At 43.5% G+C, this 288,358-nt stretch overlaps 2 non-coding genes across 2 annotated transcripts; one reads left to right on the forward strand and one right to left on the reverse strand.

Annotated features, from left to right (window-relative positions):
• Positions 1 to 197,316: 197,316 nt before the first annotated feature.
• TRNAG-GCC (transfer RNA glycine (anticodon GCC)) lies at positions 197,317 to 197,392 on the reverse strand. The gene has a single exon. It is a non-coding gene; the product is annotated as a tRNA-Gly (tRNA).
• Positions 197,393 to 203,233: 5,841 nt separating this feature from the next.
• Positions 203,234 to 203,309, forward strand: TRNAA-AGC (transfer RNA alanine (anticodon AGC)). The gene has a single exon. It is a non-coding gene; the product is annotated as a tRNA-Ala (tRNA).
• Positions 203,310 to 288,358: the final 85,049 nt, after the last annotated feature.

The following is a 288,358-nucleotide window of genomic DNA, read 5'->3' on the forward strand; positions in this document are numbered from 1 at the left end:
ATCAGGCAGCAGAAGACAAGGGAAACAAGTGAGGAGAGAACTACAATTGCTTCATCTTACTCCCCAAAGAGAGCTTCCAAGATGCAGGGCAAAGGATGAGAAGCCAAGCCCAAGCCCAGGAATTTCCTTGAGTTGAGGAGGTGTAGATGGGATGCGGGGAAGGCCCATGTGACCATTGTTCAAAAGGCAATATACTGAAAAAGAGAAATCTTCATTGAAAGAGAACTGCAGAGGGTCTACCTGATGAGTATGAATTAGAGTATGTATGCAAGAAATTACCCAAGACTTGGGAAAGGACCACTCAAAAGAAAAAGAGGAAAAAATGCTCAGAAGTCACACATGGCCAGAAGAAGTTCATGTTTCCACAACCAGAGTAGAAAAATCTCATAATTCACAGAGTTATTGCTGTAGTAGGAAGGGAAATTTATCCCTAGATAAGAGCTTTTTGGTGCCTCTCACAAAGCTTAAAAGTATGCCTCAAAAAGATCAAGTGGTTTTCAAGCAACTTTTAACTATGCCAGAACACAGCTGAATAATATTTACAGAAATATGAAAATAGCCAGCAGTTCAACAAAGTAAAATTCAAAATAGCTTTTACCTAACCAAAAATTCTGAGACCTGTAAAGAACCTAGAATATAATATAAAGCTCATAATGAGGAGAAATATCAATCAATGGAAATAGACACATAAATGGCATAAGTGGTAGAATTCGTAGACAAGGATATTGACAGTTATTAGAATTATATGCCAGTTGTTTATGTAGGTAGAAGAAAAATTACAAGTGTTAAATAGAAACAAGGAAGTGTTAAATAGAAACAAGGAAGAGACATTAAAAGGACCCAAACTGCACTATAGATAAAAACTACACTGTGTGAGATAAAAATGTATACTGGGTGAGATTAAAAGCAGATTAGGTTCCACAGAGGAAAAGATTAGTAAATTTGAAGACAAAGCAACAGTATACTATCTGAAAAATATAATATGTAAGATAAACATTTTTTTCAGTGGGATTATTATTGTAAACTCAGAACTGTATTCAACAGATGAACATCAGTCCATCAACTAGTGAATGAATGAACAAGTGTAGTATATCCATACAATGGAATTCTACTCAGACATTGAACAAAACAAACCAATGACACATGTTACAAGAAGGATAAACCTCAAAAACATTATGTTAATGAAAAAGGCCAGCTACAAAAAAACACTTGTATGATTTATTGATACTAAATATCTAAAAAAGACAAATTTTAGAGATATAAAGTAGATTAGTGGTGGCCTAATGTTGGAAAGATAAAAGGGAATTAACTATAAATAAATATTTTATTATATTTATAATAAAATGAATATTTTATTAATATTCATAAATAAAAATTTATAAATAAATTTTTTTTCTGAGTTATGGAGATGTTCTACAACAGCATTGAGATGATTTTTGCATAATCTTTTATTTATTTATGCATAGATTTATCCAAAGCACTGAAATGTGCACTTTCAATGGATGCTTTTCATAATATGTAAATCACACCTCAATAGCCACTAAAAATATCTTTGAGAGTGAGTTTAACAATAGTGGGAAATAGCTGCATACTGAAATCCACTAGCATTGCTGAGAGAAATTAAAGAAGACTATTGCAAGATCCAATACTAAGATATCATATTCAGCATCATCCAAAATAATATTGCAAACAGTCTTTCTTTGTAGAAAATGACAAAATAATTCCTAAATGTTTATGTGAATGCAAGGTACCAAGAATATACTAAGACAGTCTGAAAAAGTAAAGCAAAGATAAATATTTACATTGAATTTACAACATCCTATAAAGTATTGTGGTATTGGGCTAAGAATAGACTTGAAAATGATTTTAGAAATATAACCAGACATGTCATATCAACTGATTTTCACAAAGGTGCCAAGATAATTCAGTAAGAGAAAGAAAAGTCTTCTCAGCAAATACAGCTGGAATAACTGGATAACATATAATAAAAACTAAAATTTCAACCCCGGCCTCATATATACACAAAAAATATATAATTCAAATATAATCAACAAGGATTATATATATACTAAAAATAGTCTAGAGGTAGACTTAAGAGAATGTCTTCATAAACTTGGAATTGCCAAAAAAAGTTTCTTAGAAGACAAAATACACTAGAATTATAAAGAATCCCATATAGGAACTGTTAAGAAAAATAAAAGGCATGTCATGATCTAAAAGAATATTTGCAATACATATATCTGACAAAAACAATTTGTATCTAGAATACACAAAGAATTTCTATAAACTAAGAAAAAGACAACCAACCCAGTTATAAAGCAGACAGCAGAACTGAGCTGACATTTCACAAGGAAGTACATGAGCACATACTATAACACATAAAAGGCATGGAAGTACAAAATTAGGTATTCAAAACAATTGTTTATTAAGAAACTGTTAGTTAAAGGGACAGTGGAATGCCATTTACTACAGTGGTACCTTGAGATATGAGTTTAATTCGTTCTGTAACTGAGCTCGTAAGTCAGTCAACTCGTATATCAAACAAATTTCTCCCATTTAAAATAACTGAAATAGATTTAATCTGTTGCAGTCCTGTGAAACAGCCCCAAACCACCCTAAATTATGAAAAATGAAATGTTTTTAATTAAGAAACACACATGTATACTTTAGCAATGCATAACAAAATATATGAAATAAAAGAAAAAACTGTTATTTAGTCCTGTATTCTTACCTTGGAGACAGACGAGTGTGGCTAACAGAGGTGAATGGTGGAGGAGGAGGGAAGGAAGAAAGAATACAGGCACTGTAGACACGTAAACTGAAACTGCACTTTCTTAACACTAAATGTAAACTAAAACTGCATTTTTTTTTACTTTAAACAAAACTAAAAGTGCACTTTCTTTACTTAAAATGAAACCATAAAAACTTAATTGTAAAAAAATATACTTTCTTAACCTAAGCTTAACGTTTACATATTTTTCATTTAATCATCACCTGTTTTTGCCCTTTTAACTGTACTTTCAGCACTTTCACTTGCAGGACTTTTGAATAAAAATATCCAAAGAGGTTTGCTTTTGCCTGCCTTTTAAAATGTTACGGAAATGTGACAAACAAGTGTCATTTAAAAAGTGTTGAAGCACGACCAGTTGAAACTTTTCTTGGGTGTTTCTTTTCAATGAAACTTGAAAGCTTCTCCCACATTGCCAGCATGTCTTTAATTTCACTTGTAAAAATCACTTCCTCCAGCTCTACCTCCTCCTCACAACTAATCTCTTGCAGAAGCTCCATATGTTGCATCATCTGTAGCTCCTTCAACTCCTCAGTTGAGAGTTCCTCCTCATGTTCCTCAACGAGCTCGTTTACGTCACCCTCATCTACCTCCAGATCCATCAACTTTCCAAGGGACACAATCTCCTCCAATGCTTCTACCTCTGTCTCGGTCTCTGGTTCAAATCCTTTGAAGTCCCTGTCTGCAACAACATCAGGCCATAACTTTTTCCATGCCGAGTTCAAGGTTCTTCTTATAACCTCTTGCCATGCCAAGTCAATAATGCGTAAACATATCACAATGTTGTAGTGATCTTTCCAAAACTCTCGAAGGGTTAGAATTGTAGTCTCAGTCACCTCAAAGCAGCGGCGGAACAAGTGCTTTGTTTAAAGCTCTTTAAAGTTGGAAATGACCTGCTGATCCATAGGTTGCAAGATTGAAGTTGTGTTGGGTGGGAGGTAGAGGACTTTCACGAATTTGAATTTATCGAGAATGTCATCTTCAAGACCAGGTGGGTGGGCTGGAGCAGTATGAAGGATAAGTAATGCTATCATTGGGAGTTTATTTTCTTGAAGATATTTCTTCACTGCAGGACCAAAGACGAGATTTAAACTGCTGTGTAACCCATGCCCTAGCATCGGCACGCCACATAACCTGTAGTTTTTCTTTAAGAATCTTGTGAGTCTTAAAAGGTCGAGGATTTTTGAAATGATACACTAGCAGTGGCTTTACTTTACAGTCACTGCTAGCAATTGCACACAATGCAAGGGTCAGACGGTCCTTCATGGGTTTATGGCCTGGCAGCTTCTTCTCCTCTGCAATGAAAGTCCTCCAGGGCATTTTTTTCCAAAACAATCCTGTTTCGTCACAGTTGAACACTTGTTGTGATAAGCACAGCAAAACGTGTGATGTACTCCTCAGCTGCCTTAACGTCAGCACTTGCAGCTTCACCATGCCTCACTACCCAGTGGATGCCAGATCTCAAAATTTTCAAACCAGCCATGACTTGCCTTAAATGTATCTTCTGCTGCCTCTTCTGAGGTTGATGGTTCTTTCTTCTTCAAGTAGCTGTAAATAATACATGCCTTTTTGCATATTACAGTCTCTGTCACTGTATCTTCTGCCAGCTCTTTCTCTTTCACCCACACCAGCAGAAGTTTCTCCATTTCTTCATGGATATTTGTCCTTAACTGGGACAGAATTATAGTTCCTTTCACTGGATTTGCACTTTTGATGACATCCTTTTGTTTAAGGATGGTACAAATTGTAGATGTATTGTGGTCGTACAGCCTTGCCAGTTCAATCACTTGTACACCACGCTCATGTTTTCTATTATTTCTTGCTTTACTTCTATTGACATCATTCTCTTCTTCTTCTCACCACTATCATTTACACTCACTTTCTTCAGCCCCATGATAGCACACAAAAAAAGTTAGTAAAAAATGGAAAAATGATGCAAGAATGAGTACAGCACACGAGATTCGACTTGATTCTGTGGGTAACGTTGGAGGAGAAAGAAAGAGATGCTGGTGTTGTGCTGCCGATACTGGACCCGTGCGCCAACATGCCAATTACCAGCAGCTTCCCGAATCAGGACTCGTATCTCAGAATTTCACTCAGATCTCAAACAAAAATACAGACTTAGTCGCAGCTCGTATCTTAAAAAAAGTATGTTGATCTGCTCATATCTCAAGGTACCACTGTATTTCAAACCAACTAAAAGAGCAAAATATTAAAAAACAGACAACACCCAATATTGCTGAGAATGTGGAGCAACAGGCATTCTAACACATTATTGCTGACAGAAGTGCAGAACAGTCAACCATATCAGGGAAGTGTCTGGCTGTTCCCCAGGGACATACATATGCACCTACTCCATGTCCAGTAATTCTATTCCTACATCTGTAATCAAAAGAAATGAGAACAGACCAGGCGGTGGCACAGTGAATAGAGTGTCAAACTGGGATGTGGAGGACCCAGGTTCGAGACCCTGAGGTCACCAGTTTGAGCATGGGCTCATCTGGTTTGAGCAAAAGCCCACCAGCTTGGACCCAAGGTCACTGGCTTGAGGAAAGGGTTACTCGGTCTGCTGAAGGCCCATGGTCAAGGCACATATGAGAAAGCAATCAATGAACAACTAAGGTGTCTCAACGATAAACTGATGATTGATGCTTCTCATCTCTCTCCATTCCTGTCTGTCTGTCCCTATATATCCCTCTCTCTGAATCTGTCTCTGTAAAAAACAAAACAACAAAAAAAAAACCCAAAAATACCTGTCAAAACACAAAAATGTTTATAGCAGCTTTAATAATTTTTAAAAATTAGAAAAAACTAAATGTCTATGAGCAAAAGAAATTAATGCACTGTAATTTATCTATATAATAGACAACTACTCATTAATTAAACAATTAACTACTGAAACCCACAATGTACCTGGCTCGTGGCTCAGTGGATAGTGCGTCAGCCTGGCATATGGACGTCCTGGGTTCGATTCCCAGTCAGGGCACACAGGAGAAGCAACTATCTGATTCCCCCCTCCCCTCCCACTCCCCCTTCTTTCCCTCTTCCTCTTCTGCATTCAGTGGCTCAATTGGTTTGAGTGTTGGCCCCAGGCACTGAGGATAGCTTGGTTGGTCCAAGCACATCAGCCTCAGGCACTGAAAATAGCTCAGTACTCAAGCATCGGCCCTAGATGGGGTTGCCAGGTGGGCACATGCAGGAACCTGATTCACTGTCTCCCCTCCTCTCACCTTAAAAAAAAGAAGAAAGAAACCCATATGTGGGTAAATGTTAAAATATTGCCTTGTGCAGAAGAAGCCAGACAGGAAAGAGTGCCTGCAGTTTGTGATTTCACTTATCTGATATTCAAGAACAGACAACTAAGCTACGGTGACACAAATCAGATCCCTGGATGCCACCTGGATGTGGCAATTGACTAAAATTGGCAGAAGAGCACTTCCTGAGAGATGGAAAATGCTCTGTATCTTTATCATAGTGCTATATATGTTCGCTGAAATTCAGTAAAATGAACACTTAAAATTTCTAAATCTCATGTTATGTAAATTTTGCTTCCTGAAAAGAAAGTAAAGCTGTAACTAGAAAAATTTTACAAAGAAAATAATCCTTAAAAATTAACATTTCTTTGGAACAAACACTCATCCTAATATTTGTATGTTGGTGACTCATCTGCAGATTAATCATATACTTTGAACAAAATAATAGTCAGTCTTGGAAGGAAAAAAGAGCCCTCTAGCACCGAAACTGCTGTACTGACAGCCCCTCCTTTTGAAGGCAGCTACACCATCAGATTTCAAGAGTGCAGCGTCTTGCAATTTCTTCTCCCTTTTCTATTTCTACCTCTACCTCCTACCGGCTACTGTGCAGGTATTGGCAATGCAGGCTAACAGGTCATGTGACTGTGCCTGTATAATTCATCAAATGCCCACGCCTGCCTCTTCGGAGTAGCTTTGCTTTGTCTTGCTTTGCTTTAAGTCAGCAATTTTCAACCAGTGTCCCCAAGCCCCAGGCTCCAGTTGCTGACTATAGTATCCTAGGGGTCTATAGTGGTCCCCATGGCTTTGTATGAGTACCCCAAGGGAATTTCCTCTCTTTTCACATACAAAAAGTAAAAACTCAGGCAGTAGCCAACTAGCTTAAGAAAGCCTCGAAACTGACACTTAGTTTTGGTACCTAACACGAGTTGGAACAACCTGCAGTTTTTCTTTAGAGACTTTATGTCCCTTTAAGACCAAAAGTTCTAGGAGGTAGATATTGTCTTTCTGTGAGGACACCTGGGAGGAAGAGCAAAGAAGTGAATCAGCCACATACTGCAACAAGGTAGACCCTTTAGGGACAGTTCTGTCCAAATCGGCTTTCAGAATTTGTGAGAAATGAGAAAGGCTTGCAGCAAAACCCTGAGGCATTGCCATCCAGGTAAACTGTTCGGATGCTCGGTTACCTTCGGGAATTCCTTAACGAAGGCTCCTACCTCAGCTCTAGGCTAGGGAACATGGTATTTGAGGTTTATTAAGATCCTCAGAGGGCATAACTGTAAATGGAGAGGTACTGACCCACTAAGGGGAGGGAGGAGCAGGAAAGAATTGAGGGGGAAATGGTACCTGGAGCGGAACCAAAGGTAAGGAGGCTGGTAGTAGCCGGTAGGATGACAATGAAGGTGGAGCTAGAGCCATCGGAGAAGAAGAACTGAGCTCACTGACAAGGAGCCTGAGGCAAAGTATCCAGAGACCAGGTTAGCAATTTGCAACTGATGTGATGCAAAAATGTTTAAAACACGCAGCATTTAACTACTAACCTCTTTTCCCTTAGATCCTCAAATAAACAAAGACAACAGCAACACAACAATAGTTGTCCAGTGTGAATGAATCAAAATTATACTTATTTTTCTTTTGTCAGATTGGCCAAAAAGATATATTTTTGGTGTGCTGCAGAATATTAGTAATTAGTTTAGGTAAGGGGTTGGGAACTTGTGGCTTGCGAGCCAGATGTGGCTCTTTTGATAGCTGCATCTGGCTTGCAGACAAATCTTTTAAAAAAAAATAATAACGTTAAAAATATAAAACATTCTCAAGTATTACAATCCATTCATTTCCTACTACTCATGTTCATGATTGCGGATGGCTGGAGCCAATCACAGCTGTCCTCCGGGACAACACCAAATTTTTATTGGATAATGCATAACATACACGGGTCATTGTGAGGTCAGGAAGTAAACTTTCCTCCTTTTAATCAAGTAGTCAGATAGCTAATTGCAGAAATACTTTTGACAAAGAAGATGACTAAAAGAGAAAAAGATGAGGAGTATCGTACTTTTCAGCAGGAATGGACAGAGGAATTTGCCTTTGTGGAGAGAGTAGGTTCTGCAGTGTGTCTAATATGCAATGATAAAATTGCATCAATGAAACGGTCAAATATAAAGCAGCACTTCGATACACACCATACTACATTTGCATTGAAATATCCAGTGGGGGACAGCAGGAAGAAAGCATGTCAAGAGCTACTGTGCAGAGTGCAAGCTAGTCAGCAGCAACTCCGTGTTTGGACCCAACAAGGTGACTGCAATTCAGCTAGCTTTACTGGTGCTTTAGAAATTGTGAGAAACAAAAGGCCATTCACAGATGGGGAGTATGCCAAAACATTCATGCTTGATGTTGTCAATGAACTTTTTGATGACTTTTTGGATAAAGACAAGATAATCAGACAAATAGAAGATATGCCTCTGTCAGCAAGAACTGTTCACGATCATACATACCATCATGATGGCAAATCAAATTGAGGCAACACAAGTGAAGGACATAAATGCAGCACCATTCTTTTCTCTTGTTTTGGATAAGTCAACAGATGTAAACCATTTATCCCAGTTCAGCGTGATTGCAAGGTATGCTGTTGGTGACACACTATGTGAGGAAAGTCTTGCTGTTTTGCCTATGAAAGAGACAACAAGAGGGGAGTATTTATTCAAGTCTTTTACTGAGTTTGCTAAAGAAAAAAATCTACCAATGGATAAACTTATTTCGGTGTCTACTGATGGTACCTGTGCATAGTTGGGAAAAACAGAGGATTCGTAGCGCTTCTTTGTGAACATGAAAAGAGACCCATCCTAAGTTTTCACTGCATCCTACATCAGGAGGCACTTTGTGCTCAGATGTATGGCAAGCAGCTTGGTGAGGTGATGTCGCCAGTCTTCGGGTGGTCAACTTTATTGTTGCCGGAGCTTTAAATGGTCACCAGTTTAAAACACTGCTGGATGAAGCTGGGAATAATTATCTTGGTCTGCTTCTGCATAGCAATGTGCATTGGTTGTCAAGAGGGAAGGTGCTCAGCCATTTTGCAGCTTGTCTGAGCGAAATCTGGACTTTTCTTGAAATGAAAAACGTCGAGCATCCTGAGTTAGCTAACACTGAGTGGCTCCTGAAGTTCTACTATCTCATGGACATGACTGATATCTGAACCAGCTCAATGTGAAAATGCAAGGCGCTGGAAATACAGTCTTATCGCTTCAACAAGCAGTGTTTGCATTTGAAACAAGCTGGAACTCTTCATCACCGACATTGAAACAGATCATTTACTACACTTTGAAAAACTGGGAGAGTTTAAAGATGCATGCACAGCAAGTGACCCTGCTCAACATCTTGATCTCCAGCTAGTGAACTTTACATCTAATCTCTTGCAGTCATTCAAAGTGTGCTTCGGAGAATTTCATGAGCACACTCATCTTTTTAAGTTCATCACCCATCCACACGAGTGTGCAGTGGACAGCGCCGACCTGAGTTACATCCCCGGTGTCTCCATCAGAGATTTTGAGCTACAAGCTGCTGACCTGAAGGCCTCAGACATGTAGGTAAATAAGTTCAAGTCAATGAATGAAGATTTGGAAAGACTTGCACGACTGCAAGAGGAGTTGGCGAGCAAACACAAGTGGGGAGAAATGAAAAAACTTCAACCCGCGGACCAGCTGATTGTCAAAACTTGGAACGTGCTTCCTGCCACATACCACACACTGCAGCGTGTGAGTATTGCTGTACTGACAATGTTTGGCTCTACATATGCATGTGAGCAGTCTTTTTCACATCTAAAGAATGTTAAGACCAACCTATGATCACGTGTAACAGATGGAAGTCTCAACACCTGCATGAAGCTTAACCTCACCACGTATCAACCAGACTACAAAGCCATCAGCAAAACCATGCAGCCCCAGAAGTCACATTAATGGTAAGAAGTACTTTATTCATCATTGGTTAGCAACAGCATAACAACATTATTAAAAAGAATTCAGAGACTTATTGTACTTTAAAAGTGTTGGTCTTATATAAAATGCACACATTTACTTGTATTTAGTGTTAAATATATTGTATGGCTCTCACAGAATTACATTTTAAATATATATATGTGGCGTTCATGGCTCTCTCAGCCAAAAATGTTCCTGACCCCTGGTTTAGGTGTACCATGAAATGGAAAAGGTTGAACATTGCTGCTTTAAGTCTTTGATTCTAGATGAGAAATACATATTGTTTGGATTTCCTGGAAGGCCTTCCCTCATTTCTCTGATATAAATTATCTGTGGCTAATCCTGCCTCATACAATAAATGTCCTCAACTAAAGACTGAAGTTAATGCTGTTATGTGTGATGAAATTGTGCCTTATTTCACTTTATTGGTGCATAACTAGGGCTTTACTCTTTGACTCTTTAATGTCTATATACATGTGTCCCACTTGGGACACACGCATCTCACTTCTTTCTCTTGGCAGGAAACACAGGAAGGGTAGCAATTAGAGGAGAGAGAATCATACTGTTTTTCTCTGATTGCATGCTACAAGCAGTGAGCCCCAACTTTCATTGATAAAACAAATAGAATGGACACCTCCCAATCTTTATTTAGTACGTTTTCAAGTTCCCCTTACGTATTGAATAAATAGACTATAAAGAGATTTCCACCAGATGCTGTTTTCACCCTATAATCTGCCTTGATTTACAGCCAAGCAATTATGCTCCATCAACCAGAGTTATAGCTCCTTTGAATCTCGCATTCATCACAGTACGCCTACAAATTCTGCATATCATAGTACAGAGGCCACCCCCACAGCTCGCGTGTCCCACTGGGAAGGTGCTCATACAGTCAGTGAGGAGAACACAGGTGCAAGGCCTTGAACCTGTAAAGTAGGTGAGTGGCTATTTGGAATGACATACAACCTAGGAACACCTCAAACATTAAGAACGGCCCTGGCCGGTTGGCTCAGCGGTAGAGCGTCGGCCTAGCGTGCGGAGGACCCAGGTTCGATTCCCGGCCAGGGCACACAGGAGAAGCGCCCATTTGCTTCTCCACCCCTCCGCCGCGCTTTCCTCTCTGTCTCTCTCTTCCCCTCCCGCAGCCAAGGCTCCATTGGAGCAAAGATGGCCCGGGCGCTGGGCATGGCTCTGTGGCCTCTGCCTCAGGCGCTAGAGTGGCTCTGGTTGCAACATGGCGATGCCCAGGATGGGCAGAGCATCGCCCCCTGGTGGGCAGAGCGTCGCCCCTAGTGGACGTGCCGGGTGGATCCCGGTCGGTCGCATGCAGGAGTCTGTCTGACTGTCTCTCCCTGTTTCCAGCTTCAGAAAAAAAATGAAAAAAAAAAAAAAAAAAAAAAAAGAACGGACAAAAATGAGAACAAGCCTTAATGGGTAAAAGTACAAAGATAGGAAGAGACTTAAGAAAATCTAGGAAGTATTGACGAACAGGAAAGAATGAAAGAGCAACATCCCCCAAACCTCTCCCACAGGTCCAGGCAGAAAACCAGGAATATGCTGATGTCAGTGCACAAGGAAAGAGAGGTCTCAAAAAAAAAAAAAAAAAAAAGGCAACATTACTAATGGACTTTCAAAAGGAGCTAAAAATACTGGGGGTTACTGACTTCTGGCAAAAGAAAGTGACATGCAGATTAAATGTCCTTCCTCTATTCAAGGAGAGAAGGATGAATGAACAACATGATTTTTTTTCTTGAACAAAATGAGAGGAAAGATCATTTGTTAGCATTTTACCAATCTGTTGGGTAGTAAACCCCATTAGTAAAATGTTCTTCTGAGGAAGAGAGAAAGCTTAGAGTTAAGTTAATTTTACCAATCTCAAAGCGAAACTCCTTGGGAAAATTTAGAAATTCTAATACTATCCCCATTTGTTTCTTGTCAAAGTAAAAGGAACAAATTTAAAACTATGCCATAACCACTGCTCATAGTTCTGACCTTAGATTTATCACCATCTCTGGTAACAAGCATGCTCTCTCTGACATAGAAAGATGAGACCCTTTTTCAAACCCAGTATATGTTGCATTATTTCATAATGTTTAATAGTCTTTATTTTGGGGGCAACTAAAGAGGAAAAAAAGTATACTCACAATGAAATTAGTACTTAAAAAGTGGGTGACTATTTATAGAATTCATTGATTTCCTTGGTCGCCAAGCCTTCTAGAACCTATCTCCCACACACGGTGAGTGAGCATCTGCTCTAGAACAGTGTTCATGCTCCCTGTTCCTTTATGCAAACCCCAATAGTTTTGCTCTGCCTCTCCATCTCTATGTAACATCCTATGCGGGTAAAACCCCTGGTGCTGCTGACCCTTCGCTAATAGGACAAACAGTGTTGAGAGCGGACTCACAAATCAACACCCTTGTAATTGCTTCTCTGCTTTCAACCCTGCCTATCTACCCTCCACATTCTAAAATTCATTCACCCTCCCAAAACCCAGTGTTTGTCACTCTTGTTTGAAACCTTCAGAGCCTCTTAATACGCCTCAGATAAAGTCACACTTCAAAGCTCCACAGAAGGACTCTCATGTTCTGCTTCTTGCTCCTCTTCCCAGCCTCCTCTGTTGACTGTCCCCCAGTCGCCCAGGTCTCCCCGTTCCTGGCAAACGTGCTGTTCCTGGCACACTTCATGCTGCCATATATCCCAACACCCTCCCTGTGTGACCCCTCCACTCAGCACCCCAGCCCGGCGGAAGTCTCCTTTGCTCCGGGACTGCTCAAACATCTCTTCCCCCTCAGAGTCTCCTAATGCTCTCTCTGCAACAACGAGCTGCCACCTGCTCGTCCGCCGCCCCCCCCTCCACTCTGCACCAGGAAGATGACATTCCCAGAGGTTCCGAGAGGATCGGGCATGTTCAGGGTGGTGCGGCCATACACCCTCCATTTGTGAAGGGTCACCCCCTCCTCTGCACCCCCGTGCGCTTCATGCACCCCTTCCGCCGTATAGCGCTCACACCACACTGCCATCTTTCTTCTGTCTCACTTCTCTTCCCCTCCCAAACCTCCGTGAAGCCAGGCTGATGTTAGTTTATTTCTGTACCAACAGCACCTGATAGTGCAGCCCATCTGTAGATAATGTCCAATAATTGTAAATGAAATGAAAAAAAAATTATTGAAAAAAAGGAAGGAAAAAAGGAAGGATGGAAAGAAGGTGGGCAGGTGAAAAAAGAAGTGGTATAGAGTGAAATGTTTGTGTCTCTCAAAATTCATATGCTGCGGTCCTAACCCCCAGAGGGACAGTATTTGGAAAGGGGCCCTAGGAAGATAATTCAGGCAAGAAGAGGTCACACTGGCGGGTCCCTTATGATGGGATTAGTGAGCCCGCTAAGAAGAGATCACCCAGAGTGCGTTCTCTCTCTCTCTCTCTCTCTCTCTCTCTCTCTCTCTCTCTCTCATGTCTCTCCAAGGCCATGGATGCACACAGCAAGAAGGAAGAAAATTCTCACCAGGAACTAAATCCACCTGCATCTTGATCTCGGACTTCCAGCCTCCAGAGCTGTAAGAAAATAAATGTCAGTTGAGAAGCCAGATGCTCAGGGCCGCAGATGACCAGCCACATAGCAGGACTGAATCTGTGGTTCTCCTCTCTGCGGAGGTGATTGGCCCTTGCACTATTAGGACCCCTGGATATAATCAGAACTAGCAGCAGCAGCACAGACAGAAGGAGAGTGAGAGCCACCAAGCAGATGACTGTCGGGGTAAAGGCCACAGAGATCCCTTCCATGCTGTACATACTTGCAAATGCTAACCTCTCCTTTAGGAGACATATGTGGGGCCATCAGAGACATGTGCGGAGTCCGTCATATTCATGAAAGCCTAAATTATGAAGAATATTCATACAAAGAAAAATTCTCAAGGTTGAATTAAGTAAATGAAAGGAAATACCACATTTCACACAGTGGTGCCGCAGCATAATTCAATCCAATCTTGAAGGAAGCTAGAGTGGCTTTAGGAAGCCCATGCTTCCTAAAGGGGCCTCTCCCCTCCTCACTGAAAAGGGTAACAGCAAGGCCACCCTCGCTCTCACGTTGGCATGAGCTTGTCCTCCCACCTTCCCACCTCTCCCAACCACCTAACCCCTAGTCATCCTCCAGCTCTCAGCTTATGATCAGTTTGTCCACAAAGCTTTGTGTGACCTCCCAAAGCCAGGCTCTCACAACACACCCTCTATTTCCCTCTAGAAAACTGTGAACATGTCATTCATTTGCTCATTTCCCCTACAGACAACAAGCTCTTGCGGGATGGGAACTAGTGTGCTATCTATTCTAGCATACGACTGGCGAACAGCAAAGTCCATTAAATAACTTCTGTTAAGTGAAATAACTAACAGTAGGGTTCTTGAACTTGTGAATAGTCATGAGTCTAATGGCAAGTGTACATGTTCATGTGATTTTATGGTTCACTGAGCCCATTCCCACCTCATTGTCTTTTTGTGTGTGTGTGTTTTTCTGAAGCTGGAAACGGGGATAGACAGTCAGACAGACTCCCGCATGTGCCCAACTGGGATCCACCCGGCACGCCCACCAGGGGGCGACGCTCTGCCCACCAGGGGGCGATGCTCTGCCCCTCCGGGGCGTCGCTCTGTCGCGACCAGAGCCACTCTAGCGCCTGGGGCAGAGGCCAAGGAGCCATCCCCAGCGCCCGGGCCATCTTTGCTCCAATGGAGCCTTGGCTGCGGGAGGGGTGGAGAAGCAAATGGGCGCTTCTCCTGTGTGCCCTGGCCGGGAATCGAACCCGGGACTTCTGCACGCCAGGCCGACGCTCTACCACTGAGCCAACCGGCCAGGGCTCATTGTCTCTTTTAACTCAGAACAACCCAGGGCAGCCAAGCACAGCTGAGAGTCCACTCGAAGCCATGCCATTCCTCTTCCATATTGGCAGAGTCCTCGTTTTCTTCTGAAGTCCACTCCTCCCTGAGGAACCGGAGCTAATCGTGATGGGTTTGAGGTAATTGAGGTAGCCGTGTCAGCCATGTTCCTAGAACGCAAGGCCTGAGGCGAGGCAAAGGGGCCAGTGTGTGGTTGGGAGGTGTGATGCCAGGGCACGAAGAGTGAAGGAGGAAGAACGTGAGGCAAGGAAGAATGTGAAGTAACTAAAAATCGATGCCTATCCAGGTTGGCCAGCATTTCACCAAGAGAAACAAAGTGACTGAGCCACATGAGATGTCTCCGGACAGCTCCATCACAACCCTTGCTTCTGAACAGGCCATTCCAGGTGGGGGGGATGGAAAAGCAATCGATCTACAAATTTCTTCCCATTCTCTGTCTCCCACTTGTAAGTATTTGCCCCATAAGGACTGGTGTGGTGTGTCAGCTAAGCGCAGAAGTGGTGGAAGGGGCCAGAGACCTAGCAAACTGTGGTAGCTGGCATGGGACTGGCACAGGGCACTGCCGCAGCAGCTGCATATGTCCTAGGGCCCAGGAGACGAGAGAACAGAAGGCTGACACAAGATAAGGCAGATACCGTGGAACCTCCAGGGAATGGTTTAATAGATGGCATGGAAGAAGTCTGCCGGCAGAGGAGAAGTTGTAAAGCAAAAAAATAAAATAAAATAAAATAAAATAAAATAAAATAAAATAAAATATAGGGATATAGGAAAATATATATTGCAATGCATTGACTGGATAATTTCAGGTGCATCTGACAGCAAATTACTTGTCATAATAGAATTGTCAGTGTTGTTTCTTTTGTGGTGGTATATAAAATAACGGTATATCTCACAGCCAAAGATGTGTTAGAATCTGTGAAATACAGTAGGCCTGTGTGCTTTCAGAAATTAAAATGTGACTGTGTGCTGCTAGGTGCTGCAGCAGCCCCCTTGCAACCACGAGTGGAGCTAATGTCACAGTCAGAGGATGGCAGAGCAGAAATATGGAAAGAACCTGGGTCTCTTCAATGACGTCTCCTCATCTGACAGATTAAGAAACTGACAATAGGGGGCTGGTGTGACTTTTCCAGAGTCTCGCAGATGATTAAACTCTAAAGCTGAGACCTTACCCCATGTCCCCGGTGTTCTTTCCCAGATAACTATAGCACAGTATTCAGTGCATGTCATAACTGGCCTTTTACAGCCCTGTCTGCTAATCTCTTCCCACATGCCTTGCCTGCTCTTTAGTGGTCTGAAACTTGAGGCATCCTGAAAGCAGTCTGTTATCTCATGCTTTCGTAAATTCTAACATTTTAGAAATGTTGACCAAAAAAGAGTGAAGAATTGCAGCCCCTTATAGATTACAGAGAAAGTGCAGAGAGATCTGGGGCTTTATCTCCAGCCTACTTTTAAAATTGTATGTATTTAAGGTATAAATGCCCCATAGGCTAAGAGCAACACCATCTTCTCTTCAAAACACTTTGGTGCCACTGTCAAAACCGGAGCACTGGGCTGCACGTAGATGTGACAGTCAAGCAATGAAACAACCCACACGTCAGGCACCCACCCATCAGAAGAGGTTTGTAGGGCCACATCAGACAGTGCGTGTCAGCTAAACACCAGTCCTCAGCATGCGCATACTCAGTCAGCCCCGAAGGTTGCAGGCACCAAGTGACTCTGCCTCAGGTAACTCTTAAGATGTTTACGTTGGCTGGCTCTGGCTTGCCTTATTTGCCCTTGCAATTATTGCAGCTCTGGTAAATCACTAAATGTCAGTGGAAGTCTGAAAAATCAGAAAGCAATGTCTCTATAATAATCCCGGCTCTGATTATTCCAAGATTGGGGAAATGACTGATCCCCAATGTTGCCAGAATGGCAAGGCATCAAAATAAAAATCCAAATGATCCAGAGAAATCTGATGAAGCAACTTAATGACTTTGTAAATTGCTGCCCAAGAGAAAGGACTTTTTAAAACCCGCTAGGGCATAAAAACACTCTACAGAAGCAAAGCAGCTGGTTTCTACAATGTGGGAGCCTCCAGCATTTGTTGACCTGCAGCTGCTGCGACTAATCTGGGTGCCTCTTCCCACCTTCACCAGAGTACTCCTGCATGGTTTGAGGTTGCCACATCACAAGAGCGCCTTACAACAGTAGGTGAAATAAGACAATGGGCTCAATGCGCCAGTCACCCCCAATCACAGTAGCAACCTTTTTTCCCTTTACACCTAGAACCCTGTGACAGCCCCCCCTAGGACCTCCCCTTGATGGAAAGAGGAAAACTGCACATATTTAGGGGTCCCCTTCCAGTAAACAACTCAGGATGGAAACTAAACCCATGGCTTCTTGTCTGACTAATCCAAGAAAGCTGACATCGAGAACCCAGACCATTCAACAGCGTCCTCTCTTTCTGTTGCTCCTCTCCCTTAATAAGGGACCTGGAGCTGGAACGTGGCAGAAGCACCCCCTCCCCATCGTACACGTCTCCCCATTCTCCAGTGGTACAGAATTAAGTAAATGTTATGCATGTGTGCACGAGTAGTACAAACCACCTGCAGGAAGGTCCATAAAATCTGGTCTTCTTCAGAGATAGATTGCAGGTGTTTAGTTCATTATGTTTTAAGCAGACCGAGGGGGGAAAAGTGAGACTATGATAGTAATTGTAAATGCACTTAGGGTCCTTTGCTGTGTGGGAGCTGCCAAGTGAAGAAATAGATTAGTCTTGCTTTTCTACTAGGCTCTTCATGAAGTAATCACTTAAATGGGTTTGCAGAGTTCAGGGAATTGGAAGACCAGCAGTAATAAGAGAAATACCTTGAGTTTTCTTTCAAGATGTTCTGAGGGCTTCACACACATTATTACATTCACCAGTCCTCCCGGGTCCCCGCACTTCCACCCCACAAAAAGATGTCGGCCTCATGGGGGAGGTGATCTTTTCTTACAAGCAAGGAAAAGGAAAGCAGAAGATGTGAGACCCATCAGGTGTGGTTTCTGTGACTTCCGGAGCCCAGGATCCTGAAACCCCAGCCCATCAGTGAATGTGTGAGTGTTTTAGAGCACTCTTTTTAGGGACGTGAGAGGGAGGTGGCAGTGCTAACCCTCGGACTCCCTCTGGAAGGAAGCATCTGGAAGTCAACCCAAATGCCAGCCTCCGCGTTTCCCACTCTGGCTGCCCCCAGCTCTGCACTCACTTGCCCTTGGGTAGTTCTGAGCTATTTTTGAGCTCCAACCTCATCTGCCTTTCACATGAGGTTCTGCATTAATTATGACACTTCAGTGAAAACCAGCCTCCTGACAACCTCAGGCTTGAGAATGGAAGGAGGAATAAAGGCTACTCCAATTATAGGCCATTAGCCCTAATTAGTGCCCATGTCCTTCACTTGGTATTCTAGGCACAATCACTCCACTAGGGGGGGGGGGGGCTGGGGGGAAGAACTCGTTTCACTCTGTGACACAGGGACCAAGAATATTAAACCCGTCACTTGCTGGTCCCCAGGGAACACGGTCCTTCAGGCAAAGAAGCAATTTATATGCAATAACCAGGAAGAACATATAACCCCGTGTTTCTCTTTTGACACTTTTGTGGCACATCTTTTAGGGGACAAGAGAGAGTACTTCCGTTCAGAAACCAAATATCCTTTTCCTTCTTTGGTTCCAGACCTCAAGGAAATACCATATATATATATATATGGTTGTTTGACATACAGGCTTTAAGCACTCTAATGGGCTCTGCAGAGAATATAAAAAGAGATACAGTCTGGTTCCTCCTTGCAGAAAGATGTCATGAGCACAAACCTCACTAACTCAGAATGTTCCAGGAAAGTCATGACTCCTCTACTTTCCAAAGAACTTCAGCAATTCATGGTGCAGGAAGTAAATGGAAGTGAAGCACGAGGCCACTGGACAGACCCTGCCTGGAGTTTCGTTCAGAGCACCGAGGTGCTCAAGTCTGCAGCCCCGCTGCCTCTCTGCTGTCTTCCCGCTTTCTCTTTCCTACCCACGGGCTCCTTTGTCCTGTTGCTCATTGGAGTCCACTGGAATCTCATGTCTCTACACTAGACAGCAAATTCCTCGAGAGCAGGATTATGCGACAATTATCTCCAGATCCTCAGAGCCAAGTTCAGAACCCCTGACTCATGGGCTCAACAAATGTTAAAGGAGTTATTCACTGAATGAATACATTTGATAGAGCAGAGTGAGCAGGCTGAGTTCCACCTCAGAAGCACCCTCCCCGGGCACCTGGAGATAATGCCCCGGACTTCTCTGTGTTGGAGAAACTTTCTCGTGTGACCCTTTGAATAGCTTCCTTCCCAACCCCCACCCACACCTTGCTCTGTGTTCATAATTTACTTACCAACACTTACTGTTCTTAGAAGTGATCCTGCCTATTAACATGCTTGATCATTGTCTGTCCTATTAGAAAATAAGTTTCAAGAAGGCACAGACTTGCATGGTTTGCCTCTGTATCCTTGACATTTAGCACAGTGCTTAGTATAATGCAAAACACCTATATCTGATGAATAAATCAATCAGCTAATGAGTAAGTATAGAATCGCATTTCTAATTGCTGTGTAAGAATATCAGAGCTGAGAAAAGTTAACATACCTTCATATTAAACCAATTAATATTCATTGATAGGCAGGACAGGGTCTCACTAAGAATAGTGGGGGCCAAAAGGCATGCACACATACACACACACACACACACACACAATTTCATTTTAAGAGTTCTTACAACCTGACCAGGTGGTGGTTGGTGGAGCATTGACCTGGAATGCAGAAGACCCAGATTCGAAACCCTGAGGTTGCCAGCTTGAGTATGGGATTGTTGGCTTGAGCGTGGGATCATAGATATGACCCCATGGTTTCTGGCTTGAGCCCAAGGTCACTTGCTTGAACAAAAGGGGTCACTGGTTCAGCTGTAGACTCCTGGTCAAGGCACATATGAGAAAGCAATCAATGAATAACTAAGGTGCCACAACGAAGAATTGATGCTTCTCATCTCTCTCACTTCCTGTCTATCCCTATCTGTCCCTCTTTGTCTCTCTTGCTAAAAAAAAAAAAAAAAGTTTTTATAATAATGCACATTAAGACATTATAACATTCATTGAGAGGTATAAATAGTCTAAACCTCAAGAGACTTATTTCCTAGTAGAGAGACTGATAGCATACATGAAAGATAACTAATAATATCAAATGCCAATTATACCAGCCATGTGAATCATAACCTTGTGGGCCACAGAAGAAAATGGTTAACATCACCCTTTAAATGGTCCCCCAAGACTTCCTTCTTCTTCCCCTTCGACCCCCTCCTAGGAAGGGGCTGGGCTTGGCCTGTACCCAGGAGGGAGATGTTCCTGATGACAGCTCTGTAACTATTTGTGTGCAGGTGATCTCAGGAGTAGGGGACCCACTCATCTCACTCACCTATTCAAGGAGGCTAATTTTTTACCTTGATGTTTTCAAAGCACTTAACACACTCCCAGTTCGCAATAAATTACAATTAGGAATAACAGCCTTGTTATTCTGAGTTTTATTAGTAGAGGCATTAATTTTTAATGTTGGCTACACTTAAATATGAGGAAGACTTGAAATGTACTTAACAATGATAACCTCCATCTTCCGAGCTCTAGGGATGGTCTGGTGGAATACAACCTAGCACACCCCGTCTAATGCTCCGGGCAGAGAAAGGCAGCAAACAGGACAGGGAGGGGAGAGCCTGAAGCTGAGAAAGGATGTCTTCTCCGTAGGATCTGACGCCCGCTGGGCCTTCAGCTGCAGGTCAGGTCAGAGGCACGCGCTGCCGTCCAGGAGGTCTGTCTCTGACCCAACCTAGCAGGGCAGACCCTAAGAACCCCCAAGATAAACGGGCTCAGGGAGACACACTCTGGATTTACAACTGCACTTTCTTACAGGGAGCCAAGGAAGAGCTCTTCGGGACGGAGGAGGGTGGAGGGAGGAGATGAAAGGAAGGAGGGTCCCATTCCAATCCTCAAATCTCTGGGCTGCAAAGGCTGGTGATTCTCACTGGGGTGCGCTGACAGATCCCCCTCCTTCGGCCTCCCTCCCCAGGCCAGACTGGGCTGCAGGAGGAGGCTTTCCCTTGCCCAGAGGGGAGGATGTTGGTGGGGGTGGGTTATGTCCTGGTTCTACCCCGGCTCCGTGTGCTCCAGGGTAGCAGTTCCCTCCCCTGAAATTAGGCCTTCCCCACCCTGCCCTGGAGACAGTGGCCCCACATCTTGATGGCGGTAATGTCCTGATGCAGAGGCTGCGGCTGTATTTTCACAAATGAGACTGTGGTCCAACATCAGCCCGCAGCCATGGGGCATGGCCAATACCTGCTCTTCTGTCTCAGCAGTGGCCATTGAAAGACTGAATAACCCAAGGCCCGCTTCAACGCCATTTCTGGGGCCCCTGAACCTGTGTGTGAGTGAATGATGAGTGTATAACCACCTAGGCCACTAGCTGTTCTAGTGCAGGTAATCCTGTCAGTAAAGCAAGACAAACAAAAACAAGCCATGTCATCTGAATGTACCATTGACATCTGAATGCTTACTTTCAAATGGAGGAAAGCATTGCACATAGACCCCAGAGTGAAAAATCTCCCTATGTGCTTTATGTGTCAAAATTCTACCAGTCTGTTACCGTCTAAGTATACATTTCTTACTGCAAGGGTAAAACACTTCAGAAATTAATGTTGATTGTGAAAGCTGTTAATTTTAAGAACAGAACTAATTATTTAGAACTTTCAGATTGCTAAATAAATGGGGAAGTTAATGGGGAGTTAATATGAGCGTATTCTCCAGAGAGCTTCAGCAAGAGCACTGCACCCTTTGCAACCACAAATGTTTACTACAAAGTAAACCATCCTTGGCAGGGTAACAGAGATTAAATATTTCTAATCTTGGCTACTTAAAAACAAAAAAACAACAACAAAACCCTGGCATTGATAATACTAAACAAAATAATATTGGAGAAATGTACTCATATTTAGGTGTTTGCTTTCTCGTAGGCCGTGCTCCGACTCCTCCACCACCCGAGCTGGGTGTGAGTGTGGCTGAAGGTGGCAGGTGGCCAGCCAGTGTCCCCAGAGCCCAGCCAGCGGCCAGTGGAGCTGACACTGTGTTGCTCCTGCACCATGTCAAACGTAGAACAGGGCACCTAAAATTTTTCCATAATGATATTTTTGGAATAATTAAATGTTTAAAACAAAACTTGTCATTTAGACTTGTAACCCAGAAGTTCATTCTTTAATGGACAGATTTGGCTTCAGCCCAGTGTTGACTAGAACACATGGCTATTCACCAGTGGCCACAGTGTGTGCTTGGTGCCTCTCCCAGGCTCCACCCCCTGACCACCACTCTCAGCAGGAAGGGAGTGACCACCTCCCGAGGAAGTCTGCACAGAGGAACTAAACGATGACTACGGGAGTGCTCCAGGCTCAGGTTCGCTACAGAGCTTCCTCCCTCAGTGGTAAGTTTCTTCCATGTGAAGTTACATGAGAGTCTGCCCCCATCATGGCCTGCACACTCGGCCCGTGTTCATGCCTTTGCAGCACAGGGGGCCATATCCCGTGACATTGGAAACGACACCTAGGACTTCCTCCCCAGGACTGTGCCCAGAGCTCCGGGCCAAGCGTGTGACATGGTTTACATCTTTACCGACCTCTGGCATGGAAAACACTGTGAACTTGGAGAGGTTGGTGCCTTCCATTTCATTCAGAAGAAAGGACAGTTCTCCCTCATCCCGAGTCCACACAAGACTGGAAGGAGAGTGGCGGGCTCCGTAGGACGGGGCCATGGTGCCGCTCAGACACACCGAGGGGGACCCGGCCCGCCGAGCCACTATCACGTGGCCTCCGTAGACACCGTACGACCTGCCATCGCAAAGCTGCGCCTGTGCCACCTAGAGCAGTAAACATGCCAGCGTAATTAATGTCTTAACAACTTATTACAATCCTCAGATAATTAATCACAAAAGCTAAACATGCTGTCGCACCTTCCTAATGTGCTAATGCTCTAATTATTATGCCTCAATTAAGAGGAAGTCAATGCTCCTTGCTTAGAATTGCATGCTTAATCAGGACTCCTGCATGGCTCCAGCCAACATCAGTGCGGGGCAGGGGGGTGGGGCCTCTGCCAGGAGTTTTACAGGCAGCTTCCAGCAGGGAACTGACAGCCCCCTTCTCTGGAATCTCATCCTGAGATGAAGGCTCACTTCTGAGAATCTACCGGGGCTTCATGACATCACCCAGACAGGGGAGATCTGTTCCAAGAGAAGGTGTGAGTCTGTGTTGGCACATGTAGGTGTGTTTTCGGGGAGTGTGAGCTAAAGGACAGTCACTCCTTATTTAAGAGATTGGTGAGCAAGTGTGGTCCCTGTGACTGGCTACCTCCTGGAAATCCCATGACTCCGTGTGCTTAGGATTTGGGGAGAGGGCTCAAGGAGCAGAGTGTCTCCCTCCAAGTTAGAATATCACTGCCCCCCAAATTGTCTTTAATGGTGGTTTCCTGTTTTGAAATATCTTTTACATTTATTTGAAATAGATCTTACATTGTTACCTAGGGGATGCACATCCATAAATACACAACACAGAAACAAAGTTTCTCCAAAATAAAACCATCATACTGAAGGCATTTTGATATTTTATAGTCTATTCCATTTTCAAAATGCTAGTTGTAACCCACTAAATTGAACTCATAACCCACTAATCAATCTCAATCCGGAGGTGAAAAGCACTGGTCTAGATGCTGAAGACCTCACAAGGAGCTTTCCCTTTCCCTACACCTCTCAACTGACTGAGCCTGAGGTCCCGCTTCCTAGTCCTAACCCAGAACAGTTTCTGAGAAGTCCCACGTGCCTCGCCTCCCGGAGCCTTGGCCCTCTGCCTCCTTATCCAGCCATTTAGAATTGGTGGCAGGTCAAGAAGGATCAGTCTTGGAATCTAACTACACACACACACGTTTTCAAGATAATAAGTAGTAACTTGAAAACTATTTGAGACCCAAAGTTTTAGGGGAACCTTCTAAGGCAAATAGAACTCTTGAACTACTCTAAGCACTGAAACTAAGAGGAGCTATAAATCACTCCAGCCCTTGCTGGAAGCTATTTTTTTTTGTTGTTGTTGTTCTTATATTTTTCCCATCATTTACCACTTTTGGAAAGTTCTATCTTGAATACCAAATGAACCACACCAGAGCATTCTGGTAGCAAGAGGCCCGGCCTCTCTGGGATGTACGCCTTCTCCTGTGAGAAGCTATTCCAGCTGTTGCACCTGTGTTACCCTAAGTTCATTCCATTGGTGACCAGTCCCTGGATTTGTCTCTCACACTCCCACCACTGTAGCTGTTGACAAGCCTTCTGACTAAAGGATGCGAAGATTCCACACAGTCCTATGTCAATTCATAATGAGAAGACCATTTCTGTTTCTTTAGTGCCAGATACTATTTCTTGAACCTTGAGAGAGGCGGAGAAGAACCAGACACATTTTCAGCTGTTGAAGAGTTTACAGGCTTCTTGAGAAGATGACACACAGAAGTGTCAACAAGAGAGAGCTCTTGGGTCAGGGCAGTGTCTGTGTCTGATGAGTGGCCCACTGATAATATTTGTTTAGAAAAGATTTCTGGAGGGCTCAACAAAGTCTTCCCAGAGTAGCCAGGCTGGACTGGCCCTTAGAGAAAGACAGATATCACTTTGCAGGTCTCTGCATCTTGGCGTCACCCCTGGCTCTTGCTCTGTCATATGCCCTTCCAGATTCCCCAGTTTCTCCCTTCGAGACACATCCTATAAAATGTGACCACTTCCCTAACCTCTGTCAAGCCTCTCCCGTCCGAATCCCCATCATCGCCCACCTGGATAACTATAACTGCCTCTTAAATGTCTCTCCACTTTTGGGTTTGCCCCCCTACAAACAACTACCCGTACAGTAGTCAAGGAGGTCCAAGGAAACTAAGTCAGCCTGTGGCATTCCTCTGGCTTCTCAGCAACTCCGTGCAGTGCCCTACAAGGCTCAGAGGATCCTGCCTTCCATTAATTCTCTGACAGGATCTCATCTGCTCCTATGTTTCTCCAACCTCCCCTTCCCATTCACTCTGTTTAATCACACTGCGCCTCTTAATATTCTCCAAACACCCCAGGCACACTCCCCAAGATGGCTGATGGCTCACCCTCAGCCCCTTCAGGGCATTGCTCAATGGCATCTGCTCAGTGAAGCCTCCCCTGACCAACCTATTGAACACTGCAACCCCTCCCCCTGAGACCCTCTAATGCCCGCCTCTTTGTTAACTTCCTCTGTCACTCATCACCGTCTGAAGCCACTGACGTATTATTGTTGATGCTCAGTCTCTACTCACATAAATGCAAGCTGCCTAGAGGGAGGGTTTTTTGTCTGCTTATTTTATTTTTGTACAGCACCCTGAACAGTGATGGGCACATACAGGTGCTCATTAGTTGGGATGGCTGGGAAAGGACACGGGCCAGTGTCAACAAAACCACAAAAGTGGCAAAGCCCTAGGTGTGGTGGGAGGGGAGGAAGTGAGGAGGCTGGTTGGCCCAAGTGGGAGCTTTGCTTGAAAGAAAGTGGGAGCTGAGGCTGAAAAGGTGAGGGTGACAGTGCTTTTCTGTCTTCTGGGCTAGACAGAGGCCCCTCATCTCGCACCCTCTGCCACAGCCGCAGAGAGCTGACATCCTGCTGTTATCATCTATTACAATCACCACGGTTTTTTGCCAAGAGGAACTATTTTTCACTTGTCTGAAGTCTTGAACAGATCATATTCTGATTTGGAGCATCCTGTGAACACAAATAAGATTATAGCTGCCCTGGACTGCTAACATGTTAGTCACCTCTCCTTTGGCAGAAAATTCAAAGATGGCTTTAATTTTCAGACAGTGAATCATTAGACCAACCACTGTGCCTTTTACATCAGTTTCTTCCCAGAATGCAGTATGCTCTCCAGGAGAACTGCTTGGGAAACAGAGATGTCTTTGGAAATGGATACAAGCTCTGTAGGATGGGTAGGAGCAGAGGTCTTGAAGGCTGAAAGAAAGCTTTCAACCATGGGGTTTCAAGAATGGGGCTTCCTTGAGGTTGGTGCCAAGATGCCTTCTCCACCCTGCCATTACCCTGAATAGATTCAACTACGTCGTAGGAGAAGAGCAGGGTTTAGATCACCCAGTGAGTGAGTGAGTGAGTGAACACGTGTGCATGTATATGCACATGTGTGGGTTTACCAAGAGCCAATAAAATACATCAAGAATTAGGTATGTAAATCAAGAGCTCCAAATTAACAGGGAAGATGCTGTTTCTAGGATCTTCTGAGCACAAACTATCTTCCCAAATGGCTGGCTCTGAGCTCTCTGATTTGCAAAGAAAAGGCAAAAACATTGCCAAAAGCATGCTGCATAACAAAGCACCCCTAAACTTAAAGCATTAGTTTATTCTCACTGATGTCTTGGGTTGGGTCGGGCTCAATTGGGCATGGTTACACAACTGTCCTGATCTCAGCTGGTTCCATTCACAGGAGTGGTGGTCAGACTGGAGTCACTGGTCTAGACAGGACCCAGGAAGGCAGATCACCCCTAACCCACCCGTTTATTTTCCTCCTGCTGACATCAGCAGGCTACCCCAGGCACGTTCTTCTCCTGACAATGGGATATGCATGAGAGCAACCCCAGTGACCCAAGAGCTTTGCAAGCCTTTGCTCACATCACACCCGCTAGCCTTCCTTGGCCGAAACAAGTCACACTGGTGACCCTGAGGTAGAAGAGTGAAAAATATGATCTGCCCCTGCAGCAGGTGAAACTGGAATGTTCCATGACAAAGGGCACAGCTGAGGGGAGGTGTAAAGAGATGGGTTGTTAATACATGCTTACTATATACATTTTTAAAATGCAAGACATTATTGTCAGCATGTTCTGGCAAACTGGGGAAGCAGCAGTGGATTTCTTGGCTTCTCAATATTGGACTCTTCCAGATTCCAATCAATCACTCTCTTCTTCTGTCAGCCCCCACTCTCCAGTTGGTCAAGTCCAGGGAAGCTATTCACTATCAGCCATCAAAGAAGGCAGGATACCCCACTGATGAAAGGCCCAGGCTCAGTGATCAGATGGACCGGGATTCAGTCCCTGATCTGCTATTGCTAGATGATCTTGGGTAAGTTATTAAATGGCATTAATTCTTTGGATTATTATTATTTTATTTAATTATTATTATTATTTCTTTGGTTATCCAAGCTGATGGCTTTAAACACCAGCCATACACTGATGATGCTAAAATTCAGATGTTGAGCCTGACCAGGTGGTGGCGCAGCGGATAGAGTATCGAACTGGGATGCAGAGGACCCAGGTTCGAGACCCCAAGGTCACCAGCTTGAGCGCAGGTTCATCTGGTTTGAGCAAAAGCTCACCAGCTTGGACCCAAGGTCACTGGCTCGAGCAAGGGGTTACTCGGTCTGCTGAAGGCCCACAGTCAAGGCACATATGAGAGAGCAATCAATGAACAACTAAGGTGTCGCAACGAAAAACTGATGATTGATGCTTTTCATCTCTTTCCGTTCCTGTCTGTCTGTCTCTATCTATCCCTCTCTCTGATTCTCCCTCTCTCTGTCTCTGTAAAAAAAAATAAAAAAAATAAAATAAGAAAAATAAAATTCAGATGTCGAATGCAAACCTTATCCTTGTACTCCATATTCGCCCATCTCCTACTCCACGTCTGTACTTAGATATCTCACTGGCATCTAAGACGGAACATAGCTAGAGTGGAGCTCATAACATTTCCCCTTTTATCTGCTCTTCCCATCCTCTGTCTGATCTCATTAACTGGCATCTTCATTCTTCCAAATGATCAGCCCTAAGACCTTATCACCTTTCTTTTATGCCCCATGTGCAATGAACCAGGAAATCCTATGTGCTCTATCTTTAAAATGTTTTCTAAACCCAGCCTCTTTTCATCAAGTCTACTTCTAGAACCCTTGTCAAGCCATCAGAACCTCTTATGCAGACTATTTCATTAGCTTCCTGTTGCCTCTCTGCCCAATACACCCTCAGTCGAGCCATTCACCAGTAAGTCATACTGTGTGTCTTTTCTGCTCGAACACTCCGGAGATATCCTATGTCAGTCACTACAAATGCCACCGTTATTCCTTACAGTAACTTACAGGGCCTCATGCCCCGCCTCCCTATACCCTGGTCTCTGCTTTTCCCACAACAGCCACAGGTGTCTCCGTGTGTCTCCAGGCCTCTATACTTTTAGCTTCCTCTCTCAGCAATCCTTTTCCCCCAGATACTCACCTGGCCCGCTCCCTTCCCTCCTCCTGGTCTTTACTCAAAGTTCGGCTTCCCAACCATCCTGTCCTCCTTCCCTGCCCTGTTTTATTTTCCCATAAACCTTAACACCATCTAATACACTGATTATTTTACTTATTTATTTGCTTATTATCTGCTTCAACTGGTAGCTGATAATAATGACTGTAAGGTACCTATGAGGTGGAATTTTGTCCGTAATAAATACACATTGTTGTACTCCATGGGCCTAGAACAGTGGTCGGCAAACTCATTAGTCAACAGAGCCAAATATCAACAGTACAACGATTGAAATTTCTTTTGAGAGCCAATTTTTTAAAACTACATAGGTAGGTACATTCCTTATCGAGGTAGTGCCTGCGCATGGTATTTTGTGGAAGAGCCACACTCAAGGGACCAAAGAGCCGCATATGGCTCACGAGCCACAGTTTACCAACCAGGGGCCTAGAACATTGCCAGACACATAGTAGGTGCCCAATACAGAGTTGTTGAATGAATAGATGAGAACACTAGGAATACTGTACAGACAAAATGAGATAATTTAGTAATACATAAAGTATTAAATGAAATAATACATGTGCAAAAAGTTAGTATAGTATCTGATGCACAGTAAGAGCTCAAGAAATGATAGCTCAATAGGAACAGCGAGTGAAACCCAAAGGCCCAGGATGCTGAGGCTCAGCTCTGGCTCTCGACACTGATTTCCTGATGTTCTCTGATGTGCCTTTTCACTGGGGCCCAAACTGGCTTCCCTTCCCCAGATCTGGCACGTAGCATGTACTCACGGTGCATATATTTTTATTCAGTCAACATAAAAGCAGAAGAGTCTGAGGTTCCAGGTGACCACTCAGGTTGTCCCCTCTGGTGTTGGTCAGAGTCTAAAGGGAGCTGCTGCTCGGAGGAGTGAGGGCGTCCCTGAGATTGTAATGGGCCCTGACACCGAGTCAGCTGCAGAATTTCAAACCCAGTGGGCAACAGAGACACAGGGCTGACAGGTCAGAAGAGGGATGCCGGCCTACTCTGTGAGCTCTCTTTCTCCAACTTGCAAGGTGTCCTAGGAAACCTCATTTCCTGTGAGAGTGCAGGTTTATTTATGCTTATAGTTATCCCAAGAACAATAATAACGACCACCACAGAAAAAAAATTGATATGTCTACAGACTTCACTTCCTTCTAAATTCATGAACTGCATGTGCAAGATTCATACTTCGCATGGGAGATTGACAGCTGGGTGTTTCTAGATTTGCTCAATGAGGCTCCAGCTGAAACCCCCGCCACGTCGCTTACCAAAGGGAAAAGAGAGATGCCTCTGCGAATAGCATCTCCCCCTCGGTGATGCAGGCAAGCACCCGTAGAAAGGCCGCCAGTGCCACATCCCAAATCTGAACTCCCACAAAGGCAGCTGGGTTTTTTGGCATGCTTTCACATCTTACCACCTAATTCCGCTTCTACCCCTAACTTATCTGGACCGTGACACACATCCATCATCACAGTATGCATTTAAGGAGCATCTACTGTATGCTTTGCACTGGGCCTCAGGTTGTAGAGCCCAGACACAATTACAAAAAAAGCTCAATAAAAACTCTAGAGGTAGGCCCTGGCCGGTTGGCTCAGTGGTAGAGCGTCGGCCTGGCGTGCGGAAGTCCCGGGTTCGATTCCTGGCCAGGGCACACAGGAGAAGCGCCCATCTGCTTCTCCACCCTTCCCCCTCTCCTTCCTCTCTGTCTCTCTCTTCCCCTCCGGCAGGGAGGCTCCATTGGAGCAAAGATGGCCCCGGTGCTGGGGATGGCTCCTTGGCCTCTGCCCCAGGTGCTAGAGTGGCTCTGGTCGCGGCAGAGCAATGCCCCGGAGGGGCAGAGCATCGCCCCCTGGTGGGCAGAGCGTCGCCCCCTGGTGGGCGTGCCGGGTGGATCCCGGTCGGGCGCATGCGGGAGTCTGTCTGACTGTCTCTCCCCGTTTCCAGCTTCAGAAAAATACAAAAAAAAACCCAAAAACTCTAGAGGTAAACAACATGAAACCAACCAAGAAATGGTACAAGGTGATATGTGATTAAATGTCCAATAAAGTCACATGGACAATACATGCTTTCCAAGTTCATTAGCAATAGACCGTGTAGGCAGACATCCCCAGGGAAGGCTTTGTGGAAGACGTAGTACTCAAATTAGAGGCTTAAGACAAGGTTTGAATACACAAGGGATATAAGAGTGGGAACTGGTGTGTGAACACATGGATAGGAGTGAACAAGGCTTATGAGTTTGAGGCCCAAATTGTCCATGATATAAAGATTGTATCACTAATAAATGTCAAACATATAAAGTCTAGGTCCAGCCACCAGTAGTATCTCAAATGTAAATGTTACTGGTAGTGAAAAAGTAAAAGATAATTGGACCAACATAATTTTTACAACGGCCCAGAACAATTAAACCTTTTTCCCCAAGTTAAAGGCTCCTCCTGGCTTTTATAATGATCACTGCCTGAACATTCACCCCTTGTCAGGACTCAGATGTTGCCTTGCTGTTAGAGCCCCACCCCCAACACGGTGAACTACAGCTTCCCTTCCTTCCAGAGCCATGATAACCCCAGGTCGCTGAGATGTCTCTGTTCTTCTTCATCTCCGAGGATGTTCTGAGCATCTTGCTTCACGGGCTCAAAGCCAGAGCAGATTTACATCACCGCTCTTCTTGGCAGGTCCCTGCAGCCAAACAACTGCTCGCCACATGTCCCCCACTCTCCAGGCCAATAACCTTCTCTCCTCCTGCTGCCGCGTGTCCATGTCTGGGGCGTGGTGGAAGGGAGGGTGCTCAGGCCTCAGCGCCTGTGCAGCCGCACCTTTCACGGCAAACTAGGACCTGCTTGATCCTTTCCTAGGGCTGCGGGATTTACGAACCAAGGTCCAGACACACTGCAATAGAAAACATTCGGAAAACTACCCCAAGTACAAAATAAGCAGTTTATCAATCCATTCTCTTAGAGTCGGTGAGTCTTACACCTATTATATGTAGCAGAGAGACAGCATGTTTATTTTCTTGGGGACATACAAAAATTAAATTTTCCAGCACTTTGCAATTAGATGAGAGGCCATTAGACTAAGTTTGGGCCAATGAAAGGTAGGTAAAGGAGATGTGAGGCCAGTCCTGGCCCTAAAAGGGCATCATGCCAACATTTTCCATCCTTTGCTTCTCTTTCCATTGAAACCACGAGTGCAGGTTGGTATAACTACATGATGGAAGAACCCAGATCCCTGAAGCCCCTGCTGAAGGAGAGCCACCCAGTCCATGTCAGAATATGAACTGTGAATATACCTTTCTCATGTTAAGCCCAGATATTTCAGAGTTATCTGTTACTCTAACATTGTCCTGATTAATGCAGTCTGGAGAAGGGATGGAAAATTGAAGTCAGATTATTGTTTTCATTTATAAAAATTGCTATTAAGGACGTTTTTTATGCCAGGCACTGTGCTCAGCCATATATATATGTATATATATATATATATATATATACACACTAAAATATAAATATAATACAAGTGTATATTTTTATAACAACATAAGCATTTCACATCCACTTTACAAATGGGAGAGTTGAGACTCAAAGAGGTTTAGAGAAAGCTACTCCAAGGACAAGCAATTAGGGATGAAGATTTTTCATGCCACAGCTCATGCTGTTTTAACAATGTTATAGCATCTCTCTCATGGTATAGATTCCCTCTTCCCATTTTTGGCATGAAGAGATTATGTCAGTTTTATTCATTTTTTTTAAAGCCCATTATTATTTCAACTAAATTTAGAATTTTTTGGATACTGCCTCATTTCTTGCTCTACTGAGTCACTGAACACAACAGTTGCTAGCACATTCTGTATTGTTAATTGGTATGGAAACCCAATGGAAACTGTCCATCACTCTTAGTCCTTATTCTGAATATGAGAACCTGCCCACTAATTCAGCTGTGATCCAATCAAAATAAGGCATTATAGGAAAAGTCGCCAAGGTGTTTCAGTCTATGCCACTGCAGTGTAGAAAATGTTCATGATACCCCAACGCATCTAGACAAAACAAACCCAGCCCACAAATAGGAACTGCGGCTCCTCTGTGGGCAGGACAGTAGCCAGGCAAAATGGTTTCACACATCTGAGCTCTGGGTCCTAGTGAGCCCCACCAAACACAGCCTGCGGAAAACAAGCTTGGTGTCCAAATCATAGCCAGTGTTCACATAAAAATAATATTTAGCCTTCATGTCTACTAATAAGATAAAAATATCTTATTTTGGTAGTAGATATCATGTATGTACACCCCAGTGCTTTCCTATATATAATTAAATTTCACAGTCACAGCAATCCAGTGAAAGAGCTAAAATGGTTATAATTATCCCCGTTTGGCAAGATCGAGGCACAATGATGGGGGAGCGTTCCACAGTGGTGGGACTGGGACTGACTCTAGGTCTCCAGAATCCTCCCACTGAGCAAGCTGTACATTTCTTACAAAAGAGTACTTAGGCTCATGTGCAATTTCATACCATTCCGTCCCATCCGCATCACAACCATCAGCAGTGGCAACCCATCAGAGTAGAAGGTTCTGGACCCAATTTATTTTCCTAAAGTAAGCTTCAGTGTGCTATAATTAATTTATTACTTCTACTGAAATTTCTATCATGGGCCCCTTTCAAGACCATGAAAGAAAGGTCCAGCGAGGTTATAGACAAGGTGAACAGATGGCTCATTTACCAAATGATTTATTTGGAAACTGCAGTATCTGGTGTTTTCATCTGAATCCCAATGGGAAACGCAACATAGCCCAAATGGCTCACATAAAGAGACCCAGAGGAAGGGATTGACTACAAAGCGATGAGTGAAGGTATGGAGGTGCCCGGACACTGGCAACTGATGGAAGCTGTTGTGCTTCCAGGGTGGAAGGGACAGGGGGAAGGATTAGTGTAACCAGAGCCCCGTGAAGGCTACCACCATGACAGGATCCAGCTGCTGCCGGAAACACCATGCGATAGCAGGAAGGGAGCAAGGAAGAAACAGCGTCACCCCTCTCCTCCCATCCTCTGGGCTCCTGCTGGCGCCTCCCACTGGCCACACCCCATCAGGGGCCAACAGGCACAGGGGCTCAGGTGATGCAGTCTGCAGCGGGCAGCCTCCAAATACACAGCAAGGTGGAGAAGGACAGGAAATCGATCAGGGGCTGCAGTGGGACTCAGTGGGGACAGCACTAATGGAGAATAACCAGTACATATGTTTATGCACAGGCCTTTGGTTGTACAGTCTGCCTGCAATGTTGTTCATTCTTTTGATAAGAATGAACCCCTTGTCAACATTCTGCCATCTGATGCACACATAAAATACTGGTGTAAAAATGGCTCTGGCCTGAATGCACATCAATGTTTTTTTAATGTGTTTGTAAATACCATCGTTGGCTGTTCCAGGAGAGAATTACGCATTATCAACTGACATAAAAGGGAGTGTAATGTCATCTTAAATTGCTGCTAGAAGAAATAGGATGAAATTATGAGCAATTAGGGAAAGAAATATTGTATCCCTAAGGCAACTCAGGTTTTACTGAGAATCCCTTTGGACCGCTTATGCAAGCGGCCACGTAAGCGTCCGGGGCCCGTGCCCAGGCAGGGGGAAGAGGGACGGCTGGGAGTGTGTTTCCTTGTGCACTGGAGTAGTCCCGAGCTCATCAGTGGCACAAGGTCAATGAAGAAACTTGTTCTGAACACGAGGAGTGTTTGCGAGCATTCTGTAAATGTGATTTAGAAAACTCTTATCTCATAGATGCCAATATTTAAGATAACAAATGACTCGGGAGGACACAAGAGCAGTCTAAGGAAAACACGAGCTGTGTCTAAGAAAATGCAGATCTGCCTCTAAGGGAGTGGGAATTGGGACTGCGGCTTAGTTCTAAACGAATGGCGTCCGTCTTCAAAAGCTGATTTTCATTTTGGGGTTGACCATATACGATGACTCTGTATATCGATCAATTAACTTTCTCCTTGAAAAGGGACCACAGGTCTTCCAATACCCATTGGTTCGGAAATAGGGGGAAGGCCTAATACTGACCGCTACAATCCCTTCACCCTGGCATTCATTCAAGGCCTTGAGCCATCTCCTTAGGTTTACTCCCAAGGTTCCCCTACAAAGCCATACTCAATCTACTCTGTCACTTTCATTGTATTGTTTCTTCAATCACTAATCTCTACTATCTTTGCTGGTCATAAATGTGTTCCTTCCACAAGACCATCTTCTCTATAGCACATTTCTTGACCTCTGCAACACATACTGATTCCTCCATCTTTTGAACACTCATAGCAGTCAATTAGTTAATATAAATGGCACTTGCTGTATTCCACCTGGATTACTGTTCTCTAAAATGTCAGAAGTGCCTTGAGGAATGCAGTCCTTTCGGAACACACTCCAAAGAGTGCGTTCACTCCTTCTATAAATCCTAATATGCCTAATACATTGACTATCGTATACTGTGGGCTTGGTCAGGGTGTTGAATTGGCCTGACTGGTGTTAGAGGGATGAAGGAATGAATCAGAAACTCCATTTAAAGCTCATAAAAATAATCTCAAGATTTTCTTTCTCACTGAAGCATAGATTAAATGGATCTTTCCTATGTTATCTGAAAAGATGCTTTCTAGACAAACGTGTCTCGGTATCCTAGACTACTTTAGCAATGAGATGGTTAATTCCAAGAAGGCATTTGATAAGCCCTCATAATGCTCTCCAAAAGTGACTTCATTCATACCCACTTTACATAAATCCTACATCCTGAAAATTTCTAAATATAAGTTCCTAGATCCCGCTCTGTCCAAAAATCCAGTGCTATATCACAACTTATCTCCTGAATACATCCCCTTGGATGTTCCAACGTCATCTCAAATTCAACACGATACATTTGAAATTCATAATTTCCACTCCACTTTCCCCTGCCCCCATCCTCACAATGCCTCTTCATTCCCAATTTCTCATCTCAGTTAGTGTCATCTTTATCACTAACTAGTTTCATCTAGGTCATCCTAAGCTGTGCTCTGCAAACACGTGCAAGGCTGCAGTGTCCTCGCCTCTGTCACCATCTACCTCCAAGTCTCTCTCCTCCTCTAAATGGAGACTTAATCCTGTCAAAACCACTCCCCCACACCCTACCCTGGCCTTAACACACTCTGGTTTCCATCACTCACAAAGCAAAATTGAATTCTGTAGCATGACACCCAAGGTCCTTCCCTGTCTGGCCCAACTCCCTTCCCAGTTATATCTGCTGAGCCATTTTCTTTCAGAACTCCCCATTCTTGCTCTTCCTGCCCTTCCTGTGCATTTTTAGAGACAAAGCCTTTTTCTGATGCCCTTTCTCCACACCACCCTCCTCTCCATTTCCATGTTTTTATTCCTTCAGTCATAAAATACTTGGGGAAAGTGTCTATGTGCATTGCACAGAGTAGGCACTGGGGAGAGAGGGATGAAGTAACAGATCGATCTGACCTTCAGATACACCTTACTAAGGTATGTGTCTATATACACCGCACACATTAGGTAATAACTATAGCTTGGGTCTGTCTTCTTCAGAGCCCTCCCCCATCGCTGATTATGATTCAGTAAGACAAATCTGTGTCTTGATTATTCCTGAACCCTCAGCAACCAAATCATTGTATGTTGTAGTCATTTCTTTGTGCCCTCACCCTATGGTACTTAATACTTTCCTAGGTGTTCAGTAGATATATGATGAATACCGTTCATCAAAGTAAATGACTGGAACACTGTGTAATTTCCTAACCCATCAGACAGAAAGGTAACCTGGGTTATAACGATTACCTACTTTTTGCGTTAATTGAGATGTACATGTATTGAGACTACTAAGTTGAGTTGTCTTCCAGATCCCAAGGGAAGAACATGGGTTGAGAGAAAATTAATGTAGATGCTCTGTCTCTAGGATAAGGCCATACTTTCTTCATGACTTTCCATGGGATTCGCAAAGGCTCTGCCACCTTCATTGTTGGTGCTTCCGCAAGAAGAAGAAGGGACAGAAGAAATGGGACTAAAACTGATATGAAGCCAGAGACTACAGGTCATGGAAGATAAGAAAAACACACAGGAGTCCCAGCCTCCTGGGCTGGCTCTGTGATGTGGTTGATTAGCAGCAAACTTAGATTCAAAAGACCCATATTCATGTCTTGTTTTTCTATTTTCTACTTGGATCACCTTAGGCAAGTCACTTAACTTTCCTGGGCCTCTCTATCTTACTTCATTTATAACAGAGGGATAATGATAATTACCTTAAAGTATTGTTGAGGGGATCAAATTAAGTTTGACTATGAACTACAGACTCTGACTAAAAGATGGGGATCCACGCCTGACCTGTGGTGGCGCAGTGGATAGAGCGTCGACCTGGAACGCTGAGATCAGCAATTCGAAAACAGGGCTTGCCTGGTCAAGTCACATATGAGAAGCAACTACTACAAGTTGATGCTTCCCACTCCTCCCCACTCCTCCTGCCTCTCCCTAAAATCAACAAATAAGATCTTTTTAAAATTTTACAAAGATGGGGATCAAATATTTATGGGTACACTAACTGTGTAAGGATAAGCAGGCTACTAAAATTATTGTAGCCTTTGTTTCCTTATGTAAAATTGGCATAATATGGGTGTGATTTATGATAAAATGAGAATTTTTGCAGTGTTTATCACAGTACCTGATAAACATTCAATGAATAATAACTACTTAACAATTATTTTAAAATGTCAAATTCATACACATGCATGGAACACACGTGCACACAAACACATGGGCTGACAGATGAACAGGCAATACCACCTGGTGCTCTGCCCACAGAGTAAACCATTATTGAGAAAGATCTATAGAATTATACCCAGGGAACAACCTAAAGATCTGTGATTGAAACTTGTAAGTAGTTACAAAGAAAGTATATTTAAGAAGCAGGATTAAAGGTCCTGGCTGGTTGGCTCAGTGGTAGAGCATTGGCCCGGTGTTGTGGAAGTCCTGAGTTCAATTCCCAGCCAGGGCACACAGAAGCACCCATCTGCTTCTCCACTCTTCCCCCTCCCCCTTTTTCTCTGTCTCTCTCTTCCCCTCCCCCAGCCAAGGCTCCATTGGAGCAAAGTTGGCCCAGGTGCTGAGGATGGCTCCATGGCCTCCACCTCAGGCGCTAAATGGCTCCAATTGTAATAGAGCAATGGTCCAGAGGGGCAGAGCATCACCCCCTAGTGTGCAGGCTAGGAGGATCCCAGTTGGTCACATGCAGGAGTCTGTCTCTTTGCCTCCCTGCTTGACACTTCAGAAAAATACAAAAAAATCAAAATAAAATAAAATAAAATAAAAGAGACAGGATTAAGGAATAGTGAGCTACAAGAAAGAAAGGGCCAAGCAGCTACAAAAACTACAACTACAGAGGGGGCCAGGGGTGAAATCCGTGAGCGATGAGAACAAGCTGCGCCAGGTTTGTATGTAGCCAAGGTCATTGCTAGTTGAAGAGGCCCTTAAAGAAGCGAGTCTGGGCTCCTGGGAGCAGGACATCCAGGTGGGAGGAACAACAGTAACAAAGCTGGTGCAGCACGAAGCATTACTCACAGACCAAGGGAAGATGGAAAACCACCTTGCCCGGGGAGCCTGGGTTAGCCATTTCACTGGCCTAGTATACTCAGAAGTACGGTCCGGGGAGACTGAGCACGCCGTGCTCTGAGTCTCCAGTCCTCCTTGAGCACAAACTGGAAGGTGAACTGAAAACATATATGAGCTTTTTATCCCCACAGCCCACTGCAGACCAGAGGTCTTAAAAGGACCTTAAAAGTCACCTCTCTCTGCTACTGATGAAAACAAGGCAAGGCACAAAGTAAATCCCAGCACACCGCAGGGCCTCAGGATGCAAATGGGTCACCTGGAATGCACTTTGGGTCAGGGCCAGAAGTCCTATGCTCTGCAAAGCCATGTGCAAAGGCCTGCAGCTTCCGGACGGCTGTGCCCAGCACCCGGCATGTACACCCTAAGGGTGACCATGCTTCCGGCGGAGGATGTGAGCCGTGCTCAGTGCAGTTCTGTCCAAAGACCTTCTCAAGAAGGAAGGATGGGGAACCCCCCGTGGCCTGCTGGCTGGGACATGTCATTAAAAGAGAAGGCTCCCTCCCTAAAAAATGTTTGGGTTGGGAATCTCTTCTCTGCATTTTCACAAGGAAAGAGGAGTGGGCCATCATTCTTTCTCCTCTGGTTCCAAGGATCAAGAATGTTTTCCACATCCCCTCGGCCTCCACCCAAACAACCCTGGCAGCCACCACGCACAAAGCCCTGGTGCTGGGGACAAGCCTCATCCTCACTCATTAAATCTTTGGGCCTAATGGATTTCCCATTGATCTTACTTAAGCCCAAGAGTAAAACCCAGGGCTCCATGCAGTGCACTTCTTAAAATATCCTTGTAAATCTTGGCCCTTGCATTCATTAATTACAGCCTGGCTGGGACTCTGGCTGTTAGTTCTGGGTGGCAACTTCATTTATTCCCACATTAAATGCCTTATTTCCATGGAGCTATTTCGGTCTCGGGCCATTACTTAGCTTATCCACCATTAGAGCTCCCCAGTCAGGTCATCAAGCATTTTTTTTAATGGACCCACCTCATGTTTTTAAAAAAATTTTTAAGTAAAATATGCAAGTTATTCTAAAACTCTGTAAGCAAACAAGACCACTAGATCATAGTAAACATTTATTGAGATTTTCTATTCACAACCACTGTCCAAAGCGCTTCAAATACATAGCCCACTTAAAACACAAAATAATTCTTATAAAATAAATACTAGTATTATTGTCCTGGTTTTATAGATTAACAATTAAAAGGTTAAGTAGCCAACCCAAAGTTAGGTGAGTAGGGTCACCACTGAAATTCAGATTTATCTGTTTCTAAAACCTCAAACTTTTATATAAAAAAATATATAGTAATTTCAAAATCACCACTGCATACCTTACAAAGCCACAGTATAGGAAATGGGCAATGAAACACAAATATAGCACTTCAGAGTTAAAGAGACCTTTAAAATGCTTCAATCCAATCTCCATATACAGCAGATGGGCCCTGGGCCCCCTAGGGGTCAGGTACTGTGTCCAGGGTCATGGAATCAATAGACCCGGAGCCAAGATTGGGGCCCAGGCCTCCTCATTTCCAGCTCTGTGCCCTCCCTGCTATAGTCTGCTGCTGTCCAAATGCTCTATTACACAGGAATTTGTTTTCCCCCGGGTACAGATGAGAGAAGAAGGATCTGCAGAGTGGTGTTAAGTGAATTGAATGTTCCTTCAGCAAATGGAAATGAGAGGCTAATTAGATTTCATAATCACTCTTTCCGATTAGAGTTGCCCTTCCTCCTCCAGCCTCCCACACCTCAGACGTCCCTCAGTTGTGATCTGTAATATCCCCACTTTGTCTAAACGTGTGTCCTCACCCGTCTGTCCCAATCACAAAGCCCCACTTTTTCATCCTCTAATAGCCAAAGGCTGCATCCGGCTGGATGGGGGGGGGGGAGGCTGAAATTGTGTCGTTCTAACTGTGGTACTTCAGAAGGTTCTTAATCTATAATGGTCAAGTTGTAGCTCAGAGGGCACCATCACAAAGCCTCTCGGAGGCCAGCCAGGGAACTGAAACAAGAGAAGCCGGTAGGCATGAGGACACAGCAGTATCTCAAGAGAATGCCAGGAACTGTGGTGGACTGCAGGCGTCACACGCCTCCCTAGAAGCAGCAACTGCTCCTCGTCTCAGGTCCAGCGGTTGCTGTGGGTTCTGTCCTTCCTGACAGTAAAGTAAGTTCCACGAGGGTGGGGACTTTGTCTCACACAGCTGACACATGTCCACTGTGTAAAGAGGGCTTGGCACATCTCAGACACCCATTGAATATTCCCTGAATAACAGAATACTATTCAGGCATGAAAAGGAAGGAAACCCTGTTACGTATGACTGCATGGAGGAACCTGGAGGGCATCACTGGAGTGAAATAAGCCAGACACAGAAACACAAGTACCATGTGACCTTACTTCATACGTGAAATCTGAAAAAGTCAAACTCACAGAAAAAGATAACGGACTGATGGTTACCAGGGCTTAGGGGTTGAATGGAATGGGGAGATTGTTAGTCAAAAGCTATAACATGTCTGTTATAAAGTAAGTTCTGGAGATCAATGTGTAGCATGGTGACTACAGTAAGCTCAGCAATACATACTTGAAACAAGAGCCTGGCTCTTAAGTATTGACACTAAAAACCAAATAAAAAAATAATTATGTGAGGCAATCAATGCACGTGCCCATTGGCTTGGTTGTAGTGGTAATTTCACAATGTACGCATCTATCAAATGATCACGCTGAACACCTTAAACATGTACAAACTTTATCTGTCAACTATACCTCAATAAAGCTGGGAAGGGGGAACAAAGAAATAAAGAGCCACTCACTCACCCTGCCCAGCTGCTGTCGGAGACATGGTGAGGTCAGCTGCCACGGGAAGGCATGACGGGGTGGACCTGCTCGGTCACCGCTCCCGATCACAGCTTGATGCCCTCCACCCTCGGATCAGAGCACGGACACAGTTGAGACCCACTGAGGACGTGTAAGAGGATGTCAATGTGTCTGCATGTGTACACAGAGTGACTTATGTGTGTGCACATACACGCAGCCAGCCAGTTCCCAGCATTCCTGGACTGAACCCCCGATCTCTCCATTTCATGCATGTCCTTTTCTCATTCCCTCTTAGTCACAGTAGATTCTGCCCCTGAGAAAGGGACTCAGTTCTGTTCTGTTCTCAGTCTGTTCTTCATGGAGCATGCATGTGTGTGCGCGCATGCGTGTGCGTGTGTGTAGGTGCACGCACGGGTGCGATTGTAAGTCACTTTGTAAACTGTCAAGTGTGATCTAGCTGCTCATTAATAACACCTAACTCTTCATTGCTGGGTAAATAACTAAATTGCCACTTTTCTTGTGTCATCTCTTCCTGCCTATGTTGTCACTTTGGTACTTCAAGGATCAAAATGTGGAAACACTTTCAGTTCTTAAAACGCGTTATCTTCAAAGGAAAAATTCAACAACTGTCTGGCGTTTGACGTAAATGGCTCTATATCATTCTTTCCTGTGCCGGTTTCAAATGTTCAAATGCAATTTGGTGGGTTTTTCTGATATCACACATAATAATTGGTTATAATTAGGAAGAAATTGCTCCTAGGGATGAGTGAAGTGTCTAATTGTGTTAAAAAGCAATGGGCCTTTCATGTCAAGTCAACTTCCTTACTTACATTAAGCCCATCACATTGCCGGAGTAAGGAGACTGGGAGTTTCCCTAAGTGAGGACTGAGCCCCAGTTGCCCAGGGACCCAAGGAGGGAGGATGAATTACAGGCACGGAAATGGGGGCTCGGGTTCTGGGATTCATGCCACACATGAGATCTGCATCAAATAAAACCCCATGTCTAGGTCTTTACCCTGAAAAGTAGATCAAAGGAGGTTATTTGTGACACTGAAAACTCTAGAAACATTTGAATGAGCCCAGAACACCTTCCGCCTGGAAAGCAGGACCAGGGTAGCCACAGGAATGAGACAGACACAGAATGAACCAAAGCCCACGTGAGTAAGGTTGGCGACCATCGCGCAACCTTTAGGAGCGAAACATTCTGGGGGTCGAGCAGGAGGCTACGGAGCCTGAGGAGAGGAGAGGGGATGAGACGGGGTTAGGAGACAGACGACCCCGACACCCGCAGGTGCTGTTCTGAGCGAGACATCAGTATTTCCCGGGGTGGCTCCGAGCTTCATAAATCCCCAGCTAAGAAGGGGCCTGTGACAGAGGTGCTCTTTAACAACTTCTAAGGCGTGATAATTGATGGTAGAGCCAGCTGGTCGCCGCCATCAGATATAAATTAAATCATCTTTATTGTTTTATGTTTCCTCTGACGCTCCGCCCCCCGCCCCATCCGCCACCTTTCCAGCCGCCTGTCCCCCAGCCTGGGAGAAGGGTGTGTGCGCAGCACTCACCGGATGACAAGCGCTGCAGGGAGGAGAGGAGCCAACGTGAGAAACAAGTTCTAAATGATCCTCACATCCTTGGGCCAGAAATCAGTGTCTCCTTTCTTTCCCCCAAAATATTGACCAACCCCTTCCTGCGCGTCTTCTGCCCACCTGTCCCATGGGTCCCCAGTGGCTGGGTGCCCTCTCACCTGAGAAGCCTGGGGGCCTTGGTGGGCCGGGCCCTGCTCCGCACACTGGGCACAGGGTGATGAAGACCAGGTCCTTCGCTCAGAGTGGCGGGCGGGAGGGATGACAGACACAAGTAGACGGCTGTGATGAGCTGAGCTGAGACAGGTGGCACAATGGAGTTGGAGCTGAGGGGACCAAGGAGAGGGGGGTACATGCAGCCCAGTGTGGGGGGGAGCGGTCAGGGCGTGTTATTAGAAGCCAACAGAAGAGAAGTAAGCAAGGACAGCGGCAGACAAGGTCCCAGCTTGAACAATCCCAAACAGGCTTGTTCCGCGACACCCCCTCCACTCCCTCTGCCCCGAGACAGTGCCCAGGCCTCAGGGAGGTGCCCTAATGCCAAAGGACAAAGCGGGTGGCCTCCCCTGCTGCTTCCCGTCCTTCTCCACCCCTTCTGTCACTCCCTCTCTCGACAAGTAATTTCCCAGTGCCTCCTGGACGCCAGGCAACGTGTCCAGAGCCGAGGACAACGAGATACATGAAGGACACTCCCCGCCCTGGAGGTCACAGTCTTGCTAGGGAACAGCCATGGGCACAGGTAAAAGCCACGGCTGAAAGGGGAGGTGACTGAGGTCCCGGGGCTGGCACCACACTGGCCAGGTCCACAATCTTGGCTCTGCTGTTTGTATCTAGATGACCTTCAGCAACGTACCGCTCCCTCTGTGCCTCGTCCGCCTCTCTGTGATAACACAAACCTTGCAGGGTTACGGGCAGGATTAGATGAGTCAATAACGCTGTTCTGAGAACAAAGTCTGGTACCGCCGGGGAAGGGCTGTGGAGGCCGTGCAAGGCACAGAGCGTACTGTTAATAATACGAGCGGGGCTTTTAATTGAACTAGAAACAACGTGTTTTGCAGACAGAGAGGCAGGAGTTCTGTGCCTTCCTCCCTGGTGACAGGAGGCTTCTCAGAGGCGGTGGTGTTTAGACTCACTAACAAAGAAAGCTCTGCATCCTGTGTTTGTAGGCACCCATCCAGGATCCAGCTAGATGTCCCCCATGAGATACAGAGAAAGGAACCCAACAAAGAAAAAGGAGGGGTCAGGCTAAGGGTGACGCAGAGGTGGCTTATTTGATCAGGAAATGTGTGCCTTCGCAGTCCACATGTGACAGAGTCTTAAGATACCAGGAAAGTTTCCGATGTGAAGAAACTCTTTAGAATCTTGTATAAGGTGAATTACTGCCGGAAACCCCACTTTTATTTTTTTACATATGCATTTCAACTACTTACCTTTACTTGACTATAGAAACCTTTGCCTATTTTGGTTAACTTCAACTTGAGGCAAGTTACTAAACCCTCAGTTTATACACCTGTAATATGGGGGTAATAACTGCCTTTTTAAGGTAACTGAGGTCATTTAAAGAGTCTCTTCTTATGAAATACTTATAAGAGTCACAAAACAATAAATAGTCAATAAATGATAGTTACTGTATTAATCTAAGAAGATGTTGATGACGAGGATGATGGTGGTGGTGATGGTGATGGCATGAACGGGGGTAGGGTGGGGTGGAGAATAAACAGGTCATTTTTATGCCCTTACTCATTTTAGCTCTTATAAGGTTTTGCACAGCTAATATATGTAATTCCTGCACTCAGTGCAATCATCTCTGTAGGTTTACAGTGCCTCTTTCCAAAGAAATGTAGATTAGACCCATTGCTGATTGCATTAAAAAACTCTAAAAGGGTGAAAATTTGGGGAGGAGAGAGAGGCAGACATGCTATGGACTCTGAGTCTTTTCAGTGCATGGCTATGGCTCCCCATTATGGACTGCAGCCCAGCAGGCAAAGGCAAACGGTGAAGGGGTCTGGCTGTGATCAGTTGGGACCAGCAGTCATGACGAGTGCTAGAATTAAAGCCAATGGGGGCACCGTGCAAACTATTGCACAAAGCAAGTGCCACAGAAAGCACAAGCTTGTGAAGTGGACCAAGTTGCTGGCCACTGGACACTTCTTTCTACTCCTCCTTTATGCTTGAGCTGCTTCCTGGCCCCCGAGAGCAATTCCAAGGCTCAGAGGAACATTTCCTTTCCTAGCTTACCTTCTATGGAAGGTATTCTGGCCAGAGAAGGAGGCAGAGGTGAGGGAGGCAAAGAGGGAGAGAACAAAAAAGCAGTGAATTCCTGTGCAGAAAGGTGATTTAGGGAAAGCAGGTATCAAGTGGAGCTGACATGGGGCACAGCAGGTAGCAGGAGTCAAGGCTGGCTCTCCGGGTAGGTGGCTGCCTAGCACTGTGTAATCATTTTGAGGTTCCAGGATGCTGAGAAGCCTCCTCAACACGTCCTGCCCTCTCCATTCCAACTTGATGACACATGAAATGACAAAAGAGAAATTCTTTTAATTCTCTGTCAAAAAGCAGGATTCCACTCCTCCCCCATCATGAGAGGTAACCACTAGGCTTCTGTTGATGTGAGCAACTTTATCAGCTGCGGGTTGAGAGTCGGCATGGATGGTTTGTGGGGTGGGAAGGGAGGCAGCTTTGCTGTGCTGTACTGAGTACTTAGAAGTCAGGAATGCTGGGAGCGAGGAAAGAGAGCAGACACAAGAGAGGGCAACAGGGCTCCCAGGAATGTTTACCTGTTCCATAGCTCTATGAACAGCGGGCCTTGGCCCAGGTCCTGAGGAAGGCAGAGGACTGGGGGAGAAGTAAAAGCAAGGATAGACATGCAGGCTTCCAACTTGGAATCTGTCCAGAGGTTCCCTGCCATCCTACCCCTCCCCTCATCAAACGTATGCAAATGGAACAATAATAAACTCAGATAATGATAGAGTCAGCATTTAAACTCATCACAAAATGTATAAATTACAGGGGGAGGCTGTTGCAGATGCAAAGGCTGGGTGCTTTACTGCTGGGGAGAGGACGTTCTGATTTGCAGATGCTGACTGAGTATCGCAAGCCAGGCAGGGAGCCCCACTCCTCAGGGATTCCTACAAGGCTCCCGACAAAGCAACGATGTCTGAGGCCAGGCTAGGCTGCTGTTGGGCACAGAAGTTTCTCTAGTAGGTTTAATGGGTTTTCCAGCCAGACAAAACAGCCCAGACTTCCCCTTTTCAACACAGCAGCTTACTCCATCACTCCAGGTCCACAGGCTGCCTGGCCACTCCCGGAAACTGTCAGGCACGCCCTTCCCTCTGCACCGACTGGTTCCTCTGTCTGCTCTTCTTCCTCGAGATTGGCATGTGCTTCCCCCCTTCATGACCTTTAGGTCTTAGCCCCAAGGCGCTTTTGCACTGAAGCTGCCCCTAACCGCCCCATTCATAATTACAACCCTCCAGGCGCCCTTACCCTTGTCCATAGAATTTGTCATCTTCTAATAGATAATTAACTTTTTGCCATATACTTTAATTATTTATTGAGTATATTGTTTATTATCTGTCTTCCTCCACTAAAATATAAGCTCCTCAAGAGTAGGAAATATTGTCTTCTGGTCTCCCCTACACACACATACACACACACACACACACACACACACACACACACACACACAAACATATCCCAGGTGCCTATACAGAACACAGTACATAACACAATAGCTATTTATTAATTAAATGTTTGTTAAGTAAATGATTAAAAACTGCCCACTTTTAGAAGGCAAAGGGGAACCTTCTTCCTAATAGAGGTAACTGAAAATTATAAGATGTGTGTAACGTCTGAGGTGCTTTCTCCTTTCCTAAAACTGTGGTTTGTTACTGACTCAGGATGGAATACTTGAACCAATTAGTGTGACCCATATGGTTCAGAATCTCTCAAGAATCAAAAGTGACTGGTTTGATTTTTTCTGTGCTCACATAAAGACCAACCTGGAGAGTCATTATACAGCATGACTTTTAGAAATGGGAGTGAACCTGCACCCTGTCCAATCATGTTACTTGACAAATAAGGTATGGGGAGGTTAAATGGCTCGCTCAGGCCCACACATCCAATCAGTGAGAGCCGTGAGATCAAACCTCATGTCTGTTAATTCCCCGTCTAGCACGTGCCTCTTTTCTCCATGTTGTCTCTTATGCAATTGTACCACACAGGGTTTGCATCTAGGCATCCCATGCGGCACCAAGAATTCACTCTCTGAGCAGTTCTTTTTTAAAGGACTCCGCCAAGGATTTGTTTTTAACAGGACCAAGGGTATCCCTGTTTCAGCAACTCTATGTGTGGACAGCAGCCAACCTACCTTACGCTGACCAATCCGTGCTTTCCCAAACTTTTGACTCCTTTCATTTCTGTTGACACAATTATCTGGCACTCATCATTTGCCTTCAAAAGTAAGCCTTTTCATGTAATATTTTATGTGACCTACACATTAATAAACAAGCAAAAGCCTTTTCAGAGGATTTCATGATCTATTGCTGTCTCTCAGTAACCTGTATTGCCTCAGACTTTCAGTCTATGTAGTAGCAATGCCCAAAACAACTTCTGAAAACTAGTAATTCTTAGAAGGCTAATAGGTACTTTGAAGTTAAACGTATACATATATTCATATAAACAAAAACAAATAACTTTCCTGCAGTGCCTATTCAAAAGTACACTACAAATTCCCAAGACAGGTGCGTAGTGTGCATCATTTCTCCATCTAAGCTGACCGTGAAGTCTTGCACTGTGCAGCACCTCGCAGATCAGATGGGGACACACTTGGGAAATGCTTGTCTACAAGGCTAACTATCCAAGGGCGGCAGGGAAGGAGATAGGGTTAGCATTGGTGAAACCTAGCCGGGGCTGAGGTAAATACAAAATAAACTGGCAGGCACTGAAGTCCAAGCATAGTGGATCTATGGAATAATAAAAGTACAAGGGTGAATCAAAGAGTCTCCAGACCTTTTGAGACACAAGGACTTTCTCCAGATCTGGGAAGTGGAACTTTACCCATAAGACATGCTGCTGCTCGTTAGCAGGGCCCAAACCTTGGAAGGTCTAAACAAGTCACCAAGGAGCTGAAATCCACTCCTAAGCCTCTGATTGTGGTGGCTTATGGCTTTCCAGAAGAATTGCCTTGCCGACTGAAATGTATCCTGCCCAAGACTGAAAAGGTTTGAATAAAATGCACTTAGCTACTATCTAAAGATCTGAAGTCATTGAGCTAAATGCAACAGACTTTTGTTAAAAATCACACTCAGCTAGATATTGAGGTTTATTACATACTTTCTTCAATTTTCCCTCTCCTTTTATGTAATCTCAGCTGGGCTGGCTTGCCTGCATTCTTTCCAGTGGAATCTCCTTATTACTCCCAAGACACAACAGAGAATCACTAACCTGGTACAGAGGGGTTCAAGGCTGCATCTGGATTAGAAAAAGGGGCTATTTATACCCAAATCAATAGGCAGATTTTAGCATAACACTAGCAGGCATTCTGCAAAGAGAATGAAAGAAAAGGAAATGCAGTTCCTTTTCCATTCTTCTTTACTGTATTATTTTGCCCCACAGAATGCCTGTCACATGGCCCAGAGCACTGTGATCTAATAATGATAGGCCTGCTTGGCACAAGGGCGGGGGAAGCCCAGCTGCACTGGGGAGTTACAGGAATGTCTCAGACAGCTGGCCCAGCCCTCACCCCCTGTGTTTTTCAGGGCAAACAATTATATGCAAGTGATGATCTCATTTGCATGTAAAGCCTCCCAGTGCTAACCTGACTCTGGGTCATAACCATGCGGTGCCTCTTGCCTCCCTAACAGCCCGAGGGCCCGAAAAGTAAACAAACCTGCCACCCCAGAAGCCTTTGATTCCATTCCAGTTGGGAGGCCCTCCAAGTTGGTGCTCAAGCCCCCAGGACTGTGGCCTCCCAGCCCAGCTGTAAGGAAAAGCCAAACAGCCTGTCTCTTTCTGCAGCTTTAATTAACCCCTGTGCTGTGTCAAACCAGCGGGGAATGCTTCAAGATGAACGCTTCATGAATCAAACATCTGAAACTTGAAGGGGTAGAATGAGTGGCCCCTCCATAAACCTGCGGGTAGGACAGAGCACGAGCTTCCTCCGCACTAGCACTGGGCACATGCAGGTCGGTCATTTCAGCTGCTTGGAGAGACCCATCAAGACAAAGTGCCAGGGTACAGGAGAACCACTAACTAGCCTTGTAAGCCTATTTGTGCCCATCTCTGCCAGTGTCCTGTCATTCTCAGGACAAGTTCCCTGCTTTTGTCTGTTTGAACCTGCTAAGTCTCAGTGCCAGGAACAGTAACCCATGCTTACTCAGTCACTGCCTACAGACACATAAGAAAATTTCTGGTTGCTGTGACCCAATCCATGCTCCACTTGATCTTCCAGAACACTCAGCCTGGTGTATGAGCAGAGGCTGTAAGAAGATTCTGAATGTCAGAGAAACTGAGTCCAATGGACCCCCCCACACACACCTTACCACAGCTAGGGAGGCTTCCAACTCCTCTTCCTCCCTACTCTCATTAACATGGGAGCCTGGAATCTGATCAGTGCAGGTCAGCCCTTTGTTTATACCCAATTCTAGCAAGAGTCCACAACTGACTAATAGATTATCCTCTTCTAAAACTGTCATGATGACTATTGCTATGTGGATAGAGAGCTCTCGACCAGGGACACAGTGTGCTCTCCCTACAGAACAGGGAAGAAAGTAAGAAGGACATCACGTGTCATCAAAGCCCTCAGAAGAGAACATAAGAGCACTAGACTATGTATTGAGTCTCCAGAAGATATTAAATAAAAAGAACCTTTGGTACAGGAAAACAGAGCAGACATAAAGTCCTGGGGTTTTAAAAAAGCATTCTGTAACATGTCTCAAGAGGAAGAAAAGGTACACGTCTGCCCTTATATGTAGAAATCTTGTGGACTGCATAAAAATGTGCTTTCTTAATGACCATACTTGCAAAACAGCTCCCAGGCAATATACAAAATAAAACAAAACTTTAAAAAGGTGTACATATGTCATTACACAAAACCATGTGTCAGAGGCTACCTCATACAGGAACTCAAAATTGGATGATCATTAAAGATGATGGCTAGAATCATGCACAATAGGACATCTAAGCGTGATTTCCTAGTATTCCTAACTATTAAAAAAATGGGAATAGGTACTTCAGAATGAATACCTAGACTAAGTGAATTAAGGTAATAAACACAGCTAGAACAAACCAATCCTAAAATTTCAGCGTCCTTACAAAATAGAAGTGCATTTCTGATTTAAACCACATTCTAATAGAGGCGCTCCTGGTAAATAAGCTGCTTTTCTTTATTTGGTGACTGAATGACCTGGGTTCCTTTGAACATCTTATGGCTTTCCTCTAGAGCCTCGAAGCCATCTGTTCTATTCCGGCAGGTGGGAAAAGAGAAGGCAGAAGTCACACCTCTTCTTAATATCCTGGGCCTTGGAGTGGCATCATTATTTTTGTTTATGTTCCATCAGTGGGAACTAGTCTCATGAATGCCCCGGATGCAAAGGAACCTAGGATTCCCAGATGTGGAGCTGCTTTACAATGACCACCCAACCATTCGAAGGACAAGCATGAATTTTGGATTCAAGTTAGCCATCTTTGCCAAAGTGTACCATGATGATCTGACCTAGCCAGGCTCTAAGTATAGTGGTCACAATGTTACCAATTGTTATATATTAATGAAGAGGAGATAGGAACTCCAAGGAAGAGGTAAAACACATATTAATCTAACAAACCCTGGCCAATTAGCTCAGTCAGTTCCACTGTCATCCCGAAATGACAAAGTTGCAAGTTCGATCACTAGTCAAGGCACACACAGGAAGCAACCAATGAATGCACAACTAAGTGGAACAACAAATAAATACTTCACTTCCCCCTTCCCTCTCTCTGTCTCTCTAAAAATCAATCAATCAAAAATTAATCCCTGTTGGGATTAATTTGAGCACAGTTGGAGCACAGAGGTTTCTGGTTCGATCCCCAGTCAGGGCACATACAGGAACAGCTCAATGTTCCTGTCTCTCAGTCTCTTTCTCCCTGCCTCTCTCTCTAAAAAAGTAATTAATTAATCTAATTAATTTTAGCCCTTTGGCTTCTTCTGTAGTTCCCATTCCCAAACTGGTTACTTCACTGTGATTCATTTTTTTTTTTTTTTTGTATTTTTCTGAAGTTGGAAACGGGGAGGCAGTCAGACAGACTCCCGCATGCTCCAGACCAGGATCCATCCGGCATGCCCACCAGGGGGCGATGCTCTGCCCATCTGGGGCGTTGCTCTGTTGCAACCAGGGCTATTCTAGCACCTGGGGCAGAGGCCACAGAACCATCCTCAGCGCCCGGGCCAACTTTGCTCCAATGGAGCCTTGGCTGCGGGAGGGGAAGAGAGAGACAGAGAGGAAGGAGAGGGGGAGGGGTGGAGAAGCAGATGGGCGCTTCTCCTGTGTGCCCTGGCTGGGAATCAAACCCGGGACTCCTGCACGCCAGGCCAATGCTCTGCCACTGAGCCAACTGGCCAGGGCCTACTGTGATTCATTTTTAAACTATTAAACATTATGAGGGGATTTACAGGTAAAGCTGGAAGAGAAAGGGCATTTTTATTCCACAAGTCTCCTTCTAAACTCACAAAAACAAGAACAATGAGGAAAGAATGTTTTAAAACTTGAATAGTCAGTGAAACAAGCCAACAGCTATAAACAACTAGGCACAGGTGTCAATACCGAGAACCCGTGACTAAAGTGACGGGGGAGTCCAGGGGCTGACAGAGCCGCTCAGCTCTTCAATAGGATCCTTAAAAGCAATTATCTAGGAAAGGCTGGTTAATAGACCGCCGGTCAGAAATGTTTGGAAGATGCAAACAGACATCACTGCGTTCAGGGGAAGAGAAATTTAAGAAGAAACAATGCTGGCATCTCAGTTTTATTATCTCTGATCTTAACCCCTTGCCAAGGGAGATCACTGGGGTGGGGGGGATGATGAGGAAGCCGTTGTGACTGATCACCAGATCACAAGACGGGAAGTCTGTAATTTCTGAGACTTCACTTTTTTTTTTTTTTTGTATTTTTCTGAAGCTGGAAACGGGGAGAGACAGTCAGACAGATCCTGCATGCGCCCGACCAGGATCCACCCGGCACGCCCACCAGGGGGCGATGCTCTCTGCCCCTCCGGTGTGTCGCCCTGCCGCAACCAGAGCCACTCCAGCGCCCGGGGCAGAGGCCAAGGAGCCATCCCCAGCGCCCGGGCCATCTTTGCTCCAATGGAGCCTTGGTTGCGGGAGGGGAAGAGAGAGACAGAGAGGAAGGAGGGGGGGTGGAGAAGCAAATGGGCGCTTCTCCTATGTGCCCTGGCCAGGAATCGAACCCGGGTTCCCCCGCACGCCAGGCCGTCGCTCTACTGCTGAGCCAACCGGCCAGGGCTGAGACTTCACTCTTAAAAGCTGAGGACTCTGGGCCCTGGCCGGTTGGCTCAGTGGTAGAGCGTCGGCCTGGCGTGCGGGAGTCCCGGGTTCGATTCCCGGCCAGGGCACACAGGAGAAGCGCCCATCTGCTTCTCCACCCCTCCCCCTCTCCTTCCTCTCTGTCTCTCTCTTCCCCTCCCGCAGCCAAGGCTCCGTTGGAGCAGTGATTGCCGGGGCACTGAGGATGGCTCTGTGGCCTCTGCCTCAGGCGCTAGAATGGCTCTGATTGTGGCAGAGCGATGCCCCAAGATGGGCAGAGCATCGCCCCCTGGTGGGCGTGCCGGGTGGAACCCGGTCGGGCGCAGGCAGGAGTCTGTCTGACTGCCTTCGCATTTCCAACTTCAGAGAAATACAAAAAAGAAAAAAAAAATTAAAAAAAAAAAAAGCTGAGGACTCTGAGCAGCTGTGACTCCCAGAGCAAAACAAAGAACTGAGTACAAAAATATGAACAATAACATGTAACAATTATGCTAATTACACATGAGAGGAATCACCAAAAGACAGACAATGCTATTTTAAATAAATAATTCTTCCCTTTATCTTCAAAAACTTATACACAACTGATCTCTCTGTTGAAAAATAGTAATAAAAATTATATATATATATATTCAAAGGGAGTTTTATATATATATATATATAATTATACATATATATATTCATTTAAAGGGAAAACATTAGAGTTCAAAGAAAAAAACATAAAACAATAAAAGCAAACACAAAATGTCCTGGGGAAAAGAAGATCAATTCTTGCCTTATAAACGCCCACAGAATGTCCTAATAAATATAAATTCACAACAAAAGTCACAAAACTCAGGGTTAAAAAGCCACCATTTGTAAAAAAAAAAAAAAAAAAAAAAAGCTAGGAATAACAGTGGCAACAGTAAAAGAGACTCTAGGTATTAGAGTTATCAGATAGATGATTATGAAATAACTATTTTTAGTATGCTTAAATAATCAGAGAAAGGAATGTATAGAATAAGTAAAAAGCAATAAACTATCAAACATGATACTGAAAGAGAAGGTGTGAGATGGCAAACAAGGCAAACTGGCATACTGGGCCATGTTTGAAATGTCTGCGTTTGGAAAATTTTGTAAAACAGTCACCCTTCTCTCCAAAACACAAATGGGTACAATAAATGTCAATAGATGTCATCTGTCCCCATGAGGTCTAAAGGATGACAGTGGTGTACAGCCAAGTCTGACAACTGAGGCAACAAAAAATATGCTTCTAAATGAGTGGGTTCACTAAGTCTAGTGATTTTTTAGCCAACAAATTAGCAAAGACGTTCTGATCCAGACAAACTGATACACAATTTGAGACATGAGAGAACTGATACTATTGATATATACACAGGTATACTTCCACATGTGTAGAATATCTCTAGAAAGATGCATCTGATTGCTTTTCAAAGAGGAACTTGGGGAAAGAGATGAGAAGGACTTACTTTTTACTATTTACCCCTTTGTTTCTTTCAAATTTTATTATACATATACATCTAGCCCACTCAAAATGAATAAAATATATTTCCTGTACCCTTCAATTCAGTAATGTCACTTTGGGGAAGTTATCCAAAGATACATTTGCATATGAGCAAAATAACACATTTACAAAGTTATTTATTGCAGTGTTGCTTTTAATATCAACATACTGAATAGAACCTTTTGTCCTTTGATTAAAAAATAGGGAAAACAAATTATATACAGCCATACAGGCTTATACTATGCATCAATAAAAGAGAATGCAAAAACTCATTATTTCCTGATATTAAAAAATCTCTAACATATAGAGTAAGTGGCAAAGGTGAGGAGAACAAAAGTATGTGTAGTATACTATCATTTAGGAAAGTGTAAAACTACTTATTTAAATATACTTCTATTTACTTATAAATTGTGTACCCTTATCTAGAAGGCTATATAAGAAATTGGTAACATTTCTTATTAGAGAGTAACTTAATGGCTAGAAGAGAAGAATGAGAAGATAGTTTTATGATTACTAACCTTCTGAATTTTAACCCTATAAATATATTTCATATGCAAAAAAAAGTACAAAGTAAAAATTCAAATATTGGGACAAAAAATATAAAGACATTAATATTTTAAGTAAAAAGGAACACAACTATTGATACAGCCAAGAGGTAAAAGATATAGATTATTATTGCTAATTTTATACCAATATGCATTAAAATGTAGAAAAATTTACAAATTCCTGGATAAATTTAACATATCCAAACTGACTTTTAATTTAAAAAACTATTACCATAAAAGACACTGGGCCAATAATTTCAAAATGTTCCACAAAGAAAGCACTGCTCTCAAACTGTTTTATAGATAAATTCTACCAAGTATTCAAGGAACAATAAAATATAAGAAATATAAGGGCAGGAACTTTTATCTGCTTTGCTCTGTGTGATACTTTCAATCTCTGGAACAATTTCTGGTCTATAGTAGACTTTCAGTACATTTTATGGGATTAGTATGAACTTAATTCTGAGAACAGAGATATGTACAGAATATCTTCCTAAACCTAGTAAATGGCATCTAACCAAAAACCTGAAAGACACATCACCTTAGAAGAGAATTGTTAGAATTATTTTCTGTAAAATCATTAAACAGGATAATTTTTTGTAATAAAATAACTCCTATTCAACACTGGGGGAGAGTCTAACCTGACAGTAGTGCTCAAGAGAATTAAAGCTATAAAGATTGGAATAGCAGAAACAAAACTGTTATTATTCACGGATGACATGATTATCTACATAGACAACCCAATGGTCTTGCAGAGAAATTACTAGACTTCATAAAAATATCTGGCAGTAGCTAGACTAAAGTCTATATACGAATGCTGTACTTCTATACAATAGCAATAAATAAAAACATTTTTTGCCTGACCTGTGGTGGCGCAGTGGATAAAGCATCGACCTGGAAATGCTGAGGTCGCCGGTTCAAAACCCTGGGCTTGCCTGGTCAAGGCACATATGGTAGTTGATGCTTCCAGCTCCTCCCCACCTTCTCTCTGTGTCTCTCTCTCCTCTCTCTCTCTCCCCCTCTCTCTCTCTCTCCCTTTCTCTCTCCTCTCTAAAATTAATAAATAAAATTAAAAACAAACAAAAACTTAAAAAAAAAACATTTTTAAATATACCATTTTAAGTGCTACAAAAATATATAAGGTACCAAGGAATGACTACATCAAAACATGGGTAATGTTTTCAAGAAGAAAGTATAAATCAAAAGTAAAAGATAATAAAGAGGACTATAAAAATAAAAATTCATATCATTTATAGATAAGGATACTCTACCATAAAAATATCAGTTGTCCCATTCATGCTATCTTAATTAAAAACATCAGCAACATTTCTTTCAAGAAATGTTGTGACCCCGTGTGACTGTTGTATTTCACATGGAAAATGCAAAAGGAAATACGGACAAGACAACAGAGAGCACAGAAAAAAACAAAAGTCAAAGAATACCTGAACTAATTAAACTACCAGTGAACTTGACCTAATGGACTACAACAGGAAACAAACTAAATATACAATAAGAGAACAAACTTAATCTAATATATCAATAATTACTTTAGATATAAATGGTGCAAATATACCAATAAATGGCAGAAATGGACAGAACAGATTTTTTAAAATTACCCAATGATATGATATCTACAAGAAAATCACTTCAAGGATAACAGCATGGATAAAACAAGGGCTATTATCATGAATTAAGAGGAACATTTTTTTTTATAATAATGACTTCTTCAAGAAGATAGAACAATCCTAAATGGGCATGCAACTATTAACAGAACTTTGATTCATGAAGGAATAACTGAAAAGAGAAATAGACAAACCCCCTACAATTAAGTTTTAAAAAATTTCTAACTATAAATAAACTAAGAGAAAAATGGAACCTGTTATAAACATGGTTCAAGAGAAGGTGATATGAGAGACAAAGGAGATCCAACACATACAAAATTCAGTGTTCATAACATAGTACTCCAAATCGCCTAGAATAAATACTTAGAAAATCCTTCATAAATAAGAAATGTTTGACCCTGCAGGCTGACACTGTACAAGGAGAAAAATGTTGGGTTCTCTGCAAGGGGATCAGAAACCCTCGTCATCCTGGATGCTTTTACAGTGGTAGTGCCAGGAGGCAGTGATACAGACTTTGTGTCTTTTTGTTTTGTATTCGTCTATGAAGCCCTAATTAAAAAACAAAAAGTATATATCTTATATACAGCTGTATGGGGAGACAGAATGAACTACAGAGAAACATGCACTGTGCTGGGTATTAGAATTCTGGGGCCCAGGTCCCAGATCTTTCATTTACACTACATCCATAAATAAGTTACTTCATCTGCTCTAACTCAGAGGGAAAACTATTTCATCACAACCTCAAAGGTATAGTGATGGTCTGGCTGCCAATACTCCCTGAGGGGCAGGTCAATGGCTCCATACCTTGCACTCAAAAGGAGTTAATGAAATCAGACACGATCCAGGAGAAGGCTGGAGTACGAAGGTCCAACCTGGTGAGCAAAGGCCATGGCCCAGGTGAGGTGAGCAGGGACGGGCTGTGACTGAACGGCCATATGAGGTAGTTTAGAGCACAGGCTATAGGATCAAATCTTTGTGAACTGGGATCTGACAGCTGTCACCTATGAGCTGTGTGACCTTGCGTGAGTCATAAAACTTCTCTAAGCCTCACGTACCACATCTGTCACATAAGGATAACCATCCTGTTCTTGTAGATTTAAGTTTCACATTGCCTGAGAAACATCCATAATAGTGCTTGATACAAAGTCAGCACTCAACAAATAGTAGTTATCATTATTCAGCAAATTCTAGGCCTCCTCTACTGTGACCCAAAGACTGCTGCTGTGTCCTGCCCAGGTAGTACTGGCTTAATGATGAGCCGGTGTGAGCCTGTAGGGGACAGGCACTCCTAATGACCCTGTAAGGAGCTAGGTAAGGCTGGAGCAGACATACTACCTCTTAGCTTCCATTTTGTCATCTCTACAATGAAAAGATTTGACAGACAATCTCTAAGCCCCTCATAGCTCATAGTGCTAAAACTCTTTGATCTGTGAACCAAATCTAATGTGTATTCTATGTTTAGAATTGATATATTGTTAGATCAGCTGGGAATTGCTAAAATCATATCATCTATTGATTTATACAAAGGGTTATGGTAAATGACCTTGGATAAAGAATACAATCTAAAATGGTACTTGTAACATCAAATGGAGTGTGAAGATTTAACAGCTTACCCTTTGGACTGAGGGCCTCTTAGACTCATATATTCCTACCATTTAAAGGGATCTTCGAAGCCAGCTTTTCAAACCTTCCAGCCACTGGAGGAACTGTTTCTGCTGCATCCTCATAATGCTCCCGGCCTGGCTTGAACACATCTCATGACAGGGCCCTCACTGCCTCACAGAGCCCTTTGTCATTTCTGGAATTCTATAACTGAAGCCCTCTTTAATGTCAGTTTTGAGTCCCCAATTTTTCCTTCTTGAACATAATGGCCCTTGATAGCGACGCAACTCTCAAGCTTCTGACTCCCACTTCCGGCTGTGCCTCCTCCACAGGGCAGCCATTCTCCTCCCTGTGTCTTCAGAGCCCACAGCACCAGCCTGCCTTACTCATGGCCACTTCATGTCTCGGTTAAAGTGTGGGCCCTGGATTAAGTACCGTACCTCAAATGTGATGCAAGATGGGACACTCACCCCCAGTAGGTGTCACACACGCCCTTCTTAATGCCCCCAAAGACTTGAATAGGTATTTCTCCAAAGAAGACATACAAATGGTCAAAAGGCATATGAAGGAAATGCTTGTTGTCACTTAATTGTCAGGAAAATGCAAGTCAAAACTACAATCAGATAAAACTGCATACCTGTCATGATTGTTATTAATGAAAACAAAAGATAACGAGAGTTGGCAAGGAAGCGGGGAAACTGGAATCTTTGTACTGTTGGTGAGAATGCAAAATGGATGGTGCGGCTACTTGGATAAACACTATGAAAGTTCCCCAAGAAATTAAAAATAGAACTACTATATGATCAAGCAATCCTGTTTCTGGGTATTTATCCAAAAGGAAATGGAATCAGGATCTCCAAGAGGCACTAACACTCCTTTGCTCACTGCAGTGTTAATTGCAATCACTAGGCTGTGGAGACAACCTAAAGGTCCATTGACAGATGAATGAATGCATGAAGATTACATGGTATCTACATGCAGTGGACTACTACTCAGCCTTAGAAAGGAAAGAAAATCTGCAGTATGGGACAACATGGATGAACCTTGAAGACATTACGCTGTGTAAAATAAGCCAGTCACACAAAGACAAATACAGCATGATTCTACTTACAGAGGCATCTAAAAATAACCAAACTCATTGAACTGAAGAGTGGTATGGTGGTTTCCAGAAAGTAGGAAGAGGGGGAATTAGAAAGTTACTAATCAACAGGCACAAAGTTTCAGTTATGCAAGATGAACACACTCTAAATATCTGCTGTATAATGTTGTACCTATTGCTAACAAGAATGTATTGTACACTCAAAATGTTGTCAAGAGGATAGATCTCATGCTAAGTGTTCTTACCCACTTTTAGATACAGTGGCCAGGGAAGGCCTCCCAGAGATGCTGCATTAGACTAAAAATAAAAACATGCAGTGAGTAAGTGAGCCACATGAATAACGGGGAAATAGCATGTCGGGCAGAGGACACAGCAGGGTCAAGGCCTGGTGTGTTTAAGGGTGGCAATGAGGCATGTAGCTGAAGTGGGGAGAGCAAGAATGAAAAGGGGAGTGACAAGGAGCCAGGTCACCCCACAGGTGAGTGTGAGGATGCAGGGCTTTAGCAATGGGATGGGAATCCAATGGAAGTTAATATGCAAAAGAATGACAAGCTCTCGTTTATGTTTTCATAGGTAGGGTCCCTCTGGCTGCTTTGATAAAGATAAGTTAGGGGGAGGCAAGAAGGACGTGATGGGAGTGATGGGAAATGGTCAGATTTTAGAAGAATGTGTCAGGGATTTCTGAGGGATCAGATGAAGGTCATGAGAAGAGGAGGCTGAGCAACAAGATATTTTTAAAAAATATCCTAGCAATTTAAAAAATGAAGTTCCATAAACAGGAATGGGATAAAGCATAAGACAGGCTGGTTTAGAGAATGATCTAGAGCTTAGCTCTGGTGATGTTAAATTTGCAATCTCTAGGAGACATCCAAGTAGAGATGCCAAGGAGGCAGCAGGATGTATGGGTCTGCATCAAGGACATCGGGCTCAAGATAAGAATTTGGATGCTATCAGCTCAGAGATGCTATTTAAAGTTATAAATCCGGATTTGATCACTTGTGGAGTGCTAACAGATAGAAAAAAGGAGAGGTCCAAGGGCTCTGTGCTAGGGTGCTCCAATATTTAGAAAACAAGGAAATGAGGAGAAACCTGGGTAGGGTATGGGGGATGAGTGAGAAGGAGCATTCACAAAGGTAGGAGGAAAACCAGGCACGTTCAGTATCCTGAGAGCCAAGAAGAGAGTTTCACAGAGAAGAGTGAAGAGCTGTGTGTCAAGTGCTGTTGAGATTTTAAGTAAAACAAAGACTGAGACTAACCACTGGATTTAGCAACACGGAAATCAAGGGTGACCTTGACAAGTACAATTTCAGGAGAATATTGGTGGCAAACGTCTGATTGGGGTGGGGTGGGGGGATTCAGGTGAGAATGGGAGGAGAGAAGTTAAAGTAATTAAAGAAATTTAAGGCATTCTTAAGTCATGAGAAGGAGTCAATAGAGTTGACTAGAATGGGAATTGAGGTCAAAACTGGTTTTCTTTCTTTTAGGATGAAACAATGCGGCAGAGAGGGGCATACTCAACACAGAGGAGGAGTTGAGGATGGGGGAGAATTTCAAGAGTGATGTCCTTGAGCAAGCATAAGGAATCAGAGCTGTAGGTGAGGTTGGAGGTCAGGTCAGGAACACGCAGGCCAAACACAGGTCAACAGGAGGACTGGAGTCAAGGGAGCAATCTAAGACTATCTCCAGGAGGTCACTGCAAAGTCAAGGCAAAGGAAACTAGAAAGCATGAACTATAGGACCAATGAGACTGCACAGAGAGCGCTGTGCTGTGATAGGACTTTGTGAGGGCCTATAACCCTTTCCCACGGATTTTCCTCCCCTCGCTTCTGAATCTGATGGCCAGTATATCCTTTCATGGGACTGCCTTTATCATTATCTTCATGAAGAGTTATATATATTTGTATACAAAAAGTACGACTGGGCGAATAATGGACCAAGAACTCTGAAAATCAATTGGCTATTCCAGAAAGTCTCATGAATGCTTCAAAAACCCACAGAAGCAATCACACAGTGATAAATATACCAGGGTGGCAGACTGCTTTCACCAAACCATTTTAGACTTCCTGGGAACTCACCTGACTGCCTTTTCTGCCTCCCTGTCTCTGTTTGTGGTCATATGACACTGAAATGTTGGAGTTGCAAGAAAAAAAACAGTCTAAGTCCCTAGGTCCCTGGGTCCCTGGAAGATAGCAGCACAGGAGGGCCCTCTGCATCAGATTCTGATGAAAACCAGAAAGAAATCTTTGTTGTATTAAGTCATTGACATTTATGTTCTTCCTATGTCAGACACAGCCTAACACGACCCTGATTACAACACAGGCACACCGCCTTCGCAGAGGTAACCAGTCGGCCCATAAACGCCAACCCTTTAAGTCATAGGAAGCATCGCAGATGCTTAAATAACAAGTTCCCTTAGGATATAAAACCTAATTTGATCCACAACAATTTGGTTTTCACACCGCACATCTGGTTTTCGGGAATATATCTATGTAAATTGAGTTACCTCTATAATGATATTATATTTGCATCTGAGGAACTGGAAAGAGAAGACTGACTGCAAGTTAAATAAAAAGTACCTCGGTCTACCTTGATTTGCTCTGCGAGCTTCTGTGATCACATATGTAAACACCTTGCAGGCAATTAGATTTTAAATTCTTCGCTATAATGATCCAGGTGTCAACGGAATTATGGTTAAAAAAACGCAAAAAAAAAGAAATTTTTTCCTACATAATGTAACAGCATATAATTCCTTCCTTTTTTTAAAATTAAACCTCTGCATAGTTTATAATTCACCTGATTTAGATGTTCAAATCTTTCCGGAACCCCATTCAGCTAAGAGAGCCAGCCTAGCTGATGCAGGAGATTGTGCTGCGTTATAAAATACGGCCCCTGAAGAATCCTGTACTGGCTCATTATTAAGGTTTCTGCCTGTATTGCTCAGTTTGCACTTTCCCCCTTAGCACTGTCCCTATTAATCTGCTCTGGAACTGCTTTGCTATTTTGGACGCTGAGGCAGGGAGTGTTGAGGTGTCTGTTTGGGTTTCCTTTGTACAAGGCTGGAGGAGAGGAACAGAAAGGGTGGCAGAGGGCTGGTGTTTGGGTTAGACCATGCCACCTCGGCCAGATGTTGAAGAGAGGGCCGCTGGAACGGGTCCAGCGTCATGAACCTCTTATTAAAGTACTTTCCACGCCATTGCTAAAATGACAGGCTTTATTTACCAGAGTTTATCTCTATGGGTTCTTTAGTCACTGGCAGTGAGTTTCCATAACAACATCACTGTCCCAAAGAGTTGTTAGAGGCTTAAACAGTTTCAAACATGCGTTCCTTTGTTTAAGTTACAGCTGGTCCTGAAAATGCACCATTCAGTGTTAGATGAGACAGTGTATGCTTCCTGTCATAGTTCATATTTTGTTTTATGCTTTGGTGGATGTCATGTTGATGTCTTTCTAACCAGCAAAATTTGTTTGAGGGAAGAAGATATGTTTACTTTAAATAGCCAGGCTGCAGAAAGCATCCTGTGTCATGAAACCTTTGCACTGGCCTACATATCAGCAGTCGGTCCTGCAGACCTCTCAAATAGTTGGGCCTCCCAGTTTTCATACAAGATGGCTGCACTCTCTCCGAGCCTCACTGCATGGACTCACCTGTGGTATGAGGGAAAGCATAATGCATCTGGGTCTAAATCCCGACTCTGACACCTACAAAGTTGTGACTTTGGGCAAGTCACTTCCCTTCTCTGAGCCTCACCATCCTCAACCTGTGAATTGGGACTAGTAACACTAGTCCCTAGGACTATTCTAAGGAGTCAATATAATTCCCATATAAAAATGTCTAGCACTGAGACAATCCCACTCCCCCCCAAAAAGGCAATCAAGATTCATTGTTAGAATCTATCGCCAGGACACACACAATCCATCTGGCATGAGATCACATGAGTCAATAATTAGCATGGCGTTTCCCAAGGTGAAGGGATACAGAGAACTCCAGGCAATTTAAGGTGTTCCGTCCATTTAAGGTTTACCTGATTTCCGCCCAACCTGTGCTTATGCTTTAGTAAAACAGGTCCTGCAGTTCAACATGATTTTGTTCTAAAACCTTTCATTTTTATTTCCCTACCCAAGAAACAGCCCTGTGGATTCCCCAGCAAGGTTTGGTTTCCTGTCTCTGCCTCCTGCCTCTTTCTCATTCAGTGCCAACAACAAAGTACAAGTGGTACCCAGCAAGCCCTTGCTTTTAACTCAGACATGCAGGTACTGGGGGATGAGGTGAGGATGGCACTAATCTACTCTCTCGTCCTAAGAGACCCTGCTTGGAGGAGTCTATGGCTGAAGTCTAAAGAAGTCTCCAAACATTCCCTGCAAGAAGCCACTTGCTGCCAAGCTCAGGAGTTGGAAAGAAGCCCTCTGGTTCAGGGCCAGTAGTGACACTGAGTCCTGTTCCCCTTTTAAAACCACAAGTAAGCACTCCTAGGGCAGAAAGCATGTTGAAATAGCGAACATGAGCCTTCAGTTCAATCAGCACCCAGCAGACAAACAATCCCCTAAACCGACCAGTGCCAGTGGGTGGCAGGGGCTTCATCTACATCAGCCTGAATAACTCTTGCTTGTCTCCCTCTCAACATTGTTTGCCAAGTGAGTGGCTTTCAAACTCTGTTAGCTGCAACCCACAGTTAAGAAATACATTTTACTTTGCAGCCCAGTATTCACAAACATGTGTGTGTGCACGTGCACACACACATACATACTCAACTATCAAAAATGTTATCCAATAGTTCTTGCTGTTCCTATGTACAATGTACTTTATTTTGCACTCTATTATATTTTATTTCATCTTTTTAATGCTGGTCATCAAACTGATTTTATGACTCACTAATGGGTCACAGCCTGCAGTTTTAGAAACACTGATTAAGATATTTAACAAGGAGCTACTCGTCAGGAAAAGGAGTAAAAAAGGATAATGCTTTAAAGTATATGGAAAGTTTAATTTTTTTTTAATATAAGAACAGTTCTGGGAAGACAGAAAAGGTGTACTTTGCCCTATTCCTCAAAGTACAACTAGACACTATAGGAACTGTATGTAAAACAAACATAAAAAGACTGAAAGGTAACCGGAAGAAGGCAGAATAATAGAGACTGTAGGATCCAAAGAATGACATACTGCTGAGTTTTCTGGGCGTTTTGTTCATTGGTTCATTTGTTTGTTTGTTGCTCATATATTTCAGACTTGGAGCTAAAGAAGCTGAGAGCCTGGAAGCATCAACAAGTAGAGACAAAAGTCAGCACTCTCTGAACAAAGCACTAAGAAAGGGGAAGCCTATAAATACAGAAAAGTCCTAGACAATAACCATTTTATGCCAGACTTAGTGGGTACAACGTGGCCCTGTTCCCATGCATGTCAGCAAAGGCTAAATGGGAAGCTTAGACAAGGCTAGAACAGGGCACCCTGACCCACCCAATGTGGTAATATCATACAAGGCTGTGTAAGGAGCTGGGACTTCCATCTTCCTGGGTAGTAACGAGTTCCTCTCAACCCTGTCTGAATTGTAACTTGAGACACTGTAAGGAGCCTGGGCTTCTACCTCCACCCAGCAGGGCCAAGGCATGCCTCCCATGCCTCACTGGGATCGTGCCAGAGAAGGCCTAGTGGTGTATCAGTACTTTCCCCACTGCCCAGAAGTAAAAGGCCACCCTCAACGTGGTGTCAGCAGAGATCATGTGAGAAGTAAGGAGGAACTTCTGTTTCTCACAGAAATAGAGAAAATGGTATTGGATGGAAGCAAGAATCTCCACCCTACCCATCATTAATACTCCCCTCAGCTGTCAATGGAGGTTGAGTGAGGAACCTGAACTTCTACACCCATCTGGCAGGAAGGAGTTGGCAAACTTCCTTCCCCTTCCAGAGAGGTTTCATAGGAAACCAATTAAAACCAAGAGTTTTAATAAGAGCTATTGTCTCATAACACAATATACAAATAGTCTAGCTTTAAATTAAAAACCACTCATCATACCAGAGAACACAAAGACATCATACCTGAAAAAAGATAATTAATACATGCCAACACTGAAATGACAGCAATGTTAGAATTATTTGACAAATGTTTTAAAGCAGCAATCATAAATATGCTTCAATTATCAATTTAAAACATGCCTATAACATATTTAAAAATAGAAAGTACCTGCAAATAAAAAGAAGATACAAAGAACCAAATGGAAATTTTAGAACTGAAAAATGCAATAACCAATTTTAAAAATTCAACAACAGAATGAATGAAGCAGTGGAAAGAATGAGTAAACTGGAAGATATATATTACATAATATAAAAAGAGATAAAATAGTCTAAAGAAAGAAATAGAGACTCAAGGACATGTGGGACTATTAAAAATGTAACATTCATGTGATTTAGACGTTCAAGAGAAAAGAGAGTAGGACTAGAAGAATACTCAGATAAGTAATGACTAGAAACTTCACAAATTAGGCAAAGAATGTAAACCTGCAGATTCAAGAAGCTGAGTCAGAGTGTGATTTACCCCAGGAATGCAGGGTAATGCAATACAAGATATCAATCAACATAATGTACCATATTAAAAGAAGAAAGAGAAAACAAAAACAGACAATCATCTTAACTGATACAGAAAAAACATTTGACAAAGTCTAACAATCTCGTTATAAAAACTTTCATCAAACTAGGAATGGAAAGATACTTCCTCAACATGATAAAGAGATTTATGAATAAAACCCTGCAACTAATATCATACTTAATGGTGAAAAACTAAAAGATTTCCCCCTAAGATCAGGACCAAGATGAGGATGCCCACTTTCACCACTATTTACCGTGTACTAGAAGTTCTAGATAGAGAAATCAGGCAAAAAATAAATAAATAAGTAAGAGACATCCAAACGGAAACGAACATAGTACAACTGTATTTACAGATGACATGATTTTATATATAGAAAATCTCTAAAAATCTACAAAAAACTAGTAGGGGTAATAAATGAATTCAACAAAATTGCATGGTGTAAGACCAACACTCAAAAAACAGTTCTGCTATTTTATAACTATGTCACTAATATTGTATATATAATGATGTATGGTGCCAGGTGAGTACGAGACTTATCCGGGGATCTCTTCCTAAGTTATGTAAATGTCTAAACACTATGCAGTACACCTGAAACTGATACTAAATAATTTTGAATGTCAACTGTAACTGAAAAATAAAATAAACAGTTGTGCTTCTATGCACCAGCAATAAACAATCCAAAAAGGAAATTAAGAAAACAATTCCATTACAATGTCATCCAAAGAAATAAAACACTTACAAATAAATTTAACCAAACAATGAAAGACTTGTACACTGAAAACTACAAAGCATTGCTAAAAAAAAAATAAAGAAGGCCTAAACAAATGAAAAGACATCCCATGCTCAGACACTGAAAGATTTAATAGTGGTAAGATGTCATGCTGCTCTAAGCAATCTACAGATTTAACACAATTTCTTTCCAATTCCAATGGGGTGTGTGTGTGTGTGTGTGTGTGTGTGTGTGTAAATGAAAAAGCCTGTGCTCAAGTTCCTATAGCATTGCAAAGGGCTCTGAATAGCTAATCTTGAAATAGAATAAAAAAACATGTATATTTGTTGATTTCAAAATTGATTCCAAAGCTATAGTAATCAAACATAAGGATAGGCATCCAGAACAACTGAGAGTATAGATCTAAAGCCAATTGACTTTTGACAGGGTGCCAGGGTTAACTAAGAAAAAAACAAGGACATGAATCCTAACGTCAGAAATGACAGAGAAAGCATCATTAAGATCGCATGGTGGGGCTTATGGATTGCGAGGAAGGCTATGCATGTGTGGGGACAGCTGGTATGTGGGGGATCTCTCTACCTGCCCCTCAATTTTGTTATGACCCTAAATCTCCTCTAAAAAATAAAGTCTATTAAAACATTAAAAAGAACTAACAGAATGGGAGAAAATATTGGCAAATCAATATACCTAATAAGAGTTTAACATCTAAAATATACAAAGATCTCCTATAATTCAATAGCAAAAAGACAATAAACCTCATTTTTAAAATGAGGAAAGTATTTAAATGGACATTTCTCAGGGAAAAACAAGTGTACAAATGGCAAATAAGCACATAAAAGGATGTTCAACATCATTAGTCATTAAAGAAACACAAATCGAAACTACAATGATATACTATCTCACACCCGTTAGGATGGCTAAAATAAACATAAAATGCAAAACAATGTGTTGGTGAGGGGGTAAAGAAACTGAGACCCTCAAATATTGCCAACGGAAAACGTAAAATACTGCACTCACCATGGAAAAGGGTTTGGCGGTTCTTCAAAAAGTCCAACATAGAATTATCATAGGACCCATCAAATCCACTGCTAGGTGCATAACCAAACGAATTGATAGCAGGGACCCATACAGATATGTGTACAACAATGCTCAGAACAGCATTATTTCATAATAGCTAAAAGGTGGAAACAACCCAAGTGTCCATGATAAGACGAGTGAATAAATAAAATATGAAATAGCCACACAATGGAATGTTATTCAGCCAAAGAAGTGAATCAAATTCTGATGCGTGCTACAACATGAATGAGTCTTGAAAACATTATGCTAAGTGAACTAAATCAGATGTAAAAGGGCAAATATCGTACAATTCCTCTTACACTAAATATCTAAAATAGACAAATTCATAGGGACTGAGAATAGAGTAGACAGAGGCTTCCAGGGAAGGGGAGGAGGAAGCTGTTCCTTGTATGAATAGAGTTTACTTGTTTGGGGTGATAAAAAAAGTTTTAGAAATAGTGATCATGGTTTTACAACATTGTGAATGTAATTAATGCCACTGAATTGTATGCTTAAAAACTGTTAAAAATTACAATTATGTTATACAATATTTCACCACAATAAAAATAAAAGAAAAAAAGAATCTAAGCAAATTCTAACAAGGATAAACCTAAAGAAATCTATACCAAGAAACATTACAGTCAAATTGTGAAACCAAAAGACAAAGAAATAATCTTGCGGCCCTAGCCGGTTGGCTCAGTGGTAGAGTGTCAGCCCAGCGTGTGGATGTCCCAGGTTCGATTCCCAGTCAGAGCACACAAGAGAAGCGACCAACTGCTTTTCCACCCCTCCATGATCCCTTCTTCTTCCTCTATCTCTCTCTTCCTCTCCTGCAGCTATGGCTCAGTTGGAGCAAGTTGGCTCTGGGCACTGAGGATGGCTTCATGGCCTCACCTTAGGCACTAAAATGGCTTGATTGCTGAGCAAAGGAGCAATACTCCAGTGCCCCAGATGGTCAGAGCATTGCTCCCTATTGGGCTTGCCAAGTGGATCCCAGTCAGAGGCACATGCAGGAGTCTGTCTCTCTGCCTCCGCTTCTCACTTAAGAAAAAAAAATAATAATCTTGACAGTAGCAAGAGAATAGTGGCACTTTGCCTACAGTCAGAAAAACCATTTGAATGATCACACATATAACTTTGAGAAGCATGGAGCTGAGAAGCACATGACATTTTTTAAGAACTGAAAGACCAGAATCCTATATCCAGTGAAAATAACTTTCAAGAATAAAGAAAATATATCATGGCATTTTCAGGTGGAGAACTAAAGCTTCATCACGAACACATCTATCCTAAAAATAATCATAAAAGAAGTGCTCTAGACACAAAAGAAGTCAGAAAGAAATTTTAGAATGTCAGAAAGGAAGAAAGGATATGGTAAGCAAAAATATGGTATTACACTGATTAACATTTTTATTTTAAACCAGCTTTGAATCCCTGGAATGAACATCATTTGGTCATAGTGCATGATTTTATATATATATATATATTGTTAAATTCTACTTGCTAATATTTAAGGCTATCTGCTTCAAGGATAGTTGTCTGAAATTTTTGTAGGGTTTTTTTGTGGTCTTTTATTTTAGTATCATGGTAAAACTAGCTTTACAAAATGAATTGGGAAGTGTCCCCTCTTTTTCTATTTTCTAGAAGAGATCATTTAGATTTCATTCTTGATATTGGTAATTTGTGTCTTCTGTATTTTTTCTTTTCTCAATATTCCTAGAAGTGTGTCAATTTTATTGATCTTTTTAAACAACAATTTTTTGTTTATTTTTTCTATTATGTTTCTGGTTTCCATTTTATTTGTTTCGGCTTTCATCTTTGCTATTTCCATCCTTTTGTTTGCTTTGGGTTTCTGTGCTTTTCTTTTTCTAGGAGAGAGCTTGCACGATTGATACGAGATTGTTCCTCTTCCCTAACGTAGGCACTTAGTGCTATAAATTCCCCTCTCAACAGTGAGAACTTGTACTGTACAAAGTAACAAGCAATCTCCCCAAACATAATCACGTGTGTCAGCACCCATTCTTAAAAGTCACCATCCACCCCATCCTGTTCAACAAAAAAATCAAAATATATATTTTAGATTGGGGAATGTCAGAAGTGAAAATAATGGAATAAGAACTAGAGATCTCAAGGCTTCCAGTGACCCCTGGCAACCCAAGTGATGAGTCCTTGGACATCCAAGAAAGCATTCCATTCAAAGTCAAGCACAAAGCCAAAAAGAGAAAGGAAGGGAAAAAGAAAAAAAGGCAAAGTTAAGTTAGGAGCACAGATGCCTGAGAGAATTACAGGCTTCTTAAGAGACATGCCACGTGGGGAAAAGGATAGTCCAGCACCGCCAGATAAGAAATTAATTTGTCACTCATCATAAAAACACAGCAGCTGCCACTTAAGAGGTACATTTATAATCCTTTAATTTCAGAGAGATATGCAGCAGGAGACAGCAGGTCCCCTCTATCAAAGAGAGCGATGATGGCAGGTTTTGTTTCGTCTAGAGCACCTGAAATAAAGGAAGGAACAGGAAAGGGGCCTGGGGACACTTAAGGAGCAGGAATGGAGGGAAAGACCACTGACCTTCCCCGAAGACGTGAGGTCTTCCTAAGCCCAGAGCCTTCGCAGCTGCAGACAAGCCAGGGCAGGGCTTCACACACACAGAAAGAAACGGGGCGAGTTGGCATGAGACGAGTCCCTTTGCCTCAATGGGTCATGAGCATTAACTATTCAGATAAATTCCACTGGTCCTCACTGACACAAGTAAAGACATGAAGAGTCTTGTAAGTTTTCACAGCTTTCAGAATTTTATAAAAGCCCCTGACAAAAAAGGCAATGCAGAAATGCAACACTTTTCTAAGAGCTAGGATTTGTCAGCAAACGGCATTGTCGAGCACGTGGTCCATTGCAGGATGCAAGAGAGAATTTCAAACCCCTTGAACAGAACCAAGGTACCTCACTGAGAAAATATGTGTACTTCCGGGGGTAAGACTGCTATATTTCTCCAGCCATATTGAAACATGATTGATATATGACACTGTATACGTATAGGGTGCACAGCGTGATCACATGGTACACTTCCATACGGTGAAGTGATCATCACCACAGCAGGGTGCGTTAACGTCTCCTTCACCTCACATAATTACCATTTCTTTTTCTGAAATGAGAACATTTCAGATCTACTCTTTTAGCAACTTTCCAGTATATAATACAGGATGATTAACTTCGGTCCCCGTGCTGTACATTAGGTCCCCAGAACTTATCCATCTTATAGCTGGCAGTCTGTAGCCTTTGACCAATATCTCATTTCCCCACCCCCAAGCCTCAGGCAGCCACTACTCTATGCTTCTAGGAGTTCGGCTCTACTAGATGGGAGACTGTTCTTATTCAAGTTTAAACCCATTCAAGTTCACATAATGCTAGCACTGTACTAGAGATGCATGAGAAAGGAAGAAAACAAGTTTTAAAACTGTGCCTAAATGCAAGAAGTTTATAATAAAAAACAAATCGAAAGGCCTAAAATAGTATATAGATTAATATAGTGAGTAACCTATGATTTCAATTTATTAAAGATAGCTCAGCAATTACATATGTGTGTGTGTGTGTGTGTGTGTGTGTGTGTGTGTGTGTGTGTGTGTATATATATATATATGACCACAGAATATTTTAAAATAAAATTTTCCTCTAGATTCCAAATCTATTTCTTCAATAAATTAACATGAAACCCTCCTACACGTGAGGGGCACAGTGTTGTAAAGGTGACTGTGATAAATAATCAAATACGGGGGAGAGATGTGCAATTACAAAATAATGAGCTGTTTTAGAATGACTATACGGACAAAACAGAGATACTGCAGGCAGGGGTGACTGCATTCTCTGGCTGATGAGGAAGGTGCAGTGGAAAAACCAAGTGCTGGGCGATGGGTGAGGGGTGAGGGGTGAGGGGAGAGAGGAAGAGGAGAAAGGGGAGGAGGGCAGAGAGGAGAGGGGAGAAGGGAGGAGGAGAGAGGGGAGAAGGGAGAGGAGGCAGTGGGAAGTCAACAGCCACTCCTTAGTAGGACACAGAAGGGGCTTGAAATGGGAGGAGGAATTATACAGGCAGGAACTGGGTGAGTGATGGGCTATTACAGAACAAAATTCCAAATAATGATTATAGTTATTTCCCTGGCATTCCCTGGCTGTATTTGATTTACTTCCCCCAAATATAAGAGCAACATTAGGCTGGCTTCTTCCATGGGACTCACTTTACTGAGTTTGATGATACTCGTGGTGTATTTTTCACTGTAATTTCCCCCTCTAGCTTTTCCTAACATAGTATTTATCTGAGAGTAATTGCAAGAAAACACGTAATCATCTTGACTCAGGCCATGATACTCCTCATTTCCTGGCCTTTTATCTCTTTCCTGCTACTCCGGTACCTACCACAAACACCAGTGACTCTGAAGTAAACATATAAGGAGATGGCTGTTGGACAAGCTCTTCTTCCAAGGTCTAAACTCGAGTTCCCCTTTCTAGGCTGACACATGACTCTAGCTGTTGAGTGCCTCTTATGGTACTTCCCAAAAGAGCTGAGACAGGATCCCAAAGTTTGATTTTAGAGCAAAGTGCACTGAACCATCCACAATGGGTATTTCATATTAGAAACAAAAGGAATCTATCTGTAGCCAGAAGTCCATTTAGTTTAGAAGCAAGAATAAAATCAGAGCCACCGGCTAAAAGTCCCAAGCCCGCAATTTTCTCCTCCATTCACATTTTCTATTATCCACTTGGAGATAGGCCCATGCACTGACGAACAATTCTATGCTGCTTTTTGCATTCTGCTTTGTTTGTGGAAACCCAGAGAGCTCTGTGGACATTGGGATAAATGATGTGAGGTGATGTGACTATTCTTTACTGGTCCAGGTGATGAGAACTGGAAGCCTGTGGACATCTGGAGAAATTATTTTCAGAAAATGAGCAGTGGTGGCAGGTCACGTGACAAACTCTGGGAACAGACATAAATTATGGTCTGAAACAGCGTGAGTATTTGTTATTCCTGATGGAGCTGGGCCCTCATTTGAGTTTGGGACTGTTGTGATGTATGCAGCTCAAGAAGAAAATTCCTCAATCCTTTGTTACATAGCGAACTCATGAGCTAAAGGGAAGGGATGAGCCATGTCACCCAATAATGTCTCCTTGCTCATTTCTATATTACCAATACTTTGGAGGAGGAACCTAAAAATTAACCTCTTCATCAATACCTTAAGCCATAGGAAACTCTGTTTTAGTCTGGGTTACATAAAATGGAAAGTCCTCCCTCTAATTTCTTGAAACCAATTAGATGAGAAAATTTCTCAGAAGGATCATTTGAAGAGTTTTTATTTTAAGGGCCGTAATAGGAACAACAGATCTCATTTTTCACTGGATAAAGACATTAGAAATTGAGCATTTCATCTGGGGCTACTGTAGATGCATAATGAGCCCATTAGAAGACGCCCTGTCTTGATGACATGATGAAAGTCTGGCAATCCTCTGATGTTGACTCTTCATGAACTGTGGCTTCCATCTTAAAATAAGCTATCTTAAATAACCAGCATGGAAAGCTTCAGTTTGCTGGTGCAGAATAGCAACCCTGTCGTCATCTGTCTGAATGAGCTCCAAAAGGTAAGAGACTGGAACTGCTGTGAGCCTGGGACAGGCCGCCAACCAGCAGGCCTCCTCTGTGCTTAATGCCTCCTCTTTTCGCCTTCCTGTCTGGCCCTCTCCCCTCGCTTCCGATTCCTGTGAATTCCCCGAGGCTGACTGGCCACCCTGGCTGCTCCAGCGCCTCTCTTCATTACTGTTGTGTGGACACTGCCCTGCCAAGCGGGATTCCAGAGAGAGCCCAGCCATCGACCCACAAGTAAAGGTGATTATGTCTAGACACACACACACACACACACACACACACACACACACACACACACTCCTAACTGAAAGTGTGCAGGCAGAGTTGAGGGTGGACAGGAAGTAAACAATTCCCTGTGGCTGAGATGGGACCAGAATCCAGGTTTTTGAACTCTAAGTCCATAACTCTTTGCTCAGAGATCTTCTTCTATTATGTGTTTATACATTCTCCTGCCCCTCAACTTGTAAGGACAAAAGCCCCCGGAATGGCAGGACACTGCAGGAGGCTGGTTTGGCAGATGACTGGGCCACAGCAAATGAAGCCAAGGTTATATGTTCAATCCCCATATGGTCTAAGCTGTGGTAGGCCACGTCCACAGATACCCCCCTAGAGCCGTTTCACCATCCTGCAACCAAAACCAAGTGGTCATAGAAGAAGGGAGCAGTCACTGAAGAAGGGAGGGGTCACATGAGAAGTGAGGGGTCACATGAGAAGTGAGTGGTCACAGAAGAAGGTAGTGGTCACAGAAGGGAGTGGGAAAGTGGCCACAGAAGAGCACAAGAGCACAGATGCTCCTCTACACATGCATGTGCTGCCATGACAGCCTGCAGGACCGTGTGCATGCACAGAAGGCCGCAGTCTTGGATCGTGCTCTCCTTGAAGACAGGAAGTGGGTCTTCTTCGGTCTAAGCAGTACTGTAACTAACACATTATGGGGAAAGAGCGCCTGAGAAGGAAAACAAAGTCAATCCTGGACGAAGCTGGTGAAAAGCTTCCCCCTGCACAGGTTAGCAGAGGACTTGGCGTGTAACAGGGGGCTTAAGACAACTCACATTCTCAGGGGCTGCTCCCTCAAGGGGAGTTTCTCCCTCAAACCTTGGCTTAAGTCTCTTTGTACTCAGGCCTGTCCCACTGTTCAAACAAAGAGCAGCAAAGGCCAAAGAGAGAGGACATTGTCTCTCCCTCCTTGCATTAAACTTTTATTCTACTGCTGTTACAGCCATTGCCCAAATGATGTGAGTATGCTGTACATCTGCCTTAACCCCCACTTAACCTCATGACAGGGAGGGACAAGCTTGATCTTCCTCATAGCTTGCCATGTACAATACAATGTCTGGAACTAAACAGGAATCCAGCTACTAACAGTTTAATTGGAATTGGCTCTGAACCCCAGTTCTGCGGCAGTCTGCACCTAGAGGATCCCTGTGACAAACTCAGTACTCCAGGCTGCAGCTCTTCCCAAGACATTGTCTTCCTAGATCATTGATCTCTGCTCGTAGATATGACTCCTACTATCGGAACTGATGCTGGGAGCTGAAGCCTATCCTCATCTAGGCTGTCAATCACTCTCTTGTATGCTTAACCTAAACAATGTATTGATCCCGATTGTCTGGAAATGTACTTGGAAAGGCCTAGGTGACAGGTCCAAGGAGAGGCAAGATACTTTCAAGTCAATCAGAAGCAGCAGAGGAGTCAGTGCATAGAAGCAGCCCTGAGACTGTGCACTGACTTCAGCCCCCTCTCACACACCAAATCCTCTAATAACCTTTGACATCTAAGAGAAATGGCTGCTTGCCCCATCACAAGGGCCACCATCAAGGTGCCACGGCTTTCTGCGCCAGACACATGAAACACAAAGTGGCTGTGACCATCGGAAGAACAGACGCAGGAGATATTGACTCACTTGGAATCCCAAGCGAAGTATCTAAAAAGTCTCAGGTTTGGAAGATGGCTGCTGTGGCTTTAGAAAGAAAACATAGCCCCTTCTGTTTACAAAGCACTCCGTATTTTTCAGACAACTTCAACCTCTCATTGAATCCAAATGGTACCCTCCATAACCCTGAGACAGAGAATGGACTGTCATGATCATGCCAGGTGAGAGATGAGGAAATTGGGATCTAAACAAGACATACTGACTTAGCCAAGGTTACCTATAGAAAAAGCAAGATACTCCCAGAGATTTTAGCCCTGTGCCTGAGCTTTTAAACAAGTGATAGGGAGGGTCCATCCAGTGGATCTGCCTGTAGCTCAGATGTTGGATTCAGGGTCAGGCCGACAGGGCCCTGCCTAGCATGCAGAAGAGCCACGGGGAGCAAAGGTCCCCAAGGACAAGTCAGACCCCAGGGCAGACTCGGTATTCCGCGAGCCCGAAGCTCACACAATTTGGGAATTTCTCTTTTAGAAAAGAACTCAAAGTGACAAATTCAGAAGTAAGTATAAAAGTGAGTGTTTGTTCAGAAAGAGAAAATAAATCACAAAAATTTACAAATTTAGAAAGCTGACATGTTTGAATACCACCAATATAAAAAAATGTTTTAAATTTTTAAAAATAACCTAGTGCTTTTATTAATTGTCTGTTGCATCTCCACGTTGCTTTCCCTCATGCATTATTAAATGCCTAATCGCCTCTTCCTACGGCAGTTAGTCTCTTCAAAGAGAAAAGAAAGATAATTTAGCCTTTCCTCTACATAATTGATGAGCATTGGTTTTTGTTATTGATAATTTAGAGACCTTCCTTTCATTTCAGCTTCGTAACTTATAATTAGCAATGGCGTGTAAAGTTTTAGGCTTGTTGACATATTTGGGAAAAACAACTTCTATCAAGTTTCTTTCCTATGTGAGCTGTAAGATGTAAAGAAATTTTTCCCAGACTAGTTTCTGAGTCTACATTCCAGAACCCGTTTCTCCTTCCCTAACCTCATCTGCCCGGTGCCTGGCACCATGCACATCTTCCTATCATGATGTGACTTCCAGTCCTACAGCTCTGGAGGCTGGCGAGATGGCGCAGCAGGTGACAGAAATATTCCTGGAAGCCATTCTTGTACTGGGGCAGCTGGCAGTAACTATGCATAGAAGTGACAGTGACATATATCAACTTATCCACTAAACCCAAACGTCTCAGCTTCTCCTTAGGCACCTTCCAAAATTGCCCATGGAATCCCAACAGTTTCCTGAACAAGGAGAAGAGAGGCAGAGGGCAACTTGGAGTTGAAAGAGACACTGACCTTAACCAATTGCAGTAAAATAATAATAATAATTATAATAATAATACTTTCCAAAAGATATAATCATAGAAATATATTGTTATGGGCACTCTCTCAGGGTTTTGGAAGGGGCCTCTGCTAGTGAGGCATTCTGAAAATGTCCCTTTTTTCCCATGGATAATTTTGCCCAACAGCGGAATGCGGCTGGCTGCCAATCACTTCTACTCCTCTAAGAGAACGCAGGCTTGACCTGGATTAGAGATTAATTCGCGGGGACTAAGCACGGGTTCTCAGATCCTGGTCCAGAATGACTGGCATCCACCACACCCATTCTCACTCAGCCCGGGATGCAGGATAAAACGTGGGGTGAATAGAATACCGTGCGGGGCACAGATAACACGCTGAGCTCCTTGGAGCAAGAACAAAGACAAGTCAACAGGAAGATGAAACCAAGTTGTTTTGTAGGTTCCCTGTGGTCTGCCATAGAGCCTCTTTTACTCTAGTATGGGAAGGCTGGTCAGTGCACCGCCCCGGCCCCCAGGCATCCACGTCCCTCCAGTGTCCAGACCTTAGGGCAGGTCTGGAAAATGAGATTGCCTTCCCTCCAACCAGGCCAGGCTGCCCAGTCTCACTTGGCTCCAACAAATCTCCTACAGCCCCCATAACTGCTGCCACTCACTGCTTCTTTAAGGGTCTTAACAAAATTCACTTAATCCTCATACCATGGGACCTGGCTGCAGCAGGGCAGGACTTAACAGAGTGTGTAATCACAGGGCTGTGCGCCCACCACCCTGTTCTCTGCCTTTCTCCATGGACTGAGCTTTCTGTCATTCTGTGCAGAGTGCAGAAGTGGGGGTGGAGGTGAGGGTGGGGGTGGAGGTGAGGGTGGGGGAAGATGAGGAAACAAACCAGAAGGAAAGACAGATGTAGAAAAGAGAAAAGACACAGGCAGAGACAGGAAAAAGAAGAAAAAGTTATAGAAAACTGTATCAAGTCCCTAAGGAAATCAGATGAAGATGTTCTTTTAACTCAGCCAAAGGAAAGAGAGCTTGTGTTCCTAAGCCCGCAGGCTGTTGGCGAGGAAAATAAGCCTCTGAACAGACTCTGGTTCTGACGGCAGCAAGAAGGAATGGCTGCGAAAGGGAGGACAGGTGACCGGGGGCAGCAGGGGCCAATGACTGGCTCTTCCCTGAAGGGTACTAGGAGCAGAGTCATTGGAATACAGAGTGTGGCTTCACTTAGCAGTACTCCGCACATACAGGCTTCAGCCACTATGTAGGTTATGGATCAGTGAATTAAACCAGTATTTTCATTCATGAAGAGATCAAAGGGATGCATTCTGAGTGTAATTGGGGTCCAGAGAAGTCACATGGGAGCTTCACATCCTGTTAGAACCAAATGGCTACTGCTGTCACCATGGTCATCATCATCAACAGCATCCCCTCTCATCATGATTAATCTTTTAGATGGAAAAATCCTTCGAGAATAGGCTCTTGTATTTACAACTCTCCTTCCTGCCTGAAGTCCTCTGCATTAACAGACCCCAGGGCACAGCAGCACTGAAATCTTCATCAGGGAGCTCTCTGCTCTCTCCCCACCTTCAAACTCCCTCCAGGTAGGTAATTATGTGGATTCTGAAGCCAAGATTCATGAAGCTGTGAGGAGCAAACAGGAGAAAAGGACAAAGAAGAAAAGACCAAGAAAGAAGCAACTTGAAATTGCCTGAAAGGCAAGAGCACTGTTTATCTAGGTACTCAAAAACCATATGCAGATCACATGCAAATGAACCTGTGACCCTCTAAACTAATTTGATACACCTGGATGTGGCTCTTAGGACAAGCCTAATGGAGACACCTGCTAACCACACTGAGGCAGTAGTCCCCTTGGTGGTATTTTACCCCTTCTGTTTCTGCTACCAATTCTAACTAGGGGAAATAATGAGCTAGTGCAAAACAATAACTAAGAATTAGGGGGGGGGGGAGAACTGTAACCACTGGGTTTTATTCAAGCTGTCAGTATTTTGTGCTAAAAAATTACCAGGGGGCATTGACCTACCCAGCAAACCTCCTAATGCAAAACACTCTACACATGCCATGACAAGGGACTTGGGGTAAATAAGTCCAAGGTGCCAGTGTTCCCAGGTTGTATCTTTTGAGATGGGGGTAGGAGGGACCCAGTCTGTGTCTGCGGCCTGGGGCAGGAGAAGGACATCGCTTTCCATCCTCCAGACCCCTCCCAGTAGCTGCAGGACAAAGAAGATGGCTGGACCAAAGTAGTTGGCATTTCCTCTGATCCTGAACTGAGCAATGGATCTGTGACGGTCCCACACAGCAGTAAGTAAATCATGCTCTGTCCTTTACCTGTTTGCCCACACGAGGTGGGGGCTGCCATGAAGATCTGCTGCATTCAGTGACCAGCTAGGTCCCTTCCTGGAAGCCTCCCTCCCCCCTGACTCCTGCAGGGAACCTGGTCTACCGGGCTTAGGAAAATTCAGGACCAGAGTCCCAAGTGTCCCAAGGATTCAAGAGCAGGAGGGGAGTAGGGATGAGAAGGAGGAAATTGTGTACAGTAGGGGGACACTTGATAGGCAGCTGGAAGAGGCCTTCGCAATACTAATATATCGACCCACACAGCAAACATGACTTCCTATGTGGGATATGGAAGGGATGGGGACCACGTCCCAGGACAGGAAATGGGAAGACATGTTGGATGTGCCCAGTCCTTTGTGCATTGTCTTCATGGGCAGCCGTCTCAAGGGGGCGCATGGGGCTCACCTGTCTACTTCCATCTCTGTCAGTCAGCATTCAATCAAAGAAACAGATTCACTAGGAGACCTGGCCAATGCACAGAGAGAGGAGCAGGCTGACAGATGGACAAATAGATTTGTTACAGGATGTGATTTCTGCAATTGTGAAACCTGGTGAAGCAATTTCTTCTGTACCACTGACTTTTGGAGCTTGGAGTCCACTGGGAGGCGGCAGTCAGAAAAGTGAGGGAAAGTAAGAACACGCAGGACCCACAGCCCCCCAGGCATGGACCAAAATGCATGTCGATTCTTGCCTCTGGCCTCGGTGGTTGGTCTGGCCCTGGCCTTGGTGGTCCGGCTGTCCTTAAGCCAGGGTCCTCAACCATGAAGTCAAACACACCATCTACCCTTAAAAGTCAGAGAACCTGGACAATCCAGAATAAGGGAGAACAACTGCAGGCCCAGACGCTGCAGTGGTCCCCAACCTTTTTTGGGCCATAGACTGGTTTAATGTCAGAAAATATTTTCACAGACCGGCCTTTAGGGTGGGACGGATAAATGTATCACGTGACCGAGACAAGCATCAAGAGTGAATCTTAGACTGATGTAACAGAGAGAATCTGGTCATTTTTTAAAAATAAAACATCGTTCAGACTTAAATATAAATAAAACGGAAATAATGTAAGTTATTTATTCTTTCTCTGCGGACCGGTACCAAATGGCCCACGGACCGGTACCGGTCCGCGGCCCAGGGGTTGGGGACCACTGATCTAAAGCCTCTCTCTCAGCAGCAAGGGTCAGAACCTGGCCAGCCACTGCCAGCAGGCTGAGTGTCAGGGTGTTACAAGCAGGAGCTCCAGGCTGGCAGCACTAGCCCACGACAGGGCTGGAGGAAGGACAGAGAAGCACAACTGAGGGAGTTTGCAATGTCACTCAAAGGTGCCAAGGGCCAGAGATGGAGACAGAGGCCTGGTCTGACCCAGCCTCCACTCCTCCTTCTCTTTCTCCTTCTCCAGCCCCAGGGCACCTGCACCAGTGAAGTGACCTCATGCTGCCATCTTTCCAACTTGCTGGCAGATGTTGCCGACCCCTCCTGGGCTGGGGACATGCGCATTTGGGCATTCAGCTCTGGCTGCAAAGAAAGCCCTGCTGGGGGGAGCCAACAGGAAGGCTCTCTTCATCCTCAGTTTTCACTTTTATAATAGGTTTCATTGCAGGGACTGCAATTAGCTGCTTCTACCAGTGCTGCTGTGAAAATGCAGGAGAAATGACTGGGGTTGGATGGAAAGGAGTCAGATGCTACAGCCCACGTCGGCATGCACAGAGATTATTAAACTCCTCATTAACTGAATCGGGGCTTTGCCAAGAGCCTGGGCAGGTGATCTGGGCCTGAGCACGTGCATGACTCACACGGGATGAGCGTGTTCAAAAAGTGGTAGCGATGGTTGGGGGCAGGGAGTCAGGCCTCGAAATGAGTCCTTTCCCTGAGAGCTCAAGGAATGTCAGCTATTGGACCCCAGGGAGGCCGGTTTCAGCACACAGACCCGCAGCCCAGTGCCGATGTTCATCTAACTGACCAGATGGTGTCGAAAAGTCACAGCTTCCGTTTTTCTTCCCCTGACAAGGTTTAGAAGGGTAGAAATGAACCACTTCTTCCAAGTAAAACAGTATCTGTTCTGGCACCGGGGAGGCTTCCTTCCAACACAAAAGTGCAGAGGCTCACGCATGCATGCACACCTCGGTGAGCCCATGTGAACAGGAGGCCGGGGCAGGGATGGGACCTGGTGTGACTCCCAAAACCCTCTGCTCATGTCCTTGCAACAGCTAATGCTGGAAAATGAGTATCATAGGTCACAGAACGGGCACAGAGTACAGTCACAGCAGGCATCAGGGAAAAGCAAATTAAGTGTACAAGTACTTAACTCAAAAGCAGTCTGCACAGCCTAGAATACCAATACCACCATCTTAATCAGGGGCATCTAGAAAGTCAAGCAGCCAGAACAGGGCAGCCGCCCGGGTTGGAGCTCTGTTCTCACAGAGGTGGCCCCTTCTAATGGCAGGCCAAGCTACCCTTTTGTAGATTATCAGCTGTCCTGCCAAGCAGTCCAGGGGAGCGGGTCAAGGCAATCAGGGATGCTGGAGCAGGAAGTAAATTGAGACAAGGAAAGGCTAAGAGGTTGATGAACTGTGGCAGAGTGGACAGGAAGAGGCTCAGAAGGGAGAACTGGCTTAGTCCCAAGCCTGCAACCTCAGGCAGTGACCAGGTCAGGTCCCGACCAGGGCAGGTTTCCTCACCGAAGGCATCAAGTGAACATTATCGACATCACAGGACTTTTTTTCCCAAATAAATAAGAGATGAGGTATGCATAAACATGTATACCTGACAAAGAAAAATGATGCTCATATTTGAGACATTCCGAATATTAATAATAGCTCCACTTATTATATTTGTGAGTTGCTTGATCCTATAAATGCTCTATTTTAATACATGAGAAAAATGAATCTCAAGAGATTAAGAACCTTGTCCAAAGTCACCAGGATGATAAATAGAATGGCTATGATTTTAACTCAGGTTAGTGACGTCAAAGCCCACCTGTTCACCTCTATTCTGCTCTGCCTGCCTTTCAATGCCATGATTGGCCACAGTCAGCCAAGAGCGGGCACTTCCCTACTCGCACTGCAAGGTTCAAGCTTCCTCAGATCTGGGGCTCTGCAGAAATGTAGGTAGAGAGAGTTTGATATTCATATCACAATGTGGCGGAGGCTGCATCTTTATTTAATTCGGCTCACATAAGCCTGGATTTCAAAACTTTTGCCTGCCCCAACTTGTTCCTTAGTCTTTGATTTTAGACCCTCTATGCACCTCTTGGAAGAGCAGGTTCTTAATACTTTTCATGTCTATCTGGAACCTTCTGAAACTTCTTCCAGGGCCTATCTCTATATCAGTGGCTCTTTAAGTCTTTCTGAGATTTTGCCTTGCCCATTAAATAGGATATTGCTAATATCCTATTTCTTTCAACATCAGATAAACTTATTCTGGGTCCTGCATTCTATGGGTCTGGCCCAACCAAAGCTTAGAGCCTTTGCCCCTGAGTAGGTCCTAGTACAAGAAATATCATTCCTTCTCCTAGATGACCCATGTGGATTGGTGGGTAAGGTATCCACGAAGCACCGAGCTTGAGCCACAGTGAGGAAAGCTGACCCCCACACTGGTCAGAGCAGGAGGAGGATGGAGCCAAATTGTGGCATCATTAAACTGGTCAACCAGCTGCAAGACATTACCAGCTGCCGTGTTAATCATTAATGAGGCAGACAGTGCCTGTTGCCTGGGTAGTGAACCAAACATTATGACTTGGGTTTTCATTTCATTTAAAATTAACTCACTGAATGAAGAATTGGCCTCCAGCTTGTGAGAGACTGAGAGGCTGGCACAAAGAGGGGACTGGCAGGCCAGAAGCACAAAAGGAACACAAAGTCCCTCACTGATACCACCCAACTGTTTGTATGCAGGCCATGTCTTTTCACTCAATTCCAATCTCAGCCCCTCAAAGCTGCTGCTCAAAATATTTCTGTGTTCCCAAGCAGAGCCGCCATGTGTCCGCTCCTTCCTGCCACGGCATGTGCTGCCCCTCCTGAGCTACTTTCCTAGTGTCTCAAAATCTAGGCAAAGTGGGAGTGTGGCCCAGCTCTATTTTGGGATTACACTTTCTTATTCAAGAAAAGCAAATGCAAATTTAACAGTGTTTTATTGTTTTTAAACACTCAAAGATAAAGAGAATAATATCATGAACCCCGATGAACCCACATCATTCTATTTCAATAATCATTGACATGCTACCAATCTGGTCTCCAACTAGCTCCTCAAATTCGCTGCTTTTGTTTTTTCCTGGAATATTTTAAAGCAAAACCAAGACACCATACTATTCTACTCAAAAATTATTCAGTATGGATTTCTAACTGGTAAGATCACCTATTTATCTGTGCATATATAATAACCACTATGTCATTATCAGACCTGGAAAAATAAAGAAGTATTTGTTATTACCATCAAATAATGAGGACATATTCAGATGTCCCTGGCTGTCTCAAGGCACCATTTAGAATCGGCTGCCCAGCCCTGGCCCATTGGCTCAGCGGTAGAGCGTCGGCCTGGTGTGCGGGGGACCCGGGTTCGATTCCCGGCCAGGGCACATAGGAGAAGCGCCCATTTGCTTCTTCACCCCTCCCCCTCCTTCCTCTCTGTCTCTCTCTTCCCCTCCCGCAGCCAAGGCTCCATTGGAGCAAAGATGGCCCGGGCGCTGGGGATGGTTCTTTGGCCTCTGCCCCAGGCGCTAGAGTGGCTCTGGTCGTGGCAGAGCAACGCCCCGGAGGGGCAGAGCGTCGCCCCCTGGTGGGCAGAGCGTCGCCCCTGGTGGGCGTGCCAGGTGGATCCCAGTTGGGCACATGCGGGAGTCTGTCTGACTGTCTCTCCCCGTTTCCAGCTTCAGAAAAATACACACACACAAAAGAATCGGCTGCCCTGTTCAGGATCTAAACAGGTTCACACATTGATCGGTGGCTAGCTTGATTTTGCAGTACCCCTCCCTTCCTTTCCTCATTCTCTCATCCTTTTTTCCCAGAACAGTAAAATGGAGCATTTGTTCTCTAAAATGTCCTGTACTCTGAATTTGGCTGATTGCTTCCTCATAGAGTTACTGAACACGTTCTTCTATTTTTCCTATTTCTATAAACTGGAGGTTAAAGCTAAAGGCTTGATTAGATTCAAGTTCAGGTTTTGGGGGAGGGGGGTTTGGTTGTTGTTGTTCATTTTGTTTTTTATAAAAATCATTCTTAGGTGCTGCTGTATTCTTCTCACCACATCACAAGGCATGTGAGGATTGGGGTCTCATTTTTAGTGATGTTAAAATTAACCAATGGGATCCGTGGCTCTCTCCAATATTCTTCATTAATGATCCATTGTTGTACTGAAGTTGTAGTTATTAATGTTTTTCATGATCAACTTGTCCCAATATAAGCCAGTTGGGAGCCCCTTCAAGTTGGCTTCGCTGTACTTATATGACCATTTGTTATTTTTATCACAGTAAAATATATCCAACATAAAGTTTGTCATTTTAACCATTTTAACTGTACAATTCAGTGGCATTGATTACATTTGCAATGTTGTGCAATCATCACTACCATTTCCAAAACATTTTCATTACCCCAAACAGAAACTCTAGACCCATTAAACAATTATATCCTACTCCCACCCTCAGCCTTTGGGAACTACTAACCTACTTTATGTCTCCATGAAGTTGTCAATTACAGATATTTCCTATAAGTGGAATTATACAATATTTGTGCTTTTGTGTCTGCTTTAATTCACTTAACAATGTTTTCAAGATTCAGCTATGTTGTATAGCAGGTATCATTTATACTCTCCTTTTTAAAGGTGCATAATACGGGTGGGGCGAAAGTAGGCTTACAGACGTTCACATGGAAAATAATAAAAGATTTTATAAATAATCACACAGGAATAAACTCCATTTCCCATACTCACAACTGTAAACCTACTTTAGCCCCACCCTCTGTGTAACTGTATGGATAGACCACCTTTTGTTTATCCATTCATCTGTCAAAGGACACCAGTGTTGCCACACCTTTAGGCTATCGTTAATAATGCTGCAATGAACATTAGCATGCAGGTCTTTGAATCCCTGTGTTCTTTCCTTTTGTATACACACCCAGGAGTAGGATTTCTGGGTCATATGGCAGTTCTGTGTTTAATTTTTTGAGGACCTGACAAACTGCTTTTTATAGCAGCTGAACCATTTACATTCCCATCAGCAATGTACAAGCTTCCACTTTCTCCATGTTCTCACTAACATGACCCCCTTAGTCTTCGATAGCTGGCCAGACTTTTGGCACAGCATGATGCTTTAAATCATCATGTACATTAATTGCTTTAAACTTGGAATCAGCCATTTCTCCAAGAAGTCCTGGTTCCTCTGAGTTGAGAATAGTATTTATAGACATGGATCGGGTACTAAGGGTGCTCATAGGTGCTGGGTTATTGTTCCTTCTGGGTCATTTCAAGGAACAGAGATATTTACCCTACTGGTATGCTTTTAATCCCAATTGTCCAGCTGGCAAAGGTTCTTTAAGTAAGAATATTCTCGGGCCAAAGACCAAGTCTAGGGCACTACCACTACAACGTGGCCTCAAGGTAAAGATCGAATTAATAGTGTAGCTATAAGAGACCTCTTGTTAAGACTTCAGAAAGATTTATGGTGGTATCTCTTAGATACCCTCAGCTAAACCAAAAATAAAGGCTTCTAAGGATCTTCCAGCATTTTATCAACACACCCAGACTTGCAGCTCAAAGTAGACCGGGGCCCATCTCAAATTGATCTGTAGATGTGGCTTTGTGTCATGGAATAAATCATCAGTAAAATTCATAGAAAACTTATCAAGGTTTTTAAGATAATGTTACTAATAAAAGCATCATAAATTTGACTAAAATCCACAGAAAAAGTGCACATAAAAGTTCTATGGACATAAAGAAGTCTAAGAATGCTACACAACTGAAAATTCAGACCATTTCCTGAGGGGAAAAAGAGGGTATCTCAGAGAGCATGGTCCAGACCCCAGAGGACACAGCCAAAGCTGAAGAACCAACCTCAAGGAGCAGACTGAGCCTTTACCATAGAATGCTCTATGTTCCCCAGAGCAGTGGGTTCTGTGGACACATGCCCAACTGGATTTCAAAGTTGCTATGAACCACTGACTGCTCCATGCTTTCTTTCTTTTTTTCTTTAATAGAGACACAGAGAGAGTCAGAGAGAGGGATAGACAGAGACAGACAGACAGGAACAGAGAGATGAGAAGCATCAATCATTAGTTTTTCATTGCGCGTTGTAACACCTTAGTTGCTCATTGATTGCTTTCTCATATGTGCTTTGACCGCAGGTCTTCAGCAGACTGAGTAACCCCTTGCCCGAGCCAGCGACCTTGGGTTGAAGCTGGTGAGCTCTTGCTCAAACCAGATGAGCCCATGCTCAAGCTGGCGACCTCGGGGTCTCGAACCTGGGTCCCCTGCATCCCAGTCCGACGCTCTATCCACTGCGCCACCACCTGGTCAGGCTGCTCCATGCTTTCTGTTTCCTTTTTTTTTTTTTTTTACAGAGACAGAGAGAGAGATAGACAGGGACAGATAGATGGGAATGGAGAGAGATGAGAAGCATTAATCATCAGTTTTTCGTTGTGATAACTTAGTTGTTCATTGATTGCTTTCTCATATGTGCCTTGACCACGGGCCTTCGGCAGACCGAGTAACCCCTTGCTTGAGCCAGCGACCTTCGATCCAAGCTGGTGAGCTTTTGCTCAAACCAGATGAGCCCACACTCAAGTTGGCGACCTCGGGGTCTCGAATCTGGGTCTTCCGCATCCCAGTCCGACGCTCTATCCACTGTGCCACTGCCTGGTCAGGCCTCTGTTTCCAAATTTTAAATATAGTGCTTATTGCAGTTATTCTATCACTGTCTCAGGATTTTATTGGGGGGGGGTGAGGGGAAGGGAGCAGGTAACTTTTTCTCCTGACTGAGAAGAGATGCGCTTGAGAAGCCTCATCCACTTCTGGACTTGATACAAATCCCAAGATGCTGGAGTGATGCCTGATGCCACAATTGGGAGTTTGGTGATTTTGGAAGGGGGTATAGTGGTTTTCACATGGGAGGGTGTAAAGTGTAGTGGCCAGAGGGAAGAGTGAGGTGGGTCATCGCCACAGACGACCCCACCAATTCTTCTTCTCCAGTTACACACATGCCACTACATACACTAAGCCAGCGGTTCTCAACCTGTGGGTCGTGACCCCGGCGGGGGTCGAAAGACCAAAACACATCGGATGGCTTTAGGCGACCCCTGTGTTTTGGTCGTTCGACCCCCGCCGGGGTCGCAACCCACAGGTTGAGAACTGCTGCACTAAGTGGTGGAATCTAGGATGGACTTGTGACTTGCTTTGAACAAAGAGCATGTATCAGAAACTATATTCTAGGTCTTATGGATCCAGATTTTAACAGTACTTACAGCTGCTGCTTCTTCCCTCTTGGAAACCAGGCATCATATATTAAAAACCCAATTACCCTGAGATCTTCATTCTGTGAGGAGCCAAGGTCAGCATTCTGAATAGGCTCCACAGAACAAGAGAAAGAAGAGCAGTCAGTGTCCAACTCTTCAGACAAACTACACTGGTGAAAGCACAGCAATTCTGTGCACCAACTCTGAACAAAGAAGCCATATTTGACATTCAAGGCCCAGCACTCCCACGTGGAGCAGAACTGAACTGCCCAACAGAGCCCAGCCCACAGAACCTCATCTTCCTCATTCTTTATCCTCAGTGGCTCTGATTTCCCTTCAGTCAGTTCCTGCTCTCTAGCCTCTGAACACACTATTCCATCTGTCAGGAGCACTTGCTTCCTTTTCCCTCCTTTTGCCTACTTCTTAGCTTATCTATTATTTTTTCCAGGAACCCTCTCCTGACCCCCACCCCTCCAGTTAAGTGCTTCCCCATCAGAGCTCTTTTATGTATCATAACTGTGTATTGACCTGTGTGCATGCCCCACTGGACAAAAAGCTCTCTGAAAGCAGGGGCTGCACATGTCTCGTGAATTACTCCATCACAGCATACAGCAGCATCTCTATACAGTGGGCACATAGAAGCATTTGTTCCTAAATGAGTGACTGAATGCATCATTTGCTCCGAAGAATGCTATTTCTCCATTCAGAAAATATTTATCACACACCTATTGGGTGCACAACATACTGCTAAATGCTCCTGGGACAACAATGTCTATCATCTCTAACACACAGCACCCAGCCTCGGGGAACTTACGTTCAGCTGACAAGAACAGAGAAATGCATAGAAGAAGCTAAACAGCATTCAAAAGTTCAATAAAAATAACATAGTCATATAGAAAAAAAGTAATTCTAATCAGAAGCGAGCAGATCAACTATTTTAACAGGATGAGTGTGGCTGAAAAGACAAAGGACATATAATCTGAGAACAGGCCTTAATGTTTGGCAGATAGGAAGTTACATGAATTCCGAGAGTGGAACTTCAGAATTTGGTGACAATAGAAGCCAGATTGTGGGGCATTTGGAGTGAAATTGGAGTGAGGAAGCCCAGACCATGGGTACAACCCACATAGTCAAGAAGTTTGGCAAAGAGAGAACACAAAACTATTCTTTGGGAGGCAGTAGATCAAGCTGGTTTAAAGGCAGATGGGAAGGAGCCCAGAGAGAGTAAGAGAGACTGAAAATGCCCAGGAAAATGCAGAACACCAGACAGAGCACCGTTCTGGAAGAGGAGACAGGGACCAGCATGACCGACTGCGCCAGGAACGGGCCTCGTTCCTATGGGGACTCCTCCTTCTCCTCCAGAATAGGAGCTGAATGAAGGCAGCCTCTGAGAGAGCAGGTAGAGAAGAAGACACTACCTGATGGCTTCCATAGTCTTAGAAAAGCAAGACCGATTGGTGAGAGGGCTAGAAGGTTGCTAATGTGGGAAACTTAAGGAGAGTGAGGAAGCTTTAGAAGAGCTAAAACACGTAAGTGTCCCCTTTGGAACATGGTCTATGTCAGATGTCCTTGTTGTATTCAGTAAAACAGGGCAAGTATCTGAGGGTCATCTGACATAAAACCTTCTGCTGAGATGGGGCTGGTGTCTTCCAGACAGGCTAATGAACACTCACAGGGAAGGCAAAGGCATGGTCAAGTGCGTCCTATGGCAGTGAACCGAAGAAAACTGAAACCAGGGAGTGTTGCATCAGATCCCAAGGGACACGAAATACTCAGAGCCACTTGCAAAGATCAAGGCCAAGCTGATCAGGGAAGACCTGGAGCTCAGGAGCAAACATAGAAACAGATCTGGGTATCAGAGTTCCAACTAGCACCGTTCTGTGAATTCTGCTATTTTACAACATCCAAGGCTGTTTGGCTATGTCCTTATCAAGCTGTTCATAGTTGTAGCCACTTTGTCTCCCTAGAACATTTTAAAGATGTGCTTGGCCTTTGGCATCAACAAACAAGCAGGTGGCACCAGAGAAATGTGTCCCGGCCAGCAGGGCTCAAGGTCGTGTCAGGACTCTAGTATAAGACAAGTGTGCAATCATGGAAAAGTCTAAGCACTAAGGTATTACCAAAGCAGGACCGGCACAAAGGGAACGGCTCAAAAGCTTTACACTAAAATCGAGATTCAGTCTGCGTACAAGTCGTTGAAGAAAATGTAGAGCAGGCCATTTATTAGAATTTAGGACAGTGGGGTAAATGGAATATACGAATAGGACGAATCATGGGCCTCTCTTCTAACTAGTCACAAAGATCATAGTACATTCATTGCTCCTACTACCATGATTTCTGGAAACTCCACAAGGACTAAAACAGCAGTAACAGTGCCAAGGCTCAGGCAACAGTGCAGACAGACTAGGATACAGAACACCAGGACAGCTGTTTGGCTGGAGTGAAGCAACATAAGATTCCTGAACTAGGTTCAAAACCTCACAGCCAGGGGGAGTAAAAACAGCCCTCACAAGAGCACGCAGGAGTAAAGACGAATGGCCAGGGGCACATGGACATTCAGGCATTCTGGAGGGGTGTAGGCTATGGCAATGAAAGGAAGGGAAACCAGTAAATTTTAAATAGGAAATGAAAGAACTAACTCAAAAAGATATACACTCCCCCATGTTCACAGCAACATTATTAACAATGGCCAAGATATGAAAGTAACCTAATTGTCCACTGATGGATGAAAAAGTGGTTTACACACACACACACACACACACACACACACACACACACACACATGATTATGTATATGTATATATGTATATGTATATGTATATGTATATGTATATGTATATGTATATGTATATGTATATGTATATGTATATGTATATGTATATGAGAAAGACAAATACTGTGTGATCTCACTTATATGTGGAATGGAGAGAGATCAGATATCAGACTTGTGGCTACCAAAGGTGGAAGGTGGAGAAGGGGGAAATGGAAGAAAGTTGTCAACAGACACAAGCATCCAGTCATAAGATAAGTCCTAGGGATGTGACAGACAGTGTAGTGATGACAGCTGACACTGCTGTGTGACATACAGGAGAGCTGGTAAGAGAGTCAATCCTAAGAGTTCTCATCACAAGTAGAATTGTGTTTTCCTTTTTCATTTCTTCTTATTGAATCTATGAGAAGATGGGTGTTAGTTAAAGCTATTGTGGTAATCCTATAGCTTGATATATGTAAATCAAACTATCAAGCTATATGCCTTAAACTTAGAACAGTGAGGTATGCCCATTTTTTTCAGTAATCCGGAAAAATAATTGAAAAGTGGAAGGAAGTAGGAAAAGAGGCAGATGCATTTGCACAGTCAGGGATCCAGACTGCAGGAACGGGCTTGGAGAGATGTCTCAGAGGAACAAGCTGGGAAAAGTGTGTTTGCCTAGAGCAGGGGTCGGGAAACTTTTTGGCTGAGAGAGCCATGAACGCCACATATTTTAAAATGTAATTCCGTGAGAGCCATACAACAACCCGTGTACATTACACATTATCCAATAAAAATTTGGTGTCCCAGAGGACAGCTGTGATTGGCTCCAGCCAGCCTCAACCATGAACATGAGCGGTAGGAAATAAATGGATTGTAATACATGAGAATGTTTTATATTTTTAACGTTATTATTTTTTTTATTAAAGATTTGTCTGCGAGCCAGATGCAGCCATCAAAAGAGCCACATCTGGCTCGGGAGCCACAGGTTTCCGACCCCTGGCCTAGAGCCAAGACACTACGCTGTAAATAGATAAGATCATTGTGACCATTCGTATTGCATTCTTTGCCCCTGATTTTTAAGGTACAGGCCTAAAATACCTAGCTGGGGGAACCAGACAGGCTTCTATATGCGACGTGTGGTATAGAAATCAAAAAGACACAAAGGATTCAGCACAGGGAAACCTCTTAAGTGAAGTCACATGGTATATTAGTGAACCAGGGCTGTCTTCCGAAACACTTTTCAATCCTGAGAAACTGAGAGTGGGAAATTACACAGTTTGGTGATGGTGACCAGAGTTGAGCACCTATTCTCTCCTTCCACCTGTGTGCATGCGGTCTTGGGCATGAGTGAGCCACAGTGCCTTCCGGCCCCATTTTCCATTACGGAAGCTAAAAACAGCCAGATCCTGGTTCCTCTCATACTTCTCCATCCTAGGAAGGAGGAAGGGGGGTGGGAGGACTATGCTCAGCCAGTCAGAGTCCAAGACTTTGAACCCTGAAGACAGAAGACAAGAAGATATGGATTATTGGAGGCTGCAGCAGGAGTAATAGCATCCTTTGTTCCTTCTAATTTTCTAAGCCTGGTCCTGATCTCATCAGTTCTCTGAGCCTTTCATATCCTTCCCATATGTGTCCTTTCTACTTAAAATTATCAGAGACAGTTTCTACCGCTTGGGGTCAAAACCTCTGCCTGATACACGCGGTATGGCAGATGGTCAGAAGGATGAGAGCAAATCTAGTTGTCAGCAAGAGCAATACTGAAGCAATGGCCTTGAACTGAAGATGAGACTAGAAATGAAGAACACAGAGAAAGACGTCACTGTTGGGGCGGAACTGAGGAGTTAAGGCAGAAGAAAGCGGGGGCATCAGTGGGTGCTGGACAGAGGGAGACCGGAAGTCAGTGGTGGCTTGAAAAGAATGAGAGGCTAGTGGACACACAGAGCTTACTGGCTGGCAAAGAAAAGACAAATAACCTCCATAAAACATGATAAATGCTACTGTTAAAAATGCAAGCTTTAGAAGAAAATAACTACATTCGAATCTCCCCCTTTACAAGTTATATGAATTCTCTGCACCTAAGTTCCTTTATTTGTAAAATGGGGTGATAACATATACATGGAAAACAAAAGAGTACAGAAAACCTGATATATACTCAAAAAGTGTTCTTTATACTATGAACTCCCATAGTATACTTTGTGCTCCCATAGTATACTAGGTAAGTATACTATGGGAGCACAAAGCCATTTACCTAACCTAGTTTTGGACCAGGGGCAGAAGGTAGTGGTTGGTATTTAAGTGATATTTAAACAAGGAGCAGAAAGAAAAGGAATAAAAACAGTAGTAATAGTTACTAACATTAATTGAGCTCTTTTCGTGTGCTGGGAATACTAGCTCCTTTATTCCGCCAATATGATCCTTCTCTGATGGACAGAACCTGATGCTCAGAATAGGTGAGTGCCTAGACCAAAACCACCGTGTTAACCAGGCAGTAGGAAAAGTGAAGGGTGGGAGAGAGACAGATGAATCAGCATATTCGAAACCATTTAAAACACACTTCCAATCTGGAGTCACGTGATATCCCTCATGGCCCAGACATGGCCTTCACCCCTACCTATAGCTTGGAGGTATTTTTCTGCCCACCAACATCGTCCGTTTTATGACATCAGATGCTCAGAAGACCCAAGTACTTGGAAGAAATTTTGTTTCTCCCCCCACTTTCCAAGAGTAGGTATTTTTCATCATCAAAGAGTAACTGCAGTGGTTATTGATCACGATAAAATTAAAATTTTTCTTAATTCAACTCTGGAGCGCCTCTCAGAGCTGGCTCTCACAAAACCTGCTCACTCTCCTCCTGCCTCTGATGTGAGTGAGGGGGAAAAAAAACATGCTAAATGCCCTCCATTCCATCCAAAGAGAGGCCACAGTTGTCCTGCACACTCAGCAAAGCAATGTGCTACCATCTCGCTCAACTTGAGCCCTGACTTTATTACTGAAATGCGGCGTCTGCGGAGGTGGGTGGCTGGGGAGACTGCTCAACATATGCCTAGCAACTCTGAACAGCCTCCTTAGTCCAGGAAGCGAGGGACGCTCTACCCCTTAAAAGCTGAAGGGAAATTGTAAGTAAGCATAAAGTAATTACCCACTTGGAAACTGTCCAGGCCATGTTCAATGCAATTGAAAGCTTTTGTCCTTGATGCCAACCTTCCCCAGCGCAGGGAGGCTAGAGAACTTGGAATATTTTCACCACTCTGTGCTGCGGAGACCTGATGTGCTTTGAAGATCTGTCTGAAATTCACTGGGGTCGCTGAGGGGAGGGATTACTGCCTTCCAAGCCAGAAAACATCCTGTCTCCCGAGACTTAATATCATTTCAAATGCTGTTTGGTTCATGCTAAATATTGCTGCCTTCTCTCGCCCTGTGTGTAGTGATGTACCAAGTGCCTTCCACAGATATTATCCCATTTGTGCATCACAACAACCGTGTGGGGCCAACAGGGTATGAATTCTTATTTTCAGTTTATAGGCAAGGAAACCTAATCAGAGAGAGGGTGACTGACTGAATGAGGATGGAATCATGGTCTAATGAATCTTGTCACCTGGTGGTCAGTGTCCTTTTTTCTCTACCCAGTGTCCCCCACAATTTCCAATTGTGATGGCTAATTTACATGTCTACTTGACTGGACCAAGAGGTGCCCAGACTAAACATCATTCCTGGGTGTGTCTGAGAGGGTGTTTCCAGATGAGATTGGTCAAGTAAATGACCCTCCACAGTGTGGGTGGGCGCATCTAATCCACAGAGGGCCGGAACAGAACAACAAGGCAGAAGGCACAGGAATTCACCTTAGTGGCTTCCTGCATACCTACTGCAGCTGGGACATCGGTCCGCCTTGCCCCTGAGCTGGGATTTACGCTGTTGGCTTGCTCAGTTCTCAAGCTGTTAGGCTCAGACTGGAATTATAGCACCAGCCCTCCTAGGTATCTAGCTTACAGACAGCAGATTGTGGGACTTCTCAGTCTATGTACTCACCTGAGGCAATTCTTCATAATAAATCTCTTCCTGTATATACACTATCGGTTCTGTTACTGAGAAGCCTAATATACCAATCAACCCGCATTTAGAGACATCCCAGGTTCTTTTAATTGCCTCAAATACCTTTAAGAAACAGCCTCCCCTCCCAAAAAAATATTTCATAGTAAAAGTCACATAAAGTAGTAGTTTCAAATGTATATATTTAGGCTTCCAGATCCTAAGAAGATACTGATCTGACACCTCTGACTCCTTTCAAATTCAGCTCTGAAGGCTATGAGGGATAAGAGGGAAATATGCATGTTTGGGGCTGACAACAACAACAAAAAGCACGTGACTCTCGTGAGGAGACCAAAAGAGGTTAACTGGAAGGTTCATTCTGAAACAAAAGGCTGAGAGACGACACTGAGAAGGTAGATTGGAAGAAAGCTATTCACACGGCACTGGGCTTTCCCCTCACTTTTTGAGGAAACGGTCAGCAACCTCATCCCTGCAGATGACCCTTTACATCCCAGACCATTGCTGTCGGCAGTAGAATCAAGGCAGCACTGACGCACGCTGGATGAGGACAGGCTGGCAGCAGGGCCAGCTAAGCAGGCTCTTCTGGAGCGCACAGTGACATCATATGTGTGTGGAAAGGACACCCTGCCTCCCCACCAGGGTACACAACTCGGGAGTGAGGGTGAATGGCAACTCCTGGTCCCCCTTCTCCTGAGTAGGGTCCACCTGCACAATTATGAGTACCAGCCCCAACCCTTCCACATCCTGACCCCTACTTATTCCTCCTCCAAACTCCCCCCCCCAGGGGAATTACAGTCTGTGGAGACTAACTGATTACAGTGCTGCTGCTCCCCAGTAATTCAATTTAAAGAACCCCTGACAGTGGAAGTTGCCCAGGGGAGAAGCAGCAAAGGGAATGAAACAAAGTGCTTTTATGGTGCCTCTAGCATTGTGTCTGGGGTTCAACAATGACCCCCCCCCCCTTTTAAGCATACCTAAACAGAATTTAGAGACTGATATTTGGCCTTCCACAAAAAAAAAAAAGAGAGGAAGAAAGAAAGGAAGAAAGAAAGAGAAAAAAGAAAAATTACCAGGCAGAATAGCTGATATCCACAAAAAAGCATGAATTTACAAACCCAAGTAACTGAAGTCTAGCAAAGATAAGACAAACAGAAAGAACATCATATGCTATCTGAAGCAGAACTATTTGAACAAATAGAATATAACTTTAGAATAATAACTATACTTAAGGAGATATGGAAAGAAATTAGCAAAATAAAGCAAGAAAAAAATCTTTAAAAGAACTAAGTGATACATTAGATGCAAAAAACATATGTATAGTAGTTGAAACAGGATAAATAATAGGATAAAATAGAGCTAAAGAAAAAATTAGTGAATTGGAGGACCAGAGTGAGAAATTCTTCCTTAAAGTAACAAGAAGGAATAAAGAAAAAATATAACCAAAGAAAAAATTTAAAGCTAAGAAATATTAAGGACAGAATTAGAAGTACTGGCAACCAGATAAAGCTAGAAGGACTGGGGTTGAGAAAAGGAAAAAAAGGACTATTTAAAGAAATAATGAAGATAAACATTCCAGGATTAATAAATGATAGAATCCTTCAGAATGAAAATCTTTTAGAGGATCAAATAAGATAGAAAAGAAAAAAAATACACTCATGTTATAATAAAATTAAAGAATAAAGAAAAGAAAAAATGCCAAAACTTCCAAAATAGAAGGGAAAAAAGTTCACCTTCGATCAAGAGCCAGGCAAACACTGAAATTTTCAGTAATGCTGAAAGATGATAGTGGAATTTAAATATGTATCTATATGTTTAATTTATACAAGTAATTTATTATATATAGCTTAAATATAATTATATATAATAAATGTGTATATATATGTATATAATAAAAAATATTTTCAACTATACAAGACTTCAGGTGGTTTGACATATGAAAATCCTCATTAAAAATACTCTTGCATGGGATGTGAGGGCGATCTGGCTGCAACATCTGTCACCCCATTGATCGCCAGGGTTGATTCGGCTGACCTGGCTGGCTAGGCAGGTGTCCCCTTCCTCCCTCACCGCTCCATGTGCGTCCCTCCCAAAGCTGCACACTCGGTCAAAGAGAACGACCTTCCCTGATAGAGGACCATTCTTCAGTCAAGGGTATACGAGTAGCTGCGCTCCCCTGCTAGAACCTCCAAACAAGTCTCAAAAATACTCTTGCATGCCTGACCTGTGGTGGCGCAGTGGATAAAGTGTCAACCTGGAATGCTGAGGTCGCTGGTTTGAAACCCTGGGCTGGCCTGGTCAAGGCACATATGGGTGCCTTGACCAGGCCATATGTCCTGCTCCTCCCCACTGCTCTAGCTCTTTCTCTTTCTCTTTCTCTCTCTCTCTCCCTCCTCTCTAAAATGAATTAAAAAAAAAATTTAATACTCTTGCAGGATATTAGAATAAAGTAGAAATGCTGCAAGAGATAAGCATAAAGGTAGCTAAATATCTGAATAATGTTTATTGTTCATTGTTCAAGCTAGTTCTTTAAACAGATCAGCAAGAGAAAAAGATCTCTGGTAAAATGATGAAAGGGAAAACAAAAAAATATACATATAAATAAAATACAGGGGAAAACAGCAAACAAATATAAATATAACAGAGCCTCAAATAATAATATTGTGAACAACTACAGATTAATAACTTTGATATCTAGAAGAAATAGAAAATGTAAAGTGCCAAAATTAGTATAAGAAGAAATAGAGGACATGAATAAGCAAACAGGTATTTTTAAATAGTCCAATCTAAAATAAAGCTATTCCCTGCAAAGAATAAAAAGTATAATCCCCATGTTTAGCTTGTTTTAGAGGTAAATTCTGACAAATTTTCAAGGACTAGCTATTATACACATTTTTTCAAAAAGAGGGAAGAAACAAAAAACACCCAGCTAATTTCATGAGGCAACTATAATCATTCTTTAAAACCAACTAAAAATAATTTAAGAAATTAATCATGTCAAATGTGGATGGAGCCTGACCTGTGATGGCACAGTGGGTAAAAGCATCGACCTGGAACACTGAGGTTGCTGGTTCAAAACTCTGGGCTTCCCTGGTCAAGGCACATATGGGAGTTGATCCTTTCTGCTCCTCCCTCCCTTCTCTCTCTGTCTCTCTCTCTCTAACATGAATAAATAAAATCTAAAAAAAAAAAAAATCTCTCAGATTTAGGGGATAACTTCTTTGCCTGACCTGTGGTGGCGCAGTGGGATAAAGCGTCGACCTGGAACACTGAGGTTGCCGGTTTGAAACCTTGGGGCTTGCCTGGTCAAGGCACATATGGGAGTTGATGCTTCCTGTTCCTCCCCTTCTCTCTCTCTCCTCTCTCTCTCTCTCTCTCTCTCTTTCTCTCTCACTCCTCTCTCTCTAAAAATCAATAAATAAAATAAAATTAAAAATTCTTTTAAAAAATGTGGATGGAAATATAAATAGAATTTTAGTTAAGTGATTAAACATAAATGCACCAAATGAAATAGTAATTATGTGATTTTAAAGATTTTTTTGAAAGATAATATAGATGAAAAGCAATCAATGAACTAAGATATAAACTAAGAAGCAATCAATGAACTAAGGTAACACAACTACAAGTTGATGCCTCTCATCTCTCTCCTCCTTCACTCTCCCCCATTCCTGTCTCTCTCTTTCTCTCTCTCTCTCTCTCACACACACACACAGAAACACACATCGATTAAAAAAAGATATATATGGAAGCATTTTTTGATGAAACAACAAAATGTTTATAACTTTTTTCAAATAATCTAGTCTAAAGGATGTGAAAAAGGGACAAGGGATGAAACAAGACAGGCCATAAGCTCTGAATCATTGAAATTAGGTGGTGGGTATATAGGAGATGGTTAAAAGTACCATTTTCTGTACTTTTTATTTTAAATTTTGCAAAAGAAAATGATTGTAAATAGGTTGTTCCAGTATTTAACCAGTGTTTTCAAAAATCAGAGAAATCTATAAATGTAATTCACAACAGTAAAAGACTTAAGTGTAAAAATAATGATTCTCTCAATTAATGCAGAAACAGTATTTGACAAGGTTTAATACCTTGCAGAACCTCAGTTTCAACACCTCAGTTTACAATGACTTTTTTTTTAAAAGAACATCATAAATCAAGAATCCAGTCAACTTCCTTAATTTTATAAAGGTATTGCAAGAGCCTCCAGCAACATTACATGTAATAGAGACATTTAGGTGCTTTCCCTATAAAACTGGAAGCAAGAAAAGTAAGTCCTCATTAGTTCCTCTACTTTTTGACATAGTACTGAAGGTTCTAGCCAAAACTATAAAGAAAGGAAAGGAGAAAGAAGAGAAACAATGTTTTCTAAGAGATAAAACTGTCAGTACTTGTAGGCAGATGAAAAAGAGAATTCAGCAAGTTTGAAGAAAATAAGATCAATTTATAAAAATCAATAGGATTTTAATATCATAAAGATGCCAGTCCTCTCTCAAATTAATCTATAAATTCAAATGTTATTCAAAATGCCAGTTGGAATTTTGAGGAACTCCATAAACTCATTTGAAATCTTATATAGAAAATTAAAAATTCACAAATATTTAAGTCAACCTTGAAAAAAGTTTAGATAGAAACAGGGAGTTATGCTAACAGATATTAAAAATAGTAATAAAGCCATAGTAAACAAATCTAGATGATATTGTCATAAGAATAAAATATGAACAATGGAATAGCACTGTTTTATTGGGAACAACTATAGGTCAGAGGAAGCCAGTATGTGTATGAGAACTTACTATACAGTACAGATGGGACCACAAATCAACATGGAAAGAATGGTTGTTTGGTGACTAAGGTTGAGGAAACTAGCTCATTACATGGAGAAAAATAAAACTAGATCTCTACTGAATATCTCATAGGAAGGTGATGACGTGGATGGATTAAAGATCTAAAGGTAAACAGTATTTTTTATAAAGCAACCAAAAATTTAGGAGAATATCTATGTGGCCTGTGTGTAGAGACAGACTTCTAAAATACAACTTCCAAAGCACAAGTCACAAAGACAAAAAAACAGAGTTTTCATGCTCCACATACATGGCTCTGTTTCCCACAAGTCTAACCTATATAGATGACATACATGGCTTCCCTTGTGCACTGGCTTCCAGTTGAGTTTGGCCAGTTGGGAATAATAATAGGAGACCAGTGGGAGGGGATAGGGATTCCTCCACTTCCCCCCTGGAAGGTTGCTATAGGCTGGCTATGTTTCCAGAGATCTCAGCTATAGTCAAATGACACTCCTCAAAAGCCCTGTTTTTGCAGGATTCCAGGAACAACTGGGTCTCCCATTTCTACAGACCAAGGTGCCTAGAGCCCCACTGTTGCTAACTGCAGGGCACTGCACTATCACAGTTTTCCTATAGCCATACCTTTGAAAATAGTTCCTTTAATAAAATCTACTAAAAGTATTTCAATATAATCAGACCATCTCCTTTCCTACTGCAACCATGACTGATACACCCAACCTGCTCTATATTTGGCAAATGGGTTAGAAATAAGTCCATCTCTCTTTGAGGACCTTTTTAGGCTCCCTTAAACACTCAGAACTCCCAATTTAATGCTGATTAGAGACTGTGAACTGAAGTTACAAACAAGACTGGCTCAGGGCTCTGGCCTAGGACCATCTCAAATATGCTGAGAACACCTTTGAGAATGAATAACCAAAGCCTTCCTCAATTTCTTCTCAGAAGCATCATCACCCCCTCAGGGACATCTTACCTGAGACTACTCTCTGTGCTTTTATAGGTTTCATTACCATTGTCACCGTTTTATGGTTCACTGTTAAGAGTTGAATAAAACTCTACCCATAAAAAGTAAATCATCACAAATCCCGAGACAAATGGTATGGTCTTAGCATCATAACATTAACTTATATGGCATGTGTGCCATACCTTTCCTCTGCAGAGCATCTCAGATTAAAATGATTTACGCCATTAAAGAATCATCGGGGCAGGCTGAGAGGGAGCTGGTCCAGAGGACAAATGTCCCAAATGGATGTCAGTAAGCTAACACAGGGATCACTTCACCACACTGCTGGGCGCCAGGCAGCTTGAAGGGGAAATATCACAGCTGTTAATTCAAGAAAGAGAATAAAGAAAGCTAGCCTGCCCACAAGCACCGGACAAGGGGAATTTAGAAGGCACGGCACAATGTGTACAATTAGAATCTCTTGGGAGAGCCATGGAGTTCCATCATGCAGCTTAGCCTTGTCCCCTAACTACACTCTTATTTAAAGGTGCTGGTGTTGTATCTCACTGTGTCTCATTGTGTCCTTGTCCTGAGGTGTGTCTCAAGGTACTGGTGTTACTTTTCCGATATAGCCTCTGCTCACTGCACACACAACTCAGAAACAGACCTTCATGAGACAGACACACATAAGAGGCAGAGCTCAAGACGACCTACCAACTGTTCACTCAATGAGTGTGTTCTGCTGTGCAGCTGGCCCTGTCTACAACTGAGAAATGCATGGTAACGTAAACAGAGTCCCTGCCCTCATGAAGCTGATATTCCAGTCATCTATGGGGCGGGGAAGATACAGACAGTAGTACATAATAAACAAAGATAGGCATCCCTCAGAGATACTGCGGGTTTGGTTCTAGAAGACCGCACTAAAGTGAGTATTGCAGTGAAGCAAGTTTCATGAATTATTTGGTTTCTCAATGTATATAAGTTACGTTTACACTATATTAGTCTATTCAGTGTGCGATAGCATTATGTCTGAAAATCAATGCACATACCTTAATTTAAAAATATTTATTGTTCAAAATGTTAAACATCATCTAAGCCTTCAGCAAGTTGTAATCCTATTAATGTTGGAAAATCTTGCCTCAATGGTGATGGCCGCGGGCTAGTCAGGGTGGTGGTCACTGAAGGTCAGGGAGGCTGTGGCAAGCTCTTAAAATAAGGCAACAGTGAAGTTGGCTGCATTGATTGGCTCTTCCTTTCACGGATAATTTCTCTGTAGCATACGATGCCATGTGATAGTATTTTAGCTGTGATAGAACTTCCAAAATTGAAGTCTGTCCTCTCAAATGCTGCTGCTTCTTTATCCACTAGGTTTATGCAATATTCTAAATTCTTTGCAGTCATTTCAACAGTCTTCAGAGCATCTTCCCCAGGAGTAGATTCCATCTGCAGAAACCACTTTCTCTGCACATCCCTAAGAAGGAACTCCTCGCCCGTTTGAGGTTGATCACGAGACTGCAGCGACTCAGTCCCATCTTCAGTCACATCCATTTCTAATTCTAGTTCTCTTGTTATTTCCAGGTCTAGGTACTTCCTCCACTGAGGTCTTGAAGCCCTCAGAGTCATCTTTGAGGGCTGGAATCAACTTCTTCCAAACTCCTGTTAATGTTGATGTTTTGACCTCTTGCCTTGAGTCACAAATGTTCTTAATGCATCTAGAATGATGAGTCCTTTCTAGAAGGTTTTCAATTTACTTTGCCCAGGCACCTCAGAGGAATCACTGGTTTATGGCAGTTATAGCCTTACAAAATATATTTCTTTTTTTTTTTTCTTTTTTTTTTTTTTTCTTTTTTTTTTTTTTTTCATTTTTCTGAAGCTGGAAACAGGGAGAGACAGTCAGACAGACTCCCGCATGCGCCCCGACCGGGATCCACCCGGCACGCCCACCAGGGGCGGTGCTCTGCCCCCCCAGGGGGCGATGCTCTGCCCATCCTGGGCGTCGCCATATTGCGACCAGAGCCACTCTAGCGCCTGAGGCAGAGGCCACAGAGCCATGCCCAGCGCCCGGGCCATCTTTACTCCAATGGAGCCTTGGCTGCGGGAGGGGAAGAGAGAGACAGAGAGGAAAGCGCGGAGGGGTGGAGAAGCAAATGGGCGCTTCTCCTATGTGCCCTGGCCGGGAATCGAACCCGGGTCCTCCGCACGCTAGGCCGACGCTCTACCGCTGAGCCAACCGGCCAGGGCACAAAATATATTTCTTAAATAATAAGACTCAAAAGTAAAGTAATAATAAGACTTTGTATTCACAACTTGGCTTTTTGACACAAGAGACCTAGCTTCCGGCTGCTCTCAGCTTTCAACAGGCCTTCCCCTTTAAGCTCAATCATCTCTAGGTTTTGATTTAAAGCGAGAGGTGTGTGACTCTTCCTTTCACTTGAACACTTAGAGGCCCAGTGTAGGGTTCTTAATTAGCCTAATTTAAATCGTGTCGCTTCTATGGGAATAGAGAGACCCAAGGGGGCGTGGGGCAATGGCTGGTGGATGGAGCGCTCAGAACACATACAACATTTATCAGTTAAGTAGGCCATCTTATGTGGGCATGGTTTGTGTGTAACATCAGAGGTCACTGATCACATATCACCATAACAAATATAATAAGTTTTGAAATATTGTGAAAATTACCAAAATATGACTATGAGACACAAAGTGACCAAGCTGCTGGAAAAATGGCACCAATAGAGTTGCTCGACACAGGGTTGCCACAAACCTTCCATGCATAAAAAATGCGGTATCTGTAAAACACAATAAAGTGAAGCTCAATAAAATGAGATCTGTCTGTCTATGATATGTCAGATAGTATAAAAGGGTTAAGGGGAAAAAATAAGCCAGCTGAGAGTAATGAGAAGATGCTATTTTAGAAAGTCTGGACAAGAGAGACAGTAGCTAGGAAAGCTGTATGAATCAGATCGGGTTCTCTCTGCTAAGGGAAGTCTTCACGTTTCTTAATAGAGTGGCACACAGTGGGTGTACTCAGCACACAGTGGGGGCTAATGAAATAATGTGGACTGGGAGACCACAGGTGAACCAGACCTCAGCCTCTCCTGCAAGGCCTCCAGCTGCTGCAGGCAGCCGAGCACCATGGTGTCCTGGAGAACACAGTGCGTTGCCAGAACCACCTCCACGAGTCTGATTTCACAGACTCTTTTGATCCTGAGATGCAATGACAGATCAAGCGCTAAAGGAAGGGATCAAGAGAAAGGTAAGTGACAGGTTCCAAGTGAGTCCCATGGGCTACAAGCCTGTCACCAGTAAAAGAAGGATGGTAAGAGTTGATATCTGCAAAGCTCTAGCTGCCACGGAAACCGTGGGCCTCTTTTCAGATTGCCTTCTAAAGTAATTCAACACCAAGACATCCCTTCGTGGTACAGGGAAGCTCTCCTCGGCTTCATCTCACAGATGGGAAGACTGAGGCCCCCAGACATTCATAACTATGACCAGCAGAGGCAAAACTGAGCTGGGACAGTTGAGTACACTATTAAAAGAGTAACACACATAGACACACACATGCTGGATAGCTGCAGGAAAAATGGGGTGCTTTGGCCTAAACTGCACGGAGTGATTCCTTGCACCTAATGATTGCTTCCCTCCCCTCTTCGCTATGCTTACAAGGTCCTACCAGATGTCAGTATGTCAGTCAATGGTGAGAGAGATGGTTTCTCAGGGTTGAAAGAGCATAGGCCATTCAACTCAACATACTTTTTTTTATTAAACACCCTATGTATGAGAGTCAAGCAGACCTGCTGTGAATGTTGACTCAGTGGCTTACAGGCGAGCCCTTAACTTTTCTGAATCATGATGTCTTATTTTGAAAAAAAGGATAATAATACAGACAACACATATCATTCATTTTCAAACTTATTGCACAAGAGAACACTATGGTACCAGTCCTTAACAACATGCAGTTATCATTTCCTTCCAAGGCTTATGAAAGATTACAAAATTTGGCCACCTTGCAGTTTGCAAAATCATATGACAAGTGATTAAAGCCAGGTCAGCAAAAAAATCTCAGTGAGATTCCCTTGTGTCCATTTTTCCCTTTGGTGAAGAGTTTGGAGGCTGTGGGTTGAGATAATAGGGTCAAAATACTGAAGTAGGATGGATGGATGGATGGATGGATGGATGGATGGATGGATGGATGGATGGATACAACTTCCTGGACATTTGCTGGAAACCACAGTGGATTTTTCAGGAGCAAGAAATAAGCTTTTGTCGTTAAGCTACTAAGATCTTGGGGTTGTCTGGTACTGCAGCCTAGAGTAATCTAACCTGATTTATACACATGTTGTAACCAGGAACAGCTGACTCAGGCCCTGCAGGACATGAATGCTAGGAAGAATCAGTCACGGACCTGTTTGTCTTTTGAACATTTCACGTGAGGTGGGAGGCTGCCAGAATCGCCGGGAAGGGAAGAAGGAACAGCCCTGACTACCACTGGATCAAGACTCTCGGTTGGAGCTCGGGCACCACGGTACCTCTATCTGCCTGGCCAGCCGCTAGGAGGGAGCTTACCCTAATCCATGACACTCTCCCCGAGAGCACCCAGCCCCCAGTGCATTTTCCCCGGGAGCCACTAAAGCCCAGAACAAATCCCCTTATGTGAAGATTTCATAGCAGCTCTTCCCCTGCCTCAGAGTAATAGAAGTTGTCTGTTATCTCTGGCTGGAAAATTAAAGTTTTACTTGGCCAAAGCCAAAAGGTAATACAATTCCCTAACCTTGTGGTTTCATCTGTTTATTACTTACAGTTTGGGAAGAAGACAATAAATAAAATATCTGCTCCTGTAATATCCCCTTTTCTCTCCAGGGACTCATATAGGTTCCAAATTTCTAAATAACCTCAGTGTGAAGCAGTGTTTGCAAAGAGTCTGCCAGCTTCTTTATGATTCTCTCATTAACCTTTTCAACCTCCCAATTCCTGTTTCTTGGGTCTGGCCACATGTATTTAATACCATGAGCATAAAATATTGCATAGGCTAAAATACCAGAAAAGGCATTTTCTCACCCGTATTCCGTGCCTCAGCCCCTGTGTAATTATAGGACTATAAAACGTCAAGAGTGGGCCATAAAATAATAAAGGGCTACATAGATGACAACATAAGTCACAGAAAAATGGGCCTTGGTCATTACGTCTGACAGCTGGTTCCCCATCCCAAGACCTCTACACTCACTCCCACCCAGCTGTCTTCAGGAGGAAACCCAGAAGCTAAACACTGTGCAGATCCTCACCACCTTGTCCCTCCTGATCTGCAGTTTCTAGTTACCATGGAAAGAGGAAATGGGTCCTGGGAGGCCCAGGGGCACAACTGCTTGTCAGGAAGTGTACCCTGCCACCCGCCACCTCCCCGTCTTCACCTGGTGCTCCGGCTTAGGCTCACTACATCATTTCTAGAGTATGAACCAGAGGGATACTGGGCCTCAGGCATTTTCATTTCTTAAAGACTCATGAAAAGTCATTAAGATATCAGGGTAATAGTCACCCTGGTGTAATTCTTTCCAACATTGCCTGTCTGCCCTCTCATTGGTCCTTCTGCCCTCTCATTGCTTTCAAACAGAAGAGGATTCCATAACCTTAAGCCTTTTACAATTTGATAAAAACACCTTCATAATAACGCATTAGTTCCCCTAGGTAATTTTAAGCCTTTTATCTTTAATTGTAGAATTAAGGGTTTTATCTCCCATGAAAGGAATTTCATGCATCAACCTAGCAAGGTACAGAGTAGAGGTGGAAGCGGGCCTCCGGGGCTCCTAAGAACCTTGCTGAGTCTTGGGGGCCCATAGCTGACGCTGTTTCAGGGAGGGAAGGGACAGAGACCAGAGGCGACTGCACGTGTCAGGGAGAACAGACTCCGGGATTGCTCTGTTCTCTCGCTCACCTGTCAGTCCTTTGTGCACGTCCCTTGGCTGCTCCCCAAGAAACTCTTTTCTGCAGTTTGCAAGGGGAAAGGTCTGGAATTGCTGGTTTCTTGCACTGTGGCTTCCCAGATCCGTTCTCATCCTTAGACCTTGGGACTACACAGTTCAGTCCTTCTATCCCTGCCTCTCCCTTCCACCAAGTCACCATCACTGGCTTTTCATGTCCCCTCATCCAAGGCCGCCCACACTGCTCCCACTGTCCCCCTGGAAAGAACGCCCACCCTCTCAAAGCACAGAGTCCCCTGACTTGCAGTCTTTAGCTGGGAGCTCCCTGTTGCTCAACAAACACCAGCTCCAGAGGCTGGAGAGCCTGGATGACCACAGACGGAGCTCCAGTCGTGGGACACGGCGGTAGACACAGCATAGGTACAGGAACCGGGTTGAGGACGTTTACTACTTTCCCTGTGTGTGCGAGTCTAGCGTGTGTGTGTGTGTGTGTGTGTGTGTGTGTGTGTGTGTGTGTGTGTGTGAACATGAGGCTGCTGAGGGAAATTATCTTGGACAATAATTATAATTACCAAGGAACTTAAAAAGTGAGAAAAAATGGAACTTTAGCTAGCTATAAGTAATACTAATTACTGTACAGGCTTTATGCAAATTAAGCCTAATTATCATGCAACACAGGAATAATATGTCTATCTCTATAACGTGTCAGATTAACTTTCTTGTACATTTTCCTAACAGTTCTGAATTTTCCTCTTGTGCGAGTTAAAAGAGTATAAATGAGCAGAACAACAGTGTCTTTTCAAGTCCTGTGCCCGTATTTCTACATGGTTGTTTTTCTTAGTCCTTAATGATTTTTAAATGGTCTTTATACGTCGAGGAGAGTTCTTTTATCTATTACATGTACTGCAAACATTCTTTCCAGTTTATAACGTGCCTCTTAACTTTGACAGCGTATTAGACTCTGTGGAAGAAATCAGTCTGATTAGGTCCTTTATGATCCTAGTCCATTTGCTCACTTCCCAGGCAGCCTACTCTCCTGCTCTCCCAGTATTTGTAAAATATACAGTCCCCATTACTGCCATCTGCTGAAGCCTGAAACGCCTTTGAACAGGAAGTACTCTTGCATCCCACAATTAGAGATGAAGAGTTTACAAATGCCTTAGACATAACATGTTAGCGTGTTCTAGGTAAATGTGTACGATAATAACAAAGTCCACCTATGTTTACAGGAATGGGTTTCATTTAGAAAGTGGTAGAGAATGCAGTGCCAGGATGAGTGAGGTGAGGCCACTGAGAGGAGTCTCAGAGACCAGGACTAATGACGTCCTAGAACCTCTGCTGACCCTCCAGGTCAGAGTTAGATACCACTTGCCTTCGGTCCCACGGCGCCCGTGTATACCCCGGCCGTAGCCCACTGATCACATGGCAACACTGCTGCTAACTTCTGTCTTGCCCTCTTCACTATAAGGTGCTTGCAGGACACAGATTGCATCTAAAAAGTCCACCATCATATCCAGAGAACCATGCCTCGCAGGTTTTCAATAAGCATTCACTAGATGAATAATTAATCAATAAGTCAATAAACCAATGCTATCATTTTCCTCAGGGCTTTATGTATCTGGATCACTACTTCTCTTGCAGAAACATAGGAAGGGGCTGGATATTAAAGGAGAAGAGTCCAGGTTGGAAGATGAGTCCCCACAGGATGACCACCACCCTCCTACACTAGTCACAAAAGGCCCCAGAAACAAATACCCCAACAGACTGCCATTGAAGTCTAGCCCCTCCCTCAGAACCCAGGTCCCAATATATCGAGGTTAATGGGGGTAACACCTCCCCTTCCCTTCCCCAAGAGACAAAGAGCATCCCTAGCAAGCTGAGATCCTCCACTGCCTCTGGGCTAAACTCTGAGGAAGGGACATCTGGGATTTTAGGAGTTGGCCAAAGAAATGACCTTCCTCAGCAGGGGATTTGTCCACGACAGAGCTCCCTTAGCTTTCTCCTAGGTATGTAATGATTGATCTGCCTTGCAAGTCTTTACCTTCACAAATTCGCTTGAGCTTTCAGCCTCCACTAGCTGACTTCAGATAACACCGCATTCTGTTCTCTGGGCATGCGACCCTGCACAATGGATCTCAGAGTCCCATCTAGACTACATAGGCCTTGCCCAGCCTACCAGCAGGGGGCTTCACCCAGCTGACCCTGGGTTCTGCCTAGTTCTGGTTCCTTGTGCAGACATACACTTCCTCATCCCATGCCGCACTCCCTGTACATACACTCAGTCCTGTCCTTGCCCACCCATACCTGAACCTGCCCCGGACAATGTTAGCTCTTCCTGGCCGGGCCTGTCCGTGTGCATCACACATGAGAGGGTTGTATGCACTTCTGGTTTCTTCTTATCCCCAGCGCTGTGTCTGTATCCATACCTGCTTACCTCTGTTTTCAAACTCCTGTTACCCAAGTGCTTTACCCTAGGTTTCTAGACTCCTGTTCCCTAGCATTGGCTTGGGTTCTACCTCCTGGTTATTCAGTTGTCATTTCCCTGGGAACCATCCGGGCTACCTCTCACAATTCAGGACTGATCCCTGTTCTGAGAGCTAATAACTGCAGGCATCTTCAAACAGTGCCTGAGCACCCAGCCTGCTGCACTCTGTTCTTCAGTCCTAGTGGGCACCGTCCCATCACTGTCCAGACCTGCAAAGTGGGTGCAAGTACAACCACTACTTGTGCCACAAAATACAGTGTCAGAGTCTTTGAGAAGCCATCGGCAAAGCATCAAAGCACAAAGGTTCCCACGCTTTTGCCACCTGAGGGAGACGAGACGCTTCTGGGTGGAGCCCAGCTGGGCGCACCATGGAAGGGCTCCAGTAGAAAGAACCAATCCCATCATGTTCTAAAAATCAATAAGAAAAGGAGGCTGAGGAACATCTAGTTGACTGTATGGCAATCAGAGCTTTAGGGCTAAAGAGATCAGCTACTGACATCCGTCTGTCCTTCCCGTGAGCTAACTCAGGGAGCTGACCCAACTTCTAGCTCAGCTACCACAAGCAGGGCAGAAATGAGCCTTCAGAGTATCCAATATGTCTCCCCTCGAGCCCCTTCTTGATGTTAGTCTTGTCCACCTAAATCTATTCTTCCTCCCTGGTCCACAGCAACATAAAAGCTTTACAAATGCATAAAGCCTTAGAGACAATATATTTATGTGCTCCAGGTAAATGTGTATGATCATAGAGGTTTTGTGTTTATGGGAGGGGGTTTCATTGAGAAGGCAGTAGAGAATCTCAGTGCCGGAAGGGGTGAGGGGTTGAGGCCACCAAGCGGAGCTCTTCAGCTGCTCTGAACTTCCCAGCCTGTCCCATTGCCGAGACTATGTCCCACCTTCTTAAGTCACTTTCTCAATCTCCTCCCTACCTCCCATCAAAATTTACCCGCTTTTTAATTCATTCTCCTAGGACCCTGTTCTCCAATGGAACTGCAGAATGATAGAATTTTAGGTATACATGTCCAACCAAAAAAATGAAAACATAAACTTCTCTCCCCCAGTGTAGGCAAATCAGAAGATGTTTCTTATTTATAAGAGGTGGGGGATTTTGGTCTTTGGAAATCTTCCCTGACAGGTCCCACCTCTTCTCTATAACACCCAGTCCTCTACACCCTTCTAAATGTCAGCTCCACTCGCCATCACTTACTGGATCCTGGATAACTGTCTAAATCTCTTTCTGCCTTTGTTTTCTCATCAAAAAATGGGCTCCTTTTGTGCCCTTTTCAAAGAACTGGCCAGAGGATTAACAAGAGAACAGCATGTGAATCACTTAGCATGGTACCTGGCACTCTGTAAATGTTAGCTCTTATTATTTAAGCCTTTACATCTCTTAGTCATTCTTTCAGAAAATCAATCCAAATCAATCCCTCTATTAAGTATTATTTAAGGGCAATGTATTTTACCTCTCCCAGGTAATATAACTGCATTTAGCCTGAACTGATGTTTTCATCCATTGAAGGGCTGTGCCTGGAGTGTCTCAAGCTTCCTGGCAGATGGAGAAGGGAAGTATGCCAGGGTGAGCGGAACTCATAGATCCCTGATATTAAATGAGGTGGGTAGATGACTACTGCCCTAATATTTAGAGAAAGACCTGGGGGCTTGCTGTCCAAAATTCCTTCAAGCCCCAAGCCCAGAAAATGACAACCAGGGCTTATTTTCACAGCTCTATTAGAAAAGGGGACTATAACAGATCATTTCATTTCTCCTGTTCATAACACATAGTCCATTTTTTAAAATTTTGCTTCAAAGAGTTAAACCATGACCTGACTGATTTAATTTAAATATTTAAATACTTGGGCTATTTAAAAACTATATAAATGTTCTTCATAGTTGTGTATTTTTTCTATACCCAAATCAATTCCACTATTCTGCTAAACACTAACATCACTCTTTGGCAGACATTTGTTACAAAAGTGTTTCTAGCTTTTCTGACAGCTTTTATTTTTCCATCATTTATTTCCTAGTTTATTTAAATTCTACACAAATACCAAAAATCCTCCTAAGGCGAGCCCCATACTGAACTGCCTTCCGGTTTTGATTAGCAGGACTATTTCCTAATGGAGAGCCAAGGTTATAACATGTTCTTTCCCTGAGTTTTGTCAGACACTCCCTCAGAGGAGTCTTCATTGCCCGTTAATTGTTCGACTTTATTTTCTTCATTTCTCTTATTAAAGCAGAATTGGCAGAGGGCGAATGGGGGGACGTGGCTATACCTCTGCAACCTTCAAAGTCATCTTTCATCTTCGTCCATCCACCAGCCTCTCTTTTCCCATGCCTCCGTTTTTTCTTGGTTATTCAGAAAAGCCTTTTCTCATTCTCATTTGCTCACATTAATTCACCCTGCTTTTTGGCTGCCCTAACTTGAGTTACATATTCTCATTTGATCCCCTCCTGTCCCTCTTCATTCCAAGTCAGAATTTTTTTTCTTTGCTCATAGGTTTTTAAGCCACCCTTTGTAAATGCACTTTGCAGAGAGCAAGCAATCTCCAATCTTCTTTTCCAGGGCAATTGTAATCCACTATGCTTTAATTATAGTGTCTATTCAGATGTTCAAAATTCCATCCAGTTATAGATTTTAATACTTCTTCCCTCTGCACCATATTTATTAGACTGACTAATTCTCCAAATGTGCTTTTTTGAAGTTTAATACACGAGGTCTTTGAAGCCACCGCTTACTTGAAGAATTCTAGATGATCATGATGACTGGTAACAAGGCGGCTGCCTCGGATTTAATGCTATAATTCAGCTGTTGCTATTCCCAGGAGCTCTAGCGTTGCTGTATTCTTAGCGTCAGCTCCCAGCATCTTAGTCAAAACACTGTCCTTATTTGGAGACACACTGTGATGAATGTGGTTTTGCCTATAACCCATGGAGATCAGTACCTGGGAAGTTTCATGGAAAGCTAAGCAAATTAAGTAAGGACTGGTTTCTTTTTTATTGTTGGTCACTCTCATCTTGAATGATTGATTATAACTTGGAGCACCTGACATTGTTTATCTGGACCTTCACTGCCATGTAAGTGAAATGAGGTAGGAAGGCTCAGTGGTTTCTAAGATACCATCCAGCTTTTGTAAATGCCATGCTTCTACAATTCTAATCCATCTCCAAAATTGTACAGTTGTACTTCTGGCACATTAATCTGAACTATGGACCACTCTATTGTTTAAAAATAAATATTTTATCTTGGCTATGTTAAGTCATTAAACCCATCTGTTCTAACAGCTTCATTAAGGTTAAATTGACACACAACAATATGCACATACTCTAAGTGTACAATTTGATCAGCTTTGTCACCTATATAACCTTATTAAACCATCACTGCAATCAAGATAACAATAATAATTACTCCTACTTTAAGATTAGTTGAGTGTTCCTTATAACTCCATGTTATCTACTTTGTTGGATATTTAGCTAGAATTCTTTGTACTATTATTTTATGATGGCACTACAGTTTATATAATATGCATCTTTAACTTAACACAATCTACCTTCAAGTGATATTATACCACTTTATTTATAGTACAAGAACTTAATACCATTAAATGTAATTTCTTCTCTCCTAGTCTTTGTGATATTGTTGTCATACATTTGCTTCTATACATGTTATAAACTCTAACATATATTGTTTTAAATTATCATTTTCTTTTCAATAAATTAATTATTTAAAGTCTTATATCTACCCACATAGTTATCATGTCCAATGCTCTTCATTTCTTGGTTGAAACCCATATTTTAATTAAATCCTGTTCCTTCTGCCTGCGGATTTCCTTTCTTGTAGTAAGAAGATATTGGCACCACCTTTCTTTCAGTTTTTGTAGATCTGAAAAATCCTTATATAACCTTACCTTTTGGAACATATTTTCACTGGGTATAAAATTTGAAGTTGATGGTTTTCCATCAGTACTCTAAATGTTGCTCCACTCTTTTTTTCTCGCATTGTTTCTGATAAGAAATCTATTGCCATCCTTAACTTTGTCTCTTGATATACACTGCACCTTTTTTCTCTAGCTGCTTTTAAGGATGTTTTCTCTTCATCATTGGGTGCCATGCAATTCGATTATGATGTGCTCTGCTGACATTCTCTTCAAGCCTTGAAATTATGGATGTATAGTTTTCATCAAATTTGGACAGAGTTTAGCTATTATGCCTTTGAATTTGTTTGATGCTGTTCTCCTCATTTGGAGGGTTCCAATTACATGTGTCTTAGGCTACTGGACATACAGTACAGTTAGATGTTGTGTTCATTATTTCTCAGTCTTTTATCTCTGTGTATTTCATTTTAGATAGTTTCTAATCTTAAATAGTTTCTAATCTGTGTTTTCATGTTCCATAAGCTTTTCTTCTGTGTTTTTTTAACCTGCCATTAATCCTATCTACTGTATTTCTTTTTATCTCAGAAACTGAAGTTTTTATCATTAGGAGTTATTTCTTTAATTTTCCATAATAGAATCTTTAACATGCTTGATCTTTTCTTAAGCATATGGAATGTCTTTATCTAATAATTTTGTCATCTATGCCATTTCTGGATTGATTTTGATGAATTTTTTTGCTGATTATAGATAATGTATTTCCTTGCTTTTTTTTTTTTTTTTTTTTTGCATGCCTAGTAATTTCTTATTGGATGCTATACATTGTGAATTTTATCTTTACTGGGTGCTGGATATTTCCATACCTCTATTAATATTCTTGAGCTTTCTTCTGCTTCACCATTAATTTACTTGGAAACAGTTTGATCCTTTTAAATCATTCTTTTAAGCTTTGCTAGGCAGGACCAGAGTAGTACTTAGTCTAGGACTAATTTCAACCCACTACTAGGGCAGGACCCTTCTGTCTGCTCTAACTGATATCCCATGAATTAAGAGACTTTCCACTTTGGTGGGAACAGAATACATTCTCAGGCTTGTGTGAGCTTTAGAGATTGTTCCTTCTGATCTTTCCTAGCCTCAGGTAGTTTCCTTATAAGCAGGTGCTGATAAGTTAGTTCTCAGCTAAATACTTATATGGGGCTCTCTGCAGGTCTCCAAAGCTCTCTTCACAGCTTTCCTCAGAGCACTTTGCCCTGTGTCATCTAGCCACGTTGGCCTCCTCAGACTCCCAGCTCTGTCTGCTCAAAATAGGCACACCACCAAGATTTTCCTGCATTGCCCTACCTGTGCCATGGCCTGAAAAAAAAATCTCTCTTGGAAATATGCTGGAATAATTACAGGACTTGCAGGATTTGTTTTTTCTCTCTCAGAGGTCACTGTCCTTTTTCTTGGGTGTCAAACATATTACAAACCATTGTGTCATACACGTTGTCCATAAGAGTGAATGAATCTAGCCTCTGTTACTCCGTATTGACAAGTGGAAGCATAAGTCATCCACCTTAACTGGAACTGCTATAAAACTCGCATCTAGATGACCCTCCCTCTAACTGTCTAATAACTATTTGTCATAGACCAACCATTTGCCTTTCATTGCTACAACTTCAAGTCATTCTCAACAATCTTCCTTAGCTCTGCACCTAAATATATATTCACATTTACCATGTCATTGTTTTCTTTTTTCTTCAGTAAAAAGCTTCATTGAAACAATGTGAATGTTTACTGCTTTTCTTTTTCCACCTTGGTTTCCACTATTTGTAAATCACACTGCCACAGAAGTGTAAGGAGAGGCAAGCTCACCAGTGTTGGCTTACTTTTAGTTCCAAAAACCCAAAATCAAAGGTTCAGTCATTCTCATGGCCTTGTTCTGAGTCCATTGTGCATGTTTTATATTTAGTCATTTTGTGATAACTTCCAAGGATACGGAAAGATTTTCTTATGGAGAAAAAAGTATCCTTTGAATGTAAAAGAAACCTTTCTTCCAATTATTTGCTGTTTTCAACATATGAACTGGCCCTCATTTCCCAACAGTGCCACACTGAATGTAATGATTTGTGCAAATTGGTTCTTATTTCTTTAGCTCCTTCTGCTCATCACATATTCTCCTATTCTATCTGATATCTAATGGTTGAATTTAACACATACACAAACACACCCCTAGTTAGCCCTCTGTTGTTAATACGGACTATTTTTCAACACATTTTTCCACACACTATAATTTAAAAACAAAAAACACACAAACGTAATGCTGCAAAACAAGTAAGTGATACCAAAACTGAGGCCCTAGGGGAATCCATTCAATTGAAAGCCTGTTAATAGACAGTAAAATGCCCTGTGCCCTAGGGGATAGAAGTGTTATAAAAACTCTTAACATTGTCGCCACAGTTAGACCAGCTCTATAATACACAACAGAGCCACAGACACTTATTTTAATCTAATTCCTGTGATTTTTCCACATCCCCTTGATTTTACATCAGGTGACAGAATAAAAAGTTTTCTGTCCCAACTCCTGTTTTCCCAGTGGGCCTGTCCTCCATGCCAACAGGACACTGTTCTCTGTTCTTCCAGCACCGGGCAGTGAACACCATGGCGGAGGCCCAGGCTGGTGGCCTGTCAGAGCCCGAGGGCCCCACCTCATCACCCAGGAACAAAGGGAGCCAGGCTGCAGGTTTGTTCTGCCGCTCAGCACATGCTCCCTGTGCATTGTCAGGACAATTAGGACCCATCAGGCCCTTTCTGGGCACAGCGGCCCAGAGATACAGAAAGGTCACCCCAGTCCACAAACCCTGTCTCACTCAAGACTACCAGCTAAGTGAGGCACTGTTAGATCTCACGTTTTCTCAGAAGCTGTGTTCCGCCTATGAGGTTGGACCACCCACAAACTATCACAGTCGATCTCATGAGGCAGACCTTCCTTCCAGACAATGTTTCCAGGGGGAAAGAGCAATGTCGCAAACTTCCTATTCCTGGAAAAGGGCACATGGTATTGGAGAAAATGCCAATGACCTTCTGCAACGAAGCAATTTTGTTTGGTTCTTCTTTAAGCTAATAACAAATTTCCCTTGCTCAAAAACATTTATACAATGTGTCCATAAAGTCATGGTGCACTTTTGACCGGTCACAGGAAAGCAACAAAAGATGATAGAAATGTGAAATCTGCACCAAATAAAAGGAAACCTCTCCCAGTTTCATACCTATTCAGTGCAGTTCGATGTGGGCTCACGCACAGATGTTTTAGGGCTCCTTAGGTAGCTATCCCGTATAGCTCGTCACTGACTGATGGCCTACCAGAACAGGGTTTCTCCACCAAACTGCTGGTTTCCTTCAACTGCTTTTCCCACCGAGTAATGTTATTCCTATGTGGTGGCGTTTTGTTATACACGCGCCAATATTCACATTGCACTTTGGTCACAGATTCGAATTTAGCAAGCCACAGAACACACTGAACTTTCCTCTGTACCGTCCACATCTCAACTGGCATGGCCATGGGCTGCTCCGCTGTATACACAGTGTTTGTTACGTCATCATCTGCACATGCGCACATGCTGCCACATCATCCTACAGAAACTGGGAGGGTTTTCCTTTTATTTGGTGCAGATTTCACATTTTTATCGTCTTTTGTTGCTTTCCTGTGACCGGTCAAAAGTGCACCATGACTTTACGGACACACTGTATATAGCTTACATTTGAGTCACTCTTTATATTCACGTATTTAACAAATCAGGCCCCTATCCTAGGCACAGCACTAGGGTTGGACATGCATAAGTGAAGAGGGATTACATGGCCCCAGCCTTCTCAGGGCTCTCACTTTGAAAATATTTATACCAGTCCAAAAGCACGTTCACGAGGGATGGACAAAGGGCTACGTGACAGGAGACGCACAGGATATAAACACAGGATGTAGAGGGGCTCTTGATCCAGGCTTTGCAAGTTCACGGAAAAGAGCCCTGTGGAAGCGGTGCCTAAACTGAAATCTGCGGGATGAGGGAAGTAACGTGAGAAAGAGAGGAGGAGAGAGCTCCAGGCACACAAACCTTCGGGATGAGGAAAGTGATGTGGGAGAGAGAGGAGGAGAGAGCTCCAGGCACACAAACCTACGGAGATGTGGGAGAGAAAGGAGGAGAGAGCTCCAGGCACATGAACCTGCGGGATGAGGAAAGTGACGTGGGAAAGAGAGGAGAAGAGAGCTCCAGGCAGATGGACCGCCAGGAAACAAGAGCTCTGTGAACGGTTTCTCAAGACTGGAGCCCACTGTGGGTTTGAGTGGGAGGGAGGCCTGGGCCATCAGCAGTGGCCCCATCCACAACTTCGGGATTTTGAAATCTAAGGTGTTGGGATGTCAACCTGGTGGCAGCAAGGTAGCACTGAAAGCTTTTAGGCAGGATCCAGCAGGACGAGGCTCACATTTGAGAATGATCCCTCGCTTGGGTTGGAGAAGTAATGGGTAGAGGGGACCAAGGTCAAAGATAAGGAAAAGAATTAGGAAACTGTGTTTGCCCAGGAAGAAATGACTCTGGTCTGAATCAAGCAGTGGCAATGGGGTTTTGGACAAGTAGATAAATTTTAGAAATATGTATGAGGCAGACACAATAAGAGTAAATGAGTGTCTGGGGGTGGAAGTGCGCAAGGGCGAGGTGGGAGCTAAGCAAGGTGCTTTTCACAAAAGGGACGGTGGTATCCTGCAATAAGATGGGAAGCAGAAGAAGAGACAGAGGTCCATAGTGGCACGAAGTTTTCCTGTCATCCACCTGGTTAAGGTGTCTGTGGAAAGCAAAGAAGGTAGGGAGGTCGATCTTCCCCCCGCACTCCTGTGCCCATCCTCCCCTGTGAGAGGCTGGGGGTCAAGGAGGATAATTATAAAACAGAGATGCTGAGGCATGACATGGAATTATGATCTTCCTCAAGAACTCACAGGAAGTTCATGATGAAGTCCCCAATTTCTGAACCAAAGCTCCAACCTGACATCCTTCATAAGGAAACCTCTGATTTTACATGAAATGCCAGATAGTGGTTTGGAGTAGGTCCAAAGGCCCCGGAGCTGAAGATATATATTGAATATATCAAACAAATCTATAAGCCATGTGTACATACAGAGGGTACTGAGGTCAGCTATACCTTCAGTCCTGAAATGGGCCAACTCCTCCTCTTGCTTAGGAAGGCAGGGGTGGCTAATGGCTTATCACACAAGCCCCGAGGCCTGTGTTTAGCCCCCTGGCACTCCTGTCTGTGCCTTGCTCCTCCTGCTAAGGATGCAGAGCAACTCCTCTGAATGTGTCCTCCTGTTCTCAGCGCTGTCTCCTCCTATTGTGTCGTCCTTCTCTTCTGACCCCTCTCCCTTTCTCAGACTGTCTGTGTGCCATGCAAATTAGAAAAGGTCCACCTGTGGACAGCCTGAACCCGAGCTGTGCCCCCTTCCAGGCCCCATCCTGGCCGAGGGCTGCAGACAGATCCCCCAGGACACCATGGCCACCCTCTGTCCTCTAAACCTGCAAATGCTCAACAACCAGGCTGCGATTTTGGTAGGCAACACTGGCAGATGCTACAGGGGTGGCGAGACTTTGCAGAAGGAAATTGCATAAAGTGAGTGCCACATTTTTAACTTTTAATAATGAGCCAGAATTTTATAGGGTGGTTTAAATTCATCAAAACAGAAAAACAGTCTTCCTGGCCTGAAGAACCTGAGGACAGTTTGGCACAAACACAGCCACTGGAAAGGGGATCCCAGGAACGGAGATAGAGCGCCAGAGAGATGGAGCCCCGACTTCTGTGCATAAACCCTGCACCAAACCTCTGCTCAGCCTTGAACTTCCCAGTGCCGATGGACTCAACAGCAGTTCAGCTAAGGATAAAAAGCGCTGCACATGGCAGTTTGCCCAAAGAGAATTTACAGTTTAAATCCAAATTGTCTGGCAAAAGAAAAAGTTGAAATTCTTCAGAGGTGTATCACTGATTTTGGAGTGTCCACAACAAAACAGACTCCATGTTGCAGGGAAAGTCAAGATTAGTTGACATTCTAAGAACCATAAAAATTTAAAGAACCAAGAGAAAAAGTTGTCAACAGAGATTAACAATAAGTTGACTCAAATGTTGAAATTGGCAGAGGAAGGATTTTAAAGTGGCTATTACAACTGTGCTCAATGCTACAAGGTAAAGTGTGCTCCCAATGACCAAAGGTGGGCCATCTCAGCAGAGAGACTATTTTTTTTTAAACTGAAAATCCTGGAACTGAGAAATACAGACCCTGAAATTTAAAACTCACAGGATGGGCTTCACCGCAGAATGAGACGACAGAGCAAAGAAGGAACTTGTAGATGGGCCAATCTGAAGATGAAGGAGGAAATAGTTTAAAATGGACAGAATCTCAGAGCTTGGGAAAATAGCAAAACATCAAACATGGGCGTAATTGGGGAGCCAGAAAAAGAGGGGAGAGGCAATGGTACAGAAAACAATATTTAAGAAAATAATGACCAAAATTTCCCCAAATTTGATAATAACAGACTCCAGAATTTCAGAGCTTTAAGATAATTATGAAGAAAACCATGCCTCAGTGTAGCATAATGAAATTGCCAAATAATAATAATAATAATAATGAGGAAACTTTGCAAACAGACTGAAAAGACACATTACATACAGAAGAATGAAAAATAAGAATTACCAGAGCCTCACTGGAAACCTTGCAAGCCAATAGATAACAGGACAACATCTTCAAAGTACTAAAATAAAAACTTTAATCCAGAATTCTGAATCTAGCAAAAATATCCTTCAAACCTGGGGCAAAATTAAAGCATTTTCAGATTTTTTTTTTTTTAAATGAGACTCTATTACCAGCAAATATACAGTACTGTTTTTTTTTTCCTTTTAACTTCTATAAAATACATGACTGCTTTAAAAAGAATTATAAGGCCCTGGCCGGTTGGCTCAGCGGTAGAGCGTCAGCCTGGCGTGCGTGGGACCCAGGTTCGATTCCCGGCCAGGGCACATAGGAGAAGCGCTCATTTGCTTCTCCACCCCCACCCCCTCCTTCCTCTCTGTCTCTCTCTTCCCCTCCCGCAGCCAAGGCTCCATTGGAGCAAAGATGGCCCAAGCACTGGGGATGGCTCCTTGGCCTCTGCCCCAGGCGCTAGAGTGGCTCTGGTCGCGGCTGAGCGACGCCCCGGAGGGGCAGAGCATCGCCCCCTGGTGGGCAGAGCGTTGCCCCTGGTGGGCGTGCCGGGTGGATCCCGGTCAGGCGCATGCGGGAGTCTGTCTGACTGTCTCTCCCCGTTTCCAGCTTCAGAAAAATACAAAAAAAAAAAAAAAAAAGAATTATAAAATATTGGGTTATACAATCATATCATATAGGGCTTCTGTAGCTTTAATATACATGACAACTATAGTATGAAGGCCTGGTTGGCGTTGAGGAGGTAAATGGACCTATACAGTTCCAAAGTTTCTATATTTTACATAAATTGGTACAAGAGTAGCTCTTACTTGATTGTGGAAAGTTCAGAATTTATATTGTAGTCCCTAGAACAATCACTAACAAATGCAATTCGTTAAAAAGTAAATTAAACTTTACTTTTAAAGTAAAAATTTAATAAATTAATTAATTAAATTTATTTAATTAATAGTAATTTAATAGATAAATTAATGTGAAAAAGTAATTTAATAGATAAATTAATGTGAAATCTAAAAATTATTTAATCAAAAAGAAAGCAAGAAGGAAGAAACAAAGGAACCAAAAAAAGAGAAACAAATGATAAAAGGCAGACCAAAATCCAAACACATTAATAATTACATTAAATGTTAATGGACTGAACACTCCAATATGAGGCACAGATTTTAAGAATGGATTTTTTTTTAAAAGCTAGTGGGCGGTCCAGCTTTCATGGTGGGCCAATCGCAGCGCTGTTTGGTTGCGCAGTAGGGACCAGGTTGACCAGCACTGCAAAAGTGGGCGGTTTTTATAAAAAGTTTGACGACCCCAAAAGAAGGATGAAGTAGCTATTTTAATATCAGACAACATAGTTTCAATATAAAAAGGAACATTAAAGATAAAGAGCATTTTAAAGTGGGAAGTGGGTCAATTCATCAAAAAGACATAAATATCAATGTACCTTGTGCCTAAATAATAGCTGAACTACAAAATACACAAACCAAAATTTGCAGAATTAAAAGAGACACACAACTTCACGACATCAGAGAGCTTCACACTCATCTCTCAACAGTTAATAGAACTCTTAAATTAAAAAAAAAAAAAAAAGATCAGCCTGACTGGTGGTGGCACAGTGGATTGAGCATCAATCCCGGATGCTGAGGGCTCTGGTTGGAGACCCAAAAGTACCCAGCTTGAGCACAGGATAATCGACATGATCCCAAGGTCACTGGCTTGAGCCTAAAGGCCACTGACTTGAAGCTCAAGGTTGCTGCCTTAAACCCAGGTCTCTGGCTTAAGCCCAAGGTCACTGGCTTGGGCAAGAGGTCATTGGCTCAGCTACCCCCCCCCCCCCCGGAAGGCATGTATAAGAAGCAATCAATGAACAACTAAAGTGAAACAACTACAAGTTGATGCTTCTCATCTCTCTCTTCCTCTCTCCTCCTGTCTCTCTCTCTAAAAATATTTTTAAATAAATATATAAAAGGTTAAAAATATATCAGTTGTAACATAGATCTAAACCATACTTTCAACCACCTTGACCTATTCTAGTTTTAACTGTAGAATATATACTCAAGTGAATGGTATGTTCGCCAAAATAGACCATATGCTGGGTCATAAAAAAAGTTTCAATAAATTTGAAGCAACTGAAAACATAATAGCCCTCTGCAGAACCTTAAATTTAAGCTCCATTAGAGCAAAGACTTTGTTTTGTTCTTTGCTGTATCTCTGGATCAGGCAGGGTTCTCTAAGAAAACAGGCCAATAGAAGATAGATAGACAGACAGATAGTCAGACAGATAGATAGATGATAGATAGATAGATAGGATAGATATATAGATAGATGACAGAGATAGATAGATAGATAGACACATTATATATATATATTTATATATATGTATATGTATATGTATATGTATATGTATATATATATATATGATTTATTTAAAGGAATTGCCTTATGCAGTTCCGAGTGCTGGAGAGCTAAAAACCTATAGAGCTGCTGAGGGCCTGGAAACCCAAGCAGGAGCTGATGCCTCAGCCTCAAAGCAGGATTTCTTCTTCTCCAGAAAAACCTGTACTTGCGATTAAAGCCTCCCAGTGACTAGAAGGCTGATGTATGTTACTACTAAGAGGAATCTCCTCTACTCAAACAGGACCACCTAGGTGAGTGTTTCCTTAAATAACTAGGTACCATAGCCTAACCAGACTGACACATAACATCAACCACCAATCTCTAAAGCCAAGAACAGTGATGGACACTTAGAAGCTTTCAATCAATATTTGTTGAATGAATGCTGAATATATAATTATGGGGATCGCAAGGCCCAAATCCGAAGGTGGAAGTTAACTGTGGAGACTACCTAGGCTAGATTTCTCAAGCTTTAGAGACTCCCCGTGCTGTATCCTCCAGTGCATTATGTCAAGGGTTCAGTAATAGCACTGTTGAGTTCAATGTTAATGATTCAACAATATCTATTTAAGAAGGGGTCTTTAATCAGAAACAAACAGAAAATATATTGAGCAGTTGGCATAAACGTTGTGACCAGAGGTTCATGGGAACCTCACTCTGTATTTTCCCTAGGAACAATGGTGTAGTGTTCACTAAATCAATGTTCTCAGTGACTTTACAGCATATGACTACTTCAAATAATAAGAACTGACTGTAACTGCTAATTGAACAAATGAATGCAACAGAGGTAACAGAACTCGTTTGTGAACTGAGTGCTTTAGGCTTGAACAACTGCATTCACGGTGGCATCTTTTACAGAGATACAATATTCTGGGAAAGGATCAGGTTTGGGAGGAAAATGAGAATTTCCATTTTTCCATGTTTCTTTTGAGATGCCTGTGAGACAGCAAGTAGAGATGTCAAGGAGCCAGGTGGATATATGCATCTGAGTCTCAGAGGAGACTTTTGGACTGGAGACATAAATTTGTAAGTTATCAGCATGCAGATGGCATTTAAAGCTACAGGGATAGAGGACATCAGGAAGGAAGGAAGGAAGTGTAAGGAGAGCCGAGGGCCCAGAATTGAGCCCTAGAGCCCAGCCACACGCAGAAAGCTGTAACCGAGGGATGCGGCCAACCGGGAGATGTGTGGAGTCACAGAAGCCAAGAGAACTCTGCTGAGCAGCACAGGCCGGCCCTGGGGGTAGTGCTTGCTGGGCCATGAAGGTGCGGGCTGAAGAAGCTACCCTTGAATGGCACAATGAGGACGTTGTCAGTGACCCTGAGCCACCTTCAGGGCAAAGGAGCAAAATGGACAATGAATGCAAGAGGTGAGAAAATGAAGCACAATTTGACAACTTTCAGAAACAGTTTGATTTTGAAGGGTAGCAGAGAATTAAGGCATTGGCTGGAACAAATAAGGTGTCATGAGAGGATTTTATTTTTATTTTAACGTGGAAAGTATAATACTACAACGTATGTGGAAGTTGTTAGAAATGATGCTCTAAGAAAGGGAGAAACTGATGATGCAGATGGGAGGAGAAAAATGCAGACCTTATGGAGGCAAGAAAGAAAGTGACCCAGGGGACACTTGGAGGAGCTAGTCTTTGTCAAGAGGAGTGATTACCATCCTGGCCGTGTGTGTGTGCGTGTGTGTGTGTGTATGTGTGTGTGTGTGTGTGTTATCATAACTTTGTGAAAGACTCTTCATATAGTCCTATTATCTTACTGATTGTCAACAGAGTTCCAAGAGCCACCAATATTTTCCTTCTGGTCTCCCTTAGTTTGTGCCCCTCTCTTTCCCACATTTCAGCCTTCAGACTTTTGCACCTGATTTTCTATGAAGTTACCCATCTGAGATTCTCCTAATCTCTTTCCGACTCTCGGTTCTTTGTAAAAACTTGTCTTCTAGTCGTGTCTCCCAGCTTATAAGGATCTCGGCTCTTTCCCACCAGAGGCACTGCCTGGGGGCTGAGAACTAACCTGGCTCAGCTCCATTGCTCCTGCTTCTCTGCCACCTCATGGGCGACTGACGTCCCCTGAGCAGCCACTGCCCACAGAAGGGCAGGGCTCAGCTCGTCAGAACAGCTGTGGTTTCCATAGGAACTTCATTCCAGCGAGGACTATGCTCATCGACCTTCACCAGCTTGCAGAACTCACTTGAGGTATGACTGTGCTAACAACTTAAGTCTCACATCCCCCAAGGACGTGCATCTCTCTCTGGATCGCCTCCAGCACAGGACAGCCATGCACCAACTGTGCTTTCTGTGAGATACTTTAAATACTTTATCTCACTTATTTCTCCTAACATCCTGTGAGGGAGGTATCATTGCTCCCAGTAAAGGGTTAGGGAACTGAAACTTAGAGATCATGCAGCTAACAAACCAGGGAGTTAGGATTTGAACTCATGCCACACACTGAAGCCTAAAACCTTCCCACTTTTCCAGGCTGGGGAATGGATGCCTATGCTCTCTTGGACCACCTTTCCATCCACCATTTTATTCCTTGTGTTTTCCGGCTCCCTACAGAGACTGCCAAGAAGAAAGAGGGCAATTCAAACCAACCCACCTACCCACCTCCCAGCTCAACGCTGACCCAGTCAATGACTGCTGGAGCCTCTGGAAGGTCAAGGTTGGGCTTCTTCTCTGTAAAGCCCCCCCTACACACTGTGATTTTAATCATTTTATTCAACCTAAATAACAGAAATAAGAAGGGGTGGAATTATCTTAAGTCCCTGGCAAACCATTTGACACGCTGTGAGAAAGGATGTCGTAGAAGAGGCCTAGTCTGTGCAAAAGAGAATACTAAATAACAGGATTTGGCACACGGAAGAAATGACACAACAGTGATTGGAAAGGGGCCCTCTGGGTTTAGAATGCCCTGCTCATGTGTGCATAGGGTGGTGGTGGGCTCGGGGTGGCTACTGCTTCAGGGGCTGGCAAGAGACTAGGAGTGCCCAAGCCACACAAAGAGCAGAAGGACAGCTTTACGTAGAAGAAACAGAGGAGAGCTGTAGCGTGAGCAGGGACCCTGAGGGTGACCTGGGTGCTCAAGAGGCCACGTGGCCTGTGGCAGGTGTGAGCCTGGAATCAGCTGGAGTGAAGCAGCCATGGAGGGAAGGATGGGGAAAGCAGAGGAGCCACGGACAGACTGTAAACCTCAGGGAGCCCGAGAGGAGAGGATGTGAAGGGCTTTCTGTGAAATGAGACAAAGGCAGCCTAAGAAGAGACTGATAACAATTAAAGATGAGAGCAGATGCCGATCCGATTCCACTTGATATTATTCTTTTTCTTTCTTTCTTTTTTAACCAGGAAAACAGAATTAGGTTGCTATAGATCAATTTTCATTTTATTCTATGGTAATAAAGAGGCTTCAATTTTTTAAAAGCAGATGTGATTTGATTATGTGCTAATCTCAGCTCAATTAATAGTGTTACTCAGACTGTCTCCCAAGTACATCAAAACAGCTAGTTAAAAAGAAAGTATTATGGCAAATCCATTTTTGGCATGAGGTGTATGTGTTGGGACACTCGATTTCACAACCTGTTTGTGACATTCAAACCACATTGTGGACATAAGCACAGGCCCAAGACACGGACAGCCAGATTTTCAAATCTGGCTCCTCACAGAGGCAAGAGAGATTTGGTGTGGAGGGTTGTCTAATTAATGGCAAAAGTGTGAGAATAAAAACCCACACCACCACCCAAATGCTTCATCGCCCTTTCAAATAAGTTTGCTGAACAAAGAGTAATATAAGGTGCAGTTGCACAAGACAGAGGACGTGAGGGCAACATGACACTCACAGAACAATGGTGTGCGTGCTCTACACATGTGCACATGTGTGTGGCACAGTACACAGGCACATACGTGCACATGGAGCACACAGCATTTGGGGCACACCTATGCTCATTTAAGACTGGGTGAGGAAAAGAACAAACTTAACCTCAGGAAATGAAAAGTTTAAAATTAAGGTTCTCAGTGCAATTGTTACCTGAAATCACCTGCTCCACAGCAAGATTATTTCCATAACTATTACTGTTAATATTAACCAAAAAAATAGTATTTGCATAACACTTTACATGAATTATCTCTTTGGGCTTTGAAAGATATTTTACTAACATTTCCAATAAATACTCAAGCTTACAGGGAACAAAAAGAAAAGAAATCTTTGAATCAGGGGCTCCTCAGTTTTCTGCACCAATAGACCCCCTTTATTCTTTGTCCTATATGGTTTCCTATTTTAATGTCTTTTTGTCTAATTGAAAACCATTATTAAAGAATATTTCACTTCCCTATCTTTATTTACCAAAACAGGGGTCCCCAAACTTTTTACACAGAGGGCCAGTTCACTGTCCCTCAGACCGTTGGAGGGCCGCCACATACAGTGCTCCTCTCACTGACCACCAATGAAAGAGGTGCCCCTTCCGGAAGTGCAGCAGGGGGCCGGATAAATGGCCTCAGGGGGCCTCATGTGGCCCGCGGGCCGTAGTTTGGGGATGCCTGCCAAAGAACAATCAGTATGCAATAATCCACAGTCCCTGGCTGAATTAAAAAAGTTCCATGAACATAGCATTTGAGTTACACACTTACACCTTATTCTCAGTAAACTAATTTCAGTTAAGCTTTTTTGATATAGTAAATATAACTCTAATGTCCCCTACAACCTCCTTAAAGGATTTCTAGGGGTCCTCAGGCCGTAGGCAGAGAAGCACTGATTGAAATTACAGATATTTTATTCTTCCCCCTTCTTTCTAAACTAAATATGTGATAATAGAGGAAGAGTTCAAAAATTTTAAGAGAAAACTTGGAAGTCTTCAGTCAGGTATCTCACAGAAGTTATTTAGGGGCACACACCAGAAGGCAGGCGAAAATTTAACCACTGCCAACACTATTATCTCACCTAAAGCACATTCTGGCCTGGCCCAGCCATTTAGCTCAATCAGACAGAGCGTTGGCCTTTGATGCCAACGACCTGACATAAACACATGAGAAAATTTCTAAACTTCTCAGGCCCTCAGTCTCTTCATCTGGAGCGTGGGTTTATCACAGGCTATGTGAGGCTTCACTGAGTAAATACACATAAAGAGCTTCACACGGTATCTGCCACACGGCAAGAGGGCAATACATTTTGGCCATTCCTCTCAGTAAATACACACTTTCAGGACCTGTGGCTGGTGCCCACGTTTTTTCAGGGCCCTGACAAGGAAAATCTAGTCGTTCATGAAATCTGATTTGGTTGAATCTCTTGGTCCTAACGTGGTCAGAATAACCGCATCTGTGCTTTGATGCTCTGCGCATCTTCAGGAACCTGAAGCAGGATGCATAGAAATGCGGGATGAAGGCTGTGGGGGCAGAATTCCTCTGTTCAAATCACTTCTCTAGATCTTACCAGCTAGAAAGAGCTGGATGTAACATGGTGTGTATTAGACAACCTCTCTCTCTAGGTATATAGATATACACTGTCCTCTACCATTGACTGGTGAACTTGGAGATCTAAGAAGAGGAGTAGTTGAGCTGAGACTATAGGAACGAGAGCTGGGAGACTGGGCTGGGAGGCTGATGCCTAGGAAGGTTGAGGTCCTAGAGAACAGCGGTGAGAGAGCCAAGGAGCTACAGAACCGTGCAATAGACCAGGGAAGCGGGGCCAGGCTGTGGTTAAAATTGCTCTGAGTTGGGGAGATTCCTAATTATTGCAGAGCCTTATTATACTGACCCAAAGGGGAGCAGAGGCATATGACTAATCATTATGATAGCAGTTGAAATCTTCAATTTTCTAAACAGTGGTTTCTGTTTTTCTCTAAAAAAAAATAATAATTCTAACGGGATTAATGTGATCTGAGGCTGCGTTGGATGTGTTGGGAGTCAGGGATGTGGATGGGTTCAGGGAAGTAACAGGTTCTGGTGGTGGTGGTGGTGTTGGGCCCTGCTTTTCTGCCGTGAACCTGTCCATTCATGATACCATCGAGTTCTATATGAAAATATTCAACCCCCTCCATCTGTTCTTGTCTTAGTTAGTCTCTTTAGACCTCCATTGCCCCATTTGTAAAATAAGGGGCATAACCATCTCCCAAGACATTGGAGAGTTAATGAGATCTAAAGCCTCTCCCCCTCAGAAAGAATCAGCTATCGTGATTACTGTCCATGAACACATGAGAGTGTGTTTGCTCAGTCTAGTCCTTGGTGCAAAATAGAAAACTATTGAAATCCAAATGCATTCTCATTACTAAGGCAAAGCACTTAGATAACCCAATAATTAGCCTTGGAAAGCTAAAAAGAAATATCACTAGTTAATGTGTTCATTTTTCTTTTTCCCTTGCACACATCAGCTGTGGCTTGGACTATGTCAATATTCATCAACTGGTTCCACGGTTTTAACTGATCTACTTAGTTATTGCACTGGTTGCTTCAGGTAAAGGACAGATTAGTGGTCAATTAGTAGCCAGACAATTGAGTCAAAAGCTTCCAACAACTTTTTCCCTAGAGGTTCAGTTAGGTGTTGCTGGAGAAGTAGAGAAAGGAGAAATTCTTTGCAAAGATGACCATCCACTTCCTTGCTTCCGAGACTGCTCAGACAACCCCCTTTCTCAGCTGATGGTCTTATTTCACCAACTCACCTCTCCAAATAAAATCTGACAGGAATGGCCCTTTTCCTTTCTTCCTGACTCTAAACTGGAGCCTTTACAGACTTGCTCCATGTTTCCACAGGGAAAACCAAACCCTACCTAAATAATAAAAAGTGGAAAAGTTTCCCCAGGCAAACTGTCTCTTCCGCACCTTGATTAGCCGAGCAAAATGTAGACATAAAATGCAATTGCTTTTTTTCCCAGATGCTAAAAATGTCAGCCTTGATTTACCCCAACACTCTGACTGACTCACGGCCGACATAAATCCTTCATGCCCAACGCAATCATTTTTTGACCTGTTCAGCGATGGAGGGAGGGAGGCTCCGCGTTTATCTCCCTGGTGCCAGCACCTCCGCCCCAATAGCTCCCCTTTCATCCGCCCCTGCGAGGAGCGGAGCTGGAGGAGCAAAGGCAGAACGGCACGTGTTTATTGTGATTCTTCTGAAACATCATGCAACCAGGATTTTTTTTAATTTATTAAGAAGGGAAGGGAAGAGGAAAATAAAAAAGTGTTTTTATAAATCTACTTCCTCTCACCTGGCACACAGCCTCACTCATCGCTGCTTCTTCCTCGATTAGGCCAATGCTTGGGAAGCAGCTGTCTTTCTGCTGCAGGGAAAAATGACGCCTTTCTGCCAAATACATTCATGGGGAGGCTCATGTGACACCACAGAGCTGAGAAGACTGCCATTGTGTGTAATCTGCGCAAACACAGCCAGGTGGCCTGTTGCTTTGGAAGCATGGCCTCCAGAAAGCCAGCTCGTGAAGCACAATCCTTTAGGGCAAATGGGCACTGCCTGGTTAATGGGGAAGACATGGGTCTGATCTCACATCTCTGGCCCTTTCTGAGTGGCTTTGCACCAATCATTTCTTTCTTCATAATTAGATCCCTGAGTCCTTAAGATGATCCTATATAGACACCTGTCTCTCACCTCTTCCTTCTCAGGGAGCTCTGTGTTTTGAAATGCTCGGAGCTCTCCTGAAGCGAGGGGCGATGTAAACCGACAGCAGTGTTCTCCCTCTCTCCGTGCTGAGAGCCGGAACACTGATGCCCATTGCTCCCGTAAGAGCGTCTCTCCCCTTCCCAGTTCACAGAGTGCACCATGTTTGGGAACCACCTCTGTCTCCTATGTAGTTGGGTGGAACCCTCTCTCTAGCTCCTCATACACACCCCTCCCCAAGGCCATGATGGCCAGGAGTCCTTTTCCAATGTTTCTGTCTTCTTCTACTCCTGCCTTTTGCCAGTGAGGTCTTCTTTGTCGTCTTCCCTTCTAGCTGAGTTTCTGGCCTGGGTGTGTCTTAATGGCAGAGACTGTACTCCCATAGCTGGCGTATGTATGCGTCCAATAATGAGTTCATAAAACGGGGTCTTGTCTTCCCAAAGATCCAGTCTTCCAACCCTTAACCAAACAATCCTCTCATAAGAAAGACCCTCCTAAATCTTTCCAGAGCCAAATGCTTGAGCTTTCTCCTCCTGCACACACACTCCTACATATCCTGGTCTCCCTCTCTGTCTCTTCTCTCCCAGCCTACAAAGATACATGTGAAATTAAATCTAGGACCACTGGAGGAGGACAAGGCATGCCACTCCCATATCTCCATGACCTCCCCCAATAGGCCACCTCTAGCCACTACCCCCCCCAGCCCACTGCCCCCCCTCCACCTTCGCATAGCTACTTCTGTAGGTCTGTTTCTGCCTACATCCTCTTGGCTCTCTGGAATGGAGGGTGGTCTCAGCATGGAGAGGGCAAGACTCTTTGGAGTTCTGTGCAGGGCACTGAATAAGGATGATTGTGTAGGCACTGCAATAGGCATCTGTATAAGTTCTTATCCCCAGACCAGTTCAACACTAGAGACAAGTTTTGCCTAACATTGTGAAAAGTGAAGTTGAAGGTCAGGAACTTCATTCGTGGCTCTCTGGTTGGGAGTGGCTTTCCCTAACCCCGTGTCTTTCTCCTGGCTCCAATTGGTTGAGGAGGAACAAAGTCACCGAAGTCTCTTTCACTCATGCCTTATGTGGACCAGGAAGACCTGCACCCCTGTAGAGATGAAGGGAACCCTTTAGCAACTATCTAGACTCCATCTCAAAGGATACTGCCATCCAATTTCTATTCTATAAATCCCAGAGGAAAAGGGAGAAGAATTAGCTCCAGCACTTAGGATGTTATGCAAACTGTGGGACATGCTCTGCTAGGCGGCCCGTGGCTTTGGAATCCATATATTATAATGGGAAGGAAGGCATAGCCTAAATGAGCCAGAACAATTCCTTAAGGGGGGAGGGGAGTAGCAGGAGTTTGTGACTGAATGTGAGTGAATGTGTGAGTGTATGTGTGTGTTTTAATTTCTCAGACCATGCCCGTTAGTTTTGTTTCTTATTTAGGATACAGCATTAATCATACTAATATTTTACAGCCGGGCTTCGCTCTTTAGTCATTACTTTAATCAAACCCATCAGCGAACAAAGGAACACGTTACCAGGTGGGAATAACTGCTACCGCTCCCTGTTAATTACTTTGCATTTTACAGCAATCAGCAGCAGGGGCTGAGATCATAATAAATTCATAACTTATGGGCCCATAAAATCATTACCATAAGAAAATATGTTTTATCGGGGATTCGATGGGCTGCTGCTCAGAGAGAGATTTCTTGAAGGAAATGACACCCATGAAATTAAACTGATCCTTGCAGTCAGCAGAAATGCAAATGCACAAAGAGCAAAATTTTACTGTGGGAGAAAGCAGCTGGTGGGAGCCTGGACTGTACAGGTGGAGTGGAGAGGGGTGTGGCCTAGAGGGGCCAGACCTCAGAGGGGCGGGACCAAGATGTTCTGTGTGGAAGCAGATGTGCCATGAAGACCTGTTAGGCAGGAAAGCACTTAGAGCAAGGAAGACAAGACTCAGTGACTCTGGGCTGGCCCAGAGATCTGAAAGAGCAGTCCTTTTACTATGGCACAGGCTCTACCCTCTCCCATCCTTCTTTATTTCAGCCAACTTCCCTTGCCTTAGGTACTAAGACTTAAGTGGTCTCAGAGACCAGAGAATGAAGATGTTAAAGGCAAAAGGACAAGTCAACAAAATCATCCCTGAGAGAGTCAGAGAAGGAAGGGAGACTCACTCCTGTTTCTGCTAACCCTCTTCCCGGGCAACCGAAGTCCGAGTTTGATGGACAGCAGCACTGCTTCCCTGAGGCACACCTGCCCCAGCCGCTCACCACCACCCACCCACCCACCTCCAGCCTGGTTGTGTGGGTCTTTGTGTTCTAAATGTCATCTCTGGCCTGTGGGAGGATAATTAAAGCCCTGGTGTTGTTTTATTTGGGAGTTTCTCCATCTTCAAATTTCTCCCAAGATGCATTCAGGCCATTTGTTTAGAAGTAAATGTTTCCCTTTTCTTTTGCTTCTTCCAATTATGCTAGACAAACACAGGCCCTTATTGAGTGTTATTTAAGCATGAAATTATAACAGATCCTTTTAAATGCTAAGGCACTAAAAATAAGTCCTTGTATCAAGGAACACCAGGTCCAGATCTAGTAACTCATTAATTTCTGTAACTCAGACAAGATGAAATTCTAATGAAATCCAAGAGCTTCCAATGGAAAGTTTACTCATTCTTCCTGGAATGAGCACATCCATCTTCATCAATATCACTACTGTTCACATTTCTGAAGTATTGATGAGGGGTCATCCTTTTAGCTGGGGTGAACAGCACAACTGAGAGGGATCAATGTCACAAGAAAGATAACAAGGGGTCAAACGTGAGTCTGAATCCCACTCTTACCTCTTACTAGTTGTGGAGTGCTAGGAAATCAATTTAACTTCCTTGGCTTCAGTTATTAACTCTATAAAATAGGGGAAACTATAACTACCTTACAGAGTTATTATGAAAATAAAATGAGCTTATTTTGCCCCTGCAGCACAAAATAAAACAGTGCAGTGGGCAGGTCTTCTGACAAAGCTGACCCACTTCTCAGAAACTCGCCACCACCCCACCCCAGTGTCAGTCAAGGTGAATCCAGCAGCTCCCTTAAGGAAGTTGGGATGCTGAGGAGTTTGTTGGGACAAGCTGGACCACAGGAACCTAGGACAGCAGCGGCCTGTTACATGGAATGATAAATGAATGGTGTGGGGCATTTGGCCACATTCCCACCTATCACAGTGACTTACAGAAATATGTATGGCATTCCTCCACTCTTGGCACAGTCTGAGTCCCATAAGGAAGACCTATGCTTCAGGAGTAAGAGGCAGGGACAGAAAACCAGCCTTGCCTGACTGGCAGTAGTATAATGGACAGAGCATCAACCTAGGACGCTGAAGGTTTGAAATCCCGAGGTCACCAGCTTGAGCACAGGTTCATCTGGCTTCAGCACAAGGTCCATGGTTTGAGTGTGGGATCATCAGCATGACCCCATGGTTGCTGGCTTGAAGCCCAGGGTTGCTGGCTTGGGCAAGGGGTCACTGGATCGGTTGGAGCCTCCCAGTCAGGGCACATATGAGAAAGCAATCAATGAACAACTAAGGTGTTGCAACTATGAGTTGATGCTTCTCATCTCTCACTCTTCCTGTCTCTCTCTAGCTTAAAATAAAATTTAAAAAATGACAAAACCATCAGCCTCACAGGGACACGTGGAGATGCCCTGAAAACTGGGCCTGGACTCCAGGCTGTACTGTTTCCTCGCCCCCTGCCCCCAGTATAGTCTCCTCTTGCATCTACCTTTTGAAACTATTAGTAATAAAGAGAAAAACAAAGGCCTCTGACCATCATTTGTCCCAGCATTCCCCCTCCCCAGTCAAGATATGGCCCCAGGCATTTGCTCCCCTACCCCCCAAGAGGGAGTGTTGGCCAAAAAATTCAGCAAAGGAGCCTGTCCTTCCAAAGGTATAAGCTGCATTCACAAACACTAAAGTCAGAGCTGGAGCTGCGTCCCCTGCTGAGTTCCTTCCCCAGCCCAGCTCACCACCCTCAGTACAAGGGGAGGAAAACCAGATGAGGAGCTAGGGACAAAATTAATATTTTGTCATCAAGAAACCAGAGAATGCAATAACCCACCAGTGTTTCTTCTCTCAGGAGGTCAGCATTTCAATATGATTTTGGATCACAAGTGAAGGGAGTGAGAGGGATGCTGACCTCTTAGCCACATGTGTGTCCTGGATAAATTGTACCAGTGAGCCCCTTACAATGGGCTAAAATAAAATAAGGGAAGATTTGGAGGAGTATGTTTTCTCGGGATTTATGTGGTTTTTTATTTTGTTTTGTTTTGTTTGTATTTTTCTGAAGTGAGAAGCAGGGAGGCAGAGAGACAGACTCCCACATGCACCCTACTGGGTTCCACCAGGCATGCCCACCAGGGGGCGATGCTCGGCCCCTCTGGCACATTGCTCTGTTGCAACTGGAGGCATTCTAACACCTGAGGCAGAGGCCATAGAGCCATCCTCAGCGCCCGGGCCAACCGTGCTCCAATGGAGCCTTGGCTGTGGGAGGGGAAATGAGAGACAGAGAGGAAGGAGAGGGAGAGGAGTGGAAAAGCAGATGGGCATTTCCCTGTGTGCCCTGGCCGGGAATCGAACCCAGGACTCCTGCACGCTAGGCTGATGCTCTATCACTGAGCCAGGGCCAGATTTAAGTTTTTTTGAAGCTACGCTGGAGTAGTTGTGGTACAGGAAGAAGAAATATACCAGAATCAGCAAACAGGTTCAAATCTTAGCTTCGTCATATGCACTTAACTGACTTTAGGTCAGTTATTTAATCTCTCTGATCCTTAATTTCACTATCTGAATTATTGGAATTAGGCATTTACGTTTCAGAATTGTAAAAAATACAAATGGTTAATGTTTATAAAACATCCATAACAGAAAAACTTCACATATGGTCATGGTTATTACTAAATTAGTACCTTATTACTAAATCAGCACCTTACTACTGAAAAATCTCCCAGAAGCCATTGTAATGAGTATGAATAAGGATTCTAACCCGTGTTAGAAACTTGAAAGCAGCCTGTGCTATAAAACCTAATTCATGATACCAGAATGCCTGTGTAGAATCCTTTGCCTACAAGCAGAAGAAACTTATTGGAGACATCTTCCATAGATGGTATATTTATTAAAATAGATAACACAGAGCTCAGTAACTTGACTTTAAATCTCAGCCATCATTAGATGCCATTATGAGGGATTTTTAAAGGGGATATTTTACCTTACCAATGTTGACTGGGCAAAGGAAGAGAGAAGAGCCAAGAGCCAAGGGAAATAAGAATTAAAGCTCCAATTCCCTCTGTCTTCCATGTCCTCACATTTATGCTTTAAATATATCAAGTCACCTGAACTGCCAAAAAGTGTTTATCCATCCTACTTCATAATAACATCAAGACATTGTTCCTCAAATGTCATGCACATGCACTATAATAGCTTACAAGGTTCAATAAGTACATTGATACTGGTTGTTTAACAGAAAAACTTTAAGTTATTGGCTTGCAATGATAGTAGGGAAACTCACTCTTTGAAATGGGAAAGGGAAAGAATGTTGTCAGACACCTATTTTGTGTCCTGCATTGTACTAGGTATTTACATGTGCTTATCACATTTGATCCTAACAACAGCCTAGGAGGTAGAGGTGATGGTATTAAAAGACATAAAAAAATGCCAATGTATCTATGTTATTAAAAGGAAAAGAGAGAAAATAATAAGAGTGGAAAAAAGGAGGGAGCAAGAGAGGAAGGAAAGGAGGGAGAAAGGAAGAAAGACTATAAAAATCAATATAAATCTAAGTTTGGGTCTTCAGAACAACCATCACAAAATCAAAATTAGAAGTATATCAATGTATCTAGTGAAAGGCAGGAATAAAAAGGAAAACACAATCACAGTAAGTGAGCCTGATGGGTGGTGGTGCAGTGGACAGAGCATCGACCCCACGGCCAGAGGCTCAAGCACAGGCTCACCACCTTGAGCACAGGGTCTCCAGCTTCAGTGTGGGATCATAGACATGACTCAAAGGTCACTGGCTTGAGCAAGGGGTTACTTGCTCTGCTGGAGCCCCCTGGTCAAGGCATATATGAGAAAGCAATCAATGAATAACTAAAGTACCACAACTACAAGTTGATACTTCTCATCTTTCTCTCTTCCCCTTACCTAGAAAAAAAAAAAAAGTAGGGACAAATGGTGATGGAAGGAGAATTGACTGGGTGGTGAATACAAAATGCAATATACAGATGAATTGTACACCTGAAAGGTAACCTATATAATATTATTAACCAATGTCACCTCAATAGATTCAATTAAAATTTAAAAAAAATCAAATTTTAAAAGTGTTTAAAGAGAACTGACCTGTGGTGGTGCAGTGGATAAAGTGTCAACCTGGAATGCTGAGGTTGTCAGTTCAAAACCCTGGGCTTACCCAGTCAAAGCACATATGAGAATTGATGCTTATTGCTCCTCCCCCCTCCCTTCTCTCTTTCTCTCTCTCTTCTCTATAAAATACATAAAAAAAAATTTTAAATGTTTAAAGAATATATATGTGAACTCTACCCCAGTAAATAGAAAATACACTTCTTATCACACTTCCAATTCCAACAACAGACTACATATTAGACCATTAAGGCAATCTCAATAAATTAAAACTACTGAAGAACATCAACAAAAGCATGTTCTTCAACAATAATGAAATAGAATTAGAAATTATCTACAAAGGATCAATTAAATAACATATTTGAAGATGAAATCACATTTTATTAAACAGTTCTTGAGTTAAACAGGAAGTGATCAAGAAAATTTAGAAATATTCAGTACTGAATGATTAAAACACCACCTGTCAAAATCTGTACGACATTAGTAAGGCTGTGCTTAGAGAAAAATTTATAGTTTTTAATAAATTATTAGGAATCAAGAAAAGTTAGAAATAAATTAGCAAAGCATGCAACTTATTTATAAGATGGAAAAAGAAACTTAAGCAAGACCAAAGAAATGAAGAGTAAGGAAATAAAAACAGGAAGGGCAAAAAACAACAAAACAGAGAACACACAAAAACAACAGAAGATTACCAAATACAGATGATGTTTTGTTTCCTACTAAAAATAAAAATCTCTGGCAAGACCAATAAAAAAAAAAAAACAACAGAGAAAAGCAGCATGTTCTCTACAGGGAAGAAGGATGGATAGAAGGAAGGAATTAAGGGGGGGAAAAAGCTGTAAGTGAATATGTTTGAAAACACTGATAAAATTAATAAAAGGCCAAAAAAAATTTTTTTTCTTTTTTACTTTTCCGAAGCTAGAAACGGGGAGGCACTCAGACAGACTCCCGCATGCGCCCGACCGGGATCCACCCGGCACACCCACCAGGGGGCGATGCTCTGCCCATCCGGGGCATCGCTCTGTCACAACCAGAGCCACTCTAGTGCCTGGGGCAGAGGCCAAGGAGCCATCCCCAGCGCCCGGGCCATCTTTTTGCTCCAATGGAGCCTCGGCTGTGGGAGGGGAAGAGAGAGACAGAGAGAAAGGAGGGGGGGAGGGGTGGAGAAGCAGATGGTGCCTCTCCTGTGTGCCCTGGCCAGGAATCGAACCCAGGACTCCTGCACGCCAGGCCAACGCTCTACCACTTAGCCAACCGGCCAGGGCCACCAACAATTTTCAAATGCCAAAATTATAACAATAAAATTTGGGAAGCTTAGAGACCAATACATATTTAAAAGAGCTAGGAAGGAAATTCAATGACTTTCCTGCTCTAAAATTCTCCAGGTAGACTACGTGAGAGTTCTATAAAATCCTCAAGAAATAATAAATTCAAATTTTAAACACTTTCTAAAAAAAAATGGAAAAATAGGGAAACCCACCCAGCTCATTTTATGACAAAAATATAATCTTGATCCTGAATCCAGATAAACACAATATAGAAAAATTATAGAGCTATTTTACTTATAAAATTAGATGCAAAGATACAAAGTGAAATAGTAGCTAACAGAATGATGTGTGTGTGTGTGTATCAAGCTCAAGTGAAGTTACCCAGGAATACATAAAAAATCTAATACCAGAGTGATGTCAGAGAAATGGCACCATGAGGGGTGCTCCTGATACCTCTCCCTGAAACTTCAACAAATTCAACAACTAGAGACAGAAAAATTATCTCAGGAGTATCAGAAATACACATATTATACATCAAACAAAGGTACGATTGGGCGAAAAGGTGGTTGAATACATAATCTACTCTGAAGGAAATAAAAGGGAGAATGGAGTATTCTGATTTCCTCACTGATCTGAGGAAGGGCTGCTTTTACTTGGAACTGAGAGAAAGGGAGGTCTGGGCCAAGAGAAAAAGTTGGGCTAGGGCAGAGACGTTCAAGCCGAGGAGAGAGTGTGCCCACAGCTCAACTCACACAGAGCTAATGCCAGCGGCAGACCCTGGCAGATGTGGGTGAGTAGCTGCCTTGTTTACTCCCAGTATCCCAATCAGCAAGAGCAGGCAGTGTGCGAGTGGATCCACCTGGCACCTCGGGCGTGGGTGCCCACATTCCCAAACGGAGGGGCTGGGGCGGAGACTGTCAGTAGTGGCCCTCTGCATGGGCTGTGACCAGAGTTTCTGAATAATCCCAGCTTCCCAAACAACAGCGCACAAGAAGTGCACAAAAGCTGGCTTCCCCACACCTGGACTTGTCCGGGTGCGGCACTTCTGCCAGCCATACAGGCTAACAAAACACATTCCTGGGGAAGAGAACTGCAAAAGTAGTAGGGGGAAGAGCACACAGAAAGCTTGCAGGCAGCCTCTGGAAAGCAGACCCACAGAACACTGAAAGGAGCCTGGCCCGCAGACTACTCACTGCCTAGCCAGCTAATGCTGGTGGCTCTGGCTGACAAAGCCTTCTTTCCCAGGCCTGCGATTTAAGCAGACTCAGAGGAGGGACTTTATAGTTCTTAGGGCCTCTTGCTCTGCCGGCAGTGGCTGGGGCAACTTCCAGCCAGCAGATATAGGTTAAAAAGTACAATCCCATGGAACAGATCTCAGAGAACACTGCGGAAGTTGGGCGGGCTTGACTGTAGGCTTCCCAACAAGGGAGAAGCCTGTGGAGAGCAGACCCATGGAGCACTGAGGCAAATTTAACTAGTCAGACCCGGGGAACCTTAGAAAGGAGCCTGACCAGAAATCAGCTCACTCCCCTGCCTGCTTGAGCTGGTGGCTCTGGTTGACAAAGCTTCAATACACAGAGCTGTGCTTTGAACGAACCCAGAGGAGGGACTTGACAGCTTTTAGGACCTCTTGCTCTGCAGGCAGTGACTGAAGCATCTTCCTCCCAGTCAATACAGGTTACAAAGTGCAAAAAGCCTGGGGAGAGTAGACCTACGGAGTGCTAAGGCATACTAGACATGCTTGGAGGCTCATAGAAAGACACCTGAAAAGCAATCAGCTCCCAGCCCTGCCTGATTACACTGGCAGTTCTGGCTGGCAAAGCCTTACGCAGAACCCTGCTTTGTGCGGGGATAAAGGGGGGATTTGGCAGCCTTTAGAGCCTCTTGCTCTTCAGGCAGTGGCTGGGGCAACTTCACAGCTGGGTCCCCAGGCTGCTGGTTCAGGAAGGAAAGATTTGGGGAGAGGCTCCAGAAAAATGGACTCTCCCATTGTCAGAGCCTGCAAACGCTAATAAGCCCTGCCTACCAATGGGACTGAGGCCTAGTTTATGTCATCACCATAGCAACGCAACAGCAAATCTCTGCCTAAGAGTGCCACAGGAGCAGAACCTGGAGTACATCACCACTGACCAAAAAGAGAGAGAAGAAAGAAAAAAGAAGAAGATAACCTCTCAAAACCAGGAAAAGTACACAGTCTTTATAACTTTTTCCATTTTTTTCTTGTACTTTTATCTTTTTTTTCTTCCACCTTGGTCATTTTATCCTCTTTCCATTTTATTCTTTCTTTTCTTTTCTTTTTGAACTTTATTATCCATAGGTATTACATTTGCCATTCTTTTTTTCTATGAGTGTTACATTCCAAAAAATGTAACTCAATTTTTTCTCTCTCTTTCTTTTTGTTTATTCTTTTCTCTTTCATGTTTTCTCTCATTTGAATTTCACCCACAAACAAATTATTTTATTCTGGATTCAATTTTTTTTGGTGGCATTTTGTGTGCTTTTTACTTCACTTTTTATCTCTTTAGCATTTCCCCCAACTCAGCTCTCCATTCTATAGTTTTTGTGCCACTTAATACAATAGTATTTTCATTTTTTACTGTATTTTTTCTTTTTTCTCTTTTTCTTTTTTTCTTCTTTTCTCTTACACTGTTTCTCTCATTCAACTGTTATTTACAAACAAATTATTTTCTTCTTGATCCAAATTTGTTCCTTGTGGCATTTTGTGGGTTCTTGCCTTGCTTTTTTTACCTCTTTGTCACTTCTCCCCAATCTAGGCCCTCCATTCTATGTATTTTTGTCCCACTTAGCACAATAGAATTTTCAGTTTTTCACTGCATTTCTTAAAATTTTTATTTATCAATTCTTATTAGTGTTATTAACAATACCACTCTCAAATGCAATTAAAAAAAAGAAATCGAATATCATGGATACAAAAGACAGAGATGTAGCTCAGGCAGATGAGAAAAAATCTATAGAAAAAAAATTCAATAGCTTAGAAACCTTGAAGTTAAATGACAGAGAATTAAAAATTGAAGTCCTAAAAATACTCAGGGATATACAGGAAAGCACAGAAAGGCAATTTAGGGAGCTCAAAAAACAATTCAATGAACAGAAAGAATACATCACCAAGAAAATTGAAACTATAAAAATGAATCAAACAGAGATGAAAAATTCAATTCATGAACTGAAAAATGAGGTAACAAACTTAGTCAATAGAACAGGCCAGATAGAGGAGAGAATTAGTGACATAGAAGACAAGTAACTAGAGGCACTACACAGAGAAGAGAAGAGACTCACGAATTTAAAAAAATGAGATAGCCCTACAGGAATTGTCTGACTCTATCAGAAATAAGAATAATGTATATCAAATAAGAATAATCAACATAAGAATAATGTATATATCAGGAGAAGAGAGAGAAAATGGAATGGAGAACATATTCAAATAAATAATGGAAAAGAACTTCCCAAGCCTGTGGAAAGAACTAAAGCCTCGAATTCAAGAAGCAAACAGAACACGGAATTATCTTAACCCTAACAAACCTACTCCAATGCACATCATAATGAAATTGGCACAAATGACAAAGAAAAAATTCTCAAGGCAGCCAGGGAAAAGAAGAATACAACATATAAAGGAAGGCCCATTAGATTATCAACAGATTTCTCAGCAGAAACTCTACAAGCTAGAAGAGAGTGGACCCCAATATTTAAAGTTGTGAAAGAGAGGAACTTCCAGCCAAGGATACTATACCCATCAAAGCTATCCTTCAAATATGAAGGAGAAATAAAAACATTCACTGATACAGAAAAGATGAGGGAATTTATTACCAAAAAACCCCTACTTCAGGAAATACTAAAGGGGATTTTCTGACCAGACACAAAGACAAAACAAAACAAAACTACAAGTAAAAGCTCCATCAAGATCACAAAAACAAGATTAATCTGTGACAACAAAAACAAAAAAGGGGAGAGGACAAAGATTAACAGTAGCAAAGGAGGATGGAGTACAAAAGCACTCATGAGATAATGTACTACAAAGAACATGACATGTATCCTTTCCATTACTTAATGTAACCACCCCTGAAAAAATCACCACAGAAGCTCATGGCTTGAAAAAAGAAGTAACAGAGAAAAGAAGTATGGATTAGAACCAAACAAAAACAAATGATGGAAAAATGAAAGAGAAGAACCAAACAGGATACAAAACTATCAGAAAGCAATATATAAAATGGCAATAGGAAACACTCAAGTGTCAATAATTACACTAAACGTAAATGGATTGAACTCACCAATAAAAAGACACAGAGTAGCAGAATGAATTAAAAAAGAAAATCCAACTGTATGCTGCCTACAAGAAACACATCTAAGCTACAAGGATGAAACAAATTAAAAGTGAAAGGTTGGAAAACAATACTCTAAGCAAATAACATCCAAAAAAAAGCAGGTGTAGTCATACTCATATCTAACAATCCTGACTACAAGACAGCAAAGGTAATCAGAAACAAAAACAGTCATTTCATAATGATAAAGGGGACATTGAATCAAGAAGACATAACACTTCTTAATATATATGCACCAAACCAAGGGCACCAAAATATATAAGACAGCTACTGACTGACCTAAAAACAAAAACTGACAAAAATACAATCATACTTGGAGACCTCAATACACCACTGATGGCTCTAGATCATTCATCCAAACATAAAATCAATAAAGAAATATTGGCCTTAAATGAAACACTAGAACAATTGGATATGATAGATGAAATATCTACAGGACATTTCATCCCAAAGTGACAAAGTATACATTTTTCTCTAGTGTACATGGAACATTCTCAAGAATTGACCATATGATGGGCCACAAAAATAACATCAACAAATTCAGAAGGATTGATATTATACCAAGCATATTTTCTGATCATAAAGCCTTGAAACTAGAATTCAACTGCAAAAAAGAGGTAAATAAACCCACAAAAATGTGAAAACTAAACAACATACTTTTAAAAACTGAGTGGGTCAAAGAAGAAATAAACACAGATATCAAAAGATACATACAAACGAAAATAACAATACAACATATCAGAATCTCTGGGATGCAGCAAAAGACGTGATAAGAGGGAAGTTCATATCACTACAGGCATATATGAACAAACAAGAGAGAGCCCAAGTAAACCACTTAACTTCACATCTTAAGGAACTAGAAAAAGAAGAACAAAGACAACCCAAAATCAGCAGAAGAAAGGAAATAATAAAAATCAGAGCAGAAATAAATGAAATAGAGAACAGAAAAACTATAGAAAATATTAATAAAACAAGGAGCTGGTTCTTTGAAAAGATCAACAAAATTGACAAACCCTTGGCAAGATTCACTAAGGAAAAAAGAGAAAGGACTCATATAAACAAAATCCAAAATGAAAGAGGTGAAATCACCACAGGTATCATAAATATACAAATTATTGTAGAATACTATGAAAAAATATATGCTACCAAATTTAACAATCTAGAAGAAATGAATAAATTCCTAAAACAATACAATCTTCCTAGACTGAGTCATGAAAAAGCAGAAAGCCTAAACAGACTCATAAGCAGGGAGGAAATAGAAACAACTATAAAAAACCTCCCCAAAAATAAGTCCAGGGCCAGATGGCTATACTAGTGAATTCTATCAAACATTCAAAGAAGACTTGGTTCATATTCTACTCAAAGTCTTCAAAAAAATGAAGAAGAATCAATACTGTCAAACACATTTTATGAGGCCAACATAACCCTCATATCAAAACCTGGCAAGGACAACACAAAAAAAGAAAACTACAGACCAATATCTCTAATGAATACAGATGCTAAAATTCTAAACAAAATACTAGCAAATCAAATACAATAACACATTAAAAAAATAATTCATCATGATCAAGTGGGATTCATCTCATAATCACAAGGATGGTTCAACATATGGGTAACGTAATACACCATATCAACAAAACAAAGAACAAAAACCATATGATCTTATCAATAGATGCAGAAAAGGCATTCGATAAAATACAACATCATTTTATGTTTAAAACACTTAACAAAATGGGTATAGAAGGAAAATATTTCAACATAATAAAGGCCATCTATGATAAACCATCAGCTAACATCATATTAAATGGAATAAAACTGAGGACTTTTCCCCTAAAATTAAGAACAAGACAAGGTTGTCCACTCTCTCCATCTTATTCAACGTAGTGCTGGAAGTTCTAGCCAGAGCAATCAGACAAGAAAAAGAAATAAAAGGCATTCATATTGGGAAAGAAGAAGTAAATGTTTCACTTTTTGCAGATGATATGATCCTATACATCAAAAACCCCAAAGACTCCATAAAAAGACTACTAGAAACAATAAACCAATACAGTAAGGTCACAGGATACAAAATTAATATACAGAAGCCCATTGCCTTCCTATATGCCAACAATGAAACATCAGAAAACGAACTCAAAAAAACAATCTCCTTCATGGTTGCAACCAAAAAAATAAAATACCTAGGAATAAACATAACAAAGAATGTAAAGGACCTATGTAATTAAAACTACAAAACATTGTTAAGGGAAATCGAAAAAGATATAATGAAATAGAAAAATATTACTTGTTCTTGGATAGGAAGAATAAATATAGTTAAAATGACTATATTACCCAAAGCGATATACAAATTTAATTCAATTCCCATCAAAATTCCAATGTCATTTTTTAAAGAAATGGAACAAAAAATCATCAGGTTTATATGGAACTATAAAAAAACCTTGAATAGCCAGAGCAATCCTAAGGAAAAAGAATGAAGCTGGGGGCATTACAATACTTGACTTCAAATTATATTATAGAGCCATGATAATCAAAACAACATGGTATTGGCAGAAAAATAGACACTCAGACCAATAGAACAGAATAGAAAGTCCAGAAATAAAACCACATGGTTTATATGGTCAAATAATTTTTCATAAAGGGTCCAATAACACACAATGGAGAAAAGAAAGCCTCTTCAACAAATGGTGCTGGGAAAACTGGAAAGCCACATGCATAACAATGAAACTCAACTACAGTTTGTCCCTTGTATTAAAATTAATTCAAAATGAATCTAAGACCTAAATATAAGACCTGAAACAATAAATTACATAGAAAAAAACATAGCTACTAAATTCATGGACCTTGGTTATAAAGAGCACTTTATGAATTTGACTCCAAAGGCAAGGGAAGTATCAACTCTCATATGTGCCTTGACCAGGCAAGCCCCGGGTTTTGAACCGGCAACCTCAGTGTTTCCAGGTTGACGCTTTATCCACTGCGCCACCACATAAACAGACAGCCAACTAAATGGGAAATGATATTTTCAAACAACAGCTCAGATAAGGGCCTAATTTCCAAAATTTACAAAGAACTCATAAAACTCAACAACAAACAAACAAACAATCCAATAAAAAAATGGGAAGAAGACATGAATAGACACTTCTCCCAGGAAGAGATACAAATGGCCAACAGATATATGAAAAAATGCTCAGCTTCATTAGTTATTAGGGAAATGCAAATCAAAACTACAATGAGATACCACCTCACCCCTGTTAGATTAGCTATGATCAACAAGACGGGTAATAGCAAATGTTGGAGAGGCTGTGGAGAAAAAGGAACCCTCATTCACTGTTGGTGGGACTGTAAAGTAGTACAACCATTATGGAGGAAAGTATGGTGGTTCCTCAAAAAACTGCAAATAGAACTACCTTATGACCCAGCAATCCCTCTACTGGGTATATACCCCAAAAACTCAGAAACATTGATACGTGAAGACACATGTAGCCCCATGTTCATTGCAGCACTGTTCACAGTGGCCAAGACATGGAAACAACCAAAAAGCCCTTCAATAGAAGACTGGATAAAGAAGATGTGGCACATATACACTATGGAATACTACTCAGCCATAAGAAACGATGACATCAGATCATTTACAGCAAAATGGTGGGATCTTGATAACATTATAAGGAGTGAAATAAGTAAATCAGAAAAAAACAAGAACTACATGATTCCATACATTGGTGGAACATAAAAATGAGACTAAGAGACATGGACAAGAGTGTGGTGGTTACCAGGGGTGGGGGGAGGGAGGACAGGGGGAGAGTTAGGGGGAGGGGGAGGGGCACAGAGAACTAGATAGAGGGTGGCGAAGGACAATCTGACTTTGGGCGAGGGGTATGCAACATAATTTAATGACAAAATAACCTAGACATGTTTTCTTTGAATATATGTACCCTGATTTATTAATGTCATCCCATTACCATTAATAAAAATTTATTTTAAAAAAAAAAAAAAAAAAAAAAAAAAACAAAGGCAAGGGAAGTAAAGGCAAAGATAAATGAATGGGACCACATCAGACTAAGAAGCTTTTGCACAGCAAGAGAAACCAACAACAAAACAGACAGACAGCCAACTAAATGGGAGATGATATTCTCAAACAACAGCTCAGATAAGGGCCTAATATCCAAAATATACAAAGAACTCACAAAACTCAACAACAAACAAGCGAACAATCCAATAAAAAAATGGGAAGAGGACATGAACAGACACTTCTCCCAGGAAGAAATACAAATGGCCTACAGATGTATAAAAAAATGCTCATTTTCATTAGCTATTAGAGAAATACAAATCAAAACTACAATGAGATACCACCTCATACCTGTTAGATTAGCTATTATCAACAAGACAGGTAATAACAAGCGTTGGAGAGGCTGTGGAGAAAAAGGAACCCTCATCCACCGTTGGTGGAAATGTAAAGTAGTTCAACCATTATGGAAGAAAAGTATGGTGGTTTCTCAAAAAATTAAAAATAGAACTACCATATGACCCAGCAATTCCTCTACTGGAATTGCTCAAAACTCAAAAACACTAGTATGCCCATGTTCATTGCAGCATTGTTCACAGTGGCCAAGACATGGAAACAACCAAAAAGCCCTTCAATAGATGATTGGATAAAGAAGATGTGGTATATATATATATACTATGGAATACTACTCAGCCATAAGAAATGATGACATCAGATCATTTACAACAACATGGATGGACCTTGATAACATTATACTGAGTGAAGTAAGTAAATCAGAAAAAACTAAGAACTATATGATTCCATACATAGGTGGGACATAAAAATGAGACGCAAGAATGTGGTGGTTATGGGGGTGGGGGGCACAAAGAAAACCAGATAGAAGGTGACGGAAGACAATATGACTTTGAGTGATGGGCATGCAAAATGTCAAAATAACCTGGAGATGTTTTCTCTGAACCTATGTACCCTGATTGATCAATGTCACCCCATTAAAATTAATTTTACAAAATTAATACCATAATTTACCATATTCATAATGAAAAAATTATATAATAATTATATATAAATTATTTTAAATGTTGTCGATAAATTATATATGCTATCAATTGATGCAGAAAGAGTAGTTGGTAAGGTTTGACACCTGTGATGATGCATTTCATCTTCACTATTTTAACTTAGTACATGAGGTCAATATTATATGAAAATAAAAGACAATGAACAGTATAAAGTTTATAGGGAAAGCATTTAAATGGTTGGTTCTTCTACATAGAATAATGTTGTAGAAGAACCAACCTAATTAACAGTTGCTAGATATAAGATCAATCTACAACAATCAATCTAATTCTCTATAGCAGTAAACCCAACAACAAAATGTCATTCAAAAAAGAGGAAGCCTGACCCGGCTGTGGCACAGTGGATAGAGCGTCGGACTGGGATGCGGAGGACCCAGGTTTGAGACCCTGAGGTCGCCAGCTTGAGCGCGGGCTCATCTGGTTTGAGCAAAGCTCACCAGCTTGGACCCAAGGTTGCTGGCTCGAGCAAGGGGTTACTCAGTCTGCTGTAGCCCCACGGTCAAGGCACATATGAGAAAGTAATCAATGAACAACTAAGGTGTCGCAACGAAAAACTGATGATTGATGCTTCTCATCTCTCTCCGTTCCTGCTTGTCTGTCCCTATCTGTCCCTCTCTCTGACTCTCTCTGTCTCTGTTAAAAAGAGAGAGAGAGAGAGAGAGAGAGAGAGAGAGAAAGATACCAATCACAATATCAAAGAACAACTACAAAGTATCTAAAAGTTAACTTCGCCAAAAGTACACAAGATCTCTATAAAGAAAATGTAAGTCAAAAAAAGGACATAGAAAAGCATAATTCACATGTAATAAATAAAGAGATTGCATGTGCTTAGATAGGATGATTTAATAGGCTAAAGATGATGATTATCCTTGGGTTAATATATAAATTAAAACTGATTTAAAATCTTCAGTAAAATTTCTGTGAAATATAATAAACAGATGATAACACATGAATGGAAAAATATCTCTGCCAATGGGTGTTGTCATTAAGAAGACTAAATAGGAAGGACTTGCCCAGCAAAATATTGTTATAAGATGATAGTTTTTTAAAAAATAAAACACTCTATGATATTAACATAGAAACAGGAACTAGACCAATGGAACTGAAGAGAACAATCAGAGACCTATGATATTATAGGAGTATAATATACAGTAAAGTAGTAATCTCAACCAATGAAGACAACTATTTAGTCATTTGGCAGACATTGATTCACTAGAGAAAATACAACTGAATTTCTAATGTCACACAAAACAAAGAGTACATGGGAGCATCTTTGTGATAAAGGAGTATAAAACTTTCTAAATATAATTTTCTAAGTCTAAATCCAAAACAATAAGTAAGTGAATTATGGCAACAAAATTTATTATTTCTGTTCACTGAATGACATCATAGACTAAGTTAGTCAGAAGATATTTTAAATATTTAAAGCTGTAAGAAGTTAATATCTAGAACACAGAACTGTACATTAACATCAAGAAGAGAGTCTCTTCCTTAGAAAAATGGGCAATTGATATAAACAGACAATTAATAATAGAGGAGAGCCAAAAACCTGTGCAGCCAGCTTATCAAGAGATGTTCAAACTCATCAGTAGTCAGAAAAATGCAAATTAAAATAAGAGGTTTCACTCTATACCAACTAGACTGGCAAAAATTAGAAGACAGGCTAATGCCATACATTGGGGCAGGGAATATGAATATATTGAAAGTACCTGCATTACTGGTAGGAATATAAACCAATGATATTTTCATGTAAAACAATCTTGTACTACTTAAACTAAATGCACATAAACTTATGATCTAGCAAGCCTGTTCCTAGATTATATATCTAAAAAAAATTGTCATACAGGTCCAAAAGAGAATGTGTTCGAGGTGTTCACTGTAATGGGTATTTGTAGTCTACACAAATGGCAGCTTCTGGAGTGGTGATGGTGACAACCTCGCAGGCTGCACACGGGGGCCTGAACTTGGTCATCCACCACTGGGAGAGTGCAATGTGGAGGATGAGCACTATGTAGTGTCTCACAGCATGAGATGCAGCAGCTACACATCTCCATACCAACATGACGGATCTTACAGAATTGTTCTCAGTGGAGAAGTCAGGAGGAATATTATAAGATACATAGAGGCCTTTCAAAACTACATGTACACAAAACAAAAATAAACGTAAGAACACGTGCATTTAAAAAGTAGATGATGGCCTATGGGAAGAGGGCAACAAAGATTGGAGATGGGGATAATATTATAAAGTAAAATAACATATAAAATAAGAGGGTTCTTCTAAGAATCATGGTAATAATTTTCATAAACAAAGGAGTATGATTAGGCTACAGTTTGCTAACCACAGATTTAGAGTCCCAAGGTTACATCAAGTAAATGCATTAAAAAAAAACCCTTTGTTTTGCAGACTGTTTAAAAATACCCAAATCTATGAACAAAGAACTAAACTGTCTCAAACAACCCTTGGGTTTACTGTCTCAGCCTCCATCCAGTCAAGAAGAGGAGACACAGTGGTAAAGAGCCCTACGTAGGATTACACTTCTTTAAACCCTACAAGTCCTTTAAATTGCTACTTTCATGGGAGCCACCAAATCCCTGAGAGAGGCAGGAGCTGGGCAGGGCTCTGAGTCCTGTGATGCAAATTGTTACATAAGCAGAAAATGACATATACCAGGATTCCATATCACAGTCCTACAATCCTATAAATATCTTTTTCTTCTTCTGGGAAATGTGTTGGACCAAAACATCTGAAGCAATGTGACAGGCTAGTAAAAGAGAACAGAGGTTTAAATGTCATTTGCAACAATGTTCATTTCCTTAAAAAGAGAAAAAGAGAAAAAAAAGAATTCATTTACACAGTTCTTTGAACCACCAAAATGAACCTTTTGCAGTTTGAACTTCATCTGGAAAATCCTTCTGCAAACTATTTGCTGAAACACTGTCATATAGGAACAGTAAGGGGTTACGGCTTCTTGGGTTTCTCTTGCCCACACCTGTCTTCCCAAAACTGAATTCCATATCCCAGAAGCTGAAATCCGTGTATCTGAGACTCAGACTCCAGAATCAATAGATAGCTCTACTACCACCAAAAACTAAAATGTTACTACAATGTCCCTCTTATAATGAAAATCGGCTTCGGTGAGTGGACCAACAGTCCTTTATATACTCCTGTTAGCCCCCAAACACCCCCAATCAATCCTCTTTGGTCCTTCCCTTGTTCTCATATCTGTAGGATATTAGTTTTGAGGGTTCCTGCCCAGTTAACCCATAGATCGTAGAGACCACAGCCATGTGGCAATGACTCCAAGTGCAGTGGTTCAAAGAGGAGAGGAATGAGTTTGGGCTGCGGTGCTCTGGGGAGATTCACGGAGGGGCCCTGTCTTTGGCAGGACCAAACATCCTAGAACAAGACATCAAAACAGGAGATGCCAGGGCAGGGAGAAATGGCATAATGACTTCATTTTAACAACAAATTAGAAGATGCACAAGCACCTTTGTTTACGTGGTGGAATTTTAAAGAAGCTTAAGGGTTTTCCAGTGCTGCCTGCTAACTTTTGTTTTGATCCACTTTTCTCAGTAGAAATCCCTGCCACAAGTACAGAGGTCCCAATCATATTTTCCAGGCAGGCCTTTTTCAAGCAAAAGGGATTTCCGCTTTCTTGAACTGCCATTTTATTAATTTTTATAGCTTCATCTCAGCCCTTGGGTTCTCACTGACCCTTATCCTATATGGAACATACCTGGCTCTTAAAAATGTGTCAACCTTCCTATTCTACTCAAAGTCTTCCAAAAAATTGAAGAAGAAGCCATACTTCCAAACACATTTTATGAGGCCAACATAACCCTCATACCAAAACCTAGCAAGGATGGCACAAAGAAAGAAAACTACAGACCAATATCTCTAATGAATACAGATGCTAAAATACTAAACAAAATACTGGCAAATCGAATACAACAACATATTAAAAAAATAATACATCATGATCAAGTGGGATTCATCCCAGAATCTCAAGGATGGTTCAACATACGTAAAACGGTTAACGTAATACACCATATCAACAAAACAAAAACCAAAAACCAAATGATCTTATCAATAGATGCAGAAAAGGCTTTCGATAAAATACAACACAATTTTATGTTTAAGACTCTCAACAAAATGGGTATAGAAGGAAAATATCTCAACATGATAAAGGCCATATATGATAAACCATCAGCCAACATCATATTAAATGGCATAAAACTGAGGACTTTCCACCTTAAATCAGGAACAAGACAGGGTTGTCCACTCTCTCCACTCTTATTTAACGTGGTGCTAGAAGTTCTGGCCAGAGCAATCAGACAAGACAAAGAAATAAAAGGCATCCATATCGGAAAAGAAGAAGTAAAGGTATCACTTTTTGCTGATGATATGATCCTATACATTGAAAACCCGAAGGACTCCACAAAAAGATTACTAAAAACAATAAACCAATACAGTAAGGTCGCAGGATACAAAATTAACATACAAAAGTCCATAGCCTTTCTATATGCCAACAATGAAATATTAGAAAACGAACTCAAAAAAATAATCCCCTTCATGATTGCAACAAAAAAAAATAAAATACCTAGGAATAAACATAACAAAGAATGACCTATATAATGAAAACTACAAGGCATTGTTAAGAGAAATAGAAAAAGACACAATGAGATGGAAAAATATTCCTTGTTCTTGGATAGGAAGAATAAATATAATTAAAATGGCCATATTACCCAAAGTAATATATAAATTTAATGCAATTCCCATCAAAATTCCTATGACATTTTTCAAAGAAATGGAACAAAAAATCATCAGATTTATATGGAACTATAAAAAACCCTGAATAGCCAAAGCAATCCTAAGGAAAAAGAATGAAGCTGGGGGCATTACAATACCTGACTTTAAACTATATTATAGGGTCACGATAATCAAAACAGCATGGTATTGGCAGAAAAATAGATACTCAGACCAATGGAACAGAATAGAAAGCCCAGAAATAAAACCACATATATATGGTCAAATAATCTTTGATAAAGGGGCCAACAACACACAATGGAGAAAAGAAAGCCTCTTCAACAAATGGTGTTGGGAAAACTGGAAAGCCACATGCAAAAGAATGAAACTCGACTACAGCTTGTCCCCGTGTACTAAAATTAATTCAGAATGGATCAAAGACCTAAATATAAGACCTGAAACAATAAAGTACATAGAAGAAGACATAGGCACTAAACTCATGGACCTGGGTTTTAAAGAACATTTTATGAACCTGACTCCAATGGCAAGAGAAGTGAAGGCAAAGATAAATGAATGGGACTACATCAGAATAAAAAGTTTTTGCTCAGCAAGAGAAACTGATATCAAAATAAACAGACAGCCAACTAAATGGGAAATGATATTTTCAAACAACAGCTCAGATAAGGGCCTAATATCCAAAATTTACAAAGAACTCATAAAACTCAACAACAAACAAACAAACAATCCAATAAAAAAATGGAAAGAGGACATGAACAGACACTTCTCCCAGGAAGAAATACAAATGGCCAACAGATATATGAAAAGATGCTCAGCTTCATTAGTTATTAGAGAAATGCAAATCAAAACTACAATGAGATACCACCTCACCCCTGTTAGATTAGCTATTATCAACAAGACGGGTAATAGCAAATGTTGGAGAGGCTGCGGAGAAAAGGGAACTCTCATCCACTGTTGGTAGAACTGTAAAGTAGTACAACCATTATGGAGGAAAGTATGGTGGTTCCTCAAAAAACTGCAAATAGAACTACCTTATGACCCAGCAATCCCTCTACTGGGTATATACCCCAAAACCTCAGAAACATTGATACGTAAAGACACATGCAGCCCCATGTTCATTGCAGCATTGTTCACAGTGGCCAGGACATGGAAACAACCAAAAAGCCCATCAATAGATGACTGGATAAAGAAGATGTGGCACATATACACTATGGAATACTACTCAGCCATAAGAAATGATGACATCAGATCATTTACAGCAAAATGGTGGGATCTTGATAACATTATACGGAGTGAAATAAGTAAATCAGAAAAAAACAAGAACTACATGATTCCATACATTGGTGGAACATAAAAACGAGACTGAGACATGGACAAGAGTGTGGTGGTTACCAGGGGTGGGGGGAGGGAGGACGCAGGAGGGAGGGAGGAAGAGAGTTAGGGGGAGGGGGAGGGGCACAGAGAAAACTAGATAGAGGGTGACGGAGGACAATCTGACTCTGGGCGAGGGGTATGCAACATAATTTAATGACAAGATAACCTAGGCATGTTTTCTTTGAATATATGTACCCTGATTTATTAATGTCATCCCATTAACATTAATAAAAATTTATTAAAAAAAAAAAGATAAACAAAACATATCTATAAAAAAATGAAAATAAAAAATAAATAAATAAAAATGTGTCAACCAAATTTTCTCCACATTGAGCCTCATCCTTTAGCCTCTGCCTCCCAAAGAGCCCTCCCTGAACCCTGAGCGCTGAGAAGGGGTGGGGGACAGGAAGTGGGGAGGCCCCTTTGGATGCCGCCTGAGAAAAGTAGTGAACTGCCCACAAGAGCACTGCTGACCGTCCATTATATGGATGATCCTCAAATGCTTAATCCCTTTGAATTTTTTTTAATCTTATTTTTATTAATTTTAATGCAGTGACATTGATAAATCAGGGTACATATGTTCCGAGAAAACATCTCCAGATTATTTTGACCTTTGATTATGCTGAATACCCCTCACTCAAAGCCAAATCGTCTTCCGTAACCTTCTATCTGGTTTTTGTTGTGCCCCTGCCCTCCCCCCTCCCCTCCCTCTCCTTCCTTGCCCCCTCCCCACCACTTTACCCCACTCCCTGTTACCATCACATTCTTGTCCATGTCTCTGAGTCTCATTTTTATGACCCATCTATGCATGGGTTCATATAGTTCTTAGTTTTTTCTGATTTACTTATTTCACTCTGTATAATGTTATCAAGGTCCATCCATGTTATTGTAAATGATCCGATGTCATCATTTCTTATGGCTGAGTAGCATTCCATAGTATATATGTTCCAAAGCTTTTTAATCCACTCATCCTCTGACGGACACTTGGGCTGTTTCCAGATCTTCGCTATTATGAACAATGCTGCTATAAACATGGGGGTACATTTCTCCTTCTGGAACCGTTCTATGGTGTCCTTGGGGTATATTCCTAAAAGTGGGATGGCTGGGTCAAAAGGCAGTTCGATTTTCAATTTTTTGAGGAATCTCCATACTGTTTTCCACAGAGGCTGCACCAGTCTGCATTCCCACCAGCAGTGTAGGAGGGTTCCCTTTTCTCCACATCCTCGCCAGCACTTATTCTGTGTTGTTTTGTTGATGAGCGCCATTCTGACTGGTGTGAGGTGATATCTCATTGCGGTTTTAATTTGCATTTCTCTAATGATTAGTGATGTTGAGCATTTTTTCATATGCCTATTGGCCATCTGTATATCCTCTTTGGAGAAGTGTCTATTCATTTCTTTTGCCTATTTTTGGATTGGATTGTTTGTCTTTCTGGTGTTGAGATTTACAAGTTCTTTATAAATTTTGGTTATTAACCCCTTATCAGACGTACGGTCAAATATGTTCTCCCATTGTATAGTTTGTCTTTTTATTCTGTTCTTATTGTCTTTGGCTGTGCAAAAGCTTTTTAGTTTGATGTAGTCCCATTTGTTTATCCTGTCTTTTATTTCCCTTGCCCATGGAGATAAATCAGCAAATATATCGCTGCGAGAGATGTCAGAGAGCTTACTGCCTATGTTTTCTTCTAAGATGCTTATGGTTTCACGGCTTACATTTAAGTCTTTTATCCATTTTGAGTTTATTTTTGTGAATGGTGTAAGTTGGTGGTCTAGTTTCATTTTTTTGCAGGTTGCTGTCCAATTTTCCCAGCACCATTTGTTGAAGAGGCTATCTTTACTCCATTGTATGCCCTTACCTCCTTTGTCAAATATCAGTTGTCCATAGAGCTGTGGGTTTATTTCTGGGTTCTCCGTTCTGTTCCATTGATCTATGTACCTGCTCTTATGCCAATACCAGGCTGTTTTGAGTACAATGGCCTTGTAGTATAGCTTGATATCAGGAAGTGTGATACCGCCTCCTTCATTCTTTTTTTTTTTTAATTGCTGAGGCTATTTGTGTTCTCTTTTGGTTCCATATAAATTTTTGAAATATGTGATTTATATCTTTAAAGTGTGTCATTGGTATTTTAATTGGTATTGCTTTGAATTTATAAATTACTTTGGGTAATATAGACATTTTAACGATATTTATTCTTCCTAGCCATGAGCATGGTATATGCTTCCACTTGTTTGTATCTTCCTTGATTTCTTTTATCAATGTTTTATAATTTTCTGAGTACAAGTCTTTAGTCTCCTTGGTTAAATGTACTCCTAAGTACTTTATTTTTTTGGTTGTAATTGTGAAGGGGATTGTTTCCTTAATTTCTCTTTCTGACTGTTCATTGTTGGTGTATAAAAATGCCTCTGATTTCTGAGTATTAATTTTATATCCTGCCACCTTGCTGAATTCATTTATCAGGTCCAGTAGATTTTTGACTGAGACTTTAGGATTTTCTATATACAATATCATATCATCTGCAAATAATGATAGCTTTACTTCTTCTTTTCCAACTTGAATGTCTTTTATTTCTTCTTCTTGTCTGATTGCTGTGGCTAGGACTTCCAGGACTATGTTGAATAAGAGTGGTAAAAGGGGGCACCCCTGCCTTGTTCCTGATCTTAAGGGGATTGCTTTTAATTTTTGCCCATTGAGTATGATGTTGGCTGTGGGTTTGTCATAGATGGCCTTTATCATGTTGAGGTATGTTCCCTGTATTCCCACTTTGCTGAGAGTTTTGATCATGAATGGGTGCTGGACTTTATCAAATGCTTTTTCTGCATCTATTGAAATTATCATGTGGTTTTTCTTCTTCCTTTTGGTTATGTGATGAATCACATTGATAGATTTGTGAATATTGTACCAGCCTTGCCTCCCCAGAATAAATCCCACTTGATCATGGTATATGATTTTTTTCATATGTTGTTGGATCCGGTTTGCTAATATTTTGTTGAGGATTTTAGCATCTATATTCATCAGGGATATTGGCCTATAATTTTCTTTCTTTGTGTTGTCTTTGCCTGGTTTTGGAATCAGAATTATGCTCGCCTCATAAAAGGAGCTTGGAAGTCCTCCTTCCTCTTGAACTTTTTGAAATAGCTTGAGAAGGATAGGAGTTAGTTCTTCTTTGAATATTTGGTAGAATTCACTTGTGAAGCCATCAGGCCCAGGACTTTTCTTTGTTGGGAGTTTTTTGATAACTGTTTTGATCTCATTTGGTGTAATCGGTCTGTTTAGGTTTTCTGATTCTTCCAGAATGATTTTTGGAAGATATTATGTTTCAAGGAATTTGTCCATTTCATCTAGGTTGTCTAGTTTTTTGGCGTACAGTTCTTCATAGTATTTTCTTACAATCCTTTGTATTTCTGTTGTGTCAGTTGTTATTTCTCCCCTCTCATTTTTAATTTTATTTATTTGAGTCCTCTCTCTCTTTTTCTTGGTGAGTCTAGTTAAAGGTTTATCAATCTTGTTTACCTTTTCAAAGAACCAGCTCCTAGTTTCATTGATCCTCTGTATTGTTTCTTTAGCCTCTATGTCATTTATTTCTGCTCTGATCTTTATTATTTCCTTCCTTCTACTACATTTATGCTTTACTTGCTGTTCTTTTTCTAGTTCTTTTAGATGCAGGGTTAACTTGTTTATTTGAGCTTTTTCTAGCTTCTTAAAGTGTGCCTGTAGTGCTATGAACTTCCCTCTCAGTACTGCTTTTTCTGTGTCCCATAAATTTTGAGTTGTTGTATGCTCATTATCATTCTTTTCTAGGAATTTTTTTATTTTTTCTTTGATCTCATTCTTAATCCATTTGTTATTTAACAACCTGCTATTTAGTTTCCATGTGTTTGAGAATTTTTGAGCTTTTCTATTGTGGTTGATTTCTAGTTTCATGCCATTGTGATCGGAGAAAGTGCTTGATATGATTTCAATCTTCTTAAATTTGTTGAGACCACTTTTGTGCCCTAACATGTGGTCTATCCTAGAGAATGTACCATGAACACTTGAAAAGAATATATATTCTGCTGCTTTAGGGTGAAAGGTTCTGTAGATATCTATTAAATCGAGTTGATCTAGTGTGTCCTTTAAGTCTGCTGTTTCTTTGTTAATTTTCTTTCTTGAGGATATATCTAGTGATGTTAGTGGGGTATTAAAATCCCCTACTATTATAGTGTTGCTGTTGATCTCACTCTTTATATCCAACAAAGTCTGCTTTATATATTTAGATGCTCCTATATTAGGTGCGTAGATATTTATAATGGTTATATCTTCCTGTTGGATTACTCCCTTTATCATTATGTAGTGGCCTTCTTTATCTCTTACTATATTCTTTGTTTTAAAGTCCATTTTGTCTGATATAAGTATTGCTACCCCAGCTTTTTTTTCATTTCCATTTGCATGAAATATTTTTTTCCATCCTTTTACCTTCAACCTATGTGCATCTTTTGTTTTAAGGTGTGTCTCTTGTAGACAGCATATGTACGGGTCCTGTTTTCTTATCCATGCAGCTACCCTATGTCTTTTGATTGGATCATTTAATTTATTTACATTTAAGGTTATTATTGATATGTAGTTGTTTATTGCCATTTTATTCTTTAAAGCTGTATTCCTCTTTTGCTATATTCTTTTCCCACTTTGATCTGTTTACATCATGCCCCTTAACATTTCCTGCAGCATTGGTTTGTTTGTAATGAATTCCTTGAGTTTTTTGTTTTTGTTTTTGTTTTTTTGTCTGGGAAACTTCTTATTTCTCCTTCAATTTTAAATGATAGCCTTGCTGGATAAAGTAGTCTTGGTTGTAGGTTCTTGTTCTGCATTACTTTGAATATTTCTTGCCATTCCCTTCTGGCTTCAAGTGTTTCTGTTGAGAAGTCTGATGTCATCCTTATGGGGGCTCCTTTGTAGGTGATAGCCTTTTTTTCTCTCGCAGCTTTTAATATTTTCTCTTTATCACTTAGCTTTGGTATTTTAATTATGATGTGTCTTGGTGTAGGTTTCTTTGGGTTTCTTTTTAGTGGAGTTCTCTGTGTTTCTTGAATTTGTGAGAGTTTCTCCTGCATTAATTTAGGGAAGTTTTCAGCTATGATATGATTGAACAAAGCCTCTATCCCTTGTTCTTTCTCTTCTTCTTCAGGAACCCCTATGATGCAGATGTTATTTCTCTTTATGTTGTCACAGAGCTCTCTAAGAGTTTCCTCAGACTTTTTGAGTCTCTTTTCTTTTTTCTTCTCTGCTTTCATGCCTTCATTCCAGTTGTCCTCCAACTCACTGATTCTATCCTCAGCTCTATCCATCCTGTTTTTAATTCCTTCCATTGTGGTCTTCATTTCTAATATTGTATTTGTCATATCCGACTGATTCGTTTTTAATATTCCAATATCCTTTTTTATACTTGCTATTTCTTTATTTAGGTGTTTGTGATGACCATCTATTGTTGTTCTAAGATCCCTATGCATCCTTACAATCATTATTTTAAACTCCGCATCTGGAAGTTTGATTATTTCCATATCACTCAGTTCATCTCCTGAAGGTTTCTCTGGTGGTTTCATTTGGATTGTACTTCTTTGTCTTCTCACAGTGTCTGGGTGTTTGGGTGTTTTCTTTGTAGAGCTGGTTGAGTCTAGGCTTTGTGTTTTCTGCCTCCAGTTTTTACTTGTGTTGTTTCTAGGTCTTCTTGGGTTGGCATCAGCTATTATTTGTAATCCACTTTAGGATTTGGGCCACTTTGAAGTCTTGATTTGTTTGTTTTCTTAACAGGTGATTGTCTTGTTTGCTGATCTCAGCAGGGGGCTTATTTGAAACTGTATCCAGGAATGCGGTGGGTATGACTGAGGCTCTGAAGTCCTCTTCTGTCAGTTAATCTCTCTGGGGGCGGGTTGCTTTCTCAGCTTCAATAGGGGAAGGTGTATCTCAGATCTCCATGGAGACCTGAGTTACTGCCCCTCCTTCCCACTTCTTGTTTTCAGCTGTGTCTTGTTGCGCTGATTGGAGCTGGAGAGATGTCTGTATCTCTGTGACCTGGAAGTACTTTTGTATTTTGCTTTGTGGAAGGATCAGTCCTTCCCCCAGTTATGGCCACCTCCAGCACTGAATGAGTCAGCTTTTCATGTCATCACCTATATTCCTCTCCCCCTCACCATCCATCTCTCTCTCTCTCTCTCTCTCCTTTCTTTTTGGAAGACAAGTGGGCCCTTTCAACACACCTTGTTCCCTGGTTGCCTGGCAAGTGGCTGTGAGCAGTATTTACTGCTCTTGTCCTTGGAGTGAGAGCCCAGCCTTACACACACACACACACCCGTTCCTGTAAGCAGGGGAGATTCAGGCGCTCTCTACCAGGTTTGTTGTGGCTTCTTCTTTGCTCCTTGGTTTTTGAGAGCTGTTCTTGTAGTCCAGATTTGGTTTCTCATGCTGATTATTCATAAATTAGTTTATAATCCAGTTCGGTGTTGTGAGCTGGGAGTATGTGCGTCTGCCTACTCCGCTGCCATCTTCAGGTCTCCCCTTTGAATTTTTTTAAAAAAGCATTCTGGGCTATAAAACAACTCTCAATACATTTAAAAGGATTCAAATCGTACAAAGTATGTTCTTTGTGACCACAATGGAATTACAAATAAATATATATAGGGGAATTTCCCCAAACATTTGGACACTAAATGATCCAGCTCCAAATAACCCATGGGTCAAATATAAAAACAAAATGAATCTAAATAACATGAAAACACAGCATACTAGAACCCATAGAACTCTGCTGACTAAGAATTTACAGGATATTTATAATACTAAATACCCTCAGTAGAAAAAAAACACAAAAAACCTCTCCAATCAGTGACCTCAGTTTCAAACTTAAACTAGAAAAAGAAGAGCAAATTAAGCCCAAAGTAAGCAGAAGAAAGAAAAACAATAAAGGTCAAAACAATAAAGGGATCAATGAAATGGAAAACAGTAGAAAAAAAGCAATGAAACCAAAATTCAGTTCTTTGAAAAGACCAATAAAATTGATAAACCTCTAGAAACATTAATTAGGAAAACTAAAGAGAGACAAATACTAATTACCAATATTGGGAATGAGAGGTGACATCATTACAGCTTATACCAATAGTAAAAGGATAGTGCGGGAATATTATGAACAACTTTATGGCTATACATTCAACAATTTAAATGAAATGGACAAATATCGTGAAAGATTAACTTTTGATGTCACTGAAGAATAAATATTTAGCCTGACTAGACCTATTTCTGTTAAAGAAATTTAATTTGTACTTAAAAATCTCCTCACAAGGAGACCTCCAGGTCTGGATGGCTCCATTGGTGAGTGCTAACAAACATTAAAGAAAGAATACCAATTCTAAACCAAATTGCTCCCAAAACTTGCAGAGGAAGAATTACTTCTCAACTCAGGCAATGCAGTCAATGTCATTCTGATAGTCAAAACAGAAGTCATTACTAGAAAAAAAAATGGCAGAACAATATTTCTCTTGAACATGGATGCTAAATCTCTAAACAAAATTTTAACAAACCAACAGTATATAGAGATAACACATTGTGAACTAGTAGAATTTATCCCTGGAATGCAATGTTGATTCAACATTCAAAAATCAACCGATGTGACTCACCATATAAGCAATCTTAAAAAGAAAATACATGTGATCATTATCAACATAAGGGAAACGAGAGAGAAATAAGAATCAGAGATGATTTCTAGGATTTGGGCCTGAAAATCTGTGTCAAATATCATGGAAATTTCCAACAGAACAATAGAGGTACCAGCCATTTAGGTTTGATATTCATGAGAACATTTGTAGACTTTTTCATAATAGTTTCAGTAGAAGAATGGGGGTAACCAGGCTGATAAGTCAAGGGGAAGGGGGGTGGTAAATACCACCCCTGAGTAAGAGAGCACTGCTATTTCTACAGCTTCCCAACTTCAACAACCTTGATGGAAGGAGAGGAGTATTTTCACCCTCTTCCTCTCTGGATATAGACTACAGCAGAGAAGCATTCTGAGTCTTTTGCCTTTATAAATTCAGTCTTGGTCCTATATAAACCCCAACTATATTCATAAAGTGCTTACTTACTGAGAAGTATGCTAAAGAAATTCTTAGCCATGAATTATCTTTCAGAACATGGGGATTGGCGGGGTGTGGGGGGTAAGGTGGTAAAATACTAGATGCTTTAGACCTAATCGACAAATTTCAAAATAAGTAAATTACTGGGAGTAGATGGCACCCACCCAAGGTCTGAAGGAATTCAAGGATGAAATTGTGAAGCTGCTGGCCAAACTGTAACTTTGCAGTTACAAATGGCCACATGCCACCAGAGTGGCAGACGGCCAGAGCGGCTTCTTTCCATGATAAGAGCTGCGGAGACCTAAGAACTGCAGACACACAGGTCACACTTCCCACGGCAGCACGCTGTTAGAAATGACAATGAAGTAGAGGTTTATGAGACACGAAGCCTCATCTCTCCTATAGCGTGTGTCTCCCACTGTGACCGGAAGCCTGCAGTCCATTAGAACAAGGAACAATCAGAAACTGGGAGAACACTCTGATGTCTGTTCTGCCCCTACTATGACTGTAATCACTCTGTGAACCCATTCTTATCTGCAAAATGGGAATAATTACCCTACCTGCTTCATTAAATGTTGGTAGGTTGAGGCCCTGGCTGGTTGGCTCAGCAGTAGAGTGTTGGTCTGCCCGGCGTGTGGAAGTCCCGGGTTCGATTGCCACTCAGGGCACATATAGTACTCTAGTCCACTGGGAACTACTGGTGTCACATGGGAAAAACCTACTCAAGACACAAACTTATGTCAAGAGGAAGAGAGAGGGAGGCTTGCCAAGGAAGGCAAAGAGAGACCTCCTGAATCTCCTTCTGCCTTAGCTCTTATTGTCAGAAGCAGAACAGAGATACATAACAGGATTACAACGGAGGGAGATCAAGTGACAAGGGGAAGAATGATGAATGGCCATTTTGCTGACCCAGAGAAAGGGCTAAATTAATCAGTACATTCTTTTCTTTTGCTAATTAACAATCACAAAGGAAGGGAAAATCCAGAACCTCTAGGCTAATTTTCTAAAACCCATTCGCATGCATTCCTTTGTGTCTACACAAAAGTCACTCACTCACACTTTCTTGGTGTTTGCATCCAAGAGACACTCAGGGCTAAAGTTCCTCAATCCAAGTCACAGAGGGTTCAAGGTTAGAAAGGTGATTTCCTACAGGCACATAAAAGAAACGAACATCTGGATCATCTGCTTCTCCACCCCTTCACGCCTCTTCTCTCTCTTCCCCTCCCACAGCAGGCTGGAATGGTTCAAGCAAACGTTGGCCCTGGGAGCTGAGGATGGCTCCATGACCTTGGCCTCAGGCACTTAAAAAAAAAGCTTGGTTGCCAAGCAACAGAGCTGAGGCACCAGCCAGGCAGAACGTCTCTGGGGTAGGGGGGTAGGTGTTTGCAGAGTGGATCCGAGTTGGGGTGCATGCAGGAGTCTGTCTCTGCCTCCCCGCCTCTCACTTAAAAGAAAAAAATGTTGGGCAGTTGAGAGGTGATAACTGAGATTACTATGTTTTATGTATATATACACGAAGCCTGAACAAATCTGCAGTATTCACACATTAAAGAGAGGATGGTAGCAAAGATTATTGTTATTATTTCTGTTCTACTAAATGCCTGTAGGAGAGAGGGTGGCTCTCCAGGGGTTGCTCTGTTGGCTACTTTCAATTGATCACCTCCTACCCCAGGGGGCCGTTTTCAGATGCCTCGTAGACATCTGTGTGTCAGACCAGAGCCCCGGTCCTGAATTCACCAGTCTTCTTCCCAGTGCCCTGCCTCCGCGTGTGTTCTGTTTCTGCCAATAGGATGGCAATCTCACCTAGGACACACACTAAAAATGTGCAGATTCCTGGCAGCTCTCTGTCACACGGCCTCTGGAACCTATGCCTTCATGTTATTCCCCACTGCCCTGACCTAATTCAGCTCCTGTTAACTCAGCCATTCTCCGAATATTCACCGAGAGCCTTCTGTGTGCAGGTATCAGGACAGGAGCTGAGGATGTGGCGGCAAATAAGACATGAGTCTTGCTGGAGAGTTTCTCAGAGGTGAGGGCTGCTGATCTTTCTATAAACAGATCACATTATGTGGCAAGTTTAATGAGCGAGGTAAGAAGAGACTCTGATAAAAGAGGATGCTGATGATGACAGAGGTTCTCGGAGAAATAAGGCATCTAACCCCATGTAAGGGAGTCAGGAGAGGCCTCCCGGGGGAGGTGGCTCCCGAGTTAACCCTCAAAGTGGAGGCTGTAGGGTCACTGGTGGGTAGAAGGCAGAGAAAGGTGTATAGGAAGGAAAGATAGAAGCTATAAAAAAAGAAAAGTTCAGGGGGTTATAAGCATCTCAGCATGATTGGAACAGGATTTGTGACAGAAGTGGCAAGACAGACGTCTCCAGAGGGAGGCAGCAGCCAGATGTGTGTGGGTCTTGTCAACCATGTCACGACACTTCCACTCCAGGATGAAGGGGACGTGGGGCCATGTGAGGGATGACATGCATGGAGGTGGCACAGACTGTTGGTTTGATGAAATCATCCTTTCAGAGGCCAAGCCCCACATCGCAGCAACTGCCCACCAGCCTCACTGCTCAGAGCATGGCACCACCCACTGCTGCCTCTGCTCCCAGAGCACACCAGCCTGGTGAGTGCCCCCCACACACACTGTCACTCAGACATGGGACATCCCTCCGGGCTGCAGATGAATCCTACGGGGCCAAACCCTCACTCCCCAGGGGACTGCCAGGACCTCTTGCCTTGACAAACGTGCAGTCACATGACTCTACCTTCCCAAATTGAGCCCCTTCTGGTGGCTTACCCTCTTCTTTTCCCTTATTACCAAATAGCTTGGTGTTTCTTCTCCCCTGAGCCAACTCTGGGCACTCATGCTTCTCCTAAATCCCTGCTCTGTGCCCTCTGGGTCCTCTATTCCCTGATTAACCAAGCCCCTTACTGCCATGGAAGAGGGAGACCTCCCTTCTCCCATACACCCTAGGGAACCCTGATGTAGACTGTAATCCCGAAACGGAGCTTTTGGGTTTTTCCAGTGTCTCACAGAGGGTTTGTGTGAAACCCACATTTTGAGTTTCTTTTTGCGATTTCTCTAAGAATCAGAGGTAAAGCCATGGATACTAAAACTCTCTATGAGAAAAACGAAGTATTTTTCTCTGAATTCTCTCCACTCCCCCCACTCCCCATCTCCATCATCCACTTCTCCCCTGGAGACTCTGTGAGTTGCCTCACAGGCCCAATCAATAAAGGGCTTTCTTTTCAAGATGAAGCTCTCTGTGAAGTTTAATGGAAAATACTAGTCAGTGATCCAAAGGCCAAGCCCCACCACCGGGGCTCCTGAGAGGGCCACTTGGCTTTTCTGACCGGCATGCCTCACCTGCAGCCAAGCTGTTGGGAGAACCAGCCAAGATGATACAGTGAAAATAAGTCTGTAAATTGTCAAATGCTACAGACATGCAACATTCTCTAGGGCACAGATTGTGGCTATGTAACCTAGAGCAATTAAATTAATGTCTCCAAACCTTGATTTCCCCATCTATGAAATGGGCTAATAGGGATCGTCTCACAGGGCCACAGTGAGAATTAAACATATAGAAGATTGCTAATGATGTCCTTGTTAACAGAAGGCAGGCATACATTTCGATGTTGTGTAATGGTGATATCAGCGGTGATATTCCAGGAAAGAAGATAATGAGAATGTTCCTATTGTGAAACCTGAAGGTATCAGCCTGCTTCTATAAAAACCCAGTTGGGTCTTCATCAGTTTGCTGATCTTACCCAAAAGAAACAAAGCACCAATTAACTCTAGAAATCTCCAAAGGGAGACTCTTTGTTGCTTATAAAACATTTGAAGATGTTCTACTAAAAGAGTTTTTAAATTCTTCTGTATTGTGATATTATCCAATAGCCATAAAACATCATTGTATGTAATGGTATATATAATTTGAATGCTTCAAAAATCTAAGACATTATAAAAATTCTATTGTTATAAAAATTGTATTTGCAGTGGCACATTACACTTTTATAACATCAATTTAATAGTTTAGGGCCAAGTTTAACTTCTCTTTTGTCTGGTGAATTTTTGTACGTGATTTAATTGGGAGCTAAACAGTCCAATATAAGCAGAGCAGAAAAGGCACCACGTGGTAATCTCATACTTCCAGCACATTGTGCCTGGCCATACATTTTTAATATCATAAAATTGGTTATCTTCTGTAATATTTTGATTGGAGAGTTATGCATACTGTTGCCACATTCTTTAGACAGATGTGCAGTAAATGTGATGAAAAGAAAAAAAACCAACAAATCTCTTCCCCCTGAAACTAGGACACTTGCTCATTTAAATAATATAGGACAACAGTCACTGTGGATGTGTTAAAGATGCAGGATGTTCTACAAAGTAAGAGACCTCAAAGTGTGAGGTCACAGTTCTATTCACTGCAGACCTCCCAAACTTCCCACTGAGGTACTGCGATATTTCCCACAGCGGTCACTCACTCCTGTCCCTATCATCTTGCGTTCATGGGCAACACAAAACACTACAAAGCAAGGAGAAGATTGGTCTGTTTAGTCAGAAATTCTAGTCCACGAAGAAAGTTAAACTGACTCTGTGTCAAGAGCCTAATCACAGCCCTTCTTAGAGGCTGCCCAGAAAAGTAGAGTGAGAAGGCTTTGGAACTGGACATCCTGAGGTCCAATCCCAGTTCTGGAACTTACTGTCTATGAAATGCCGTTCTGCTTCCATTTCCTTAGCTGTAAAATGGGGATAGGAAGACCTACTCTGCATGGAAGTTGTAAGAGTTTAATACAGAATTAAATGCAGAATGCCTACCACACTGCATGAGACACCATAGATTCTCTGTAAATTATATTCAGTATAATTTATATTTATTATAATCATTATCATTGGTCTACATGAGCTCCAGGAGATAGTGTGAAAAGGTCTTTATAAATCCACACCAACTACTGGAAAACAACAATGGCCACCACAGCCACCCAATGACCATTTCCTAGTGGTCATGTGCATTACTATTACATTAAAAGCCTCTCTGAATCCACCTTCTTTAAGAAGTTTCCTTGAAAGTTATAGTTGTAAGTGGCCTTATGTACACCATTTAGAACAACATTTCTAATTCTAGAAAACATACCCTAGAAAACACCTGGAAGAACGTGCACATTCTGTGTGATGTTTTTATTCAGTGCTCCATCTACTATATTAACCCACAAGTAATCCCAAACCTCACTTCAGTGACTGGTTTCCAACGCCTCCCCAACTGAGGCTTTTACTAAATTATTTTCATCAGTATCCAAAGGGACTGATTTGAGTTCTTCTTTCTCTGGTAAAGATGCTAATGAGCACCAAGAGTCAAGTGCCAAAACACCAAAAGGGAATGACAGGGTTTGAGTTATCTGCTGAGGATAAATAATTAAACAAACTGGATTTTAATTTCAAACCATACTTGGTCTTGGCAAACTTGGTATTTGGAGTCACCCTGTCAATCAAACCCTCTTTTATCCTCCATCCTCCTCCAGCGCCCACACCATCTCTCTGTCCTCTGAATAAGAAACCTTCTCTAAGGAGCGGTCTTTAGTTCTCATTTCCACTTTCTCCCTCTTTCCCGGTTCCATCTGCCAGCTCCATAAACACTTCACTGTGCTTTTGTCCAGGTCACAAATGACTTCCGCACTGACAAATTCAATGTCTTGAATTATCTTTTTTTTCACTTAAAAATTTTTAGGCAGTACCTAGACTACACAAAAAGTATAAAGAATTCAGTAAAAATTTGTGTATCCACTACAAAGCTAAAAAAAAAAATTTACATTTAACCCTTGAACAACCTAGGTGTGAACTGGGAGGGTCTACTTATATGTGGATTATTTTCAATAGACAGTAAATATACTTCCACTTTACAATTTTATTTTATTTTATTTTTTGTATTTTTCCAAAGTTAGAAGCGGGGAGGCAGTTAGACTCCCACATGCACCCAATTGGGATCCACCCAGCATGCCCACCAGGGAGTGATGCTCTGCCCATCTGGGGTGTTGCTCTGTTTTGGCCGGAACCATTCTAGCACCTGAGGCAGAGGCCATGGAGCCATCCTCAGCGCCCAGGCCAAATTTGCTCCAATGGTGCCTTGGCTGTGGGAGGGAAAGAGAGAGACAGAGAGGAAGGAGAGAGAAAAGGATGGAGAAGCAGATGGGCGCTTCTCCTGTGTGCCCTGACTGGGAATCGAACCCAGGACTTCCACATGCCGGGCTGATGCTCTATCAGAGCCAACCAGCCAGGGACCTTATGATTTTCTTAATAAAATTTTCTTTTCCCTTTCCTACTTTATTGTAAGGGACAGTATAAAATGCACAGAACACAGAAAATATGTATTAACTGAGTGGTTATGTCATCCATAATGCTTCCAGTCAACAGTAACTATGAGTAGTTAAGTTTTGGGGAGTCAAACTAATACACAGATATGGATATTCAACTGCTTCAGGGGTCAGCACCCCGACTTCTGTGTTGTTCAAGAATCAACTGTATTGCAAATATCACTGTGTCTCCCTCCCAGATCGCTTCCTCTCCCCCCACCCATAAATTAACTTGCATGCTGAATTCAGTACGTTTCATTTCATTTCTTTATATGATATTTTGACAGTATAGGTTCCTCTGAGCAATATGTTTATTTTGCATGCTTTAAACTTTAAAAATGGTTGGTATTCAACTGCATATATCCTTCTTCAAGGTATCCCCTTACTACCATGTTTGTGGAATTGACCATGTGACTCAAGCTCATTCACTTCTTCAGCTTCTAGATTATTCATTCTAGAAAATAAATAAATAAATAAATAAATAAATAAATAAATAAATAAATAAATGCATAATCCAGGGTTGGGTAAAAATCAGGCTAAGGGACTCAATGTGAGAGGAGAAACAGGTTGGGGAGAGTCTCTCTGAGCAGGCGTCATTTGAATCTGGGCATCTGGGAGGAAAAGGAGAGAGACGTGCAAACATCAGGTGGAGAGTGCACCTTCGAGCACTCGTGAGAGCAGAGAGAAACACCCTGACACAGGCAGTGCCCTCCACACTCCCAGATCAGCTAGGCAGCCACAGGGGCCGGAGCACCGGGACAGAACAGAAGAGAAACAGCCAGAGGTTGTTCACTCAGGGCTGGGTGGGAAGTGATGAGGACCGAGTGACATGGCCTGATGGTTAATTTACATGTCAACTTGGAGCGTGTTTTTGGATGAAATTTACATCTAATTCAGTGAGCTTTGATGTAAGCAGTTGCCCTGTATAATGAGGGTGGGCCTCATCCAATCAGTTGAAGGCCTGAAGGAGATAGAAAGACCAGCCTACCTGAACAGGAGGCAATTCCCTGGCAGATTGCCCTCAGACCTCACTGGTACTCCTCGGTCTCAAGGCTGCAGGCCTCCAGACTGGACTGCACCACCAGCTCTCTTCCATCCCCAGCTGCCAGCCTGCACTGCAGACTTTAGACTGGCCAGCTTCCATGATCACGTGAGCCGGGGAGTAAGGGAGCAGGGGGCAGTGGGCAAAGGAGGGGAGAACGGGGACGAAAGAGACTCTGCTTGGGGTGATGGGCACACAATGGAGTGTGCAGGTGACATTTTATGGAGTTTCACATTTGAACCTGTACCCCAATGAATTTGACTTTACAAAATGAATATTTTTAAAAACCATCTTTGCTAATCCTTTGTAATGAATCTCCTTCTATAATATTTATATACACACAAATCCAATTGGTTCTATTTCTCTGGAAAGCCTGAACCAATACACATGAAAAGCTCTGAAGGTTCTGAGCAGAGAAGACACAATTTAACTCTTCTTTCACAAGGACTGGTCTAGCTCCTCTGTGGAAGGGACACTAGGGAGGCAAACATGGAGGCAAGGAGACCAGGTCACAGGGAGGTCAGCAAGCCTGGCCTGGAGTGGTGGAGGAGGATGTGGTGGGAAGTGGTCAATTTTGGATATAGTATTTCAAAACTGTGGACAGGATATGCTGATGGATTCACTATTATAATCATTGTAGAAATTAACTGTGACAGAATGTGGTAAGAGCTGTCATTAAGGGACACATAAAGCCACATAGGATCAAAGATTCAAGAGAGACCAATTCTTGCAGAAAGGTGAGGGTTCCCAGCTTGAGGAGCATTGAGATACATTCAAGTGCCTTTTGGGATGATCCCTGAAGAACAAGTCCCATGTACAAGGTAGGAAAAAGGGACGCCCACGGGTGACAGGGGAGCAGACACAGAAGTAGGAGAGCAAGAACACACAGGAGACATCCAGGGATGGTCCAAGAAGCCTAGTGAGGCCTGAGAGGAAGGCCAGAGGGAGACACGCTGGAAAGGAGTCTGGCGAGAAGATTGGAGAGGTCAGCAGGGGTGTAGCAGATCCTTTATCCTGTTCTCATCAGGTGACAGTGAGATGAGGCATGAACAGGGCTGGTAATGGACCTCTGGGGCCTCCCCAGCCAACAGAAGAACCTGGACAGGCATCCTCATAACCGGCTGAAAGGGGCCGGTGGTCCTGAACAACCCATGCTCTCCAGGTCCTGGAAGCCAGACCAGCACGTTCAGAATCAAACGCCATGGACGCAGACTTATATCCACCATCTGATCCTGAAGAAAACGTTATTTTATTCTAAGGCGAGAAACGCAGTTGGGCTATTCATTCCCACAGCTTAAATTTGCCCTCGCTGCCTCCTGACCACATGTTTTACAGTCTGGCTGTGACCTCTGCCTACTGAGCCTCTCCGGCCACAGAGAGGTGACAGTGATTTATTTCACTTTTATGGCTAGAGGGATTTATTCCTATTTGCACCTTCCCTTCTTTATCCCAGCTTTTAAAAAAAAAACAAAAAACAATCTTTGCGGTGATGGTAGATTCTCGAGCTAAGACACATGTGGAGATAGGGACCCTATGGGCTGGGTGAATGCTTAGCACAGCTTCTTTTTAAAGAAGGACTGAGCAGGCGTTCTTCCCTGGCTTGGCTACACAGTCAAAAAAGGTTCAAAATCAGTGCAGAATGAAGGATCCAGGGTTCCCGGCCAGTTATCTCTTTCCTTGAGACCCTACTATGTGCTGATTGTTGGGCTCAGAGCTGAAGAGGGAGAGATGGAGCCTTTGCCCATGAAGAGCAGCGGGAGTCAGAAGACGTGCCAATGAAATCATTAGGACAGAAGATGGGTGTTGCTTTAAAGGCTGTGCAGACACGTGAAGGTCAGCGGGAGCACCAAGAAAAGAGCACTCAGATTGTCCTGGGGAGGTCGAGGGTGTGTTCACTGGGAGGTGGCCCATAGCTGAGATGAGAGGGATGAGCCCCGAGGCGGAGGGGAAAGGGCATTCTGTGCAGAATGAGAGCAGCAGAGCAAAGGGAACTCCACGCCCTCTGACAAGAAATTTCCAGCAGCCTCTCCACTCAGTAAAACTTGACCAAGGCCCAAGGCTCAGCAGCTCATTTCACACAGGCTACTCTGAAGAGACATTAGGGCACCGGTTCTATAAAGAAATACATGGCTGGTACTTTGCATTTCTAGCTTTAATCAAAGTGTCTCCATAACCACCTTTATTTTTTTTTTAATAATTTTATTTTTAATGGGGCGACATCAATAAATCAGGATACATATATTCAAAGATAACAACTCCAGGTTATCTTGTCGTTCACTTATGTTGCATACCCATCACCCAAAGTCAGATTGTCCTCTGTCACCTTCTATCTAGTTTTCTTTGTGCCCCTCCCCCTCCCCCTTTCCCTCTCCCTCTCCCCCCTCCCTCCGTAACCACCACACTCTTATCAATGTCTCTTAGTTTCACTTTTAAGTCCCACCTACGTATGGAATAATGCAGTTCCTGTTTTTTTCTGATTTACTTATTTCACTTCGTATAATGTTATCAAGATCCCACCATTTTGCTGTAAATGATCCGATGTCATCGTTTCTTATGGCTGAGTAGTATTCCATAGTGTATATGTGCCACATCTTTATCCAGTCATCTATTGACGGGCTTTTACATAACCGCCTTTAATTCAGCAAATGCTGGCTTTGTAGCCAGCCCTCCTTCCATGATGCTTCCACTGGGGTCAGAAATGACTTCAGTGGCACCAACAGAGAGGGGCGGGTCTAGGGGAGCCACTGGCTAGTCTGCTAGCAGATGGACACAGCTCTGGACAAGAGGGAAGGAAAAGGAGAGAGGGTTTGTAAAAAGCTGAACAGGGGAAGGGCAGACAGGAAGGAAGACAGGCCAAGGGAAGAGACTTGAGCTCCCTCCGAGAGCTGGAGAAGGGCCCCGCCAGGTGCCTCATGGGCCACTACCCTGCCATGGGACCTAGGTCTGCCCTCATGTGCCTCACTAACAGCGGCCCCAAGGCGTCCACCTCACCAGATCATGCTTGGGGGTCCTCACGGTTGAGGCACAGGTAGGGGCTGGCTTGTGGGAGACCCTGCAGCTGCTGAGGGCACCACCATTCAGAGCCACTGGGCTACCAGCCAAGAGCTTCTCAAATAAATGTCTTAGATAAAAAATTAAAAAAAGAAAGAAAAAAAGAAAAGAAAATAGTGGCTCCAAATACAAAAATAAAGAATAAAACTGAAATTATTTACTGTTTGGTTGAATGTCTATAAGATGTAATACTATGTCAACTTCATTAATTGTTTAATTTAGTATTCATCAAAAAAGTCATTACATTGGAAAACCATTTAAGTTTTCTCATCCTATGAGAATTCTTGAATAATCATGTAATTTCCAAAAATCACTCATCACAAATAATTTTAAAACCAAAATAAGAAAATAACTTTACAGAAAAAAAAATCTACTGAGAAATACAGAGGCATTTTATACCATATGGTACACTCAGGATGTTTGATAGGATCTGGGCTAAGGCCTCAAATGGAAGAGGGCCGACAAAGTCTCAGAAGAGCTCTGGATACCTTCCAGGTCTTTCTTGATCATTTTTCTGGGGCTTCTTGACCAGCACCTTTTACCAAGACAACAAAAGCCATCCTGAACCACTTCTGAGTGATCCAGAACTTTCTCTGGTAATAAACAGAGCTCACTGTTTGATGACAGTGTCAGTACGAGCTCATATTCTTGCAGTGTTTTCTGGGTTTCCCAATAAGTAGGGAATCCCTTCCAAGATGTCACTTTTCCTGAGGGTGGGGTTTAGCTGACAAGTAACTTGAATGCTTATCATGGTGCTTAACACATACTGCTTAACAAATATTTAACAGACAAAAGCTCCTCCTCTGATCCCACAATACTTTATAGACTGCTGCTGCTGATGCATCACGGCTCACATAGCACTGTGGTGCTTTTCTTTTTGCATGATTGTCTCCTCCACTTAATTGTGAACTCAACAGGACAGGAACCATATTTCACTTACCACTGTACATCTAGTACCTAACACAGTGCATACTAGGTGCTCAAGAAGTATTTGCTGAGTAAATGAGAAGGTAGAGGGATGGAGGGATGGAGGGATGGATGGATGGATGGATGGATGGATGGATGGATGGATGGATAAATGGATGGATGGATGGATGGATGGATGGATGGATGGATGGATGGATGGATGATGGACAGATGAATGGAGGTATGGACAGATGAATGGAGGGATGGACAGATGTAGGGACAATAAATCTAAAAGGTGAAAGCATAGTTATCTCCTAATGGCTCAGCTCATGCTAATTCTAGGTCTAATAATTATTTCAGCTTCCAATCTTTTAATGGTGACTGTATGCCACTGCATGCTAACTGCCTTTCAGCACCGACTCTTTTAAGCCTCTTACATCTATGAAGAAGGGAATAGTAAGATAACAAAACAGATTCAGAGAGACTAAGGTACCCAAGGTCATACACCTAAGAAGTGCAGACGGCATTTGAACTGGTAATTAACCTCCTCCCAAAACATAAGTTTCCCTTACCCTAGTCTACACTTGTGCCTTCTGTTCTTTGCAGGAGACTTGATATAAAGTGGGCCAGAATTCCTGCTCAGAACCAACAAACGCTGGACAGCTCCCCTTGTCCTGATGATTCCAACCATCCCTTCAGTTGGAGCAACTGTCCAGGAACGTGGGGTGAGGACAAGGCAAAAATGGGACAGTGTTTGAGGCTCTGGAACCATCCTGGGCCCACTGCTATAAAGGAGAGGTCACTGGCCAAGAAGCCAGGAAGCTGGGGTGCTGAGCTCGGCCACTAAGGGCTGTGTGACCCCAGTCAAGTGTCCTGGCTCCCTGGACACTTTCCCTGGCCTCTGGCAGTATTAACACCCTTCCTCTCTGTCGAAACACCGACTGCACTGCCCAGTGTCTGCATCCCAGTGGATGCTCCATTTCCCAACCTGGTGATTATTTCATGTCTTCCAGGAGAGGATGACTGACCTCAAAAACTGCCGCCTTAACTAGTGTAACTGCCAAAAGGGCTGTTATTCTTCCCACCATGAGAGCCCAGCTCACCGCTCTCCACAGTTAATAGCGAGTGGGTTAGGTTCCCTCACAGGTTAATTATACATTGTGTGGAGAGCATTTCCTTTCATCAGCTCTAAATTTGCTCCTTTTTAATTTTGTCAAGTGCTGCTTCTTTCTCCGATTAGGGGAAAGGGCAAGAGGGAGCCTGCAGTCGGCTTGCCGCTCCCCATTCATCGCACTCGCTGCCTCAAAGGACGGCTCACTCCTTTCCTCTCTCCTTTCAGAACAGAATATTTCATCTTTCTCGGAGGGGAAGTCATCCCTCCCCAACCCCGTCTGCCTCTGCCCTTGCAGGGACCTTTCCTATTTCTGCTGTGTCCTACCCAAGATCAGGTGAGCCGCAAAGTGAATGAGGTAGCCAAGGTGAGGAGAGAGCACAGGTTTACCAGATAGAATAATAATTCTTCCCCAATTGTGCTCATCTCTTTCTTAATACCGACTAGTGTCAGGCTCACCTTCTGAGTTGCCCCTTTCCTTTAGAAAAGAAATCCAATCGCCTACCTGAGATAACTAGCGGATCCTTCTTACCCAGAAAGGCGCTAGTCATTTAAGACTCAAACACAGCGGTTTAAATTTTTCTCTACAGTGACACCCAGGACCTTGGCCACTGTGTTCTTTGTCGATACATAATGTCGTCTTTCAAGAAAGAGAAAGTTAAAATAGCACACAACTCTCAGGCCCAGTAGGCGTCTAGGGACCTGGCTCAGAATCCCTGTATGTTGAACTGGAAGTGGCATTCAAGGCCATTTAATAGGACCCCACCACCACCTCCATCAGGGCTAGCAAGGCCAAAGAGGTTGCTGAGTTGCCCAAGTCTTGTGGTCTCCATTTGATCATTTAACAAATAGTTATTGAGCACTTACTATGAGCAGACACTGGTAGGCATCGAAAATATATACAAGAATAAATAAAACCTATAGAATCAGAAGAGTCAACAGCTTCTGAGGACCTGCCATGGATTCTGTTCATCACTTCATATGTTATCTTGTGTCATTTTCTCAGTAGCTCTAGGAGAACGTCGTTATTCCCAAGCTCATTTTTTATGTCAGGAAACAGAGGCAGAGAAAGTTGACAAACTGGGTTCTAGGTCCCATAGGCAGTAGGTTGTGGAGCCAGGAGCCAAACCTGTAACATTAGATGGTCACTCCAATTACTCCTGCTCCTGCCCTTGTCTCTGCAGGGCCCAGCCTGGTGACCTGAGAGCCCGCTGGTGCCATCCTTTAGAGCTGTGCTCCCCGTGCTATGGGATAGCAGTGACTTCTTCCAGCTCCTATCTCTCTACCACATCTCAGTCCTCCGGTGGCCTCTGGCTCTGCCTAAGCCCTCATTAACATCTGAACCCTGAGTGATACCCATGCAGGGTTTTCAGGCTTTACAAGTAATACCAAGATTCAAGACAATGCATTCAAACCCACCACCACCACCACTGAACCCAACTCACAATGCCATCCCCAAACCAGATGCCAGAACCCATTCCCACCCAGCTGCTAAAGGCCCCCGGGAGAGGAGCAATGTAACACACACACATGTGATCAGATGAAGATGAGGGTGGCATCCAGGAAGCATTCAAGAAGCACCAGGCACTGTACCAAGCGCTTCACACACATTACCTCCTTTAAGACCCACAACTACCCTGTGAAGTGGACACTGTTACCTTTTTTTTAACAGAGAAGATGGAGACACAGAAATGTCAACCAACTTGCTCAAGATAGCACAGCCAGGTAAAATTCAAACCTGTGTTGCCTAGTTACAACAGAACGAAGGAAAGTCTCGATGCCTGAGGAAGAAAAACCTCATAGGTGCCACAGAGGCCATCGACCCAAGCTCCTGGCTCTCCTACACAGAACCAGCATAGGAGTTTCTCTCCCGAGCCCAGGCCGGCCATGTGCCTGGAATCCAGGAACAGAACAAGCAGCCTCTGCCCTTCTCCAGTAGTGCTGCCTGCCCAACGCTCGGCTGTTTATTACGGACTCCTCCTGATCTAATGGGAGTTGAAATATCCCTTAATTAAGAATATAAATAAATAAATGAGTGGGAAAGAAAGCGAGATGGTGGCACGGTGCCCAGAAGGCTCTCTGAAAGCGGCCAATTGGCGCTTCATTAGCATCTTTGCTCCCTCCGCAAACCTGCTGGCGCACGGCCTCTTCTGAGACACACTCGGGGGACGCCAGTTTGGAGGGAAGCTTTGGTTTCGGCCTTTGGGGCTTCTGCGTACTTCTGGGTAGCCTTTCAGGGTCTTTCAAGGGCCAGTGTGTCCCAAACCCAGGGTAGCTCCTCACTGCCCACACTGCCTTAAAAAAAAAAGAGATTATTCCCTGCAGGTCCTCCAAAAGGAGCCCTCAGGCCATCATAGTGCAATGTTGTGTGACGGTGACTCAGCTGGTCACTAGCGTTTTCTCAGACAAGTTTTCCACTCACCTAGGTCTTTACGACCCTCAGGTCAATTCCTCCCACTTGGGTTGAAAGAGCACTGCTTGAAGTGAGCATTTTAGCAGCAGGCTGGGACCTACAAGCAGGAAGGGGTGGGAGGGAGACACAGAGGAGGCACTAGTGGGAAGTCCATTCCACCAGCAAGCACACAGGGCTTACCGACTTCATGGAACCTTTGGTCAACTACAAAAGTCCTCTGACATCCATGTGCAGCCATTCTGGGGAGAAGATATCATACAACAGCAGGCAGCATTTAATAAGGACAAAACCACATGCAGCAATGCAGACCCTGTACAAAAGAGTTTACGAGCAAGAAACAATGTGGGTGAGAGACGTAGGCAGAAGTTCTGGAATGTCTATATGGCCGGGGCATATAGGAGGGAGGAACTAGGTTCCAGTGTAGCTGTCTCACAGCTACACTGCCAGCTTTACTTGGCTGCCGCTTTGATGAATTTCATGGAGAATAGGATTCCATCGACACCTCCCACAAGCTGGCCTTCAGTGTTGCTGCTCTCACTGAGCGTAATACCATCCAGGGTGTTGAGAATTGTGCTGGGCCAAGAAAAAGTGGTGGACTTTTTTTTTTTTTTTTTTGCTTCTTCATGAAGAAATAAGATGAGCAGCTAAGATGGGCGAGTAAAGTGGAATCAATGGACAATTGTTTTGGAAGCAGAGGCAGAGAACTCAGCCATATGCAAAAGAATATAACTCAAATTAGTAGTAGACAGCCTACTGAGGGAGACATTGAAAAATCATATCTGACTAGAGGATAATAACCAATATACATTAAGAACTTTTATAACTCAATATCAAATAAATAAATACCAAAAACAAACAAAAGCATCTGATTAAAAAAGGGGAGGAGGACCCGAGTAGACATTTTTCCAGAGAAGACATACAGATGGCCAACAGGTACACAGAAAGGTGCTCAATGTCACTAATGATTAGGGAAATGCAAATCACAACCACAACGAGGTATCCCTCACACCTGTTAGAAAAGATACTATCAAAAAGACAAGAAATAACTATGTGTTGGCAAGACTATGAAGAAAAGGGAGGCCTTGTGCACAGTGGGTGGGACTATAAATTGGTGTGGCCACTGTGGAAACAGTATGGAGTTGTCTCAAATTAAAAAAAATAAAATAGACCTACCATATGATCCAGCAATTCCACTTTGGGGTATTTATCTGGAGAAAAGAACACTGACTCAAAAAGACATATGCACCTCTGTGTTTACTACAGCATTAGTTACAATAGCCAAGATGTGGAAATGACCTGTGCACACTGACGAATGAATGGATAAAGAAAATATGGTCAATATATACATACTGAAATATTATTCAGTCATTAAAAAGAATAAAATCTTGGCTCTGGCCGGTTGGCTCAGCGGTAGAGCGTCAGCCTGGCGTGTGGGGGACCCGGATTCGATTCCCGGCCAGGGCACATAGGAGAAGCGCCTATCTGCTTCTCCACCCCCCTCCCCCTCCCTCCTCTCTGTCTCTCTCTTCCCCTCCAGCAGCCAAGGCTCCATTGGAGCGGAGATGGCCCGGGCACTGGGGATGGTTCCTTAACCTCTGCCCCAGGCGCTAGAGTGGCTCTGGTCGCGGCAGAGCGACGCCCCGGAGGGGCAGAGCATCACCCCCTGGTGGGCAGAGCGTTGCCCCTGGTGGGCGTGCCGGGTGGATCCCGGTCGGGTGCATGCAGGAGTCTGTCTGACTGTCTCTCCCCGTTTCCAACTTCAGAAAAATACAAAAAAAAAAAAAAAAAAAGAAAAGAATAAAATCTTGTCATTTGCAACAACATGGATGGACCCCAAGGGCATTATGCTAAGTGAAATAAGTCAGACAGAGAAAGACAAGTACCATATGATCTCACTTACATGTGGACTCTTAAAGACAAACAAAGAACCAAGCTCACAGGTACAGAGAGCAGAGCAGTTATAAAATACATGTCATGGCAATGGCATGTAAAGCATGGTAACTATAGCCAATAATCATACATTCATAATTTAAAATTGCTAGGAGAGTAGATCTCAAAAGTTCTTATCACCAGAAAAAAAATAATAACGTGTGTAACTATTGTATGGTGATGAATGTTTAACTAGAATTATTGTGGTGATCATTTCACAATTTATATACATAAACATTGAATTGTGACCCTGTATACCTGAAACTAATATGACTAATGGTATATGTCAATTATACCTAAATTTTTAAAAAAGAATTTGACATGGGGAAGCTGTTAAAAGGTTCGAACATTTGACCAGATAGGATCAATCACAGATCATGATGAAATAATAATTATCTATTTAACCAAAGTGCCAACAGAAGATTTTAAAGGCAAATACAGATTACACAGTTATGAACAAAACTTAGGTCTTTTAATACTGAGAAGACTAGGTTTTCTTAAGTAATCAAAGACCTGGTAAAGACAATGTGGGGACCCATAATGTACAAAAACAAAACCTTTCACAAACTCCTATCAAGAGCAGACCAATAGTCCAAGAAAACGTCCTTTTAAAAGAGAGAACATCAAATTCTAATTTTGTACTGTGTGTTTTTTATACTAAAACTTTAAAAATCCTAAATAGATTCCAATCTTAGCCAGCTTGAGCACATAAAATTCCTTTCCCCAGATTCCTTCTTCACAACCCTTCTACAAACATTTTTATATCCATTCAGGTTTTGTTTTACATTTTTTCCTCATTTTCTCATTCTGGATCAAAAATTCTAGTTTATGACAAAAGCACTCTCTTTTTTCCTTAATATAAACATGTTTGCATATCTCATAACTCTTCTTAAAAACACATCCTACTCACCTTGCAGAAATGTTACCCTTATTATTTCTAGTAGTTTAGTTACACATATTAATTAGAATACTGAACTCTTAGAATCCTTAATTCTTAGTGAAACCTAAGAAATAAGCAATTGTAAAATGTCTATTATACTAGCATTCTGAGGACTGGCCAATGTATAAATACATTTCATAATTTCTTGAAGTATTGTCTTCCTCATAATTTTCTTTTTTTTTTTTTTTTTTGTATTTTTCTGAAGCTGGAAACGGGGAGAGACAGTCAGACAGACTCCCGCATGCGCCCGACCGGGATCCACCCGGCACGCCCACCAGGGGGCGATGCTCTGCCCATCTGGGGCGTCGCTCTGTTGCAACCAGAGCCACTCTAGCGCCTGGGGCAGAGGCCAAGGAGCCATCCCCAGCGCCCAGGCCATCTTTGCTCCAATGGAGCCTTGGTTGCGGGAGGGGAAGAGAGAGACAGAGAGGAAGGAGAGGGGGAGGGGTGGAGAAGCAGATGGGCACTTCTCCTGTGTGCCCTGGCCGGGAAACGAACCCGGGACTTCTGCACGCCAGGCCGACGCTCTACCACTGAGCCAACCAGCCAGGGCCCCTCATAATTTTCAATGTGGCACAAAACATGTTTACTAATAGACCCAAAAAGCCAAAAATGGAAAAACGTATGTTTGGTAGTTAATGTTTTGGTATTTTATCTTGTTTTGAAATGATCTAGGTATTAAATGAATATCCAATGTAAGTTATCTCAGAATAACTTTAAGGTTTCAAGTTCCCAAAAGATTTTGGAAACAAATTTTAAACAGACACACCATAAAGCATAATTATTTCTGAAAAGTTCATTTATAAACTTTTATCTGACATCTGTTTATTTGTTTTTAACAATTGTGTTCAGATTACTCATTAAAATTCATGAGACGCTAAGCAACCATCATCTTAAGTTATCTTTCTTGCTAGCAAATTTGGTAACAGAGATCAAATGAGCTTATTTTTAGTAAATCTCAGTAGAGTAGAAGTATTATAATTAATTCTGATAACTCTAAAGAATGCCTATCTTAATTAAACTAACAAACTTAACTAGCTTTTATGTACCAACGATTATCCTGCATCATGTGAACTTGAAAAACATTTGGGTTAGTTTCTCTAGTTCTGAAAATATACTTGATTTATAGAAATACTTGATTTTCTTTAAGCCAATGAAATAGAGCTTTTTACAAATTAATTTTGGAGGTAGAAAAATATCATCCATTACAGCATATATGCATAGACATTCAAAAACATACAGACAGGTGCAAACAAATCTCACAGCTTTTGTTTTAAAATTTTAACCATGAGAATGGGTGTGGTAACACAAAACTTACTAGTTTATAACAGGTGGATCTCAGTCGTTTTCCTGGCAGGTGGAATAAGTTAAGGTTACCTGCTCAGATGGCTTAAATATTTTACTAACAGTTGGGAAGAAGACAAGATTTTACTCTGCCTACTTTCCAAATAGCCTTCCTTCCTTTTTTTTTTTTTTTATCGTCTTATAAGAATGATCTGGGTTCCTAGAGACCACGTACAATATTTACATCTGAAAGGCACAGAAAAAGAATGCAAGTTCCTACTGGAAGTAGTTTTGGTTCCTAGGCCAGTACTCAGGGAAAGGAGAGTTAAGGGGAGGTATAGGGGTCGTGTCAGTCTCCTAGTCTCTTGTTGTGGACACCTCTATCCTAACATGCTCTAACAGCATTTAAGTGCTTCATCTGTACCCACCAGTTTTGTATCTTTGGTTTCTGAGATTCTCATTAGCAATAGATCTATTACTCCTAACACTAAAAAAATTTTTATAGTGGCAGACATCCTGGTGGCTTTTAATAATTTGACTATGCCTACTTAAATTGATGGTCAACCAGGCGTCCCCAAACTACGGCCCACGGGCCGCAATGCGGCCCCCTGAGGCCATTTATCCAGCCCCCACTGCACTTCTGGAAGGGGCACCTCTTTCATTGGTGGTCAGTGAGAGGACCACTGTATTTGGCAGCCCTCCAATGGTCTGAGGGACAGTGAACTGGCCCCCTGTGTAAAAAGTTTGGAGACCCCTGGAAGGCCCTGGCCAGTTGGCTCAGTGGTAGAGCGTCGGCCTGGCATACAGGAGTCCCGGGTTCGATTCCTAGCCAGGGCACACACAGGAGAAGTGCCCATCTGCTTCTCCACCCCTCCCCCTCTCCTTCCTCTCTGTCTCTCTCTTTCCCTCCCGCAGCCAAGGCTCCATTGGAGCAAAGTTAGCCCGGGGCGCTGAGGATGGCTCTGTGGCCTCTGCCTCAGGCGCTAGAATGGCTCTTGTTGTGGCAGAGCGATGCCCCAGATGGGCGGAGCATTGCCCCTGGTGGGCATGCCGGGTGGATCCCGGTCTGGCACATGCGGAAGTCTGTCTGACTGCCTCCCTGTTTCCAACTTCAGAAAAATACAAAAAATAAAATAAAATAAAGTTAATTATTAAATTGATGGTCAAAACGGTCTGAATCTCTTGTCTTAGTTTATTTTCCTAAGCATCCCCAGCTGTTTACACTGTGTGTTCCCAACAGCTGCCACCCATTGTGGACTCCTAATATAACTATTCTAGAACCTTTCCAGGACCCCAGAACCATTCCTGAAAGAATATATTCTTATTCTTTTTTTCTTTTCTTTTTTTGGTGGAGGTGCCGGGGAATGAACCCAGGGCCTCGTGCACGCCAATTATTCTTAAAAGTTTATTTAGGTCAGAGAGCAGCATGCAAGGGAAGGGAACTCAAGTTCAAGAGTGACTTACCCAGGGTCCTTGGTGAGGACGAGAGGAACAGTGAAGTCCAAGAGTTCAAGGGACACTTTGCCTCTGCATCTGGTCTCCCAGGCCATTAGCAGTCAGCTTTGGAGTCCATTCTTCACTGATAAAAACTGTTAAAAAATGATTAAAGCAAAAAAAAATTAAGTTTAGGTGACAGAAACAATGTTAACACTTCATGAAGTGAACAGCCTCCTCTCAGAGAACTGCAACATGAGGTGGAAGGCAAGATGCTTCAATGGGCTAAAAGATAAAGAACAAGGAAGAGACAAATAGAAAATATCTCCCTGGCCGGAGCCACATAACCATCCCTGAGTCGGCCTGGCTTTTGGGGACTCCCTGACCAGATATTCTGAGTGTCTGGTCAGACAGCATTTATGGACAAGAAAGAAAGTTTCAGTTTGCGGTTGAGCCACCCCAGGCAGGAGACACTGGGTCTTGGGCTAGAAACTTATTCTGACAGACCACCTACCTGTTCTTGGTCCTGCCTCCACACTTTAACTTTCCTGTTTCTTTACTAAAAAGTTAGGATGAGGGAGTGGGCTAGCCGCCCTGTGGATCCCTCTCCTGCTTCCAGTGCTTAGAGGGAACAGACCCAGGGACGCCCCTTCTTCCAGCCTACCAGCAGCCTCTAACCTCCATTCCAGTTGCAACCTTTGAAACCATCTTCTCAGCCACCTTCGGCCTCCAGAACCAGCCAACACCATTTCTGAGCTTAGCTCCTGACTGCCGACCAACCACGAGCCCTCAGGGTCCTCAGAAGGATTCCACGGAGCTGGAGGCCACCAGCAATCACCTGGTCACTTGCCTCTGTGGGCTTCCTACACTTATCACTCTCCAGGCTTCTACCTGGGCTAAAGGGCTATGTGACACTGTGGCCCAGAGGACGTGGACCACTTCTTCAGTGAGTGTGCCGAGAACGCCGGGCCGTCCAGTGTTCCTTGAAGATGCAAAACCAGCACAGGGGTGACACCTTCTTCCAGGACGTGGAGAGGCCGTTCCACAGTAAGCAGGGTAAAATCCCAAACACCTGGAAGCCGCCAGGGCCCTGGACATGACCCCGACCCAGGTGGTCCTGCAGCTGCGGGCATAGGTTTTGCCCGCGCAGACTCCCTGACTTTCAGCAAGCCACGTCCTGGATGAGCAGGTGAAACTCATCAAGAGGATGCTGGCTAACTAACTTACCCTGGCTGGAGTGCCCCAGGGGCCTTTGAGGGGCCCTCTGCACCGCCCCCCACCCCTGTGTGTCAGGGCTTCTGCCCAAGCCTCTCTCTGCAGACACTAGGCAGCTAGTTTTTAACCACCCTAGAGCTCTCTTCCATGCTACGAACCAAATGGAAATGATAAAATTTTTTGCAGGGAATAAAAATGGCAAAGATAAGATTTTCTGCAGGCAGCCTGCTTCAGAGGCTAGCCTCATCAAAAGAGCACGACAGTATGGTTATCGTAAATATTGTTGTCCTGTTTTAGACCCTTTGAAGTTAGGATTAAACTTCAGAGTCATTAATCTACAAATTTGGAGGGCAGGGTGTTGGGTGGAAGAAGGACGGGACATATTTCGGACATTGGAAAGGGCTCATCCAGGATTTCTAGCTTTCTTTCAAATGAAAGAGCAAATCATGTCCTGTTCCACTCTTTCTCCCCTCCAGCCCCTGCCCAGCCTCCTCGGAGATTCCAGAGAATAAGCCCACCAGCGTGATGATTTAAATGAGGAAAGAGCTGCTATTCTTAGCCAAAGAGAGAGTCACTTGTGTTGTTGTACTTACCTCTCGATCCTTTCCCCTGGAAATTTCTCTGGAGAGCAGCTCTAATATTGAGCCAGGTTGAGGACCAGTGCTCGAATATATGAAATAAATTCACCATCAATTTCTCTATTCTTAACAACCAATGGGCTTCTCTCTCTGCTGGGGTGAATGTCAATTTCTACTCATAATTTGCCTAGATTTGGGTGGATTGGTTTTGTTTATTAGGGTTGGGGGTGTTTTAATGAGTTAGAGAATTAAGATCTTTATCTCTCAGTGAGATGTCAGGATATTTCATGAATCAACTCTTCCCTTAGGGTTCGAGTTGAATTAGAATTACAAAACACCCATAGGAAATAATATCAGACAGGTGTACCACAGAGAGTACAAACTTGAAGCAGGAGTAAAGTGGAGAGGGGAATAGCTTTAAATAAGAAAATAGCACTCTCTCCCTACTCAATGGCCATGAAAGGGACTCATTTGTGGGTACTGATGGGAGTATATCCTTTCTCCCAAACCTCTCTGTGAACTCTTTAACACAAAGTAAATGAAAAAGGAGACTTGAAAAAGAAAATGGGGTGGAGGAGGGGTGGGAGTGGGGTAGAAGACGGTATGGAAAGGAATAAAAAAGCCTCTGGTCAGGAACAGTATTGAGAAGCCCCCAGGTAAAATTTGACATTAGAGAGAAAAGAGTGAGAATAAAAAATCAAAGAGTGAGAATAAGCTACCTGCTCCAACCCCCAGCACTCTGGCTACAAGTCTTTAGAATGTCCATAGATCACGCCCACCTCTTAACACTCAACATCTGATGCAGCCTGGAAAGTCATTTTCCTCATAAAAACGTGAAATGGAGCCGCACTACCTTTGCCACAGGACTTCTTTACCAATTCACAGTGTCCCTCTGCCACTTCCTGCCTGCAAAAATCTTGAAGGTAAGAAAAAGCAGAGAGGAGCTGGCCTGCAGGTAGAGTCCACAAACGTAGGTTGAAGTTGGGATGCAGAGAGACAGTGTTTTGGGCCTCTATCATCAAATCCCTTTGATTTCCTCTTTATAAAAAGGCATTAAGCACTTGTTAGGTATCATCCATTTACACACACATTATCTCATCTCATCCTCAATGCAGCCCTAAGAAGTAGGATGACCATTCACATTTTAAAGATAAGGAAACTAAAGCTTAAAGAAGAGGCATGGCTAAGTCAAGGAGGTGGAGCCAAGATTAAGCCCAGCTCTTTCTTTACCCAGAATAGTCCTCGTTGCCTCTACCCCAGATGCTTTTGGATTTAAGCTTCAGGTTTCGGTCCAACAGGACTAGAATGTTAATTTTTCCTATTTTGCACTTGGAATATGAAAGAACCATTCACATTAGGGGAGTTACCAAAAGACATGATAGATTTAGGAGACAAAGGCATCAGAGAACATTCCTTTATATGTTTTTATAACTTTCTGGTTTCTTTCCTAATTCTTTCTTACTCTGTTGATGCCCTTACAATAGCCTATTACTATCTCCTGTCTTTTATTCAGAAAAATTCCCCAACAACCTGCCCATCCTGATGAATTATGTCCAGGGTTATCTGTAAATGTAAGAATAATAATTATGGCCATCTTTTATGTTCAGTGAGTGCTTATCATGTCAAGAAACGAAACACTTCATAGGCATTATCTCATTTAATCCTTATAATAAACCAATTCAGTATATCTATTTTAACCTGAGGAAACTAGAATTAATGTAACTTACCCAAGATCGCACAGCCCTTTAATGATTAATCCAGAGATTCAGACCTTAATCACACTCTAGAGCTCACATGTCTAAACCTACTTCAATGAGTCAAGAGACCCTGAAACTATCAGGCTAAACCATTCAGAAGTGGCACAGAGCCCATACCAGAGTTCTATCAAGAAGAATGAATATGAGCTTAAAGTGCTAAAAATTAATCTGAATCCTCAAATTTATATGGAACCACAAAAGACCCTGAATAATCAAACCAATTTTGAGACAGAAGAGTAAAGCTGGAAGTATCATGCTTCCTTATTTCATTCTATACTACAAAGCATAGTGATCAAAACAGTATGGTACTAGTGTAAAAACAGACACACAGATCAATGAAACAAGAGACAGCTTAGAAGTACGCCCACACATACATGGTAAATTAACTTTGACAGAGGAGACGATACACAATAGGGAAAGGACAGTCTCTTCAATAAATGGTATTGGGAAAACTGGACAGAATGAAACTGGACTCCTGTCTTACACTATACACAAAAATCAATTCAAAATGGGTTAAAGTCTTTAACATAAGACTCCTAGCAAAAACATAGGCCATAAACTTTTTGACATCAATCAGTCTTGGCAATGATTTTTTTAGAGCTCACATCAAAAAGAAAGGCAACAAGGCCCTGGCCAGGTGGCTTAGTGGATAAAGTGTTATCCTGGTGCACCGACCAAGGTCATGGGTTCAACTCTTGGTCAGGGCACATATGAGACACAATCAAATGAGTGCACAACTAAATGGAACAACTAAGCAAAAATAATCAGTTGATGTTTCTCTCTCTCTCTTACTCTCTCTCTCTCTCTCTCTCCCTTTCTTCCCTCTCTTTCTATGCCCCAAATTGTTTTTTAAAAAGCTAAGACACCAAAATAAAAAATAAACAAGTGGGAGTACATAAAACTAAAAAGCTTCTACACAGTAAAGGAATCCATCAACAAAATATTCAATAACAACCTACCAAATGAGAGGAAATATTTGAAAATCACATATCTGATAAGGGGTGCATATCAAAAATATATAAATATGTATAAAAAATTTATATAACTCAATAGCAAAGAAATAATTGATTAAAAAGGGGGAAAGGATTTTAATAGACATTTTTCCAAAGAAGACCTATATATGACCATCAATTACATAAAAAGGTGCTCAACATCACTAATCATCAGGGAAATTTAAATCAAACCACAAGGAGCTATCACCTCACACATGTTAGAATGGCTATTATCAAAGCAATAAGAAGGCCCTGGCCAGTCAGCTCAGTGGTATAGTGTCAGCCCAACATGTGGATGTCCCAGGCTCAGGGAACACAGGAGAAGTGACCACCTGCTTCTCCATTCCTCCCCTTCCCCCTTTGCTCTCCCTATCTCTCTTCTCCTCCCACAGCCATGGCATGACAGGTTTAAGCACATTGGCCCCAGAAGCTGAGGATGGCTCCATGGAGCTCCCACCTCAGGTGCTAAAAATAGCTCAGTTGCAAGCATGGCCCAGATGGGAAAAGTGTTGACCCCAATGGGCATAAGCCCCAGATGGGGGTTGCTGGGTAGATCCCGGTCTGGGTACATGTGGGAGTCTGTCTCTCTATATCCCCTCCTTTCACTTGACAAAAGAAGAAAAAAATAGTAGGGGAGAAGAAATAACAAATGTTGATGAAGATGTGGAGTAAAGGGAACATTTATGCACTGTTGGTATATTGTAAATTGGTACAACTACCATGGAAAGCAGTATGGAAGTTCCTTGAAAACTAAAAATAGACCTACCATATGATCCAGCATCCCACTTCTCAGTATTTATCCAATGGAAACAAACACATTAACATGAAAATATATCTTCACCCCATGTTCATTGCAGCATTATTTGTAATAGACAAGATACAGAAACCACCTAAGTGTCCATCAAAGAATAAATGGAAAAAGAAAATGTATATATACACACACACACAATAGAATGTTATTTGACTATAAAAAAGAATGAAGTCCTGCCATTTGCAACAGCATAGATGGACCTTTAAATTATTATGCTAAATAAAATAAGTTAGACAGAAAAAAACCACAAATACCATATGACCTCATCTATATGTGGAATCTATGTGAAAAAGAGCTCATAGATATAGAAAATGTATTGGTGATTACCAGAGGCAGCGTTGAGGTGGGGTTGGTGAAATGGATGAAGGTGGTCACAAAAGATATAAACTTCCAGTTAAGTCCCAGCAACATAATATACAGTGTGTCCACTATAGTTAATAATATTCTATTGTATAGAAAAGTTGCTAGGAAAGTAAAAGTTCTAATTACAAAAAAAAATAATAATGACTATGTCTGGTGGTAGATGTTAGCTAGAGTTATTATGGTGACAAAAAAAATAATTTGAAAATAGATCTGGTGCTTAGGTTTGATAAGAGAAGGAGAAGATATTGGAAGCCCTTCTGAAAAATTAACTTGGGAAAAGAAGAAACAGAAAAAGACTATTAAAGGAAAACCAATCACTCCCAGACAAGAGTGCACAGGGAATTTACCCTTTGTAACATACTCTCTGCTCCACACACTTACCAATGAAAGAAAAAATATGAAAATAGAAAGTTTTTTAAAAAGGGCAGAGGCAAGATCAATAACAAGATTAAGGTTTCTGTGAACCAGAAATAGAATAGAAATACAAAATCATGAGAGGAGCCAAAGCTACTGCCTGCTGGGTTCTGAGTCTGGATATCAATAATTGTGGTCAGGAAGTTAGGTGTCTGGACAGAGGAATGCAAGAGTGCTTACTATTCAGGCCTGGAGTTGGGTGGGGAGGCTTCCCTGTCTCACAGCCTCCCCATGGCCAAGGCTTTGAGCAAGGTGTAGGCCCACAGTGGCAAGAAGACCCAGACACATTCCCTCCATCATAAATTGAACTTAGTAGCTCCTGGCATGGTGAATGGATCTGTGCTATAACCAAAGTCCCTTCTAAACCAGTGTCCCAAATGGTTTTAACCTGGGGTGCCAAAGCAAGGTAGAATAAATGACAAAACCATTGGCAGGGAAGATGAGTAAAGAGGGCAGGAAGAGAGAGAGAGGAAAAAAATGAAAATTTCAAGACACATGAAGAAATCTAATGCTAAGAAAAATAGTCAACAGAATCACTCATTGGAACATAAAAAATAATCCCAGGTTCAGTTAATTTTAGAAAACAATCTGACAAAGATTTTAAAGGAGCCATGTTTAGACAACTCAAAGAGACTAATAAAGTCATAAATTCCATTTAAAAAGGGCAAGTAATTATGAGGCTAAAGAAACCAAATGGAAATGAGAAGGTACCAATTAGCTTGATTGTGGTAATAATGTCATTTCACAGTGTACAGGTATATCAAATCATTATGCACACTCTAAATATATAAAATTTCTATTTGTCAGTTATACTTCAATAAAGCTGGAAAAAAGTATCAATTAGAAATGTCACTGAATTTCAATTTCAAATAATGGGGTAAACTCTAGAATGGACATTCAAAGAGGTAATTCATATACTGAAATTTTTTCTAGTAAGAAATTCACTATGCCTGATCAGGTGGTGGCACAGTGGATAGAGTGTCCAACTGGGATGCAGAGGACCCAGGTTTGAGACCCCAAGGTCACCAGTTTGAGCACGGGCTCATCTGGTTTGAGCAAAGCTCACCAGCTTGGACCCAAGGTTGCTGGCTTGAGCAAGGGGTTATTCGGTCTGCTGAAGGCCCACAGTAAAGGCACATATGAAAAAGCAATCAGTGAACAACTAAGGTGTCGCAATGAAAATCTGATGATTGATGCTTCTCATCTCTCTCTGTTCCTGTCTGTCTGTCCCTGTCTGTTCCTCTCTCTGACTCTCTCTCTGTCTCTGTAAAAAAAAAAAAAAAAAAGAAAGAAAAAAAAATTCCCTGAGAAAGTATCACAGAGGAAACAAAAATGTAAATTAAAAAGTAATTAAGAAATCTGGAGACCATCCCTTGAGGCCTCCCCTGAGCTATGTTGAGGTCAAGAATCCACCACTGGGGACTAAACTAAAAGGACTCTTCAACCAAGGAACGCTGAACAAGCCACACAGAGACTGGTAGGAAAAGCGGAAACGCGGAGAGGGTTGCCCAGCTCCTCGGAGCGAACAGCAGCAGGGAGAGACTCGCGTGGTGGGAAGTGAGTTTAGCAGAGGGGAAAGGGTCCTGAGCCCCAGGAACAAAGCCCCAGCCTGCAGCCCCAGACCCCAGAAGAGGCGTAAAGACAGTATTTAGCCAGAAACAAGTCAGGATACTGTTTGTGAGGGAGTCTGATTTCTCAGACCCAGGATCCTTCTTAAAGGGACCACGCAGAACATCTCTCTCACAAACACTCACCCGGGGCTCTTGGAGACGGAGGGAGAGGGGAGAGAACCACAGTAACAGGAAGAGAGTATAATCTAGGAGGCACAGGAAGAAACATTTTGGGAGATAGCCACCCTAACCCCTGGGACGAGTCACTCCCCAAAGCTGAAGTGAATATTTCCCCCGGAAATAGCAATACCAGCAAAGGGAAGCAGGAGAGCAGCCAAACAAGCTCCCCCGCAGCATTCAGAGCAGAGTCGCATAGAAGGAGGGAGCTTTAGGGTCTACAGTAGTGAGTCTTAGAGTCCGAGCTGCAACGCCCCCACCCACGCGGCTGAGGGTGAGCCGGAGGGCGGGCGGCAGCGGGAGACAAAAGAGCGGTTCTGCTGGCAGGGTTGGAAGCCGGCTGGCCACCACTGGGCTCAGGTGTGAGTTCAATCTTGCCCGGCTAGGGAGAAGGGGGCGTGCAAAAGCGGCCAAGCTCAGCTGCCGGCAGCCTGTAATCCAGCCTCGGGAGAAGGGCGGGAAACCCGGAAAGGGTAGAAACCAGCCCCGGAGCAAGGGCAGAGGAGCACATCCTTGCCCCGCCCGTGCAACCCAGGCTTGCGGTCTGACTTGGTAGCCGGCTCCTCCCGCGGGGGTGGAGCCAAAAGCCCAGAAGAGGCGGAGTTCAGCTACGGAGCTGAGCTTGGGCACGCAGCCCTGCCTGGTGGTAGAGCCAAGGCTAGCAGCTGTTCCTTGAGTGGGATCATCCGGCAAAGGCAGGGCGAAAGCTCGGAAACAGGCGGAGACCCACAGCTGAGCAAAGGTGCTCGCCAGTGCCCTCAGGACCGAGCATAACATCACACATGGGGGTGGGGCAAAAGCCAAGGCCACCAACCCTTGTGCACCCCAGCACGTGATCACAGCCACTCCCGTGAAGAGAAAATGCGGAGGCAGAGAAATACAACACAAATAAACCAAGAGAAATCCCCAGAAAAGGACCTAAGTGAATCAGATATAACCAAATTACCAGATGCAGAGTTTAAAATAACGATTGTTAGGATGCTCAAAGATATTAGAACCACCATAGATGGCCATTACGAAAACCTAAATAAAGAGATAACAAATATAAAAAAGGACATTGAAATAATAAAAAAGAATCAGACAGAAATGACAAATACAATATCTGAAATAAAGAATACAATGGAAGGAATTAAAAGCAGGATGGATGAAGCAGAGAATCGAATCAGTGAGTTAGAGGACACAATAAATAAAGGCACGGAAGCAGAGCAGAAAAAAGAAAAGAGACTCAAAAAGTCTGAGGAAACTCTAAGAGAGCTCTGTGACAACATGAAGAGAAATAACATTCGCATCATAGGGGTTCCTGAAGAAGAAGAGAAAGAACAAGGGATAGAGACTTTGTTCAAACAAATTATAGTGGAAAACTTCCCCCAGTTAAGGCAGGAAAATGTCTCACATGTTCAGGAAGCACAGAGAACTCCATTAAGGAGAAACCCAAAGAAACCAACACCAAGACACATCATAATTAAATTACCAAAGCTAAATGATAAAGAGAAAATATTAAAAGCTGCGAGAGAAAAAAAGACTATCACCTACAAAGGAGCCCCCATAAGGATGACTTCTGACTTCTCAACAGAAACACTTGAGGCCAGAAGGGAATGGCAAGAAATATTCAAAGTAATGCAGAACAAGAACCTACAACCAAGACTACTTTATCCAGCAAGGCTATCATTTAAAATTGAAGGAGAAATAAAAAGCTTTACAGACAAAAAAAACCTCAAGGATTTCACTGCAACCAAACCAAGGCTGCAAGAAATGCTAAGGGACCTGTTGTAAACAGGTCAAAGGAAAAAAAGAATATAGCAAAAGAGAAAAACAGTTTTAAAGAAAAAAAAATGGCAATAAACAATTACATATCAATAATAACCTTAAATGTTAATGGATTAAACGAGCCGATCAAGAGACATAGGGTAGCTGCGTGGATAAGAAAACAGGACCCATACATATGCTGTCTACAAGAGACACACCTTAAATCAAAAAATGCACACAGACTGAAGATAAAAGGATGGAAAAAAATATTTCACGCAAATGGAAATGAAAAAAAAGCTGGGGTAGCAATACTTATATCAGACAAAATGGACTTTAGAACAAAGACCATAGTTAGAGATAAAGAAGGTCACTACATAATGATAAAGGGAGCAATCCAAAAGGAAGATATAACCATTATAAATATCTACGCACCTAATATAGGAGCACCTAAATATATAAAGCAGACTTTGATAGACTTAAAGGGCGAGATCAACAGCAATACTATAATAGTAGGAGATTTCAATACCCCATTAACATCATTAGATAGATCCTCAAGAAAGAAAATTAACAAAGAAACAGCAGACTTAAAGGACATATTAGATCAACTCGATCTAATAGATATCTTCAGAACCTTTCATCCTAAAGCAGCAGAATATACATTCTTTTCAAGCGCTCATGGTACATTCTCTAGAATAGACCACATGTTAGGGCACAAAAGCGGGCTCAACAAATTTAAGAAGATTGAAATCATATCGAGCACTTTCTCTGATCACAATGGCATTAAACTAGAAATCAACCACAATAGAAAAATTGAAAAACATTCAAACACTTGGAAACTAAATAGCACAATATTAAACAATGAGTGGGTTAACATTGAGATCAAAGAAGAAATTAAAAAATTCCTAGAAACAAACGATAATGAGCATACATCAACTCAAAATTTATGGGACACAGCAAAAGCAGTCCTGAGAGGGAAGTTTATAGCATTACAGGCATACCTCAAGAAGCTAGAAAAAGCTCAAATAAACAACTTAACCCTGCATCTAAAAGAACTAGAAAAAGAACAGCAAGTAAAGCCCAGAGCTAGTAGAAGGAAGGAAATAATAAAGATCAGAGCAGAAATAAATGACATAGAGGCTAAAGAAACAATACAGAGGATCAATGAAACCAGGAGCTGGTTCTTTGAAAAGGTAAACAAGATCGATGAACCTTTAACAAGACTCACCAAGAAAAAAAGAGAGAGGACTCAAATAAATAAAATTAGAAACAAGAGTGGATAAATAACAACTGACACAACAGAAATACAAAATATTGTAAGAAAATACTATGAAGAACTGTACGCCAAAAAACTAGACAACCTAGATGAAATGGACAAATTCCTTGAATCATATAATCTTCCAAAAATCAATCTGGAAGAATCAGAAAACCTAAACAGACCAATTACAACAAATGAGATTGAAATAGCTATAAAAAAACTCCCAAAAAAGAAAAGTCCTGGGCCTGATGGCTTCACAAGTGAATTCTACCAAATATTCAAAAAAGAACTAACTCCTATCCTTCTCAAGCTATTTCAAAAAATTCAAGAGGAAGGAAGACTCCCAAACTCCTTTTATGAGGCGAGCATAATTCTGATTCCAAAACCAGGCAAAGACAACACAAAAAAAGAAAATTATAGGCCAATATCCCTGATGAACTTAGATGCAAAAATCCTCAACAAAATATTAGCAAACCGGATCCAGCAATATATGGAAAAAATCATACACAATGATCAAGTAGGATTTATTCTTGGGAGGCAAGGCTGGTACAATATTTGCAAATCAATCAATGTGATTCATCACATAAACAAAAGAAAGGAGAAAAACCACATGATAATTTCAATAGATGCAGAAAAGGCATTTGATAAAGTCCAGCACCCATTCATGATCAAAACTCTCAGCAAAGTGGGAATACAGGGAACATACCTCAACATGATAAAGGCCACCTATGACAAACCCACAGCCAACATCATACTCAATGGGCAAAAATTAAAAGCAATCGCCTTAAGATCAGGAACAAGGCAGGGGTGCCCCCTTTCACCACTCTTATTCAACATAGTTCTGGAAGTCCTCGCCACAGCAATCAGACAAGAAAAAGAAATAAAAGGCATCCAAATTGGAAAAGAAGAAGTAAAACTATCATTATTTGCAGATGACATGATATTGTATATAGAAAACCCTAAAGTCTCAGTCAAAAAACTACTAGACCTGATCAAAGAATTTGGCAAGGTGGCAGGATATAAAATCAACACTCAGAAATCAGAGGCATTTTTATACACTAATAATGAACTGTCAGAAAGAGAAATCAGGGAATCAATCCCCTTTACCATTGCAACCAAAAAAATAAAGTACCTAGGAATAAATCTAACTAAGGAGATTAAAGACTTGTACTCGGAAAATTATAAAACATTGATAAAAGAAATCAGGGAAGATACGAATAAGTGGAGGCATATACCGTGCTCATGGTTAGGAAGAATAAACATCATTAAAATGTCTATATTACCCAAAGCAATTTATAAATTCAATGCAATACCAATGAAAATACCAATGACTTACTTCAAAGACATTGAACACATATTCCAAAAATTTATATGGAACCAAAAAAGAACACGAATAGCCTCAGCAATCCTGAAAAGGAAGAAAAAAGCGGGAGGTATCACACTTCCAGATATCAAGTTATATTATAAGGCCATTGTACTCAAAACAGCAAGGTACTGGCATAAGAACAGGCACATAGATCAATGGAACAGAACAGAGAACTCAGAAATAAACCCACAGCTCTATGGACAACTGATATTTGACAAAGGAGGTAAGACAATACAATGGAGTAAAGACAGCCTCTTCAACAAATGGTGTTGGGAAAACTGGACAGCTACCTGCAAAAAAATGAAACTAGATCACCAACTTACACCACTCACAAAAATAAACTCAAAATGGATAAAAGACTTGAATGTAAGCCGTGAAACCATAAGCATCTTAGAAGAAAACATAGGCAGTAAGCTCTCTGACATCTCTCGCAGCAATATATTTGCTGATTTGTCTCCACAGGCAAGTGAAATAAAAGACAGGATAAACAAATGGGACTTTATCAAACTAAAAAGCTTCTGCACAGCTAAAGACAATAAGAACAGAATAAAAAGACAAACTACACAATGGGAGAACATATTTGACATAGTGTCGGACAAGGGGTTAATAACCAAAATTTATAAAGAACTTGTAAAACTTAATACCAGGAAGACAAACAATCCAATCCAAAAATGGGCAAAAGAAATGAATAGACACTTCTCCAAAGAGGACACACAGATGGCCAATAGGCATATGAAAAAATGTTCAACATCACTAATCATTAGAGAAATGCAAATTAAAACCACAATGAGATATCACCTCACACCAGTCAGAATGGCGCTCATCAACAAAACAACACAGAATAAGTGCTGGCGAGGATGTGGAGAAAAGGGAACCCTCCTGCACTGCTGGTGGGAATGCAGACTGGTGCAGCCACTATGGAAAACAGTATGGAGATTCCTCAAGAAATTAAAAATCGAACTGCCTCTTGACCCAGCTATACCACTGTTAGGAATATACCCCAAGAACACTATAGCACTGTTTGAAAAGAAGAAATGCACCCCCATGTTTATGGCAGCATTGTTCACAATAGCAAAGATTTGGAAACAGCCCAAGTGTCCATCAGAGGACGAGTGGATTAAAAAGCTTTGGTATATATATACTATGGAATACTACTCAGCCATAAGAAATGATGACATAGGATCTTTTACAACAACATGGATGGGCCTTGATAACATTATACTGAGTGAAAGAAGTAAATCAGAAAAAACTAAGAACTATATGTTTTCATACATAGGTGGGACATAAAGATGAGACTCAGAGACATGAACAACAGTGTTGGGGTTACACGGTGGGGGGAGGAGAGGGAGGGGGTTGGGGGAGGGGAGGGTCACAAAGATCATGACTTTTCAGCATTTGCCATATTCCCCCCTTAATCTATAGACAGACAGCAAATATTTACGTATGGTGTTCCCACTACAAAGACTGCTGTCTTAGGGACAAATGCTGATAAACTACTTCAGCAGTTCCTCCTTCTTCAAAGACTTATATGTAAACATAGAGCTCCATGTTTCATAGGACATACTCAAGCTTACTCCATGCTCCCTGAAGCTTTAGCACAAGGGAATGCCCCCTCCCTTTTTTTTTTTTTTTTTTTTAGTATTTTTTCTTTTATTTATTTATTTTTTGTATATTTCTGAGGATGGGGATGGGGAGGCAGTCGGACAGGCTCCTGCATGCACCTGACTGGGATCCATCTGGCATGCCTACCAGGGGGAATGCTCTGCCCATCTGGGGTGTTGCTCTGTTACAACCCGAGCCATTCTAGCAACTGGGGCGGAGGCCGTGGGGCCATCCTTAGTGCCCAGGGTGGATTTGCTCCGGTGGAGCCTTGGCTGCGGGCGGGAGGAGAGAAACGAAGAGGAAGGAGAGAGGGAGGAGTGGAGAGGTAGATGGGCGCTTCTCCTGTGTGCTCTGGCCAGGAATCGAACCCGGGAATCCTGCACACCAGGCCAATGACTCCGACGGGTCTACTATATCATGCTTTTTACTTAAAAAAAAAAAAAAAATTTACATTTCTTTTGAATGCTGATGAGCAGGAGACACCAAATCTTTTTCGCCTGCAAACTACTATCCTCTTTATTAGATCTAGCTAATAACACTGTTCTGTCTTTTTTCCAAACAGCTCCAGATATATGGAAAAGATTTATATAGGCGGATGGGGATCCTCAAACCCCTCAGCGAGATCTTCTGAGAATGGCTTTTAAGATACCTAGAGGCAGAAAAAGCCCAATAGAGATCAGGGGAACTACCAGCTTTTAGGATACACCCTTAAAGGCTCCAACGCCCCAAAGGGGTCTCATAGGATGCCATCTGGGTCCTGCTTCAATAGTGGAAAGGAAGGTCATTGAGCTAAAGCCTGCCAGGCTTACACGCCTCTGCTGCGAGGAAACAGGGACACTGGAAGGTGGGCTTCCCCCTCGCTCCTCTAAGGGAGGATTCAGTCTCTTCCAGTCCTGCTCCAGCCACCTATGACCTAACCTTGCCCAGAAAGCTGGGGTTTGCCACTGAAGGCTGAAGGTGCCCAGGGCCGTCGGCCCCATCTATGACACTGTGGACGAGCCTAGGGTATTTCTTCCAAGAAGCAGGTAAACTGATCTCATTCGCACAAGGGCCACTTAACTATGTTTTGCCTGAATAGTCAGGTTTTTTATTCTTCCCTCAAAGATCTCTGTTGTGGGTGTTGATAGTCCTATTTTCTGCTGCTTTGCTTAATATATAGTGTTTCCTTTATCCCTCCTACCTCAATGCCCCACTCATATTTCAGGCTGGGACCTACTCCTAATTTAGAGCTCTCTTTCTTCCTTTAGCCAACTTGTATTATGAATTTACCTTTGCCACCCAGCTTAGTATCCCAAGGTTCTCTTTACCAGGCCACAGTCACGGAGCTCCAGGAAAAAGCTACCTGGTCTCAACTCTCCAGGCAGAGGAGAACAGAAGCTTCATATCCACGCATGCTGCAAATGGCTTTTTCCAGTCTACCTGAATCATTACCAGCTAGAAGCAGCAGTCATTGGGACTTGGACATGAGCTGCAAAATATAGAATGGTGACAACAATTCCAGTGCCATGCGGACTTTTCCTGTGGGGAACTTTCCTGGACTCCTGCTCCCTGTGACAGCTCCTAACAGACTGAACTGTGGTTGGGTTGCATTTTTCAGGGATTTGGCATGGTGATGGGGCCAACTTGGACTTGGGGAACATGTTAAGGACACTACTCTTTTAGGGATTCTTGCTGTATTGGCCAAGAGTTTGCTTAAAGGCTTTTAATCACTGTAAAAAAAAATAGAGGACTGGATGAAGAAGATGGGGCACATATACACCATGGTATACTATTCAGCTAGGAGAAATGGTGACATTGGATCACTTATAGAGGAATGGTGGAGTCTTGGTAGCATTGTGCGGGGTGAAATAAGCGAATCAGAAAAAGACAGGAACTGCAGGATTCCATACATTGGTGGGACATAAAAGCGAGACTAAGAGGCATGGACAGGAGTGTGGTGGCTATGGGGAGGTGGGGGGAGGGAAGGAGGGAGAGGGGGAGGGGGAGGGGTACAGAGAGAACTGGATGGAGGGTGGCGGAGGATGATCTCGCTTCGGGTGATGGGTATGCAACAGAACTAAATGACAAGATAACCTGGAAATGTTTTCTTTGAATGTATGTACCCTGATTTATTGATGTCACCCCATTAAAATAAAAATTTATTTAAAAAAAAAAAAAAAAAAGAAATCTGGAGAATGGAATGGAGATTTCCAAAGGAGATAAGAACTAAAAACTGCCCCAAATTAATAATATAAAAGTCATCAAACCCAGCCTGTCCCTCTGACTGCTGAGAAGGAAAAACCAAGATAAATCCACATCTGATATCAGTCAACTTGCAGTACATCAGGGAGAAAAAATCTTCAGTCACCAGAAGAAAAAGCCAGACTGCCGACAAAGGAATGATATTTAGAATGACAGCAGACTTCTCACAAGCAACAGAGGGTCAATGACAATGGAGTATTGTCTTTGAAATACTGAGGGAAAATAAATGTCAACCTAAAATGATAGACAGTTAAAATAGAGTAGGGACAAAATAAAGGTAATTTTCACTCACAAAAAAGACAAAGAATGTACATGATATATACTTTACTTTATTGTGCTGCACAAATATTCCTTTTTTTAAACAAATTGAAGGCAAAACTCTCCATCAGCCAAAAGATAATGACTTGTTTTATCATAAGACTCGCTTTATTGCGGTGGTCTGGAACCGAACCTGTGCTATTTCCAAGGTCTGCCTATATTATCCTTCTATCCTCACTAAGATGCACAATAGGATGTATTTCAGCAAAAAAAAAAATAATAATAATAATAAGTGAAATAAAAAATAAGAACAGAAAATAATTTGTCAATAAATTTAACTATTGGCCATAAAAATGCTAACATTTCATATGTTTAAAAAAAACAGGTAAAGTTAAACTTTAGACAATAAAAATATAGAATGCAAGAATTATATTAAATGGAAAAGTGTCGTAGGATCATATTATGTTCAAAAGAAAAAAGTGCTTAACAACTTGAAATTATTTATATATATTTATAGTAAAGCTTATACTTTTTAGGGGTAAGGAAAGCTGCCCATTAAAGAATGATACTACAGTCTTTATCTTCCAAACCAGTAGAAGAAATTTAAGAGGTTGATGATGGGAAAAAAATTGTCAATCTACACATGGCAAGAAGGGAAAAAATAAAAGAAGTGATGGGAAAAGATGATAAAAACACACACAAAAAAGTATCAAAATAAGTCCAAATATATCATTGTGTGAATATACAGATTAAATTTTCAAGAAAATACTCAATATCATATTGAAATTTGTTTTAAATACAACTATTATTTCTTAACACAAACATACCAAAAGCAAACTATCCAAAAAATTAAAAATAAAGGGTATACCACTTAGGAGAGCAACCTATCAACACCTAGGAAGATTCAAAATGGTCAGAACTCTCACTTCCTGATACTATATTACAGAACAGTGTTTTTCAAATCATATTCTCTGGCTCATTCCTTGGTCATGGACTCAATTTAGTGAGCTACAACCAATGTTTTCTTAATTTAAGAAAATGTAGAATAATATAGGATAGGGAAAGGTGAGATAGGACAGGACAGAACAGGATGTCAAAGTATACATCAGAGTGTTTCATGGATATAAGGAGTATTGTTTCATGAAACTTTTCTCTTTTATTTTTTTTTTTTACTTTTTTGGTTTGTGTACATACAAAAGCAAACATGCATACACTAATTTTTTTTTCTTCTGTATTTTTCTGAAGCCGGAAACGGGGAGAGACAGACAGATTCCCGCATGCACCCGACCGGGATCCACCCGGCACACCCACCAGGGGGCGACGCTCTGCCCACCAGGGGGCAATGCTCTGCCCCTTCGTGGCGTCCCTCTGTTGCGACCAGAGCCACTCTAGCACCTGGGGCAGAGGCGGAGGAGCCATCCCCAGCGCCCGGGCCATCTTTGCTCCAGTGGAGCCTTGGCTGCAGGATGGGAAGAGAGAGACAGAGAGGAAGGAAAGGGGGGGGTGGAGAAGCAGATAGGCGCTTCTCCTGTGTGCCCTGGCCGGGAATTGAACCCGGGACTTCTGCACGGCAGGCCGACACTCTACCACTAAGCCAACCGGCCAGGGCCGCATACACTAATTTTTGATTCAAAATAAATCTCTTCCTTTTTTTATTTTAAATTTGAAAAACCCTGGCCCAGAGAAATTCTCACAACTGTGAGCAAGAAGACACACAGGGATATCCCCTGCAGTATCATTTGTAATCAGGAAAAATTGCAAATATCTTGAAAGTTCATCCACAGCAGAATAGGTAAACTACTTGAGGTAAACACACATACCATAAAGAAAGAAAACAAACTAAGCCTATGTATTTCCAGATGGATTAATCTCAGAACAAAATATTGTATAAATAAAAGCTTCAGAATGATACACATATATGCTAAAACTTACACAAAGTTTGAAAGCAAGCAAAACAATACTTTGTGTTTTTATAAATACACACACACACATTATGTAGAGTGATGGTATAAAAACCTATAAGGAATGATAAACTCCAAATTCAGGACGGTAGTTAACTCTTGGGAATGGAGAAGGAGCAGGTTATGGGGTCAGGGAAGACTGTATAAGAGGCTTCAATTAAATTCCAAATGTTTTAACAAAAATAAATGGAAATAAATATAAGGGAAATGTTAAGATTTGATAAGGCTAGGAGGATATATGGGTGTTAATAATTTACTTCTTTTACTTATCTATATATTTGAAATTTTTATAAACTTTAAAAATCTTTTATAATCATTAAAAAAAAATTTATTTTAAAAATTATAAAGCTTACAAAAATCTGTGGGGTTTTTTTGTCCCTGGGCTAATCACAAAGACTGGCATTGGTTCTTCACTAATCTAAATGTTGACATACTATCTTACTCCTGAGCGAGCAGACATGGTCAAGTTTTCCGTGACCACATGAGGCAAAAGAAAATTCCCTGAGTCGTGAGTTTCACAAATGGATCTTTCCCTGCAACAGAAGCAGAGTTAGAACTCGGCTGAGTGTATAGGAGAGGCCACCACATCCACCCCGAGTGCAACGCAGGTTCCACTGAGCAGCTGATGAGCAGAAGATGAATGTATTGCTTTCCTCCACCTAATGAACATTTCAATCTTCTAATAAACACCCTAATAAAGAAAAAGTGAGATTTAACTCACTTTTATTATCCCAACTGACATGTCGCAAGGTCTTAATTGGGCTGAAAACAGCTTCCAATAATAATACCCTCCTTAATTGATTCATTAAAGGAGCCCCTACTGAGACAGAAGGCTAGTTTCAGGAAAAAGAATGAAACAGAGGCCTGATGTCCCACCGAGTGGCTGTGATCTTCCTGCCATCAACTCCCCGGGCCACTGAAGATGATGTTAAGATGCCAATGCCTGGAATCGTTCTTCTAGTCCCCAAGTGGGCACAAAACTTACACGCAAGCTCCATACACCCAGCACTTTCTTACTGGGGTAACAAGAGAAAGATGGCATCTCCAGGAATTCTGAACTTTGAGTGTGAGATGAATCTGCAAATAAACAACCAGGCAAGGGGATGCATTGATAGCAAGAGATTAAAGCTTTTCCACAAGATTGAGCAAAAATTACCACCTCCTAGCGTAGATGGGCAGGGCGAGGAGGGGCCAGTGCAGCAGTGGGAAGACTAACCGGGAGCAAATGAAAGTCATCAGTTTGCAGGGAGGACCGGTTTTGAGCATACTAGACAAACTATCTAAGTGTAGTGGCTACCAGCCTTGGATTTGAAGTCAGGTAGACCTAGACGTCTGTCCTGTTCTTCCATTTTTACCAGCTCTGTCACCTTGGGCAGCTGAACCTATCCAAATCCCAGGTTCCTCTGCTAGGAAACAGGAATGATGAACTAAATCGACCACAGCAGCCAGAATTAAGTCAGGTCTTAGCATTCCTTTGCTCAAAGCGTCTGATGGCGCCTACACCCTGACCCCATTATTGCCTCTCTGAGGTCATTTCCTGCTCTGATTCCCCAGTTTTCTCCATGCCACCTCCCTTCCCTGGCATTCCTCCGATACCTGGGGAGTTCTCACCTCCAGCCTGGGCCACTGCCTCTCCTCCAGCCCTCTGCAGCACACACCTTCACCTCTGTCAAGTTTCTGATCCATGCCCCGTCTTCTGTGACCACCTTCTGTAAACTACAGTCTGTCCCTCTGCCTACCCCGAATACCCTTCCCCTGCTCTCCTTTCTCTTTTCCCATAGCACATACCTCCCTGTAGTATACCACATTACTCATTTATGATGTCTGTTGTTTACTCTCCCCTGCTGTTTGTTCACTGATCTATCCCAAATGCCTAGAACAATCAGGAGCATATAGCAGGTGCTTAATTTTTGTCACATGAAAACCCATAGGATTGTTCTGATGTGACTAAATTAGATAGGGAAGGCAAGGCACTTAGCTCAACACAGGCACACAGAGGAGACAAGTGAATATTATCTATTGTTTTCATATGAGTTACTAAATATTGTTGTGATTATTGTTATTTTCTATTCAACAGAAAGATAGTATTAACTAATGAAGTCATGGTTTTTCCAGCCATTGGTTCTTGGAGAAGAAAGACCTAGGTTTAACCAGAGTTTCCTGACAATATATGATATCTTGAGATGTAGATACCACTGGCCAATGACTAAAGATAGTGGTCACCTGCAGACCCCCACCCCTATGCCATCTACTCTGTCAATATGCACAGGGCTGGGGGCGGCTGCTAGGTCTAGAGCAGTAGTCGGCAAACTCATTAGTCAACAGAGCCAAATATCAACAGTACAACAATTGAAATTTCTTTTGAGAGCTAAATTTGTTAAACTATATGAGTAGGTACATTCCTTATCGAGGTAGTGCCTGCAGGTGGTATTTTGTGGAAGAGCCACATTCAAGGGGCCAAAGAGCCACAAGTGGCTCGCGAGCTGTGGTTTGCTGACCACTAGTGGAGTGCATATATCAAAGTAAACCAAGGAGCTGCTGCTCCTTCTTGTTCCTTTAGGACTATACTGCATGTAAATACCACCTCAAGGGCACCTGCATTACAGCAAGAGGTTAGGAAGGGTTTTATTTTACATTTAACAAAGGATAAGCTGACTTGCTTGCTGGATCCCCAGAATTTAAGCTTCCACCACACTCTTCAAGACATTTGGGTTTCAGTCTAGGAAAAGATGCAAACAGCAACCATCTGCTCACCTCAGACCCTCCCAGGCGCAAATAAGATGCCTTCTTCTTCACTGAACACTTAGGCGCTCCCATGATAAAGCGCTGTCCTGGGTAAATAATGAGTGGAACAGACCCATTAGCTCAAAGTTCGACCATAGCTTCTGTTTCCCGAACGTGAAGGAAGACAGGGGCAGCCGGGGCAATGAGTCGTTCCGCACGCAGAGTCACAGCCTGCCCGCCACTCCTCTGCTGATAAACTGTGTGGAGAGCACACGGCAGCCACGACACCAAATGCAGGTTTCTGTGTGTTTTCTTTGCCACAGTGCCCGGCTCCATTTGCACACTGCAGATGGCCCTGTGCAAGGGAACACGGCTTGGTGCATGTAAGAATGAGGATGGCGCCGTCAACTGGACCACGCACAGGGACTTCAGGGGGAGGGGAAGGCAGTGGCTCAAGAGCACACACACCTGAGCAAGAAAGCACTGTGTTCAAATCCTGAATCTACCCCTTAGCATCTGTGTGATCTCAGGCCACTGACTTCATCTCTCAGCCTCAGTTTCCATAGCCGTAAAAGGTAACAACTAACTCATAAAGTTTGTGGCACTCATAAAGTTAAATGAAATCACTTAGCATTGAGTCTGAGTCTTGTTACAAATGGGTTGCAGTTACCATGTACAAAGTATTCTTAAGAGAAAAAATATATATAAAATGTCCAAAAATAAAGAAAGAGTGCTTTGGAAAGTTGCAGGCTTGTCATGATGGCCTGTAATCTAATGATAGATTCTAAGTCCAGACAGGGATATGCAGATAACTAAAGGAAAGTCTTCAAGGTGAAAGGCCTTGGTGGGTCTTCAAATTACAGCAAAGCAGCACACTGGCGTTCCCAAGCCTTGAGCTGTCCGTGAGGAGCGAGCCCATAAAGCTCCCAGGACAGAGTTTAATTCAGACGCCATTTGATAAGTACTTACCTTTACAGAGCATAGAGGGAGGAGATCTGGGAAAGGAGAGAGTTTATCTGCAGTGTTGGGGGGAAATAGCGCTGAGTCTGAAGTGTAGTAAGTGCTCAATAAACATTCTGGAGGGTCTTAAAGGAACAAAACACTTGAATGCCACTATATTCCATCATTAATTTATTCAACAAATATTTATTAAATAGTTACTAGATCAGTCAACAGATATTTACTGGTTCCAGGCCCTGGTCTAGCTGTTAACTAGATAGCAGTGAGCTATCTATGTAACTACCAGTATATAGCAGACAAGACAACCTGTCCTCACAGAGCTTGCCGTCTACTGGACAAGAGTGGCCAACATGTAATAGGTATTTACTGTGTGTCAGGCCGTGTTCTGAGTGCCTTACCTGTATTAACTTAATGCTTATAACCACATCATTGAAGTACATTACTATCATCTGCATCTAACAGAAGAAGCAACTTAAGCACAATAAATAACACGTGTTGGTGTGGGGGAAAGGGGACCCTTGTGCACCTTTCATGGGAATATAAATTGGTACAGCCACTATGGATGACGGTATGGAGGTTTCTCAAAAAACTAAAAATAGAACTACCATATGATCCAGCAATCCCATTTCTGGGTACTTATCCAGAATACTAATTCAAGAAGATCTACACACCCCTATGTATATTGCAGCATTATGTACAATAGCCAAGATATGGAAACAACCTAAGTGTCCATCAATGGGTATGTGGATAAAGATATGGTACATATATGATGAAATACTATTCAGCCATAAGGAAGAATGAAATCTTACCACTTGCTACAACATGGATGGACCTTGTGGGTATCATGCTAAATAAAATAAGTCAAATACAGATACTGTATGATTTCACTTATATGTAGAATCTAATAAAATAAACAAAAAAAACAGACTCTCAGATACAGAGAACAGATTGGTAATTGCCAGAGAGGATGAGGTTTGGGATGGGTGAAATGAGTGAAGAGAATCAATAGGTTCAAACTTGTAGATATAAAATCAATAAGTCATACAGATATAATGTACAGTATAAGGACTATAGTCAGTAATGTTGCATTAACCTTGTATAGTGACAGATGGTAACTAGAATTACTGTGGTGATCATTTTGCAATGTATACAAATGTCAAATCATTATGTTGCACACCTGAAACTCATATAATATTTTCTGTCAATAAAAAAGAGAAAAAACAGATGCCTTGAGCAAGGCATTTAATAAATGTCCATTTCTTTTTATCCTCTTTTGACATCAATATCTTGAAAGTGACTTCTAATGTATCATCTGAATTATCATTCAGCAAAAAACCTTTATTCCTTACCTTTCCCGCTATGGACAGAGTACACTTCCCTGTTCCTCTGCTGTTAGGCTTGGCCATGCAATGTGCTTTGCACAGAAGAATGCTAACAGCTATGATGCAAGCAGAAGCTTTAAATGTGCTTTGTGTTTCCACTGGGCTAGTGCTCCAATTACACGCTACAAAAAGTGCTAACCCCAATTAGCAGCTTCCCCTCTTCTGCCTGGACTGAGAGCAAACATGGGAAAAAAACTTGAGCTTAAAACATAGCCTGGACCCAACCCCGGTCAATGTGCATCCCTAAACTGGGCCACTTGCTGAACTCAGCCTACATCAGCTGAATGACAGCCAACCAGAGACCTGAGAGTGTGAGCTGAGTGCTTGTTGCTGTAAGTCACAAGTTAGGAGGCAGTTTATCGTGCAGCATTACTGTCACTATAGCTGGCCCACCCAGAAATTGGTATCAGAAGTGGAATATGAGCCCTGGCCGGTTGGCTCAGTGGTAGAGCGTCGGCCTAGCATGCGGAGGACCCGGGTTCGATTCCCGGCCAGGGCACACAGGAGAAGCGCCCATTTGCTTCTCCACCCCTCCGCCGCGCTTTCCTCTCTGTCTCTCTCTTCCCCTCCCGCAGCCAAGGCTCCATTGGAGCAAAGATGGCCCGGGCACTGGGGATGGCTCTGTGGCCTCTGCCTCAGGCGCTAGAGTGGCTCTGGTCGCAATATGGCGACGCCCAGGATGGGCAGAGCATCGCCCCCTGGTGGGCAGAGCGTCGCCCCATGGTGGGCGTGCCGGGTGGATCCCGGTCGGGCGCATGCGGGAGTCTGTCTGACTATCTCTCCCTGTTTCCAGCTTCAGAAAAATGAAAAAAAAAAAAGAAGTGGAATATGGCCATAATGAACACCTAAAATATGTGACTGTGGTTTGGTGATTAGGTAGCAGATGATGAAGAAACTATTATGGAAAGCTAGAAATGCCATCATGTATTTAGCAGGGAAGCACTTGGCAAAAACCACCTGTGAGCCTGGATAGAAAACTGAAAGGGTATTTAGGAGTAGAAACTTCCAGTTATAAAATAAGTCACAGGGTGCCTGACCAGGCAGTGGCGCAGAGGATAAAGAGTCAGACTGGGATGCGGAGGACCCAGGCTCGAGACCCCGAGTTCGCCAGCTTGAGCACAGGCTCATTTGGTTTGAGCAAAGCTCACCAGCTTGGACCCAAGGTCACTGGCTCAAGCAAGGGGTTACTCAATCTGCTGAAGGCCCATGGTCAAGGCACATATGAGAAGGCAATCAATGAACAACTAAGGTGTAGCAACGAAAAACTGATGATTGATGCTTCTCATCTCTCTCTGTTTCTGTCTGTCTGTCCCTATCTATCCCTCTCTCTGACTCTGTCTCTGTTAAAATAAATAAATAAATAAATAAAATAAGTCACAGGGCTGAAATATAAAGTGTGGGAACAGAACCAATAATATTATATAACTATGTTGGTGACAGATGGTTAATAGATGTAACGCGGTGATCACTTTGTAAGGTATATAAATGTCAGATCACTGTGCTGTACACCTCAAACTAATATAACATTGTATGTCAACACTAATTAAAAATAAATTTTAAATGTAAATAAAAATATTTTTTAAATCATAACTTTTGGTTTTAAAAAAAACTCATCTGTTATAATCTGAAAGACAGAAAATGTGCCTTATGAATTTGAAGCATTGGGCAAGAACGTGTCCAGGCAGAATGTTGATAGCGTAATTCAGTTATTACTAACCGGATAAGGGATTGCAAGACAAAGTTGAGTTTTTAGAGGAACTGACCAGTTTGTCAGCAAAACAGAGAGAGAATATAAAAAGCCCAGAAATTCCAGGAGCAGCAGGTTTGTTTGAAAAGTGAAACTATTTTTCACCTTCCCATCTGATCAGACTCAGGACAGACTAAGTCAAGGGTGTTGTTGAAAGAACTGAAGGATACCTATCAGTTCTTTTCAGCTGAACAAGCAACCCCTAGAAAACCAGAAGGTCTGATCCCACAGAGACCAAATGAAAGTCTCAAGAGAGAGACATGTCTCCAAATGAATTATAGATGTAAGTGACATGGAGTTGACTGAGACCAAACACAAGAAACTCACAAAACTTTTTTGAGACATCTGCATTGGTAAAATGCCACCAACACAAGACTAACGGTTTGAGATGTAAGATCTCTGGCCCCAGAAGTTCTATAAGCAGAGCACGGGCTAGAAAAGTTGCTGATCCAGAGAGAAAGGCTTATCCTCTGAGGCTCTCTTCAGAAGTGGCTGTGTGAAGTTGATGATGCAAAAGGAAGGATCTCTTGGAAGTTGGAACCAAAAGACACAGAGAACAATAAACTAGTCACTAGCGAGTCACTCCCAGGGAACAGAGCTAGAGTATAATCTAGGGGCCAGTCTGAAGCCAGAAGCAGAGCCACTCTTAACTAGTGACATAAATACTAGTTGTAAGCCACTGAATTTTGAGGTGGTAGGTTATACAACATTATCGCAGCAATCACTGATCGACACACAGAGTTTCCATAAAATGATGAGGTGGCTGGAATCTAGCAAATTGCACTTTTTTTTAAAAATTTATTTATTTTTTACAGAGACAGAGAGTGAGTCAGGGAGAGGGATAGACAGACAGAAACGGAGAGAGATGAGAAGCATCAATCATTAGTTTTTCATTGCACGTTGCAACACCTTAATTGTTCATTGATTGCTTTCTCATATGTGCCTTGACCACCAGCCTTCAGCAGACCTTGTAACCCCTTGCTGGAGCCAGCAACCTTGGGTTCAAGCTGATGGGCTTTTGCTCAAACCAGATGAGCCCGCACTCAAGCTGGCGAGCTCAGGGTCTCGAACCTGGGTCCTCTGCATCCCAGTTTGATGCTCTATCCACTGCGCCACCGCCTGGTCAGGCCAGATTGCACTTTTGTTCTGAAATCAAAAGACCTCAGTTCAAGCCCTAGTGCCTCCACTTACCTGCAATTTAATTGAAGGAAGTCTTTATACCTTTCTGAGCCTCAGGGTTTGTATGTAGTTCTCTATTTAATTATAAAATGAGGGTAATAACCTAAATCAGAGGGTCATTATAAGATTAAATAAGATGCTATACTTAAGTGTGTTTTGTAAATATAATAAAGTGTACAAGATATTTTCATTATTAACTTCGGTTCGCATAAAGCAGCCCTGATTTTTTTAATCAATGGTGGAGAAGCAGTTATGCCATTTCTGTTCTTTGACCCCAAAAGTGACCATGCTAAGTCTGAAATGGTCAATTGTGGTGTTTTAATAATACTTTCTGGATTTATTTATCTGATTTTGGATTTTTCTCTAACATAATAATATATATATATGTATATGTATGTATGTGTGTGTGTGTGTGTGTGTGTGTGTGTAAAGGTTATTCTTTTAAAAATAGATTATGCTGGCCCTGGCTGGTTGGCTCAGTGGTAGAGCGTCGGCCTGGCATGCAGGAGTCCCAGGTTCTATTCCTAGCCAGGGCACACAGGAGAAGCGCCCATCTGCTTCTCCACCCCTCCCCCTCTCCTTCCTCTCTGTCTCTCTCTTCCCCTCCCGCAGCCAAGGCTCCATTGGAGCAAAGTTGGCCCAGGAGCTGAGGATGGCTCCATGGCCTCTGCCTCAGGCACTAGAATGGCTCTGGTAGCAACAGAGCAATGCCCTAGATGGGCAGAGCATCGCCCCTGGTGGGCATGCCAAGTGGATCCTGGTCGGGCACATACAGGAGTCTGTCTGACTGCCTCCCCGTTTCCAACTTCAGAAAAATACAATAAATAAATAAATAAATAAATAAATATGGATTATGCTACTTGAGCCTGACAGCTCTGAGCCCTTTTTCCTCCCCCGCCCCTCCCACACGAGGAACGTATATCACTGATGGGCACAACCCAAGAATTAGACTAAACAGCAAGTCCTCTGAGCCTGCATTCCTTCCCCACTGCAGCATGAGGGAAAAACATCAGAATGTTCCCCTTTCGGTACCACCCACAAATCACCAAAAAGCCCAACCTGTCAGCTGGGCTCCCAGCAGAGAAGGAACCTCCATTAGAAATAAAAGCCCACATTAGAACAGTGTTCACCAAATTGTTTTCCATGGGCTCTAGTGGCCACACAACCGGAATTGTGTCTGGGACATTGCAACCCCATTATTTTGTTACTCATGTCAAAAATGTTTTTCTTTCTCCAAAATGCCAAAGGGAAGAGTGTGGGCTTCCTAGAAGTGTGTCTAAATTGTCTCACTGCACCCAGGAGAATGGAGCAGTGAGGCCATAGATGCTGTCCACGGGAAGTGGGGGGGGGGGTGTCAAATCAATAACACCAATGATATCCGTTTATTCCACAAAGACAGCCAACCCCGGTTTCTCGGGACGATTATTTGAGAAATAAATCTACTTGCTCTGTTTCTCTCAGCCCTCCAGCCATGCCAGCAGAGCCCGGTAGAAATCAGATCACACCTGAGCCTACTTCTTTCTAATGCAACAGCCAAGCTGGGCAATGACACCTCAAAATAGAATCCTTTATTAGATTAGCATAGCACAGAGTACTGCGGGCAATGGGGTGCAAGACACAAGGGCTCTGATGGAAAGGAGAGAATGGTCCCCTGGGAGAAGTCAGACATCTATGCGCAGGGTCCTCCCTGAGAGCAATGATGGCCACCACCACAAGGCTGACTTCTGAGAGCCCCTGTCCTGCTGTGGGCACCACCAGGCACCCCACTGGAGAAATGAACAGAGGACGGAGAAGCAGAGATGATGGCACTGTCCCCTAACCTCAGGCTGACCTCTAGATAATGACAGAAGATAGCAACCTCGGATCACTCATTCCCCTGACAAATATTCATTGTCCACCTACCACATGTTTGCACCTTGCTAGATGCTTCCTATTCAAAGAGAAAGAGGAGACAGTCCCTGCTCTTTGAGTGTATCTGCCTCATTGTGCCTAGTACATCACAGGGGGCCAATACGTGTTCACTGAGTGTTACCTCATCATTCAGCTTTATGTGGCCTCTTTTCTCTCCCCTCCATAGCACTTCTTTTAAATCCTTACTTAATGAACACTTCTAGTGCTCTGGATTTTAGTTACTGGTGCATATTTTATTTGCCCATGACACAAGAGGACGGCTGAATATAGGTTCTGTGAATTCTTGTCATTGCATCTGCTCAATAAATATTTATCGAATGCCTGACTATGTAATCATAACCAATGTGTTACCACCCACAACCATCATCAAAATAGGACGGAGGGCCTAGAGCTCGCAACTGTGGGAGAAGGGATGCTGGGTCAGGAGTCGGGAGACCTGCCTTTTAAAAGAAGTTTTTGCTCAGCAAGAGAAACTGACAACAAAATAAACAGACAGCCAACTAAATGGGAAATGATATTTTCAAACAACAGCTCAGATAAGGGCCTAATATCCAAAATATACAAAGAACTCATAAAACTCAACAACAAACAAGCAATCCAATAAAAAAAATGGAAAGAGGACATGAACAGACACTTCTCCCAGGAAGAAATACAAACGGCCAACAGATATATGAAAAGATGCTCATCTTCATTAGTTATTAGAGAAATGCAAATCAAAACTACAATGAGATACCACCTCACACCTGTTAGATTAACTATTAACAACAAGACAGGTAATAGCAAATGTTGGAGAGACTGTGGAGAAAAAGGAACCCTCATTCACTGTTGGTGGGAATGTAAAGTAGTACAACCATTATGGAAGAAAGTATGGTAGTTCCTCAAAAAACTGAAAATAGAATTATCTTATGACCCAGCAATCCCTCTACTGGGTATATACCCCCAAAACTCAGAAACATTGATATGTAAAGACACATGTAGCCCCATGTTCATTGCAGCATTATTCATAGTGGCCAAGACATGGAAACAACCAAAAAGCCCTTCAATAGAAGACTGGATAAAGAAGATGTGGCACATTATACACTATGGAACACTACTCAGCCATAAGAAATGATGATATTGGATCATTTACAACAAAATGGTGGGATCTTGATAACATTATATGGAGTGAAATTAGTAAATCAGAATAAACCAAGAACTACATGATTCCATACATTGGTGGGACATAAAAATGAGACTAAGAGACATGGACAAGAGTGTGGTGGTTACAGGGAGGGGGGGGAAGGAGAGAGAGGGGAAAAGAGAGGGGGAGGGACACAAAGAAAACTAGATAGAAGGTGACGGAGGACAATCTGACTTTGGGTGATGGGTATGCAACATAATTGAAGGACAAGATAACCTGGACATGTTTTCTTTGAATATACGTACCCTGATTTATTGATGTCACCCCATTAACATTAATAAAAATTTATTTATAAAAAAAAAAAAGAAGCTGCCATTTCCCACTGGCTGAGTGGTCGTGGACAGCTGTCTGAGTGTCTTGTGCTCAACTATAATAAGAGGGAGGGGCAGATGATCACTAAGGTACCTTCCACCCTTAAGATTCTCGTGTTAATTATAGGTTACAGGTAACAGACTGAGCACTGGGCATGCTTCAGGCACTCTGTTAAGAACTTGACCTATAGTATATGTACTCCTATCTCATTGATTCCACTGGGGAACAAAATTTTTGTTACATCCACAAAAATACTTGTCTTCTTACCTAATTCGAGTGTGCTGATCTCAAAACTGACATTAGTTTTTCTCTGTAAGCTACTGTTAACTTGCAATTCAAGATTTTAGGTTTTCATCTTACTGTAAAATTTTCAACATTTAGTTTAACATAATGAAGTAGAGTGTCTTCTTGGGCATCATATTTGTGAAAATATAATAATTTATATAATTCAGTAAATACACTAATACACTAAAAGATATGATTGCATCAGAATTTGTATATAATTTCAAAATATAACATATTAAAACACTTATTTTAATCATAAAATTTGCGCAAAACTTATTTAAATTCTATTCAGGCAAAAATTTGCATTTGTAGCTCTTGCATTTGTGTACTTGTTGAGGACAATCTCGTTTGACGCTCCAGCAGTAGTCTGCTCATCACTAACAGCTCTAAGATTTTCGGGAAACTTATCAAGGTGACTGTTCAGGAAGTGAATCTTAATGCTCATATAACATCCAATGTCATGGAAAGCCAACAGCATCCTTTGAACCAGAAGTTCATAGTTTTCTGCTTTTTTGTTGCCAAGGAAGTTCTTTGTAACTGCCACAAAAGACTACCATGCTGCTTTCTCCTCCTTATTCATCTTCCTGGCAAATTCTTCATCATGTATGAGGGTTCGAATTTGAGGTCCATCGAATACACCTGCTTTTATCTTCTTGAAAGACAAGGCAGGAAAAGCAGAATATGTTGAACAAGCATTCACTTTCTCTATTCAGAGCCTGAACAAACTGCTTCCTTAAGCCAAGTTTGATGTGAAGTGGGGGAAAAATGATCCTGTCTCGATTTAACTACAGGTCCATTCACAATATTTTGCACACCTACTTCCAGAGCTTCACGTTTCAGCTACTCTTTCTGTGTTCAGGGTTTCTCCCAAGCTTGGCTGTCCCACAAACACAGAAAGCAAGGATACTTCGTGAAACCTCTCTGTTGTCCTAGCAGAAAATTTACCATTTTAAGATCCACACAAATGATCCAGTTATGCTCCTCATACTTCAGAAAGTCGAGGACAACTTTTATGTCGTTATAATCTTCTCGCAGATGAGTTGAATAACCAATTGGAACTGCTGCATAAACATTGCCGTTGTGTAGGAGAACATATTTGACTCCATTTAAATCTGTCAAGAAATAGCTGCCATTCTGTTGGACTGTAAGCGGTAACACCTAGCTGGCCGAGAAGACTACTGATATCATGACAGTAAACAAAATGTTTGTCTTCGGAAGAAAAGTCCACAAAAATTTGTTCACACTTCCTGAAATGGGATACTTTAGCTGACCGGTGAAGTACATTCTTTTCTTGAAGCCTGGAGGCTAATAACTCAGCTGCTTTCTTTGATAGGCCCAAATCTCTTACTAAGTCATTCAATTCGGGTTGGCTAAACTGCTGAGGGGTTCATGACTGCTTGGCATCAGAAGAAGACCCTTCAGATTCTACAACCATTTCCTCATGCATCTTATCAAAATACACTTGATCACCATGTTCACTTTCTTCGTCCTTAAAAGAAATAAAACCATTGAAAACTTGAAGCGGGAGTGTCTCAGAATGTGGGATAGGTCGTATTGCTGAAGGAATATCAGGATATGTGATCATATGCCATTTTTTCTTGCTGATTCCCTTTGTATGGATCAGACAGAATTAACAGTCACTGCTGTGGTTCTCAGGTTCACGCCAAACCATGGGAATACCAAAAGGCATTCCTTTGCGTTTTCCTTTTGTCCAGTCACGGAGCATTTCCTCACAATTATGACACACAATATGAGGAGCCCAATTCTTGTCTTGATTGCCAAGGGGAACTTGAAAATAGGCAATATATGTATGTGTCACAAATGATGAAATATTGCGCCTTTGATGTTGAAGTGTATAATGGCCACATACAGTGTGTTCGTAAAGTCATGGTGCACTTTTGACCGGTCACAGGAAAGCAAAAAAAGACAATAGAAATGTGAAATATGCACCAAATAAAAGGAAAACCCTCCCAGTTTCTATAGGATGATGTGGCAGCGTGTGCACATGCGCAGATGATGACGTAACACCGTGTATACAGCGGAGCAGCCCACGGCCATGCCAGTCAAGATGTGGATGGTACAGAGGAAAGTTCAGTGTGTTCTGTGGCTCACTAAATTTGAATCCATGACCAAAGTGCAACGTGAATATCGGTGTGTTTATAACAAAGTGCCACCACATAGGAATAACATTACTCGGTGGGATAAGCTGTTGAAGGAAACCGGCAGTTTGGTGGAGAAACCCCGTTCTGGTAGACCATCAGTTAGTGACGAGTCTGTAGAGGCTATACGGGATAGCTACCTAAGGAGCCCTAAAAAATCTGTGTGTGAGCCCACATTGAACTGCACTGAATAGGTATAAAACTGGGAGAGTTTTCCTTTTATTTGGTGCAGATTTCACATTTCTATCGTCTTTTGTTGCTTTCCTGTGACTGGTCAAAAGTGCACTATGACTTTACTGACACACTGTATATAACAGAAGGTGTCAGGACTATTCTTACATTTACGCCTACTCAAAGAAGCCATGATTCAATCTTAAAACAAAATAAGAGGGTGTTTTTATCAGATAATAATTTTTTACATTTAAAAATAACTACAATTATGTAAAAGTGATGTTTGTAAAACATTAATTGCCTTGTGATTATGTTCAATCCAAGAGTCGTTGCCCTTTAACTCCAATTTAAAAACCAATGCATGCCGTTAACAAAAAGAAATTAAAATTGCATAAAAACTAGAGCATGCACCAAAAAATGGACTTCAGATTTGGAATCATCAATGCAGAAATATATAGAAACAATTCTAAAACCTCATGCAACAGAAAATTTAAAAAAAATTGATCCCCAGTGTTCTCAGAGTAACCCTTTGAGGTATTATGATTAACCTGATTTTATACAAAGAAAGGAGGCCACACAGTAGTAGACTGGGGATTGGGACCCAAGTCTGAGCGACTTGGAAACCCGCCCTCTCAAACACTAAGCAATACCGACCCCTCCTCCACAGCCACCCCAGGCTATCAGGTGCCTTCGGGCCCATCCCTTCTCCGAAACGTCATTTTCCATTATAGCCAAATTTTTAGAAAATTGCTAGAAATGCACTTAGCAGAGAGGCCCAGCAGGTAGGCTTTGCACAGCTCACAGTGGAGGGCAGTGAATTTCCTTATGGTCCCCAAGGCTCCCGAGCACTAGTCAAATTACAAGGAATCCCACAACAGGAGGGGACACTAAGCAAGAAGCCCCAGGGGCTGCCAGCCACAGCCCAGGACCAAGGCAGGTGGAGAAAACATCTGAAACAGCAAGGAAAGGAAAAGAAGGATATTGTTTCATTCTAGGAATTTGAGGGAACTGTAAAGACCTGACCATATTCCAGGTCTATCTGACAGAGGCTTCCATTCACTTTCCCCACATTTAAAGTATAGAAGGGAGGATGTTTGCTCCCCAACAGACAGCAGTGTGACGTGGCCATAGCCAGTTTCAGCAGAACATGGTAGCTAGCTCACACGTGGATGGCACTGATCAAAGAATTCAGGACAGAATAAAAAATATGTATCTCTTAAAAGGAGACAGAAAAAAATCAAATAAAGCTCTAAACCTCTTTTAAAGATGAACCCAACTTTAAAGAAAAAAAGTTATAAATAACAACAATAGAAGAATTAAGTTCTCAAGGATCAATCTGTTTTTGTTCCATCCCCCATCCCTACCAAGTTATAGCTAATAAACATGTTACCTGAAGGAGAAAGGAGTAGAAACTACAGCTCACATGTAGAAATCAAAAGACATTGAGAAAGAGTGAGAATAATTAACAGCAGGATTAATTAATGGCAGGCAAGTAAAAGAGCCTCTCTCCTCAACCAATGACCTTAAACCCAAAGCGTGGATAGAATATAAGAATGGGATTTGGAGGGAAGCGAATGGACTTTTGTTTCCAAGAGAAATTTATGAGTGGAAATCCAGGGGTTCTTTGTTTGGGGGGGGGGCGTGCACGCGTGTGTGTGCATGTGTGCGTGTGCATGTGTAGAGAGAGAGAGAGATTTCCGTGGTGACAGAAAACAGAAGCTGGTGGAGCTAGGCAGCTGCGACTTCACAGTGAGAGAAAGTCCCACCACATCTCATAACAAATGAGCACAGTGGCCTTCCTAGCAGCACTGGGCACATGATCTCCCTGCGTGCCTACATCCGAAACACACAAAAGGAGCCAAGGCACAGAAGGGCCATTTTCTCTGAGGCAAAATGACATTTTTTTCATACTTAAATTACCAGCTCCTTCCTCCAAGTCTGCCCCCGACACCCCCGTTTGAAACGCCGCATTGTTTGAGCAGTGGGCACTATAGAAAAACAGACAGGTAGAGATTTAGATTTGTTACCAGAGAGCAACGTCCCTGTCCCCCTGCCTCTCTGGAGAGCTGCCTGCTACTCACTGCCACCCAACTCAGTCCCCCACCCCTGCCTCCCCCCTGGCTTCCCCTCTGAGCTGGGCTCCCTGCAAACTCGGCTGGTGCACCTGGGTCCTGAGTTGAATTCAAGCACCCTGTGCTGACATAGCCTCACCAGCTCCCTAAACCTGGTCAACGATTTCCTTTCAGATCTGCCCGCAAAGCTGGGGGCTCTGCTCAGCTCCCCACACCCACGACGCATCCAGGAGTGGACGTAGACACCAGATGTGTTTGAGGCCATTTTAAATGATCTCGGTTGCTTCTAAGAATGACTGCTTCTTATCTCCCCATCTCTGAAGATTAAAATCCACCCACATCTCCACATTCAAATGGAATTTATTCAAAATATTAAAATTCCACACAAGATGTGTGAGGGAGGAGGCGGGGCCAGCAGGAGGCCTCGTATGTTTTCCTCGGGGCTTACAATTACACCTTGAAGTTTCTAAAGCTCTGTGAGGAAATTTAATAGATGAACAGAAATGGAGAGAGGAGGAGAGAGAAAGTACAAGAAAGGAGAGAAAGAAAAAGGGAGAAAGGGAGGAGAAAGGGAAGGAAGCAAGAGAGAGGGAGGAAGAGGACTCGGGAAGGCAGGTACCCTAAGGGGTTGATGCAGTTTCCTGACTTGATGCCCAACAACTGCACTTTGAGCACAGTCACATTGCCACCTAGAGGCTCAAAAGCGCCTTCCTAGTGTGCACGACTTACTTGTGAAAGCTTGTTAAGGAGCTTTGAAAGGGGGGCAGTGGATGATGGCAGGATGGGTAGTATTAGCAAGGAGCTCGCCATCTAACCGTTTCACAGTGGCTATTATTGATGAGGCACCTGCTCTGTGCCAGGGCCTGAGCACAGTGCTGAGAATATAAGCATGAATAAGTGGGAGCTCAGTCTAAGGAAGAGACAGACCCCGAGAAATAACATCGGCTGTGATAGTTCCCATAACATACAGAAGCATCGTGCTCGCAGTACAGGTGAAGTTGATTCTGACTCAAGTGGTTGAGGAAGGACCATGATCAGGGAAGAACTCAAGGAAGAGATGTAACTGACAGGAATCGGGACAGGTGAGCAGATCTACAGGTCAAGGTAACCAACTGCCCAAACGAGGCAAAAGCAGAGGACACTGAGAATGTTCAGGATGACCAGAGGACAGGGGAGGTGGATGCCACCTGCAGGTGTGTGGGGAAACAATAAAAGCCAGAAAGAGGAACCAAGCCAAACTATAGATGGCTTTGAATGCTAAGAGTGTACTTTTAAAGTGGCACAAGGACAGGCTTTGTAACTGCTTTGTTTATCCTGCCCGGCACCAAGAAGAATGTTGGCATTTAGCAGTTGCTCAGTTAGCCTCTGAGGAATGAGTGACTAGACACAGGAAGCCAATGAAGATTTTGGGAAAAGAGAATAATTGGGTAAGTTCTATGTTTCTGGAAAATATAACTTGAGATCATCTGTAGAAATAGAAAAAGAGTCCAGGTAATGTGGGTCTGGCCTAAGGCACCATGGAGGCAGCAGAGCGGCTAGAATGGCCACAAGCAATTTTGTCAAAGTATCATCTAGAGGTTTTCAACACCAACCCCCAGTGTATGTGTTGAGCCTGAGTCGTGACACTGGCCGAGGCAGACAACACAATAGGAGGAATCGTGCTAGGGGGAAGATAATGAGTTTAGTGTGGGAAGTAGAATGTTTCCGTTTCTGGGATATAACTAAGTGGGGATGCTCAGCAGGCAGTGATAGAGAGTGCAGAGCTCAGGGAGGCTCCTGGCACACACAGAGCCTGTATGCACAGACATGCACATACTCACTTGAGCAGAATGCTACCGACACTCCTTTTCATCCTCGAGTTAGAGATAAGGTGAGCCTGTCACAATGTTGAGAGGAAGCTGCAGTCTATGCTTTGGTAGAGGGGAGCACCCTTCCTTGTTTCCACAGCTGGAAAATGGGGATCCCTATAAGGGTGGAATGAAGTAACGTACACTGCTTAGCTCAGTACCTGGCAAAGGAAGTGTTAGTTTGTGATCTGAATCTCTCAGGACATGGTAGGAAGACTGTGGGAGTACAGCTCCAAGCCCAGGTCAGCCACCTCCCAGCTGCATGACCTCAAACAGGAAGCCTGGTCTTTCTGAGCCTCGGTTGGCTCATCTGATACCGGGGAAGAGTATTGTTTGCCCCAATGCCTCCCAGGATAAAGTGAGATAATGCCCCTAAGACAGTTTGTAAACTTGAAGTCAATTTATAAATACAATATAAAACTTATCAAACGGATGGTTGAGCTAGAAGGACTCTGAATTCCTTCAAGAAAACGATTCTTTTTGGCCCTCATTTAGCAAGAAATTCCTTACCTGCCACCCTTTCTACATCCCAGACATGCTTTCATCACTGCCCAGTTCCTTTATCCCATCTTCAATTGAGATTTTAAAAGACACCTTTGAAATGTCCCAGCTGGTTGAACCACCAGGGAATCAAAGCATGTTCATTCTCTCTTCTACATATTCCCCAGTGAAACTCACATTGGCAATCTGAATTACGAGGACAAGGGATATGATTTAAAGGAAACAAAGATAACCATAGCAAAGGAAGAGGAGAAAATGAGATTATCCAACTTCTGACCCTCAGAGAGTGTCAGGTCTTCTCTTTGCACCAGAGAACATACCTGTAATGAAAGGCCACGAACTCGGACAGCTGCTGGTTTAGCCTGTGGCCATCCGCCCACCTGTGCATCTGTGTTTAGGCGAGAGGAGAATCACAGAACCACTGGGCTGGAACTGAGGGAAATGAGAGATGACGTGACTTTCTTCAACCCAGTTGAGAGCACAACACAAGAAGTCTTTCTTACAGAGTTGGAGGCTGGCAGGCGTTTACCTTCAACTTAATCCCAATCAGAACCAAGTGCTCACCACTGTGTGAGAGGCCCGTTCACCCCCCAGTGGGCAGAGGGAACCCATCGTTAGAAGGCTCCTCTCTGGAACCAGTGGCGGCCACCTCCCCTCCGTTCTAGTCACGGCTCTCAGAGCTGCCCTCTGGCATCGCACAGAATGAACCTCCTCTTCTCCTCGGTCTTCTCTACATAAGGTAGAGAAAACCCTCATGTCCCCAACATGTCTTCATGCAGTATAGTATATTTTGCTGCCTCCACTCATTTCTAAATAAAGTCCACATCTACCAAAAAAAAAAAAAAAAATGCAACCTCACTCTACTCAGCAAACCCCAGATGGCCACTGCGGATGAACTCTCTAGAGTAAGTAAACGGTGCTGGAAGACGTCATTGAAGCCTCCCCTCCATAGAAGGACCACGTATCTGTGTGTTTTCTGAGCTCTAACGGGCTTGGAGGTGACCGATGAAATATGTCATACCACCATGGCCCTTCCAAGGAGGACAAGTATGACCGCAATTTTCAGAGAAAGGGTTGAGGCATTTTCAACTTACCTCAAAACAAGAGTGAGAGCAACTCCCCGCCCCTCTTTCAGTTCTGTGTGGGACACCACCGTTCTCTCAGAGAGCCTGGTCCTGTGGTCCTGTGGTCCTGTGGTCCTGGAACAAGAGCATGGTTTCAAAGGCTCCTCCTCCACGTCTCACAGGCCCACTGCCAGCCCTTCCCACACCCCGTGTGCACTGCTTCTATGGACCTCTTCTGCTCAAGTTCTTCTTGTGTTCAGAAACACTTAAGGATTTCTAAGTTTTCTACATTAAAAAAAAAAAAGGCCCTGGCTGGTTTGCTCAGCAGTAGAGCATCGGCCCAGCATATAGGAGTCCCAGGTTCGATTCCCAGCCAGGGCACACAGGAAAAGCGCCCATCTGCTTCTCCACCCTTCCCCCTCTCCTTTCTCTCTATCTCTCTCTTCCCCTCCCGCAGCCAAGGCTCCATTGGAGCAAAGTTGGCCCGAGTGTTGAGGATGGCTCTATGGCCTCTGCCTCAGGCGCTAGAATGGCTCCAGTTGCAACAGAGCATCGCCCCCTGGTGGACATGCCAGGTGGATCCTGGTTGGGCACATGCAGGAGTCTGTCTCTCTGCATCACTGCTTCTCACTACTTTAGAAAAATATAAAACAAACAAACAAACAAACAAAAAACAGGTACTAAGGGCACCAGGAGAATAACCCATGCATCCCTCTCTAGTGTCCTAACTTTAATCAAACACAAGAGCTTAGTATTTCTTAATCACATACACAATTTCCTGACCTTGGGCCTTTGTGCACACCTCCTCCTCTCTTCCTCACGCCCTTCCCCTGCAGGAGACTTGCTCAGGGTCCTGTGAGAGTCCCTGAGGGTTACACATTTGTTTAAGGGACTCTCCTGGTATGCCTGGTACACAAGACATCTCTGGAAGAATGAAGAACAGAGAAGGAGTGCAGCTCTTGCAGGTAAAGTTCCAAAGGTGCAAATCATCAACCAGTTAGATGCTCAAAGGCATCCCTCCAGGCCCCCAATATATTCTGCTTGGAAGAAGGCAAGCAGGAACTAGTCGTGGAAATGCGGATGCCCTGTGTGATGACATCTGTCAGCGGCAGCGGAAGGCAAAGCCTATGTCTCCGCAGCACCGCTCACTGCCGGGTCAGGGGCTCACCGAGGGACCACTCAGGGGAGTGGGGTTTCAGACCCTGGATCCCACCGAGCCTTCTGCCCCAGCTGCCAGGTGCCTGGGTCCTCCGAATTGATCAGTGCAACAGTAAGGCCCGTCCTGCATTTAACAATTCTTTCCAGAGTAAAGGTTTTCCTCCCCACACAGTTCTTGCCTTTTGTCAGGAAAAAGAAAAGAAAATCAACCCAGAGCGAATTCCTTGTAGGCAGCAGTTGCGGCCAGGAGCATTCATGGTGTGTTTGTTTGAAACCAGCTCCTGCAGCAGGAAGACAGGAGGCCTCTTCCCCACCTCATCAGAGCCACCTGGGGGCTGGAGATCGGTTTCCAGCCTTTAGGGAACCAGAGAGGCCACAGTTCCTTCCAAGGAGGGTAAATGGGGCAAGGTGGGGGGCATCTAGACATTCCAAACGGATCTAGAAAGCCGGCTAACGCACCTGCTCTCATGCAGAACACTTTCAGAAGAGAATGGGAGGGCTCAGGGGGAAGACTCTCATTTCCATATTCCCATATTTCATGACCACCTGCACCTAGCCTGGCAAAGCAGTCAAGAGTGTGGACTCCGAAGCCAGACTGGACAGGTTCAAATCCTGCCTGCACCGTTAACCAGCAGTGTGACCGTGAGCAATTAGGGAACTTTCTCTGCGCCCCTCTGCTGGGAGGCCTCAACCAATCCACGTGAAGCAATTAGCACTGTACCCAGCATACAGTAATAGCTCTCTCAAAAAAACTATCTCCTCATTTCAGATGAGGATATTGGGGTTCACGTGGAGAGCGAAGGGGGAGAACTCTAGGCAGAGGAAAGGGCTGGGAGGAGACACTGAAGAGGGAAAGGAGGCCGAGTGGCTAGAATGGGGTGATTAAGAAAGAAAGGGAAAGGCAGGACCCAGACTGTGTGTGGCGAGACCTCATGGCTCATTCATTATAAAGACTTCAGAGCCTAACGAAACAGGAAGCTGCTAGAGGGTCTTAACAGGAAGGACAACCTAATCTGAAAGCTTCCATAGCACGAGCCTTGAATGAAAACATGGCAGAGCCTTAGAAGGCGGCTGAAATAATACCAAGCTTACCATGCGCAAGGCATGTGCCTTGTGGCGGGTATAGAATAAAGGCATCACTCACACCCCTAACCCGGATCCCAACTCTGTATCTTGGCACAGATAAAACAGTTCTGTGTTTTTCCATCATCACCATCATCATCACTGCCCTTGGCCGCATTCTCAAATCCTGGTTAAAGGTCGAAGTGGCCCTGAGCTAGTCATGACTCCATCCAGGCTCCCAGCCTGGGGTCTCCCCTCTGGGATCAGAGCCGACAGCTCAGAGCCGCAGCAGCCGTGCATACACAAACACCTAAAAAAAAACAACCAACGCTGAACAGACAGAGCCCAGAAACAGAGTCTGAATCAACAGCTCCAGGCACAGATGGAAAGACGAAACTTAGGGCAATCGTGGGAACTGGGCAATCAATAGACAACTATTGATCAAACTCCTCGTGCTGTTCTGCGGAGGGGCCACAAGCACCCACTGCCCCACTATCTGGGGGTCTGAACTTGATCCAGAAACATCTGCCCTTAGGATACTTAGCCCTTCCAGCCCTGCACCAACAGTGACTGAATAAACTTGCTGTCCCCCTGCGCTGGGTGTTTGTGAAATACTAAATAAAATCTCATTTTTGCCCTCAAGGAGCTAAGAGGCCTTACTTCATAGACAAGTAACAGGGCAATTATAATGCAACATGATTAGAGCCAGTATAAAGAGGAAAACAAGGAGCACTTAAGGACTTAAGGCAGGGGTCGGGAACCTTTTTGGCTGAGAGAGCCATGAACGCCACATATTTTAAAATGTAATTCCATGAGAGCCATGCAACGACCCATGTACCTTATTCATTATCCAATAAAAATTTGGTGTTGTCCCGGAGGACAGCTGTGATTGGCTCGAGCCACCCGCAACCATGAACATGAGTGGTAGGAAATGAATGGATTATAATACATGAGAATGCTTTATTTTTTTAATGTTATTATTTTTTTATTAAAGATTTGTCTGTGAGCCAGATGCAGCCATTGAAAGAGCCGCATCTGGCTCACGAGCCATAGGTTCCCGACCCCTGACTTAAGGTGAGTATTTAACCCAGGGCAGGGCAGACTAGACAGAGAGGAGGCTGGGAAGACAAAAGAAGGGTGGGACAGCCAGAACACGATTGGAGAGCGCTCCCTGGGGTCCTCCAGGACCTGGAGGCACAAGCTTAATTAACACCAAGGAGCTGATAAGAGGATGTGACCAAGCACCTTTAAGTTGTGCTAAGAAATTAGGACTTTCTCTAAATGCTATGGGATGCTGTTGAAGATTTTTTAAGCAAGCCTATGATGACCCTATCTCACTGGAGAGCAGCATCCTGTGTGCAGCGTGAAGAGCGGGAGGAAGGAAACCCCCCAGGCCAGTCTCTGGCGGTGATTCAGATAAGAAGGAGGATGGGAGCTGGGGCCAAAGCAGAGGGGGCCGGCTGGTCAGCAGGAGGACGGCAGAGCGGAATCAACCAGAGACTGAGACTACTGATGGTCCCTGGCTTACGATTGTTTGACTTCAGGATAGTGAGGAAGTGATACGCATTCAGTGAAAACTGTACTTCAAATGTGGGTTTTGATCTTTACCTGGACTAGCAACGTGCAGGATGGAGACCCTGTCATGACTGGACAGCAGCAGCGAGTGCAGCCCCGTCAGCACGCAATGAGGACAGCAAATAACCCGTGCCCTCCAGTGTGCCAGGCTGCCAACATTTCTTGTATATTGTGCTCAGTGCTTGTGCCACTAAACACAATGTCTACAGAATGCCACAGAGTTTCCCGCTTTGGGAAGTGGAATAAGAGGAAGGTAATGACTCGAGATGAAACTCAAGGAAATCAGCCAACTGCAGGCAAATATAAAGTGTTCTGAGCACGTTTAAGGTAGGCTAGGCTAAGCTATGATGTTTGGTAGATTAGGTGCATGTAAGGCCAGTAGGCACAGCCACCACCACAGCTGCCTGGCCCGTGCACGTTCGCATTAGATTCGGACAGATGGTAATGAAACAATGGAGCCAAGAACTGGTGAACCATTATCTTTAATCCTAGCTTGCCCAGCAGGCAAGTAGAAACACACACTGGGCTCCAAAACCCACTCATTCAGGGCTCACAAAGCTACTGACTTATCCAAATATCCTAGAATCAAAGGTTTCTAGCTCACCAGACTTATTCTCCTTTGTTCCCCATCTCCTTCCTTCTCCCTGCACAAACTGGCTTCTCACTCAGCACTCCACCATCTTGGCTGCTTCTCCTGGCCTCCTCCACGTGGCCTTTCTCTGCTCTCTCTCTAATGCTAATCTCAGGAACCGGGAGAGAGCAAGCTCCTGGTCTGCCCCACTTTATAATGTAGAAATCAAAACCTTTAAACCAATATACAAACAAGGAAGTCTCTAATACAAAGTCACTTATCTGAGGCATGATGGGATTCCTTATGAGAGTGCACCACCCCACATCATGTAACAGTCAAGGGTATGGGCAAAAGCTTAGTTTTAAAACTAAGCCTTGGGCTATAATAATTTTTCCAGCTTACAGCCTGTCTCCCACACACAATGCAAACTATGAGTGAGCAAACATATATATCATATTTACAAATTTATTTGACCAACAGTGCAATAGATATATCTTTGACTTATGGCCACTTTTACTTACAATGGGTTTATCAGACAAAATGCCCTCCTAAATTGAGGGAAATCTTTAAGTAGATTTGGTGAGAAGACAGAGAAAGGTTCATGTTTCTTCCCAAGTATGAGGAGTGAGGCCACTAAGACACTGTCTGCCAGCCTAGGGTGTCTGGGCTTGGCATGGTAGGCAATGGAAAGACCCTGGTTTGAACAGAAGAGTGATACATCACGGCTATAACTTAGTATGATTACTACATTAATATGCCAATAATGTGTCAGACAGGTTGGAGGAGAGACACTGGAGGGGAGAAGATAAGTAAGAACTCTCTTATGATGGTCTACTAAGTGCCTTAGCGAGGGACACGGCCACAGGCATGAAGAACTGGGCTGTGAGGAAGTGAACGCAAGCAAGTTCCTTGAACAGGAGTGTGGTCAAGAGCAAGGGTGGAAGCGTTAGCCTTGCCAAGAAGACAGGGCCCTGCAGCCTCAGAGACGGGGGTGGAGGCAGGGGGCGGTAGAGACCAGAGCAATGGAGAAGAGCAAAGCTGGTGAGTCCGTACCTGCCCAAGCTTCTCGGTGGCGTCACAGCCATGGAGAACCAGCTAGAGTGAGTGGCATACATTAAAAACCATGATGAAGACCAATATTTTAAGACATATAATATTTTCAGAATTTACTGCTATGTAAAAAAAGCAAGTCACAAAATGGCGTAGGTGTTGTGCTCCTGTTGGTTAGAAACGGGTGTGTGGACAGCAGAGCTCCACATTTGAATGTTGACAGGGGCCATCTCTCAGAAAGGGAGGTCCAGGTGAATTTTGTTTTCTTCTAGATGCTTTGTTGTATTTTCTACAATGAACAGGCATGACGTCTGTAATCAGAAACCCAACAGACTTTAAAATATATTTGTTAAGCCTATATAGCATGGTGCATGGTTGTCTCCCAGAGTTGAAGAAAGGGACCTGTTTGTTAACTTTTCTTTTCCAGTGCATTTATGTTTCTTGAGGTACAGGGCAACCTAAATCTTCTCAGGGGAAAAGCTGTGGGTTCCATTTATAGCAGACATGGTCCCCCCATCACATCGGAGGCCCCTCGCCACTCACCAGAGAGTCTTCCTCAGCCCCATTCTCTAAGTCACCGGACACTAGCTTCAGGTCCCCCTTCCCAGGAACTCCGTGCTGGAGCAGTAGACCCAGCAGGCTCTGAGCCCCTGACTCTCCCACCGCTCACCCACATCTCCCTTCCTACCGCCCTTCCCAAAAGACAGCACTGTTCTTTTTCACCCAAAGCTCAACCCCAAGAACTCTAGTTCTGACAACCAACTCACCTCCTTCCTCTTCCTATTCCCCACTTTTCTCTTTCTTAAATGATTAAGAATGTTATATGGTTCCAAATCCTGGTGGGAGCCAGGGACAGAATAAAATAAAAGGACTCTTGTGTCTTTAAAGGGACAGGGAGGGGCCCTCAGAAGATGAACATGCCAATCGAGCCTGCCAGGCTTTATAGCCCCACGGAGGCCAGCGGTGCACACATCCGCTTCCTAAACATTCCGTCAAATCACAGTGCTTTGGATCCCAGTCACAGGGAGCTATCTGCAGAAGAATTCCAGACCTTCCCAGCAGGATGAATTCTACCTGCTGGTGGTGAAGAAGAGTGATGTAGACATAAAGAGGGCTTTGGAAAAAAAAAAAAAAAAAAGTGGAACTCCCTGGAAGATCCCCCACTCTGTGAAAAATTTTCCCAGAAACTCATGGGTGGTAGAAGTGGGGATTCCTAGAGCTAGCTGGTCCACAGCCCTGGGGGTGGCAGACAGTAACAGTAAGTCCTGTCCCTTCCATTCTCCCAGACAACCCCAGAGGTCAGTGAAGAAGGGATGTCACTTCTTATACTGCCCACTCCTCAAGAGCAGAAACACCTGCTGTCCCCTGTCCTACCCAGCCTAGCCCTGAGTTTTCTGAGTTAATGACATAAGAGAGAAGTTAAATGAGGTGCTGAAGGTCACCCAGTTATTTATTTTTATCATTTTATTTTATTATTCTTTGTTTTATTTATTGTCAGATATTTATTCTATTTATGAAGCCCCTCAGGCCCCAGGTGCTGGGGAAACAAGAGCCCTGCCCTCCTGGGGCTGAGTCAAGTTATGACAGAGCTGGGACTTGAACCCAGGACCCCTGCTGACGCTGATCTAGTACACTCTCTCTCTAACATGTCACATTTCCTGAGTTTCATCTCCTTACTTGTGAAAAAACAAAGATCACTTTAATTATACCTAAATTTTTTGAATACCTTATAAAAACTTTTTAATTACAAAGACAATTATGTCTAACTCTGAGCATACAGCATGAGAAGAGTATCCCTGAGTTCTAGGGGAACATTGCCTGGAGTCCTTAAAAACAAATGATCTACTCTCAGGTTCCAGCAGAGAAACCTTTAAACACTAGTAATTATGCCTTAGGTTTACAATAGCTTTCTCATTTTACTGTAAAACACTCAAAGACTTTCTACCAATGGTGTCCCATCTCTTCTTACAATATTGCTGAGGTTTTTAACAGAAGATTCATAAGAAAAAAATGAGATATAGAATTTAAAATCATATTGTGAATAAAAGTATTAGACTATATACTAGTTGCCTGATTTCTTGCCTATATCTAGCTGTTTGGTCCCATGAATCTGAAGAGGAAGTTCCTAAAACAAGTATATACACAATCATAGAAAGCTAGTGTCCAAAGGGACCATACATATCGTTTAGAACAGCCTCGTGCTTTTACAGATGCGAAAATGAGGCCATTCAGCCAAGTCACCATCCCTGGTTCCCAAATGGCTGCTCAGTATCACAGGCACCAATAAGTTTCAGCATTTCAGCCCATGTTTCCCCAACAAGCACAATGATTTGGGGACCAGATTCCATTGACACTTCCAACATTGAAAACCAGGAGGAGGTTCACTTGCAGGGTGGGGGGTCTGGCAGTAGGTTGGCTGCCAGGCTACCTTCCCACAGCTGAATGCAGTCCAGATAACCAGCAGTGGGGGATCCCAAGACCTGGGGCAGAGAAAAGCGTGCACTCTCCAAGGAGAATGAGCTAGGTTTTAAAATACGAGAACAAAAAGGAGATGTCCGGCATGTTTTCATTTCCAGCTTTGTGCTTTTCCAACTCGAGTCAGCCCAGAGCCACCACCCTACACTAATCTGGGCCTCCTTTCCCATGTGCAAGGCGGTGGCCCTAACAAATACAGCCAAGGTCACAGTGACCTTGGAGAGGATCCTCTGTCTTAAATGTGAAATGAAGAGCCCCCTAGTGGAGGGTCTGAAAAGGGACACAAGTAGGGAGGGCAGGAGACAGAAGGGCCCAAACCGCCGGCCTGGGGGGCAGGAGGTCTCCGTGGCCACAGCCCACTGGGGCTCAGACAATGGACCCTCATTTATCCATGGTGACAGCAAGAAAGGTAGCCCAGCTCATTTAAATCTGTGGTTGCAATCAAAAAACCCCACCGTAGCTAAGAGTCAGCTTCCCCATCCACCCAATCTTAAAAAGAGATGCTGCTAATAAGGAGCAAAACTGAGTGGCCTGCGTTTTATTTCCCTTTACTTTTCCTTTCTGGCTGAGGTGTTAATGAGAACGGAAAAGCCCAAAGTGCACGGAGTGAGGAGCTGAAAATGGTCTGAAACTCGGAAGCTGTGCGGTCCACCTTCAAATGAGGGAGGGAGGATGCTAACATTGCTAACATTCCTAGGTGACAGGCATATGCCCACAGTTCAAAGAGCTGCCTTGTAGATGGCCATGAAGATTGTGATGCAAGTGATGGGAAATGCTAAGTAACCAAGGAGACCCGGCCCTGGGCTCCGGGAGCCCTGCTTGGGGTCCTGATTCCATGACTTCTCTGCCCCTTAGCTGCTTTGACTATAAAACAGTGAGTGCAATTTAAACTTCTAAAATCTAGGACACAAATTCTCCTAAATATTGGGTTCCCTATATAGAACGGTGACCAATGAGTTAATACGATCTCCGTTTCACAGGTAAGTGTGTTGAGGCTTAGAGAATTTAGAGGACATGTCTAACATCATACATGTACTAACTGATGGAACTAGGGCTTCAGACAGACCTGTTTGGGTTCAAAGCCCATGTTAACCTCTGTGCAACATAGCTGCGCACTCCAATAATGTGTGTGCCAGCTCGTGGAACATAATAGATTATCAATAAACATTAATAACACCTAGGTTACCGCCCAGTATGATGAAGTGTTTTAATATATGTTTATTGAATAGAAGAATGAATGAGCAAATAACTATATGACACATAAGGCTGTTACACTTAGATCCTGGACTTCCAGTGGCCACCCAACCCCATGTTAAAGTAAATCCAATTACTGGGGAAATGTTAGGGCAGTTACCTTTTCAAAATCAGAAGCCAGACTCAAGGAAGATGTGTTTATTCATGGAAAGAAGTATGGAAAAGTTCAATGAGGCACAGGAATCAGATTATAGCACAGAAGTGCCTATAATATACTTGGGGACTGAGATTATAAATTTAGTGGATCTAAAGAAGAAAAAAACAGACAAGGAAAGAAAGTATCTTAACAATTTTCCTGCTCAGCTAATTCCAGGGAGGAAGGGAGGGAGGAGAGAGAGGAAATTGGAATTCCGATGAGGAATTTCCCTATACTGCCTCCCTGAAGTTTTTTTGACTATATACAACCACACGCAAGAGAGCCTCCCCAGAACAGGGTGACATTTAACGGTGCACAGAAATAACAGCTGAACAGTTCAGGCCCCTTCCAGAGATGTCGTTATCAACCTCACCGCTCCCTCCCACCCCATAGCAATCCCAGGCTGCAGGGCTAATGAGCAGGGTGAGGGGTTGACTCTAAGCAAAAAGCAGGCTTCTGGGAAGCAGCAACTCCTCTTTCCTGATCAAACCAGCCTCACCTCCCCAGGTCCTCTGCTGCTTCTACTGCCGAAGACTGGGAACTAAGTGGCTCCATCTCCGCAATCAGCACTGCCACACCACACACAATGTCCAGTTTCTAGAGGTGAATTCCATCTGCTTCACCAGCAGCACCAGCAAATGCTTTGGAAAAACAAGAGAAAGGAGAAAATAGCGTTTAAGGCAAAGAACTCACTGGAGCATGAAAGGAACCTTCTCAAAACACAGAGACAGACACCAGGGCAAAAGCAGGCAAGGGGACCGAGAACAATATATCCTCAGAGGCTCAGAAGAAGAAACAAAACCGTGTGTGGGAGCCAAGGAATGCCTGGTTCCAAATTGCTAATCAATGTTAGAGACCAACACCAGCAACTGCTAATAAGGAAGGAAGAATCACCTCTCTTCTCTTCAGCTGTAATTATTTCTGACAGGGGCCTCCAAGAGGAGTGTCAAGACTCAGGTTAGCAGCTCAGTGTGATAATAACCCAAGATTACCAGAAATTCAGCAAGGCCTGAAGAAAAGGAGGGCTTGGAGGAAGGAAAGTGGCAATTAGAAATACTTGTCATGGTAATTGCATTGTGAATAGCAGGCATCCACCTCTCAGCAGCCGGTACAGGCTTAGCTAATCCAGTCTTCTCCCTGACTTGAGAAAAGCATCTTCCAGGCAGGTAGAGCAGTGCAAGAATACATCAGATTTTCAGATATAACACAGGGGGGGGGGGGGGGGTAGTATTATTTCTGTCCGAATAATAGTGTGCTGGATACTAAAAGCTCTGAAATCCATAGGCTGAGAACAGCAGGACTTAACCAGCCCATGAAGCTGCTTTCAGCCAACTAGCAGCTCCCCAATTGATCCTCTCACTCATAATGGTAACTTGAGGCCCTGTCAACAGATTGTCCCCTGCCGAGACCAATATAGCTTTCCAAGGACAAAAAGTCCAGGCTGATTGACATTATTCTTCAATCAGTTGTTTTGTCAAACAAAAATGGGCGCATCGAAAGCTCTCCACACTGGAGCTAGGCAAAACATGAAACCTGAGAATGGTCAACCCAATCCTCCCATATGACAACCGTGCAGCATTCAGAGCTGTCCACCATGGCTCCAACCAGCGGGACAGTGCTTGTCTTCTGTGCTCTTTGGAAAACCATGAAAGACACCAAGAAATGCAGAGGCTCAGTTGAGTCTCCAACGTTGACTTGAAGATGGAGTTCTGTCGCAGCTCCAATGCTGAGCGATACACCTGCTACCAAACTTGGAGCTCAGTGAACATCCTAAACCTTAACCTTAATCCTCTCAATCCCATGCTTAAAATCAGTTGGTGGTTTCCTGTTGCTTTTTGGACAAACTGTGGTCTCCTTTGTATGATGTCCTTCAACAACAAGACCTTCCATGATCTGGTTTCTCTCCAAGTCTTGTAACTATGGGCGTAACACACATAGAATTTCTGAACTGTTGTGAATCAAGGACAGCTCCTCAGACACACTGTGCTCCCCAAGCCTCCCGACTTTTGTACAGGTTGCTCATTTCCAGAATCCTTTTCCTCGATTAGTACTGACGGAACATTCAAGACTCAGCTCTGAAGCCGTCCTTAATCCCATCCCTCATCCACCCGCCAAATCTGGTTTCGGCATCTCTCCTATGGTCTCTTCCTGCATCATGCATGCCTGGGTACCAGCTAGCACACCCTATGGCCTGTCCTTGTCCATTTCTCCCACCAGATTATCTATCAGCAGCTCTAGGACCAGGGCTTGCCTGTCATTCCACCTCCCCAGGGGCACTCTCACAAAAAGCTCTTTTTTTTTTAATACAGAGACAGAGAGAGAGGAATAGATAGGGACAGACAGACAGAAACAGAGAGAGATGAGAAACATCAATCATTAGTTTTTCGTTGCGGCTCTTTCACTCACTTAGTTGTTCATTGATTGCTTTCTCGTATGTGCCTTGACTGTGGGCCTTCGGCAGGCCAAGTAACCCCGAGCTCGAGCCAGTGACCTTGGGCTCAAGCTGGTGAGCCTTGCTCAAACCAGATGAGCCCGCACTCAAGCTGGCGACCTCCGGGTCTCGAACCTGGGTCCTCCGCATCCCAGTCCAACGCTCTATCCACTGCACCACTGCCTGGTCAGGCACAAAGAGCTCTTATGACAGGCTCCAGTTTAGGAATCCACATGTCAAAGACGAAGGTCAAGTCACAGAAAGAAGGGTGGCTACTTGGTACACTCAGAAAGGATTAAACCTCTTTAGTAGGTCATGCCTTTTAGGAGGCTGAACTCTAGTAGTCAGGTGGTATCTTCCCCATCAGGTAGCCATATTTTAACTGCATCTAAAGAGGTTTTTAAATGTGGATGTTTATTAAGAATCTGTAAAGAATTTATTGAGGATTTGTAGAGGGAGGCAGTGGATGCTGACGCCCACTCCTGTGTGTCCCCTCCAAATAGTCAGTGATGAGCTGTATGCTAGGACTAGCCCCAGGCCCTCCTCCACGGGCCCCACAGTGTCTGCCTTTACGGCTTGCTCGGGCTGGAATGTAGTTTTTGTCTCGTCTTAAGCACTTGGCCAAAGACTGATCTTTTAAAAACTGGCTTCAGTTGATTTCTAGGAAGCTGCTGTTCTTCTTAGCTCCGCAAAATGCTGCCTGAGCCTTTTGAACCCTACGGCACTAAGTCCCCACCATGAGCACCAGGTCTGTGGCCTCTCTGACCAGCAGATTCTCTGGGCAAGCTCTGTATTCCTCTGGGCAAGCTTTAAAGTCAGTGCGGTGGGAAGAATCTTTTCCTGCTCTGATTCCAACATTCTTGGACCACGTTTGCATAAAAGCCACATTATTTCCTGCCTAACACCAGGAAAATTCCCCTGGGCAAGGCAACCTGAGACTTGATATCAGCTGAGTTCCGTGATGCTGGATGATCTTAGTTAAGGCCAGAAAGGGCCTCTGTGGGGCCAGTGACAGCCCACCACACGTGCCAGATGTTTAGCTGCATGGGGAGAAAGCGGCCTGCCGTGACTCTGGCCAAGGAGAGACCCAGGAAGTAAGGAAATAGGCTGCTAGGTGTAGGGTTTCCGGTTGGGCTTTGCCTAATCCAGGCAGGGGGCTTGAGCAGAAGTGAAGCAGCTGTTTTTGCAGGACCACCTGGGGTGCTCCAGGCACACCGTGTTATACAGGTGCACAGAGGGCCAAGTTCAACAACCCTGATGCACTGTTCACCGGGTAATGTCAGGATGGTTTGCAGGTAAGACCATCAGAATGCAGCACTCCAGCCAGGAAAGCAGTGTCCCATGGAGGGTGCCAGCAGCGGGGGGCCCTCCCTCAAGTGCACTGTAGGTAAGATACCAACAGGAACCTGGACCAGGAGACCATGAAAGGCCTTTCCTGATCTCTTATGAGACACCCCGGGGAAAGCCCAGGAATACCTGGATGGGGAAGGAGGGAAGGCAAGACTTCAAAGAGGCCGAGATCTTACAAATGCAGGTGGATTTCAAATCTTACAGCCGCAAATTAGCATCCATAAACCAGGGTGGGGGGGAAACAATTAACAGTATCATTAGAGCTACTTTAGTCTTCCCCTTTATGTGTAAAATCATCAAAAGCACTTAGAACCATTTCTGGCATCGAGTAGGTACTCAATCCATGATATTATGGTTAAGGCTGAAGAGAAAGCACAGAATATGGAACCAGATCCGTGACGCGCAGCCTGTACACACCAGAATGGCTGTCCCAAGTGCTACGACTATCTGCTCTGAATAGCCCCTGTGCTATTCTGTTTGTTGCTTTGAATATAGCCCCTGGATGAGACGCTGGGAAGTCAGAGATGACCCTTCCCTCTCCTCTGGTGACTGTCACTCCCCTCTCACCTCTCATCCACACTGCACTAGAACCAGGTATGCCCCAAACCCAGTTCTCTTCGGTACCCTTTCATGGAAAAAACTCAACATCTGTGACCTGGGCATAATGCCACTTATCATTTGTAGCGTTTTGTAAGTTTCACCCTTAACGTGGGTGCTGGCCCGTCAGACGGCTGTTCTGTGAGGAGCAGAGACGAGTGTTTTACAGCTCGGCTGCTGGGAAGCACAGATGTTGCAGGGGGGCTATGTGGTGGTGAGGGGGTAGAGGCTGCAAGGAAGGTGGGACAGCATTAATTACCTTCCCTCTGCTGTTCATTAGTCCACAGACACCTCGTCTGGGCATCTCCAGGACTGACAGCCACACGATCCCAAAGCAAAACAAGAGATTCGCTGGAGGAAGGCAGAAATACCTGAAGGTTAAAGTGGAAAGCAACATGAGGAACAGCTTGAGAGGAGACCGGGGATGCCCGGGAGGAGGTGGCCTAGGGCGCAGCCCTGTCAGCGCAGAGGTGGATGCCGACGCAGGCAGCAAGTGGAGCTCCTTACCCAGTTGCTGGAAGACCAACCAACCATACAGGCGTAAGGGGACGGGATGCAGCGACAAAGACATTTATTTCATTTTTAAATTTCAGCCTTCTAGTGCCGGTGAAAGATACTGATTCAACGGCCCTGTGAACTCGAAGGCTGAGCCAGTTCAGTCTGAGCAGAAGCCCAGTTTCATCAGTGACATGGAGAGAAGCATCTCAGACTGGACCCCGTTTAACCTGCTGACAGCTCACCTAGGCTGCGTGGTATCTCATCCCGCACAAGGAACACACACACGACAGCCACGGACACTGATAGAGCCATGTTCAAACCAGCAGCCAGGGGCTTCAGCCTGTGTCTCCTGTCACTCGGCACCTGGTTCTCAGACAGCACATACCTTCATTCCCCCTCTGTGCTGTCCCCTGGGGTCCCAGGGCCTCTTCCCAGAGCAAGTACCATTCTGGCTTCAAAAACGACTTCGAAACCCCATCCCTTCATGAAACTTGAAGTCAAAGTGGAGAGACAAGCATCTCTTCTTGTTCCTCGTGTGTCCCAGTGAGAAAAGAACCCAAAGGAAAACCTGGTATGAGGTGCAGATTAAGATTCTCCATCTGACCGAGCCCGGGAACCCTAACGGGCAGCATGTCATGTGCTCCCCAGCCAAGGCTTGTAGGCAACTGTAGCCAGACGGGGTCCCAGCCAAAAGATGTGGGCGAACAATGCCCGTCCCCAGCATTGCCTGGGAATTTCTGCAGGGTAGGATACGGTCCCAAGCTGTCGGGCCCCCTGCTGGTCCCCAGCACTAGAGACTGTGCCCCTGGGTCAGCTGTGCTGAAGCCCCCTGGGAACAGGGAGCAAGGCTCTGTGCTGTCCCTGACTCCCCTCCCTTCCTGCAGGCCCATCACACTGACCCCCTCTGAGACTGTCACATCATAGATGGCCACGTGGGTGTCTACTTGCCACCTCCTGCCCACAGGAAACCGGTCAAGGACAGCATTTCACTACCATTTTTCTGAGGACCGTGTTGGTGGTCCTGGTCTAAGCTACACCACACACCCTAGAATGACCTACGACAGAACCAGGACAAGGGGGGAAGTCTCAAGTGCCATCCTGTCCATTTGAGAGAACCGACTCTCATTTTCAAGATTTCAAAGCAAACAGACTCATTCTTCCTCAGCCATCAAGTCATCGTGTGGCCTTCTCTTAAAAAGCTCTTCCCCATGTCCAAAGTAAACTCTGTTGAAGCTTTGAGTCGTTTTTCCCAGCCCTGTGCAGTCTGTCTCTACAAAGATTCAACGACCTAATTCACATTCAGACTATACGAGTTAAAGCTGCTCTCCAACAAATAAATATCAAGGACAAAGGACTAAAAGGCAGCCTACATCCCAGGGAGAGTCACTCGACCACTCTGCTGGACCGCGGCCCCTAATCAAACGGAGGAGGTCCGGCTCTTTCACTCACCCCTCAATGGTAACTCCAGGCTCTCCATTTTTAAGGTGTTTTCTTTCTCAGTAGCTCCACTTTGGGCACTTTGCTATTTTTATATTATATGTGTGTGTGTGTGTGTGTGTGTGTGTGTGTGTGTGTGTGTGTGTGTGTGTGTGTGTGTGATCCTTTTGTGATGCTCATCTGTGATTAATCCTCATGGCTATGGGAAAATCAACCTAACGGCTCGTGCCACATCCAGCAAGAGTCGATGTCTGCGAGGCTTTTTCTGCGTTAAGCCGCTTTGTGAGTTTACTGTAATTGACAAGAGAAAAGCGAGTAATACAATTAAAGAGGTGCTTATTATTATTACTTTTAAAATCTACAGACATGATGTCCGTAGCAGACAGATACAAAGGTGCGCTTCCAGTGGGATTTAATGAAGTCAGGCGGCACCAAAGCAGGGACCCTGTGCCCTCCAGTGAAGGGCTTTGCAAGCTCTTCTCCCTGGCTCCAAGCTGCCACCAGACTGAAGCCACCTCCTGCCAGTCAGAAGCAGGGGTGAATGTGAGCAAGCATGGATCTCTGACTCCTGTTTAACACAGCGCCCCTAAATCATCACATCCCACCTCTGACCCTGTGGGACAGGTAGAAACCGGTTCTCCCTGCAGAGAATGACCACCTCCCCAGACACTGGCTGTCAGGCAAGCACATAGAGTTCAAAGGGTTAAAGGGGAGATTTACTCAATTGTACTTCTTCCCACGAAACATCAAGCAGTTCATATGTGCACATTTCTCTCTCCACTAAGACCTAATTTTCCACCATTTCCCTTGATTTGCAGCTCCCTTTTCCCCATTTCCTTGATTTAATGCCCAATTATATTTTGTCCCATTGCCAATAAAACAAAATATTTCATAACTGCTTCTGTGAGGTTTTTTGGATACTGCTTTAAACACATGCCTTCCATACCCTGTACTGCAAAATTTAGAGAAGTCTACTGAACACCTAGATAGGTGTTCTGCATGGTTCCCCACCAGGTTGGCACTGAAAGGCACCATGCCATACTTGGGCAAAGTTTCCTCATCTCTCAGCTTCCACTTGGCAGCCTTGGTGGCCACTGGAGAGCCAGGGCGTTGAGACCCCATTTCTCCTACTTCTCCAGCCTCCCTTCCCTCCTCTGGCCATGGAGGGACATAAGTGGACAGGGAACTAGCTGACCGGTCAGGAGATTGGCATCAAGTTCACACCTGCCATCAACTGACTGCAGCTTTGGCTGGTGCACCCCACTAATTTGGTCCTTAGTGACCTCAGGTACAGAGCAAGTATTTGAATCAAATCACTTCTAATATTCTTATAGCTCTGAAATCTCTAGATTCCGTCTGTGTCCTAGAAACAGAAATGAAAACATACAGGCCTGGTTTTGGTATTTGAGGAGGGAGAAAAGAAAACATCAAGAAGCAAAGCTTCTTGACTCCTGAAATCCCTTTCCCGCCATAAACCTCCTTTGGCCTGATTTTCACAGGCATAGAGACAAGGACAGAAGGACAGAAAGGAAACTTACAGACGTCATGTCTAGTTTGTTTGACAATCCCCCCTCTTTTACTGCTCCTCTATTTTATGGCCTATTGTTCTGTTCTCAATAAAATAAAAGCAAAGACAGCTTTGCGTTGAGAAGTATATGTGAACTCCATGAAAGCTCAAAAAACACCAGAGATGTCCCCAGGTGCCCAAATACCGTTATCGCCAAACCCACTCTGGAAGTGCCTGCCCCAGGATGTGGGCACTGCGTTCCAGACCTGCTAACAGGGAGGGGCTACTGAAAAACTCCTCTGAGTCTTTCTGCTCCCAGGTCCTGTCAGAGTTGACATTAGACACCTGTCTGATTTCTATCACCCAGATCCCCAGCCAAGGGTCCACGGCTGGGCTTGAGTTCTAGAGGACACTTCCTACTAGAGACAAGATTTGGAGGGTCACCAAGTCAAAGCCCTCAAAAAGATGAGATTCAAACACAAGTCCTGAGACCCAAGGGACCAGAGGCAAAACAAACAAACAAAAACATAGAAGTGTAGCTCTAGGTAGAGAAAGCCCAAAGGGAAATTCCGCGGGAGTTAGTAAGACGGGATTCTCGCCACCACCAAGGCAGAAGAGAAGCCTGGACAAATTGTCAGGCCCAGGCTAGAAGGGGATCAGATAATATTGCACGTTGATCAAATCAGCCTTTACTGAGTGCTTGGTTTTTTGTTTTTTCTAATTAGGGCCAAACATGCTCTCAAGTGCCTGGGAATTCCAAGTGACTGCTATAAACTGTGATGGTATTTGCTCCTTGGGCACAGACAAGGGCTGATGCCTGGTTGAGAGGGGTTGGAGTCAAGGGCACTCCTCAGAGTGGAGGCACAGAGACAGCAATACATCCATCAGCAAAAGAAGGTGTGATTGGGTGGACAACACAGCCCTGCCCTGTAGGAGCTTATACTCCATGAAGAAATGAGGTTCACAGCCACAGCTGTTCACATCTATCAATTCTAAAAATCACCCATTATGAGACAATCATCCTCTTTTACAAGGGGGCACGAAGAGCTGCTCACAACCCCCTTCCACAAACAGGAGATGAGCATTTTCCTCTTTTCTCATATTTTCTGGAAGAATTTTTTAAGAAAGTAAAGGAAAGCTTTCTCTCCCATGGTCCCTTACGTTTTCCTGTGTCAAACACAACTATGACACAGGGAAGCTGGTCTCATAATAAGAGTGACAAGAATTTATACATCCAAATGAACATAGTGGCTGGTGTCTTAAAAGGCTAATCAAACCTGACCAGGTAGTGGTGCAGTAGATAGAGTGTCAGACTGGGACGCAGACGACCCAGGTTCGAGACCCTGAGGTCGCCAGCTTGAGCGCAGGCTCATCTGGTTTGAATAAGGCTCACCAGCTTGAGCCCAAGGTCGCTGGCTCAAGCAAGGGGTCACTCGGTCTGCTGTTGCCCCCCAGTCAAGGCACATATGAGAAATCAATCAATGAACAACTAAGAAGCTGCAACGAAAAATTGATGTTTCTCATCTCTCTTCCTTCCTGTCTGTCTATCCCTACCTGTCCCTCTCTCTGACTCTCCCTGTCTCTGCCACCAAAAAAAAAAAAAAAAAAAGAGTCATTGCAGTAAAGCGGGTAGAAACCTTCTGGGTCAATATGAGGGTGACAGTGGAGAGATGAATGAGGTTAGCTGGTAAGAGGTATTAACTGATCCTGAAGTGTGATCAATGTTTTTAGATAGTGGAAGCATCCTGGCCATGAGAGAGAATGGGTGTGGGGGTGACACTCTCTGAAGCTAAAAACAGACTCGGGATTGGACAGACTCCCGAAGCCACTTCCGGGTGCAAGAGGCCCCCTTGCACATATAACTTAGATGGAAAAATATTGGGTTTTCCGACGTGTTTTAATTGTTTATGAACAGAGCCAGATGAAATTTCTATGGGGAAGCTTTGTATCATCAACTCTAAACACACAAGTGACACATGTGATATACTTAAAAGTTGACAATTTTGAAGAGGTTAAGTATTCACTAAACAAAATTCTATTACATAGATGTTAAAAAAACGCACAAACATACTCACTGCTTTCTAGCAAAACTTCCAATGTGAACAGCAGTGAGAAGGTTCAGCAGCTTAGTATTGACCAGGAAGCCCAAGAAGCTATCCCTGAGAAGCTACTAATCGGGGAAAGAATTGAGTGGCAAATGAATAAACCATTTTTAACCCTACTTTAGTTTTAGAAGAGGCATTAATCATATTTTCTACTACATTTACATTTTCCATTGCTTTTCAATTAATTTTGTGAGACGGCCCCTTCTACAAGACTGGACATGAGTAATGGCATTCCAAGGTGGGGAAGAGAGGAAGTGGAGGCATTAAAATGTAATTAGCAGTTAGCAAGCCAAGAGCCAAGAGCAGATTTGGTAGCGAGGGAGGCTTGCCCCTTCCGTCGGAGAGAGAACCTGCACATGCCAATCAGAGGAAGGGGAAGAATTGGGGACAGAGAAGAGCGGGTGAGGCACAGTTTGTGATGGTCAAAAAGAAATGAGAGTTTTTCCTTTTACCTCCTCCTAAGGGGGCAAGAGAAAAAGAAGGGTGTAAGGCAGTGGGAAGCCCAAATAAATGATACTTCTTAAGAAATCAGTCAAAATGCAGGACGTTCTTTTAGCAGCAAAGACTTGACATTTGGAAACAGCACCCAGCACAGCCTGGCCGAGTGGTTCCCATCTGCATTGTGCAGGGCGGGGGCACAGAGGCCCCCAGGGCCACATTACCGTAACACGCTGCTCTTCTATGGCATCCCAGAGGACTCCCGTTGGAACTTCAGACTGTTCCCCCTCTGCTCAGAAGATATCTTAACTGCTGTCCGGAAGACAGAAACAGCTGGGCTGTTAAAGTCAACAGGCTCCGACTTCCACATTGAACATATTGTGTCATAACTGGAGATGTGAAATATACCTTCTACTGCTTAGACCTGCAAGGCTGAGGGAGGCCTGTTTGTGTTGCCTCCAAATCCCAGAAAGGGCCAGTCTCAGTCTTGAATAAATGCTTCATCCTTGTTGGGGACTGACAACTCCATCTTAACCATATTAATCATGCGCCTGAAATGCCTTCTCCTACCCCCTCCACCTGTCTATGAAAGTCTTCTGGTCCTTCAGGGTTCAGCTCAGATCCTGCCTGTCCCAGGAGGTGTCCTGGCCAACTAACTGAGCACACCCTCACTTCTCCGAAGTGGAATGCCCATATGCCCGCAGTTTGCACACAGACACTCTCTGAAGCTCAGAGGAGTCTTCCATGGGGCCAAACCCTCTTTCCCTAAGCTACTTTTACTTCTTTTCTTTCAGTGCCCATATCTTTTAACCTTTTCCTAAAGTTCTCACTCCTCCCTTCTCTGCCCCCATCCATTCAGAACCCGCCCCCTCCTTCCACACACCACACAGCCCCAAGTTCTCCTGGGTGTCTCATAAGCCATTCGGGCTCTACTTCTGTGGCGAACAAAGGGGGGTCTACTCCGCCTCCAATTCCTGCTACTGGGCATGTGTCTGGGACTCTGAGTCCACGTGGGGGAAGGAGGACTTCAGAGTCAAATCATTTTTATTGGCAGTTTGCTGTTTCTTCAAATATCCAAAATATACCAGACACATCTCTAACTGCAAGGATTCATTTCCTGCCAAAACCCCTCACCCGGTCTCCTGAAGGGACACGTATCCCTCCCGTTGATGGGACTGTGCACTGATCAGAGCAGGTCCTCCAATAACTTCATTTCGTTCAGCATCATTTCCTTATAACATTGATGAGACGCTGTCGGAACGTGACTCTTCTCTATGTCCATCAGCCAAGGGTAACATTGGTTGGGTTTTATGTGGTCGGCAGCAGTTCCACTAGCCTACTGATGCTGTTGAGTGAGGACTCGCTGTGCTCCTGCTCGACTCCTTCCTGCACAAGGGAGGACCCTGTGCCCGGCCACCTTCCTTTCCCCAGAGTCTGGGTTTCCTTCTGGCCCGCGGGGGCGGTAGACATGGAGACAGTGAGCGATCCTGTTACCCAACAAGTTAGGATTGTTTTTCCTCCCCAACTAGAATGCAAATTCCCGTTCATCCTGGACAGGTTCTAACACAGCTCCAGGTATATTTATTTGCTTCAGAGTTAACTGAGAGACAGAGTGGTAGGACTCGAACCCAGGTATGGTGAACTCCAGACTTCCACGCTGCCTCTGCTCTATACCACATGCCTTCCTCTGCCTGACAGCTCTCCATGGCTGAGCTGACCAGAATGTCCTCTGGGAAGAAAATTAAAACAGTCGTGGGTATGGGGTACGAAAGGCAGGGGTGTCCAGAGCTGGCAGAGCCCCTCTTCCCCCTGTCCTGCTGCATCTGGTTTTAGAACCAGTTCCCAAGAGCTCAGGTAAAGAATCGCGTTCCACGGCCATTTCACATGGGTAACAATGTTATCAACAGCTCTGTCCCAGCCTTTGCCAAGGAGTTTAAGCCCCAGCCCAAACCAAGCCTGGGTCCAGGGAGAAATGGTGAGGAGGTCAATCCCAATCCAGGAACCCTACTTCTCCATAATAATTTGGCTGAGAGTAAGGGCAGGAAGTATCAGTAATTTGCATTTGTTTCCATTGACAAGAGTCATGCCACAGAATCAGGACAATTTGCCAGGCCCTCCCCACTCCCCGGACCAAGATCTCACCTGGGTCAGTAGACAGAGGTTTTTAGGCATATCTGAGCCTTGTGACCCTTTCTTCCAGTGAAATCTTACATAGAAATGTGACATGGGAAAGCAGTAAAGTGCCAGGAGAGTGTCCCCAGAGCCCCATCTACCTGGTCCCTCCTCCTCAATCTTCTTCCCAAAGCATTCTCCCCCCTAACCCCTGCCCTGAACATGCTGAGTGAGGTGTAGCCTGAGAACTAGGCAGCAGAGCCAGAGGGGCAGCCGGCAGGAGAGGGTGGGGCAGGCAGGAGGATGCTGAACAGCACATTCGTTCTGATCAAGGCCTGTTGAAGTAAGCTGCTTTCCTTTTAGAGAGAAAACAATGGGCCTGAAGGTCAGAATGAAGCCTGACACAGGACCTGTCAGCATTTCTAGCATTCACAGTCTTCAAGTATTCAAACACCAAGATTGTGAAGGAACTTTGGCTTCCCTCTCTCTTCTCTCTCTCTCTCTCTCTCTCTCTCTCTCTCTCTCATTTTCTTCTCCAAATAACAAAGTCTGCTTTTGCTGAGTGAAGAGTCTGGCTTTTCTTCTCCTGATGAAAATAAAAGAGGTGAATTGAGAAAAGGTGAAGGATGAAAAAAAAAGAGGAAAAAAACAAGGATTCTTAATCATCCTAAAAGAGAGACCAGAACTTAGGGAAGGGCTTGGAGAGCGACAGCCCCACCAGCCCTCTCACGTCGGACTGTTTGGCCGCACACTTCATTTCACTAAAGAACCGAGTGATGGATGGAGTTAGGTCAGATCACAAAGCCAAGTTTTTAAAACATTGATTAAAACTGGAGCTCAGAGTTTCTGGTGCTTGCTTTTCACATGGGAAAAAAACATGTTTTTACAGAGGAAAGGCAGCTCTCACAGACTAAGGAAAAAGAGCCCACAGACATAAATTCAGTCTATCAGAAGGCATTTATTATCCCGTACAATGTATCCTTCACTGCCCGGGGTGCTGCGGGACAGCATTGGCGGTAACACAGTCCCTGACCTCAAGGCGTCCACAGCCAGTGGATGAGGCAAACAGAGTTACAGCAGCTATAGGACCCAGCAGCATCATGACTGTGCTGTGTGTAGGTTGCTGCAGAGGTGTCAACAGAACCAGATACATAATTTATGGTCCTTATTGCAAAATAAAAATGCAAGGCCTTTTGGCCCTGCCGGTTGGCTCAGTGGTAGAGCGTCGGCCTGGCGTGCAGAAGTCCCGGGTTCGATTCCCGGCCAGGGCACACAGGAGAAGCGCTCATCTGCTTCTCCACCCCTCCCCCTCTCCTTCCTCTCTGTCTCTCTCTTCCCCTCCTGCAGCTGAGGCTCCATTGGAGCGAAGATGGCCCAGGCGCTGGGGATGGCTCCTTGGCCTCTGCCTCAGGCGCTAGAGTGGCTCTGGTTGCAACAGAGCGACGCCCCAGAGGGGCAGAGCATCGCCCCCTGGTGGGCATGCCGGGTGGATCCCGGTCGGGCGCATGCGGGAGTCTGTCTGACTGTCTCTCCCTGTTTCTAGCTTCAGAAAAATACAAAAAAAAAAATGCAAGGCCTTTTATTTTTTTTAAAAAAATTGAAAATTGTAAGATAGTGACAGCTGAGCATTGAACTAAGTGCAGGGCCCTTTGGAGTGTGTGGCCCTGGTTGACCTAATAGGTCAGATGTCCATGGAGCTCTGGGCAGCAGGTACCCACTTCATAGAAGAGGAGCTGCTTCCAGAGCCAAGTGTGAAAAGACAAAGAAATTACCAGCCTAGAGAGGAGGAAGAGCATTCCAGAAGAAAGATAGCAGCATGTCTAAAGGCACGGAGAGGTGGAAGCACACATTGTATTGAATATTTAAGAAATGTAAACAAGTTCGGGTCAGCCAAAGTATGACATATGGCTGGGCCAGTGACGAGAAGTCAGGCTGTCAAGGAAGCAGACCCCGAGCACCAAGATGCCCTGAAACCACAGTAGGCAGTTTCCTGAGGGCATTGATGAATCACCGAAGCTGCCCAGGGATATGACATAATGGGTAGTTTAGAAGAAGAACCACGGGCAGCAGGAGAAGCATGGATGGGAGGTAGTGGACCCAAGTCGGGATCTCAATACAAGAATCCAGGCAGCAACCAGAGAGGGAATACTCAGAGGACACCCAAACACTGGAGAGAGCGTTCCTGGCTGGAGACAGAGATGTAGGGCTCCTCCCGCACAGGGACAGCTGCAGTGTCCAGTATGCAAGAGACAAAAGAGTATCAGGGAGGAGGACGTGGCCAACTTGTAAAATAACTCGAGTAAGATAAGGACTAGAGTGTCTGTGATAGCTGAGTGAAGAGGCAGAGGGTTTAAACCCGAAGGTGTAGACCAGTCAGTGGTGGCTTCCTGGGCAGAGGCAGCTAGAAGAGCACACAGACAATAGACGCTGGGCTCTGCATCCCCACCTGCCCCACCCCAGGTCTCCAGGGGTAACAGCATGCCTCACTGGTTTGCCCTGAAGCTGAAGCCAACTAAGAAGCTCCTCCTCCCTCTTTCTCCCCCATGGCTGCCATCCGCCTCTGCAGGAGCTTCTGAGGTCACATCTGACCTTGACAAGGACACTGGGGTGTGCATTCATCCCACGGTCAGCCTCCCTCGTCCTCAGAGGCACTGGCCGGTCACTCACCCTGTGGCCAGCCATGCGCTGGCTCTACCGCTTTTGGCACTGTTTACACTGATGTTACACCTCTGCCACCAGCCTTGAAGCTCTCTCAAGAGGGCTTGAGCCGGACGACCTCCTCAACCCTGCTTGTTAGAATTCAATGGTACTTGTATTTTACTTACTCTCCCAGCATCACAAATAGCTCATCTGTCTTAGAATTAGATACAAGTTTCCCATAAGTACTTGCTCAGGTGTCAATAAGCCAAGTCCATACAGCACACCAGGTAAAACCCCCTTGCTCCACTGGCCCTCAGGCCGTGGTCTGAGCCCTCCTGAGCCCATGTGCATGGCCTGGGAGATCAGTGGTCCAACACAGAGCTGCCTTTCATGGGAAATAAAAAGTTTCTACTGTGTGCCAGTTCGTTCACTTCTATTATCTCATTTCTTGCTCAGGTTAAGCCAACAAAACGAGAAGGGAAGGATTATTAACCTATTTCCCTGAAAAGGCAAATCCAAGTAGTCAATGGTTGTACCCTGGTGCAAGGAGTGTTCAGGTCCACCCCACGGTGTGTGGACATACAGAGGCCTCTCCACAGTCATTTCTACTGCTCAATATCTCAGGCGATAACAGCCTCTGCCCTCACCTCTCCCCAAAGGTTGCAGAGTAAGAACAATCAACAAACGGGACCCTCTCTCATCCCTGACTCCACTGGCTACCAGATTGTAAGAGGAGAGTGGAATAGGCCAAACTGGCTGTGTGCCCAGCCTCCAAAACAGGTGTCTGTCCTGACCCTGAACCATTCAGAGAGTAGGTGTGACCTCATTCCCAGGAAAGCTGCCCGCTCTTCTCTGAGTGCACACTGTGTGCACGTGCACATGCCCCCCCCCCACACACACACACACATAACCACACACCAACCTTCTCCTTACTCTGGGGAAACCCATTTCCCCTGCACAGAGATACACTGCAGATGGACCCGCACCATTGAAAATGCAAGCCGGTCATCCACACCACTTCTGGCTTGTTTCCAGCTAGCGTTGCTTCTGACCTGGCATCCATCCATTCTCACTGGCTGATGACGCCCAGGCCATATCTGTGGGCTAAATATTTTTTTATTTCAGCCTTGATTCTGGAGACAGTGAGGCCCAGGCAGGTTAAGTAGTATGTCCACAGACCCTCAGCTGTTCAGTGGCAGAGCCGGCATTTATAACGAGCTCTAACAAACTCCATTGCCCAGTGCTCTTTGTGATTTAGTCCCGATGTGCCATCCACCATTACCCTCTCTTCCACAATGCCTACTGGTTTCCCTGTAGAGAGATCCCCCTAGTCATCTACCTAAACATGCTTGATGTCCCACGATGAAAATTCAAAGTTGACCCTTTCTGGAATTTGGCTATGTGCAATACGGGAAGAGAAGTCTATGGAAAGGCAAATGGTGATTCATCATTTTTGTAGATCTCATGAATATCAGATGAGCCATCTAATTGGGTAGATATAGCCATGGCTTTTATATCCTCTGAACTGGATTCTTAATTCTTGAGAAATGCACATAAACCAACATGCTGTCAGTCGTCGGGTCTTTACTGACATTTTTATATGCTTTTAAAATCCTCAGCTTGATAACAGGTGACCCTCACGAGTTTAGGTCAGTGGACCAGCCTAAATGCGACCCAGAAAGAGAAGAGGTGCTGAGCTAAAGCAGGTGCAAAGGACTGACCTCTGTTCTCTCACGAAATAGTGTCCACGAAGCAAGAAGCAAGTCACAGGTGTAACCACAGCACTACCCTGCCAATACTCACGGGACAGAGGGATAGGAATGCCAGGTGCTCTGCTGCCCACATGTCCCTGCCCTGGTGGCTGTTCAAGGGTGGTCTGCAGACCTGGAAACTTGGGAAAAACCCGGCTGCTCCAGCCCACACCAGGTGCGCCGGCTCTGAGTTCCCGCAAGCCCACCCGCAGATTCCGATGTGCACTCCCATTTCAGAGCTATGCACCAGGGGTCTGCAAAGATGCAAAGGATGGGAGAATCTGCCCCTCTGACTAAGGGAAATCAGGAACTGTAAACCCTTGAAGAGAAGCGTGTCCAAAACATGGAGGTGATGTGGGGAAAGTATGAACTGCAGAGCGGGCGAACATGGAACCGTGCTCCAGCTCAGCCACACACTGACCACGTGACCTTGAACACGTCACTTACCGTTCCTAAGAATCAGTTTCATCATCTGTAAAATGGAAACCATAAAACCTAGCACAGTGCCTTGTATACAGAGGAGTTAAATACAAAGTAACTGCTATAAGGGTGCTTCATGTCAATCAGCAGCAGAGCACAACAGCCAACAGCCATTGGGCACCTGTCTCTCGGGTAGGTAGACAACAGGGAACACCCCCCACATGGGCAGTATGGGGAGTGATAACCTCCCTGGAGAGGTGGGCACATGCCTCCACCCCACCTGGAGAGCCAGGTGGAGGGACGTTGGAACATCAATGAAGGGCCCTGTGTGTGTATTCAGTAAGAATGACAAGATCACAGGATCTGATCAGCCCACGTGGGGAGCAACAGATATGCAGCCCTGAGCCCAATCTTCAGGGACAGAATGTCACCAGGAAAAGCAGCCTTGCTCCTTCGCACCAACACTCCACTAATAATCATTCCTTGGAGAAACTTCAAGTGATGCACTGGAGTGCCATGCATGCAAAACTAATCAGGAATGTTATGGGAAAGCCTACTGTCACCTCAGAGCAGAGCAGGACAGGTCTTTAAAACCAGACAATGCCCAGGGCACATCTTCCTGGGAGAGAGGGGATGAAGGAGAGGACAGGAGGCAGAGAATCAGAGACAGAGTGGACACCTGACACAAGGTCAGAAGGTAGGGGGTGAGCCAGTGTAATTTAAAGTAGAGCTTCTCAACGTTAATGTGCGTCTAATTCGGTCATTAAAATGCAGAGTCTGATTCAGCAAATCCAGGATGGAGCCTGAGACTCTGCGTCCCCACAGGCGCCCAGGAGATGCTGACACTGCACTTCCAGTCGCCCTTCTGGACGATGACACCAACGTTTAACATGGGGTTTAAAAGTCTAGATGCCGATCCTGGTTCGAACCCAGCTGTGCGACACTGGGGCCTTGAGGAAGCCACTTACCTTCCCTGAACCTGTTTTCTCACCTGCAAGATGGCAAAACTAAAGTCTACCTCACAAAATTCTAAGAAATCCCCAAGATAATATGATATATATATAGCAGAGGTTAGCATAGTACCTGCGACCTGGTACTCCCTTGAAAGACAGCGGCAGTGATGAGCATTGTCTACAATGCCACCACACAAAGGGAGTGAGAGAGGAATGCTCTCGCTGGACACAGAGGGGACCCAGAGTTTTGTGTCACTTTGACATGGTTTCTAGGACCTGCCTGCTGGGTCCCTATCTCTTCTGGTTTCTCTGCCTACCCTCCCAAAACAAGATTATTTATGATGAACTGGAGAAGGAGGAAATTCATAAACTGCCAACTTAATAAATATTGTCCCCTCTCATAAAAACGTATCCTAGCAGTATGCCTCACACAATGAATTGCTTAATAAAATAAATGATAAATTATAAAATAGTCTGTAGGAAAAAAATACTTGTAATTTAAGTGTTATTGTCATAATCCTTGCCATGTTTTTCTGGGTGTGGTATTCCTAGTCGGTGGTATCTCACGGTCTCCAATCTATCCTCAGTCAATCTTCCAAGGCTCTAAGCACCTCAAAATGAGCCTAATTTTAGCCCAGAATTTACTGAGCCCACACTACCATAGTTTGTTGCATATATACTCAGGCCTACAGTCAAGCAAAGTAACATTTGAAACATTATTTGGTGCATTTTCCATTCCTGATAATTCAGTGGATTGTGGCTTTGGGGTATGGTGCAGTGGGAGAGAGAACAAGGAATTAAGTTTACCAAGAAGAACACTTTAACATTCAAGTTCAACATTTTAAATTCAGAAAAAATGATAAAACCTTAAGGGCCCTGGTTTCCCAGTACAAGAGTCAGGCACTTGAGAAAATGAAAGAGTCTGCAAACTCCCTAGTGTAGGTAGAATGGAAGATGTGAAGCGGGAACAGTTGACCTCTACTGGAAGGGAGAAGCTCAAGGAAAATCAGAGGGAGGTACATGCCCTGAGAGGACCCAGCCTGGCCAGTCCAGGGCACCTCCTGGGTAGTTGATTCCAGAATTTCAAGCGGAAAGAAAGTTCCCCTCTCAGGTGGAAGTATCATTCCTTCACCCCTACCCCCCCTCGCTGCCACACACACACACACACACACACACACACACACACACACACTCTCTCTCTCTCTCTCACACACACACACACACACACACTCTCACACTCACACACACACACACACTCACACACACACACACACACACACACACACACACTTCAACCCTAGCAATTTCAGAGGATCACTGTGTCTAGCAAGAACTGAGTCAAGCCTGACCTGTGGTGGTGATGCAGTGGATAAAGTGTCAACCTGGAATGCTGAGGTTGCCGGTTCGAAACCCTGGGCTTGCCTGGTCAAGAAACATATGAAAAGCAACCAATGAACACTAAAGTGGAGCAATTGTGAGTGATACTTCTCACTTTCCCCCCCATCACTTATCTCTGTAAAATCAATAAATACGTAAAAAATAAATAAATAAAAAAGAACTGAGTTGGCCCTTGCTGGTTGGCTCAGTGGTAGAGCGTCGGCCTGGTGTGCAGGAGTCCCGGGTTCGATTCCCGGCCAGGGCACACAGGAGAAGCACCCATCTGCTTCTCCACCCCTCCCCCTCTCCTTCCTCTGTCTCTCTCTTCCCCTCCTGCAGCCGAGGCTCCATTGGAGCAAAGTTGGCCCGGGTGCTGAGGATGGCTCTGTGGCCTGTGCCTCAGGCACTAGAATGGCTCTGATTGCGGCAGAGCAACGCCCCAAATAGGCAGAGCATCGCCCCCTGGTGGGCGTGCCGGATGGATCCTGGTCGGGCGCATGCGGGAGTCTGTCTGACTGCCTCCCAGTTTCCAAATTCAGAAAAATACAAAAAAAAAAAAAAAGAACTGAGTCAAAACACAAGTGGGTGAGACTATGGGCAGCGTCACTTGGATAAAACCAGGACAGACCATTTATTGCACCAGCTGCAGACACTGAGGCAGCCAAGGCAGTGAGGACAGAGGGCAGGACCAACTACTCCATCCTGGAGGCCAGCCAGGTACTTGACTGCTCTGAACCTTCAGCTTCTCAGTTATCAAGGGGTTGTTGTGAGATCAAATGAGACACTGTATACAACATGCTTCCCACAGTCACCTGCTACTTTTCAGAGAGAGGCAGTGGTGTGACAGCTACCCAGGCAGGGCTGGAGTTACCTGGGCATGTGCTACACAGCATCAACCATCATCTGGGCACTGGTGAGACCTGCAAATTCTCTGACCCTACCTCAGGCCTACACACTCAGAATCTCTGGGAATCTGTGTCTTAGCAAAACTTTCCAGATGACTCTTAGGCACACTTAGGTTTCACAAGCACAACTCTATGTAACCACAGATATGCCTGAAGCCACAGGCAGAGTGTCTCAGGCAAGTCCCTTCTTCTCCAAAGCCAGTGATATCTGTCTCAGATATCTTAGAAGATTGATGAGAGCATCCAATAATATGCCTGAAAAAGCTTTACAACGTATCATATCGAACAATGTGGAAGTAGAAGACAGCATGATTTCTACCCTTGCATATATAAGGGGGCCTTTTAAAGGGAAAACAGCCAAGTTCTTGCCTTTTCTTCCCTGATCTTGGCAAAGCCTCCTACCACTCTAGGATTGTGAGAACATTGACCCAGAATTTCCTGCCTGCTCCCTCGGAAAAGCAAGCTGTCTCTGACAGCTAAAACTGCTAGACTGTGTATCATAAAATGCCTGCAGCTGAGACCTGACAGTATTCCCGCTAGTTTCTGGGCAGCACTGTATGCCCAGAACCATGGGGCTCTCTGTGGCTGAGGGGCTTTCTGCTATGGAGCACGGCTCCGAGGGGGCCCCAGGATTTGAGCCGAGACTGGTGGGTAGAATCTACAAAGAATCAGGTCTCCTGCCCAAATAAGGAAGACCTGTGCAGCTGTCAGGGGTGGCCAAAGGCGGCGTGGACCTCCCTAGTAGGTGCGGAGGGAGATCCACAACCCACGATGGTCACTTACAGGCCACTGACTTCCAGCAGGGCCGTTTTATAATTTCCCTTTCTGCTCAACTCCCGGTTGCCCTGTGCTCTGCCTGACCCCCGAGGGACCTTATGCAAAACATCCCTAAAGTCCCTTCCTTCATTCCATCAATATTTGCTCCTCTCCTGCCATGCGTCTGGCGCTGTCCTAGGCACTCAGGATGAAGGCTCTTGCTTTCGGAGAACGCACGTCCTAATCAGCACTTCAAGCTGGGGAGGCAGGAAGAGCCTCCCTGAACAGGTGGTGGTTTCTACTGAGATCTAAATCACAAAAAGGAGCCAGCCATGGGACAACCATGGGGTCCAGCTTTTCAGGCCAAGGGGACAACAGGTAGTGAGGCAGGTCCTACCGCAGGACCCCTGGAGCGCAGTGGGCAGGGCGAGTCCCAAGAGGAAGGGGCGGAGCAAAGGGCGGGGAGGGTCCAGCTCTGTGGGGAAGGCTCTGTGTGCCAGTGTAAGCAGTTAGGGCGTTGCTGGGGGGTGGGGGGGGTTCTTTCACTCCTGCAGCACTTCAACAGGCCTGTTGATGGCTGGCATCGTCAATTGTTTTTTGTTGGGCACCTACTTTTACCACAAGCCTCAACATCAGGGTCCTGTCCTCCCAGCCAACTACTGCTTCCTCTGAACACTCAAGTGTGGCCTCGCTTTCAGGATCTTTCTTCACCCGGCACCATTGAAGGGCCCAGACTGGACAGCTCATTGCTTACCTTCTGATCCACCTGCTGATTGCAAAACACAGATGCACAGTGGCTACAGGTCTGAATACACATGGGAACAGCAAGCCCAGGCTGCGTGGGGGGCCAGTGTCGCGCAGTAGTTGGGCAGAGGCTCTGCAGCCGGATGCCTGCTTTCAGTGCGCGTTCCTTCTCGCTTACCAGCTCTGCGACCTCGGGCAAGCCACTCACCTCTCAGAGCCTCAATTCTGCCATATGCAAAATGAGAACAACGACAGTCCCTAGTTCAATATTTCAAAATAGAACTGAGAATGGAAACTGGTGCTTAGTAAGTGCTTTCTACACATAAAGCCTTATTTGGCCCAGACTCCGGTTTTTTGCGACTCTTATCATTTGTTTAACACTGAACTAATATTTATTGACCATCTACTACAGGGGTCCCCAAACTTTTTACACAGGGGGCCAGTTCACTGTCCCTCAGACCGTTGGAGGGCCGGACTATTAAAAAAACTATGAACAAATCCCTATGCACACTGCACATATCTTATTTTAAAGTAAAAAAAAAAAAAAAAAAAAAAAAAAAAACGGGAACAAATACAATATTTAAAATAAAGAACAAGGAAATTTAAATCAACAAACTGACCAGTATTTCAATGGGAACTATGGGCCTGCTTTTGGCTAATGAGATGGTCAGTGTCCGGTTCTGTATTTGTCACTGCTAGCCGTAACTAGTGATATGATGCGCAACAAGTGATATGACGCGTTTCTGAAGCCGTGAGGCAGGCGTCCAGCGTCACCGGAAGTAGCACTGTACGTGAGCGACGCCTGCTTTGTGGCTCCGCCACATACAGTACTCTAGGAGCACAGAATGCATCCTGTGCTGCTCTCACTGACCACCAATGAAAGAGGTGCCCCTTCTGGAACTGCGGCGGGCAGATAAATGGCCTCAGGGGGCCGCATGCGCCCTCCGGCTGGAGTTTGGGGAACCGTGATCTATTATGTGCCAGGCATTCTGCTAGACGTGGTTTCCTGGGAAGAGCTTTGGAGTAGAAGTCAGAAGACTTGGGTTCTGGTCTCAGGATTGCTATCCTCAGGTTTCTGCCCCTTTAAGGCACACACTGGGACCTCATGACTTCCAAGGACCCTTCTGGCCCTGGCCTGGCCTGTGTTAAGTGACTGCCCTCCGGAGAACATGGCCTGCAGTCCTCCCCCAGATGGGACTGACTCCTCCGGACAGTCACGTCTGCCGGCCCCTGTGTGCGAGCACACACCCCAGACAGAAGCAGGCCTCATCCCTGCTTGTGCTCGCCATAAAATATTGATTAGGGAATTGAAAATTTTGAAATGATTTAGGAGCCCCAATACGGGGCGTAATGTGCTGTGCCCAGCTGCGTTATGAGCCATATGTCTTCTGTCAGCGAGCAGCAAGAGACTGACAGAATCAATACAAACGTGTCTGAAGACGGGCTACACTCATTTCCTTCCCCCGGGGGCTCCGGGGACAGTCCCGCCTCGGCCCAGAGACCAGCACTGCAGCCGGGGTGAAGACACCCACTTGCCGGTGCCCTGCAGGTGCAGTCTCCAGGTACAGCCTCTTCTCGCCCCCTCCGTTGGCTGATGCCAGTCTCTCTGCTGATGTAGCAGGAAAATGAACCAATCTGGGACCTCCACCTTCTTCTTTCCCTCAAAGAAAAATAAGAACCACCTCATATTTAGTGCCTGAGAGGTACCAAGATTTTATAAGAATTATTACTAAGCTGCTCAGAGCCTTAGTTTCCTTATCTGTGAATAACAACACCTTCTCACTGGGCTGACGTAAGATTAAAGCAGATGCACTGTGCATGTACTTAGTGCCATGGACCTGTATACTTAAAAATGGCTAAAAAAGGCAAATTTCATGTGCTATATATTTTCACACAATTAAAAGAAAATAACAAGCCTGACTAGGTGGTGGTGCAGTGAATAGAGTGTTGAACTGGGACGTGGAGGACCCAGGTTTGAAACCCCAAGGTAGCCAGCTTGAGCATGGAATCATAGACATGATCCCATGGTCACTGGCTTGAAGCCCAAGGTCACTGGCTTGATCAAGGGGTCACTCACTCTGCTGTAGCCCCCCGGTCAAGGCACATATGAGAAAGCACTCAATGAGCAACTAAGGTGCCGCAACAAAGAATTGATGCTTCTCATTTCTCTCCCTTTCTGTTTGTCCCTATCTGTCCCTCTCTCTGTCTCTCTGACTCTGTCACACACACACACACACACACACACACACACACACAAATAAATAAATAAATAAATAAATAACAAGCTTAAAGCAGACAAACTACACTCCGTGCATAGCAGCTGCTGAGAAGACTGGGGTGCAGAGGAACAAGTGCCACGTCCAAGGTGACAAACTTCAAAAGAGCAGAGCTGGCAGTTGAATCTGGTCTGCCTGAAGAGGAAAGGGAAGCACATCTCCCAAGCTCTCCTCTGTCCCAGGTGTGCAGCAGGAAGGTCTTCTTCATCCTTGTGGGCCAGGTTCACCTATTTTCCAACCAGCATCCCAGGTTCAACGCATGAATGACTCGGGGAGGTTAATAAATACGTCACTTCCCCGGAATGGCTTGGCGTCCCCTGCCTCACACACAGTTCGATGCACCTGAAGCATTCATTAAACATGTTGAGAGGCTTGAATAGGAATTTAATTTTTCTAACTAAACAATGGAGTGTGCAGTGGGCAAACAGAATGGCTTGTTTAATCTCACCCTTGCACGCCTACTCAGCTTCAAGCGACTAGCTAACCCCAGGAGCAGTGTGACATTTCAGGATTTAGCATACTAAGAAACACATTGATTAAGACCTACTTACTACATCCAGAAAAAAAATAAATCTGTAGGACTTTCTAAGCTGGGATTTTTTTTCATGAAGAATTTATTTTCCTAACGACATATAAAGTCACTTTTACCCAAAGCTGTGTTGACCCCCTCAAAGTACAGAATATAAAACTACTATCTATTTTCTCACTCCAAGCTTCAAATCCTAACATTTTAATGTGACCTTTGCTTCATATCATATAATCTATTCTTTATTCAACCCCTCCCTGCAGTCTGTTAGGGCTTTTCTCCATTTATTACATTTCTGCATTCAAAAAGCATCTGTTGGGCACCCACTATGTGCCCAGCAGCGTGGTCTACACAGAGGACTCATGGTCTAGCAGAAGACAAGCCTGAAAACAAAAGAGGACAGTATAGCATTAGAAGTAGTAAGATCCAGGGGGCCAGGGGAGGGAACAGTTCATTCTCCCGGAGGGTCAGGAACAGTGGCAGAGGGTGAGTGACTTTTGAAGTGCGTCTTCACTCTAAGCAATGGGACCCCAGTGCACTGAGTGAGCAAAAGCATTTCAGAGATGGCACCTGGGCAGTGGCAGGGAGCTGAGGGACAGGATGGCCGACTCGGGAACTGCGTGTAGTCTGACAAAGCTAAAGCATGGGGTGCGGGGAGGAGTGGTGGGGTGGGGCTGAGGGCCAAACACAGCTGCTAAAGTTATTAGCAGCTGGATCTGGGGGCCTAACAGGTGTTGCTAAAGGATTCAGAATTTTATCATAATACTCATCGTTAACTGCCATTTATTGAAACACTGTATTAGGCACTTTATATATATATCATATATATTATCTCCTTTGTCCTTCACACCATCCCTACAAAGTAGATATTACTATCCCATTTTTCAGGTAATTAAATTGGGACTCAAAGAGGTAGGCACTGGGGAATAATATTTTACAGGGTGGTCACGTGGTTTAGTTTATTCTTTGGAAAGATTGATCACTCAAGTAGAGAACAGATTTTCAGGGTGCAAATGTGAAGGCAGAGAAACCAATTAGGAGACTACTGTCACAGTCCAGGTGCAAAGTGTTAATGGTCTAAATTGAAGCAGAAGCAGAAAGCGTTGAGAGGTAGGGGGAAGCACATTTTGCATTTCTAGGCAGTTTCTTCCCTCTTCGTTTGTAGAGTTCAATGACAGGGCATTGCCTCTGCTTAAACTCTCAGCTCAGAGATTGGACAAGTGGCATTTCCATGGGGAAGGCTCAGAGACGAAGGAGAACAATGCATACAGCCAGACCTCTTAGTCACTGCTTCTGTCCTTTATGGGCTGCACAGTCAAGTACACTCCCTTCAGTATGTGTTTATCTTGTTCCTGTTCAGTGAAGGGCGGTGTTCTTTCATTTTCCTGTACTTTTCCAAGTTCATTGCAGAAAGACTAAGACTCAACTCTGCTGAGAAATGCCCCAGGGCTGTACTCTAACATATCTTTAAGTTCATGAACTCCAGGAAGATCCTCTTTCTTCTTAAGCTCATAACATAAAATGAACCGGAGAGAGAAACAATTTCTTTAAATATGTTACAGTGGAAGAATGGTGTGCTAGATGATACTGTTGTTCTCAATTGTTCACTCTCCCTCTCAGTAAGAGAAATATACATCACTGCTCCTTGCCAAGCGATTTACCAAAACTCCCCGTGAGGGAGGAAATTTCCTTCCCCCATTGACCACAGGCTGCATGAGACTTGCTTTGGCCAACTGAATGTGAACCGAAAGCAACATACATGTGCCCCCTTCTACATCAGAACCATTGTGTGATCCGGCTATGTCTCTTTTTCACTTTCTGTAAGAACAGTAATCCCAAATGGTAGCTATTTCTTCAACCTAGATTCTCAAAGAAAGAAGAGATTTGGAGCATAAATAGTTCCATTCCAACCCACAGTCAATATGAAATATAACCAATAAATTAACTGTGGCTATTAGCCGCTGATATGTAGGGGCTGCTTGTTACTGCAATAAAAACGGACAGATACAGGTGAGAACCTATCTGCACAAGGCTCCAAGAAACAGGCTTATGGAGCTTTACCATTTAAGACTTTGCCAACTGGAATAAGATGTGGACAAATGACTGGAGGAAAAAGGGCATTCGTTCTCTCCGAAGCCACGGCCTACTTAGAGTAATGAGAGTTTCCCAGCTTGCATTCCCTGCACAAAATCACTCAGATGTCTCCACAAAAGACCTGGAGCATCATTTTTCTACTAGGAGAGAGAGAGACACTGACTGGTACACCATTTTTGAATTCTCTAAATTGACATTGTTCAGTGGCAACCTAATACTGAACAAAGCTAGGAAATAAAATCTAGCTAGCTGATTTCATGCTTTAAATTTTTTTCTTTCATTTCCAAACTTGACCATTTCTGTCTGGAAAACACCAAGGCAGTCAACCACCTGCCACTTAAGTTTCTGCAGCAGTACTTGAAGCTGACAATGCTTTTTTGCCGGAGGAAATTTGCCTTCCTTCTTGCGTTAGCTTATCCAAGAGAGACAGAGAGAAGAGTTCGTGTATTATCCAGAGGAAGACATTGCTAGAAGGGTTTTCACATGTTATTTGAGCTTCCTTGTTAGCCATGAGAAAACTGAAGAGGCAATGTGACTTACACATAGCAGCCAGGACATAATAGGTGCTCAATAAATAACCTCTGAATAAATGGATGAATTGACAATTGAATGAATGAAGGCTCACCTCGATGGCTGATGGCAGGACTGGACCTAGTTAGACCTCGTATATCACCTCGAATGTACTTTTCAATAGAGCTTTACAACTTCTTCATCAGTTCATTTTATATCCCAATCGCATTGAGCTGCTCCTGTGTGTTAGGTAGAATAGTGCACACCAGGGAGACAGTGCTGGCTAGGGAGGTCACAGCCTCTGCCCTACAAGAGCCCTAGTTTAAGTGAGCTGCTCACCACTGTAACTTTGTCACCAATACCACCTGTCTGTTTTTCCTTTAATTCTTCACTTGCCCTCCTCTTCACAAAGGAAAAGTTACTACTGGTATGTTAGCAGTTTTAAAGTGATGATTGTCAAACTTTTGCCCCCCCCAAGAGCTTTCGTCTAATACAGTCTCTTTTTTTCTTTTCCATAAGGACTATTAATAAAAATATGAACCACTTTCAAAATTAAAAAGAGGTAATGTTTAAAATAATTATTTATGTTTCTGAGTTTTGGGGGTATATACCCAGTAGAGGGATTGCTGGGTCATAAGGTAGTTCTATTTTCAGTTTTTTGAGGAACCACCATACTTTCTTCCATAATGGTTGTACTACTTTACACTCCCACCAACAGTGTATGAGGGTTCCTTTTTCTCCACAGCCTCTCCAACATTTGCTATTACCTGTCTTGTTAATAATAGCTAATCTAACAGGTGTGGTATCTCATTGCAGTTTTGATTTGCATTTCTCTAATAACTAAAGAAGATGAGCATCTTTTCATATATCTGTTGGCCATTTGTATTTCTTCCTGGGAGAAGTGTCTGTTCATGTCCTTTTCCCATTTTTTTATTGGATTGTTTGTAAAGACACATGCAGCCCCATGTTCATTGCAGCATTGTTCACAGTGGCCAGGACATGGAAACAACCAAAAAGCCCATCAATAGATGACTGGATAAAGAAGATGTGGCACATATACACTATGGAATACTACTCAGCCATAAGAAATGATGACATCGGATCATTTACAGCAAAATGGTGGGATCTTGATAACATTATAGGAAGTGAAATAAGTAAATCAGAAAACCAGGAACTGCATTATTCCATACGTAGGTGGGACATAAAAGTGAGACTAAGAGACATTGATAAGAGTGTGGTGGTTACGGGGGGAGGGGGGAGAGGGAGAGAGAAAGGGGGAGGGGGAGGGGCACAAAGAAAACTAGATAGAAGGTGACAGGACAATCTGACTTTGGGTGACGGGTATGCAACATAATTGAACGACAAGATAACCTGGACATGTTATCTTTGAATATATGTATTCTGATTTATTGATGTCGCCCCATTAAACAAATTTAAATAAATAAATAAATAAATATTTATTTATTTATTCATTCATTTAAAAATAACTGTAATAAACCCATCACATCTAAACACACTTATTAAATTCTGTTTTTCAAATAGAAACAATTAGAGTAAAAAGAATAGCATTGCTTTACATTTTTTCAGAGATCTTTAATAGCTGGCTTAGTGAAAATAACTAGACTCTCATATCTGCTTCTGCATTCAGTCTCCTGTGATATCACATCATCTGGCCTCTGGAAAACTCCACTGTACACCATGAGAATACAGAATTGGAAAAACAAATACTGTCTTCATGGTATTTTGAACATTTTTTAATCTCATGAACCTACCGAGAGTCTTATGGATCTCCCAAGGATCCGTAGACCACACTTAGAGAACCACTGCCCTGAATAGAATGCTATCTTTCCTTGAAATGGGGGGGGGGGGGGAGGCAAGGAGAACAGAAAGTTATAACAAAGGGAAATGCTAATACCTGGGCATATGAAACCTCTAAACAGGTGCCCATTCAGGATGTAGAGTCAAACTGAGATGTAGCCTCCCTCCATAGCCACTTAATTACTCTTTTAAGGTTGGACAGCAACTCCCCTGAAACATTTAATACTCTTTGTATCAGACTCATGAAATTTAAGGCAGGGTCATTGCTACAACAGTATTTCCCCTCTATTAATCCTGTTTCATCCTCTTGAGAATCTAATGACTCACAAGAATAAAAGAAGTTGGCTTAAAGAAAAAGATTCAATCAATTACCCATACACTAATTTCATATCAAATAAATACTATCACCTTTACACTAGCAAAGACAAGAATAGTACACCCAAAGACTTTTTCTAAGTCTATGAAATCTTTCTTTTGTGAATATATTCATCAGAAGGTAACCCCTGTGTACCAAAAAGGATTTGTGGGAAATTACAAAAATATATAAAACACAAAATAAAACCAAAAATAACAACATTCAGGAAATAATCAACATCTGAGAGTAATATGAAATGAGGTAGTAATAATAGAAGACAGATAGGCCTTGGTCAGCTGGCTCAGCGGACAGAGTGTTGGCCAGCTGTATGGACATCCTGGGTTCAAGTCCCACTCAGGGCACACAAGAGAAGCAACCATCTGCTTTTCTCCTCATCCCTCTCCCCCTTCCTTATCTCTCCCCCTCTCGCAGCCAGTGGCTTGACAGTTTCAAGCATCAGTCAGCTCCAGGCACTGAGGATAGCTTGCTTGATTCAAGCATTAGCCCCAAATGGTGTTTGCAGGTGGATCCCGGCTGGGGCATATACAGGAGTCTGTCTCACTATCCTCCCTCCTCGCACTTAAAAAAATAATAATAATTTTTAAAAAATAGTAGACTGATAGTAAGATGATAAGACCTATATAATTATTTAAATTATTTAAATTTGATATCCAAATTTCTTTTAATCCTAGCAAAGGCAGAAACACAATTATCTCCAAGGTAATATGCTAACACTATCTAAACATAGCTTTACTGGCACTGAGACTGTGGGTCCTCATACAGGAGACAGTAAGTGGCATAGAGAAAACAGATTTTTATAACTTCTCTCAATGCAAGCTGAGGGCATAACAACAAAGTCTTTAGATCACAAACTTAATATCTAATATATTGAGGGTTTCAGGATTCTCAGCAATTTCAAAACCACTTGGACAAAGATTTTCTATGACTTTTCACCTTCAATAATTCATATCCAGCCCCTCCCCTTGCTGACATTCAGGGCCACACTCTGATTTACTGACATTATTTTTCACTGCACACACACTCAAACCCCCTACCTAGACAAGCTGATATAGCCATTTCTTCAAACTCTGATTCCTGCCTCCAAAATTTTGTCTATGCCATTCCTCCCATTGAATGTGTGTCCAGTAGGTATTTGTAACTCTATGGCTTAGTCTGTGATCAGAGAAATAGATATAGATGAGTAACCAGTCTTCTCTTTAAGCTCTGCAGGACTCTTTTTTACTTTATTTCTGTTGTTTTATTGCTATCTCAGGAAAAATAGAATGGAATGGAACAAGTCATGTGGACAAGGATACCCTGTCTATGATTCATTTAGGGTGTCCACACAATATACCCTCCCAACCTCTGTCCTTCCCTCTCCCTAGTTCACTAAGTTCCACAGAAGGTGGTTGCTCATTCCCTTATTCATTCCTTCAACAAAGAATTAAGAATCAGGTGCTATTCTGAGCCATGGAGATATAGCCATGAGCAAGAAAGACCTAGTTCCAGTCCACACAGAGAAAAACACAAGTAAACAAAGAAATTGCAAGTTATAATTCACACTATAAAAGTCAAAAAGAGACTGAGAATGAAATTAGCACTTTAGATACAGGAGTCAAGGAAAGCATTCTTGAAGAGTGATATTTAAGCTAAGAGCAAAAAAAAACAAGAGGAAGCTATCACATAAAAAGGATGGGAAAGTATTCAGCTGAGTAAATGTGAGTCAATTTCCTCATTTGTTAAATAGAAGAATAACAGCTCCCATCTAATGTGGGTAATATGAGAACTTAATGTGTGAATCCATGGAAAGCACTTAGAACTGGCCTGGCCCATAACAAATGCCATTAAGTTAGAGATGTAAATTACCATTCTGGACAAAGGGGACAGCATGTGAAAACCCTTGATGAGTTTGGGTGAACAGTATGTTCAAGGGATTGAAAGAAGACCAACCAGTATGAGTGAAGCACGATGAATAAGAAGAAAGGTATGGTAAGAGGAGAGGTAAAGGCCAGAACAAGTAAGGCTTGGTAGACATGATAGGAACTTACGTTTCACTCTAGAGGCAATGCAATCATTGGGAGGGGTTTGGGCCAGAAATGGCCATGTGTAATACAGCATAAGACTGAAAGAAGAAAGACCAATTAGGAGGCAGTTGCACTAGTCCAACTGGAATATAATGTAGGCTATGACTGAGGATAACAATGATATAGCAAAGCATCTTGTAGACTTAGAACTGACAGGACTTCTTGACAGATATGATGTTGAGGAATTGGGAAACAGGTTACCAAGAGTATCTTTATGGGCATGCTCAGTTGAAATGTCTGCAAGTGGCAATTTCAAGTAGACAGTTGGATTGACAAGTCTGGACCTCAGAGAAGATGTTACAATAGAAGATATAAATATGGGAGGCATCAGTGTAAATGTTGCATTTAAATACATAGGACTTGGATAGATCCACTCACTAGGCAGAGACTTTGGAGAGACAAAGAAGAGGAGCCTAGTCCAAGCTCTGAAGAATATGAACATTTACAGGTTCAAAGAGTCAGTCAAGGGAGACCCAGGAGGCACAGTCAGTGAGGTCAGAGAAGAGTCAGGGAAAAAAGAATTTTTATGGAAACCAAGAAAGAGGGGAGTTTCAAGAAGGAGGAAGTGGTCATTATGCCCACAAGATATTGAGAGTTCAAACAAGAAGAAGACAGAGAATGACTGTTGGATTTAGTAGCATGAAGGTCACCCATAATCTTGACAAAATTACATTCAATCAGTTAGTACGCAGGGGGTTGACATGAGCAGGTTGAAGATAGACTGGGAAGTGAAGACATGGAAACAATGTGTGTAGACAGCTCTTTTGTGAAGTTTGGATAAGAAGACTATCAGAGAAATGGGGGGAGGGCAGGAGGGTATGTGGGGTCAAGGAAGGAGTTCTGTCACAGCTGATCAATGATATTTAAGAGAATGAACTTTGGTTTCTATGATTTTACTTCAGAAATGTTAAGCTCAGTCATCAAAATCCAAATGGGTTCTATCTTTTGCCCCTAAGAGGGAACATAGAATTGTAGGGGGTATGTCAGTAGTCTCGCTTGGGCATTCCTCCTGAATTTTTCCCCTCTCTATCTATTGTTTTACTTTTCTAGCCTCAACAGACCATTCTTAAAGTTTTCCATCTCAGTATCAAAATATCCTTCTATGATATAGTCAAGAAATTAATTCCATTTGCAACTATTCTTGGCCAGAAGACATGTGTTCCATATGTCCTCCTTCCTGCCTGAGTGCCACACGCTCCCCTCTCTCACCTGGGTGCAGAGTAAATCATTAAGTTGCAATGTACCAAAGCAGGGTTCATTTAGACAGAAGCCACAGTGAGCCAAATATACTCATTTAAATGTCAATAAACCCGACCTCCCACCAAGTTTATTTGTGCAGAGGGAGGTAGGATGGAGTTAAGAAACATCATTGAACCCCGTTAGCATTCAAGATGTTATTAAAGAGAAGAAAGCACCAACCTCCCACCAATAGTTCTTAAATGTGATCACTTCCAATTTGTTCCATTTGTGGATAAGTGATACACAGAAGTGAGGCTTGGAGTTAAGTGGTCACAAGCATTCCGGTGCTTTAATGTCCTAGCAGGAACCGAGAGCACATAGCCTCATCCCACCTGCTGAACTAATTTGGACCAATTGCGACTGGGTTGTCTGTTAGCATCTCGAACTGGAAAACTTACGGAAAGCCAGATCAGTTTCTGTTACTAACTGACCAAGGCACTAATTGCCATCCAAACTCCAAATGCTGTTAATGAATTCTTTTCGCTTCTGTACTTTATCTAAGGGCTACAGAATGCCCCTTGTATATAACACCAGAGCAGAAAACACTGCAAAGGCAATTCCCTAATTGTCTCTTGTGGATAAGTGTTTAAACTTTACATATTCGGAAAACCACTGGTTGGTTTGAAGAGAGAGCTTCTGCCCTGATTCGGGTCATCAGTGGCCACGAAGGAAGCTGACACGGATTTCCACAAGAGTGTTTGGGTTTCAAGCACCTTTCATTTCATCCAAAAGCACCGGCCCAGGAAACAGTTTCATTAAAGCACTTTATCAAGGCAGAGGCTCTTTCTGACCTAACAAATGAGTAAAAGCATAATTCATTTATTGCTGGCTGTTTATCCTTGGTAGGAACATTAATCATTTTAAAATAACATGGTAGGCAGGGAGACGAAAAGGAATCGAATGCTCGTTTGGGTTTCCAACGTGAGTGAGGAGCTAAATGCTCTCAGTACCGGACTTAACCCATCCACCTCTCAAAATGGGCAGTGTATCACCAGCCCTTCACTGATGAGGGAATGGGGTCTGGCGTGTTAAGCATTTCGCCCAAGGTCACACACCAAGGAAAAACTGAATGAAGATTTGGCTGATCCCAATGTCCATATGCTCTTCCCACTACTCCACTGGGGAGCCCTCCTCACAAAATGACCCAACACATATTATGCATGAGAAAGGGGAGGGAGTCAAAACAGGGTTGAGACTCTAGAGCACTCACCTTTACAAGAAATAAATCTTTTCCCACACTGATTCATGCCACTGAGTTAACTTCCCATCTATTCATTCTACAAAATAATCTAATTATTTCAAGCCACTAGAGAACATGAAATTACTGCTTTGGTGCACTAAATTACTCACTAGTAACTTAAAAGGCTAACCAAAAGGTTGAAGTTATTCCTGGAAAACCCTTATCAGCGTATTAATCTGAGAGAACCCCTCCACTGCCTGTAGTAAATGGAGGCATGGCTCTCCCCCCCCCCCCCCGCACCTGAAATTTCCCAAGCTCTCAATAGCCTGCAGATCAGTTTTCTCAGAAGAGTTACTGGGTCAGTCTCACTTCTCTCCACCTGAAAACAGGGATGGAGAGGGAGAAGGGATAGAGAGACCCATGGAGAAAGAGTGCTGGTCGGCTCCATGGTATAATCCACTATTTATTTTTCTGTGTTGGTATGTTTAACCAGCTCTAATAGACTCCACAAATGCTTTCCAAATCCAGTTTCAATGGTCTATTTGCTGCCTAGTATAGCATATAATCTTCTCCAAAAGTAGTATTGATCTTGTTAAGTCTCCTCATCAGCTAGACTTTGAGCATCCCTCAGCAGCAGAGTTCCTGTGGGCCACCCACATGCTCCTTTGAAACAGCTGCCCAGTGACAGTGCCCAGGAGCCCTTGCCTGCTAACGGGGGTCAGGAGGCAGGGGCAATCATCATAATAGCCTCCAGTTACTGAGAGGTTCTGTGCTAAACACTGTACATACATTTTCTCTCATGAGTCGCCCAACAGCCCTGTGGGAGAAGTATTGTCATCCCCACATTAGGCCACGTATCAGACATTGGCCCCTCTATAGGGAAACTATGGCTGAAATAAGCTCATTCGTTCTACTTGAAAGCACTCTATACAGTACTTGCCTCCCTTCTTTCCCTATTGCCGATCATCCCCAGATTTTTGAAGCATCCAAGAGAACCATGTGACAATTATTGCCTTACTCATCGCTAAGGGCAGCATCTGGTTCCACTGTAAATTCTGCAATGAGAGACAAGAGAGCAAAGCAAAGAAATGTGTGTTCTCCCCAACCCAAAGTTGAATGAAGAACAAAACTCAAATTTCTAAGGCTTAGCCCAATCTTTTCTCCCAACCAAATCTCTCTCTCTCTCTCTCTCTCTCTCTCTCTCTCTCTCTCTCTCACACACACACACACACACACACACACACACACACACACGTGCATCAGTCATATCTGATCAGTCAAGTCCAGATCCCAGAACACTTCGTATCTCCCAATGGTCTGAATTAATACTCTGCCCTCTACATCAGCCATTTTCAACCAGTGTGCAGCGACAGGCACGCTGGTGTGCTGCAAGTATTTTTAAAACAGCGGTACCTGACTCTTCAGTCGGCTACCTTGACCTCTTTCCTCTTAGTTTGTCAAATAAAAAAAGATGACAACAGCCAACACAACAATAGCCATCTGGTGTGAACGAATCAAAATTATACCTACTTTTTTGTGTCAAATCGGCAAAAAATAAAAATAAAAAAATATATACACACACACACATTTTTGAGTGTGCCACAGAATTTTAGTAATTAGTTTATGTGTGCCATGAAAGATGTTGAAAATCGCTGTTCTGCCGTGATTGTCTTTCTTTTCCCCAGCATTTCAGTCTGTCCAGATCCTCTTCACGCTGCGGGGCCCTGTCAGACCCCACCCCTTCCTCAGCGATGCCCTTGTTCCTCTCAAGCCAAGACTGCTCTCCGGCCTCCTGTTCTCACTCTGCCCCTTTCATTCTTTTTGTAACTGGCCTCACATTAAAGTGACTTCACACACAGCTCTCTTCTCAGTTAGGTGATGAGTCGCCAAATGTAATGACAGACCGTGGCTTTTTGTCTTTGCAGCTGCTTCTCCGCCTCCCCCACGCGGAGCAGTCAGCACATCACTTCACAGAGAGCAGATCCTCGCTACGTGGTTTGTGGGTGGAATTGGTTGTTTGGGTCCCAGGAGGCCGATACGCAGCAGACATTGAAGGCAGAGATCCGAAGAAGACCCCAGGGTAGCACAGACCTGTGAGCAGAGGAAGGCTTCTCCTTAGGCAGAACAAGAACCATCCCAAATTTATCTCTCCAAATGCTACCAAGCATCTAGATCCCCTTGGAGTGGAGTTTCCGATCTTGGTGGCCAGCCTCCCTCATGGGCTCCAGGACACTGCCCAGCCCCGCCCCGGAACCCGGTTTGGGAGAGGACTTCTCCCGATTCCTGATGAAATGGGATTTCTGATACAAGAGGAAGGAGAGGGATGGTCTGTTACATGGGCTGATTGGCGAGGCCTGGGAGGGGCTCCTGGGAGAGAGGCAGAGATGAGGCGAGCCCCCTGGTCCCTGGGAGGGCAGGTCAACAAACAGGGCAGGCCTGGAGAAAGGTGCAGTGGGGAGTTAAAGACAAACTTTGCCCCAGTCTCTGCCCAGGTCTGGCTTTCTCTGCAAGGTAACTCAGTTGTCACCCCAGAGATAGCAGAATGCTCTGCGCACAGCCTGCCTCCTTGCCCTGTGCTGCCGACAGCAGGACCCACAAGGCCCTGGTGAGGAGCAGCGACCCACCTGCTCTCTCTCTATCACCAACAACATAGTATCTCTGTGGGAGGGAGGGAGGGGAGCCAACGGAAGAGCAGACGCCACCCTCGCCCCTCGACATTCATGCGACCTGATTGTGTCAGAGCCACTTGTCCCCCATCTGTCACAATGTCAGTTCCTGCTGGGGCCCCGGGATCCACAGAGGTTGCTCCACGTGTCGCCCCATTTATCTTTGCAGGCGGCAGCACTGATGGGTTTGACAGTTCTATTTGTTACCCTACCAAGCAGGGTCCTCACTCTTCAAAGCAAAGGGAAGAAGAGTCGGGCAGAGAACAGGGCTGGGTCAGAACCAGTAGGAATCTGGGGGAGGGGGTCTACGGCACCTCTAACGCAGATGGGAGAAGTAAGCCCTACATCCTGGCTCCTGGTGGACGGCTGAACCAGCACAAAGAGAGAAAGCGAGAGAGAGAAAGAGAGAGAGAGAGAGAGAGAGAGAGAGAGAGAGTGTGTGTGTGTGTGTGTGTGTGTGTGTGTGTGTGTGTATGTGTATGTGTGAAGAGAGACTGTGTCATAACAATGTGACTATCAGATGACAAGAATGATCTGGTGCGTGTGCCTTCGCGGGACTGACCCTGTGTTTGGTACTCACACATTAGAATGACCCCTTCCCTCCCTTCTACTCCCCACATGCGCATTCTTTTTTTTTTTTATAAATAAATTTTTATTTTAATGGGGTGACATCAATAAATCAGGGTACATATATTCAAAGAAAACATTTCCAGGTTATCTTGTCATTCAGTTCTGCTGCATACCCATCACCAAAAGAGAGATCGTCCTCCGTCACCCTCTATCCAGTTTTTTTTGTACCCCTCCCCCTCCCCTTCCCCCTCTCCCTCCTTCCCTTCCCCCACCCCCCGTAACCACCACACTCCTGTCCATGTCTCTTAGTCTCGCTTTTATGTCCCACCAATGTATGGAATCCTGCAGTTCTTGTTTTTTTCTGATTCGCTTATTTCACTCCGCATAATGTTATCAAGATTCCACCATTCTGCTGTAAGTGATCCGATGTCATCATTTCTTCTAGCTGAATAGTATACCATGGTGTATATGTGCCCCATCTTCTTTATCCAGTCTTCTATTTTTTTACAGTGATTAAAGCCTTTAAGCAAACTCTTGGCCAATACAGCAAGAATCCATAAAAGAGTAGTGTCCTTAACATGTTCACCAAGTCCAAGTTGGCCCCATCACCATGCTAAATCCCTTAGAAATGCAACCCAACCACAGTTCAGTCTGTTAAGAGCTGTCACAGGGAGCAGGAGTCCAGGAAAAGTCCGCATGGCACTGGAATTGTTGTCACCATTCTATACTTTGCAGCTCATGTCCAAGTCCCAATGACAGCTGCTTCTAGCTGGTAATGATTCAGGTAGACTGGAAAAGCCATTTGCAGCATGTGTGGATATGGAGCTTCTGTTCTCTTCTGCCTGGAGAGTTGAGACCAGGTTGCTTTTCCCTGGAGCTCTGCGACTGTGGCATGGTAAAGAGAACCTTGGGATACACTAAGCTGGGTGGCAAAGGTAAATTCATAATACAAGTTGCCAAAAGGGGGAAGGAGAGCTCTACATTAGGAGTAGGTCCCAGCCTGAAATATGAGTGGGGCATTGAGATAGGAGGGATAAAAGAAACACTATATACTAAGCAAAGCAGCAGAAAATAGGACTATCAACACCCACAACAGAAATCTTTGAGGGAAGAATAAAAAACCTGACTATTTAGGCAAAACATAGTTAAGTGGCCCTTGTGCAAATAAGATCAGTTTACCTGCTTCTTGGAAGAAATACCCTAGGCTCATCTACAGTGTCATAGATGGGGCCAACGGCCCTGGGCACCTTCAGCCTTCAGTGGCAAACCCCAGCTTTTTGGGCAAGGTTAGGTCATAGGTGGTTGGAGCAGGGCTGGAAGAGACTGAACCTTCCCTTAGAGGAGCGAGGGGGAAGCCTACCTTCCAGTGTCCCTGTTTCCTCACAGCAGAGGCATGTAAGCCTGGCAGGCTTTAGCTCAATGACCTTCCTTTCCACTATTGAAGCAGGACCCAGATGGCATCCTATGAGACCCCTTTGGGGCGTTGGAGCTTTTAGGATACACTTTAAGGGTGTATCCTAAAAGCTGATAGTTCCCCTGATCTCTATTGGGCTTTTTCTGCCTCTAGATATCTTAAAAGCCATGCTCAGAAGATCTTGCTGAGGGGTTTGAGGATCCCCATCCACCTATATAAACTTTTCCATATATCTGGAGCTATTTGGAAAAAGACAAAACAGTGTTATTAGCTGGATCTAATAAAGAAGGTAGTAGTTTGCAGGCGAAAAAGATTTGGTGTCTCCTGTTCATCAGCCTTCAAAAGAAATGTAAATTTTTTTTTTTTTAAGTAAAAAGCATGATATGGTAGACCTGTAGGAGTCATTGGCCTGGTGTGCAGGATTCCCGGGTTCGATTCCTGGCTAGAGCACACAGGAGAAGCACCCATCTACCTCTCTATGTGCATTCTTTAACCAGGGGAACTAACGGAGACAGGTGTCCTTTGCCAGCTGACACCTCAAGCTCTCCCTTCTTGGGTTATGACATGTGTCAAATCGGTGCTCAGAACCCAGACTCTGCCTTTGGGAAGATGCTAACCCTGGAGCAGCCCCGGCTCTCCCATGGCCCACAGAGCCTTCTGTCTTGTCAAAAGCCTCGGACCAGATGACACACATCCCATGCAGCCACACAGAGGGCCCAGCACTCTGCACCAAGCACTGACCCCAGGGGTCTGGTGGGTCCTAGGGAGACTGGACTCCAGAAACAGTGCCACTGGGACCCAGCTGTCAGTGACTTCTGTGTGTCTGGGTCTTTATAGTTGGTGTGTCATTTAATCTTCACAACAACTTTATGAAGTAGGTATAATCATATCCTCATTTTACAGCTGAGGAAACTGAGGACAAGGTCTATCTGGCTCAGGGTCTCACAGTGTCTGATCGACCTAGGCTTTGAACTCGGGGAGTCTGACTCCAACCCTAGACCATTAACCATGACAGTGCTTTGCCTCCAGGAATAATGATAGAAAAAGTGTGACCCTCCCACCCCCTACAACTAAGGTGTAGGGACTATTCTAGTTTTAGCTCTAAAAGTCCTATGTCCCAGGAAACCCCTCTGTCCCAGGGAAATTGGGATGATCAGTCACCTACTGCAGCACAGTTCTCCATCCCCTTTCCCCAGTACACACACACACACACACACACACACACCCTAACTTCTGACCTCTCTTTGAGTACACCTGCATATGCAGAAACAGGTCAGAAGTTCTGTTCCTGGCTCAGCACTAAGGGAGGACATGGCACTCCTGGAGACCAAAGCCAGGCAGGGCTTGGGATTTCCACCCAAGGGGTCTCTTTCTCTCTGTAGACCTGGCTGTGCCTCAGGCCCGGTTGTGTGGCTGAAGTTCACGGAGGAAGGTCACAGAGGAACTCAGGGCTGAGGAACACCGAACACTGGCAAGCCCCTAATGGCCCTCTCATAACAAGGAATCTTTTATTATTTAGACAGGACTCCTAAGTTTCCCAATGGTCTGTGTAGGGGACTGCTTGATGAAGAAAGGAAGCCAGTGTGACTATCTGGAAGTGAGACAAATTGTCCTCTGTGTCCCCCCAGCGGACGCCAGGCAGCTGAAGGGGCTTCAAGGTCTCAGGGACCCTTAGAAACGAATGGGGCGCAAGAGAAGCAGGATGACCGGGTTCCCGCACTGGGTCAAGCTCTAGGCAGGGGTCAGGAACCTATGGCTTGTGAGCCAGATGTGGCTCTTTTGATGGCTGCATCTGGCTTGCAGACAAATCTTTAATAAAAATAATAATAACGTTAAAAATATAAAACATTCTCATGTATTACAATCCATTCATTGCCTACTGCTCATGTTCAAGGTTGCGGATGGCTGGAGCCAATTACAGCTATCCTCCAAGACAACACCAAATTTTTATTGGATAATGTGTAACATACACAGGTCATTGAGAGGTCAGGAAGTAAACTTCCCTCCTTTTAATCAAGTAGTCAGCTAACTAATTGCAGAAACCCTTTTGATGAAGAAGATAGCTAAAAGAAAAAAGATGAGGAGTATTGTACTTTTCAGCAGGAATGGACAAGAATTCGCCTTTGTGGAGAGAGCAGTCTGCAGTGTGTCTAATATGCAATGATAAAATTGCATCAATGAAACAGTCAAATATAAAGTGGCACTTCAACACATGCCATACTACATTTGCATCAAAATATCCAGCAGGGGACAGCAGGAAGAAAGCATGTCAAGAGTTACTGTGCAGAGTGCAAGCTAGTCAGCAGCAACTCCGTGTTTGGACCCAACAAGGTGACTGGAATTCGGCTAGCTTTGCTGGTGCTTTAGCTATTGTGAGAAACGGAATGCCATTCACAGATGGGGAGTATGCCAAAACATTCATGCTTGATGTTGACAATGAATTTTTTGACGACCTTTTGAATAAAGACAAGATAATCAAACGAATAAAAGACATGCCTCTGTCGGCAAGAACTGTTCACGATCGTACCATCATGATGGCAAATCAAATTGAGGCAACACAAGTGAAGGACATAAATGCAGCACCATTCTTTTCTCTCGCTTTGGATGAGTCAACAGACATAAACCATTTATTCCAGTTCAGCGTGATTGCAAGGTACGCTGTCGGTGACACACTACATGAGGAAAGTCTTGCTGTTTTGCCTATGAAAGAGACAACAAGAGGGGAGGATTTATTAGAGTCGTTCACTGAGTTCGCTAAAGAAAAAATCTACCGATGGATAAACTTGTTTCAGTGTGTACTGATGATGGTGCTCCGTGCATGGTGGGGAAAAACAGAGGATTCGTAGCACTTCTTCATGGACATGAAAAGAGACCCATCCTAAGTTTTCACTGCATCCTACATCAGGAGGCACTTTGTGCTCAGATGTGTGGCAAGCAGCTTGGTGAGGTGATGTTGCTGGTCATTTGGGTGGTCAACTTTATTGTTGCCCGAGCTTTAAATGATCGCCAGTTTAAAACACTGCTGAATGAAGTTGGGAATAATTATCTTGGTCTGCTTCTGCGCAGCAATGTGCGTTGGTTGTCAGAGCAGGGATCCCCAAACTATAGCCCACGGACCACATGCAGCCCCCTGAGGCCATTTTTGCCGCCCCTGCCACACTTCTGGAAGGGGCACCTCTTTCATTGGTGGTCAGTGAGAGGAGCACAGGATGCTCCTGGAGTACTGTATGTGGTGTGGCTCACGTACAGTACTACTTCCAGTGACGGTGACGCTGGACGCACGCGTCACGGCTCTGGAAGTGCATCATATCAGTTGTTACAGCTAGCAATGACAAATGTGGAACCGGACATTGACCATTTAATTAGCCAAAAGCAGGCCCATAGTTCCCATTGAAATACTGGTCAGTTTGTTGATTTAAATTTACTTGTTCTTTATTTTAAATATTGTATATATTTGTTCTCGTTTTGTTTTTTTACTTTAAAATAAGATATGTGCAGTGTGCATAGGGATTTGTTCATAGTTTTTTTTTATATAGTCTGGCCCTCCAACATTCTGAGGGACAGTGAACTGGCCCACTGTGTAAAAAGTTTGGGGACCCCTGGTCAAGAGGGAAGGTGCTCAGCTGTTTCACGGCTTGTCTGAATGAAATCCGGACTTTTCTTGAAATGAAAACATCGAGCATCCTGAGTTAGCTAACACTGAGTGGCTCCTGAAGTTCTACTATCTTGTGGACATGACTGAACATCTGAACCAGCTCAATGTGAAAATGCAAGGCATTGGAAATACAGTCTTATCCCTTCAACAAGCAGTGTTTTCATTTGAAAACAAGCTGGAACTCTTCATCACTGACATTGAAACAGGTCGTTTTCTACACTTTGAAAAACTGGGAGAGTTTAAAGATGCATGCACAGCAAGTGACCCTGCTCAACATCTTCATCTCCAGCAGCTAGCGGGCTTCACATCTAATCTCCTACAGTCATTCAAAGCGCGCTTTGGAGAATTTTGTGAGCGCATTTGTCTTTTTAAGTTCATCTCCCATCCACACGAGTGTGCAGTGGACAGCGCCGACCTGAGTTACATCCTCCATGTCTCTGTCAGAGATTTTGAGCTACAAGCTGCTGACCTGAAGGCCTCAGACATGTGGTGAATAAGTTCAAGTCACTGAATGAAGATTTGGAAAGACTTGCACGACAGCAAGCAGAGTTGAAGAGCAAACACAAGTGGGGAGAAATGAAAAGACTTCAACCTGTAGACCAGCTGATTGTCAAAACTTGGAACGCGTTTCCCGTCACATACCACACACTGCAGCGTATGAGTATTGCTGTACTGACAATGTTTGGCTCTACATATATGTGTGAGCAGTCTTTCTCACATCTAAAGAACGTTAAGACCAACCTATGATCACATTTAATGGATGGAAGTGTCAACGCCTGCAAGAAGCTTAACCTCACATGTATCAACCAGACTACAAAGCCATCAACAAAACCATGCAGCCCCAGAAGTCGCATTAATGGTAAGAAGTACTTTAGTCATCATTGGTTAGCAACAGCATAACAACGTTATTAAAAAGAATTCAGAGACTTATTGTACTTTAAAAGTGTTGGTCTTATATAAAATGCACACACTTACTTGTATTTAGTGTTAAACATATTGTATGGCTCTCACAGAATTACATTTTAAAATATGTGGCATGCATGGCTCTCTCAGCCAAAAAGGTTAACGACTCCTCCTCTAGGGGAACAAACATGGCTTTGGGGTCTGAAAGAATTACAGTAAGGATCCAGTGAAATGGGGGAGGGGACCTAAATGCATAGTAGATATTCTATAATTGGCATCTATTGTGATATTTTGTCATTATTATCATTAAAACCATTCAAAACAGCTTTAACCCGAGCACCAACCACTGCACCCCCTTCACTGCTTGATGTAAAAGCTGGGGAATGAGTTGGAAGGAACGAGCGGTGGCATCTACATCTGGAGTGTCTGGGACAGGCCAGCAGGTGCATTCGCAGGGCTGGGTGATCGTCCATCAAGGTGACAAAGTTTGTAGCACCCTCAAAGGATGATCAAGGGAAGTCTAGCCGTGAAAGTGCATGTGGGGATGGGGGATGGGGGATGGGGGATGAGGGATGGGGGATGGGGGGTGGGGGGTGGGAGGTGGGAGTGGGGGATGGGGGATGGGGGATGGGAGGTGGGGGGTGGGGGATGAGGGATGGGGATGGGGGATGGGGGTGGGGGATGGGGGATGGGGGATGAGGGATGGGGATGGGAGGTGAGGGATGGGGGATGAGGGATGGGGGATGGGGGATGGGGGGTGGGGGATGGGGGATGGGGGATGAGGGATGGGGGATGGGAGGTGAGGGATGGGGGATGAGGGATGGGGGATGGGAGGTGAGGGATGGGGGATGGGGGATGGGAGGTGGGGGATGGGGGATGGGAGGTGGGGGATGGGGGATGGGAGGTGGGGGATGGGGGATGGGGATAGGGGATGGGGGATGGGAGGTGAGGGATGGGGGATGGGAGGTGGGGGATGGGGGATGGGGATAGGGGATGGGGGATGGGAGATGGGAGGTGGGGGATGGGGATGGAGGATGGGAGGTGGGGGATGGGGGAGGAGGGACAGGGAATGGGGGGTGGGGAATGGGGGACGGGGCAGGGCTGGGGAGAACAGTAGGGAAAGTCAGAAAGTGAGTTCTCCTACAGAGCTTGGGAGCAGAGTGCGGGGTTTTCCCTGCATCTCACCTTCATCCAGCTCCCCCAACAGTAACAAGCACAGCAAGTATAAGAAGGATGCCAGATCGTATTTGTAACATATCCTTTTGAAATATACCCTCTCACAAACACTTTTTGCATGAGCACTCATAAGCTGCGGGGCAAGGGGCACACCAAGGCACATCTGGTGCCCCAGCCCAACAAGCTGGTGACTGAGTAGAACCTTTCCACAAGCCAGGCCTCCACCGGAAGCCACTAAACTTACTGCAAAGCTGAGCCAAGCATGCTGTTTGTCCCAGAGTAAACCCGGCTTCCTGTGCTAAGCCGTATAGCCCGTCTTCAGAGTGGGGTGCTCATGACCTCAGACCCAGCGAAAGCCTTGACAACAGTCCAAACACCATCGCTTCAGCCACTTGACAGGCACACCACTTGTTTTTCAAATAAATCAATGAAGGAACATAAATCAGGTTTGGGCACATCCCCTGTGTATTCTGCAGCGTAAAGGAATAAAATCGCTCCCATTGCCTCCCAGCTCCACGCCTCTCTCCCGCACTGGGGCCTGCAGGGACTTGCACGCCTCACTGTCAGTCATGGAGATAGGCTTCGTGATACCTATTTTCTTGGATTTTTTATTCATGCGAGTGATATTCTATATGGTCAATCTTGCCAGAAATCAGGCCTTATTCTCTACATATTGTTATATGAAACAATCATTTAAGATTCCTGGGTTTGGAAAGTGACCCTGCACCTTTCTCACCGACCGGAATTGTCCACAAGCTTTAGGAGGCTGCATAACGCAGTAGATTGCAAAAATGGCCACAAGGCTTCATGCCTTCTTTTGTATCTGACTTTTCAGCTCCTCCCACTGAGGCAGTCCATTCCCCCTTCCCTGAATTGAGCTGCCTTTGTGATTTGCTTTGCACAACAGAATATAGTGGAACTGACAGTGTGTCCGTTCTAAGCCTAGGCCTCAGGAGACCTTCCGTGCTTCCTCCCCGTCCCTCTCTCACTCCTGCTCCCCCTCCACCCCGCTCACTAGCATGCGAAGAAGCCTGCTCTAGCCTGCTGAAGGACAGGAAGCACACCACCCCATCTCTCTCTATTCCTGCACCACAAACCACCTCGGACTCAGTGGCTTAAAACAATAATTATCACTTATTTCCCTTACAAATAAGCACTTCAGGCAGGGTCTGGCAGAGACAGTTCATCTCTGCCCCACATGGCATCACCTGGGCAGCTCAGAGGCTGGGGGTGACTTGACATCTGGGAACTGGAGTCACCTAGGGCTCACTCAGGTGTCTGCTGGTTGAGGCTGGCTGTTAATTGGGACTTCAGTGGGGACCACCAGTTAGATGTCTACATGTGGCCTCTCCATGTGGCTGCTTGGCTTCTTCACAGCATTGAGGTAGGTTTCAAGAGCAAAGTCAGGCCCTGGCCAGTTGGCTCAGTGGTAGAGCAATGGCCCAGTGTGTAAATGTCCCAGGTTCAATTCCTGGTCATGGCACACAGGAGAAGTGACCATCTGCTTCTCCATTCCTCCCCCTCCCCTTCTTTCTCTTTCTCTCTCTCACTCTTTCTCTCTCTCTTTCTCCTTTCTTCTCCTGCAGCCATGGCTCTATTAGTTCAAGCATATTGGCCCCAGGCCCTGAAGGTGGCTCCATGGAGCTTACCCCTCAGGCGCTAAAAATAGCTCAGTTGCGAGCATGGCCCCAGATGGTGGTTGCCGGGTGGATCATGGTCCGGGTGCATGTGGGAGATCTCTGATCTCCCCTCCTCTCACTTGGAAAAAAAGTGGGGGAGCAAAGTCATAAAGGGAAATAAATAGAAGCTTCCAAGAACTAAGCCTGGAAATTGGCTCAGCATTGCTTCTGACATATTCCATTGGTCAAAGCAGTCACAAAAGTCTGCCCAGATCCAAGGGATAGGAACATAGATGTGGGAACTAAAATGTCCCATTGTAAAAAGGACACATGAGATAGCAATATTGTGGTGGCCATTGTTAGAAAATACAATCTACCACACTATCTCATGCTATCCAATAGTCAACCAAGTGCCACACACATGGGTGAGACCATCAAACACACACACGCATACATACACATTCCCCAGCCAATTGGTAAACCTGCTACAAATGCATGATCAACCTCTACCAAAATTAGCTGATCCTGACCCAGAACTGCCCAGCTGAGGTGTCAGCCTATACTGACTGTAGACTGCAAACAATAATGACAATTACTGTTTGAAGTCATTAAGTTCTAGGGTAATCAGTTACACAGAAATAATACTGGCTCCACCACCTATTACCAAGTAAGCCATTTTGAGTCTCAGCTTCCTTGTCTATAAATATAGTGATAATACCTATGTCACAGGATTATAAATTATTAGGAGTCGATGACATAGAGGGTCTTATGTGCCTGGCACTGAGTTCATCAGAGCTTTTTCCCTTCTCCTACTTGCACATTCAAAGCTATAATGAAGGTCATGTATTCCCTGTGCTGCATAAACCAAGGTCACAGAATCCTGACAGCATGTCAATCTCAGTCCTGTTTTGCCAAAGGTGACTTTCAAAAATAACTCTCCTCACTAATCAATTAAACTAGTGAGAATTTCAAAATCACTCAACTATTCCAGGAGAAAGGAGAAAGGCCAGGACAAGAGGTGAACTATATGATCCTCCTAATGAAAATTTCAAGGAGTCTTGGTTTATAAACACTGCAAAAATCCATTCTATACAAACAAAAAACAATCAGCTTTTCACTGTGACTTGGATATTAGCCAGAGATGAAGAAGAGATTGACCTGATTTGAGGCTGGTTGAACAATATGAAAAGTGATTTTTTTTTCCCCTTTCCCTAGACTTAGAGCTAATAGCTTTGTGTCCCTCATCAACAGAAGAGAACACTGTGCTTGTCCCCTTTAAAATCCGCAGGTGCACGAATGGAACCTTGCTTATGGTTAAGAAATGCCTATGGTGCACATTGGAGCTGCTGTAGTTGATAGAAAGTCAGCTAAAGCAGGGGCTCCTGAACAAACATATCACACCTTGATATACCTCCTATTGGGCAGAGAACCTGAGACATTTTCAAGAAAATGCAAGAGCAAACGATGGTTGTTTATGATTTTATTCCTGACAAAGACAATACAGGCTTACATTTGCAGAGGAATTTTCATTTGGCAAAGGGCTGTGGACCTGTCATGCGTGTGTGTGTGTGTGTGTGTGTGTGTGTGTGTGTGTATGTGTGTTTCTGAAGTGAGAAGTGGGGAGGCAGTCAGACAGACTCCTACATGCACCTGACCGGGATCCACTCGGCATGCCCACTAAGGGGCGATGCTCTGCCCATCTGGGCCATTGCTCTGTTGCAACTGGAGCCATTCTAGCACCTGAGGCGGAGGCCATGGAGCCATCCTCTGTGCCTGGGCCAACTTTGCTCCAATGGAGCCTTGTCTGCAGGAGGGTAAGAGAGAGATAGAGAGAAAGGAGAGGGGAAAGGGTGGAGAAGCAGATGGACACTTCTCCTGTGTGCCTTGGCCAGAAATCAAACCCAGGACTGATGCTCTACTGCTGAGCCAACTGGACAGGGCCCCATGATTTTTTTTAAATTAATTTTTGTGAGAGAGAAAGGGAGACAGAAAGGAAGGAAGGAAGGAAGGAAGGAAGGAAGGAAGGAAGGAAGGAAGGAAGGAAGGAAGGAAGGAAGGAAGATTCATCTGTTCTGTTTCGGGACAATGCTCTAACCAACTGAGCTAACCTGCCAGGTCATCCTATGATTTTCTTTTCACCTGTGTTAACAGCTCTGTGTAACAAATAGGGTAAGCATTAATATTTCCCTTCTACAGATGAAGGTAGCTCTGTGATTTGATGACTCATTTAATGGTCGCCAAATGTTTAATGAGCTCCTAACTGGCAAGTTTGTCAGAAATTCAGACGATTGGATTCTACCCCCAGAAATGTGAACTTAGTAAGTGTACAGTAGGGCTCAGAATTCTGTATTTTCAACATCGTAGATGGCCCTTTGATAACATTGCTCCACTCTGACACTCTTCCTACCATGCAAAATCAAAGGATGATTTTGAGAACTCATGCATACAGATAAATCTTGTTTTTTCATGGCTTGTTACTCTTGAGAATTTGGAAATGCCATGGGTCACATCGTGCCCTCTTGAAACATAACTATCATCTTCAGTGAAAGCCTCATAGAGCACAGTTAATGCATTAGGCTGGCGCTCGATCTCACTGCCAACACCACAGTGTTTGGCTCTGGAGTGCATATTTTTTTTCCAGTAGATTTGTCTTCCTAATTATGTCTGACTTCAGATAACATTAAAATTAAATTGCTTTTTCTTTCTCTTGGGCTCTCACCAGGGCGAGTAAGGAGTAATAGGGAAAGCCATTGCTTAAGTGAGCCAGAGGGCAGAAAGAACAAATGATCATTCCAAGAGCTGGAGTAAACTACATGGTCACCTGGTCCTGCTATTCATTGAGTGAGACAGAGAAACAAAGGGATGAAGATGTTAAGAATCACAGATCATCCAACCTTGACTAAAGCAGTACCAAATCATACATCATACAACCCAACTGGCATTGGAAGACTTTGTGAGGGCAGTCTTGAGTTCTTCCTCTCAAAGTTGATCAACACTCTACCATATTTGCCCATTCTCACATGGAGCTAATGACTCAAATGAGAAGCTGGCAAATCATATGATCTGATTATTACTTTAGGACATGGCATTGTGCTTCTACAAATTACAATTATTGAATAGCTTCTTTCATGAATGAAAGTTGCTACTCCTTTATAAAGCCACCTTACTACCTAAAGATATAACCAAAACCATGCTTATTGTCTTTTCATAAGAGATTCTCAGTCTCTTGTTTGATGGATGAATTGAAGACATTTTGATATTCCAGACTTAGCTGTAAAATTTTAAGCATGTTAAGAGAAATTCTAGAGAGGGGACACAGAATTTCAAGTCAACATCGAGTTAAATTCAGTGAGCCAGGGGGAAGTGGCATCGGTGTTCTCTGGAGTTTCTCGGGAAGGCTCTTGGTGTTATGAGAATATCTAGCACGCGTGAGGGTCCTGCCACATCCTCAGCATCTGGACCTAAGGAAGCAAAAATGAGTTCTGCCTACCCAGTGGGTTGGCGTCCAGCCTCCACAAAGAGGTCCTCACTGCTATGTAGATTAATGCATTTTGAAGTTAAAAAAAAAAAACACCACTTTTTCTTGCTCTAATAGCCAAGTCTCTCTTCTTGCAATCCTTACACAAACTTGTATTTAATTTCACATCAACAAAAGTCATGAAGCAGAGGCTAACAAAGTGCTTTCCAGTTTCTTTTTCCCAACACAGAAAGACAAGAAACCTACATTTTCTAGCTCCCCTTGTAGTTAGGTTGAGGCCATGTGACCAGACCAAAGGACTATGAGAATAAATGATGAGTGCCACTTCCAAGCTGGATAGGAAACATCACATACAATCCATTCACATCCTACATCCTGTACCTTTGTTCATCAGCTGGGAAAAGCTGAGGATCCCATGGAGGACACCAAAAAGACCCTAGGACAGTGGTCCCCAACCCCCGGGCCGCAGACCGGTACCGGTCCGTGGGCCATTTGGTACTGGTCCACAGAGAAAGAATAAATAACTTACATTATTTCCGTTTTATTTATATTTAAGTCTGAATGATGTTTTGTTTTTAAAAAATGACCAGATTCCCTCTGTTACATTCATCTAAGGCTCACTCTTGACACTTGTCTCAGTCACGTGATACATTTATCCGTCCCACCCCAAAGGCCAGTCCATGAAAATATTTTCTGACATTAAACCAGTCCGTGGCCCAAAAAAAGGTTGGGGACCACTGCCCTAGGAGACAGAGGAGCCACAGGATAAAATGGGTCCGGGCCCCATATCGACACTGGAGGAGAGTACAGAGGCTCAAGTGGGAAGCAAACCTCTCTTGATATTATACACTGCAAGCTGTAGGGGTTGTTAGTGATAGTATATAGCCAGTTCTAACTAATAGGGCTCAAATTTTCAGGGCTGGCCTGACCAGGCAGTGGCACAGTGGATAGAGCATTGGACTGGGATGCAGAGGACCCAGGTTTGAAACCCCAAGGTCGCTGGCTTCAGCACGGGCTCATGTGGCTTGAGCACAGGGTGACTGACTAGAGTGTGGGATCATAGACATGACCCCAAGGTCACTGGCTTGAAGCTCAAGGTTGCTGGCTTGAGCAAGGGGTCACACACTCTGCTGTAGCCCCTCAGTCAAGACACATAAGAGAAAGCGATCAATGAACAACTAAGGTGTCACAGCTATAAGCTGATGCTTCTCCTCCTCTCCTTTCCTGTCTGTCTTTCCCTGTCTGTTCTTCTGACTCTCTTTCTGTCTCTGTCAAAAAAATATATATATTTCAGGACTAAAGAGTGGAGTCTGTGAAAGGCATATCTATAAACCAATATAAAACAATATACTCAGAAAATGAAACAACTTTTTTGAAATTACTTCTCTCTTTTGAAGAAAAAAGAGAATTCGTAACCTAAACTGCAAGTCGCTTTCTACGTGGAGTTAAACATATTTTTGGCGTCCTTTTGTCTCATTTACATCTGAAATTGAGTCTATTTATTTTTGTGACTACACAGGGTAGGGAAAAAGAAGGTTTACAGTGGTGACTCTGTGAAACACAGAGTTTACGCTTGTACTATTAACAATTGCATTTGTCATAGGAGCAACTGCGAACCTACTCTTGCCTCGTCCTATACAATCAAATCTAATCAACAGGAAGTCCAGCCTACTCCTTTTCTGTGAGCTTGGATCCGCTGCGTTTGTCTAACAGCCTCTCTTTATTAGAAATGTTCATCTTTGTATCAGATTCCTAGTGCTTCTAGGAGAAAAAAAAAATCTAGATATAATAATAATAATATATTTATTGAGCACTTACCACGTACCAAGGTCACTGCTAGCATTCCCACAATCGCTCTATGAGCTAGGTACCAATTTATGGGGGAGAGAATTAAGGCAGAGGAAAGTTCTACGCATATCCTAAGGCCACTGAGAGCATAAATTATTGAGGCAGAATTAGAATCGGTTCACTTTCTTTCTAGAATCTGAACTCTTAGCCACCCCAACTTATTTTCTTTGGGCTCATTTTGTCTGTGTCGCCTGCAAATATCTCACAGAGACCGTTTTCCTGGGCCCAGAATTCCAAATTGGCTATGAAACCAGTTATTTTAATTATGATCTCTCTGGTCACCTTCCTAAATGGACCCCTAAATGAGGCCCTATGGTATAACTCTAAGCTCTACATGTTTCCGAAAGTAACCCAGGATCTTGCGCGTTACGAATTCTTTACATTTTTCCAACTATTTTTCAAAGGCTTCGGGCTTCTCATACTCCTTCTTAATGGCTTGCAGGGATATTTTCTCTCCATTACACATCATCATCCTGCTTACCTTTTAACTGTTCACTATTTAGGTATTATAAGAGCAAGAGGATTGTGTGGTGTCCCTATTGCCTTGGGCCTATCAGTTCTCATTCCTCATGGGAACCCCGATACAAAAGGGGGACTGTTAATAACCAGGCCCCGGCAACCTGAGCGAACTGTTAATAACAGGCAGCTGGGGCGACCTGAGCGAACCGGGGCATGGGGCCCCCGGGTCGGCACCCGAGGACTCGTGGAAGGTGGAAGGAGAGTGAGGGGTGCAGGGTGAGGGGAAAGGAGAGAGGAGAGCCAGAGAACACCCCCCCCCCCAGCACAGCCTCCTGCTGGGAATAAGCCTGCCCTGGCAGAAAGGAAGGACTTTCTATTTTAAAACAAAATCAGAGTTTTAGCTATAAGATGGGACCAGGTATATTAAAGACCACACTAAGATGACATTGCATGGCTTGAAGTGACGGGAGACCTATGTGTGTTACTCGGGCTTGGACGGCAAAGTCACAGGGCATGTCTGTATTGCACAGGGGGACAGAGGAAAAATTGGGCCCACAGAGTAGACTTAGCAAGAGAGTGGGAGGCAAACAGAAGTGACTGCCTGACTTCCCACCATGGTGACCCATGTATACACATCCTTTCCTCTGATTAGAGGCCTGCCTGAGTCACACCAGCAACCCCAGCGGCATGCAGGCCCAGCCCTGGGACCTGTGTGCTCCGTATTTGAGGGGCAGCTCTGGTGGGCTCCAGGAATGGGGCTGAGTTCAATCACAACTCAGTATCTGGGCACACAGCATTTACCTCAATGCTGCTCACACGGCAATGAACGTGGTTAGCCCACCAAGGCCGAAAAGAACTATAGAAGCCGTTTAATGCTGCAAGAAACACTTCACACATTCAGTACCTATTTCCTGAGCATCTACCCTGCATCTAGTATTGTTGGACAGAAGTACACATATGGATCCTCTGGCTTCAAGACCTTACACTCACATGTAAACTTTGGTAGCTATGAATAGATAAATGTAGATATAAAATAGGTGTGTATATAAGAACATATATTTTTTCTTGTATTCAGTTTTATCCTCTTATGTACCTGTCTTAGTCAACATATATCTTAAATTCTGAGACCTCTGATTTTGATATACTTTGTCTTCCTAAACATATCCTGTTAGTTTTGTTCCTGGCTATAAAAATCAAAGCCAAGATTAGTTTTGTGGTTTCAATTAGAGGCCTAACATAAATGACCACAAACCTTAGGTTGGGTCCAGCTTCCTTTCCCTGGAGATGTACATGAAACCCTTTTACTGTGTACGGTACATAGAGACACATAATACACATACACAAATGTTGTTTTCAGAATGTTCGGTTTCCATCTGTTTTTTTTACTTTTTAAAATTTTACTTAGAAAATTAATGGGGTGACACTGATCAATAAAGGTATACAGGTTTCAAGTAAACATTTCTATAGCATTTAAACTGTTGGTTGTGTTGTGTGCCCATCACCCAAAGTTATTTTCTGTCGCCATATATTTGTCCCTCTTTACTACCCTCCCCCCTTACCTCCATCCTCCCAACCCCCTCCCCCTGGTAACCACACACTTTTATCTATGTCCATGAGTCTCATTTATATTTTTTATTAATTTTTTAACACTGAAAGCGGGCCTGAAAACTAACATGAATTGCTCTTCCTCAGATATAAGAGTAGCACTGATATTATCCTTTTGAAAAGCACAGGGCCAGATGGCCAATCTATGTGATTCTTTCAGGAGGTGAGATTTAAGATGACGCGAAGGGGTTGACACTCATAGGCACATGGTCCACACCCAAATGGAGGGAAATGGAACAGGGCCAAAACTTCATTCTGAAGGACAAAGTTCCCACGTCGGTCAGTAATGCAAGGAGCAGAAATAGACGGCAGAGGTCCCCCAGAGTAGACAGAAGATCAGAATGGGACCTTGTGTGGCTGAGCTGAGCAGGAGGGCCATTGTCTTAAGTGTGGCGAAGGCTCTGAGCACTTTCTGACTTACTTCATGAAACAATGAAATAAGCTGCGGATACTCCCAGCTCCCATGTCACCTGCCCTTTGTCATTTCCGTTAAGCTCTACTTTAGTTCTCATTTCAGCCAAAGCCAGCTTCACGGTCACCGAGCCTCGCTCTGTACCAATAAAATCAGAGATCATCCAGAGAGACCTATTTCATAAAGTCAATGAAAGTGGGAGGATTATTGTTTTATCTAAAACCAAATGCCCTTCTTTGCTCCCTGTCTGGGAGTAGGTTATGGTCCATAAAAACAAGCAAATTTCCCCGAACGAATCTTTGCTGGGTGCCTGGGAAGGCCCACTCCACCTGCCCAAATAAACCAAATTACCCTTCACCAGCTCACTGCCGCTCGCAGCCTCCCCCACCCCTGCCCTGGCTGGATGAGCCTTACTTCCCTCGGAATTCACTTAATTCCCCTCTACCCCTCAAGGATGCACACGGTTGCTGCTTCCCAGAGTAGCGCCAGTGCGTCCCTGGCCCACGCCTGTTTTGCAAAACCAGAACCTCCTGAACTTTATCAGAGATGATGCAGATGTAATTAAACCTGAATTCTAGCCTCTCCTTGTGACAACTCAGCGGACAATTAATGATGATAAAAGAGCCCGCCAGCTGCCGCCTGGCATACCAAGGCGAGCTCCCAGCTCCGGCGGAGATGGAGGGTGAAGGGCAGGTCCCTCTGGCTGCACTTCCATCTGTCTTTTATCTCACACTTGCTCAAAAGCAACCCTCACTTTGGGGGAATTTAGAGTCTTTCTTCTCCCTTCTTAAACATGCCAAACAGACAATCAGGGGCAAGGCGAGGGCTGCGAGATAAATGAGAACACTTCCAGGAACAGTAACTCAAGCTCCATCAGCAGCTCCGGCAGGTTCAAGCCTGAAGCCACAGGGGCAGATTGAGCTCTGAATCACAGGCTCTCTGGGAGAAGATGTGCCGCTCACCAGCTCTCTGCCACAGGAACATACCAGTGGGCAGGGAGGGACCTCCATCAGGGAGACACTTAACAAATTTTTCCACAGTGATGCTGTTCCACTTAACTTGGATCATGTTCATCCCTCTCCAAAATTTCACGTTCAGCCGCCCCGGCAGCCCAGTACAATAAAATGCTTAGAGGGAAACCAAAGCTTGAGGTAGACATAGGCTGTGGAGGGGGGGTGACTGCAGAGAAAATCATCAAAACAAGGACGATGAGAGGGAATAAGAGAAGCTTGTTCAACACACACACTTCAAAAACTCATGTGGAAGCTCCGTGGCAATAACCTGCACCAGCTCCCTGTGCGGCTCCCTGTGCAACAGTTTGGTGTTTAGGGGGGGTTGGGAGTCCACTGAGACCATTCCCACAAGGAAAAATGCAAATGGCTCATAAACATATGAAATAAATGTTTGACATCACTTGCAATCAAAGAAATGCAAATATAAAACAACAAGATAACATTTTCACCTATCAATTAACAGAGATTAAAAGGAATTCTAATACTCAGCAGGGCTGGTGAGATGGCCCATCTCTCATTGCTGGAATGTTAATTGGCACAAATTTTCTCCTGGGCAATTTAATAAGGTGTAGAAAAAAACCTTTAAAATAGGCATATTGCCTGACCTGTGGTGGTGCAGTGGATAAAGCGGCGACCTGGAAATGCTGAGGTCGCCGGTTCGAAACCCTGGGCTTGCCTGGTCAAGGCACATATGGGAGTTGATGCTTCCAGCTCCTCCCCCCTTCTCTCTCTCTGTCTCTCCTCTCTCTCTCTCTCTCTCTCTCTCTCTCTCTCTCTCTCTGTCTCTCTCTCTCCTCTCTAAAATGAATAAATAAATAAAATAAAAGAAAAAAAAAATAGGCATACTCCCGCCCTAGCCATATAGCTCAATTGGTTATAGCATCTTTCCAAAGCACAGAGGTTGCTGGTTTGATCCCCAGTCAGGGCACATACAGTAGCAGATGGATGTTCCTGTCTCTCTTTCCCTCTCTCCCTTCCTCTCTCTCTAAAATCAATACAATAATATTAAGTATATATATACAAGGACACTGATCTCTTTTTCCTTAGATTGTCAAATTAAAAAATGACAACAACCAACACATAGCAATCAGTTGTGACTGCTTTCTTGAACCATAAGTATATAAAGGTCATATAATAGAGTTGTATCTTATTGGTCACATCACATAATAAGGTTGCAGCTGATTGGTTAATTCTTGGTACCAGAAATCCTTATATTTTTTTTAAGTCAATTTAGAGCAAAAAGGATAGGTAATTACTATATTTTTTTGTAAATCAATCAAAATTATACCATTTTTTGTCAGTTTGGCAGAGAAAATATATATTTTTTGGTGTGCTACAGAATTTCAGTAATTAGTTTATGTGTGCCATGAGATAAAAAGAGGTTGGAAACCACTGATTTATTCTAAGTACATAGCAGAAATCCGAGCCAAGATGGGTACAAAGGTTTCATTTGGGGATGTTATTTACAACCAGAAAAGGTATAAAATATTACTGTTATAAATTATATTTATATAACAGAAATATAAAACATATTATAAATATAAAAATAGATTATAATGTTCCTTCACTAATTAATACTATGCAGAAAATATATATATTTGAAAGATTATTGATACATGGAGCAAAAAAGAAGCAATATTGTATATATTGATATAACGTGATCCCAATTTTTTAAATGTCATATATATGAGAGAAAGAGAAAAAGGAAGAAAGAAAATGCAGTTGACCCTTGAACAACATGGGGACCAGGGGCACCAGTCCCCTACACAGTTAAAAATCCACATATAACTTTGTACCGAAAACTTAATAATAGCCTACAATTGACTGGAAGTCTTCCTAATGACAATAAACAGTTGATTAACATATATTTTGTATGTTATATGTATTATATATAACATTCTCACAATAAAGTAAGCTAGAGAAAAGAAAATGTTATTAAGAATATCATAAAAAATACATTTAAAATATTTATTGAAAAAAATCCATGTATAAGTGGATCCACACAGTTCAAACCCATGTTGTTCAAGCATCAACTGTCCATCAAAATATTATGTTTATGCAGGTGATTTCAGTAGATGTTTATATCTTTTTCATACTTTTCTGTATTTTCAGAATTCTTTGCAATGAACATATAGTAATCAAAAGATATAAGCAGTATTCCAAATTGGGTAAATAAAGGATTAAACATGTGTGAGTCAGGATGCGCTTTATAACAAACAAACTGTATATCTCAGTTGCTTAAAAAAAATCTGCAACCTTTATTATTACTAATCCCCACATCAACTCACTCAGGAACAAAAAGTAGCAATGCCTCTGTCATCTGGAGTGTCACCTGGTCACCATGAAGAAGGGAAGGACACTGGCAAATCCTACAGTGGCTTTTTTCTAACTTTCACCCAGAGATGATGCTGTCATTTCCACTTTCGTTGCATTAGCCGAAGTTAGCCATGGGACCTATAAGGTCGGTGGATAATGGGGGATGGTCACGTGGGGAACCCAGACCCCCAAACTTTGGCTAGGACCGCCCACAACCAAGCGCGCCAAAAGAGGCTTTGCAGGAACCCTTTGGAAGAAAGCGACCGTCTGTCAGCCAGTGAGATTTCACCACGTCATGTTAGCTCAACTTCCCTAGAGGGACCTTTTAAATATCTCCCACACGGTTTAATCCTTGCAACTTCCCTGGCCTCCATCTCCTCCATCTTTCTTTCTTCGGGGCCAGGGAACCTTGCCGGGAGGGATGCGCGCTCTGTACTCAAAAAAGCCTTTTATTATTCCACACTTTGTGGCTCCGAGCCCTCTTCCTTCCTTCTCGGCGGGGAAAAATACCTTACAGGACCACCCTCTTATGCTGCAGATCAGGGAGTTCAGTCCCACAATGTGCCTAGAGCTAAGAAAACCAGGAATATGTGTGAACAGAACCAACATTTACTACCAAAAACAAGTGTCAATTTTTTTTTCTTAAGAATTAATTAGATGCTAACCTGAAGGACTTTCCTCTGTGCTGCATTAGCGGTCAGCATGTGACGTTATGTGTCATTCACATAACCCTAAAGAACTGGGTTCTGCCTCTCAATTCAGTGTTTGGAACCTAAGCTATTCGGGAGATGCTGCTATTGCAGGAAAGAGACTAAAGAAGCATCTTTTCCTTCCAGGGTCTATGGGGTAGCGAGAAAAATGCCAGCGTTTCTCGGCCAGCATTCTGAACATAAAAACATCAAAATAAGCAATGTTGAAACTGTCTCCCACCTTTCCTCAGTGGTAGAGAACAGGATATATCCACGCATATATCCAAGGTCCTTACCCAATCGCTAGAAACGTTTTTCTAGACATTATAATCTATTTTCTTTTAAAGTCTGTATTCTGCATGTAAAAGATTAGAACACACCAATTCCAAAATATAACTGTTAATATTAAAGAAAATGTCATCATAATCCTCTGCACCAACAGTTTATTATATTGTTAAGTACCATTTTAATTGTTTTTGTATTAGAAACTAATAGGATTCTATGAGTAACAAAAATGAAAGTAACTGCCTAGACGTTAAATCACTTCACATTTTTCTTTGTTAAAACAGAATTTGAACCATGTTAAAAATAAAAGTTAATTACATGGAATGTTGGTTCGTAGCTTGCATTGACAGACCTCTCTAAGGGATGCAGGCAATTATAGAAAATCCAAGTCAGGATTATTATGATAACCCTCAGGGTTATCATAGTATCTTTTCATCGCTCTCTATACTATCTAATTGGTCATCAACTCTTGTAGATGCTGGACTTCCTAAATACCCCCCTTCATCTAGTTCTTTCTCTCCATTCCCAATTGTTACATGCAGAGCTTCACACCTTTCACCTACGTGATTGCAATCACTGTGTCATGTGTCTTCTCGCCTTGGACTCCCCCCACCCCAGACCATGTCCCACACTTTCGGTGAGGATCATTCTAAGCAGTAGCTGCAGGGAAAGTGTGAGAAGAAACTACACAGCAGCTTGGGTCGTTTGGAGGAAAGCGGGGAATTCTGGGAGAGAAGATAGGGAGGGGAGCCAGGGCCCAGGTCCAGGAGCCCTTATGGGCCTTGCTCCAGGGCTTGCTTCAACACGGCTTTGCCCAGAGACCCTGCGGAGGAGTGGATTCCTGGGGAGGGGTCACACTGAAGCAAGGACTCTAGGATAGGCAGGGAAGTGAGGTGGCTGGTGCCGATGGGTCCCTGGTGCTCTCCCCAGACTCAGCTGGGCCACCACATACACATATGCAGGCTCACACAGCACCTGCACATCAGCCTGTCGCATCTGTTAGTGGGCGAGGCCTTGCTGGACACTCCATTGGCACGTTGCCCCTGATCATGCTACTACCCAACGGTGCCGCAGCTGAAGTCTTCCGCTATTTCAGTAGGACAAGAAGATGCCACCAAGGTTCTGCCTGCATCCCTTTCTGGGCAACCCTTCCTGCCACCACTCCCCCCCCCACATTCTAATTTGTCACCTTCCCAAAGTCATGCATACCACACATATCAGGCATTCAGCCAACAACTGCTCCAGTACTAAGTCCTCACTCTTGCTGGCTGCCTCTACGCATACTGCACTTACATTTTTTAGAGTTGTAGAACTTCATGGAGTCAGCTTTTCTCTCTACTTATTTGCGTATGTCTGTCTCCTTTGCCAAGTCCTAAGTTTCTTGCAGGAACCATGTCTCAGACATTTGTGCATCTATCATGATGTCTGGGCACATAATCACAGTAGATGTTCCATAAGTGTTTGCTGAATTGAAAGTAAGTATACAAGGGAGGTCAGTCGGAGGCGGCCCCTGAGACCTGGCTTCACTAAGACCGTTCAGTGGCACGTGAACCTCACACATGAGTTGGATTCTGATTCCAAAACGGAGAGACGAAGTCAAAAGAAATTAGGATTCCCAGACTGCCAATAGAGGGCAGCACATTTAGAACATCAAGACATAACTATCAAGACATAATCACCAGTCTAGGATGGTAAAAAAAATGGGCCTCGGCCCGACAGACAGAAGGAAAACTGCAAAGAGTACACTTGTGGCTATAAATAGCATTGCTTTATTCCCCATCTGGGTCCTGAGGCCTGTGGTTTGGCCCCAATTTTTCATCTGTGGTTGCTTGTTTCAGATAATAAAACTGTTCCTTTAAAAAAATGGGAGACTATATTGAACCTAAAAATAAATATCAAAAGATCAAAGTCCCCAAGTGGGAGCAATTATTGCCAAAGGACCAGCCGAGCTCCAAACAGCTGTGACAAGATCCTGGCCTGAACAAGAGAAGACAGCCTTCTGGCTGACCTGGAGTCAACGTGGGCAGGTTGTCAAACTGCCACAGACAAAATTTAGAAGTACAGAAGACAAACACGCAAACAGCAATAGCGAATATGCCATCCTGTGAACACCGCGCTCATTTGATCATTATTGACCACTAACTCCTCACAGCGTGGTTAGGACACTTCACAAAAGCGATAGAAAATGAGCATCTGACATGTGGGGCGGGGAGGCAGAAGGAAGAGCTACTTGTGAATTTCCAAGAGAAATAACACTAGGGTCCAATTTTACTCTTCGATTCAGTAAGTCCCAGCAAGTAAGCAAATGAGAACTAAGCCAAGCTGATGTGGCTTTATTTCAATACCGCATTTGTTTGTTCCATGATAGATTCAGAGGGGGAAAAAAAAGGTGACAAAATCATTCAGTAAATTCCAAGTGCAATAGTTACCAGGAGTCAGCAGCAATTATAGATTTCCACCACAAGATCTGAGACAATTCACAAATACAACCTATACTTATTTTTCAAGAACCTCCGCATGAAGACAGTTCTCTTAGAAAATACATTCTCCACGTGCATACATTTTGCCTTCTCGAATAAATGTTCTAATATTTATGTTGTTTATGAGATGCATTCCAACCAGTAACTATTTGATCAATGATTTTTAAATGTGCAATAGATTTTCTCATTGTTCGTTTATTCAATAAACATTTATTGAGCATCTCCTATATATGAGACACTCTACTAAATGATACCGAGAGGGGGAATAAAAGTGTTAGTTTCTGTCCTTAAAAAATCTCAGAGTGCCCTGGCCGGTTGACTCAGTGGTAGAGCGTCGGCCTAGCGTGCGGAGGACCCGGGTTTGATTCCCGGCCAGGGCACACAGGAGAAGCACCCATTTGCTTCTCCACCCCTCCACCGTGCCTTCCTCTCTCTCTCTTCCCCTCCCGCAGCCAAGGCTCCATTGAAGCAAAGATGGCCCAGGCGCTGGGGATGGCTCTGTGGCCTCTGCCTCAGGCGCTAGAGTGGCTCTGGTCACAACATGGCGATGCCCAGGATGGGCAGAGCATCGCCCCCTGGTGGGCAGAGCGTCGCCTCTGGTGGGCGTGCCGGGTGGATCCCAGTCGGGCGCATGCAGGATGTCTCTCCCTGTTTCCAGCTTCAGAAAAATGCAAAAAAAAAAAAAATCTCAGAGTGTGGTGGAAGAGAGGTGGACAATTAAACAAGGTAGGTGCTATGGTTCAGTAACACAGAGGGTTGGCACCGAACCCAGCCTGGAGGGCAAGGGCTGGGATGAGAAAGGCTCCCTGGAGAAAACCATACGTGGGCATCAAAGAAGAGGATTCTCAGCCAGGTAGATTTGCTAGGATCTCTGGATCAAACAAGACCTCTGCTTATCAAGACCAAAACCAGAAATTAATTAGTCCAGAGCTTACCCAATGCCAGGCACTGAGCTAAGTACTTTGAGTATCACATCTTGTTGATGAGACACTGTAAGTACATATGAAACAATACGATATCAGCCTATGGTTGGGATAAGAAGGATAAGGGCCCCCAAAGATGCCCATGTTCTTATCCCTAAAACTTGTGGGTTACATTAGCACAAAATGGTTACATAGCAGAAGGAGACTGGCAGGTGAAATGAAGGT

This window comes from Saccopteryx leptura, chromosome 2, assembly GCF_036850995.1.
Source record: "Saccopteryx leptura isolate mSacLep1 chromosome 2, mSacLep1_pri_phased_curated, whole genome shotgun sequence".
NCBI classification, from domain to species: domain Eukaryota; kingdom Metazoa; phylum Chordata; class Mammalia; order Chiroptera; family Emballonuridae; genus Saccopteryx; species Saccopteryx leptura.